Source organism: Anomaloglossus baeobatrachus, chromosome 1 (genome assembly GCF_048569485.1).
Source record: "Anomaloglossus baeobatrachus isolate aAnoBae1 chromosome 1, aAnoBae1.hap1, whole genome shotgun sequence".
NCBI classification, from domain to species: domain Eukaryota; kingdom Metazoa; phylum Chordata; class Amphibia; order Anura; family Aromobatidae; genus Anomaloglossus; species Anomaloglossus baeobatrachus.
In genome coordinates this window covers 621935735-622224092 of record NC_134353.1, presented here as the reverse complement: position 1 = coordinate 622224092, position 288358 = coordinate 621935735, and positions in this window count along the sequence as shown.

Genomic DNA, 288358 nt, shown 5'->3' with positions numbered 1-288358 from the left:
TCATGGTCTCCATCTTAGGATCCTTCATGGTATATACAGTCCCTGTTCTGTCTCTAACACATAAAAAAAAATAAAAAAAAATTTTACTTTCTTCCCTTTGCTCCCATGCCATACAGTATCCTTTTTAGCCAGTGCACAGTGGCTGATAGCTGACATTGCCATTCGTGTCATGACGTCACTGTCATGTGACCCCAGCCATGTGCACACCGACGTCAGCTGCGGGGCATTGTTTGGCCAGCAGCTTGTATTGCAGCACAGGGACCTGATGGATCTCTGTGCTGCAATGCATTACCGCTTGATGTGCACCCTCAGACTCACATCCAGCTGAGGCAGGTGCTAGGGTCAGCGGGCCCCCTCCTCCCCCAGACCCAGTAGTGACATCTGCAACAGTGATGATTACACCCTTGCTTCTATACAAATATGAGAGTGCCCAACTGTATCAGTGCTCATGGGAAAAAGGGTTTTATCCATGTGATGATAATACACCATAGACTGGGTAGGATTCATTTTGTCTGCCCAGCATTGTGCAGGCCTTTTACAGGGTGTTTACTGTTACTACAGGTCCCAATGTTAAATCCCCCATAAATGTGCTCCCCTGATGATTCCTTGGGACCAATAAAATGTGTCAGATGGGACATAGGGGTCTATATTCTATAGGTGACAGGTCCACTCTTGGATACTGTCTTTGTAGGGGAGGGAGTTACCTACCAAATAGGACACAATGGGCTGCGACTTTGTTTTCTCACCTGTGGATCCCACTGTTCCTATTGGTTATTGCATGTATTGGGTGAGATGAGCACTGCTACAGTTGGGCACAGTTGTATACAAGTTACCATGTTATCTCAGCACTCCGGTACTCATGTATTGTTTTGTTTAACTAGCTCATTTTCATCTTCAAAAAGATTTTATCTTTAATGTTATCTTTTATAAGATCTGTTTAACTTATCCTTTTTATCGTGTATTATGCTCTGGTGCATTTTGTAGTCTGAAACATATAGTGTGTCTGTTGTATTATAAAAATTCTGTAATAATATCAATATTGAATTGTTATTTTCATCTGTCTACCATCCTAAGACCAACGATCAGATAGCATGTGCCAATCAGACACTCAAGCAATATTTTAAGTATTATATCTCTGGTCATAAGTTTGACTGAGTGGACCATTTTACTTTAGCTGAATTTGCTATTAATCCATATCAAGAGTGCATTAAGACTTCTCCACTCTTGTGTAATCTTAGATATAATCCTCACTTTCGTTCTTTTTTAGCCTTTGATACATCTGCGGCTAAGTTGCAGCTTATGTGGTCTGAAGCCAGAGAGAACTCGAGGAGGCCACAGTGTAGACAGATCTCTTCTGCCAATAAGAGGTGGACGTGTGACGCCCTGGCCTATCAGGTCGTCACAGTGTATTGTGCAATCTGCCCTTCTGCACAGCATCCACTCCTCCTTGGTTACGGATCTTGGTGCTTTGGTGTTGCTAACAGCTTAGCCAGTCAAAATCCTAGGAACACTTTACACCAAACCCACCAGACACACCAATGGGGGGCAGAAGGGAATAGGGCCGCCCACATGGGGGGTTAGTAGGGAGAAGTGAGAAGGTGACTGAGAAGTGAAACAGGAGTGAAAGGAGGAGGAGGTGGAAAGTGACTCTCTGGGAGAGAGGTCACTGGTCCGGAGCAGGGCTCCTGGAGTTTACTAGGTGGCAGACGTTAGTCTGGGCCTGGTAGCAGCTGGAACCCCGGTCCCAAGGGATCACGTCAAGGGGCACGGACTGCCGAGGAGGGGGGCCGGCGGGCTTGAGCTATCACCGGGCAGGGGCCAAGCCATGATTGGGTATGTGGACCCTAGGCCGGGAAGTAGCATTACGCGTCCTAGTAATTTACCCAACGGGGGTGAAGACTTCAAGATTCATCCCCAACCTGCTCCAAAATCGGGGTACTAGCCACCGATGCGATAGGACTTTCCTAAATACAGTCCAAAGAAATCTTACGCTTGAACCCTGAGAGCAAGCTGCCTCCGTTAGCCATACGGGTTTCAAGCTTGAGGGTCCAACTAGTGAGAAGGTGCTACGGAAAAGGCCACAGGCTAACAGCAACACCAAGGGCACGGATCCCAGCATGCTCCCTCCAGGCTGCAGAGGTGCTCAGAATTATGGTTTACAAGCTGTCGGTGTTATTGTTCCTGAACTGAGGGAGTACGCTGAAAAGCCCCTTTTCCTCTACCCAACGGCACCCCAAACACCAACACCCAATGGGCCCCAGGGCATAAACCCCCTACCCACGGAGGGGTTAAACAATCTGCTGCTACACCATCACCACTGGGCTCCCCCAACAGCAGTGGTGGTCTCCTACATTACCACACACCGTGGGTGGCGTCACGAACTTTCAATCCCCCTGTAAATATTCCCCTTTAACTGAGTGGCTGCACGACCCCCGGGTCCAGAGACCCCTCGAGCCACTGCGGATCCAAATCCGAGCAGCCCGGCTGCTGGCACAGGAGCGGCACAGACGGGTGGGCCAAGCTTTGAAGTCAGGAGCAAGATGTGCTTATTCATTATAAACATCAAACTTAAGGTGTCTTCTGTTAAGATTTGGCCTACATTTTTGGGTACAAATGAAATAACAAAGGATATTAATTCAGTAGCCTTCCATTTGAAATTCAACCTTCATTTCTGATACTCAATGAGTTCTACAAATAAAGTATACCACTTGATACCCCAAAGAAAGAGAAGCGAAGTGCAGAACAGCTGTCTGGTAAATTAAAACCCAAGTTATTTATTCCATTAAAAAATTGAGCGATCAACCAAAGGAATGGTTAAAACTAATGCATTTCTGGTGAACCTTTACCCTTATTGTAGTATGATTTAACCCCTTCAGCCCCGGGGCACTTTCCGTTTTTGCGTTTTTGTTTTTTGCTCCCCTTCTTCCAAGAGCCGTAACTTTTTTATTTTTCCGTCAATCTTGCCGTGTAAGGGCTTGTTTTTTGCAGAACAAGTTGTACTTTTAAATGAAACCATAAGTTTTACCATATGGTGTACTGGAAAACAGCAAAAAAAATCCAAATGCGTAAAAATTGCAAAAAAAGTGTGATGGCACAACAGTTTTTGGGATGTTTTATTCACGGTGTTCATTACATGGTAAAACTGATGTGTGGGTATGATGCCTGAGGTCAGTGCGAGTTTGCAGACACCAAACATGTATAGGTTTACTTGTATCTAAGGGGTTAAAAAAAATTCACAAGTTTGTCCAATAAAAGTGGCAAACGCTTTGCGCCATTTTCCGAAACACGTAGCGTTCTTATTTTTTGGGATTTATGGCTCAGTAATGGCTTATTTTTTGCATCTCAAGCTGTCGTTTCCAATGGTACCATTTTTGCGCAGATGATACGTTTTGATCGCCTGTTATTGCATTTTGCGTAAAACTTGCGGCGACCAAAAAAACGTAATTTTGGCGTTTGGAATTTTTTTGCCACTACGCCGTTTACCAATCAGATTAATTGGTTTTATATTTTGATAGATCGGGCATTTCTAAACGCGGCGATACCAAATATGTGTATATTTATTTATTGTTTAACCCTTTAATTTTCAATGGGGGGAAAGGGGGGTGATTTGAACTTTTAGGTTTTTGTTTTTTTAAAAACTTTTTTTTTACTGTTTTTTTTTATTTTACTAGTCCCCCTAGGGGGCTATAGCGATCAGCAATCCGATCGCTCTTATCTATCTGCTGATCACAGCTATACAGCTGTAAACAGCAGATTCAGTCACTTTCTGTTTCTCTCTGCTTGCGGCCGAGGGAAAACGAAAGTGAAACTTCATAGCTGCAGGCGTCATCACATGACCCTGTGCTACGATGGCAACCACCGATAGTCACGTGATCACGCAGTGACTTCCGGTGGGGGGCGGCGGTAAGTAAAAAACATGGCCGCGCGCATTTAGATCTTGCTGCCAGACTTTGGCAGCAAGATTTAAGGGGTTAACGGCCGTGGGTGGAAGCAGTTCCACCCGCGGCTAGCAAGCACACATGTCAGCTGTTGAAAACAGCTGATATGTGTGCCGACCGCCGCCGCCTGGGGACAGGGGGTGGGGCTTAACGGGACACGCTCCATGACGGATATATCCGTCCATGGTCATGAAGAGGTTAAACTACACAATAATTACTATATTTATAATGACATCATACCATCATGTCCTTGATGGACATTGATGATTCAGAAAACAGGACTTAACAGCATATCATATGTAATGAAACAAAACTGTATAGATAAAAAGCAAAACAAGAATGCCGCGGAGAGACCATCACATGTTTCTCAACGCTGGCAGAAAACTAGCCAGGTCTTTCACCAGGAACAACCACGAGAAGGGCAGTCTCCAGTCAAGGAAACTGCCTATACCAAAACATGGTATCCATCCACAGACAGCTGTTTCGGGGTATTTGCCCCTCATCAGTGTGGAGTAGGAAACTGGCTAGTGGGGCAATGCCTAGTAGAAGACTACATAGGTAAGGATGGTTGACCTCGGGGAGATCAACATCCAACACCGCGGAGACACCATCACGTGTTTCTCAACGCAGTGACACTAGAACAAGGCCCCTGGGAAAATATGCAAAACAAGAATGCATGGAAACACCATCACATGTTTCTCAATGCTGGCAGGAAACTAGCCAGGTCTTTCACCGGGAAGGAACAACCACGGGAAGGGCAGTCTCCAGTCAAGGAAACCGCCTATACCAAAACATGGTATCCATCCACAGACAGCTGTTTCGGGGTATTTGCCCCTCATCAATGTGGAGTAGGAAACTGGCCAGGGGGCCATGTGTGAGTCCAGATCCCTGTATAGGATTAAAGTGTGAAGGCCAGAATTACCCTGGGATCTGCTAAATGTAGTGCGATTTGCAACGCTTGTCTGTGGAAGCCCTAGTAAGAGCTGTTAGGCTACCACAAGCAGAGCTTCATTACAGTAATTATACACGCAGTCTAATAAAGGCTTTTTTATTTTTGCTTAGTCAATTTAACCCAAAAAATTAAAGACTAGTCAAAAGACAATCTTTATTAAAATAAATTCAACATATACATAAAGGCAGGATCTTCCCTTCATCAGTGGTCTCAAAAGGTTTTATTCAAACTGTATGGTAGATATTACATTTTCTATATGATGTAATTTTTTAATTAAAATAACGAAATGTTTACCATAAAACCATACAATTGATTGATTTAATTATATGCTTCTATGCAAACATTTATGTGATTTACTACACAAATATATGATTATTTCAAATTCTTAAACTTTTATATTTTTTCTTAACTATTTTTTCATTTTATTTTAAGTATATAAACTATAAAATATATAAAATCTAGTAAGAGCAATAAGTAATACGTTCCATTGTGTTCATTTTTGGCATCATCAGATAATCCGTATTCCATAAAGTAATTTTATTTTAGCATTTCCAGCTCACATAACTGTGGAAAAGACATTTTTATCGCTCAATTATCAGGTGCTAACATGTTGGTGCAGGGAAATTTAAAACTTGAGAATAATCCAATTGCTGAACCGAAACATTGGTGTGTCCTAATGGAACAATAAATAGATCACAATTTTTTACTAACTGATAAATTGCTTTTTATAATTCTATGCATCATAAAGTGAGCATATGAACCACAAATTTCCAGAGCTAGGCATCGCACCTGCCTTTTGAAGAATCAAAATGTTTTAAAATTTTTTGCTACTAGCCATGGAAGATTTATAGAGGGTCGCTCTGCTGGGCGTCTGTTTGATAAGCTGTTTGCTGCAGGGGAGCTACAGTGTTTATGCTTATTTTCAATGCAGTGGAACATCTAAGCTGTCTATATTTTGCCAAGAATTAAACTAATGCCTCTTCCTAAGTTCTCACGAATGCATAAAAAATATACAATTTTCATTTAGAAAAAATATCAGATTTTTCATCTGTATTGTCATCAGTGTGACATCCATATGCAATGATTTCCATATGTCTGTTTTTTTTACGACCTTATGGCATCTATATGGCATCCATTATTATACATCAGCAGTTAAAACATTTACTAAATGCATTTTCCTATATTAAGAATTGCAATGTATACATAATAATCAAAGGCTTATATGACTGAGCCTAATGGGATGTATTTTTTTGGGCAATTTTAGATTGGAATAGAAGAGCTCACAGAAAAAAAGAACGATCAAATGCCCAATTAATGCAAAAGAATATAAATTTTATTGACAAAAAACATTCAGCATGATGACAAGGACTGGGTGAGTGTGCATACATAAAGTAGATAATAGAAAAGAAGGGACCAGGACCCATATACTAAGTTTAATATTGATATATAGCTAAAAAAAATTTAGATGTAATATTCAGAACTTCCACCAGGGGTCACTAAGAATAACCATAGCACTGCAGGAGAAAAACGATAATCAATCAATCAAGCCTATCAATTGGCCAATAATAGAGAGAAGACTACATAGCAGCATACAAAGGTATGGCAAACAACTTACAATAAAAGATGGGCATCAGAGTGTGGTGTAGGCTGAGTAGGTCCAATAGCCCAGCACCCGACACGCGTTTTGGCAATGTAGATTGCCTTCATCATCATGTTGAATGTTTTTTGTAAATAAAATTTATATTCTTTGCATTAATTGGGCATTTGATCATTCTTTTTTCTTTGAGCTGCACTTATTCGTTAATGATTTGCCCACTCTATAGGTTCGTCCCCTATATGCTATATGATATATCTACATCTACAGGGTGGGTCATTTATATGGATACACCTAAATAAAATGGGAATGGTTGGTATCATCAACTTCCTGTTTGTGATAATTAGTATATGGGAGGGGGGAAACTTTTCAAGATAGGTGGTGACCATGGTGGTCATTTTGAAGTTGGCCATTTTGGATCCAACTTTATTTTTTCCAATGGGAAGAAGGTCATGTAACACATCAAGCTTATTGAGAATTTCACAAGAAAAACAATGGTGTGCTTGGTTTTAACATAACTTTATTCGTTCATTAGCTATTTACAATTTTATGACCATTTATAAAATGTGTTCAAAGTGCTGCCCATTGTGTTGGATTGTCAATGCAACCCTCTTCTCCCACTCTTGACTAGAGTTGAGCGCAGTTCTTGGTTCGAGGTTCTCCAGTTCGCGGCTCGAGTGATTTTGGGGGCTGTTCTAGATAGAACTAGAACTTGAGCTTTTTGCTAAAGCTCGATAGTTCTAGATACGTTCGAGAACGGTTCTAGCAGCAAAAAGCAGGGCTTTTTACAGCTACAGTGTGCAGGAGCCATCGCTGGCAGCCTACCAGAAGCTGGTAACCAAGATAAACATCGGGTATCCAAGCAAAGCGCTTTGGTTAGTAACCCGATGTTTATCCTAGTTACGTGCAGGAAGCCCACACTTCCCCGCTCAGCTCACTCCGCCCCCTCCTGCACACGGCATGTACACACACTCTCACACACACACACACACGTCCCCAGCCATGCAGTCCACGACACTGACGTCCTCCTGGCACTCTGCACACATGGTCCCGCTCGGCTTACCTGCGGTGATGAAGTCCCGACCTCAGCGCTGTCACTGTCCTCCATGGCCGCCGCTTGTCACATCACCTTCTCTCGCTTCCGACCCGAGACTGACTAGCGGTGACGTCACGGGCCTCTCGCGATACTTGGCTGTGAAGGCGGCGGTCATTGAACTCAGTGACAGGTGCTGTCAGCAGTGCAGGAGATCAGCGCAGGTAATGTACCTCGCTGACAGCAGCACTTGTCATGCCCTGCAGTGACCTGGGCTGACCCATTGATGTTAGCTCAGGTCACTGCACTGCTCTCCCAGTCAATGGGGAACATCCTGCTCTTCATTGACTGGGACAGTGTGGATCGTCATGACAACCCCTTGGATTACACCAGACCTGGATTTCTTTTTCTTTCCAATAAATTGGTTAAAAAGGGAATGTATTGGGGAGTGTTTTTTCAAATAAAAATGTGTTTGTCGTCTATTTTTTTTATTACTGACTGGGTTGGTGATGTCGGGTATCTGATAGACGCCTGACCTCACCAACCCCAGGGCTTGATGCCAGGTGACACTACACATCTGGTATTAACCCCATATATTACCCCGTTTGCCATCGCACCAGGATTGGCGCATCTAATGGATGCGCCACTTCTGGGTGGGCTGCGGCCTTCTATTTTTAGGCTGGGGAGAGTCCAATAACCATGGACCTCCCTAGTCTGAGAATATCAGACCCCAGCTGTCTGCTTTACCTTGGCTGGTGATCCAATTTTGGGGGGACCCCTACGTGTTTTTTATTTTAAATTATTTATTTAATTTAAAATAACAGAGTGGGGTGCCCTCAGTTTTGGATTACCAGCCAAGGTGAGGCTGCCAGCTGTGGTCTGCAGGCTGCAGCCGTCTGCTTTACCCTAGCTGGCTACAAAAATAGGGGGAACCCTACGTCATTTTTTTTTCATTTTTTTGGCTAAATACAAAGCTAAGCACACCTTAGTGCCACATGAAAGGCACCAAAGGGTGCAAAATTACAAAATGCAGGAGAGTGGGACATTATGTGTCTTTCTGCCATTATAATGACATAAAAGACTGATATGAAGTGTACAAGCACAGGAAAATCACCAGAGCACTCTACGCTGTGAAAAGCAGTAGAAAATGGCACTGGAGTGAACATGTGACCGCATCATGTAGGTTGAAGCTAAGGATCCTGGGTAAATTTATGTATTTTCCCTCCTTCAGTTTTTTTGCAGTACACAAAAAAAACGGAAGGCACACGGATGACAAACAGATGACATACGGACCGTCTACGGAACAGAAACGGATGCCACACGGATGCACCCGTGAAAAAAAACGGACTGTTTTTTGCAGACCACAAAAATGGATCGGTTGTGTGAATGTAGCCTTATTCTGATCTGCCGTTTATAAACAGCAGGCAGAAATAAGTGAATAACGCCCCCCAGCGTCAGAAAATCTCCGGGGTTTCAGGGCTAGCTGAGACCCTGGAGATCATGATTCAGGACATTTTTTCCGGTCCCCGCTCACGTGATCACAAGTATACACCGTATACCGATGATCACGTTACAGTAAATGACAGCGCCGGTAAAAAATTATTTATCTCCCATCTGGCATGAACAAACATGATAAATCTCCTCCCCGGTCCCCTCCGGTCCCCCGGTGTCGCCAAAGTGCCCCCCTGATGCCCTCCCAGAAATCCAAGATGGCCACGCGCACAGCAGCACGCCGGCCGCATTCACCCTACTCCTCTGATTTCTGTCGCATGTGCCATGACACATGTGACAGAAAACTCCTCCCCAGGCCCTGCCAGGTCACCCCCTTTAACCCCACCGGTGTTCCCCGGTGTCCCACGGTACCTGTGCAGCGTTGATCCCCCCACGGCCCTCTCCTTCACAATAGACGCTGCCGCATGCACAGAGCGGCTGTCAGCTCAGCTTCCTGTGTTTAGACACAGTGAGTGGTGGTTATGCATTTGTAAGCTAAATGGGCGGCACGGTGGCTCAGTGGTTAGCACTGCAGTTTTGCAGCGCTGAGGTCCTGGGTTCAATTCTCACCAAGGGCACCATCTGCAAGGAGTTTGTATGTTCTCCTGTGTTTGCATGGGTTTCCTCCCACACTCCAAAGACATACAGCGCTATGGAATTAATAACGCTATATAAATGAATAAATTATTATTATTACTGCAATGCCCTGCTCATGAGGTAAGGAACATAATTGATCAGGAGAGCTATATACTACATTTCCAAATGGAGGGATTTGCTTTTATAGTTTCCCTGCTGAACGACTACCAAACATGAGAGTCCGTTATACGCCACAAGAAAACACATCTAAATAGTGAGCTCTGTTGTTAAATATTCATTCAGCTGGATAACTGGACTTAAAGGGGTATTCCATCTCCAAGATCCTATCCCCAATATATAGTAGGTGGAATAGCAATAATATCAGCAAATACCAATATTTGGAAGTGTAGAATAGTTCTCCTGATTAGGCATGCCCTTACCTCATGAGCAGGGTATTGCAGCTTTGGTAGCAACCATTACGACATGGACTCTGCTGCTGTGGACCCGGGGAGAGTGAGTGCAGATTCATTGCACCCACACTCCTCACATGAAGGGTCTGCACTCCTAGAAAATGGGGGATACGTTCCCTGAGTGTCTCCCCCCCATATTCTAGACGGTCCAGAGTCGTCGTGGGACCCCTTTATTTTTTTTCTTACAATAAATTGGTGAAAGAGGAAATGTTTTGGGGACTGTTTTTTCAAATAAATTTCTTTTGTCGATTTTTTTTTTGTTAGTACTGACAGTTTATGATGTCGGGTATCTAATAGACGCCATGACCTTACAAACTGCTGGGCTTGATCTCAGGTGACTTTACAGCTAGTATCAACCCAATTTATTACCCCGTTTGCCACTGCACCAGGGCACGGGATCAGCTGGGGTGAAGCGCCAGGATTGGCGCATCTAGTGGATGCGCCACGACTGGGGTGCCTGCGGCCTGCTATTTTTAGGCTGTGAAGGCCCAATAACTATGGACCTTCCCACCCTGAGAATACCAGACCACAGCTGTCCGCTTTACCTTGGCTGGTGATCCAATTTGGGGGGGACCCTACTTTTTTTGTGTAATTATTAATATTTATAAAATAATTATAAAAAAAGAGCCTGGGGGGACCTCCACATTGGATCCCCAACCACGGTAAAGCTGCCAGCTGTGGTTTTCAGGCTACAGCCATCTGCTTTACCCTAGCTGGCTATCAAAAATGGGGGAACCCAACGTAATTTTTTTTTTAACTATTTTTTAAATAGAAAACATTAATGGGCTTCCCTGTATTTTGATTGCCATCCAAGGTAATGGCAGGCAGATGGGGGTGGCAACCCATAGCTGTCTGCTTTATCTGCACTGAGAATCAAAAATACCGTGGAGCGCTACGTCATTTTTTTTAAAGATTTATTTTTACAGCACTGTGATGTCCAGCAATCAAAATACAGGGAAGCCCATTTTGTTTTTAGTTATTTAAATAAATAATTTAAAAAAATATATATAGGCTCCCGCTGCATTTTTTGCATTGCTAGCTAAGGGTAATCCAAGCAGCTACTGGCTGCTAACCCCCACTGGTTGGTGTTACCTTCACTGGCAATGGAAAATCCAGGGAAGCATTTTTTATTTTTTTTGCCAAAACACTACAAAAAAAAGGACGTAAGCTTCGCCATATTTTTGTATGCTAGCCAGGTATAGCAGGCAGGTGCTGGAAGAGTTGGATACAGCGCCAGAAGATGGCGCTTCTATGAAAGTGCCATTTTCTGAGGCGGCTGCAGACTGCAATTCACAGCAGTGGGGCCCAGAAAGCTCAGGCCAACCTGTGCTGCGGATTCCAATCCCCAGCTGCCTAGTTGTACCTGGCTCGACACAAAAATGGGGCGAAGCCTACGTCATTTGTTTTCTAATTATTTCATGAAATTCATGAAATAATAAAAAAAAGGCTTCCCTTTATTTTTGGTTCCCAGCCGGGTACAAATAGGCAACTGGGGGTTGGGGGCAGCCGTACCTGCCTGCTTTACCTGGCTAGCATACAAAAATATGGCGAAGGCCACATAATTTTTTCAGGGGGCAAAAAATTTCTGCATACAGTCCTGGATGGAATTGGTTGAAGGATTTCACCAGCACAAAACTCCAGGCATTTTGTTCTTTAAAATAAAAATTCCTTTATTTTCTTATCATTAAAAAGTCCATGCTATGGTGGTCAAGCCCATGCTCTCTAACATGGGCTTGACCACCATAGCATGGACTTTTTAATGATAAGAAAATAAAGGAATTTTTATTTTAAAGAACAAAATGCCTGGAGTTTTGTGCTGGTGAAATCCTTCAACCAATTTCAATGCACATGGACTGGCTCTCCAAACCTCTTCACCGTGCACAGCCCAGGATTACTGGCTTCCATCACACAGGTGAGCTGGGCAAAAAACCTCTTTCTACATTCACCTTGAGCTGCTATACCCGTGCTCCCTGTGATCCATGAATAGGAACTGTCAGTAAGTCAATTATCATTGTTTTGGATCTTTTCAATAAGAGCCATTGTATACTATATATGATGAAATTGCATGACTTATAGTTCCTTATAATAATTGTGTCATAAAATGGAAGACCAGAGGAATGAAGCTAATAGCAATCAGATTTTTGTTACTTCAGACAGACTACGTATGGAGAGAGCTGCAAAAATGTTTTCATTGAATAAGCAAGATACCCCCTTGGAAACGCACACAGAAATGAATCAAATTATGTGGGAATTAGAAAAAGTAATGTCAGCGAGAATTCATACCTGGTGGGACAGTGAAACCTTGCAAGCATATCTTGACAAAAATATGGTTCCCAGGGGACTTCGGCTGAACAAAAGACCCACAGTTGAATTTAATCAAGAATTTGTTGCAAAATGGGACACTATCTTATCTGAATGCTCCAAAAAACTTATTCAATTAATTATAGAACAAGAACGAAATAAAATAGGTGTGTTGGAGAATAAGATTAAAGAAATTGAAGTTTCCCTTGCACAATATTCAGGTCTGGATGCTTATAAGACCATGAAAGACCAGATAAACACTAAAATCATTGCCCTTGAGGATACAATCACTGCATTCAAAGAAAAAAAGTTTGTTCGTGATCTAAGGGACTATGAGGATAATAAAATCTACAATTGGCATAATTCCAGGAGATTTTTCCAAGCTGGTCCCAGATCCATATTGAAAAATCATAAAAGACGTAACAATTCTACTCGTGTTAATTTTTCTTCTACGGACTTTGAAACGACTGATGTGGACTCTACAGATTATAATACTGACACGTCCGATAATAATTTTGACACCCCATCCACCTCTTCAAGTGTGTCAAAAAACTTGAAAAACCAGCCGTTTTTTCAAAAAAATCGAAAAAAACAAGGAGGAGCGGCCGCAAGCATAGAAAGTCATGTGTACCAACACAATCATTTTACGAGGGGGAAAAGGAAATGAATATTGATAATAATAATTTTTCTGTTATAAATATGTCGGCATGCATTTTAAACAGCAGTGAAATTAGTGTTTTGAAAAGGGGTTTAAATTTTGTTCCCAACAAGAGGTTTGATCTTTTTAAAACAATACTAGATGTTAATAAGTTCATCCGAAAATTAACAGTAAAAAAACACTTTTTTCACGATGAAAATGAGGTTAATGTTCCTAATGTTTCAAATGCATCAGCTGACATTTTTTTCTCTCCTATGTCATTTAAAGAACAAATAGCTTTACAAGATTTGCATGATTTGTCAAGTGATAGTGGTGCCGGACCCAATTCACATTGTGCGGTTTCCCACTTTAATGTTCCTAATCCCAGTTTTTATCCCATACCTTCGAGGTGTGACCAGATGACTGATTTCCAGAACATAGTAGAAAAGGAGTTAACTGCTCTTTCTCATTTACAAGAACCTATGGTTCAAAATTTGTCTAAGACTGAGAAGGATGCGATTATTTCCTTGCAAAAAAACTCTAACATCATAATAAAAAATTCTGACAAGGGGGGGGCAGTCGTAGTTTTGGATACTGGACTTTATGAAAGGGAGGTATTGACTATGTTACAGGATTGTGATACCTACAGGAGAGTCCATCGTGACCCCTCTGCAGATATAAAAAAATCCTTGGAAAAAATTCTAGAAGAAGGCTTACATTTGGGTTTAATTGATGAAAAATTGAGAGATTATCTTAATCCATCGTATTGTTTAATACCACTATTACATGCCTTACCCAAGTCACATAAAAACCAATTTCCCCCAAAAATGAGACCGATTGTCTCAGGTATAGATTCTTATACTGAACATCTAGCAGAGTGGTTGGATAACGACCTTCAATTTCTTCCTAAAATGTCTCCTGGCTATGTCCTGGATAGCAAACATGTGTTGAATATTATTTCTCAGATGAAATGGCAAGATAATTTTAGTTGGTTAACTTGTGATGTCCAATCACTGTATACATCCATTCCACATTCCCTTGCCATTTTAGCGTTGAAAGATTTGCTCAAAAAATATTCTGACTACTCACTTGAATTACAGGACTATTTGATTGATGTAACTGAGTTTTTACTCAAAAACAACTATTTTACCTTTTTAAATAAAGGATATATTCAGTTACAGGGATGTTCAATGGGCGCACGGTTTTCCCCCTCTCTAGCAGGCATATTTATGTTTTGGTGGGAAGAACAATATATTTTTAATCAGTGCAATCCTTTTTTCTCGGATATAGCATTATATCTGAGATTTATAGATGATGTACTTATTGTATGGCAAAATCCAAACAAAAAAATTGAGGATTTCATATCATATATTAATAATAATGCCCATAATCTTTTTTTCACTTTTTTTCATGATGTATCAAAAATTAATTTTTTGGATATACAATTCCATGGGAAGGGTGACAATGGAGAAATTAATTGTAGTCTTTATAGAAAACCCATATCAGGCAACTCATTATTACATGCGGGAAGTTGCCATCCAAAGCATGTTATAAACAACATCCCTACAGGTGAATATGTCCGTGCTAGGAGATGTTGCAACACCCAAAATGGTTTTGAGGCAGAATGCAGCACTATTGAAAAAAGGTTTTTGGCAAGAGGGTATAAAATGACAAATCTCCAGAAAGCCAAAACCAAGGCAATCAAAGTGAGTAGGTCACAATATTTGGACATGAATAAAACCAGAGGTAATCCCCAGAAAGAATTGTCAGTTGTCTTTTCAACAACATACAGTAAAAATTATTATGATGTAATTAAAATTGTTAAAAAATATTTACCCATTTTATCTACAGATGACACATTACACAAAATCTTAAAAAATGGAGTTAAATTTGTTTCAAAAAGGAACATTACATTGGGATCCATGTTATCACCTAGTGATCATATGAATAGGTGCGGTTCCACTAAAAAAGAAAAAAACACTGGCAATTGGTTACCCAGCACAGGCTCTTTCAAATGTGGCCATAGATCGTGTGGACTATGCGGTTATATGTCAAATGTGAAGGAATTTTCTTCATTTACAGATAAAAAAACGTATAAAATAATGTCACTCATAAACTGCAGTTCAGACCATGTGGTTTATTTAATATCGTGTACTATTTGCCAGTTACAATATATAGGCAGCACTTGTCGTTCTCTCAGAAAGAGGATATCTGAACACATTTATGATGTTAATAATGCCACCACCAGAAAATTATCAGGAGCGTCTCAACATTTTCGCGACGCACATGCAGGTAATTTAACAGGCATGAAAGTCAATGCCATTGAAAAAATTCAACTACCTAGAAGAGGTGGAAATTTGAAAGATATCCTTTTTCAGAGAGAAATAAAATGGATGTTTTTAATGGGCACAAGATTTCCGAAAGGTTTAAATAAAAGAAATGAATTAATGTTTGCATATTAATCTGGCTAAAAAAACTTTGTATATATATAAGTGTTATAAGCATTATATGGAGTGATATAACTCAAGGGGTTAATGTTTTTGTAATTGTCTTGCTCTCTCCTTGCATTTGATCACATGTTTGGGTTCAGCCCTTTTTAAACAGTTCTGTGACTAGATGGTTTAGAGACTGAATAAGAACTGGATGTTCGAAACGCGTCAAACTCTCTAACATGGGCTTGACCACCATAGCATGGACTTTTTAATGATAAGAAAATAAAGGAATTTTTATTTTAAAGAACAAAATGCCTGGAGTTTTGTGCTGGTGAAATCCTTCAACCAATTTCAATGCACATGGACTGGCTCTCCAAACCTCTTCACCGTGCACAGCCCAGGATTACTGGCTTCCATCACACAGGTGAGCTGGGCAAAAAACCTCTTTCTACAGTCCTGGATGGAGTATGCTGAGCCTTGTAGTTCTGCAGCTGCTGTCTGTCTGTATGGAGGAGAGCAGACAGCACCTGCAGAACGGCAAGGCTCAGCATGCTCCATTCACTAGTGTATACAGGAGAGCAGACAGCAGCTGCAGAACTACAAGGCTCAGCATACTCCATCCAGGACTGTATGCAGGAGTTTTTTGCCCACCAAAAAAATGAAGTGGGCTTCGCCATATTTTTGTAAGCTAGCCAGGTACAGCAGGCAGCCACGGCTGCCTCCAACCCCCAGTTGCCTATTTGTACCCGGCTGGGAACCAAAAATATAGGGAAGCCCGTTTTTTTTTTAATTATTTCACTTATTTCATGAAATAATTAAAAAACAAATGACATAGGCTTCGCCCCATTTTTGTGTCCAGCCAGGTACAACTAGGCAGCTGGGGATTGGAATCCGCAGCACAGGTTAGCCCGAGGTTTCTGGACGCCTCTGCTGCGAATTTCAGTCCGCAGCCGCCCCAGAAAATGGCGCTCTCATAGAAGCGCCATCATCTGGCGCTGTATCCAACTCTTCCAACAGCCCTAGAGCCGGGGGGCTTGTTGGGTAATCATGAGTTAATACTGGCTTTGTTTTACTAGCTAGTATTAAGCCAGAGATTCTTAATGCCAGGCACGTTTAACCCGGCCATTAAGAATCTCCAATAAAGGGTTAAAAAAAAGACACCACACAGAGAAAAAATACTTTAATAGAAATAAATACACAGACACATTAGAGACTCCATCTTTATTACCCCCTGTCAGCCCTTCACGATCCATGGTCTTCTGTCTTTCTCGTTCAACAAATGCAGCTCTGCTCCATCACTGCTGAATGGGGGAAGCAGCGTGCAGCCTTCACTCCGTAAGAGATCAGTGCTGCTGGCTGCTGGCGGTGACAGACGCGTTACCATAGCAACAGGGCTCCGATCATGTGATTCCCAGAGCCGCGGTTAGCGGTGACGTCACCGCTAACTGCGTTGCTATGGCAACGATGATCTCCGTTAATGACCGGCTGTGTCAGCCGGTCCCTAACGGAATGGGGAGTCGACCGTGTGCTAGAGCATGTCGCCGGTACACGGCGATACACAAATGTGCACCGTGTTCCGGAGAGATGCACTCGCAGGTCCTACATGATGTGTCATTGTCAGGTGACCAGTCTGTAGCCAATGAGATAATAGCCACGTGACTGGTCACATGGCTATTTTGACGTCACGATAGGTCATGCATCACTGCTGGCAGTGCTGGTCACCGGGAGGATTCAGCGAACATCGGATGGAATAGCGGCAGGAGACAGAGTGCAGGAGGGATTGCAGGGACCGGTAAGTGTTATGGCAATGTTTATTAACTGTATGTGTACATTTATAATGCGTTTTTATGTGTTTGTGATTGCCTCCCATTATATCCTATTGGTTCGAGTTCGGTTCGTCGAACGTTCGCCGAACCGAACTCGAACGAGACCTCCGTTCGGCGAACCGAACTCGAGCCGAACCATGGCCAGTTCGCTCATCTCTACTCTTGACATACTGATAGCAACACTGCAAATGCTAGCATAGGCTTCTAGTATCCGTTATTTCAGATGCTGCACATCTTGTATCTTCACAGCATAGATAATTGCCTTCAGATGACCCCAAAGATAAAAGTCTAAGGAGGTCAGATTGGGAGACCATTCAACTTGCCCACAATGACCAATCCACTTTGAATGCAGTGCCAGAACCACAGTCAGTAGATGAATGCAGTGCCTACACCGTCAGTAGATGAATGCAGTGCCAAAACCACCAATCAGTAGATGAATTCAGTGCCAGAACCACAAGTAGTAGAAGAATGCAGCACCATAACCACCATCAGTACAGGAATGCAGTGCCAGAGCCGTTATTAGTAGATGATTGCAGTGCCAGAAGCACCGTCAGAACATAAATTCAAAGACAGAGCCACTATCTGTAGATGAATGCAGCACCAGAACCACTGTTAGTAGATGAATGCAGCACCAGAACCACCATGATATAAACCAACGAATAAAATGAAGAGATCAAGCAATGATAAAAGTGAAATCTTTATTGTTGAACACTATACATAAATCATATAGTGGCAATGTTGCAAAATGAAAAGCCAGATACAATATAAATGCCTAATAATGGCTAACACATATATCTGAAAACACCATGATTGGTAGTACATATAAAATACATATAGTGCAGATGCAAGAGATGGGGTGGGTAAGAAGGGGAATGATGAGAAAGGGTAGTGAGGACAGTGAGGAAGTGATGGAAGAAGAGAATATTGTCCAATAATTGATAATCAATAAAATTCATAAATATATGCTTAAACAAATTTACTGACACGTATATTTAAACCCATCTATCCCATGATTGTTCAATCCCTGATGAAGCATACACCAAAATGTGCATTAGGGTGGGCTTCACACGTGCACATGTGTCTCTTCTAGGTTATGCACTCTATCATAGATATCTTCCACTCTGCAGCATACAGCAGTATTTGGTATATACAGTTTAAACACTGTTCATTTGTGTATTATGCAGCTTAAAGCACTCTGCACTTAATGCCTGCTTTACATACTTCAATAAATCTTTCAATCCGTCGTCGGGGTCAAGTTGTAAGTGACGCACATCCGGCATCGTTCGTGACGTATTTGCGTGTGACACCTACGTGCGATCAAGATTGAACGCAAATACAGTGATCGCATACACGTCGTTTATTCCTCATACATTGGACGTTTTGTTGTATGAACCTAGGCAATTGTAACGTGTGACATCCCTCATACGATTTTGGTGTCTGATGCTATGTGCGCAGGTGTGCGCTCTGCACCGCAGCTTAAAAAAGGTCCGCTTCAGAGCGTAGCTGAAAAGCTGCGTTCTGAAGCGCCTCACAATGTCTGTCATACACTAATCTCTGTCAGTTGGTCACTATCTCTGTCCCTCTCTCTCTGTCCATGTCAGTCTATCCCTCTTACCCCCCCTCTCATACTCACCTATCCCCGATCACCGGCGCGGCTCTGCATGGCATTCACACTGCTCCGGCGGCTTTTACTATTTTGAAAAAGCCGGCCGCCCATTAAACAATCTCGTATTCCCTGCTTTCCCCGCCCACCGGCGCCTATGATTGGTTACAGTGAGACATGCCCCCCACGCTGAGTGACAGGTGTCACACTGCACCCAATCACAGCAGCCGGTGGGCGTGTCTATACTGTGTAGTGAAATAAATAATTAAATAATTAAAAAAAACGGCGTGCGGTCCCCCCCCATTTTAATACCAGCCAGATAAAGCCATACGACTGAAGGCTGGTATTCTCAGGATGGGGAGCTCCATGTTATGGGGAGCCCCCCAGCCTAACAATATCAGCCAACAGCTGCCCAGAATTGACGCATACATTATATGCGACAGTTCTGGGACTGTACCCGGCTCTTCCTGATTTGCCCTGGTGCGTTGGCAAATCGGGGTAATAAGGAGTTATTGGCAGCCCATAGCTGCCAATAAGTCCTAGATTAATCATGTTAAGCGTCTATGAGACACCTTCCATGATTAATCTGTAAATTACAGTAAATAAACACACACACCCGAAAAAATCCTTTATTAGAAATAAAAAACACTAACAAATTCCCTGGTTAACCACTTTAATCAGCCCCAAAAAGCCCTCCATGTCCGGCGGAATCCAGGATGCTCCAGCGTCGCTTCCAGCGCTGCTGCATGGAGGTGACCGGAGCTGCAGCAGACACCGCCGCTCCTGTCACCTCCACGCAGCAACTGAAGACAGCCGCGCGATCAGCTCAGCTGTCACTGAGGTTACCTGGATCCAGCGGTGGATGCAGCGGGTAACCTCAGTGACAGCTCAGCTGATCGCACTACTCACCGCCGCTCCTCTCACCTCCACGCAGCAACTGAGGTGAGTAGCGCGATCAGCTGAGCTGTCACTGAGGTTACCCGCGGCCACCGCTGGATCCAGTGACAGCGGGTAACCTCAGTGACAGCTCAGCCGATCGCGCAGCTGTCTTCAGTTGCTGTGTGGAGGTGACCGGGGCGGCGGTGTCTGCTGCAGCTCCTGTCACCTGCATGCAGCAGCGCTGGAAGCGACGCTGGAGCATCCTGGATTCCGCCGGACATGGAGGGCTTTTTGGGGCTGATTAAAGTGGTTAACCAGGGAATATGTTTGTGTTTTTTATTTCTAATAAAGGATTTTTTCGGGTGTGTGTGTTTATTTACTGTCACTTACAGATTAATCATGGAAGGTGTCTCATAGACGCCTGACATGATTAATCTAGGACTTATTGGCAGCTATGGGCTGCCAATAACTTCTTATTACCCCGATTTGCTAACGCACCAGGGCAAATCGGGAAGAGCCGGGTACAGTCCCAGAACTGTCGCATATAATGTATCCGGCAATTCTGGGCGGCTGCTGGCTGATATTGTTAGGCTGGGGGGCTTCCCATAACGTGGAGCTCCCCATCCTGAGCATACCAGCCTTCAGTCGTATGGCTTTATCTAGCTGGTTTTAAAATTAGGGGGGACCGCACGCCGTTTTTTTTAATTATTTAATTATTTATTTCACTGCACAGTATAGACACGCCCACCGGCTGCTGTGATTGGGTGCAGTGTAACACCTGTCACTCAGCGTGGGGGGCGTGTCTCACTGTAACCAATCATAGGCGCCGGTGGGCGGGGAAAGTAGGGAATACGAAATTGTTTAATGGGCGGCCGGCTTTTTCAAAACTGTAAAAGCTGCCGGAGCAGTGTGAACGCCATGCAGCGCAGCGCCGGGGATCGGTGAGTATATGAGAGAGGGCTGCTCAATTCAGTCACTCAGGGGATTAGCGGTCACCGGTGAGTCCTTCACAGGTGACCGCTAATCAGGACGCGGCACAGACAGAGACGCAGCATGACAATGAAGTCGGGTGAAGTTCACCCGAGTTCATTCTGACAGTGTGGCTCTTTCTGTGTCTGCTGAAATCTCAGCTCTGCTACATGGCTGTCTGTGTCTGCTGTCAGCGGCCATGTAGCAGAGCTGAATGGCAGATGACATAGTAAAAACGCATCCCTACACATTACTCACGCTTGGCAAGTCAATAAATAAAAAAAAAAAGAAAGGTGCCCAATGCATACGTCACAGAACACATGATCTAAAGGATCGCACACAAAATTGATCAATTTAACAGACTACTAACGCACGTGTGACAGCAAATGAACAACCTACGTGCGATCTCATTCAATCACATACGCGACCTGGGCGTGTCACATTGCATACGAGATCGCACACCTAATTGTAAGGTGTAAAGCAGGCTTTATTGTACTTTATTGAATCATTGAATTGCACAACATTGTTTTTTTTCATATATTCTTTGCACTTAGAATTCAGTGGCATTGATTCTCTGTGTGCTTTTAACATTTATAGGCTGCATATACACAATTTCACCAGTGCATACATCTGCACCATACTGCATGATCTGCCTCTGATCATACTAAGGTGCCATTCTTCTATGATTAGCATACATGTGCCATTACATATTTTCCTACTGAGTTCTGTTTGATTTTAGTTTGATTTTAGAATTGTGTTCATGCCCTTTTGCAACACTGTCACCATATCATTTATATATAATGTTCTACAATAAAGATTTTACTTTTGGCATTGCTTGACCGCTATTTGTTTTTTTTTGTTTATATATTCTATCTGTGTAATCTTTACATATGGCCCACATCTTTTGCATGCTACATGATGTGTATATATAAATATATATATATATATATATATATATATATATATATATATATATATATATATATATATATATATATATATATATGCATCTATTGTTGGTTATTCTTGTTCTCTTTGTACTAACAAAACCACCATGAGTAGATAAATGCAGTGCCAGAACCACCGTCAGTGCATGAATGCAGGGCCAAACTTGGTAAAGTGATCAATTTAAGTGTCAGATCAGCCCAATATACAGTGGAAGAAATAATTATTTTATCCCTTGCTAATTTTGTAAGTCTGCCCACTGACAAGACATGAATAGTCTATAATTTTAAGGGTAGGTTAATTTTAACAGTGAGAGATAGAATATCAAAAATAACATCAAGAAAATCACATAGTATAAATTATATAACTTTATTTTCATTTTACAGAGAGAAATAAGTATTTGATCCCTTTTGCAAATAAGACTTAATTCTTGGTGGCAAAACCCTTGTTGGCAAGCACAGCAGTCAGACATTTTTTATAGTTGATGATGAGGTTTGTGCACATGTCTGGATGAATTTTGGTCCACTCCTCTTGCAGATCATCCTCTTGACAAAATGTAGAACTGGTGGAGGAAGGTTGAACTAAATGGACCTAGATCTTTTTTTCAACCTAAGTAACTATGTAACTATGTAACTATGTAATCTCTAAATCATTAACATTTTGAGGCTGTTGCTTGGCAACTCGGAGCTTCATCTCCCTCCATATGTTTTCTATGGGATTAGGGTTTGGAGACTGGCTTCATGACCTTAATGTGCTTCTTTTTGAGTCACTCCTTTGTTATCTTTGCTGTATGTTTTAGGTCATTGTCATGTGGTAAGACCCAGCCACGAGCCATTTTTAATGTCCTGGCAGAGGGAAAGAGGTTGTCACTCATGATTTTACGGTACATGGCTCCTTCCATTGTCCCACTGATTAGGTGAAGTAGTCCTGTGCCCTTAGCAGAGAAACAGGCCCAAAACATAATGTTTATACCTCCATATTTGACAGTGGGGATTGTGTTCTTTGGGTCATAGGCAGCATTTCTTGTCCTCCAAACACGGCAGGTTGAGTTAAGGTCAAAGAGCTCATTTTTTGTCTCATCTGACCACAGCACCTTCTCCAAATCACTCTCAGAACCATCCAGGTGTTCATTAATAAACTATAGACAGGTCTGCACTTGTGCCTTCTTGAGCAGTGGGACTTTGCGGGCACTGCAGGATTTTAAGCCATTACTGCGTAATGTGTTACCAATGGTTTTTTTGGTGACAGTGGTCCCAGCAGCCTTTAGATCATTAACAAGTTCCCCCCAAGTAGGTTTAGGCTGATCATTCACCTTCCTCATGAGTCTGGATACCTCTCGGCTTTGAACCTGCTTAGCAACCATTCCTGCTTCTAGTTTGCACATCTAAATGGCAGCTCTTTCCTGGAAGCAATGTACTGGACCCCATTATAAGAGCAGATCTACAGTACAGACCAAAAGTTTGGACACACCTTCTCATTCAAAGAGTTTAATTTCAAGACTCTGAAAATTGTAGATTAACATTGAAGACATCAAAACTATGAACTAACACATGTGGAATGAAATACTTAACAAAAAAGTGTGAAACAACTAAAAATATGTCTTATATTCTAGGTTCTTGAAAGTAGCCACTTTTTGCTTTAATTACTGCTTTGCACACTCTTGGCATTCTCTTGATGAGCTTCAACAGGTAGTCACCAGAAATGGTTTCCACCTCATAGGTGTGCCCTTTCAGGTTTAATAAGTGGGATTTCTTGTCTTATAAATGGGGTTGGAACCATCATTTGTGTTGTGCAGAAGTCTGCTGTATACACAGCTGATAGTCCTACTGAATAGACTGTTAGAATTTGTATTATGGCAAGAAAAAAGCAGCCAAGTAAAGAAAAATGAGTGGCCATCATTACTTTAAGAAATGAAGGTCAGTCAGTAAGAAAAATTGGTAAAACGTTGAAAGTGGCCCCAAGTGCAGTGGCAAAAACCATCAAACGCTACAAAGAAACTGGCTTACATGAGGACTGCCCCAAGAAAGGAAGACCAAGAGTCACCTCTGCTGCGGAGGATAAGTTTATCCGAGTCACCAGCCTCAGAAATTGCAGGTTAACAGCAGCGCAGATGAGAGACCAGGTCAATACCACACAGAGTTCTAGCAGCAGACACATCTCTAGAACAACTGTTAAGAGAATTGACTTTGTACAGCAGGCCTTCATGGTAAAATAGCTGCTAATAAACCACTGCTAAGGACAGGCAACAAGCAGAAGAGACTTGTTTGTGCTAAAGAACACAAGGAATGGATATTAGACCAGTGGAAATCTGTGCTTTGGTCTGATGAGTCAAAATTTTAGATCTTTTAATCCAACCACTGTGTCTTTGTACGACGCTGAAAAGGTGAACAGATGGACTCTACATGCCTGGTTCCCACCGTGAAGCATGGAGGAGGAGGTGTGATGGTATGGGGGTGCTTTGCTGGTGACAATGTTGGGGATTTATTCAAAATTGAAGGCATACTGAACCAGCATGGCTACCACAGCATCTTGCAGTGGCATGCTATTCTATCCGGTTTGCGTTTAGTTGGACCATCATTTATTTTCCAACAGGACAATGACCCCAAACACACCTCCAGGCTGTATAAGGGCTATTTGACTAAGAAGGAGAGTGATGGGGTGCTCTGCCAGATAACCTGGCCTCCACAGTCCCCAGACCTGAACCCAATCAAGATGGTTTGGGGTGACCTGGACCGCAGAGGGAAGATAAAAGGGCCAACAAGTGCTAAGCATCTCTGGGAACTCCTTCAAGACTGTTGGAAGAACTATTTCCAGTGACTACCTGTTGAAGCTCATCAAGAGAATGCCAAGAGTGTGCAAAGCAGTAATCAAAGCAAAAGGTGGCTACTTTGAAGAACCTAAAATATAAGACATATTATCAGTTGTTTCACACTTTTTTGTTAAGTATTTCATTCCACGTGTGTTAATTCATAGTTTTGATGCCTTCAATGTGAATCTACAATTGTTAGAGTCATGAAAATAAAGAAAACTCTTTGAATGAGAAGGTGGGTCCAAACGTTTGGTCTGTACTGTATGTAAAGAAGTTAAAGAATGGTCGAGGTTTGTCTAGAATCTGCCACACGTAGTGGTTTGTGCAAGTCTGTCCAAGGTAGCCTTTTTGAGCATGTGACCTTTGACAGACATAACAGTGTCCACATATTCAGGTGTCCGATATGATCTACGATCCTAGCAAGTTTAATTATAGTGAAACATTGGAAAGGTTTTCCTGTGTTGGCACATCATGAGTAATGTGTATGAATTAACTGGCATATAACTCATATCAATAGCTAAGCCAATCATTTTCTTTTTGTATGCATTGGCCATGACTGAGTAAGTCCCATTCTCACAGCACAGATAATGATCCGGTACCTGAAATGCTGCCCGGCTTTGAGCACAAGCTAATCATGGATCTTCTTAGCCCCAAAACTCAAATTGATATCTGGAGAACAGTGGGCACCTTGGATAATTAAAATATATTATCCTGTTGTATAACTTAATACTTTGAGCTAATTGTGGAAACTTTTGTTGAAACAGACAACCCATCCTAAAGGTTTCCTCATCAGATATATTTATGAAATATTGAAAGGATATAAAAGTACAGTGAAAAGTTACTATTTTATTTTTACTCACTAAATATAGTATTTACTGTGACTTGAATTTTGTAGAGCCTGTGGAGACTGCGGCTCACAATATAACTGAGTCACTGACATATTTCTCTGAGGCACTGTATACTGTTTTGGCATTTGGATGTGTCAAACTTATTTTAGGTATGATTCATCCTGTAATAAAGATGAAATGTAAGATCAGTATAATTGTTCTACTTTTGATGACATTATTAGAAAAATATATTTTTTAGAAAAGTACTGTACTTTGGTCATTTCCTCCTCTGACAACTGTCCATCGCTTCCATGAATAGTCTTTGTGATAGCAACTCCACCTATCTGGCTGAAGGGAGTGCCTTAGTGTTTACCTTTTCACTCCTGTATGGGTATTTGACTTTTGCTGCAAAGACCCTTGAGTTGTGTCCTTTAAGTTGCTGCTGGTCATTGAAGTGAGTTGGAAGTAGAATAACAAGCAAGTCAAGTTATTGCCCCAGTCATTACAACTTATTTAAGAATTACTTACATAATAGGAAAGCGATAGGCAGCGATCATGCTGTCATCTAATAGAAGTCAAGGGTTAATTAGAAGAACAGATCATAAGTTAACTAAAATATCACAAGTTTATTAACTTAGATGACAAGTGTTGAATGCACTGCCCTGTGATGATATTAGTGCTGTCCCTTGCAGTGCTAGTGATGCTTGCAGTGTCAGTATGATGGAGCATGACAGCAAAGGCAGGTAGTGCAGGATCTGGGTAAGGTGATTATGTCATATTGTAGAAATGTCAAAATAGACCAAATATAGTGTGTCACTAGTCACTACTCAAGGGAAAGTTGTGAGACAAGGTTGCCAATTGTTCCGGTGTCAGATACCAAAAGAGCACATCATAAACTAAAGGCCGCTTTACACTCTGCGATCTCACTAGCGAGATCGCTAGCGTGCATACCCACCCCCATCGTTTGTGCATCATGGGCAAATCAATGCCCGTGGCGCACAAAATCGCACAGACCCATCACACAACTTACCTGCCTAGCAACGTCGCTGTGACCGGCGAACCGCCTCCTTTCTAAGGGGGCAGTTCGTTCGGCGTCAGAGCGACGTCACTAAGCGGCCGCCCAATAGAAGTGGAGGGGCGGAGATGAGCGGGATGTAACATCCCGCTTACCTCTTCCTTCCTCATTGCCGGCGGCTGCAGGTAAGGTGAAGTTCCTCGTTCCTGCGGTGTCACACATAGCGATGTGTGGTGCCGCAGGAACGATGAACAACATCGTACCTGCAGCAGCAACAATAATTGGGAATAGGAGGGCATTTTACCGATTAGCGATTTTGAACGTTTTTGTGACGATTCAAAATCGCTCATAGGTGTCACACGCAATGACATCGCTAACGCGGCCGGATGTGTGTCACAAATTCCGTGACCCCAACGACATCGCTTTAGTGATGTCGTAGCGTGTAAAGTGGCCTTAAGGGGAAAGACAAAGGCATAGTCAGGTCATGGTCTGGGGCTAGAATATCAGGAGGAGAGTGAATCAAAGCAAAGGGAAAAGGCAATTGGATGGTCATAGGAGGTCCAAGGTCTGGTAGCAATAGATCAAAACACAGAGCACAGATAAACAAGGCCAACATGCACCATAGAACAAATGGTATGACTCACGGTAATCAGCCACTGACTGCTCAACTAAGTAGCTGAGCAATCACTCAGAAAAGGGAAAAAAGAAACCCGGCAGCTCCCTGTATCAGATTGGATGGCTGAGCTGTCAATCAACATTGCAACAGCTTAGCACTCCCTTACACTAAACTGGATGACTGAGCCGTCACTCACCAAACTAACAGTTCAGCATGCATCTGCAGTAGATTGGACAACTGAGCTGTTACTTACCCAACCAACAGCTCAACAAGGCCTTGATTCCAAAGGGCAACAAAACTGTGAATCACTGCAATCAAGACACACTGGAGGAATTGTGACAGTACCTTCTCTTCTAGAGGGCCACCAGACCCTCAGGTTTCTCAGGAAACTTAAGATGGAAGGCCCTGATCCGACTGCCAGCCTTCATAGAACTAGTCAGAACTCAGGATCTCTTCTTGAGTCCATATTCATTGAAATGAAGAAGGTATTGGAGGGAATTTCAGGCCCACAGAGAGCCACCTACACCTCATACGCTAACCCTCCATCAACAGAAACAGAAGGAGGCAGGGATGAGACAGGAAACAACGAAGGTACAAATTCTTTTAAGATGGATCTGTGGAAAATATTAGTGACCTGAAGAGAGTGTGGAAGTTTTAATCTAAAAGTAACCATATTAACTACTTCCAGAATCTCATGATGAACCAACTTCACCAATGGCATCTTCAGCTTAATATTTTTGGAGGATAACCAAACCATATCACCTACTTTAAAGACGGGACTAACCAAACAATTCCTATCACCCTTTCATTTTTGACGAAGTTGAGCCACCCCAATATTCTTTTGAACCTCCTTACAGACATCCCCAATTTCTGTATGGCAACCTCTACTCCAGGACATCCAGAACTCATCCTAGAAAATTCACCAAAACAAGGATGAAAACCATAATTACAAAAAAAGGTAAGGTTCAAGTGGATTGCCAACTGTTAAAGGCGAACTCAGCAAGAGGTAAAAATGAGGACCAGTGCCCTTACTGAGCCACAACAAAATACCTTAAAATTTGTTCCAACATCTGATTTGTCCTCTCTGACCATTGATTTTAGGGTGGTAAGCAGAGGAAAATGACATATCAATCCTCATATTCTTGCAAAATGCTCTCCAGAATTTGGAGGCAAATTGTCCCCCCATCTGATACAATGTTCAAAGGGATTCGATATAATCATACCACATGATTGATAAACAACCTGTAAAGTGATTTGGTATTATGTAACCATGATTATTGAACAAAGTGGGCTTATTTATTGAATTGGTCTGTCACAACCAAAATAACAAATTTCCCACCAGAAAACGGCAAATCCAATTCCATGGATAAATGAGTCCACAGACTTTCTGAAAATGGAAGTGGCATCAATTTCCCAGGCTGCCAACTATGACAGACTTTAGCACATGTGCAAGTTTCATAAGCGGGTTCAAAATCTTTAATATCATCATTCATAAACTAAAACCAAAAGAGCCTGGCAATAGCTCTCTGACCCCCAAATGTTCACTCAAAATGAAATAATGGAACTCTTGCAACAGAGACAATCTTAGGTACACCTACACAAAAAATTTGAACCCTGGAGTGGTGGAAGAGGGGGAAAGCCCCAATATCATCAGGTGATCAAATCTAAAGATCTGCTCCCTTGCATGTTAAGTCAGTAAGAGGTTTAATAGTCTGAGAAAAACCTCTAATGAACTTCCTATAATAGTTGGAGAATCCTATAACACATTGCAAAGCTTTCACTTGGTTGAACCCAATGTATTATATCCTGCACCTTCCCAGGATCCATCTAAAAACAGAAATTAAAACAGGACAATTTTTTTAAATGCCCGTTTAAGCATTAATGTGAGTAATCTCTCCCTCTGTTCTACTTTACGTGTCATTAATAAGAGCCAGTTTCCCATCTACACTTTAATAATCACTATCAATATTAAAAAGTGGTCAATTTGTAATATACTCTGAACTACAATAACTCACTTTTCACAAGATTGGGTGTCATAGATGTTCTCATTTACTGGCAGAAAACAAATATCTTGTTTTATCTAAGTGATATTTGGCAAACACTATATTTATAACATTAAATGAAACTACATGACAAAGGGTTAATCACCATGTTATCGATCAAATGCATAGTTGAGAATCAGACGTATAAAAATGCTAAACTGTTTGTTCATGTACATAAAGCTGAGCAGGCAAATGTCATTTTACCAATAAGAGTATGATGAATATTCTTGCTATCAGTAGCTCTGGTAATAAGACCATGGTTTATGTATGAGTATGCCCTCTTTCTCACCTTTGTAAGGTCAGAGACAAAATCACCTGGCTCTTTTCCTAAAGTCAGAAAACAAAAGATCACATATGCCTTCAAGTATAAGAGCACAATATTACAGTGATTGACTGTACCTCTACCTATTCTCAAAATCAAATACATTTTATAGTCAAGATTTATTGAAGGCGTTAGCTGATATACTACAATCAGCCTGTAATAATGAAACGGTAATGTGTGTACTTACGTGGTCAAATCCCCTGCTTCTTAGCACAGTGAAAGCTAAAGTGTTTTAGAACTTCCAGGTTTCAATCTAAAACCATGCACATAAAATATATTAAAGCTTTGGCAAAATGCTTACTATTTTAAGATATAAATAGGATGTCCTGATACTGTAGGGGGAAATGAGCCAGAAGCCAGAATTTCCCATACATCAAAGCTGTACACCGGAACCAGAGGTTAAAAAAGTCAATTCAATTATGATTTTAATGTCAGAGTTCAAAAACCTTGATGATGACTTGTGAGACCTCATTATATACATGTCATTTTTTTCTCCTTTCTCAGAGCTTCTGAATCACTGGGAAATCACTGGTATTTCACCTTCTCATTTAGATTTTAATAATGCTGTTCGCTTTAGACTACATAATTCAGTTTATATACTGTATATATAAGGTGGCCATAAAATAACTTAAGGTGTTTGGAGCCGTGTGTAGACTGACCCAGTGCACAGAATTGGCTGAAAATTGGTATGTATGCTATTCAAGACATGGGGAAATAGAAGGCATATTAAAAAAAAAATTATACCAAAACTCCCCATCAGGTGAAAAAGTGGCGCTGTACAGTGAGCAAGCGGCCCAAAAACCGTGTGCCAATAATTGGAGATGTCACAATTGTTCCACAGACTAGCATAACTTCAATATGGCCGCCATCATGCATGGTGATCATGTTCATCCTATGCAGAACATGCTCGACGCTTGTGTGTAACATGTCTGGTGGGATGCTGCGCACTTCCAAAATGATGCAGTCCACCTTACAATATATAAACTGAAATGTATTTTATTGACATCTTATGTGGTATAGCAACACAAAGTTCCAAGTTTTTGTGACGTGTAAAATAAATGATACATGAAATGTGTATTTGTATTCAGAGTCAATACTTTTTAGGACCATCTTTTGCTGTGATTACTGCTGCAAGTCTTTTGAGATATGTCTCTACCAGCTTTGCACATCTAGAGACATAGCCGGCGTGAGCCGCGGTGACGCAGGTAAGCTGATGTTCCTCGCTCCTGTGGCTTCTCACACAGCGATGTGTGCTGCTGCAGGGGAACGAGGAACAACATTGTACCGTCGCTGCAGCGCAATTCTGAAAATGTCGGACACTACACCGATGATACGATTACGACGCTTTTGCGCTGGTTAATCGTATAAAAAATGCTTTACACGCTATGATATCGACATCGACGCCGGATGTGCGTCACTTTCGATTTGACCCCACCGACATCGCAGCTGCGATGTCGTAGTGTGCAAAGTACCCCTAAAGCATTTTCAAAATAGCACTCTTGTGGTGAGCTCCAATTTGTTTTGTTGTTGGAACTTACCAAAGGAACAAGGAAGGACAATTTCTGAATAATGGATAATAAGATAATGGGTGCATAAGGTACATAGTTGCATACATGAAGGAAAAGATACCCAAGGTGGTTTAATATGTAAAAGAACTACTGCACAAATTACTGAAAATGCTAATGCTAGTAATGACTGAAAAGTCCCAGAACACAATGTTTGATTTCATGAAGACTGGCATTGTACACGCCAGTCTTAATGAATGGGATCTCTGGAGCAAGATGCAGGTTTTATTTATTTTTAATAAATTAGGCACATCTGTTAAGTGGCATGTCAGAAATGTTCTCCAGTCGGGACGGCAATACATTTCAGGAGAAAGTTATACCACTTAGGTACTGTAACTTTTACTAAATATGATAGCCATGCATAGCTAAGTCCCATCATGCCCATGCCCTGCTATATTGGTGTAGCTGCCTGACACTGGCATGAAAACTCCAGAAGTCACAATAGTTTTGCTCAACTTCTGAGTTCTGCAATACAATTGCCACCTTTTTTAGATTTGAGGAGCATGAGAAAAAGTTAAACTTGTTGACGGCCTCTGAATTCCCCAGATCTCAATCCAGTCAAACTTCATAAGTTACAAGATTTAAAGAATCTGTTGTTTGCATCTTGCCTCATACCACAGGGCAGATTCAGATGTCTTAAAGTATGGGACTCAAGTCCATTACATTCCATAGTGGTGGGCTCATGATTCACATCAGTCCCCGTCTCCACAATTTAACTTTTCTTAAGTGCATACATACATTAAGTCTGATTTCATATTATCCCAATTAATCTTTTTGCAATGAGTAAGGAAGATATAGTATCAACTGTAATAGGTTCAGATCCAGGACCCCAGGACTTTAAGGCCACGTCCCCACGTTGCGTATTTGGTCAGTTTTTTAATTCAGTATTTGTAGACAAAACTAGGAGTGGGTGATAAATATTACATGGTGCCCGTGTGTCTATTATTATTATACTTTTCCTCTGATTGTACCATTCATGGTTTTGGCTACAAATACGGAGGTGAAAAAAACTCCCCAAATTCCCTTAGGGAGCAGTGCTAATCATTTAGTTAAACTTCTGCTCATAGATTGCTTTATTATATAAAAATACACCATGCTATATAAAAAGCCATATGGCCTAATAACATTGCAATCCATTGTACCTATAGAGACGGTCACTGTGGCTGAATGCCTAAGTGCACTGATAATAACAGCAATAATGCTCCTTTCGGGAAGAAAAAGCAAAAAGCACTCCTCTTCATTCCCACATTACACTTAGCGGCAAGTTAATAAGAATTGCTCATATATTAGAATCTATGGAATTTTTGCCATTTGTTGATGCCAATAAATTTCTTTCTGGTTGGAAATGCTTCCACGAGGCTGATACATTTTGGAACAGTTTTTTTATCTATTGATTGTAATAATAATGTACTTGGTGCTTTTGCTATTGCTCAATAGGAACTGCAAGTAGTAGTATTTAAAATGCATACCCATAACACTTTACTGTTTCACTGATGTCTAATAAACATGAATAGATCAGGAAAAATTGAAATTTACCTAATTGGATGTTTTTTTTCCTAGAAAATTCAATTTGTGGAAATTTTTTCACAGTAATGTTAAAGTACCTTATCATGCTAAGATGTCAAAAATAATCCTTATATTCACCTCTTTGGACCCTCAGCTCCTTACCACCACCTATCCGTTCCTCGATGCGTCTTTGGAATGCCATTAGTCTTGCTGAAATCCCTGGGCTTCACTTACTAGGTTGAAGCTTCCGAGTGTGTCAAGCTCGGAAAGGTTCTGAACATGTGCTTGCAAAGGTTACGGCACATCCTGTGATGCCACACATGGATTGCCACCTTTTCAGGTGCATTTGTAGAACCCTCTCAGGCCTAGCAAACCCAAAACCTTTTTTTCTAGTGAGCTAGAGAGTGATGTTCAGGGATTTCAACGTGGTCAACGGTGATCCAAAAAATTAACAAGGACTAGACAGGTGGCCATAGAGGTGAATATACATTTTTTTACATTTTGATGGGCCTTTAAGGATCAGAAAAATGGTGACCAGTGGCTGCCATCTTCCTGAATCTGCGTAGAAGTGAATTACACAAACCTCCCATATTTTGACAAATGCAAAATTTTATAGAATTTGAGTGGAATTTGATTCCACTCTAATTTATTCTTTCATCTAATGTATAGTCTTAAAGAGATATTCATGTTCTCAAACAATGAAAGTAATATGTTCATAAAAGCTAACACTATTTTGATGCACTGTCGCAATCAAAAGGTGAAAATGAACTCAGCATAGATTTCTAGCACTGCATATGCATAAGAATCAAGAAAAGGTCATAGATACTGAATGCTGGCAAAGCAACACAACAGGTATTTGCATAAAATATGCAGTGCGGTGAAACATTTCACCTCTTTCACTTCTCTAGATGTAAGCTGATCTGTCGGCAGTTTGACTAAGTAACATTTCAAATAACTCATTCATTCATTCATTCATTCATTCATTCATTCAAAATGATAGAATACAAACAACACAGTTATTACTACAATTATATTAATGATTAAATGAGTAAGAATCACAATTTTGCTTCCTTAAGCTAATTGTCTTGTTCCTCTCCAGTGTACATGTGATATTTGCTCATTCCGATCCATATTGATCAATGTCAAATGTCAAATCCATTGTTTAAATGGTTATTCCTTAAAAAATCAGTTATAGCAATGTTCGTGCTACCTCATCTGAAAGCAGCATAATTTAGGCAAAGAGATCCTGAATTCAATTATTTATCACTTAGATTACTGGGGTGTGCATCAGGGGTGTAACGATCGCGGTCGCAGAAGTTGCGACTGCGACTGAGCTCGTAGGGTTGAGGGGTCCACTCTGCAGAGAAGCAGCCAGCAACTCTCAGTCAGAGAAGAGCTGCGCTGTTTGTTACGGGGGGCTGTCTGATAACCTAAAGGAGTATCAGACAGTCAGGGTCCACCGTGCAAAGACTCTGCTGCAGACTATGGCAGAGTGCAATACCTCTGTTAACTCACAGAAGGATATAATAAGTAAGTAAAGCAATTCCTCCCTTACTTGGAGGGTGTGTGGAATGATCTCTGTTAATAATCACAGAGACAAAGGCAATGTGTGCGAAATGGCACCTACCTAGGTCCGCTCTTCTAGTGGTGCAAAAGAGACGAACAGCAGCGTAAGCCGCACAAAGCTCCTAACTGCATTCGCTCCACTAGTGTGCGAGGACACGAACCACTAGATATGGCACCTGCCTAGGTCCGCTCTTCTAGTGGTGCAAAAGAGACGAACAGCAGCGTAAGCCGCACAAAGCTCCTACCTCTGTTCGCTCCCCTAGTGTGCGAGGATACGAACAACTGCCAGACGCAGTATAAGGAACGTTACCCTAGCGGCAACGTCCACCTACGAGTCGAACCACAAGGCCCAGCCAGACCATGTGCCTCAGGCACCTGCCTATGTCCGCTCCCCTAAGAGGTAAGGATACGGACAGCAGCCGAAGCTGTAAGGTATAAGAACGCTACCCTGCCGGTAGCGCTCACCTAGCATAGACAGAGGAATGCCTAGAGGAACGCGCACAGAGCGTCTACTCTTATGCATGAACCAAGAGGACTGAGCGCCATGCGGCGTGTGTCAGGGTCTTATATAGACTCTGTGCCTCATCCAAGATGGAGGACACCAGAGCCAATCCGCTGCCAGAACGACAGGAGTGACGTCATGCTGGCCTATCACCGAGCAAGGCATCACAAGCACATGACCAGCGACCAATCGGCATAGAAGGTGTCAGAGACATGTGACCTCGTGTCAGCGATGATGTCACCCGCACATGTGCAATGGCTCCAAGATAGGACTTAGTCTCCAGCGCTCGCACATGTGCAGTAGCAAGAAATCTGGACTTAGTCTCCAGCGCTCGCACATGTGCAGTAGTAAGAAATCTGGACTTAGTCTCCAGTGCTCGCAGCAACCGTAACAGTACCTCCCCCTCAAGGGCCCCCCTCCCGGCGACGCAGGTAATCGGCAACTAAGTCGGGAGCATGGACAGCCTCCTCAGGCTCCCAAGAGCGATGTTCCGGGCCGTAACCCTCCCAATCTATCAAGAAGAACCTGCGCCCTCTAACCATCTTAGAACCAACTATGGCTCGTACCTCATAGCTAGAGCGAGAGGAATCAGAGGCAGGAGAGTGCACTTCACGAGCGTGAGGTAAAATAGCCGGCTTTAGCAGTGAGACATGGAATTTGTCATGAATCTTAAGATGGACGGGTAACTTCAATTGGTAGACTACAGGATTTACCTGTCGAAGAACCTCATAAGGACCCAGGAAGCGAGGAGCAAATTTGACAGAGCTCACTCTAAGTCTCACGTGTTTTGCAGAGAGCCACACAAAGTCCCCTGGAGAAAAGACAGGAGCCGGGCGACGAAACCGATCGGACACCGTCTTCATACGGTCCTTAGCTGCTTGGATCGACTCTTGAGTCCGATCCCAAACCTCTCTGGCATTAGTTGCCCAGTCGGCCACAAGAGGAGGAGGTGCAGCAGCGGGAAACGGTACCGGTACCCTAGGGTGTTGCCCATTATTGAGTACGAACGGTGTCTGCCCAGTGGCCTCAGCCAGCGAATTGTTAAGGGCAAATTCTGCCCAGGGTAGGAGGGAGGACCAGTTATCGTGGTTCTCAGCAACAAAGTGTCGAAGGTATATAATCATAGATTGATTGGTATGCTCAACCAAACCATTGGTCTCCGGATGGTATGCCGAAGAGAGATTCAACTCAATTTGCAGAAGGCTACAAAGATCTCGCCAGAAACGGGAAGTAAATTGCGGGCCTCTATCACAAATGATACGATCTGGCATCCCGTGAAGCCTAAAGACATGCTTGAGGAATAGTTTGGCTAGTACCCTGGAAGATGGGATTCTCGATAACGATACGAGATGAACCATCCGGGAGAAATGGTCCGTAATGACCCACACAAATCTATGTCCCTGTGAACATGGAAGATCACCCACAAAGTCCATGCCTACCACCTCCCATGGTCTATCTGGCACTGGTAAAGGATGCAAGAGTCCAGCCGGTCTCTGCCGTAATGGACGGTTGCGAGCACACGAGTAGCAGGAACCGACATATCTCTTGACGTGGCTGGCTAAGTGTGGCCACCAATACCACCTCTCCAGTAACTCTCGTGTCCGCCTAATACCAAAATGCCCACCCACCTTTGAGGTGTGGGCCCATGACAGTATATCATTCTGTCGATCAGGCGGAACAAAGGTCTTGCCCGGTGGGATTTGGTCTAACGTCACAGGGGAGAGCGTATGAAAAACCCTGGAGGGAAGGATAAGATGAGGTTCGTCAATCTCCTCCTGGGTAGAAAGCATAGAGCGAGACAGGGCGTCTGCCTTGTTATTCTTACTCCCAGACAGATAGTTGATGGAGAAGTGAAAGCGGGAGAAAAACAAGGACCAGCGGGCTTGGCGAGGATTCAGACGCTGAGCGGTTTGTAAGTACGTCAGATTCTTATGGTCTGTATAGACCTGGAAAGGATGTTTCGCTCCTTCCAGCAAGTGACGCCACTTCTCCAAGGCTAATCTCAAGGCGAGCAGTTCCCTATCCCCAATGGTATAGTTTCTCTCTGCTGGTGAAAAGGTTTTCGCAAAGAAGAAACACGGCCTTTTTCTACCTGCACCGTTCTTTTGATACAAGACCGCACCAGCACCCACTGAAGAGGCATCAACCTCTAAGAGGAAGGGCTTACTCTCATCGGGTCTTTGAAGAACGGGAGCAGTTGAAAAGTGTCTTTTTACTGCCTCAAAAGCCTGAGATGTCTCAGTAGACCAGGCTTTGGGATTAGCACCTTTCTTAGTCAAGGCCACCAAAGGGGCCACCAAAGTAGAAAAATGGGGTATGAACTGCCTGTAATAATTTATGAATCCTAAGAAGCGTTGCACCGCCTTCAAGGAATGAGGTTAGGACCATTGCAGGACAGCAGAGAGCTTCGCAGGATCCATAGCCAGGCCCTCTTGTGAGATAATGTAACCCAAAAAAGGCAATGAGGACTGCTCGAATACACATTTCTCGAGTTTAGCAAACAATGAGTGCTCCCTTAAACGGGAAAGGACACGAACGACATCCTGACGATGAGTCTCCAGATCAGGAGAAAAAATCAGGATGTCGTCCAGATACACCACTACTGAGGATAACAGTAAATCCCTGAACACATCGTTTACGAAGTCCTGAAATACTGCGGGTGCATTACATAACCCAAAAGGCATGACGAGGTATTCATAGTGACCGTCTCGGGTGTTAAAAGCGGTCTTCCATTCGTCACCCTTTCGAATTCGTACCAAGTTATACGCACCCCGCAGATCCAACTTTGTAAAAACTTGAGCTCCTCTCAATCTGTCAAAGAGCTCCGAAATTAAAGGTAATGGGTATTTGTTCTTTATTGTGATTGCGTTGAGACCCCTGTAATCTATGCAGGGACGCAAATCACCCTCTTTCTTCCGAACAAAGAAAAACCCAGCTCCCGCGGGAGAGACAGACTTACGAATGAACCCCTTCTCTAAACTCTCTCTTATATAGGTCGACATGGCCTCCGACTCAGGTATCGACAGGGGGTAAACCCTGCCTTTAGGTGGAACCGAACCTGGGATAAGGTCTATGGCACAGTCATACGGCCTATGGGGTGGAAGAACCTCAGCACCCTGTTTGGAGAACACGTCAGCGAAATCCAGATAGGGTGTAGGTATGGGAGAGAGATCAGTAGATGCAACCGCAATGACCTTAGGTGGTAAGGGAAGACATCGGGACTGACATTTCGAACCCCAACTAATAATGCTGTCAGACTCCCAGTCAATGTGAGGAGCATGAGTCCGAAGCCATGGGAGACCCAGAAGGATGTCGTCTATACCCTCAGGCAAAACAAGAAAAGAAATCTCCTCTATGTGACCCTGAGACAGGGAAAGGCGCAAGGGAACTGTCCTCAATGTAATGGAGTCAGACAACATAGTTCCATTAACAACACGGACAGGAATAGGCGCCTCTAACATGATAGAGGGAATATTGTGTCCCTTTACAAATCCTGAGGACACAAAAGTCCCGTCAGCTCCGGAATCCACAAAAGCCATAATAGGCCATGTATTCTCAGATAACGAGAGCTGACCTGGGATACAACACTTAGAGGGTGCAGAAGACGTCTCTAGTAACCCCCCTCTAATGGTTACTAGGCCAGGGAGTTTCCCTGACGACTAGGACACTTGTTGGCATAGTGCCCAGCCTGACGACATACGTAACATATAGGAGGACCAGACTTGCGTAGTCTGGAAGACGTATGACCTAACTCCATAGGAGTGGGAGATGTTTCAGATGCTGAGGAAGATGGTAGTGGACCCTCAACAACTGGAATAGCCCGATGCTTAGGGCGTGAGGAAGAGACCTCGAGTCTACGTTCCTTATGGCGTACATCGATCCTCGTTGCTACTGTAATCAAGTCCTCCAGAGAAGCAGGGACCTCACGAGTAGCAAGAGCATCCTTGACATAGCCTGCCAACCCTCTCCAGAAGATAGGAATCAACACCTTCTCTGGCCAATCTAGTTCTGCCACCAGAGTTCTAAAAGCAATGGCATAAGAACTAGTGGATAACGAACCCTGAGATAGATCTAACAGTCTCAGGGCCGCATCATGGGTAACCTGCGGACCCATGAATACCGCCTTAAGAGCATCAAGAAAGTCTTGATGTCTCAGAGTAACCACATCAGAGCGCTCCCATAGGGGAGTCGCCCATTCTAAGGCTTTGTCCTGAAGTAAGGAGATGATAAAGCCTACTCTGGACCTCTCCGTAGAGAAGCGAGAAGAGTTGACCTCTAGGTGTATCTGACACTGACTAATGAAACCACGACATGATCTGGCATCGCCAGAATATCTGTTTGGCAGAGCAAGTCGAGGATCATGTGCAGATGTCACCATGGTCTGAGGTTTATCCTCTATACTCTTGAGCCGTGACTCAAGTACTTGTATGTAACGGTGTAACTGCTGATATTCTGCCATAACTGCCAGACCCTTGGCTCAGTCCTAATGTTATGGGGGGCTGTCTGATAACCTAAAGGAGTATCAGACAGTCAGGGTCCACCGTGCAAAGACTCTGCTGCAGACTATGGCAGAGTGCAATACCTCTGTTAACTCACAGAAGGATATAATAAGTAAGTAAAGCAATTCCTCCCTTACTTGGAGGGTGTGTGGAATGATCTCTGTTAATAATCACAGAGACAAAGGCAATGTGTGCGAAATGGCACCTACCTAGGTCCGCTCTTCTAGTGGTGCAAAAGAGACGAACAGCAGCGTAAGCCGCACAAAGCTCCTACCTGCGTTCGCTCCACTAGTGTGCGAGGACACGAACCACTAGATATGGCACCTGCCTAGGTCCGCTCTTCTAGTGGTGCAAAAGAGACGAACAGCAGCGTAAGCCGCACAAAGCTCCTACCTCTGTTCGCTCCTCTAGTGTGCGAGGATACGAACAACTGCCAGACGCAGTATAAGGAACGTTACCCTAGCGGCAACGTCCACCTACGAGTCGAACCACAAGGCCCAGCCAGACCATGTGCCTCAGGCACCTGCCTATGTCCGCTCCCCTAAGAGGTAAGGATACGGACAGCAGCCGAAGCTGTAAGGTATAAGAACGCTACCCTGCCGGTAGCGCTCACCTAGCATAGACAGAGGAATGCCTAGAGGAACGCGCACAGAGCGTCTACTCTTATGCATGAACCAAGAGGACTGAGCGCCATGCGGCGTGTGTCAGGGTCTTATATAGACTCTGTGCCTCATCCAAGATGGAGGACACCAGAGCCAATCCGCTGCCAGAACGACAGGAGTGACGTCATGCTGGCCTATCACCGAGCAAGGCATCACAAGCACATGACCAGCGACCAATCGGCATAGAAGGTGTCAGAGACATGTGACCTCGTGTCAGCGATGATGTCACCCGCACATGTGCAATGGCTCCAAGATAGGACTTAGTCTCCGGCGCTCGCACATGTGCAGTAGCAAGAAATCTGGACTTAGTCTCCAGCGCTCGCACATGTGCAGTAGCAAGAAATCTGGACTTAGTCTCCAGCGCTCGCACATGTGCAGTAGTAAGAAATCTGGACTTAGTCTCCAGTGCTCGCAGCAACCGTAACACTGTTCCTGCACTCTCAATGGGAACTGCCAGGCAGCGCTTGGCTCTGACTCGTCTATCTTCTGCCTGTGACTTCAATCTCTCTGTGTGTGACAGTGTGCTGGCTGTGGCAGATGATAAATCAGGTGAAAACAGTGGCGTACCACCATTGGTGGCAAGCCACGGGCCTGTGAGTCAAAGGGTCCAGTGCCAGCACTGGCACTGGAACCTCGCTGAGGCTCTCACTTTTGCAGATGCCAATACAATTGAAAGCAATGATGAGAGGAGGAGGGAAGCACTGCCACTTTCATCGTTCTCCTACTGTGTTTATGGCTCTTTGACTTGTCAGCACAGCGGATTGCAATGATGTCACTACTGCGTGCCGCTGTGCTGAGATGTGCAGAACCGCAGAACCGCAGAACAGTGGACACGGTGAGTAGACCAGAGCAGTGGAGGAATGAGGAGAAGTGAGTTTGTATGTAATCATGGTGGCCAGACGACTATGTGGGTGCATTAAGCGATATGGGGGCTGTATGCTACTACATGAAGATACATGATACTATATGTGGGCTGCATAATACTATATGGAGAAATATAAGGGCTGCATACTACCATATGGGAGCTTCATAATACTATATGAAGGAATATAAAGGCTGCATACTGCTATATGGCGGCTGCATAATGCTATATGGGCAGGGGCAGAACAATTGCAGTCACAGGGATCGCAACTGCAACTGGGCCTGGGGATGCAAGGGGCTCACAGCCCCAGCCCCTGCTTCACCTGGATGTGTGGCTAAGGCTGCACATCCAGTGATATATGCTGCCTGTCAAACAGAAACCAGCAGCTTTAATCTGCATCCCAGTGACTGAGGGTGGTACATGGCAAAGACGTCATGCATTGCAATAGCACCTACACTGATAAAAGCTGTTGGCCATTGTGTTTTTTTTTTTTTTGCATTAGGCAGAACGTAGACATATTTACCGGAATGGGGACATATATACCAGGAGAGGGACAGTAGATACCAGGAGGGGGACAGTATATACCATGATGGGCTCAGTAGGGGCACAGTATACACCAGGAGTGGCCCATGAGTGGGACAGTAGATACCAAGAGGGGGACAGTAGATACCAGGAGGGGGACAGTAGATACCAGGAGGTGGACAGTATATATCACGAGGAGCCCAGTATGGGGTCATATATACCAGGATGGTGACATATAAATCAGCATGATAACATATATACCAGGATGAGGACATATATACCAGGATGGGGGACATTTTTTCCAGGATGGGGTTATATATACACAAGGATGTGGGCTAGAGTGGGGAACATATATACTAGGATGGGGGACATATATACCAGGATGGGACATATATATCAGGAGAAAAATTCATCCAAAGAAAAGAAAGTCCGGCACTAAAACCACATTTACTGCTCCTCATCCATATTTAAGTAACGCAGTACAACAAATAGGTTCTGACAAAGACTGAAAATCAGCACCTGTAGTGCAACACTCTCCATTAGAACACATATAATAACTCCGGAATAGAACAAGAAAGGAGGTGGCACTCACCAAGTAAAAATCTTTGTTTATTCTTTAAAAAATAGACATCAAAAAAGCAGAGAGGGATGCGGGGGGCGTCAGAGACGGCAGCGGCCGTTTCACGCTCACGGGCGCTTCATCGGGTCCAGACTTCCTTCACGCACGAACCTGTTTTCACCTTTATTCACCAGCTCAATTTTTTCAATTCTGACCAGTGTCAATTTATAATGTAATAAATCTAGACCCCTTTAACGGATGCCAGTGATTCTGAGGTTGTTTTTTTCATGACATATTGTATTCAAGAAAACAGTAAATTTAGGACAAAACTTTTAGTGTTTATTTGTGAAAATATCAGAAATTTAGCAATTTTCAAACCTTAAATTTTTATGATTTGTCATGCTTTGTTTATGCTTAATAAATAACATTTCCCACATGTCTACTTTACATCAGCACAATTTTTGAAACTTTTGTTAGGTATTTAGTAGGGTTCAAAGTTTATCAGCAATTTCTTATTTTCCCAACAAAATTTACAAACCATTTTTTGGGTGACCACATCACATTTGAAGTGACTTTGGGAGATCTAGGTAACAGAAAATACCACAAAGTGACACCATTCTAAAAACTTCAGCTCTCAAGCTGCTCAAAACCACACCAAGAAGTTTATTAACCCTTTAGGTATTTCATAGGAACTAAAGCAATGTGGAAGGAAAAAATGAAAATGTTACTTTTTCCTACAAAAATGCTAATTTAGCCTCATCTAGCATTTTTGCAAGGATAAAAAGAGAAAATGCACCATACATTTTTTTATGCAATATCTGCTACGTACACTGATACCCCATGTGTGGTGGAAATCTTCTGTAGGGGCGCATGACAGGGCTCGAAAGGGAAAGAGCACTATTTGAATTTTAGAGTGCAAAATTGTCTGGTTCACAGAATTTTATAACATTGACCCGGGAAAATGAAAAAATACATATTTACCAACAAAAATGTTGCTTTAATCCCAAATCTTCCATTTTCACAAGGGTAACAGGAGAAAATGCACAATACAATTTCTCCTGAGTACGCCTATACCCCATATGTGCTCAAAAACTACTATTTGGGCGCACTTCAGGGCTCGGAAAGAAAATCTTGCCATTTGACTTTTTGAGCGAAAAATTTGCTGAAATTGTTAGCAAATACCATGTCACGTTTGGAGAGCCCCAGATGTGCCTAAATAGTGGAAACCCCATACAAGTGACCTCTTTTTGAAAACTGGATCCGTCAAAAGAATTTATCTAGGTATTTGGTGAGCACCTTGAAACCCCAGGTGACACAAAAAATTTGCTTAAACCTAAAATATTTCATTTTCACAAGTGTAACTGGAGATATTGGAATGTTCAATTTGTTGTGCAATTTTTCCTAAGTACAGGAGTACCCCATTGTGATAAAAAAAAATACTTTTGAGGCACAGTACAAGTCAAGAAGGGAAGGAGCACCACATTTGAGTTCAGATTTAGTTGGAATGGTTTTGGGGTGCCATGCCACACTGGCAGAGCCACTGAGGTGCCAGAGTAGCACAAACCCCCACAAGTGACCTGATTTTACAAACTACACCCCTCAATGAGTTCATCCAGGGGTGGACTGAGTAATATATTGACACTACAGGTGTGTCCAATTATTTTTAAACTATTAAGTGGTGAAGAAAAAATAATTACATTTTTACCACTAAAATATTATTTTAACTGCAGATTTCCAATTTTCACAAGGGAAATAGGTATAAAAGCCCCATGGTATGTTACACAATTTCTTCTGAATGTGCAATACCCCTGTGACAGTACAGTACTGTTTGTCCACGCGGCATGGCTCGGGAAAGGAGGAGCATCATTTGATTTTTGGAGCACAGATTTTCCTAGAATAGTTTGTGGACTAGATTTGTAGAGCACCTAAGTGCCACAACAGCAGAAACCCCCTCAAGTAACCAAATTTTGGAGATTACACCTCTCTGGGAGTTCATATATGTGTGTAGTAACTATTTAGTCTGTAAAAAACACCAATGAAGTGAAACGCAGTGAATGTTGTAGTGCCAAACTCGGAAACATTTCCTGTGATTTAGACACATTGTGGGGTGCAGAAGTGAGGGGGGAATTTAGATTTGGCAACGAAGATTTTGCTGGATTTGTTTTTCATGGAGGGTGGGTGCACTTTTCCAGAGCCTTTGTACTACCAGTAATATGGATGCCCCCTATATTTTTGTTAATAGATGACAGATCTGTTTGGGGACTTATGTTTTTGTGGGTTGAGGTTGTGCTGCCACCGTGTCAGCAGCCGAGCTGCTCGGATCCGGATCCGTGGTGGCTCGAGGGGCATCCAGACCTGGGGGTCTCGCGGCCACTTGAATGAAGAAGGGTATTTCAAGGTGGTATGGTATATTGAGCGTTCGTGACGCCACCCGTGGTGTGTGGTAAGATGGAGTACCACCACTTCGGATGGGAGTACCCGGTGGCGATAGAGTGGGCAGCCAGGTGTTTAACCCCTCCACAGGTAGGGGGGATGCCCTGAGACTCGGTGATGGGGACAGGGAGGTGCCGTTGGGGAGGTAAGGGTCACTTGCATACTCACTCAGTCCAATAAAGCTGACACCAACAACTTTAGTAAAGCAAAGTTCCGGACACTGCTGCCGCTGAGGGGGAGCACGTTTGGGTCTCGTTTCTGTTGGTGTTGCCTTTTGATCTGTGACCTTTTCCCGTGGCACCTTGTTTCTTTCTGGTTGGTCCCTGTAGCCTAAAACTAGTCGGGTCCCACTCCCCAGTATGGCTAACTGAGGGAGCTTGCTCTCAGAGTTCACACTTGGGATTTCTTGGACTGTATTTGTGGAAAGTCCTATCCCTCCCGTTGCGCTAGTACCCCAATTTTGGAGCTGGTGGAGAGCGGATCTTGAAGGCTCCGTTCTCGTCAGGGGAATTGTCAGGTTGCCTAAAGCTACTCCCTGACCTAAGGTTCACGTACCCCGTCATGCCCTGGTCCCAGCCCGATGGTACAAGGCTGCCAACTGTCCTCCACGACAATGCCGTGCCCCTTGTCATGATCCCCTGCGACCGGGGGTCCAGCTCCTACCAGGCCCAGACCAACGTCTGCTACCTAGTAGTTCCAAGGAGCCCAGCTTCTGACCTCCTCTCACTTTCACCTCCAACACTACACTCTCTCTTTCTCTGACTGACTCCTGACACTCCTGACCTCCCCTTAACCCCTTCACGACCATGGACGGAAAGATCCGTCCTTGTGCCCTGGGCCTTAACGACCAAGGACGGATCTTTCCGTCATGGCGGAATCGCGGCACCGGAGCCTCCGGTGACTGCGATCGGTTAACATAAACCGCAGATTCGGGGAGGAGGGGACCTGTACCTGACCTCAGGAGGGGTGGTGCCTCCTCCCTGGACCTACGGAGGCTGTGATTGGCTGAGGAACGCCGCTCAACCAATCACAGCCACTGTAATGTTCCAGCCATTTAAAATGACTGAAACATTGAAATCCAGCCCTGGCCAGTGCAGCTGTAGCACTGGCCATTGGCTGGAGCTGGATGACCTCACTGGATCACCCTCCCCCAGCTCCACTGCTCTGATTGGAGAGATCGGCCTTGTGACCGATTTCTCCAATCACAGTGGACCTGTTGCCGGTGACGGCCCCCATCAGCTTCCCTTGTCCCTGCAGCACGCTGAGCACAGTGAGTGTACACAGTAGTGCAATGGCAGGGCGACAAGCTCCGGTCCCATGCTGTTATGAGACCGGAGCATGGGACCCGGAAGTTGCCGCGCTGCCATTGCACTCACTGTACGAAAAGCGTCCCGATCCGCCGCCGCCGCCGCTGCCCTCCGCGATCTGCCACCTGTCTCCCCGATCTCCTGCCCGCACCCTCACCCCCACACCTCCCGATCCGCTGCCGCCACCGCCCTCCATCTGCCACAGTGCCACCGTTCCCCCAATCTGCTGCCCGGCCCCTCACCTCCGTGCAGCAGATCGGAGGGAGCGGTGGCACTATGACAGATGGAGGAAGACAGGGATCGTGCACCCTGTCCTCCTCCATCTGTCATAGTGCCACCGCTCCCTCCGATCTGCTGCCCGGCCCCTCCCCCTCGTGATCGGTGCTCGTCCCCTCCCCTCCGTGATGTGCTGCTCGCCCCCTCCCCTACCCTCCGTGATGTGCTGCTCGCCCCCTCCCCTCCCCTCCCCTCCCCTCCGTGATGTGCTGCTCGCCCCCTCCCCTCCGTGATGTGGTGCTCGCCCCCTCCCCTCCCCTCCCCTCGTGATGTGCTGCTCGCCCCCTCCCCTCCCCTCCGTGATGTGCTGCTCGCCCCCTCCCCTCCGTGATGTGCTGCTCGCCCCCTCCCCTCCCCTCCGTGATGTGCTGCTCGCCCCCTCCCCTCCCCTCCGTGATGTGCTGCTCGCCCCCTCCCCTCCGAGATGTGCTGCTCGCCCCCTCCCCTCCGTGATGTGCTGCTCGCCCCCTCCCCTCCGTGATGTGCTGCACGCTCCCCCCCACCTCTCACCCCCGTGGTCAGCTACCCGCCCCCTCCCCTGTCACCGCCGTGATGTGCGCTCCCTCCCCTGTCACCGCCGTGATGTGCGCTCCCTCCCCTGTCACCGCCGTGATGTGCGCTCCCTCCCCTGTCACCGCCGTGATGTGCGCTCCCTCCCCTGTCACCGCCGTGATGTGCGCTCCCTCCCCTGTCACCGCCGTGATGTGCGCTCCCTCCCCTGTCACCGCCGTGATGTGCGCTCTCCCCTGTCACCGCCGTGATCTGTGCTCCCTCCCCTGTCACCCCCGTGATCTACTGTCCACTCTCCCTCCACCTCTCACCCCCGTGATCTGCGGTCTGCTCACCTCTCTCCCCCGTGATCTGCGCTCCCTCACCTGTCACCCCGTGATCTGCGCTCTGCTCACCTCTCTCCCCCGTGATCTGCGCTCCCTCACCTGTCACCCCGTGATCTGCGCTCTGCTCACCTCTCTCCCCCGTGATCTGCGCTCCCTCACCTGTCACCCCGTGATCTGCTGTCCGCTCTCCCTCACCTGTCACCACGCGATCTGCGCTCCCTCACCTCTCACCCCCGTGATCTGTGCTCTGCTCACCTGTCTCCTCCGTGATCTGTGCTCTGCTCACCTGTCTCCTCCGTGATCTGTGCTCTGCTCACCTGTCTCCTCCGTGATCTGTGCTCTGCTCACCTGTCTCCTCTGTGATCTGTGCTCTGCTCACCTGTCTCCTCCGTGATCTGTGCTGCGCTCCCTCCCCCACCTCTCACCCTCCCCGATCTGCTGCCTCCTTCATCTCCTGTGATCCAGCTGCCTAGATCCATCCTGTAGGGTAACTATCCCCAATCTCACCTCCCACTCCCCTTCCCACCCATCCCCCCCACCCGCCCCCTCCCCCCATCCTCTGCCGCTCCTGCATCCACTGCGCCCTCTCCCATCCGCCCCCACCCTATCCCAGCCGCCGTCTTACAATCACAGATGCTCCCTTTATATGCCGCTGCCCCCCCATCTGCTGCCGCCCCATCTGCCGCCCCCCCCATCTTCCGCTGTTTTTTTTTTCTATGCCATGGGGGTCTAGTTTCCAAAATGGGGTCACGTGGGGGAGCTCCACTGTTTCGGCACCTCAGGGGGTCTCCAAACGCAACATGGAATACGCTAATTATCCCAGACAATTTTGCGTTTGAAACGTCAAATGACGCTCCTTGCCTTCCGAGCCCTGCTGTGCGCCCAAACATTTTATTTCCACCACATATGAGGTGTCTGTGTACTCAGGAGAAATGCACAATACATTTTATGATGCAATTTTTCCTGATACCCTTGTGAAAAAAAAGCTACCTGGTTGAAGTAACAATTTTGTGGTAAAAAAAATTTTTTTTATTTTCACAGCTCAACTCTATTAACTTTTGTGAAGCCCCCAGAGGCTCAAAGTGCTCAATAAACATCTAGATAAATTCCATGAGGGGTCTAGTTTCCAAAATGGGGTCACATGTGGGGGAGCTCCACTGTTTCGGCACCTCAGGGGCTCTCCAAACGCAACATGGTGCGGCTAACGATTCCAGCTAATTTTCTGTTCAAAAAAGTCAAATGGCGCTCCTTCCCTTCCGAGTCCTGCCATGCGCCCAAACAGTGGTTTTTCGCCACATATGAGGTATCTGCGTGTTCAGTAGAAATTGCCCAACAAATTTTGGGGGTTCATTTAATCCTGCTACCCTTGTGAATATGCAATATTTGAGGCTAAATTAACATTTTTGTTGCAAAAAGTAAAATGTTCATTTTTTCCTTCCACATTGGTTTAGTTACTGTGAAGCACCTGAAGGGTTAATAACCTTCTTGAATGTGGTTTTGAGTAGCCTGAGGGGTGCCGTTTTTGGAATGGTGTCACTTTTGGGTGTTCTGTGTCATGTAGACCTTTCAAAATTGCTTCAAATGTGATGTGGTCCCTAAAAAAAGTGGCTTTGTAAATTTTGTTGTAAAAATGAGAAATTGCTCATAAACTTTGAACCCCTATAACTTCCTTAAATTTTTATTTTTTTTTCTCAAAATTGTTCTGATGTAAAATAGACATGTGGGAAATGTTATTTATTAATTATTTTGTGTCATATGTCTCGTTGGTTTTAGAGCATAAAAATTCAAAGTTTGAAAATTACAAAATTTTCAAAATTTTCGCGAAATTTCCGTTTTTTTCACAAAGAAATGCAAAAAATATCGGCCTAAATTTACCACTAACATGAAGCCCAATATGTCACGAAAAAACAATCTCAGAATCACCGGGATCCGCTGAAGCGTTCCAGAGTTATAACCTCATAAAGTGACACTGGTCAGAATTGCAAAAAATGGCCTGGTCTTTAGGGTCAAAATAGGCTTGGGGCTGAAGGGGTTAACCAACCCCTCAAGTGGGCAACCCTATTCCACTCAGGCTGTGTGTGTCTGGTGGGTGTGGTGCAGAGTGTTCCTAGGATTTTGATTAGCTGGTTTTGGCAACACCATTTGTGAGGGGCCCGTAACCAAGCAGGAGGTGGATATTGCACAGAAGGGCAGATTGCACAATACCCTGTGACAACCTAATAGGCCAGGGCGTCACAAGGTCAATGCTATTTTGTGGCAACTTGGTATAGAACATTTTTGGATCAGTTCCCATTTATCCTGTGATGTATGCTGAGTTTCTACATCAGGGTTTCAATCTATATCTCCAAAATACGTAATTCAGGTGAAACCTCTAATGGATTCCCTCACTATAATCAGGAGGTAGAAATACTCTGGATTCCAATTGGCATCTATTCAATAGATTCATCCATTCATGAACAAAATTGTTAATAACTGCACTTTTTGTGTATGCTTAAAAAGATTTTTCCATTGTGAATTTTGTCAGAATCACATTTTTTAGAGATTTACATGTAGTCTCCATTGTAAGTGCTCAACGTAGAGTGCAAGATAAATGTGAGCCACGCTATATTGAGATTTATTTTTTTGGAGGTAAAATAAACAAATCAACAGCAGTTGTAAAATTGACTTTTTATTTATTTTTTTACAGCATACACCATGTGATATAAATGATAGGCTGAATTTATTCCTTAGGTCAGTATGATGATAGCGATACCAGATTTATATTGGTTTTTTTTTTAGGTTTGGCTACTATCACTAAAAATGCTTTTTTACAAAAGAAAGCTTTTTTCAATCACCGTATTTTGAAGGCTATATTTTTTTTTAAAATTTTTCTACCAACAAAGTCATGTTGTGGGGCGCAAAAAAAGGAAAAAAGACATGAATCGCACATCACAAATTCATACTTTAATCTAAAAGCCGTTAGGCAAAAATGAAATACTAGAACATGAGGTTCTTAGTTTAACATTCTGATCAGATTGTATGAAGTCTACTGCCACGTCAAGGGGATCCTCTGAGTGGGTGCCTAATCTATACCTAGACAGTGCGGCAATGCGCGCCAACCACAGCAGCAGCAATAATGCACCAGCAGGTCAGGCGACCTGGTGCCTGACAACACCCATGCTGCAAGGCAGAGTCCCCATGACTCAATGTATGATTTTGGGATGTGCGATCCATGTCTTTTTCTTCCAAGTGTGTCATTTTACATACTATACCTCTATGTTTTTTTGCTTGGATCTGCACTCCTACCATTTAGCACAGCTAATTTTAATCAGCAGAAGACTGCAAGAGGGGTCTGCCTTTTTCTGCTGCTCCCAGCTCACACATGGGAGCCTGTGGAGGGTGAGTGTGTGTCGCCCCAGGGACATCGATGCAGCTTCAGGGACGCCACCGGGTCTTCTTTTAATATAGCACACAGGTATGTCAGTTTTTATATATGTATCGTGACGCCACTCACGGCTTGCGGTCAGGGATGTGGATGACTGCCGCTGCAGGTTTTACGAGCATCTGGGGCTGATGGGGTCTGCAGCCAGGTGATGTAGCCTCCCGTGAGTGAGGCAGGCCCCAGGGGCTCGGGTAAACAGGGTAGCAGATTTAGAATAACTCATGCTGAGTCCAAAAGTCTTTCAATTGCTTTTTACTCACTCAGGTGTTGTTGTGAGCTGACCCGGGTGATGCTGTGATAAACCAGGTAGGACCATGGGCTCCTTCGGGCCAGTCTGAGGGTAACCAGTTAGCTCGCCTTCTTAGCACTTCTGTGTTCGGATAACCCCTGACTTGAACTACCATGGGGTCTATCCAGGGAGTCGCAACTGCCTTTTCTCCCCTGTGTTTGGCCCGTTTGCCGGCAGCGTGGACCAGGTGAGATGGCTTCAAGCTCTGTCTCCTTATGGGTCCCTCCTGCGTTGCTGCTGAGGCTCGGACTCTGTGTGGTTGGTGAGGTACTTATAGTTCCCCTCACCGGCAGGATTAGCAGATAGTTAAACTGGAGTCTGGAGTCTCAATTTAATAGCTAAATTTCTCTTTATTCATATGTTCATGGCAGTAATGCAGGTTCCATTTTTCACATTTTCATTCTTACATATAGCTATTGGATTTTTCATGTCAGTATTCACACAGCAGTTTCTGCTATTACATGTATTCCCCTTGCATAGTCACTGGTGTGCACATACCTTATCTCCATATAGTGATGTTTTTCTTTTTTGTTTTTTTTTTAGGTATTTGCACCCAGTTCAGACTTAGAATGGTGTTCCAAACATTATTCCTTATTTGCTCTAGGGACCTGTCCCAGTACATGCCTAGTCACCAGGAGCACCTCTTTTCTCTGACTATCGGTGACCGTTCTCCACCACCAACTGTCACTACACCGCGCAGGGTCTGACTAGTGGCCGTGCGCGTATCCCTTAGCAACTGCCGCGCTCACCACTACCAGACTGGCTCGCTCCACTCTTTTCCTTACAACCTCTGCACTTTAGCTCCCAGCCCCTCTGCTACACCTATTGATAAGAATTGAAGGCAAGTCACCTCTAGAAACTGCCCAAGGGTCCCATCTAATGGTGTGGAATAACTGGTTGCTATGTGTCTGTGCGTACACACCTCATTCTGGCCTTTAAGATTACCTGGAAGTACTGTCCCAGTATGGGTGCAGTACTCAGTGGTGCCTGACCAGGTCAGGGGTGCCAGAAGTGCGCAGCTCCTTTCACAGAGTGCTGGTGCTGTGCGGTGGCTGCTGATGTGGTGGTTTTGTGTCTGTGGGGCGGTGTGGCCTGGAGCCACGGGGCTCTGCCTTAGAGCATGGGTGTTGTGAGGCACCAGGTCAGCTGCCCTGCTGGTGCATTGTCGCTGCTGCTGTAGTTGGCACAGAGCGCCGCACTTTAAGGCTTAGATTAGGGACCCACTCAGAGGTTTGCCGTGACATGGTAGTGGGCTTCATACAGTCTGATCAGAATGTACAACTAAGAACCTCGTTCTAGTATTTAATTTTTGCCTAGCGGCTTTAGATTAATGTATGATTTTGGGATGTGCGATCCATATCTTTTTCTTCCAAGAGAGTCATGTGAGGGCTTGTTTTTTGTGGGATAAGTTGGAGTTTTTATTGGTACCATTTTAGGCCACATAATGTTTTTCGATTGCTTTTTATTCTGCTTTTTGTGAGGCAGAATCAAGAAGAAACAGCAATTCAGGAATTGTTTCTTGATTTTTTTTACACTGTTCACGGTGTGATAAACATGATAAGACGGTTTTATTCTTCGTGTTACTAAAAAAACCAGCTATACCACATTTATATAGTTTTTTTAGGTTTTGCCACTTTTACAAAATGAAAAATATTTTCTACAAAAAAAAAATGTGTTTGCAGTGCGGTATTCTGAGAGCTATAGCTTTTTTATTTTTTTTTGCTGATGGAGCTGTATGACAGCTTGTTTTTTGTGGGACAAGCTGATGTTTTAGTGGTATGATTTTTATTTATATATGAATTTTTGAATGCGTTTTATCCTACTTTTAATTTATCTGTATGATGAAAAGACAGTTTTTGCTAGTTTTTTTTCACAGAGTTCACTGAAGGAGTTAATTAGTGTGACAGTTTAAGGCTAGGGCCCCACTTTGCGTTTATCTACTTGCAGTTCTAAACGCACGTTTTGGGCTTAATTGATTTGACCAAAGTTTCCTTTTTCAGAAATTTAGCGCTGAAAACACATGCATATTTACCGCATTTTAGATGCGTTTTCAGCGCTTTTTACCTGCTTTTCCGCCTGCGTTTTGATAGATGCTTTTTGAACATCATGACACTGCTAAATAAAGTTTAAATAGTCAAAATCAATGAAAAAATTGGAAAAAAAGAAACAAATCTATGTTTGTGAAAAATAATGAAAATAAATTAATTTAATGAACTTATAGCGGTAATATATTAAATGGAAAAATAGAAATAATTTATTAAAATTCTTATTTTTAATTGTCGGACTATGTGTGTGTGTAAAGGGACATATGAAATCATTATTTTGATGTCCAAAAAGCATGCGTTTTTGAAGTCCAAAATGCATGTTTTCTGCACTGGAAAAGCAGGTAAAATGCAGGAATTTTCTGGGATCTTGGTTTTTGCCATTTTTCATAGACTTCAATGTTAGCAAAACGAACCCAAAATGGCAAAAACAATTGACATGTTGCTTCTTTGAATGCATGGTTTTTGCCACAAAATATGCAAATTAAACGCAGCGTTTTAAAACGCAAAGTGGGCTCAGAAATTTCACTATTTCCATAGGATAACCTGGAAAAACAAAACACAAGCCATTTGGCCATAAAACGCTGCAGCTCAAAACGCTGCAGAAACGCAGGTTAAAAATGCAAAGTGGGGCCCTAGCCTTATAGATCAAGTTGAGACAACGTGGCGATACCAAATATGTGAACTTTTTTTTATATAAATATACATATTTATCAGTATAATTTTTTTTTTTACTTTGTTGGTTCTTTATTTTCTGATTTTTTTTTTAAATATTTTTACAATTTTTTTTATTTTTTTTCCATTGTTAACTTAGTCCCTTAAGAATTAGTCCTTACTTAAGAATTGAAAAACTCTTGGCTGGCTACAAAAAGCATTTACAAATTGTAAAACTTGCCAAAGGGGGGGCTTCTAAGTACTAACCATTCAGGGTGCCCAAACTGTTGCATCGGACCATTTTTCTGTTTTGTTAATTTAAAAATGTAAGAGATAAAAATAACTTTTTTGTGCCTAAAATACAAAGAAAATGTGTCACCTGTGTATATGTATATGGAGGACTATGTTCAGCATTTTGATATTTGAAAGACTAAGGGGTGCATTATAATAAAATGAGGACTATGCGGATGAATTATACTATTTGGAGGACTATGTGGGTGCATTGTAATGGAGGACTGTTGAATGCATTACAATATAGAGAGGACTATTAGGAGTGCATAATAATATATGCATGACTATGGGGGTGCATTATAATATATGGAGGACTATGTGGATGCATTATAATATATGTTGGTCTGTGGGGAGCATTATAACATATGGAGGACTATAGGATGCATTATAATTTATGGAGGACTATGGGGGATGCATTATAATATATGGAAGACTACTTTCATGATTTGTACTAAATGAAAGACTTTGGGGTACTTTGCACGCTGCGACATTGCTAGCCGATTGTAGCGATGCCGATTGCGATAGTCCCCGCCCCCGTTGCACATTCGATATCTTGTGATAGCTGCCGTAGCGAACATTATCGCTACGGCAGCTTCACACGCACTTACCTGCTCTGCGACGTCGCTCTGGCCGGCGACCCGCCTCCTTCCTAAGGGGGTGGGTTGTGCGGCGTCACAGGACCGTGACACGGCAGGCGGCCAATAGAACAGAGGGGCGGAGATGAGTGGGACGTAAACATCCCGCCCACCTCCTTCCTTCCTCATTGCAGGCGGGACGCAGGTAAGGATATGTTCCTCGCTCCTGCAGCTTCATACACAGCGATGTGTGCTACCGCAGGAACGAGGAACAACATCGTACCTGTCACTGCAGCGAAATTATGGAAATGACCGACATTACACAGATCACAGATTTTCGACGCTTTTGTGATCGTTTATCGGTGCTTCTAGGCTTTACATGTTGTGACGTCGTTACTGGTGCCGGATGGGCATCACTTTCAATTTGACCCCGACGAGATCGCAGTAGCGATGTCACAACGTGCAAAGTTCCCCTATGGGTTCATTATAATAAAAGGAGGACTGCAATGGCGCATTATACTATTTGGGGGACTTTGTGGGTGCATTGTAATATATGGAGGACTATGTGGATGCAATATAATATATGAAGGACTAAGAGGTGAATTATAATATATGGAAGGCTATGAGGTGTGCATTATAATATATGGAGGACTATGGGGTGCATTATAATATTTGGAAGACTGTGGGGTGTGCATTATAGTATATGAAGGACTATGGGGTGTGCATTATTGTTTATCGAGGACAGTGGGATGTGCAGTATAGTATATGGAGGGCTATGGCGTGCATTATAATATATGGAAGACTATGGGGTGTGCATTATAATATATGGAAGATTATGGGGTATGCATTATACTGTATTGGGTACATTAAACTATATGTGGGACTATGGGGTGTATTATATTATATGGAGAACTATGGGGGGTGCATTATACTATATGGGGGACTATAGGGTGCATAATACTATGTGCAGGATTATGTGGGGCCTATTATACTATATGGAAGGCTATGGGGGCTATTATATTTTTGGAGAGCAATGTGGAGATCCAAATACTATTTAGGGAACTATGTCAGGGACATTATAATATTTGGAGGGCTATGAGGGAGAATTTATTCTCTATGAAGGTCTATTTGAGGGTCATTATACTGTATGCAAGCAATTATACAGTTTGAATGTTTGTGTGAGGTCCATCATACTTTGTGGATGACTGAGTGGGGGCCATTATACAGTGTGAAAAGTGTGAGGGCCATTATACTGCATGTAGGCCCATTAAATTACATGGAATGCTGTGTGGGGGTCATAGTTGGAATACCGATGTAAGAAGTGTCTTGACATCAGTGGCGAGTATGTGGAATAATTGTAAAATTTCATCATCCTATCTCATTTCTTTCTGGGTAAAGCCAAAGACTTATCAACAGCCCCTCATACAGTTTTCCCATCCCCGAACCTGGCACTGGTTAGTCTGATTGGTATGGGGCAGAAGATAAAGCTGCAGGATCTACACATTATTCAAGCTGCATGGATACTGCTGGGTGAACAAAGCAGCAAAGCGAAACGTGCATCAAGGGACCCCAGAGGCATGTGTCATATGGTAACATAGGATATTTGCTGTATAATGTATGGCTGCTCATACTATTACTTGAGATCCTACTCTCTTATTTACATCATTTTCCTTCATCAGGATATCTTTTTTTCTGCACAGTATCTTTTTTCTGCACAGTTGTCACACACTTTACCTGCCCTACATGCAGTGCACCTAATATCTGCATGTGTATTTCATCATCTGTTAACCCTGTACACTTTAGGTACTTATCTTGTCATTTTACAGGTATTATCGAAATGGTGCTTTCACACTGATCTTAATCTCGTTTATATATTTCTTTAAAGCACCACTCCAGCAGGCTTTTTTTTTTCCAAACACTGGACTGGCGCTTTAAATATAAGTCCACTGCCTTATACTTACCTTCCAGCGTTTTCAAACTCTTTTGGCTTTGCTCCAATCTCATGGCGCCATCTTGTGACTAACTTCTCACTGTCTGGAAGTCAGAAGTCAAGTCACAAGCGCTCAATACAACTCTATGAGAACCAGAACAAGGCTCTCATTCATTTGTATTGATTTATGACCTCCACCGTGTTCCATGAAATACTGGAGCTGCTGGCAGTTCCCAAATCACTGGAGTCTGACAGAAGCGGCAATGATAGAATATGAGGGTGAGTGGACAGGGGGTCAGGGAACTTACATTTAAAGCACCTCTCCAGAAGTGAACTAAAAGAAACACTGGAGTGGTGCTTTAACACTAGAATTCCCAGAGAGGGGTCATTTAACATTTCTACCTTTGGAACCCAGAGACGGGTCGAATGACCTGAAGGATTTTAGCTAACATCCTATAATCACCGTCTTTTGTTCTGTAATTAAGGCCATTACTGTCGCACCACAGGAGGTTGTTGTTTTCCATTGAGTTTAGCCATTTAGTTTCTAGTTAGTTCTATTCAGTTTGGACTAATGGTCATTTGACCCTCTTTCGGGACTTCAGGGGGAGCTCGAAATTTCTGGGACTTCTAGTGTTAAAAGCAGTAGTTAACTAGTTTCCTACATATATTGCTGTCTTTATTTGTCATGTATCTAGCATCAGTACGCATATACCATCCTGTGGGAACCATATTTATTTTAAACACTGACTTTATCATGCTTAATATAGACAAAACTCTGATGATGTCCTCATTCTGATTCTATCTTCATTTGTATTCCCTAGGTATATACACTGAACAAAAATATAAGTCCTTTTGTTTTTGCTCCCAATTTTCATGAGCTGAACTGAAAGATTTAAGACTTTGTCTAAGTGCACAAAAGACCTTGTACTCTTAAATATTGTTCACAATTTTTTCTAAATGTGTGTTAGGTTAGAGTCACACTGGTGTATGACTCGCACAAGTGCAGTGAGAAAATCTTGCATTTCACTCGTCCTCTTTTAAGACAATGCTGCAGCTCACATCTGTGAGTTTTTCCTCAGCCCTAATCGGACTGAGGAAAAAATTTCAGCATACTGCGATTGTCTTTGAGTCTTGGATCACTCGCACCCATACATGTCTATGGGTGCGAGTGAAACATTGGATGACATCCAAGTGTAGTGCGGTATATGCACAGGCTGACAATGGAGGATCTGGAGAGTGTAATTCCTACCTCTCCTCCGCAGCCGTGATCCGATCGCATCAGTTGTCATATGCTAATGTGACTCCAGCCTTAACGACGTCGCTGTTACGTCACCATTTTCGGTGACGTAACAGCGACCTTGTAAGTCGCTGTTATGATCGCTGCTTAGCTGTCAAACACAGCAGAAGCAGCGATCATAACGTCGCTGTGCTACATGTGCAGAGAGCAGGGAGCCGCGCTTAGCGCTGGCTCCTTGCTCTCCTTGCTACAGTATACATCGGGTTAATTACCCGATGCATACTGCAGCCACATGTCACAGTGCAGGAGCCGGCACTGGCAGCAAGAGCGGAGGCTGGTAACCAGCGTAAACATCGGGTAACCAGGGAAAGGTCTTCCCTTGGTTACCCGATGTTTACGCTGGTTACAGCTTACCGCAGCTGCCAGTGCCGGCTCCTGATCGCTTCATTTCGTCGCTCTCTCGCTGTCACACACAGCGATGTGTGTGTCACAGCGGGAGAGTGACGACCAAAAAATGAAGCTGGACATTTAGCAACGACCGGCGACCTCACAGCAGGGGCCAGGTCGTTGCTGGATGTCACACACAACGACAGCGACGGGACGTCGCTGCAACGTCACAGAAAATGGTGACGTAGCAGCGACGTCGTTGTCGTCGTTGTTATGTGTGACACCAGCTTTAAAAAATTGAAAAAAATCCAGCACTCAAAGCATTCAACTGGAATTGTTTTATATTTTATTCATTGTTCTGTGTAATTATTAAAGACGTTTCGGTCATCCGACCTTCATCAGTTTACACTACAATAAAAAGATACATGAAGAATTTTTAAGTATACAGAAATAATGGCATTATACAATCATGGTAACAAAAAAGGGCAGAAATATTCACCACATTATAATGCATGAACCATAAACTATGATATACAAAAAATGTCAACAAAAAGACAAAAATGAAGAATCTGTCAGTTGAGCCGCTTCACTAGCAGATATACTGTCCACCTAAAGATATAATTGAAATACAGATAAAATGTAACATAATAGAACCATTATACAACAAAAGGGGAACCAAACAGGAAACCCAAAAATGTATCCAAAAAATGTATATCTTGCTAATATAGAAGGACAAAAAGCCTAAGCACCAGCACTGAGACACTATTCTAATCTAATAAAACAGACAATACACAGAAATGCCATGTAATGAACACTCACCAGAAAGGGCTCTGTAGAAATATATGGAAAAGCTGGACCAGAGGAAAAAGCTGCCCGTCCGGGTCTGCAGTCAATGTAATCTGACAGTCCAATGTCCAGATTTAAATAGACCGCTCAATTAGCTCATTAACAAGTTGAGAACTGCTTTGCCGAGATAATCCATCCATCTCACAGGTGCGACATATTAAGATGCTGATTAGACAGCATGATATTGCACAGGTGTGCCTTAGGCACTGCACCCCTCTCAAGGCATCACAACTTTAACTGTATCAGCAGCCTGGATGCCTTTACAATTTGGGTCCGCTCATCTATAGTCCCATTAACTCCTCAACAGTGGAACCATGGTTTGACAGGGTGCACTGGGGTTTCATGTTTTAGGTCCTTAAAAACATAGGGTTGGGAGATCACATGATGAACAGAGTTACAGCACTCTACTCTTCGCCCACAGGACGAATCAAAATAAATGGCTCCCTCTCAGATTCCTTTACAATATGTAATGGAACAAGACAAGGGTGCCCCCTTTCCCGATTATTATATATTCTGACCATGGAACATCTGGCGGTGGCATTGAGGAGCAATATATCAATTAAAGGGGTTACATTTCACAAACAGGACCATAAATTAGCTTTATTTGCAGATGATCTGCTCCTGTACGTTACCTCTCCACTCATTAGTCTACCCAACATAATGGCTGAATTGCGGAGGTTCGGATCTCTGAGTCATTTTAAAATAAATACTCATAAATCCGAAATACTGAATATATCTCTTCCTCCAATGCTGGTGACTCAGCTCAAAGCCTCTCTCCCCTTCAAATGGCAGGTGGATTAATTGACATACCTAGGAATTAAACTGACGGCAGATCCCCTTGACCTCTTTAAATCAAATCACCACCACATTTCCAGGAAATTAGAATTAGACCTCAATAACTGGAACAAACTCCAGCTTTCATGGTTTGGGAGGATAAATGCGATCAAAATGGACCTGTTACCGAAGCTGCTTTATTACTTCCAAACCATCCCCTTAGTATTGCCGGCCTCTTTTTTCTCACGTCTGAAATGTAGCATAACCAAATTTGTCTGCTCACATAAACGCCCACATATTTCCCACAAAATATTGAGTAGATAAAGGGATATGGGAGGAACTGGACTCCCTAATCTCCTTTTGTATAGCTACGCCACTCTAGGGACGTGTGTTCTGGATCTATTTAACTCAGGGGAAACGAAAAGATGGGTGGAAGGCGAAAGCGCGCAATCTGATGTTGATCCGAAGGTAGTTATTTGGACCAGAGCACTACCCAGCTCCAGCTCTATCACAGTACCCTTTATCACTAAGCAATTGTGGAATTTTATGTCCAGAGGTAATAAATATCTTGACCTGTCCTCCATTCCAGGCTCATTGAAACCGGTCCATAGTAATTCAGATTTTCAGGCGGGTTTCCATAGATCAACATTCCTCCATAAAAGGAAGAGTGACCATCCTATTATTCGTGACTTTATCTCAGACACAGGTATTAAACCCCTACATAATTACTCTTCAGATATCAACAAATCTCAAGATATGTGGTTCTTCTTCGAACAGCTGAAAAGTTTTATAGTGTCTAGTGATGAGCGAGTACTAAAAAGCTCGGGTGCTCGAGGCTCGGGCCTAGCATCCCAAGATACTCGTGTACTCGGCCCGAGCACCGAGCCCAATGTTATCCTATGGGAGACCCGAGTATTTTTATGAAATGACCCCCGGCAGCATGTAGAAACCCTAAAAATGTCACAAAAGTCTCAGAAGAGTGCTCAAATGACATGGCAACAGCATGGGGAAGACCCCTTGAAGCATTTATCACTCAAAAGTCACAGCTGTGAACAATTTTGTCCGCGTTTTACGCCATTTTTACGGACTCACCAGAAAACCTTCCAAAATGACACCAAAATGAATTTTCATGGCGGAAATGTTAAGGGCACATACCCAATAGTGAGATAGAGCTGGTGTATGTTACTTTTTGAGATTAATACATGAAAGATTTTACGTAAAACATTGTGTGGCACTCCGATGTCCAAAACGCACGTTTTGTGCTTTTTACTAGCGAAGTCGGTCATTTTTTTTTTCATTCTATCTCCCGTCGGTCGGTCTCGCTCTGTCGGTCTCTCTCTGTCTTGTCTGTACCCCTCTCACAGTCTGTCGGTTAGTTCCCCCCCTCTCTCTTACTTACCGTTCCCCGATCACTGCCGCGGCGCTGCACAGCTGTTCACTAAACTCCGGCGGCTTTTCCTCTTTTGAAAAAGCTGGCCGCTCATTAAACAATCTCGTATTCCCTACTTTCCTGCTTTTTGGCGCCTATGATTGGTTGCAGTGAGACACGCCCCCACGCTGAGTGACAGGTGTCTCACTGCACCCAAACACAGCAGCCGGTGTGTGTGTGTATACTGTGCAGTGAAATAAATAATTAAATAATTAAAAAAAACGGCGTGCGGTCCCCCCAATTTTAATACCAGCCAGATAAAGCCATACGGCTGAAGGCTGGTATTCTCAGGATGGGGAGCTCCACGTTATGGGGAGCCCCCCAGCCTAACAATATCAGTCAGCAGCCGCCCAGAATTGCCGCATACATTATATGCGACAGTTGTGGGACTGTACCCGGCTCTTCCCGATTTGCCCTGGTGTGTTGGCAAATCGGGGTAATAAGGAGTTATTGGCAGCCCATAGCTGCCACTAAATCCTAGATTAATCATGTCAGGCGTCTCCCCGAGATTCCTTCCATGATTAATCTGTAAATTACAGTTAAAAAACACACACACCCGAAAAATCCTTTATTAGAAATAAAAAACACTAACAAAGTCCCTCATCACCAATTTATTAACCCCGACAAACCCTCCATGTCCGGCGTAATCCACGGACCTCCAGCGTCGCGTCCAGCTGTGCTGCATGAAGGTGACAGGAGCTGCAGAATACACCGCCGCTCCGGTCAGCTTCACACAGCAACTGAGGTGAGTATAGCGATCAGCTGAGCTGTCACTGAGGTTACCTGGATCCAGCGGTGGATGCAGCGGTGGCCACGGGTAACCTCAGTGACAGCTCAGCTGATCGCGCTACTCACCGCCACTCCGGTCAGCTTCATGCAGCAACTGAGGTGAGTATAGCGATCAGCTGCTGTCACTGAGGTTAATCGCGGCCACCGCTGGATCCAGCGGTGGCCGTGAGTTACCTGACTGACAGCAGCTGATCGCGCTACTCACCTCAGTTGCTGTGTGCAGCTGACAGAAGCGGCGGTGTATTCTGCAGCTCCTGTCACCTGAATGTAGCAGAGCTGGACGCGATGCTGGAGGACTGTGGAGTACGCCGGACATGGAGGGTTTGTCGGGGTTAATAAATTGGTGATGAGGGACTTTGTTATTGTTTTTTATTTCTAATAAAGGATTTTTTCAGGTGTGTGTGTTTTTTAACTGTAATTTACAGATTAATCATGGAAGGTGTCTTATAGACGCCTGACATGATTAATCTAGGATTTAGTGGCAGCTATGGGCTGCCATTAACTCCTTATTACCCCGATTTGCCAACGCCTTAGGGTAAATCGGGAAGAGTTGGGTACAGTCCCAGAACTGTCGCATCTAATGTATGCGGCAATTCTGGGCGGCTGCTGACTGATATTGTTAGGCTGGGGGGCTCCCCATAACGTGGAGCTCCCCATCCTGAGAATACCAGCCTTCAGCCGTATGGCTTTATCTGGCTGGTATTAAAATTGGGGGGGACCACACGCCGTTTTTTTTAATTATTTATTTATTTATTTTACTGCACAGTATAGACACGCCCACCGGCTGCTGTGATTGGGTGCAGTGAGACACCTGTCACTCAGCGTGGGGGCGTGTCTCACTGCAACCAATCATAGGCGCCTGTGGGCGTGTAAAGCAGGGAATATGAGATGGCTGTGTACAGAGCACAGCGCGCCCGCCGGTATAAAGGCTCGGTCACGCTGTGCAGGCCGGCCAATCACTGCAATTCCACAACTAACAGGGCTGTGGCATTGCAGTGGTCTGCCAGCCAATCCCTGCATGAGGGCTGGCTCTCAAAAGAGCGCCAACATGCTAGGATGAAGACCACGAGTACAGCACGAGTATCGCGAGATTACTCGGTCCCCGCCGAGTAGCCCGAGTACAGTGATACTCGTGCGAGTACCGAGTAGTAACAAGCATACTCGCTCATCACTAATAGTGTCTATGGCTAGGAGGGTAGACATCTATAGGGCACTCACACCCTTTGAGACCCTTTGCCTAGAGAAGGATCCTCCAGGCCATACCATTTCGACCTTGTATGACTTGTTTCTCAGATGCAGAGGTGCGAGGGACGGCTTGCCTGGGTACTTTGGGAAATGGGAGAGGGAGTGGGGGAGGTCATTCTCGGCTGAGGAACGGACCAAAATCCTTCTCTTTATTGGTAAAACTTCGCTGAATGTGATATCACAGGAGAGGTGCTACAAGATCCTATCTAGGTGGTATAGGTGTCCTGTGAGTATCCATGCTGCCTTTCCATCAGCCTCTGATGTATGCTGGAGATGCCAAAAGGAGAGGGGAATCCTCACTCATATCTGGTGGTCATGTCCCCCGGTGAGATCATTCTTGGAGAGCATTTTCCAGTTACTCAATAAACTATCCTTGAGGCAGATCCAGCCCACAAAAGAGTTAGCTCTCCTGTCCCTCGGGAATGTTTCTGCTTCAGGGTTTAGGAAAGGTTTCTTAAGACATTTTTTAACAGCTGCCAGAAACCTAATTCCAAGATATTGGAAGCAAACTAGAATCCCATCACGGGATGAATTCATAGCAGAGTGCAACGAGATCCTCAGGATGGAGACCTTGATAGGTCAGACACTCGGCAACAAGGACAAAGTTGATGCTACGTGGGCCCCGTGGATCATGTTCAGGGACTCACCGGGTATGGTTCTATGGATTCACAGGGGGCAGGTATGTAGGTAATTTTCCATTCTCTTATTTCTGTACCTGGAAGGTTAGCCTTGAAAATGTGGTTTTGATGTTGGAGGGCGCGTCCATTCGGGTGGGAACCCTTTGTACCCTTCCCCTTTCATCTTACTTTCACATGTTTCTGTTGTCTTTACTGTCTCTAAATTCTTCTTCCACCTCCTCTTCTTTATCTCTTTATTTTTCAACTTGCTCTTCCTATTTCACACACATACAAATTGTACTTGTTATTTTTGGTTGCCAGTGGCGCAGGTGTAGTCAAGGAACTGTGATGTTTTTAGCAGCTAGCTTGGGATGTATACCCTCAGCCTGCGCGCCGTGCAATTGTTTGATTATCTTCTTCTATTCTAATAAACTTTGATTTGAAAAAAAAAATAAATAAATAAGGCAGAGCTCATGCCATTTTTTTAAATTATTTATTTTAAAAAAATGATTGGGTTCCCCTTTATTTTTGATAACCAGCCAAGGTAAAGCTGACAGCTGAGAGTTGCAGCTCGCAGTTGTCTGCTTTATACATGCTGGTAATAAATAATAGGTGGTAGCCCATGTCTTTTGTTTATTTTAATTTATTCCCTATCCACATTTCTTTACATGACCATTGTCCTCATTTTGATTCTTTTTACAGCCCCCTAGCTCTTACAATGACCATTTTACAGCATTAAAAGTTCAGGTCTCCTTTAACTTATATGAGGTTTGGTACCCAAGGTCAAGTTTGAGTCAAGTTCAGGTCCTGAACCGAACATTTTGTTAAAGTCCGTTCTAACCCAGCAAACCCGAACATCCTCTCATCACTATTAGTACTGTTGGTTTGCAGCTTTGTAGCATAGAGTTTGTATGTTCTCCCCATGTTTGTGTGGGTTTCCTTTGAGTACTACAGTTTTCTCTACACTCCAAAGACATACTGAAATTTAGATTGTTGTGAGTCACAATGGGGATAGGGATGAAGATGTTTGTAAAGTGCTTTGGAATTAATGGTGCTATATAAGTCTGTAAAATATATAAGAGATAAGCTTTGCAAAGTGGAGTTTTTAAGAAAAATTTGTCAAAAATGTATTTTGCTTACATGACATAAGATCTATTAATATTTAACAACTATGATCTGTCTGTATATTGGTCAATAACTAGAGAATATCAGGGTAGGTTAATTTGGACACTTGTTTTGTGATATTTCTGCAGATTTTTCTGCCCTTATTTATATGGTAACAAGTCTAATCCAAGGTTTCATATACACAAATGTTTTTAAGGTTCTTGTTTAGTGAAATTTTTAGTAAACTACAATATTATATATGGAGTGGTGTCATATTCAAATTCCTATGGTTAATTGATAATATTACTACATGAATTGAGCATAACTGAAAACACAAAATATAGATCCTATTCATGGATTCATGTTTTTCAGGCTCTGTTGACTACTACAATTTAAAAAAAGACAATACATTCTACATGTCGAAAAATACACTGACTATACATGGAAAATAAACATTTCACTTCTATTGGCAGTGTTTTAAGGGCAAATAAGTATATAGTATCTATAAAATACAGAGTAGAATTTAGTGTGAAGGCGCCTTAAGTTGAGCCATAATCTGTATATTTATGCTTTATGCCTTATTGAAGTAAAACATATACAGAATAGCATTTTAAAGAGCACCTGTCACTAAGTCAAAAGTGTCCCAGTTTTGCTGTTATTTTTTTCCTGCTGCTACTAAGTATTCCTTTCTTTTTGTGTTATCTGCCATATGGTTTCCGAGATATGGGCTTTTTTGCTTTGTGCTATTTTTTTGGTTCTTTGTCCAAAGGTGTAAGGCTCGCAGGATTCTCTGAAGCTGTGTCTTCTTGCTGCTCTACATTATTGCAATGGAAGCAACCCCGTGAAATAAAAAGTTCCTTAAGGTGTCAGATTTAAATAAATAACAAAGGAACAAAAAACATATTATACTCAAGGGAGTAATGGGGATAAAATTAGAGTGAAAACTGACTAATTTTGACTAGGTGACAAGACCTCTTTAATGGCAAATCAATCTCTAACTGGACCATGAAAGAGATCAGATTGCTATGTCAGACTGCTATGCCGGTCAAAGCTACTGAGATGTAACAGAGCTGAAATAATAAACTCACAGTCAAAAATTGCATTAAAATCTTGTCTCAAAGTGAAAGCCATGTGTCATGTAAAACAGAAACATAATAGATTGAGCACGGGCTGCACAACAGTACACAAGTATCACTTATACTGCATCGCACAAGCGCACAATATCCGCCTTTGATAACCCTACTATGTACTGTTAAAATAAGGAAGTAATTAAAGTCTTCAAACCTGCCAAAACCTGTTCTTAGGGTGTGGGATTTCACTTTTATAGCAAAGACTTGTTCAGGGGATGTGGCTTAGCTGGGTGGATGCTGGGCGTGTCTATACTTATTATACAGTTATGTCTTCTACTATTTTCTATTCTGTAAGGAACACCTAAATTAGTCATGGTATGCCCATATTTCTGAGAACTATAAAAAATATGATGCTCATTAAAATTATTTGGAGAGCTTTGGAAATGATATGCCTGTGTATTTCTTTAATTCTCACCGGTGCCATACCATGAATTCTAGAAACTTTTAATTGAAGTGAAAATTACTTCAACAATACTAACATGTAAAAACTGCAAATGCCAGTCAACAGTCATAAAAGAAGAGTTTGAGGGATAAAAAAATGGTAAAGAAACGTGAATCACAGACCCGAGGTTTTACTGAAAAACTGACACATCAAGAGGAAAAGCAGAGGAATGGAGGTATAGACTATGCAAAATGCAATAGTCTCTGAAATGTTGCAGCTGGTAGAAGACACGGATAGACATCCTCTAACAGTTTCAAGGCATTGTTTAAACAGTTTGTAGGGTCCATGGTTTCCTACATATATGCAGAACAATAAGCAGCATTTAAATCCAAAATGCAAATAATAGGGACTTTTTATGAGTCCATGCGGTGACATTTTAGTCCCATGACAGAAATTTTCTTAAGCAGCAAGTAAGTGTTCCAAATAAGTATACACTCTGTCTCTGTCTCCTCCCACCAGCCCAGGAGCAAGTTAGCATAAGTGGGAGCACAGGGGCTCTCAATTGCTGTGCCCCTGAGCTAGTGGTAGTATATTCCATCAAAGACAAAAAGTTCTTTAGGGAAAAGTCAAGCGTCCACAGAATTAACTCATCATGTAGATGATACTGACATCCTCTAGTTGATAGATAGTACTCAACAGCTGTGAAGCCCTTCTCATCGGGTATTGACAAGTGTGACGGAGTCCTTCTCCCATATCACACAATCAACAGAGCGAGAGATGAGTGAGCAATCCAAAGCATATTTATTCCATGCAATCCAGAATATCCATCAAATAATCCACCACACAGAGGGTAAAAAATTCTTGTAATGGGATGAGTCACAATCCTCCAGCAGTTCTTTTCCAGGGAAATCGTGGTGTCTCAGACTCTCTGGGGTTTCAGCCTCTCCTCAGAGGATCAATCTTCGGCCTTCTCTCCAAGTTCTCAAACAGACTGACAAATCTCCCAGGTAAGCAGATAGTTTACAGTAGGTGTATCCCAGACCCCTTCCCCCAGACTTAGAGCCAGGAACGCTACAGGGGTTGATTACCTACAGACAATACAATGTACACACAAGCAATACAAATAATGGACAGTGAACCACGCCTAAACATTAACCCACACAACATGGTACATGACCCACAATATCCCACCACCACAACAAGTATAGGGCTTCTACATCTATGCTCGCCAAGATGCGATCCTTCTCAACTGTAATGTATTTTGTGCAGGAAGTCAGTTGTGTCTCTTGTGAAAGACTGCAAAGATGTCACAAACGGTCTCAATACTACACTACCATTCAAAAGCTTGTTTCATTCATTCCATTCAACAGTTTTGTCTTTTTCATGAAAAAAATCATACTTTTATTTATCAAATGAGTTGCATAATGAATATAAAATATAGTCCATACATTGTCTAGGTTAGAAAAATGATTTTACTTGAAATAATAATTTTCTCCTTCAAACTTTGCTTTCATCAAAGAATGCTCCCTTTGCAGCAATTACAGCTTTGCAGACCTTTGGCCTTCTAGCTGTTAACTTGCTGAGGTAATCTGGAGAAATTTCCCCCCATGCTTCCAGAAGCCCTTCCTACAAGTTGGATTGGCTTGATGGGCACTTTTTGCATACCATACGGTCAAGCTGCCCCCACAACGGCTCAATAGGGTTGAGATTTGGTGATGACTGGGCTGGCCACTCCATTACAGATAGAATACCAGCTGCCTGCTTCTTCCCTAAATAGCTCATGCATAATTTGGAGGTGTGCTTTGGGTCATTATCCTGTTGTATAATGAAATTGGCTCCAATCAAGCGCTGTCCACAGGGTATGGTATGGCGTAGCAAAATGGAGTGATAGCCTTCCTTATTCAAAATCCCTTTTACATTGTAGAAACCTCCCACTTTACCAACACCAAAGCAACCCCAGACCATCACATTACCGCCACCATGCTTGACAGATGGCGCCAGGCACTCTTCCAGCATTTTTTCAGCAGTTCTGCATCTCACAAATGTTCTTCTGTGTGTTCCAAACAGCTCAAACTTCGATTCGTCTGTCCATAACACTTTTGTGCATATTAATCTTTTCCTTTTATAAGCCAGTCTCAGATATGGAAGGCCAGCATCCCAGAGTCGCCTCATCAGTGTAGACGTTGACACTGGCCTTAAATAAGCTGCCAGTTGAGGATAATTCTTAAACTAGAGACTATAATGTACTTTATCTTGTTGCTCAGTTGTGCAGCAGGGCCTCCCACTTCTCTTTCTACTCTGGTTAGAGCCTGTTTGTGCTCTCCTCTGAAGGGAGTAGTACACACCGTTATAGGAAAACTTCAGTTTCTTGCAATTTCTCGCAAGGAATATCCTTCATTCCTAAGTACAAGAATAGACTGTCGAGGTTCATATGAAAGTTCTCTTTTTCTGGCCATTTTGAGCGTTTAATGGCACCAACAAATGTAATGCTCCAGGTTCTCAACTAGCTCAAAGGAAGGCCAGTTTTATAGCTATTTTAATCAGCAAAACTGTTTTCAGCTGTGCTAAGATACTTGTACAAGGGTTTTCAAGGCATTTCTAAACATCCATTAGCTTTCTAACACAGTTAGCAAATACAATGTACCATTAGAACACTGGACTGGTGGTTGTTGAAAATGGGCCTTTTATACACCTACAGTATATAGATACTGCATTCAAAACCAGACTTTTGCAGCTAGAATAGTCATTTACCACATTAACAATGTATAGAGTGTATTTCTGTTTAATTTAATGTTAGCTTCATTGAAAAAAAAGTGCTTTTCTTTCAAAAATAAGGAAATAACTAAGTGACTCTAAACTTTTGATATATATATATATATATATATATATATATATATATATATATAATCTATATATATATATATATAATTATACACTGAGAGAGAGAGTTTATAGAAACACTTGGTGGACTGTAATACTGAGATTTTCCCTTCTAGGCAGATACCGTTTGCATCTCTGCTGTGTGTTTGTTTGTATGTCTCCCGAACACCTTTCTTCTTTCCTCAGTTAAGTTAGTGGGAAGTTATTCTTGTTTCATTTATTAGTCTCCCTTTTCCCCCTTTGTGCATGTGTTTTAAGTTTTCACACCTTGTATCCTGATATACCTTTGCACATTTCCCCTCTCCTGGTTAGCTGTGTGTATCGGCTTCCCCACTGGTTGAAGGTTTTTTTGTAATTGTCCAGCTAGTAATTTTTTAATCTGTACAGTGACCTGTAGGGCATTGGTGTGGTTTCTCTCTGTTGTTCCACTGTGTTGTTTACTACAGGGTGGGCAATTCATATGTATACACCTAAATAAAATGTGAATTGTTGGTGATATCAACTTCCTGTTTGTGGCTCATTAGTATATGGGAGAGGTAAACATTTTAAGATTGGTGGTGACCATGGCGGCCATTTTGAAGTCAGCCATTTTGGATCCAACTTTATTTTTTCCAATGAGAAGAGGTCATGTAACACATCAACTTATTGAGAAGTTCACAAGAAAAACAATGGTGTGTTTGGTTTTAATACAAGTAAAATATATCTTTGTACCGTGTTAGCCAGTAGAGATAAAAAAAAATGTTTAAAAGAACTGAGAGTCCTCAGTGGTTGATACCTTTTAATGGCTAACTGAAAAGATGGTAAGTTTTTTTTTTACCATCTTTTCAGTTAGCCATTAAAAGGTATCAACCACTGAGGACTCTCAGTTCTTTTAAACATTTTTTTTTATCTCTACTGGCTAACACGGTACAAAGATATATTTTACTTGTATCAAAATGACCATCCGAGCGTGTCACAATTGCTGGTATTGAAAGGAAACTTCAAGTCCCAGAGAGATAGGAGACTATGGGAGTACAAACTTATGATGACCTTTGACACATTCAGAGTAGGAATGAATGTGTCTCATGGATTCATGTCTTTTTACATCAGTTAAGAGATGTGCTCCTCTGACCATCCGAGCGTGTCACAGCCTGGACCAGACCCTTATCAAAGGACAATAAAACTTTCACACTGAACTGCAGCAAAATTTATGGCCACAACAGTTTGCCCCCCTGCCATAGTGATAGTTCTGTTTTATATAACTTGTTTTTTTTTTTTTTTTACTGCACTTTTCTATGTCCTGTTGTGTATAAATATGTGACTCTTCAGATTTTGTGTTATACCATGCCTGATGAAGAGACCTGAGTAGTCTCGAAAGCTTGCAATTATTACTATCTTTTCAGTTAGCCATTAAAAGGTATCAACCACTGAGGACTCTTAGTTCTTTTAAACATTTTTTTTTTGGTTTTAATGTAACTTTATTCATTGATTAGTTTTTTACAATTATATGACCACTTATAAAATGTGTTCAAAGTGCTGCCCATTGTGTTGGATTGTCAATGCAACCCTCTTCTTCCACTCTTTACACACTGATAGCAACACCATAAAAGAAATGCTAGCACAGGCTTCCAGTATCTGTTGTTTCAGATGCTGCACATCTTGTATCTTCACAGCATAGACAATTGCCTTCAGATGACCCCAAAGAGAAAAGTCTAAGGGGGTCATATCGGGAGACTTTGGTGGCCATTCAACTGGCCCACAATGACTTAATACTAGCTAGTAAAACAAAGCAAGTATTAACCCCTTATTACCCAGTGAGCCACCTGGCATCAGGGCCGCTGGAAGAGTTGGATACAGCGCCAGAAGATGGCGCTTCTATGAAAGCGCCATTTTCTTGGGCGGCAGCGGAGAGGCCCAGAAAGCTTGGAACAACCTGTGCTGCGGATTCCAATCCCCAGCTGCTTAGTTGTACCTGGCTGGACACAAAAATGGGGCAAAGCCAATGTCGTTTTTTTTTTTTTTAATTATTTCATGAAATTCATGAAATAATTAAAAAAGGGCTTCACTATATTTTTAGTTCCCAGCCGGGTACAAATAGGCAGATGAGGGTTGGGAGCAGCCGTACCTGCCTGCTGTACCTGGCTAGCATACAAAAATATGGCGAAGCCCACGTCATTTTTTTTTTTTTTTTTTTTTTTTAGTTTTCTTTCAATGCCAGTGAAGGTAACACCAAGCAGTGGGGGGTTAACAGCCAGTAACTGCTTGGATTACCCTTCGCTAGCAATACAAAAATGCAGCGGGAGCCCACATATTATTTTTTTTTTATTATTTATTTAAATTAAAAAAAATGGGCTTCCCTGTATTTTGATTGCCTGACATCACAGAATTGTAAAAATAAATCATTAAAAAAAATGACGTAGCGCTCTGCGGTATTTTTGATTCTCAACACAGATAAAGCAGACAGCTACGGGTTGCCACCCCCATCTGCCTGGCGTTACCTTGGCTAGCAATCAAAATACAAGGAAGCCCATTAATTTTTTTTTGCTAAAAAAATAGTTAAAAACAAAAATGCGTGGGCTCCCGCCGTATTTTGATCGCCAGTCAGGTAAAGACAGGCAGCTTGGGGCAGAAATGACGCATTGTTTCTTAGCACCATTTCCAGGCACTTAATCCGGCTCATCCAGCGGCCGTGATGGCAGTGGCTTGCTGGGTAATAAAGGGGTTAATACCAGCTTTGTATGCTCAGATGGTACTAAGCCCGAAATTCATGGTGTCACGCCAAAATAGACATGGCCACCATGAATTTCTAGTAAAGAAAAAAAAAACAACACACAGAAAAATATTTTTATTAGAAATAAAACACAACACAATTAGTGACTCCATTTTTATTGAACTAAAGAACTCCCCCCACTCTGCTGTAGTCCTGGGTCGAGGGTCCCATGATGTCCAATCCGGATCCAATATCATCTGATCTGTTTGCTGAAAGGCAAAGCGATCAGATGTGTCAGGTGTTCTAGGACCTGAATCACATGACACATCAGCTGATTGTATAAAAGCCGTTTATACAATCAGCTGATGCATCAGTAGAAAAAAAATCAAACTTCACACTTCTGTGCAGACTCCAATCCGATCGCTGCAGGACCCGGCCGTAATCAGCTGATGCGGTCACCTGACAGCATCAGCTGATCACTGCCAGGTCCTACAGCTATCGGACGTGTCCCGGGAGTCTGCAGACAGGTGAATATATTTTTTTTCCTGTACTCGTGATTGTACTACCCACCCCTTGCATTTATAGCGCGTTTATAGTCATAGAAATGCTTAGGGTAAGTTCACACACTGCGTTTTTTTGACGCTGAGTTTTTGTGCATTTTTCCCCTCAAAAAAACGCACAAAAACGCAGCATCTTAAAAAACGCATCAAAAAATGCGATTTTTGCGTTTTGGGCTGCGTTTTGCTGCATTTTTGCTCACTGCATTTTTATGCGCTTTTAAATATTGTTGAACAAAAATAACATCTGATGTAATTTCCTTCTTCAATATGTTCTTCATTCTCCTCTAGTGTATGCAGGAGAGCAGACAGCTGCAGAACTACAAGGCTCAGCATGCTGCATCCAGGACTGTATGCTGGAGGAAGAGACAGGGGGAGCAGAACTATAAAGCTCACCATGCTCCATTCACTAGTGTAAGGAGGAGAGCAGACAGCAGCTGCAGAACTACAAGGCTCAGCATCCTCCATCCAAGACTGTATGCTGGAGGGAGAGACAGAGGGTGCAGAACTGCAAGGCTCAGCATACTTCATCCACTAGTGTATGCAGGAGAGCAGACAGCAGCTGCAGAACTACAAGGCTCAGCATGCTGCATCCAGGACTGTATGCTGGAGGAGACACATGGGGAGCAGAACTACAAGACTCAGCATGCTCCATTCATTAGTGTATGCAGGAAAGCAGACAGCAGCTTTAGAACTAGAAGGCTCAGCATACTCCATCCAGGACTATATGCAGGAGTTTTTTGCCCCCCTCAACAAAATGACGTGGGCTTCGCCATATTTTTGTATACTAACCAGGTACAGCAGGCAGCTACGGGCTGCCCCCAACCCCCAGATGCCTATTTGTACCCAGCTGGTAACCAAAAATATAGGGAAGACCTTTTTTTTTTAATTATTTCCCGAATTTCATGAAATAATTAAAAAAAATGGCGTGGGCTTCGCTCAATTTTTGTATCCAGCCAGGTACAACTAGGCAGCTGGGGATTGGAATCCGCAGCTCAGGGTGCACAAGCTTTCTAGGCACCTCCACTGTGAATTGCAGTCTGCAGCCACCCCAGAAAATGGCGCTTTCATAGAAGCGCCATCTTCTGGCGCTGTATCCAACTCTTCCAGCTGCCCTGGTGACGGGTGGCTCACTGGGTAATAATGGGGTTATGGCTAGCTGGATATTATCAACTGGCCCTAAGCCTGAAATTCATGGTGTCACGCCAATAATTGACATGGCCACCATGAATTTCTAGTATAGATAAAAAAAAACACAACACAGAAAAATATTTTTATTAGAAATAAAACACAACACAATTAGTGACTCCATCTTTATTGAAATAAAGAACCCCCTCCGCAGTAATCCTTCGTCAAGGGTCCCGCGCCGTCCAATCCGGATCCAATATCATCTGATCGGTTTGCTGGAAGGCATACCGATCAGATGATGTGTCAGGTTCAAGGGCCTGAATCACATGACACATCAGCTGATTGTATAAACGGCTTTTATATAATCAGCTGATGCATCAATGCAAAAAAACCCCAAAAACTACACACTTCTGTGCAGACTCCCATACGATCGTTGCAGGACCTGGCGGTAATGAGCTGATGAAGTCTCCTGACGGCATCAGCTGATAGTTTAGCCTGCCGGGCAGTAAAAAGCCAGCCTCACCGCTGGACTTATACTGTCATCTGATTCCGTCAGGTGACCGCATCAGCTGATCATCGCCAGGTCCTGCAGCCATCGGATGTGTCCAGGGAGTTTGCACACAGTCGAAGCAGGGGTAATGGCGGTACCAGGAAGAGGAGCTGGGAGCGGACATGTCGTGAGTCTGCAGACAGGTGAATATGATATATTTTTTTCTACAGTTCACTTTTGATTTCGCAGCTGCTTTCACCTCCTGTCTGGACATGGCGCCGGAAGGGTGATGGAAGCAGGGGTGGCGGTACCGGGAGGATCCACACTTCTGTGTTTACCAACACAAGGAATCCTCTTCCTGCACACGTGATTGTACTACCCACCCATTGCGTTTATAGCTGTGTTTATAGTCATAGAAACGCTTAGGGTCCCGTCACACATAGCGATGCACCAACGATCCGACCAGCGATCCAACCTGGCAGGGATCGTTGGTGCGTCGCTACATGGTCGCTGGTGAGCTGTCAATCAGGCAGATCACCATAGCGACCAGCCACCAGTGACCCATGTAACGACACAGTGCTTGGTAACCAGGGTACACATCGGGTAACTAAGCAAAGCACTTTGCTTGGATACCCGATATGTACCCTGGTTACCTGCATACGCCACTCTCAGGCTGCCAGTGCTGGATTCCTGCATACGTATCCAGGGTACACATCGGGTTGGTTACTAAGCAAAGCGCTTTGCTTGGATACCCGAAATGTATCCTGGTTACCAGATTACCGCAGGCTGCCAGCGCTGGCCCCCTGCACACGTAGCTGTAAAAAGCTACAGTTACGCTTTTGGTGATTGAACCATTATCAAACATAACCTCAAACTTTCGAACTCTCTTTTAAGCAAATCGTTCAAGTTCGTTGAACGACTCGAACATTGCCAAAAACAACTCGAATTTAAAATTGGCGAACGGTTCGAATCGAACAACGCTCATCTCTCATAAAGATATAAAATAAGAGAGGTTAAATAAATAAAAACAATACACAGTCCCTCGTTTAAACACTTTGTTAGCTCCCTAAAACCTCCCCCAGTTCTGATGTAATGCAATGCAAATAGTTATCCCAAGACGTCTGACGATTCTGTAATTAAAGCTATGGATTTTGGTTCAAGTGAACTGTGCTCCATAGTTTACTCCTGGTCAATTTTCACAAATGGTGATGTCAGTAAGTCAATGATGTCAGTGCCCATGGGAAAATCCGGATCTACTACTACACTCCGTGATACCCTGGGAGAGCTGTGAGGTTGAATAATGTTACTGAGGCTATCACTGTTCCCACCTGGGGGCAGCACTATCCCCTGATGAGTGTGGTTGTGATGTCAGTAACCTAACATCACTTCACTGCTCTCGCTGAGTTTTGCGAAAGGCATCATGAGACCCGAAATGTCTCACGAGCGGGGAGGTCATGTATGTTTACTGACATCACCGCTCAGGAGAAATGCCTGCGAGTGATCTATGGAGCCCCATTCACTTCAACCTGGCTTCTTAGCTTTAATTAGAGAATCCCCTTACTTGTGGGATCACTATTCGAATTGTAATACGTTGGACCTGTGTTTTTTTTTTTAGCTAATAAATTGGTGAACGAGGGACTGTGTCTCGTTTCTATTTATTTATCCTCTCTCTTTTTATGTCTTTCAGGTTCAATTATTGGATTACATCTGATTCCACGGACTATGTAGAATCTTCATCTTTTTTAATAAATTGCTGAATGAGGGAGTCGGGGAGTGTTTTTTAAAACAAATTATTTTTTCCTGTGTCTGTATCTTTTTTCACTCTTTACTTACAGGGTTAGCAATGGGGTTGTAGGATAGATGCCTATGCATTACTAACCACTTGGCTTGATGTCAGCTGTCAATTCACAGCTGACATCAACACCAAAAGTATTTCCCTGATTGCCATCACACCAGGGCAACAGAAGAGCAGGACAAAGTGCCAGAAAGTAACATTTGCCATGTACTACAGCTCACATCAGATCCATGGCTCAATGCTAAGTGCTGCATTGAGCTACCTCTCTGATAGATAACATTTGGTTTGTGACCCTGACTTGAACCGAACCTCAATGGAAGTCAGTAATTGGGTAATTTGTGTCTCCACCCACATGCAGCCAGCCATAAGCAGAACACTTCCGAGGGCGGGTAAGTGTGGTTTCTCAATTTTTTTTGTGTGTGCACATTACATCAGATCATGTTGATTTTACCCCTAGTGCGAGCCGCTGAAACACTGCCCGCGACTTGCACAGGTCTGAACATCAATGTCTATGATGTCATGGAAGGTCCTGTAAGTCAGTGGTGGTTATCCAGGGGCACAGCAATGATCAGACCCAGAGGCAGGAACGGCCGAGAGACAGAGTCTGCAGGATGCGTTGCGGGACCTGTAAGTATAATGACAATGTTTATTATTAACTATATTCTTTATTTTACAGCCCCCCCGTTCCATCCCATAACTGTAAAGTCCAAGTTCGGTGTCCAGACGCAAGTTCGAGTTATCTCAGAACCCGAACTCGAACGTTACAAAACGGTCGGGCAAAGCTCCCGAACATGAACATTGGGGGGTTCGCCCATCACTACTCTCTAAGTTTCCTCTCATTGTTGGGGGGGTCATCTTTTTTTACATTGGCAGATTTTACATAGCTATGCCCAGAAAACATTATGTTTATTTAACAGATTATATTTAATAAAAAAAATCTCTAAAATGACGTATCATTAATGCTTATGTCCCTAGTCTTTACTAACTGCTTGTTGACTGATCATAACAATTGGTTAACATAGGTGCTTTGCTCTTATTAACAGGTCCCAGATAAAAGCCAGAGTTGGAGTATATTATGAGAAAATATTTAACTTTCTTCTCTGGCTTTACATTGATAATGCATATAAGCATATTTGGTATGATTATATATGGGAGTCTGCGATTGGTATCATTACATAGGGGAGAAGTGGGGGTATTTACTTAAATTTAGTCAACTAAACTAATATTAACTTACAAAGGGAAAAGAGAAGGAATTGTTTACAAGATTCTGGCTCATAAAAGCCCCATCTGTTCAAAAATATTAAGTCAAAACAATATACTAAGTGTGATATTTCCCTGTGAGAATTCAGATATATGAAGTCCTTGGTGATTACATGGATAATAGGGGTTATCCAGAATGTAGAAAAAAATGGCTATCTGTAGGGAGATTCATAAAATATAAAAATCTACCTATAAGGCCCCCTTCACACGTCAGTGAAAAACACACGTCTTTCACTGATGTAATAAAGGTCCGTGTGCTATCCGTGATTATACACGGAGAACAGGCACTTATACTCACCTCACCTGTCCATGCCGCTGATATCCAAGGTGCTGAAGTCTCCCGCAATGCTGTGTTCAGCCGCCGCTGTCTCCCCTCAGTAGCTACTTCCAGGTCGGCTGGGCAGTGAATATTATGAGCATAATTAGCCAGCCTGAAAGCAGTAGACAGCAGCGGCTGAAGACAGTATCGTTGGAGACAGATGAGTTTACAAAGCTTTTTATTTTAAATGTACGTGTTTTTTCTGGTATGTGTTTCATGAAACACACCATTGTTTGGTCTGTGTGACATCAGTGATGCTGGAGAAAAACGGACTTCTCTCCATGCAGAACACATGAACATGCGTGTGCGCCGCATGGAAACACATCAGTGAGAAATCGCTGATGTGTGCTCAGACCCATTTATTTTAATGGCTTTGCATGTGTCTGTGATTCTGGTATGTATAAAAACTGCAAGATACGTACCAGAATCACTGACATGTAAAGGGAGCCTAAGGGCAGCTTTGCACGTTGCAACATCTCACGTACGATGTCGGTGGGGTCAAATCGAAAGTGACGCACATCCGGCGTCACTTTCGACATCGTTGTGTGTAAATCCTAGATGATACGATGAACGAGCGCAAAAGCGTCGTTATCGTATCATCGTTGCAGGCTCCGACTTTTTCATAATTATGCTGCAGCGACAGGTACAATGTTGTTCCTCGTTCCTGCGGCAGCACACATCACTGTGTATGAAGCCGCAGGAGCGAGGAACATCTCCTAACTGCCGCCGGCGGCTATACGGAAGGAAGGAGGTGGGCGGGATGTTTACATCCTGCTCATCTCCACCCCTCCATTGCTATTGGCCTCCTGCCATGTGACGTCGCTATGACGCCGCACAACCCGCCCCCTTAGGAAGGAGGCGGGTCGCCGGCCACAGCGACGGTCGCAGGGCAGGTGAGTGCATGTGAAGCTGGCGTAGCGATAATTTTCGCTACGCCAGCTATCACAAGATATCGTACCTGCGACGGGGGCGGGGACTATCGCGTGCGACATCGCAGCATCGGCTTGCGATGTCGTAACGTGCGAAGCCCGCCTTACAGAGGCCATAGCATTCACATGTGATCAAATATCAACACAAGGGCCAGGATGCACCAAGACCATTATAGAAGCTTTGGTAGAAGTGGAGGGATGATTAGAATAGGTAAACTTTTTTTTTACAATCAGCAGAGAGATCTGCAACATGTGCGGATCTTCTCAATTGGACTTACATGCGGTTTTCTTACGCATTTGCTGCAGAATAAAACAATGTGTGAACCTTCCCTAATCTTAGTAAGTATCTTAGTAAAGGCTGCTTTACACCAGACAATCTATCGTGCGATAGATCGTCGGGGTCACGGTTTTTGTGACGCACATCCGGCATCGCTGGCGATGCCGGCCTGTGTGACACCGCATAGCGACGCAGTATCGCTCACAAATCGTGAGTCGTGTACTGCTCGCTAGGTTCCATAATATCGTTTAATTTAGTTGATCATCGTTTCCGTGGTAGCACACGCCGCTCAGTGTGACACCACGGGAACGATGAGCAGCTCACCTGCCTCCCGCAGCCGCCGCCGGCTCTATGTGGAAGGAAGGAGGTGGGCGGGATGTTTACATCCTGCTCATCTCCGCCCCTCCGCTTCTATTGGCCGGCGGCCGTGTGACGTCGCTGTGACGCCGAACGTCCCTCCCACTCCAGGAAGTGGACGTTCGCCGCCCACAGCGAGGTCGCATGAGAGGTAAGTATGTGTGACGGGGGTTACCGACTTTGTGCGCCACGGGCAGCGATTTGCCCGTGAAGCAAAAAGGACGGGGGCGGGTACGATCGATTGTGAAATTGCACAATCGGTCGTACTGTGTAAAGCCCCCTTAAGTATCTTGGTAAGTTGTTCAAACTGACAATCCCACTCTTTTATACGGATTAGGTGGTCTCGCTATTTATTTCTACTTTACATTGTTTTTGCTCAAAAACTAATTTATTCCAAAATGCTGCAGGATATAAATCTCTACAAAATAAATGCAAAAAAAATAAAGACATAAACTTTATTCCTCATACTCCAGATCCGATGATTGTAGAGACACTTTCCGTATTTTATAAATAATTGATATTTGCTTGCAACAGCACTTTGTAATTCTAGTTGTAAATGCTTCTCTTTCAATACAATAGATAAGAAGCTCGACAGCCAAATAAACTATCCTGTAGTGGGTCCGCCATTTATTATTAGGAGAGGCTATAATATTCAGAGGGCTTAGCAGTCACTTATATGATATGCATGCATAATTCTTATTTAATATCTGCATGTCCTAAAATACATTTTATGCCATGAATAAATTGAATATGCTTGTTGTATTTATGTGCAGATATTTGGCTGCTTGTTTATGGTCAATGAAATATACCAGCGATGTGTCATGCAGTATATATAGTCTATCTGCTCCAAGAAGTAAACAGACTTTTATTCAGTTGCTGAAATTCTTTGACCAATATAGGACAGCAAATATGGACGATCAAATGTTTTGAAATTTGAATTTGCCAAATTTCACAGTTTTGGCAAATTTTCTTTTTTTTGGGGAAAGTTTATTGGAGGTAAATAAATTTGCTGCAAATTACAAGTACTGCAATTCCTCTAAGAAGATGTGGATAACACTCTAAGGTGTTATAGGTCTGTAATAAACCTCTTTCAATCTCTTTAATGCAAACACCCCCCTTCATGGCAATAATAATAATATTTATTTCTATAGCGCCAACATATTCAGCAGCGCTTTACAATTCAGAATTTCATATGCAATCAATCATAAGAAAAAATTATAGAAAATACAATAATTAAATGGGGTGAGGTGGGGGTGACATAAAGTTCAAATGCTTATTTACAACGACGATAAAATGATCTCGAACAAAATGGGGGGATAGATAAAGGCTGCATGAGCTAGTCACTAGCCAATCTTTGTAATGCTTTTGGGTGCGGTGGAGTTTAAGGGAGAATTATATTAAGAGAAATAGTTGAGGGGATAAATATGTATTGACTTCAATTAAGGAGGGTTATAGAACATCCTAAAAAGATGTGTTATTAGGGAAAGTCTGAAACTGTGTAAGTTGTTGATCATCCTAATTTCTTGGAGTAGAGCATTCCAGAGGATTGGTACAGATCAGGAGAAGTCTTGGAGCCGGATGTGGGAAGTTCAGATTAGTGTGGATGTTAGTTGAAGGTCGTTTTTGAAGTGTAGAAAATTGTAGGTTGATAGACAGAGATAAGGGTGGAGTTGTAGGGGGGTGCTGCACTGTGGAGAGCTTTGTGGATGAGAACAAGCAATTTAAATTGGATCCTATAAGGTATAGGCAGCCAGTGCAATGACTGGCACAAAGCGGAAGCATCAGAATAATGATTGGCCAAATAGCTGACCCTGGCTGCAGCATTAAGGATGGACTGGAGAGCGGAAAGTCTAGTTAGAGGGATGCCAATTAATAGATAATTACAGTAATCAAGGTGGGAGTGGATCAGGGCCACAGTCAGGGTATTTGTTGTTTCCTTGGTGAGAAAGGGGCAGATTCTAGACATATTCTTCAGGTGCAAGCAACAAGTGGGCGGTAGATTGTACAGTATATAGGAAGTAAAGGAAAGCACGGTGTAAAGTATTACACCCAGACAGCAATCCTACAGCCTAGGCATTATTGTGGTGCTCCATGCAGAGAGGGATATGCCAGGTTTAGGGAGGTTAGAAAACATTTTTTTTCCCCTTAACTTTAATTGCAGTTGTTCCTGCAGCCAATCATGGAGCAGCAAACATCCACAAGGTTCAGACATGAGGGTTTGTGTCATTGGCCGGCTAAGTTACATGTTCATCTGCATTGTGAATGTGAAATGTTAGGCAAGGTGGTGCCGCTGGTGCTGCTGTCGGGGCTGCTAGACACCTTAGCTAGGGGTTTAATGATAGGTAGTTGAGATAGTCAGGAGTGTGATAGTGTAGAATAGGGAAAGCTGTGAGCCACAAATCTGCATTTAATGATAGAAATAGGGATAGGTGTACATGTAAGTGCCTGCTAAAGAGTTGCAAGTGAAGGATCTGAAGAGCTATTGCTATTTACTACTGCCTACTGTCAATTTTTTAGTGAACTAGGTAACATAGTCTTGGCAGTTTTCATTGCTTGCTCAAAATTATGCAGTCAATCACATTTCTATGTATTGTTCGTTACTACTGCCTGCTGTCAATTTGCTAGTGAACTAGGTAAAAAGGTCTTGGCAGTTTTCATTGCCTGCTCAAATTTTGCAGTCAATTCCATTTCTAGGTATTGTTAGTTAGTACTGCCTGCTGTAAGTATGCTAGTGAAGTAGGTAAAATGTCCTGGCAGTTTTCATTGTCTGCTCAAAATTACGTAGTCAATCACATTTTGGTATTGTTAGTTAGTACTTCCTACTGTAAGTTTGCTAGTGAACTAGGTAATTTGACTGCCTAAGTCACATGTCTGTCTGCATATAAATTGCAGACATGTAGTGTCAGTGCCATTTTATAAATGTGACACATTAGGAAAGGTGATGCTGCCGTTGTTCCCGTTGGTTGGTGCTGCTAGACAGTGAGCTTAGTAGGGGTTTAATGCTAGGTAGTTGCGATAGAGAGGAGAGCGATAGTTTAGAATAGGGATGTGCAGTGTAGGGAAAGGTGTGTGCGTGACAAATCGGCACATTTCATGCTAGAAAAAGGGATTGGTACTTGAGTGCCTGCTAAAGAGTTGCCAATGAAGCATTTAAATAGGTATTGCTATGTATTACTGCCTGCTCAAAAGTATGCAAACACATTTATAGGTATAGCTGGCTAACACTGCCTGGCTTAAAAAGTTGCTAGGGAATTATCTAAAAAGTGGTTCTCGGTAATTTTAATTGCTTACTCAAAATTATGCAAACTTATTTATAGGTATTGCTAGTTAGCAACGTTTTAGGCCAGGCACTGGCTAACTAGCAATACATATAAATAAGTTTGCATAATTTTGAGCAAGCAATTAAAATTGCCTAGAACCACTTTTTAGATACTTCCCTAGCAATGTTTTAGGCCAGGCACAGCTAAGGAAGTATCTAAAAAGTGGTTCTTGACAATTTTAATTGTCTTCTCAAAATTACGCAAACATATTTATAGGTATTGCTAGTTAGCAGTGCCTGGTCTAAAAAGTTGCTAGGAAAGTATCTAAAAAGTGCTTCTTGGCAATTTTAATTGCCTGGTCAAAATTACGGAAAAAAAATATTAGTATTGCTTGTTAGCAGTGCTTGACCCAAAAAGTCGCTAGGGAAGTATCTAAAAAGGTGTTGTTGCCAATTTCAATTGCGTACTCAAAATTATGTAAACACATTTGTAGGTATTGTTAGTTAGTAGTACCTGGCCTGCAGTAAATTTTCTAGGGAACTAGCTAAAAAGTTGTTTAAGGCAATTTTAATTGCCTACTAAAAATTTCACATTAAAACAGTTAGCAGTGCCTGGCCTGTGGTAAATTTTCTAGGAAACTAGCTAAAAAGTTGTTCTTAGCTAATTTAATTGCCTGCTGAAAAATTACGCATTGAAACAAATTTATAGGTATTGTTAGTTAGCAGTGCCTGGTCTGCTGTAAATTTTCTAGGCAACTAGCTAAAAAGTTGTTCCTGCTTGCTCAAAATTCCGCAGTGAAACACATTTATAGGTATTGTTATTAGTGCCTGCTGAAAATGTGATATTTTACAAGTTAAAAAGGTCTTATTAGCACTTTTCGTGTCTGCTCCAAATTAAAAAATTGGTTAAAAGAACTGAAGTCCTCAGTGGTTGATACCTTTAATGGCTAACTGAAAAGATGGTAATAATAGCAAGCTTTCGAGACTACTCAGGTCTCTTCATCAGGCATGGTATAACACAAAATCTGAAGAGTCACATATTTATACACAACAGGACATAGAATAGTGCAGTAAGAAAAAAAAAAAAAAAAAAAACTAGTTATATGAAACAGAACTATCTCTATGGCAGGGGGGCAAACTGTTGTGACCATAAATATTGCTGCAGTTCAGTGTGAAAGTTTTATTGTCCTCTGATCAGGGTTTGGTCTAGGGCTGTGATGTGCTCGGATGGTCAGAGGAGCACATCTCTTAACTGATGGAAAAAGACATGAATCCATGAGACACATTCATCCCTGCTCTGAATGTGTCAAAGGTCATCATAAGTTTGTACTCCCATAGTCTCCTATCTCTCTGGGACTTGAAATTCCCTTTCAATACCAGCAATTTCATGTCCATGATGCTGTGGTCGGGGTTACAAAAATGTTTGGTCACAGGTAGATCTATTCTTTTTTCCTTAATTGTGTGGCGGTGAGAATTCTACTGGCTAACATGGTACAAAGATATATTTTACTGGCTCCAAATTATACAGTTAACCACACTAGTAGGTAGTGTACTTTTTATTGCCTTCACAATATTGCCAACTCAGGCAGGAAATAAATAATTTATCTTTTGTGTCAGATCTCTGACAGGTGTGGGCGTACATTTGCAAAACATTTGTTTGAAAGTGGAAGGGTACATCAACCATGAGTACTAAATTATGACGAGGTTATCATGGAAAGGGGAATAGGTGGGATGTTGTAGGTGTATGTGTAAGAAGTTCTGTTAGTCAAAGGTCTAGTGAGCAAACACCGGCTCATCCTATCCCAAGAGAAATGAGAACAACTTCTGCTACAGGATAGCCTCCTCTACTAGATTTCTTTGGCAGCTGCAAATCACTTCAACTTTGAAATGTGGCTCATAAATAGCAGGTGCTGGAGCAGATGGAAAGCACTGCATCAAGTGGCCTTTCCTTCTCTTCCTGCACCTCAACATCACACACAGTTCATTCCTCAGAGGTGCTACCCCAATTACACTTGCTTGCGTCCACGTCACAAATTGCCAACCAGCAAACTGACTGTGGGCAACCACACATGGGAGAGTCTCAAGAGCTGTTCACACACTCTATCCCATGGGCATCACTGAAGAGGAGGAAAGCATCTCCAACGATGCCCAAAATCTTTGTGAGTTGTATCCTGGCCCGGACGAAGAAGGGTCCCAGAAGGATCCCTACCCTCATCAACTGATAACCCCAGAGGGTGGAGATGATGGTGATGAGACTCAGATACCTGAGGCACACGCATACTGGGGGGAAATTGATGCCACTTTCCTGCTGTCTGCCTGCAATATTTTTAAAAATCAAGACTCCAGCATGGGATATCCAAGTTGCATCTTGTCTGTAGTGCCAGGGTTGTTGGAGCAAAAAGTCTATGCCTGTCACTCATGCATCTCTTTGATTTTTAAAATGAAAATACCAGTCCACATCATGGAAGCATCTGGCACATCAGCGCCTTCTTGATTGGGTTCAGGTCTGGTGACTGTGGAGGCCAGGTCATCTGGCGTAGCACCCCATCACTCTCCTTCTTAGTCAAATAGCCTTACACAGCCTGGAGGTGTGTTTGGGGTCAATGTCCTGTTGAAAAATAAATGATGGTCCAAGGAAACGCAAACCGGATGGAATAGCACACCGCTGCAAGATGCTGTGGTAGGCATGCTGGTTCTGTATGCCTTCAATTTTGAATAAATCCCCAACAGTGACAACCAGCAAAGCACCCTCACACCTCCTCCATGCTTCACGGTGGGAACTAGCCATGTAGAGTCCATCCGTTCACCTTTTCTACAAAGACATGGTGGTTGGATCCAAAGATCTCAAATTTGGACTCATCAGACCAAAGCACAGATTTCCACTGGTCTAATGTCCATTCCTTGTGCTCTTTAGCCAAAATAAGTCTCTTCTGCTTGTTGCCTTTCCTTAGCAGTGGTTTCCTAGCAGCTATTGCACCATGAAGGCTGTTGTACAAAGTCTCCTCTTAACAGTTGTTCTAGCGATGAGAAGGTGTGTCCAAAGAGAGAGAGAGAGAGAGAGAGAAAGAGAGAGAGACAAAAAAAAATAAAAATAAAAAATAAATATATATATATATATATATATATATACAGTCAGGGCCAGAAATATTTGGACAGTGACACAAGTTTTGTTATTTTAGCTGTTTACAAAAACATGTTCAGAAATACAATTATATATATAATATGGGCTGAAAGTGCACACTCCCAGCTGCAATATGAGAGTTTTCACATCCAAATCGGAGAAAGGGTTTAGGAATCATAGCTCTGTAATGCATAGCCTCCTCTTTTTCAAGGGACCAAAAGTAATTGGACAAGGGACTCTAAGGGCTGCAATTAACTCTGAAGGCGTCTCCCTCGTTAACCTGCAATCAATGAAGTAGTTAAAAGGTGTGGGGTTGATTACAGGTGTGTGGTTTTGCATTTGGAAGCTGTTGCTGTGACCAGACAACATGCGGTCTAAGGAACTCTCAATTGAGGTGAAGCAGAACATCCTGAGGCTGAAAAAAAAGAAAAAATCCATCAGAGAGATAGCAGACATGCTTGGAGTAGCAAAATCAACAGTCGGGTACATTCTGAGAAAAAAGGAATTGACTGGTGAGCTTGGGAACTCAAAAAGGCCTGGGCGTCCACGGATGACAACAGTGGTGGATGATCGCCGCATACTTTCTTTGGTGAAGAAGAACCCGCTCACAACATCAACTGAAGTCCAGAACACTCTCAGTGAAGTAGGTGTATCTGTCTCTAAGTCAACAGTAAAGAGAAGACTCCATGAAAGTAAATACAAAGGGTTCACATCTAGATGCAAACCATTCATCAATTCCAAAAATAGACAGGCCAGAGTTAAATTTGCTGAAAAACACCTCATGAAGCCAGCTCATTTCTGGAAAAGTATTCTATGGACAGATGAGACAAAGATCAACCTGCACCAGAATGATGGGAAGAAAAAAGTTTGGAGAAGAAAGGGAACGGCACATGATCCAAGGCACACCACATCCTCTGTAAAACATGGTGGAGGCAACGTGATGGCATGGGCATGCATGGCTTTCAATGGCACTGGGTCACTTGTGTTTATTGATGACATAACAGCAGACAAGAGTAGCCGGATGAATTCTGAAGTGTACTGGGATATACTTTCAGCCCAGATTCAGCCAAATGCCGCAAAGTTGATCGGACGGCGCTTCATAGTACAGATGGACAATGACCCCAAGCATACAGCCAAAGCTACCCAGGAGTTCATGAGTGCAAAAAAGTGGAACATTCTTCAATGGCCAAGTCAATCACCAGAACTTAACCCAATTGAGCATGCATTTCACTTGCTCAAATCCAGACTTAAGACGGAAAGACCCACAAACAATCAAGACCTGAAGGCTGCGGCTGTAAAGGCCTGGCAAAGCATTAAGAAGGAGGAAACCCAGCGTTTGGTGATGTCCATGGGTTCCAGACTTAAGGCAGTGATTGCCTCCAAAGGATTCGCAACAAAATATTGAAAATAAAAATATTTTGTTTGGGTTTGGTTTATTTGTCCAATTCCTTTTGACCTCCTAAAATGTGGAGTGTTTGTAAAGAAATGTGAACAAATTCCTACAATTTCTATCAGATATTTTTGTTCAAACCTTCAAATTAAACGTTACAATCTGCACTTGAATTCTGTTGTAGAGGTTTCATTTCAAATCCAATGTGGTGGCATGCAGAGCCCAACTCGCGAAAATTGTGTCACTGTCCAAATATTTCTGGACCTAACTATAAAAATAGTGCTGGCTACTGGGTTGCCACTTTGTTAGCTCCATGGTACAAGAGTCAATTTAGCAAGATGCTTTCCCCCTGGGGTATCAAAACAAGTTTTTAGACCATTTTAGCAGTGGTTTTCTACAAGACAGTAGTGAGGCACACAGCGTGCATTCTAGAATTCCAACCATGGGAACATGGCGTCCTCAATGCAGAAACATTTGGCATCAGCAAAACAGAGTAGAAGTCTGACACATAGTGAACAAAATATTTCTGGCACATATGAGAAAGTTTTTTAATTTTTATGTATTTGATTCTGCAAAAGTCAAACCATCAGTTTGCCAACATTTCGGCTCTGTGGTGAGCCTTTATCAAGGCAAAGTGATTCTGAGGAAGACTTAAAGTGAGAGTATTTTGCAGAGGCTGGGAACACGCTGACACACCAGACCCTATTCCCCATACACCAGGCTGCTCTCTACAGGCGCCAGCACGGCTTCACCCCTCCCTCATAGACTCTCCGTGCCTCCTCTCATCCCTTGGCACTGGTCTTAACCCTTGTGACCAGCCTCTACACACCAATATTAACCCTTGTGCCCAGCCTCTGCAAAATACTCTCACTTTAAGTCTACCTTAGGATCACTTTGGCTTGATAAAGGCTCACCATAGAGCCAAAACGTTGGCAAACTGATGATTTGACTTTTGTCAGAATAAAACACATAAGAATTAAAAAAACTTTCTTATATTCCTACGTGAGCCAGAAATATTTCTTTCCATTATACCTATTATTTTTCTGAGAAACAGCCTTACATGGTTGCAGCAGAGTCCTATCTATTTGATTTGACACATAGTGAACGACGACTGGAGAGGATGATTCAGGAGTATCTAGTACTCAATATTAATTCCATAAGAGGGAATTGGACCTTTTGCATGTTGGTCTTCAAAAATATAAGAGTGGCCTGAACTTGCCAGTCATACCATGGAAGTTTTGGCCTGCCCAGCAGCCAGTGGTCTTTCAGAAAGTGTCTTCAGTGCTGCTGATGGTGTATTAATTGATAAGCGCATCTGGTTGTCCCCTGAAAGCATAGACCGCCTAACATTCATAAAGATGAACAAGTCGTGGATGTCTAGTGACTTTGCCACCCCAGTTCCAGACTGTGCAGAGTAGGCAAAGGTATAGTGCTAGGCTTCTGTGAGCAAGAGGCCTACGCCTATCTGTCATGTATCTCTTGATTTTTAATATTTAAATGCCAAGCCACATCCTGTGTGTTGCAAGGAATTGTGTGATAAAAATGTATTTTTTTATTTTCACAGCTCAACATTATAAACTTCTGTGAAACCCCTGGGGGCTCAAAGTGCTAACCAAACATCTAGATACATTTTTTAAGGGGTCTATATTCCAAATTAGGATCAATTGTGGGGAGCTCCACCGTTTAGGCACCTCAGGGGGTCTCCAAACATAATATGGTGTCCTCTGATAACAGCTAATTTTGCTTTTAAAAATTCAAAAGGTGCTCCTTCCCTTCCAAGCCCTGCCGTGCACTCAAACAATTGATTTCCACCACATATGAAGTATCAGTGTACTCAGGAGAAATTGCACAATTAATTTTATGGTGCATTTTTTTCTGATACCTTTGTGAAAAAAAGCTGGTTGAAGTAACAATCTTGTGATAAAAATGTATTTTTATAATTTTACGGCTCAACATTATAAACTTCTCTGAGGCACCTGGAGTTTTAACTTGTTTACCAAATATCTAGATACATTTCTTTTGTGGGAGCTCCACTGTTTAGGCATCTCAGGGGGTCTCCAAATGCGACATGGTGTCTGCTAATGATTTCAGCTAATTTTGTTTTCAAATATTTGAATGGAGCTCCTTCCCTTCTGAGCCCTGCCAGTCACCCAAACAGTTCATTTTCACCATATGTGACATATTAACATACTCAAAAGAAATTGCACAATACATTTTAAAGAGCACGTTTTCCTGATATCCTTGTAAAAATGCAAAATTTTATGGCCAAATTAACATTTTTGTGGAAAAAAGTAAAATTTTCATTTTTTCCTTCCACATTGCTTTGGTTCCTGTGAAGCACCTAAAGGGTTAATAAACTTCTTGTATGTGGTTTTGAGCAGTGGGAGGTGTGCAGTTTTTAGAATGGTGTCTCTTTTGGGTATTTTATGTCACCTAGGCCTCTCAAAATCACTTCAAATGTGATGTGGTCCCTAAAAAAAATGGTTTGTAAATTTTGTTGCAAAAAATGAGAAATTGCTGATAAACTTTAAACACTTCTAACTTCCTAACAAAAGTAAATTATGTTTCAAAAATTGCGCTGATGTAAAGTAGACATGTGGGAAATGTTATTTATTAAATATTTTGTGTGACATACTGTAACTCTCGGATATATTTGCATAAAATTTCAAAGCTTGAAAATTGCGAAATTTTCAAAATTTTCACTAAATTTCCAATATGTTCACAAGTAAACACAAAAAATAGCAGCCTAAATTTAGAACTGCCATGAAGTACAATATGTCACAAAAAAATGTCAGAATCACTAGGATCCATTGAAGAATTCCAGAGTTATAAGCTGTCAAAGTGACATTGGTCAGAATTGCAAAATTGGCCTCTTCATTAAGGTGAAAATGGGGTCATGGGTAAAGGAGTTAAAGGAGATAGATTTATTATCTATTTGTTTATGGAGATTGCATAGCTGTGTGCTCCATTTTTACAGTTGTTTGCAATCAGTATTCGTTATAGAATCAATGGTTTCATCATCATGACTGATACATTGTACGCCAGATCTCAAAGATGCCTGAAAAGAGATGAGCGAATACCGTAATCTTCGTAATCGCTACAATCGTAACGATTATTTTGTAACATTCATGTATTATTCACGAATAGTGAATACAATGCTAGTCAATGGGAAATGAGAGTAATTCTCTGCTGGACCCATTAGAGAGGTCTGGCGTCCTGAGAAAAAATACTGCAATGGATGGGAAAGTGATGAAACTGAATGGGGAGAGCATGGAGAATATGCCTGAATGCATTTCTGACTTACATATCGTTTTTTAGGAATGAGGATGTCACAGTAGTACGCCACTTATTCTCTTTCTCTCTCTCTCCAAGTGCTTCATACTCACCGATCATGGCGCGGTGTGGCTCTCACACTGCTCCTGCTTCCTTTCAATCTTCTGCCCTACCCACTCATTAGGCTCATACATATTCACTGTACCCACTCATTGGCCTCAATATTCACTGTGTCTCCCGACCACCGGTATCTTTGATTGGTTGCAGTCAGACCCGCCCCCATGCTGAGTGACAGCGTTGGACTGCAACCAATCATAGCCGCCGGTGGGCTTGTCTACATCGTACAGTAAAATAAATAGATGATTAAAAAAAACCTGCGTGCAGTCCCCCCCAATTTTGATACCCAGCAAAGATAAAGCTCCACAGCTGAGGGCTGGCATTCTCAGACTGGGGAGATCCACGTTATTGGGAGCGCCCCAGCCTAAAAATATCAGGCAGCAGTGCCCGGAATTGCCGCATGCATTAAATGCGACAGTCCCAGCACTTTAATAAGCTAATCCCAAATGCCCTGATATGGTGGCAACTGGGGTAATGAGAGAGGTAATAGCAGCCCATAGCATCCACTAAATCCTAGATTAATTATGCCAGGAGTCTATGAGACACCCCTTATCATTGATCTGTAAGTGAAAGTAAATAAACCCAAACACCCAAAAAATCCTTTATTCGAAATAAAAGACAAAAAAGCACCCTCTTTCACCACTTTATTAACCCCCATACACCCCTGCAGGTCCAACGTAATCCACACGAGGTACCAAGATGCTTCTATCAGTGCTACATCTCAATCTCACGGCGAGCACCATAGAACAAGACTGCCCTTTTTGAAATTCAGGCTACAAGGGCAGTGAGCTATGCAATCTGCTGGCATGTCACTCAGAACGAACACCGGGGAACCCGTGACATCACTGCCATGGCACACACCGTCTTGTGGTGCTCACAGCTATGATGTCAGGGGTTCAGCTCAGTTTATTCTGATCGCGCGTCACTCAGAATGAACAGGGGCGAACCCATTACATCACTGCTGCGACACACGCCAAACTGCGGGACCCGGGTCACCGCTCACCATAAGCATGCACTGATCTTAATCCCCGGCATTTATTTCTGTCAGAGCTGTGTGCTCTGCCAAGAGGGGCTGCCAAGACACCCAGGCTGACAGTAGATGGCAGGCTGTGATCACTGATCACCGCAGCATTTACTGACCTTGGTTCCCAGCAGCTTCTCCTGTCAGAGCTGTGTTCTTTGACAGGAGGAGCTGCCGAGACAACCCAGGCTGACAACAGATGGCACGTTGTGATTACCACTCACCACAGCATGTACTGACCTCGATCCTCGGCAGCTCCTCCTGTCAGACCTGTGTGTTCTGACAGGAGGAGCTGTGAAGAGACACCAGGCTGACAGCAGATGGCAGACTGTGATCACTGCTCACCACAGAATGTATTGACCTCGGTCCCTTGAAGGCTCCTCCTGTCAGAGCATACAGTTCTCACAGAAGGAGCTACCGAGAGACACCAGTCTGTCATCAGAGGGCAGGCTGTGATCAGCGTTCACCGCAGCATGTACTGACTTCGGTCCCTGGCAGCTCCTGCTGTCAGAGCTGTGTGCCCTGCCAGGAGGAGCTGCCGAGAGACACCAGTCTGACAGCAGATAGCAGGCTGTGATCACCACTGACCACAACATGTGCTGACTTTGACCGCCAGCAGCTCCTCCTGTCAAAGCACACAGCACTGATAGGAGGAGCTGCCTAGAGATGCCACACTGACAGCAGATAGCAGGCTGTGATCATCGCTGGCCACAACATGTACTGACCTTGGTTCCCGGTAGCTCCTCGTGTCAGAGCACACAGCTCTGCCAGTAGGAGCTGCTGAGAGACACCAGGCTGAGAGCAGATGGCAGTCTGGGATCACTGCTCACCACAGAATGTACTGATCTCGGTCCCTGGCAGCTCCTCTTGTCAGAGCAGCGTGTTCTGCCAGGAGGAGCTGTTCAGAGACACCAGGCTGACAGCAGATGGCAGGCTGTGATCACTGCTCGCCACAGCATATACTGACCTCAGTTACCGGCAGCTCCATCTGTCAGAGCTGTAGGCTCTACCAGGAGGAGTTGCCGAGAGACACCAGGCTGGCAGCAGATGGCAGGCTGTGATCACCGTGCTTTCCCCGGACAGCATTGTCAGTGTTGAAGGGCTGACGGGGAGTGGGAAACAGCACTTTAACACTGACAAAGCCATCCGGGGAGTGCGGGCAGCCTGCACCTCCATGCCAGCACTGTCACTGTGAAAGTACTGGTAGGGTGCAGGACAGGGTCCCGCACTTTAAGCCGGAGTGCTTAAGGTCACCAGAGGTCATACCGTGGGAACCTGGGTATGACTGCTGATGAACTGAGTGATGTCACTGCTGCCAGCTGGGTTCTTCTTGTCAGTGTTTCCTGGAGCCTGGAGAGATCGGACATGTTTTTGGTCTCTCCAGGCTCGGATGTACCAGAGCCATGACCGTCATTGGACCTCATGTGGATTACGTCGGACTTGGGTGTTTTGGGGTTAATGAAGTGGTGAAAGAGAGTGGTTTTGCATTTTTCTCAGTGTATGTGTATTATTTTTTACTTATAGGATTAGTGATCGGGGGTCTCATAGAAGACCCCTTTCCATCACTAATTCTTAGCTTGATGACAGCTGTGCACTATTAACCCCTCATTACCTCGATTGTCACTGCATCAGAGCAATTGGAATGAGCCAGGTGAAGTCCCAGGAGTAATGAATGTGGCAATTTCGGAGGCGGCTGCTGGCTGATATTTTTAAGCTGTATATAATGATGTGGGTCTCCCAAGCCTGAGAATACCAGCCCTCAGCTGTGAGGCTTTATCTTGGCTGGGTATTAAAATTGGGGGTGACTGCAAGCCTTTATTTAATTATTTATTGTACTGTATGATATAGACCTGCCCCCTGGCAGCTGTGATTGGTTGCAGTCAGAGAGACATCACTCAGTGTTGGTGCAGGTCTGACTGCAACCAATCACTTACACCAGTGTGAAGGGGAAGCAGTGAATATGTATGAGCCTAATGAGGGGGTGCAGTTTATATATATGAGCCTAATGAGCAGGTAGGGAAGAAGAATGAGAGGCAGTGGGAGCAGTGTGACCGCTGTGCCACGATTGGTGAGTATGAAGCACTTGGAGTAAGATGCTGACAATGTATTGTGTGCAAAATGGCGGTAGCCAGCCAATCACAGTAATGAAACAGCCAAGATGGCTGAGGCATTACTGTGATTGGATAAGAGGCCCAACATGTTTATTGGCTGCAAATAAGGCCCCAAATATGCTTGGCGGGACATCTGAATATAGCGAGGTGAATATACCATTACTCGTTATATAACGAATACCCCGAATACTGCACTATTCTACAAATAGTGAATAGTGACAAATACATTTGCTCATCACTACTGATAGACCCTTTTTACTGACAATCTGGTTTGTTGGATGTTCTGATACAATGCTGAACTATTTTTGCTGTGAAGTGTGACAAAACTGTCCATGGAGGCTGTGAATGAAGCCTCAGATGCAGATGTGAATGTAGGCTTTTTCCTAACAGTGTGTTGGGGTTTATATATTATTAATCATAATGATGTTATAGGTTGTTTATAAGAAATTATTTTGTAGTTCTGTCTTTGAAACTTGCTGAACGCAGCATTTGGTAGCATGCATCTCCTGCTGACTTATATGATTATAAGTGTTCTGAAATATATGCTTCTCTGCTTGAATTGTTTACAGAAGCACGCATAGAAAGCAAAAACATATATTTATATAACATTTACTGTAAAGTTTTGTTTTGTGGAAAAACTTAAGCATTGGCAATGCTTTATCAAAACATAAGGAAACAAGAAACAAGAAACATTTTTACTGTTGTAATTGTCACTTCTGTTATGGAATGGAGTGGCGCTGGAAACTAGCAAACATGGAAATTGGCAAGTATATTACAACATTTAGAATACATAAAGTAAATAATTTTGACCAACGTAATAAATACCAAGATATCAAAAATAATTAACCAAACTTGTGAAAAATATCCCTTTAAAAGATGTATGCTTTATTCTAATAGATCTAAAATCAACCAAAATTGAAACACCATGTGGTTAAAAACAGGAATGATAGGGTACATATGAACCAGGGTAGTATCCAACTTGACAGGTATACAACTGGACCTACTTTGAAAGGAATGGTCAAAAAGGCCTACGCTGAAAGCTTATATCGGGGATACAGTGTAAATCTCATATGGAACCTTAGATGGAAGATTCTCTATAATTAGGCACATGGAAAGACTTTGTGCTCTCTTTGCCCATCTTTTTAGGCATGCATAAAAGTGTGATTGACCACTTCTTTTGTGCACATCTTAAATGCCAGATACCACCAAACAGAAGCCCCACACAGTCGTTAGTAACTTTGCTGTCTAATTAGTGAATGAATGTGTTAGGGTGCCATCTGAATCATGTATTTTGTAGATGGAAACCTCTATGTAAGTGCTCAGCGTAGAACATAGGATAAATGTGAATTAATCCAAAATATTCTGAACTCCAAAATGCCGCCAATAAAAGATTCTGCTCAACCCGCAAAAAGTCCCAACTCGGTTTTGTTATCTGTTAACAGAAATATAGAGGTTTCCACATTACCAGTAGCAAAAAGGCTCTGCAAAAGTGCTATGGATCCTCATCCCTGAAAAGAAATCCAGAGAAATCTGAGCTCCTAAAATCAACTGCTCCACAGTATGCCTAAAACGTCAGTTAGGGTCAAGTCCACATGTTTGATGTTTCAGTAGCTAGGAGATTTACAGGGTGTAGGTCTCCAGAAGTCCAATCTGGGCCCAATACACAGATTCTACATTGTACTGGGCACTGTAGTGGCAGATTTCCATTTTCACTCTACATCAATTGCATCAACATCTATGGAGTCAAAACCGTCATTACATCTGTACATAAATTCCCAGAAGGGTGTAAATTCCAAATTGGCTCTGTATGTGGAGTCCACAAACTATTCTAGGAAACTGCTCCAAAAGTCAAATAGGGCTCTCTCCCTCCTGAGTCTTGCTATGTGGCCATATGGTACTGTACAGTCATATATGGGGTAATGTCACATTCATGAGAAATTGTATAACAATTATGCAGTCATTTTTACCTATTTCCCATTGTAAAAATTTGAAATCTGAGGCTAATACAACATTTTAGTGGTAAAAATTAGAGATGAGCAAGAATGAATGGTAAAGTTCGAGGTACAACACCTCATGTTCGGGGCTCAAACTCAAACACAGACTTCTCACAGAAGTTCGGATCTGAGCTCAGATGATGCATTAAGCATTGTTGAAATGCTAAAGCCCAGCCAATCAACAAGCTTTTAGCATGGGGGAGATACCTTAACATTGCGTTGGAACAAAATAAATAATAATAAAAAAAAATAGATGGGATCCCCCATTTTTTGATAACCAGAGTAGGTAACGCAGACATCTGAGGGTTGCAGCCTTGGCTGTTTATCAAAAATAGAGGGGATCCCATGCTGTTCTTTTTAATTATGTATTTATAAATAAACAAATAAATAAATAAAAAAACAGTATGGGGTCCCCCCCCCTATTTTATTAGGCTCAGTCATTAATAAGAATTGTCATTTCCATATCTCCATCTATTCCCGTGTTGCTAGGAGCACATCGCAAAGTACATTGAAGGAGTAGCTAATGTCACTATGTATAGGAGAGTGCAGGAAGCCTGTAGAAGAAGCAGGTGATTGTGGGAAACGTAGTTTACAGTGGTCACATGGTCAGCACTGAAGGACCTCCCAGTTTCAACTGAGCAGAGAAATCCAGTTATGGAGAAGTTGGAACCAAAAGTCGCAGCACGGATGTAGACACTGATTATATCTGAAAGCATGTTTGAGTTACTTTAGAGAAGACATTCAGCTACAGGAACTTTGAAAAACTAGCATATTCTGGGATAGCCCTTTTAAATCATGTTGTTCCACAAAAGACAAATGTAGTCTTTCTATTGCTGGCCACGAGTCAGGAAACTGATCTAAGGCCGGAGTCACACTTGTGAGTAATTTGCGCGAGTCATGCATCACATCACACGACATGGGCGCAGACTCTCCTGACAGGAGCGGGTAGGCTGCATGTATTTCTATACAGCTGATGTGCTCTTGTTAGGAGAGTGTGAGGCCGTGCCAGGTGATGCGATGCGAGACTCGCGTGAGTCAAGTGTGACTAAGGCCTAATGAGAAAACACTGGCAATCTGTCAGTGAGCTCGTTCTGACTAATAGAAAACTCTTTTTTATGTCTTTTCTTAAGCTCCACTCAGCTGATTCATGACCGGCCACTACATTAATGATGAATGTGCAAGGAAGAACCTGTAAAAGTCAAACAGCGTAAAAATTTGTAATGAAACCCAATTATAAAAAAATATTTTTAGCCTAAAATACATGCATTTCAGTAAAAAAAAATGTCCTCAAAGGTGACCAATTCCTTTAACTGCACAGGCGCACATTCTCCGTCAGTGCGTACAACAGCTCCTATATTTGTGACTTTCCAAACGATCTCATCCTATTGGCTGTCACAGATACATGGCTTCATCAGCCTGGCACTGCTTGCTCTGCTGCTGTTTTAGGCTATATTCACACGCAATGTTTTTGAAGCAAGTTTTTTTCCGTAAGTTAAAATCTTCTTTTTACAGTATCAGCAAAAGCTATGAGATTCCAGAGCTCTCTTTAAACAGCTTGATTTTGTAGCATTGCAGCATTTTTTTTAAATCTGCAGCATGTGAATTTTTTCACAGTGTTTCTGCAGCTTTTTTCACCCTTAAAAAGCAATGAGAGAATGAAAAATGTTTAAAAAAAAGGTAACAGCATTTTTCATGGTGTTTTTGCTTCGTTTTTGAAGTGTTTTGGTTAACAAGGCCATGTTCACATATTGAGTAATTTGTGAGTTTTTTACTTCAGTATTTGTAGACAAAGAAAACATTAGGCTGCTTTCACACATCCGTTTTTTGCAGTGCGGCACAATATGGCGCTTTGCAGAAAAAACGCAACCGGTTTTATTTGCCGCCGCTTGCGCTTTTTCCGCATAGACTTGCATTAGCGCCGCATGGCCTTGCGTTGCGTCCGGTTTTTGCCGGATGCGGCATATTTAACCCATGCAACAGCCGGATGGAACGTTGCCTGGCACATTTTTTTGTGCGGCGAAAAAAACGCATCGCGCCGGATATGTTTTTTTGCACTGCGCATGCTCAGTATCAAGCCGCATCCGTCAAAAAACAGATGGGCCGCATGGAAAAACTTATTCAACAGATCCGTTTTTTTCGCCATATCCGTTGCATAGGTTTTTGAGCCGGATTAAGCCACACTGCAAAAACCGGATGTGTGAAAGCAGCCTAATCAGCAACAAAAAAATGATTCAAATGCTAAAAACCAAACATTTTGAATTCAGCATTTTTACTGCAAAGAGAACAGGTTTTGGCTGCAGAAAAAAACACAGCATAATGCTACTTGTTGAGGTTGAGTTCACATCAGTAACCACCCGATAGAACAGATGGATCCGTTAAAGAATTGCTATCTTCCATTTGAAACAGATCCTGTAAGGAAAAAAAAATCAGCTACAGATACAATAAAAACGTATGGTTAAAAGATCTGTTCTCCATACACTCCAATGTTAAAGAAAAAAAAAAAGGAATCTGGCAGAAATTAGATATTTATCAACGGACACAAAAGTTGTGATTGCAGAACTTTTTTCCCAACAGAACTCTGCAGAATCCATTCTAACGAATGAGTACAGGGCCTGTTAAGCTAAGGCCTCTTTCACACGTCCGTGTCTCTGGCACGTATTTGGTCCGTTTCCTCACGTACTGGAGACACGGGCACACGGAGACCCATTAAAATCAATGGGTCTGCGCTCATGTGCGTGGTCTCCCATGGACCGTGTGTACGTATGGAGAATATGTGTGTCCGTGTGCTCCACACATCAGCATGTCTGTTTTTCTCCGGCATCACAGGTGTCACACGGAACGCAAACGGACCACAAGGAGGTGTTCCGTGTGACACGCGCCGGAGAAAACACACGTGTTTGAAAAAAAAAAACTTTACTCACCTTCTCCAGCCCTGCTGTCTCTGCCGCTGCAGTCACTTGCTTCTGACTGTCGCTCATTATGCCCAGAAGCTGCAGCAGCGGGGAGTCGACAGGACCGGAGACCGAAGATCAGCACCACGGACAGCGACGCCAGAGACAGGTGAGCAGAAAGTTCACGTTCTCCATTTGTTATCACTGATAACACACGGAGAGCACACGTGTGCCATAAACACAGCTCACGGAGGGCAAAACGCACCTCCGACACGTCCGTGAAAAACGTGCGGGGTTTTTCACGGACGTGTGAAAGAGGCCTAACATAGCATAATGGAGATTTACACTTTACTCGTACTTCCAGACCTAAGAATAGACATAGTGGAGAGGAAATCTTAGCATAGTTCTTATAAAATCCGTAACCGATCAGAACTTACCAATTCTCCAATACATAAAGACTGGAATGCAATCAATCGGGTCGTTTTCCAGCTTTGCTCAGTTTCTGACTTTATTAATTCCTTTTCCACTCTGGCCTCAAGCTTGTTTTCTTCTGTATGGCTGGAGTCACATTAGCGTATGGCATGCAATGTGAGAGAATCGGATGCGATATGCTAATGACCCTCAGCTCAGATTCTGCTGCGAGTATGATCTGATCTTGTGATCGGGTCACTGCTGCGGAGGAGAGGGAGGGATTAATCCCCCCCGTCTCCTCCATTGTCAGTGTGTGCGTATATCACACTGCATTTGGATGTCATCCGAGTGCAGCCCGATATTTCTCTTGAACCCATAGACTTGTATGTGTGCGAATGACACATCGCAGACCATCGCAGCATGCTGCAATTTTTTTTTCAGTCCATTTAGGGCTGATGAAAAACTTGCAGATCTGAGCTGCATCATTGTCTCACATGGGGCCGAGTGCGATGCGGGATTTTTTACATTCCACTCCTGTGAGTCATACTGCTCAGGACACTTTTATATATTATACATAAGCTAATTTCACATGAGCATATAAAAAAAATTGTCAGATTTTCTTCCACAATAACCAGACTTTTTTCATCTGTATATAGAATCAGTTTTTATACCTCAGCAGTTAAAAAAATTACAAGACCAAAAACAAATTCCTACATTAAGAATTGCAATATATCCGTAAACATGTACTGCTGTTCGGATGATCCAATTTTTTTGTGCATCCATAGACTTGAATAGGCGAGTCTCGTCTGAAATATGTAAGAGACTAGTGCTTGCTGCAATTACGGTATTTACCCCCTGACATTAGGTCTGTGTGAAAAAATTGTCATCTGAATAGCCCTATTGAATGACAGTGGTCTGAGTGCTGTCAGATTTTCTGCACACTGCACTAAGACCAAAAAAAAACGGTTGTGTGAACAAAGCCATATAGAAATTAAGTGGCTCAGTGATTTTTAGACACTTAGGCCCCTTTCACATGTCAGTGATTCTGGTACGTTTGTGCTTTTTTTTAAACGTACCAGAATCACTGACACACGCAGACCCATTATAATGAATGGGTCTGCTCACACGTCAGTGATTTTTCACTGCACGTGTCTCCGTGCAGCGTACTCGCGTGTGCGTGATTGCTGCACGGAGACATGTCCATTTTTTTCTGACATCACTGATGTTACACGGACCATGCAGTGGTGTGGTCCGTGAAACACGTGCCAGAAAAAAACGTGCATTTAAAATAATAAACATTTTAACTCACCTGGCTTCAGCCGCGCTCTCTGCAGCCCGTTCTCCCTGCTGCTTCTAAGCCGGCTGATTACTGTCGCGCATCTTAATGATGCACGACACAGCCGACCCGGAAGCAGCTGCTGCCGGATGCTGCGTCGCGGGAGCGATCAGCACCATGGACAGCGGGAGCGGGCGCAGGTGAGTGAATCTCTAAGTGCAATCACGGGCCACGGAGAACGGAGCCCGGATTGCACTTAGACAACCCACGTGTGCCGTGATTCACGGCACACGCAGGGACATGTGCGTGTTTTACACACCAGTGAAAAACATCAGTGTTTTTCACTGACGTGTGAAACGGGCCTTAACAGTTTTCATTGTCCCCAAACTCTTCCCTCTTATGTCTAAATCTGGCTACCAATTACAATGAAATTTCCCTGTACAAAGCAGTAAATAATGTCTTAAAAGCAGCGCAAATGTCTGTTCTTAAGTGCTCTGCTGCGATTGATAAAACTTTATGTGAATAATTCCACCTATCATATTAAATCATTCCACCAGGGTTAAAATTCATCTGTTAGCACTTGAGGAAATATAAAACTAGCTAATATAGAAGTGATATAGCGCTTCATGTAAGCTGTAGGCACTCAATGAGATGCCATATGGTGCTTTAGTGCTATATTACAGAAGTGTTCTTCGTGTATAGGATCCAGTAGGGTGCTGTAATACAACACTGAAAAACCATGAGAATGTAATATGTTCATGTGTATAATGTATTATACTTTAATTGCTAACACTAGATATATTTGTACCAAATTAGATGGACTATTTAGGATATTTATCCAGATACTTTTATTTTTAATGTATGTGCTTTATCTCTCTTCTTGGAAGTTTACGTGCTTAAATTTACCTCTGCTAAGTTAAATGGACTCGTATTGCATGCATTTTTCTAAATTACTTCGCTATCCTATATGGCACATAGTCATAAAAAATATTTCAAAACTCTGCGTTCTAACAGCACAGAATAATTTACCTCTGCAAAATGCACGTTTTGTGTGTTTACCTTATAGCAGCAAACACCAGATGTTTGCTCCGGATTCCTCGTCCAGTAATTTTATTTAGTTCAGTAATTTATACTGTACGTTGAGATCTCCTGACATCAGTTTAACGTGCAGATAAAAGATATGAATACTATTTTCAGTAATGGTAGCTCTTAAGCAGCAAATTTCTTTATCATACAGTGACCCCTTGGTTCCACTCTGCCCCTGTCCCTGGCAGTAAAAACGAAAAAAATAAAACACCCCTTCCAATACATCTTTTTATTCAAAGAATTGCTTGATCTAGTGTTAGTAGCAAAATACTTTTTGTCAGCAGTGATATGTCAGAATAGATATTGATTTTCCCAATAGATACTGTGTTTCACCAAAAATAAGACCTACCCCGATAATAAGCCCAAGCAGGATTGTTCAGGCTTTTTGGAGAATGCCTAAAATGTAAGCCCTAGTTGTGGTCCATTTTTGCACATCATACTAATAGTATCCTGTAATAGGGCTTAAGCAGCCCTTTCAGGATATGTAACTTTTATTGTTGTACATTGCCCTGTTGTGTTGCTGCAAGCCATGGAAAATATATAGTGACGCTTTGGCTGTTAATGCAAAATTAATATTCACCCTTTCCCCTGCCTGTAATCCCACCCACCCATCTTCACCGGCGTCAGTGATTGGGTACAAGTAGACTGCCATATTACTCGTCCGAGGCTGCTCTCTTGGCTGCTCTCTTGACCTGATATAGAGAGGGAGCAGGATTATTGGTTGATGAAGGGGTGAATATTCATTTTGCATTACCAGCCATGATGTAAGTCTAACTTTTATGGTACTAACAGCAACACAACTGGCAATGCAGAGCAACAAAAGCTACATATCCTGCCCAAGCCCAATCTTCAGGATACTAGGTATTAGTATGGTATGCAAAAATGACCTTAAAGAATACAGCAGGACTCTTCATCAAAGAAAGGAAAAAAGTATAAGTAGTGATGAGCCAACACAAACGGTAAAGTTTGGCAATCGTACTGGACTCCTAGTGTCCTTGTCTCGAACTTGTACACAAACTTTTCAGGTAAGCCTGTATTCAAGTTTGACATTTGGAGGTCAAACAGCTAGTTATTTTAATATTATTAAGGGCTGTGGAGGACAAGGAAATTAGTGAAATCGTTTAAACACAGTGCTTAATTGAATAGGAACAGTAAAGAGCAGCTATTCACATTTACCTGGTACTTCCTACAGCTCTCAAGTGGTGGCTCAATCCTTCCTTTTTAAGCCACCTTGCCTTTACTATGACAATTTTACAGCATTATACAGAATAGAGGTTCTGGTCCCTATTGTTTTATATGGGGTTTGGGGTCCGGGCTCAAGTTCAGGTCAAGTCTGGGTCTTTAACTAAACTTTTAACTAAAGTCCAGTTGAACCTGACGATACCAAACTTCCATGGGTCTGCTCATCCCTACTGCTAGCCAAACAGAAGAGTGCATCACAGTACTTGCATATATGATGACAAATATTTGATCAATTTGGAAAAAAATCAGAAATTTGGAGAAAATTTTGACAAATTTCACAATTTTCAAACCTTGAATTTCCATACCCTTAAACCAGAAAGTTAAAATGCAGTGAATGTTGCAGAATTAAAAATTGAAAATTAGTCCTTGTCATGCCCAGTACATTATAGTGCCCATGAATTGTGCCCAGCTTAAGCTTTTGGAAACCTCCACCTAATAAATTAAGAGGGCTCTCCTCAATGCAACAGTGCTAAACCTGTGGACATTAACTGTGTGTTTTAGGCACATTGTGGTGCTCAGAAGGGAGGGTGGCATTTGGATTTTGGAGGACAGATTTTGCTGGATTTCTTTTTTCAGAGTTTTTCCAGAGCCATTGTGATACCAGTAACGTGGAAGCCCTTTATATTTCTGTTAACAGATCATAGATCTGAGTGGGGATTTATGTTTTTGTGGGTTGAGTTGAATGCTATTTGGTGGCAATTTGGGTACAGAACATTTTTAATTTGTGCACATTGCAGATCATTGCAGTACAGTGCAGCTGTCAGAGCACCATGAAAAGCTTCAGTGACCATGCTGCAGGCATGATCTCTGAGGCTTCCCATAGGCAATGATTTGGCCTCTGAAAAACTTGAACAAAAAATGGTTTCAATGTGAAATGAAGCAGATTTGGCATGATATTCAAATGTCTACTGACTTGAAGATACATATATTACTTTATAACATTTAGTATTTGATGAGCCTTTATATTGGCTTGTCTTTATTCTATAGAAGGCTTCCATATGGTCAGTTACTTCCATATGTACTAGAAGTGTTTGTTTTTCTGTTTTTCAACCTGTCCTGGAAAAGGATTACAAGCCTCAGTACATTTTTCCACTGATTAGCTGTTAAACGTTCAATGTTTTATTAAGGTCAATGGCTCTGAAACTTGCTTTGGGTTTGCCCTTTAGAGAACAATAATCTCAATAGGGATTGCTCCTTTAGTTTCATGCCATAAATGCAATTGTTTTGCCTTAACTTAACATATCTTTTTATTTTGGCAGCTGTTACTATTATATCAGTATGCATCTTCATAACACAGAATTTTATTTATTTTATTTTTCATTTTTGCAGATCGCTGTAAAAGCTTTGATAAATTTTTGGCTTAAATTTTCTATCTAGATATTATTTGTTCTCTACATGTAATCATTAAAAGGGATTTAATTTATTTATTCAAAATAGTGGTCATGGTATAGGGGATAACTTTATAATATACTCGGCTTATATTAGATGTTTTTCCCCCTCATTAGTTCTAATATTACTTCAGGCAGTTCCTGGTCCCAATAAAACCTTGCAATTTAATACAGTGCCCAATTGGATTCAACATGTGTCAGCTGCAGCCAGTAGATCTGGCCATGTGTTCTAAACAGCCAGATCTGGTCGATTAAGTCCCCCAAAAAATCTCATATAATTCCTTTTGTTGAAATTTTTACTTTACAAATTGGGAATATTCTCATCATAAATCCAGAAAATGCATCAGCAGGATGTAGGTAAATGTTTATACCTATGTACATTCCAACTATGTTATAGCAAATACAGGAAGTTATATAATTCCTTGCTGGAACTGCTGATAGTAAATACTCATCATGGACTCGATTCGTCTTTTGAGGGTTTTTTATTATCGTATTAATTGCTGTTTTTACCAAAACATCCATCAAAATGGTGCATAGAGTTCATGAATTTGTATCAAAGTAAAAATTGGATTATTTTCTGTCTCTGGCACCAAAAGTCATATGTTTTGCAAAATGGCACAGAACATACGCCAAAATACTTAGGTTCTAAGAAAAAAAACTCCAGGTGTGGACTAGAGTGGTATTGCACCAAATTCTGCAACTTTTTAAAAAGTTTCAATTAATGCAAAACCATCTGGAATTTCTAAACTACGCCTGCAAAGCAGAAAACAACAAAAATGCACAGGTGAGCACATAAAATAAACTTTAAAAAAGGTGCAAATAAAATAATGAATTGAGCTAAAAAAAAAGCCTCAAGACACATTGTGATGGTGTGATATTGTGGGTCATGTATCATTTTGTGTGGGTTACAAGGGACAATCTACAGCTTCTCCATCCAATACAACAACACCAGAATGCTGATGGACTGTCCCAGCAAGAAAAACCATAGACTATCCACAGCTGAGCAACATGGACTTAAACGAGATGGCCAGAGGTCTGTGTAGACCTCATGGCATACTCACTTATTAAAAAGGAGGGAGAGGTTGTGATGGTGGGATATTGTAGGTCATGTATCATTTTGTGTGGGTTCGTGTTTAGGCATGGTTCACTGTCCATTATTTGTACTGCTTATGTGTACATTCTATTGTCTGTAGATAATCACCCCCTGTAGTGCAAGGTTATAGCTTCTTGAAGCCTTCAGTCCCTTGGTGTGGAGGAGGGGGGCGTGGAATCCACCTAACCTCTTTGCTTACCTGGGGGAATGTGTCAGTCTATTTGAGAACTATAAGGAAGAAGGATTGATCCTCTGGGAAAAGCTGGGACTTCTCAGAGAGAGGGAGACATTTATGCCACTACTGGACAATTTTACTCTCTGTTTTGTGGATTATTTGATGGACATTTTGGATTGCTTGGAATAAATGCTCTTTAGATTGTACCGCCATCTCTCGCTCTGTTGATTGCGTGATGTGGGAGAAGGACCCCTTGACAACTGGTGGCGGCGGTGGGATCAACAGAATGCAGCCTAATGGAGATCCACCAACAGAGTGAGTACAGAAACTGGACTGTTTCCAGTCTAAAGGAGAGAGCCAGAGATCTGGACCTGAGCTACCAGGGACTGAGTAAAGAAGCCTTAATTGATCTACTTGTGGGTTACAGCCAGTCCACCTCCTCCCAGATGTCTGAAGGACAAACACTGGGGACGGGGATCCCTGCCCCAAAAAGCCAGTGGGTGGTGTGGTTTGAAGAAGAGATGGCAGCTCTTGGCCCCGATGTATCTCAGGAATATAAGGAGCAGGCTGCTTGCCGAGCACAGAGGAGACAAAAAGCAATGGAGTCCGACAGAGAGAATAATGTGAGTTGGAGTGTAAACCCAGCGATCCGGGAGCCTGTACGGATCACCCGGGCAGACTTCAAGCCATTTGATGAGGCTTCAGGAGATGTGGAAGGGTTCTTCAAGGACTTTGAGCAGCAGTGTGTCATGATGGAGGTTCCCCACTCTGGCTGGGTGCATTTGTTAGTGGGACTCCTGAATGGAAGCCTGGCGGAGGCTTATCGCACCATTGACTCACAGCAGAACTGGGATTACAACATTGTAAAGCCGACTATCCTGGACTACCATGCCATCACCCCAGACTCACATAGGGCACAGTTATGAGACCTCCCATGCACCATGGGGGGAACGTTTAGGATCTATGCCCATAAGATGTCCCAGGCATGTCGTAGATGGCTGGAAGCAGAAGACCCCTTCACTGTGGAAGACATTATAAAGGTATTTCTTATAGAACAATTTCTTTACAAGTATCCTTCAGAAATACTGGAATGGGTCAGAGAACGCATGCCGTGCACCTTGGATGGAGCTGCAGCACTGGCGGATGAGGCTCTTACTATCCGACCGCAATGGAGGACGCTTCTGGACAATAAGCCAAAGCCTGCTTTTGCACCCCTGCCATTTCCATTTATATCTGCCCATTCACCCAGCAGCAGGCCTATGACAACCACGGCTCCCAATCCTGGGCACCAACAGTTCCGACCACACCCTGGGAGAATCACAGGAGATGTTATGGGTGTGGACAACCTGGACACCCGCAATCCAGTTGTCCCGCAAGGATTTGGGTGGACCCCTACGCACCTCTATCTCATCCAGTGCATTTTGTGCATTCCATCCCACCTGAGGAAGAGTTACCACCACCTCTACCAGAGTGTACCGCTGACCCCTGCACCATAGATGCCCCTCTTGGAGTGTATGGCCTCCGGCCTTTGTCACCAGGTGCTCCTACTTCCTTCTCCAGAATGCACATTGGAAGGAGAACGACACAGAGGAGATGTTATCAATGTGGTCAACCTGGGCATTTGCAAAACACTTGCCCTGCTGGTCCATTGAGGAATGACCTTGCACCAAATCGACCTGTCCATTCTCTACAGCCGAACTACCATCAAAGGAAGCACTTACAGGAGGTTGTGCTGGATGGACAGAGTCATTGGATTTTGTAACTTCTTTTTCTCACAATAGCTGATCCCCAAGTGGTTCGGCGAGAGGCGATACATCATGGACCAGGGATTGTTATTGAACTGGATGGAGGACAAAGAAGGAATATCCCAAAGGCAACTGTAGATCTGGACATTGGCTTTGGGATCAAGCAATGTGTGGTTGGGGGAGATGAGTGGCCTGCCTGCAGATATTCTTCTTGGAAATGATGTGGGAGATCTACAATGCCGATTTGTGGGTGCAGGAAGCACAGTTTGAGTGAAGGAGGACACAAAGGGAAGCTTGTCCTTCCAACCCCACCGCTGTACAAGGGACTATCTACAGCTTCTCCATCCAATACAAGTGTGGAAGCCAACACCAGAATGCTGATGGACTGTCCCAGCAAGAAAAACCATGGACTATCCACAGCTGAGCAACATGGACTTAAACGAGATGGCCAGAGGTCTGTGTAGACCTCATGGCATACTCACTTATTAAAAAGGAGGGAGAGTTTGTGATGGTGGGATATTGTGGGTCATGTATCATTTTGTGTGGGTTCGTGTTTAGGCGTGGTTCACTGTCCATTATTTGTACTGCTTATGTGTACATTCTATTGTCTGTAGATAATCACCCCCTATAGTGCAAGGTTATAGCTTCTTGAAGCACTTCAGTCCCTTGGTGTGGAGGAGGGGGGCGTGGAATCCACCTAACCTCTTTGCTTACCTGGGGGAATGTGCCAGTCTATTTGAGAACTTTAAGGAAGAAGGATTGATCCTCTGGGAGAAGCTGGGACTTCTCAGAGAGATGGGGACATTTATGCCACTACTGGACAATTTTACTCTCTGTTTTGTGGATTATTTGATGGACATTTTGGATTGCTTGGAATAAATGCTCTTTAGATTGTACCGCCATCTCTCGCTCTGTTGATTGTGTGATATGGGAGAAGGACCCCGTGACACACATAATTATGACTAAAGACCCAGCATCTGAAACGCATCAATCATAGGAAATTTTATCCTCACCATGTATTTTATCGATTAGGAATTAAAGATGATTTTTTTTAATCCTCCCAAATTTTTGTTTGCATGGATGTTTTGTGTCGGAGTCCTCCTTACTTTGATTGTCTACAGCCTCCCTTGTCTACTGAGCACCATCCTGGAGCTTCTACCCAGCTGAATCTGCAACAAACTGGTGAGCTGAAACCCCCTTTTTTTCACATGCACAAAAGTATTAGGACATCTAAGCATATCACCTAGAGGAGCTTTTATGCCATCTTATTTAAAACCATAGGCATTAATATGGAACGAATTCTCTTTTACAATTAAAATAGCTGTCACAACAGGGTTTAAAATGGTGATTTCTGATTGTTGGTTTGTTTCTCTCTTGGTTGGACCACAGCCTGTTTTGTGTTGGTCCAACTGCTGAAGGATCTCCTGCCTTTCTTTCTAATGCTCTGCCTTCCTGTTTCACTTTCATTAAGCTGTGTGCACTTTATTGCTTAGTTTGCCCAATCACATTTTTTGAAGGGCTATTTATACTAACTACTCACATGCCTCAGAGCTAACTATATATATCTGGTCGATGGTTGCCTGGAAGCCCAGCGCCAAGGTTTTCTATGGTTTTCCTACTGAGGCATTCTTATTGCTATTCCCTGCAGTTTGTGCGAGTCCCATCCTAGTTATCTCGTATTTTGTTCATTTAGATTCTGTTATTCTTTTGGTTTGTTTTATTCCATTATTCCTGTTCGACTGAGTTTGCACTTTCCTAGTCCTGTTTCTCACATCTGCCTGTGTGTGTGGCGCCCCTGACCTGGTCAGGCCCACTGAGTACTGCACCCATGCTGGGGCAGTACAATACAGGTGATCCAGAAGGCTGACCGAGGTGTGACTACACAGGCACATAATAATCAGGTCTCACACATCTACCTTTGATAGGGACCCCTGGGGAATCCAGGAGAGGGCATAGTCTCCATGTCCTCTCAAGGGGTGTGGTAGAGAGCCTAGTTGCTAGGTTGCGTAGGCAGACAGAGTAGTAAGGAGGGAGCTGAGTCTGAAGTGGAGCTCAGGGAGAGCAGACACAAAGAGGAGACCTGAGGCTGCCACTAGTCAGACAATGTACGCGCAGTGACTGCCAATGGGGGAGATCGGTCACCTGGTAGTGCCACCCAAAATCCACCCTAGGCTAGAGAGAGCAAAGGGGTGGCAGAGTAAGGGGACTGCCAGGGAGGTACCAGGCCCGCAAGGGTAACAGGTCCCAGTGCAGAGATTTATTCAATTTTCTCCTGCCAAACCTGCCGGTGGGGGCACTTGAGACCCACACCATACCACCACAGAGCCCGCAGCCACGTAGCAACGAGAGGACCCATAGTTCACAGGAGGCAAGCAGCCGGAGTGACCTGGTCCAGGCTACAAGCAAACGGGCCAATAGAAGGGTAGCGAGGCATCAGCAACTTCCCTGGGCGACCCCAGCAGGACTTCAAGTAGTGGTCACCCCAAAACACACAGGGCTAGGAAGGTGAGTTGGTAGTCACCCTCATCAGCCATCCAGAAGGATACCTGGTTCCAGCCTGGTTCATCCCAGCTACACCCGGGTTACTCACCCTATCATTAACAGTGAGTAAAAACCCTGAAAGACTGCCTGGACTGTGTTTGAGTCATTCTGCGCCTTGTGGTTCCACCCACTCAAAACGGGCCCTGGGGCCAGCCCTACTCTCGGGGGGCCACACCATCTAACTGCACCTACCAACAACCACAGGCATCCCTTAACCTGCAGTGGCGGTCCTCTGACCGCAATACCGAGAGTGGCGTTGCAAAAATCCGAAAGAGGAGGTTCCCTACCTGTGACCAGACCATGCCACGTGGAGTTCCTGAAGGTAATGCACTGACACAACACCTGTGGGGCTTCACATGTGCTCTTCATTTATGTTTATTGTTGTTTCTGTGTTACACTTGGTTGATAGAGTAAAGTGCACTTAAGGAAACTCATGGTCAGCCATCGACGAGTGAGGTGCCATTACATGATCTTAGGGTACTAACCTCCACTGTCATGCAAGGAAAAATCAGGGTCAGATCTAGGGCAAGCATAGCTTGTTTGGGGACCTGTTGATTTCTGGTTTAATTCTCTCCTGGTTTTCTCATCCCTGTGAGAGTGTTTAGAGTTTAGTCGTAACAATAGCTTTCACTCTTCTGGGAAAACATTACACAACATTTTAGGATATGGTTGTGTGAACCTTTTGTTTGCTAATTATCAGGTCTGGTGGTTTTATTCCCAAGCAAGCACCTTACATGCTTGGGTGCACTCTGGCTCTCTGTCAAGTCACCCATCACCCCTCACTGGCCATGAGGGGTGGGGTGTCGCTCCGGAGGCTGGAGCTAGTGCAGGTTCTCACTGTGGCCATGTATTGCATTCTGGAAGACTTACTTCAGGTTTTGGTATTGCTGGAAGACAGGAAACTGTGGCTCCAAGCGTACATACTCTTTAGGGCCCCGGGACACCAGATCACCTAGTGTCAGCTGTTGCAAGCAGATATTGGATGCCATGTCTGCTGGTTCAGCTATAAGGTGGGAAGTTTCTTCCACTCCACCCTCAACACACTCTCCTTTGCCTCTCTGAGTTGAGTGTGGAGATTGGATATTGTATTGCCTCAGTAATGTTATGTGATCCATGAGAGGGAGATTTAAACCCGCAATATCCTTTCCTCTGTGCTGATTATTTCAGTTGTGCTTGGATGGTATTTGTAAGAAAAAGACCTCGCTTCACCTTATGTAGGTGCTCTGGAGAAAAACAGTCAGTAAAAATGAGATAACTCCGGCACACTACTAATTTCCCATAAGAATCAAGGAGACATGGTAGATTTGAAAAATCTTTTTTCTTTTATTTTGCTTGTGAGGTAGTGAAAAAGGTGCTGTACATAAGTCCGCCGACGTTTCGGCCAATAGGCCTTCCTCAGGTCGGACAAAACTGCGTATTTACAATAGTGGAAATACAAAATAAAACAAAAAGACATTAATCAATACAGGTAATAAAGGACATGTAAATTACAAAGGTATATATAAATTAGTACATAATGAGATACAATTAGTCAATGGGGAGACCATGATATAGTGTCAGGGGTATTAGTCATCTTACGAAAATCATGTCATGATAAAGGTGAAATTTCACCGGAGAGTATCGGTATGTTAAGCTCATATAGATACAGGGATATACATACATTGGTACACAATGGGGTACACATAATCAATGGGGAAACCATGAAACAATGTCAGAGATAATAGTCACCCTGCAGGGATTATGTCATGATTGAGATAAAACCTTGCCAGGAAGTTAATATAGGTACGTGAAGATCAGGTTGGTATTGTACGCTTATGAGTGGAGAAGAAATCTTATGATAAACGTGTGTCTAGAGTCAGTGATGGTACTAACGACGTTTCTAGTGATAATATGCTGTGCTATATCAAAGAGGATAGGAGTGATCGGGGATCGCTCACCTGGAGAGCAGCAGGAGAAGAAGCAAAAATAGAAGTAGATATATTAGACCTGTAACGTGAGAGAATGGTTAATGAGAATGCGTTAGGGGAAAAAAAGGGGGGAAGATTATATAGTCGGAGGTATCATACCTTATGTAGGAACAGTAAGGTGAGCACTGTTATACACAGGAAAGTCTATGTAGTTCTACTGGGAATAGTGGCTCACTCTGAAAACAAAAATATTGTATTAGGGTCTATTGTACGGTATGGTGAGTATTGACAGAGTGATAGGAGTTCTAACATACATAGAAGAGATACCTCTTTGTCAATCGGGAACAATAGAGTATCGTGGTCCTCTGGTGGCCGTTGTGTGACTACCAGAAAATAGGTATAGGGGGTCACCAAGTTACGTCAGACATGACCAGAAACCTATATATGAAGATGAATAAAATCACAAAGGTGAACGTAGAGGGAGAGAAAGGAAAGCGGGAGCAAGAGAATTATCTAATCAATCACCTGTGTTGAGGTAAGCTTCCAGCACGCTTTAATATACAGAAATAATCACGTGTCCATGTTATATGTATATTACCATTACTCTTAGGCGTTCATGAATCCTGTTATTCCAAGACGGCTGTAGCAGTGTCATATTCCAGGTGTAAGAAAAGATAATAAGTGTCAAAAAGGTGTTTGAGGGAAAAAAGGGGGGGAAAAAGGGGAATATGTCATTTAACATACCTCCAGTAATCGTTATAGGGTAAGAGCTGGAGAAGGGATGTGATCAAAGGGTATGTGGAATAAGACAGGGCCTTACCCGGGTAGTAACCTGCACAGAAGATACACTATGAGGAATCTATAAGATGTCACAGAAATTGTGCAGATAGCGAACAGAAAAGGTAATATATACCTATGGTTCCAGTGGCTTAGGTATGGGTACTGGAGCAGCACATCCGTCCTGATCATTGGGAATAGCCCCCTAGATACGGGCAATCCACCTTCTCACTTTCGCGTTCCAAATAGCGGTAGTGACGCACGCCTTAGGTCCCCATAATGTGTATTCCTTCCTGCACATGCGTGAAGCATCACAGTTCAAGTTTCCCACACTGCATCCGAAACCGGAAGTGACGTCGCGGCACAAACCATCCGAAACCGGAAGTGACGTCGCGGCACTATTCCCTTCAAATACACCCTTTTCCCATACATGCTGCACCTCACAGGACGCGCGGTCCAGCTCCCCAGCACCTCTGACACCCGGTAAGTGGCTCACCAGGACAGCAGCAGACACCTCTCTCTGGAAACCTTTCCACATGGATCTAATCGCTGACTTCTCCTCTTCCAGCCGGTAGTCGCCCGGATTCCCCCTATCTCCTGGGACCCTCTCCCATACCTAAGCCACTGGAACCATAGGTATATATTACCTTTTCTGTTCGCTATCTGCACAATTTCTGTGACATCTTATAGATTCCTCATAGTGTATCTTCTGTGCAGGTTACTACCCGGGTAAGGCCCTGTCTTATTCCACATACCCTTTGATCACATCCCTTCTCCAGCTCTTACCCTATAACGATTACTGGAGGTATGTTACATGACATATTCCCCTTTTTCCCCCCTTTTTTCCCTCAAACACCTTTTTGACACTTATTATCTTTTCTTACACCTGGAATATGACACTGCTACAGCCGTCTTGGAATAACAGGATTCATGAACGCCTAAGAGTAATGGTAATATACATATAACATGGACACGTGATTATTTCTGTATATTAAAGCGTGCTGGAAGCTTACCTCAACACAGGTGATTGATTAGATAATTCTCTTGCTCCCGCTTTCCTTTCTCTCCCTCTACGTTCACCTTTGTGATTTTATTCATCTTCATATATAGGTTTCTGGTCATGTCTGACGTAACTTGGTGACCCCCTATACCTATTTTCTGGTAGTCACACAACGGCCACCAGAGGACCACGATACTCTATTGTTCCCGATTGACAAAGAGGTATCTCCTCTATGTATGTTAGAACTCCTATCACTCTGTCAATACTCACCATACCGTACAATAGACCCTAATACAATATTTTTGTTTTCAGAGTGAGCCACTATTCCCATAGACTTTCCTGTGTATAACAGTGCTCACCTTACTGTTCCTACATAAGGTATGATACCTCCGACTATATAATCTTCCCCCCTTTTTTTCCCCTAACGCATTCTCATTAACCATTCTCTCACGTTACAGGTCTAATATATCTACTTCTATTTTTGCTTCTTCTCCTGCTGCTCTCCAGGTGAGCGATCCCCGATCACTCCTATCCTCTTTGATATAGCACAGCATATTATCACTAGAAACGTCGTTAGTACCATCACTGACTCTAGACACACGTTTATCATAAGATTTCTTCTCCACTCATAAGCGTACAATACCAACCTGATCTTCACGTACCTATATTAACTTCCTGGCAAGGTTTTATCTCAATCATGACATAATCCCTGCAGGGTGACTATTATCTCTGACATTGTTTCATGGTTTCCCCATTGATTATGTGTACCCCATTGTGTACCAATGTATGTATATCCCTGTATCTATATGAGCTTAACATACCGATACTCTCCGGTGAAATTTCACCTTTATCATGACATGATTTTCGTAAGATGACTAATACCCCTGACACTATATCATGGTCTCCCCATTGACTAATTGTATCTCATTATGTACTAATTTATATATACCTTTGTAATTTACATGTCCTTTATTACCTGTATTGATTAATGTCTTTTTGTTTTATTTTGTATTTCCACTATTGTAAATACGCAGTTTTGTCCGACCTGAGGAAGGCCTATTGGCCGAAACGTCGGCGGACTTATGTACAGCACCTTTTTCACTACCTCACAAGCAAAATAAAAGAAAAAAGATTTTTCAAATCTACCATGTCTCCTTGATTCTTATGGGAAATTAGTAGTGTGCCGGAGTTATCTCATTTTTACTGACTGTTTTTCTCCAGAGCACCTACATAAGGTGAAGCGAGGTCTTTTTCTTACAAATACCATCCAAGCACAACTGAAATAATCAGCACAGAGGAAAGGATATTGCGGGTTTAAATCTCCCTCTCATGGATCACATAACATTACTGAGGCAATACAATATCCAATCTCCACACTCATGTCTCCTTGATTCTTATGGAAAATTAGTAGTGTGCCGGAGTTATCTCATTTTTAGTGCTTGGATGGTAAGCTCTGGGATTTTGGTCTAAGCTCTCTCCCTAGCTTTTTTCATACTTTGTTTTGCACTGGTCACTTCTCTTGTTTGTGTGCCGCCCCCGCGTCAGCAGCCGAGCTGCTCCGATCCGGATCTGCGGTGGCTCGAGGGGCGTCCGGACCCGGGGGTCATGCGGCCACTCCAATCAAGGGGGATATTTACAGGGGATGGTGAATTTGAGAGTTTGTGACACCACCCGTGGTGTGTGGTAAGATGGAGTACCACCGCTGCAGCTGGGGAGTACCCAGTGGCGATGGAGTGGGCAGCCAGGTGTTTAACCCCTCCATGGGTAGGGGGAAAAGGCCCCGGGTCTGATGGTGACAGGGATGTGCCGTTGGGGAGGTAAGGGTCACTTGCGTACTCATTCAGTCCAATAACGCTGATACCGACAACTTTAGTAAACTAAAGTTCTGGACACCGCTGCCACTGAGGGGGAGCACGTTTGGGTCCCATTCCTGCTGGTTTTGCCTGTTGATCTGTGACCTTTTCCCTGGCACTTTGTTCTCTTCTGATTGGTCCCTATAGCCTGAAACTAATCAGGTCCGCAATATGGCTAAATGAGGGAGCTTGCTCTCCGTGTTCACGCTTGGGATTTTCTGGACCGTATGTGTGGAAAGTCCTACCCCCCTCGTTGTGCTAGTACCCCGATTTTGGAGCGGTTGGAGAGCGGATCTTGAAGGCTCCGTCCTCGTCGGGTGAATTGTTAGGTTGCCTGAAGCTACTCCCTGACCTAGGATCCACGTACCCCGTTGTGCCCTGGTCCCAGCCCCGGTGAAGGTACAAGGCTGCCGGCTGTCCTCTACAACAATGCCATGCCCCTTGTCACGATCCCCTGCGACCGGGGTCCAGCTCCTACCTGGCCCAGACCAACGTCTGCTACGTAGTACTTCCAAGGAGCCCAGCTCCTGACCTTCTCTCTCTTTCACCTCCAGCACTACATTCTCCTCTGACTCGCTCCTGACACTCCTGACCTCCCCTTAACCAACCCCCAACGTGGGCGACCCTGTTCCACTAAGGCCGTCCACTGGTGTGTCTGGTGGGTGTGGTGCAGAGTGTTCCTAGGATTTGGATTAGCTGGTTTTGGCAACACCATTAGTTAGGGACCCGTAACCAAGGAGTAGGTGGATATTGCACAGAAGGGCAGATTGCACAATTACCTGTGGCGACCTGATCTATTGTGTTTCATTGGATGGTGGCCTGTGTGCCCAGCCACCAGCCATACAACTGTTGTCACCTGGGAAGGGCTCTGCACAAGTCCCCCCTTACAGGACCAAAGTCTGGTGAAAAGTACCCCAGCCCATAAGGATGTGCATCATGGTGATGGCTAACACAAAGTGTGTCTGGCATATTGCGGTTGCTGGTAAGTAGTCCGGTCATCTTACCACTACCGAGCATTACTAATCAAGAAAAAAAATTTGACATGAGACAATTGCTGTCGAATGAGAGGGTCTGGCTTACAATATCCGTTGAGTACCTAACTTGCTAAAGGATTGAAGTCAGGGCTCTATGTGACAAATCAAGCTCTTCTACATCAAATTCCCCCAATCCATGAAATGGGACAGTCATGCTGGAACAAAAAAAGGTCTCTCCTAAACTGTTCCAACAAAATTGGAAGCCTACAATTGTCCAAAATGTTATTGTATAATAAAGCATTGAAATTTCCCTTCATTGGATAAATATGAAAATTTTAGAGTCATCTTCATTGGATCTAAGGGGCCTAAGCCAAAAACTAGAGAAGCAACCATACTCACAGTATTATCTCTCTTTCACCAAACTTTACACATGGCACGATAGTCAGGCAGGTAGTGTACTCAGGACATTGTACATATCCAAATTTGTCCATCAGACTGACATCAAGAAAACTATAATTGGTAATTTCACAGAACATGTTTACAATCCAGCTATGGTCGACACTACATTCAATGCTTAGCATTGTGTTTGGTGATGTAAGGCTTGCATGTAGCTAAAAGTCCGCTTTACACACTGCGATATCGGTGCCGATATCGCCATCGTGCGTACCCGCCCCATCGGTTGTGCGACACGGGCAAATCTCTGCCCATGTCGCACAACATCGCCCGGACCTGTCACACCACTTACCTTCCCTGCGACGTCGCTGTGACCGGCGAACTACCTCCTTTCTAAGGGGGCAGTTCGTTCGGCGTCACAGCGACGTCACAGCAGCGTCACTGAACCGCCGCCCAATAGAAGCGGAGGGGCGGAGCTGAGCGGGATGAACATTCTGTCCACCTCCTTCCTTCTGCATTGTGGCCGGGAGGCAGGTAAGGAGAGATTCCTCGTTCCTGCGGTGTCACACGGAGCGATGTGTGCTGCCGCAGGAACGAGGAACCACTTCGTTACTGCTGCAGCAACGATTTTTGAGAATGGACCCCCATGTCACCGATGAGCGATTTTGCACGTTTTTGCGACGATGCAAAATTGCTCATAGGTGTCACACGCAATGGCATCGCTACAGTGGCCGAATGTGCGTCACAAAATCCGTGACCCCAACGAGATCGCTATAGCGATCTCGTAGCATGTAAAGCCTGCTTTAGCAGCCATGAAAAGAAGTGTCTGGATACTCCTGACACACAGTGTTTGTTCTGATATTAATGCCTGTGCAGGCTTGGAATTCTACAGTGATGGAGTCAGGAGTGCATTGACCACTTTTATCCAGAATACGTGTCAGCATTCGGTACCTGATCTTTCTCTTCATGGTTGAGTTGCTGAGGTTCTTTAATACTTTCATTTTTTAATAATACCTCTTGATTGTGATTAAGGCCGTTGTAGACAAATTGTGGCTTTGGGTTAAATTTGAAATGGGGCCCCAATCCTGAAATATTCAACCACCAACACTATTAAGGGTGCTTTACACGCTGTGACATCGCTAACAATATATTGTCGGGGTCACGGTGTTTGTGACGCACATCCGGCGTCGTTAGCAACATCGCAGCATGTAACACCTATGAGTGACCTTAAACAATAGCAAAAGAGTTAAAAATCGTTGACCTGTGACACGTCGTTCATTTACCAAAAATCTTTGTCTGGTCAGTAGCGAGGTTGTTCGTCGTTCCTGCGGCGTCACTAATCGCTATGTGTGACACCGCAGGAACGACGAACATCACCTTACCTGCGTCCACTGGCAATGAGGAAGGAAGGAGCTGAGCGGCATGTTCCGGCTGCTCATCTCCGCCCCTCCTCTGCTATTGTGCGGCCACTTATTGACACCGCAGTGACGTCGCTATAACGCCGAATGCACCTCCCCCTTGAAGGAGGGATTGTTCGGCGGTCACAGCGACCCTGCTGAAAATGTATGTGCATGTGACACTGCCGCAGTGATAATGTTCGCTACGGCAGCGATCACCAAATGTTGCACGAACGACGGGGGAGGGTGCTATCGCTAGCGATGTCGCAGCATGTAAAGCACCCTTTAGTTTCATCCAGTGCGCAATCCATTTTTTACAGCAGCAGCTATTAATCATTTACAACACCATTTACAGTTTCCTATGTTTGCACAAGCATTGTACACACAAGTCCCACCGCACGCATACCTACAGCAATATACACCCCCAAAAATGCCATCACATTCATCATTCAGCATCACACACTCCCCAAAATCCCACTACAGCCGTCCCCCAGAATCTCACAAACTCCTAAAATCCCTTTGAACAGGTCCTTTCCTGTACTACACACACAGCAAATTCCACCACAAGCAGCATAGACTACCCCCAATTCCCCTGCAGCCATACTCGCAGCATTATAGACCCACAAACCCCCACCACAGGCATCACTACAACATCAAACCCCCCAAAATATCCCACTACAGGTATCCTGACAGCTTTAAATACCCCCCAAATCCCACAACAGACATGCCTGCAGCATTGCGCACACACACCCCGAAATCCCAACCCAGGTATCCCTACAGCATTATAGACCCTTAAAATCCCAACAAAGATATCCGCCCCAGCATTTTACTCCTACCGAAACCCACCATAGGCATCATTATACAATACAGACCTCACAAATCCCTATAAGAGCATCCCCCTATATCATTGTCCCCCAAATCCCACTACAAGCATCCCCCTAACATTATAGCTAACCCTAAAGCCCACCATAGGTATCCACCTGGCTTTCTAGACCCCCTAAACCCCACTACAGGCTTACTCTCAGCAGTATAGACCCCCAAAATCCACCAACCATTACCCCTTTTCATCTGCAGCTTCTCATTGATACAGTGAACGAGGGTTAACGATGAAAAGCGCACATGACACCTCTCCTGTGTCCCAACCACTCCATTGAATGGCACGCTGAGTTCCGGACCAGAATTGATGTAAGCAACACGTCACAAAAATTACGTCACACCTACAAGGAACCCATACATTCTAGTATTTCATGTCTGTACTGTGCATGGAAGCTTCTTTAGCACATGCACAATACATACTAGCGAAATGTTTTAAAAATCATGGATGGTGCTTTTTTATGCGAGGTGCTATAGACGTCAGATAAAAGCACCCGGATTTCACTGGCAACCAAGCTCGTGGGTCATATAAAATGATGTGGTGGGCAGGATTTGACTTGCGGGCCTTCAGTTTGACACCCGTGTGTTAGAGAATTGCTGCATATGCACTATCCTAATACAGTAATACTGTGACTTACAAGTTTAATTCGTTCTGTAACTGAGCTCTTGACGCAATTTTCTCTTATGTAAAATTACATTTCCCCATTAAAATGAATTGAAATGCTATTAATTTGATACATCCCCTACTTATGACCCCTCATTGTGGTATATGGCCCCCATCTTGATACTGTATATATGATCCGCCAATCTGGTACATGGCCCCCATCCTAGTATATATGATCCCCCATCCTGGCACATGGCCCCCCAACCTGGAACATATGATCCCTCATCCTGGTACATGGCTCCTCATCCTGGTACATCCTAGTACATGGCCCCCTATCCTGGTGCATTGCCCCCATCCTGGTACATATGATCCCCATTCTAGTACATGGCCCCTCATCCTAGTACATATGTTCCCCCATCTTGGTACATGGCCCCCATCATGCTGCACACTTTAAAAATACTATTATACTCACCCTTTGTCTGGTCCCCCGGAGCGCGGAATCCTCATCTTATCCAGTCAGCTGAGTATAAACTGCTCGTAAGTCCCATTTCTGCTCCTATCATGAAGCAAAGAAAATACAGAGTGACAGCTTGTATCTTAAAAAATGTGTAAGTTGGTACACTCTTAACTCAAGATATTACTGTTTAAAATTGTAGGCAAATCTAAAAATGCACATTTTGAAATTAAGATGTGTGAAAAAAAGCTATGATTTGACAAAATAAATTCAATAGTTAAAAATAGTAATATCCTTTGGTTACTTTAGCTCAACTGTTTAGATGAGACTTTAGACATTCATGAATATCATGGCATGACATGAGGTTATAATGCTAAGCATTATAGTTATGTACTCAGCATTCTAGCCTTCATGTTGGACTGAAAAAAACTCTCGGCGGAGAAGACGTATGAATAAAAGCGGCTGCCATTCTGACTTTCCTCTGGGCACATTAAATGAAAGCTACACTAAACAAATTGGAGTTAAATGCTTTGAGACTTGTGATGAAATGTGTTTTGAGACTCCCGAAATGACTATTAATAAGCCAATGGGTGAGTTGTTGGAGAAGTAAAAGGAAAAACAAATTAAATGTCATTAGGGAAAGGAAGATGGGGCAGACACAAATGATTAAAATTTTATATTGAATTGATAATTCCGTAAAACAAAATGTAAAATAAGGGACTGAGAAGGTTTATGCTTTGGAGATTTCCTTAAAACTGGCACAAGCTCCAGTGAACAGCTGCACCTACCCTTTAGTGATGGTAATATTCAGCACTACTCCAGCAGAAAGCTATGTAAGAACAACAACAGTAGCTGATGACAGATTTCTCTATGTAACCAATAATCAAATCATACATTGTTTTAGCACTTATGAAGCCAGAGAATTACCTCTATGATATATTAAAATAGGTTAAAGCATTCTTAGCAGATTAACTCCTTCCTCAGGCTATGTGCCCACGCTGCAGAAAATGCGCGGAATTTGCTGCGGATTTTTCGTGGAAATTCCGTGGATTTTTCAACAATCTGCAGCACAGCTACTCCCCAGCCATTTCTATAGCATTTGGGGAGTGCTGTGCCCACCCTGAGTTTTTTTACGCAGCAGAAATAATGCGGATTTCCCTGCGGAAAAATCAGCAGCATGGGAATTATTCCTGCGGACTTCTCCGCAGGGTCCCATATACTTACCTGCCTTGATAGAAAACAACAATGTCACTTTCTCTGTCCGGTGCACAGGAGCGCGGTCGATGCAGGTACAGGAAGGAAGAGGTGGGCGGGGCCTGCATGAGCTCCGGTTATGTGACAGCAGGAGCTAGTGCAGGCCCGCCCACCTTCTCCAGCACAGTGCACCAGATGCTGACAGAGTGACCCGGCCACCGGAAAGCGAGGTGCTGCATGATGGAGGTAAGTAATATAAACGCCCCGATCACTGCAGCACTTGTTCTGCATTGAGGATGCAGTGCCGAAGCCATGGTACTGTATTCTCAATGCAGAATGCCCGCACCATATCCGCAGGACATTCTGCAATACATCCGCAGCATGGAAACAGACAGAAGTTGTGCTACGGATTTCTGGGAGCACCTGCGGAATGTGCTGCGGATATAACCGCAGGACACTGTCCCCGTGGGCACATAGCCTAACTGTGGAATGCCAATTCACATCTCACCAGAGCACACTATTTCAGGAGGCACTGTTTGGATCTTGTGCTTGCCTAATGATCACTGGGATAACTTTGGATGTGGAACGTAAGGGTTTTCTAAATCATCATCCTTTTTCTGGTCGGAAATAGAAAAGCATTTTATATATGGAATATTTTCGGTATCATTTCTATGCAACAAAAGGACAATGTAATACAGTGAATGAATTTTAGAAAATCAATCTAATATATAAAGCTGAATGTATGTGTTTGTATGTATGTACTGTATATATGTGTGTATGTGTGTATGTCCGTTAAAGGAATCCCCACCGTCGCATTTACAATGACAAAATTTTGCACAGATACCTCACTTAACTCAGGGAACGTCATAGGCTATGTTTTGACTGGAAAATTTAACCCTGCGCTTTACAATTATCACCAAAAATCCTGCTTACATTAAAGTCATTGGAGCTGGATGATACACTTCATTATTAGGAGCTGTGATTGGTTGCTATAGGCAACAAAGGACATTCTTAATATAAGAACATTATGTGTGAGGTAATATGATATTGGTAGAGACAGACAGAGACACACAGAGACAACAAGGTTCAGCTCACCTTTTAAGCAACCATGGCCGATTTTGATGATCAGTGCACGGACAGTCAGCGGGCCGGTTCCCGGAGGCTTGAACAATAGAAGGAGGTTTAATCCAGCACTTAGAATTTGATTATCCAGTCCCAATTATTTTTTCTGGAGACATAATAAAATTCAAAACATTTATTGGTGTATATAAAAAATTCCACTATAACAACAATTGCGTCTTACGCATTTCAAGCTCTATCCAAGCTCTTATTCATAGCTTTAGGCTAGGTTCACACACTGCGTTCTTTTGACGCTGCGTTTTTGTGCGTTTTTGCGGCAAAAACACACAAAAACGGGCGTAAAAAAAACGCGACAATAAACGAAAGCGTTTTTGCCGCGATTTGGTGCATTTTTTGCTGCGTTTTGCTGCGTTTTTGCTCACTGCGTCTTTATGCGTTTTTTTTATCAGTGAACAAAAAAAAAGGTCTGATGTCATTTCCTTCTTCAATATGTTCTTCATTCTCCACTAGTGTATGCAGGAAAGCAGACAGCTGCAGAACTACAAGGCTCAGCATACTCCATCCAATAGTGTATGCAGGAGAGCAGACAGCAGCTGTCGAACTACAAGGCTCAGCATCCTCAATCCAATAGTGTATGCAGGAGAGCAGACAGCAGCTGTCGAACTACAAGGCTCAGCATCCTCCTTCCAGGACTGTATGCAGGATTTCTTGGCCCCCCCAAACAAAAAAATGACGTGAGCTTCGCCATATTTTTGTATGCTAGCCGGGTGCAGCAGGCAGGTACGGGCTGCCCCCAACCCCCAGCTGCCTATTTGTACCCGGCTGGGAACCAAAAATATAGAGAAGCCCTTTTTTTGTAATTATTTCATGAATTTCATGAAATAATTAAAAAAAAAATGACGTGAGCTCCGCCTAATTTTTGTGTCCAGCCGGGTACAACTAGGCAGCTGGGGATTGGAATCCACAGTGCAGGGTGCCCATGCTTTCTTGGCACCCCCGCTGCGAATTGCAGTCCGCAGCCACCCCAGACAATGGCGCTTTCATAGAAGCGCCATCTTCTGGCGCTGTATCCAACTCTTCCAGCTGTCCTGATGCCGGGTGGCTCACTGGGTAATAATGGGGTTAGGGCTAGCTGTATATTATCAGCTGGCCCTAAGCCCGAAATTCATGGTGTCACGCCAATATTAGGCATGGCCACCATGAATTTCTAGTAAAGATAAAAAAAAACCACAACACACAGAAAAATATTTTTATTAGAAATAAAACACAACACAATTAGTGACTCCATCTTTATTGAAATAAGGAACCCCCCTCCGCAGTAATCCTGCGCCATCCAATCCAGATGCAATATCATCTGATCGGTTTGCTGGAAGGCAAAGTGATCAGATGATGTGTCAGGATCAAGTGCCTGAATCACATCACACATCAGCTGATTGTATAAAAGCCGCTTATACAATAAGCAGATGCATCGGTGAAAAGAAAAAAGAAAAAAAAATACTCACTTATGTGCTGATTACCGGCATCTCCTGGAGCGAGTCTGATCCTGTCCGATCGCTGCAGCAGCTGCCGGTAATCAGGGATGAAGTCTCCTGACGCATCCGCTGATAGGTTAAACCGGCCGGCCGCTGGCGTCACCCTGAGACTTACGATCAGCTGATGCGTCAGGTGACTGCATCAGGTGATCCATCGCCAGGTCCTGCATCCTGCAGGCATATGTACCCGGGGAGACTGCACACACCCGGAGCGGCGGTACCGGGAGGATCTGGGAGCGGGCATGACACCGGGAGTCTGCAGACAGGTGAGTATGACTTTTTTTTTTCTACTGTTCACTTTTGATTTCGCAGCTGCTTCCACCTCCTGCCTGTACATGACGCCGCACGGCAGCATACATGCACAGGACTGGAGGTGGAAGCGGTGGTGACGGTACCGGGAGGATTCACGCTTCTGTGTTTACTGACAGAAGGAATCCTCTTCCTGTACATGTCACTTTACTACCCACCTCCTGCGTTTATAGCTGCGTTTTTGGTCTTAGAAACGCATCAAAACGCATCAAAACTCACCTATTTGCGTTTCTCATTGCGTCTTTCAACATCCCATTGCACTCAATGGATGAAAAGCGCAGTGAAAAATGCGGGAATAATTGACATGCTGCGTTTTTGTGGCACCACAAAAATGCAGCTGAAAAAAAACGCTGTGTGCAGACAGCAAAAATGAAAACTCAGACTTTGCTGGGGAAGCAAAATCATGCAGTTTTCTGAGCAAAAACGCACCCGAAAAATGCGCAAAAACGCCGCGAAAAATGTACTGTGTGAACTTACCCATAGACTGTTTTTTATACACTCCATTATACTAGAGGATCACCGCACCTTAAGTTAATTAATCACATGCCCTCAGGTTGCTCACTAGGGCATGAACTTCAGATGCTATCATGGCAAAAAAAAAAACAAAAAAAAACAAAATTAAATCGGCATTTATATAATTGTTTTTCTAATGGAATTTTTTTTATATACACCAATAAAAGTTTTGAATTTTATTAAGACTCCAGAAAGAGTAATTGGGGCTGGATTAAGTGCTGGATTAAACCTCCTTCTTTTGTACACACAGAGACAGACACACAGAGACAAAGACAAAGACACACACACACAGACACACACACACACACACACTGATACAGAGACACACAGAGACACATACTGAGACAGAGATACACAGAGACTGATAGAGACAGAGGCACATAGAGACATACACACACACACACACACACACACACACACACAGACAGAAACAGACACATAGAGACAGACACAGAGACACTTAGAAATACACAGAGACATAGAAACAGACACAAAGGCATAAACACACAGAGACATGGACACACAGAGACAGAGACACACAGAGCAGAATCACTCATACAGACACAGAGACAGAGGCACACAGAGACACAGAGACAGACAAACAGAGACAGAGACACACAAAGAGAAAGACACACAGACACAGAGAGAGAGAGAGAGAGGGAGGGAGACAGACAGACAAAAAGGGAGACAAACCGAGAAGGAGACAGACTGACAGAGAGCGAGACAGACTGACAGAGAGGGAGACAGACAGAGAGTGAGAGGAGAGTGAGAGAGACAGAGAGACACTAGATTTCAGAATATTTATAAAATATACTATTTTGAAAGAAAAAAAACCTGTGGAACATTTTTATATAAAGTCTATAGTGGTTACATGTTCCTTAAAGGAACTGTATCAGTTGGATCACCCATATTAAGCTGTCTTTAGGAGCATGTAGGTCATAGATGATTATACTTTATTCTGTTAAGAAGATCTATGGGCCAGACGCAGGTCTCCCTGACAATCTGACTCCAGAGCTTATTTTAAATCAAAGTAGGGGTAACCAGAGTGAAACATGTAATGACAGAGAGTCTGCTCTCCTGATCTACATGTCTCACACTGGTCACACACCCTTTCATCTAATATATAAAGCTGAATGTGTGTATGTGTGTCCGGGATTGGCATCTGCACCGTCGCAGCTACAGCCACACAATTTTGCACACTCACACGTCTGGACCCTGAGAGCGTCATAGGCTATGTTGTGAGGTGAAATTTTAACCCTGCACGTTCCAATTTACCAATCAACTTTGCCCCTATCTACATAATGGGGAAAAAGTGAAACGAAAAGTGTATCTGCAACGTCGCATTTACAATCACGAAATTTTGCACAGACACCTCATGTGACCCAGGGAACATTGTAGACTATGTTTTGACAGGAAAATTTAACCTCGCGTTTTACAGCTACGCTCCAAAAAACATGCCTCCATTAAAGTAAATGGAGCCTCGAACTACAGGTTATTAGTAGGAGCTGTGATTGGTTGCTATAGGAACAAAAGACATTCATAGTATAAGAAGCTTATATGTGAGGTAATAACATGTCGGTAGGGAGACAGATAGAGAGAGACAGAGAGAGACAGACAGAGACAGACAGGAAAGAGATAGAGAGATAGAGACAGACAGGGAAAGAGACAGACAGAGAAAAACGGTGAAAGAGACACACAGAGACAGACCTGGAAAGAGATAGACCTGGAAAGAGACAGATGGAGAAAGAGACAGATGGGTAAAGAGACTGACAGACATGCAGACAGGGACAGAGACAGGCAGACAGGGAAGGAGGAGACAGCCAGAGAGACAGACAAAGATAGATGGGGAAAGAAACAGACCTTGATAGAGAAAGACTAGGAAAGAGTCAGAGAAATAGAGACAGACAAGGAAATAGACAGACAGATACAAGCAGACAGGGAAAGAGACAGACAGGAAAAGACACAGACAAAGAGACGGGGAGACAGACGGGGAAAGAGACAGACCTGGAAAGAGACAGATTGGGAAAAAAACAGAGAGATAGAGACAGACAAGGAAAGAGACAGACAGAGACAGACAGATGGGGAAAGAGACAGACGAGGAAAGAGACAGATGGGGAAAGAGACAGATAGGGAAAGAGACAGACAGAGACAGACGGGGAAAGAGACAGACAGAGACAGATGGGAAAAGAGACAAATGAGGAAAGAGGCAGACCTGGAAAGAGGCAGACCTGGAAAGAGGCAGACCTGGAAAGAGACACCTGAAAAGAGACAGACGGGGAAAGAGACAGCCAGACAGTTTTTTTCTGAAATAAAAGTGGAATTTTAATTATTTACCTCAGACGTGCTGCTGGATTCTATTTCCTCTACCCTGTTCCTACTCCCTGCTGAACACGGAGCCTACCTCCTTGCACCGTCTTGAGCTGTGGAACCAAAGACATTCATTCGGGTGAGCTGAAAAAATCTCTTTTTGCATCAGCCCACAGCTGTGTGGCTTTATCTTGGCTGGGTATCATTTGGGGGGGACCACACATTGTTTTTTTTAAGTATTTATTCATTTCAGTGTACGATATAGACATGCCCACTGGCGGCTGTGATTGGTTGCAGTGAGACAGCTGTCACTTAGCATGGCGGTGTGTCTGACTGCAACCAATCATAGGCGCCGGTGGGCGGGGGAAGCAGGGAATACGAGATGGAATAATGAGCAGCCAGCATTTTCAAAAGAGGAGAAGCCACCACAGTGTGAACGCCGTGCAGTGCTACGTCGATGATCGGGCATCACTTAGTATAAGAGAGGGGGTAGGAGGGAGAGACTGACATCGACAGAGAGAGAGACCGAAAGACGTGCGTTTGTTATGTCAAATAAACATGCGGATCGCAACAAAAATGCAGTGCAAACGCACTGCTTAGCATTTTGGTAGCATTTTTCAACAACTCATTGATTTCAATGGGTGTAGAACGCTGCCAAAACGGACAAAAGAATTGACATGCTGCATTTTTAAACGCAGAGATTTTGTCAAATTTTTGACAATCAAAACACTGTGTTTAAAAAACCATTGTGCACACGAATTTTGTCAAAATACCATAGATTTTGCTTGAAAACCAAAACTCATGCATTTTGATAAAGAGACGCTGCTGCTTAAAATGCTGCGGAAACGCAAGGAAAAACACAACGTGAGCACGAGCCCTGATAGTAACTCAGCATTACATATACTTTATTTTGCTCCCTTCCACACAGGAGCTGAGGCCTGTTCAGACCATGCTTCTGCAGTCAGACAAATTCATTACACAGTACATAGCAGTGGCACTTTTATAAGATTATCTCAGCACAGGAACAATTTTTAACAAATCTAAATGTGGAACTTATTTATATTCCAATATCTCTTCATTAAAATGAATTTTGCTCACGGGAAAACCCCTTAAACTCCATGATCCACCTAGAAGAGCTTTTGTTTATTATATGGTAAAAGGAGCACCAAAGAGGGCTGCACTCTGTGCAGGTTTTCTTATAGGAAAGCACAGAACTGATTCACATGACATGGTTCATGCTTTAGTATAATATTATAACTTGAGAAAACAGTTGTTAACAATTGTGTACAACATTGAGGCAACTATTTTACAAGAGGGGTGGATATTTTTATTATGTGCTCAAAACTTTGGGGGGAGGTGTAGAAGGCTCAGGAGGACTCTCCTGCTGCCTGTCCTGCAGGAAAATGATTTGCGCCTTTGAATTTGCATCTTGAAATTTTAGGTGAATAACTCTGTTCTTGCAGGTCACCAAGATAGTAAAACATCTTGAGATCACCTTTCTCATTGTTTTTGCTGGGCAAGGTTGCATCAGGATATTGTTGATTTTGTGTCTACCTCCATTATTTCTGTATGTTCAAAGACTCTGCATACTTGTCCGTTTGGGTCTCTCCACCTTTGGTAGTCCCTGATAGACTATGCACACATTTGTCTATGGGTTTTGTTACCAACCTTCCTCCATTGTCTGAAAAAAAATGGTAATTTTAGTGGTGGTGGACAGGTTTAGCAAGATGGCACACTTCATTGCCTTATCTGCTCCTCCTAATGCCAAAACTTGGGCTCAAATACTCATCAGTAACATAGTGAAGCTTCATAGGCTGCCTCTCATGTTGTTTCAGAACGGGGGACTCAGTTTGTGTTTAAATTTTGGAGGGCTTTTTGTTCTTGTCTGGTGGTGCATTTACCTTTTTCCTCAGCCTTTCATCCTCAATCGAACAATATGACCAAATGCTTACATCAAAGTTTAGAGACATAGGGGGGCTTTACACGTTGCGACATCGCTTCCGAAATATCGTCGGGGTCACATCGTTAGTGACGCACATCCGGCGCCGGTAACGACATCGCAACGTGTAAATCCTAGATGCGTCAATAAACGATCGCAAAAGCGTTGAAAATTGCTGATTTGTGTAGCCTCATTCATTTTCATAATGTCGGGTCGACCGCAGGTACGATGTTGTTTGTCACTCCTGCGGCAGCACACATCACTGTGTGTAAATCCGCAGGAGTGACAAAGATCTCCTTACCTGCGTCCCGACAGCAATGCGGAAGGGAGAAGGTGGGCAGGATGTTATGTCCTGCTCATCTCTGCCCCTCCGCTTCTATTGGCTGGCCGATTGGTGATGTCGCTGTGACGCCGAACGCACCTCCCCCTTGAAGGAGGGATAGTTCGACAGTCACAGCGACGTCGCCGAGCAGGTATGTGCGTGTGAAGCTGCCGTAGCGATAATGTTCGCTACCGCAGCAATCACCACATATCGCATGTGTGACGGGGGTGGGTACTTTCGTGCTCGGCATCGCTAGCCAATGCTAGCGATGTCGCAACATGTAAAGTACCCCTAACTTTACGTGTTTCATTTTGGAGAACCAGGAAGATTGGCCATCTTACCTTTGACAGAATTTTCAGTAAACAATCATCTTCGGAATCCACGGGTAAGTCACCAATTTCTGCTGCATATGGTTTTCATCCTCAATTCTGTAATTTCAGTAGAGGTGGGCATTTAAGAGTTCCTGGGGAAGAATGTTTTTCTTCTGTATAGCAAGGGTTACTGGAAAATGTGAAGGTTTATGAGGGACAGCTATAAATGGATGGCTGATAAAAAATAATTCACCAGGTGCGGACCTTAGTTTGAATGACTGTGTGGTTATCTTCCAGAAATATTGACTTAAAAATTCCTTCCTGGAAGCTGGGTTATAGGTTCATCGGTTCCTTATGAAATTATCACCATCACTAACCCTGTGGTCTTTCTCCTTGAGTTACCTCAAACCTTGAAAAGCTACAATGTATTTCATAGATTGTTGTTTAAAAAATATGTTACGCCATCTGAACATTCACTCTTGTACTTCCTTCATTCATTCTTGGTGATAATTGGAGTTTCAGGTTGGGAGAATTTTCAATTCTCGTATTCTTATACGCTCTCTTCAGTTCCTGGTGCTCTCTTCAGTACCTGGTAAATGAAAAGAGATTGGCACATTTTTTTCATGCATCTTATCTAAATAAGCCTGAGTCTGAGGGCCCGGTGGCCCCTCGCAAAGGGGGGGGGTACTATCAAGAGTGTGTCATTTCCAGCTGAGACCTTTGTAATATCTAGGATTAGAAGGTCATGGCAATTATCAGATTGTAGGCCCACTTCAACATGAGTAGAGCAAATTTATTTTCATTTGGTGTTGCAGGGGATAGGAGTTCTTTTCTGATACTGCTAAGATTCCATACAGCTTTAATCTCAGCTGCTGCAGTTTGCTGCTAGTTCCCTTTATTTTTTATCCCTTTCATTATTTAAAATCACTCCTTACTCTCCCATATGCCAATTATAGTTCTTTAATGCTGATCTACCAGGTGAAGTTGTCCTTGTGGAAGCTATTGAGTTCTGTTTGTTGTTTTATTTCCACTTGATTCTCTAATCCAGTGTTGTCTTATTTTAGTAGTAAGACAAATGTCTTGCTGCCCAGCTCACTAACCAGGGCTAGCGCAGGTTCAGCCAGGACTTAAGCCTGCTTTACACGCTACAAGATATCTTACGATGTGTCGGCGTGGTCCCGTCGTAAGTGATGCACATCCGGCATCGTAAGGTATGTTGTAGCATGTGACAGCGACGTGCAATTGCGATTGAACGAAAAGCCGTTCATCGCATGCACGTCGTTCATTCCTGACGAATTGAACGTCAGATTGTTCATCGTACCCGAGGTAGCGCACATCGCAGTGTGTGACACCCCTGAAACGATGAACAGATCTCACCTGCCTCCTGTGGCTCCCGACCCACAATGTGGAAGGAAGGAGGTGGACGGGATGTTTACGTCCCGCTCAGCTACGCCCTTCCGCTTCTATTGGCCGGCTGCCGTGTGAGGTCGATGTGACGCCAAACGTCCCTCCCACTCCAGGAAGTGGACGTTCGCCGCCCACATCGAGGTCGTATGGTAGGTAAGTATGTGTGACGGGGGTTAATCGTATGTGCGGCATGTTCAACAAATTGAACGTGCTGCACATACGATGGGGGCATTACAAATCGCATTCGATATTGTATGCGAAATTACAATGTGTAAAGCAGGCTTTAGGTACATGATCATGCATGTGGGGGCAAGGATCCATCTAGGGACAAAAGGGAGTTCAGGGTTAAGTCTCAACTGAATGTTTAGGGGTCACCCTTACCCACTCCCCATATAGTCAGGGTGCCTTTTTTACCTTCTTCCATGGATTCTTCCATCTCTCCGCCAAGTCGTGACACTTAGTACATGGTGTGTAAATTGTAATGTCAGGTCAGACCCATCTATATTTCTACTGTTTGAACCTACAACCTTTAGTACATCCTTTGTAAGGAGATACTGGGAGTTGTTGCTATCAGTCATCATCAGACTGCAGACCATATAGGAACCACAGTACTGATGAGAATTAGTCAGTATAACAAATAAACATTTACATCCAGGTACTTTATAGTAGATGTTGTCTCTGATTGGAACCATTTTCTTACATTTCTGTATCTTGTCCAGACACCAGGATGACTTACTTTTCATATTCACAGCTTGCCTCTGCAGACTTCAATCCTGTCTTATCTTGTGCAGCACATCCATGATGCCCTTAAAATTAGCAGGATTATAATGTGCCTGAATAAAAATTTCTGCCGTAACACTGTGCGCCTGAATAAATAATTGATCCCCATTGTGTTCCTTGCACAAAATATTCCTCACACACTGTCACTCTAATTGTACATTCTCTGTCCACTGCCATCTTCTTTCCATACAAGGCCCCATCTACACACTGTTCTCCTTCACTATGTCACTCTATACTTCCCAGTTTCTATAGTGTGCCCCCTCATCACACTCCTTCTCCTCGTCATACTGTCCCCTCCTTGTAGTGACCTCATACTTTTCAACAATGCTGCCCCCTCTTCATAATGCCCCCTCCACACTACCTATTTTCTGTTTTGTGTACCCTCACATTTTTTTGATCCCATACTGTTTCCTCACTATCTCCGTACTCATACCCCATCAATCACCATATTGTGTTTGCACCCATTCCCCACACTCATACTGTGCCAGCATATATTCCCCCCTTGCTCCCCATTCTGTGTCCATAAATTTACCCCCGTACGTCCTATACTGTGTCCTCAAATTTCTTCCACCTGCTTTTGCTCCATATAGTGTGTCCATATACATCCCCACATACTGTGTAATCAAATTTGTTCATGCTTTCCCCTAATTACAATAATGCTTTGGCATCTGCGGTGTCACTATGTGGCGCCAAGGAGTGACAGCAGCAGTGTTATGAGGTAACCTGATCACGCTGCTGACATTGCCCTGGCCCAAAAGTGCTGCTAGTTAGGGCTTCAATTGTACTCTCACCTGAAATTCGTGAGTTCAATTGATCTCTGGGATCTGCACCTTCTCTGACATTATACCTGTGACTTTGGCTACCTGTTGTTAAAAAGATGCTTTTTGAGTACCCTTCAAAATCCAAATAACAGAAAAGTGTATGCTTCAGTATGAAGTTGATAATCATAGGTGCTGAATTTCTGCTATGTTCAACTCAAAATATGTACAAAGATATAATACAGTTGTGTGCATGAAGTTTTACTTTGCAGCTTGTGTTTATAAAATTACTTTTTTTATCGTTGTACTTAGTTTTGTAAGAGCAATATTTGACATGAAGAACATTTTATTTTTTTTTTAAACCGTATGATCTGACTAAAAACTAAAACAAATTGTAGGACAAATATGTCAACATGTTTCCAGTTCAAGTCGAAACTTTTATGTTGACATAGTGACAAGGAGGGGTGAAACTCTGAATGTTAATATATCTCAGAGATATTAATGGTAATGAGAAAAGGAGTTCTGCAGTAAGACATGAATTAAATGCATTTGGGATATGCAAAACTATTGAAATTCATAGGGGCAGCAGATCAAGCTAGGGATCAGAATAAGTGGCTTGTAAAAATTGCTGTCGAAGCATTAAACTCAATAGATTTATAAACTGTATGCTGATAAGCCCTATGGAAATAAGCGGAATGTTCTGCTCAGCACTTTTTGGTTTAGAAATAAGTCTACCCATTGATCACTATAAAAAACAATTATGATAAATTTCTGCTCTGTGCACAATAAAAATTATTGTCTCTTCTTAGGACTTTAGTGTGCATTTTTAACAAATGAATGTAAAATATATAAATGCCAATCATAAAATTGTGTACTGAAATAATAAGTTGAATATGTTTTATTCCTTCAGGCCAATGGTTTAAAATGTTTCTCAATCTATCTGCTATTTAAGTGTGCATTAATATAACATAAAGGTACAAGAGGGGGATAGCTTTTTCAAGACATTAGGCTAACATTAGTAAGGCTATGTTCACACGTGGTATCTTCTTGCCAGCGCATCTTGAGTGTATCTTGGGTGCATGAAAATTTCACCAAAAACGCACCGCTGCAAAAACGCATCAAAAACGCACTGCTTTTTACCGCATTTTACCGCGTTTTGCTCAATGCATTTTTAAGTCAAATCTATTGACTTGAAGGGCTCCAAAATGCTGCAAAAATGCAGAAATAATTGACATTCTGTATCTTGGGTGCATCTTCAAATACGCAGCCAAGATACAGCCAAAAAAAAGATGCCCAGTGTGGACAGCAAAATCGAAATCTCATAGACTTTGCTGGAGGAAGGAAATGCATGCATTTTTGTGCATCTTTGTGATGTTAAAAACGCACCAAAGATGCGTCAAAAGATGCCCTGTGTGAACTTAGCCTTATACTTGTTGATATTATTCCTCCTGACTCTTGGAGATGATGTTGAGGAGTGAAGGATTCAACATGTTTGATTTTAGTTTGCAAATCCTTTTGTTCTCCTGGAAATAAAAGTGCATCTCTAAATTTTAGAATATCATCAAAAAGTTAATTTATTTCAGTAATTCAATACAAAAAGGGAAACACATATATAGAGTTATTATACACAGAGGGATCTATTCCTATATGAAAGGTAAATCCTGAGATATGAAGAGGAATTATGATGTCCAGCCATAATTTCTCTAATCGCTCCCTGATGGCACCCCTCCCTTCTCCCTTCACACACAGAAATCCTTTGCAGATTGGTGTCAAAGGAAAGGTGTCAAATCCAATTACACAGCCAGAGGCAATCTCCTATGATATGGAGATTAGCTGAGCTGTTAGGCTGTGTGCACACGTTGCGTTTTTTACCGCGGAAACGCTGCGTTTAGAACCGCAGCATTTCAGTGGCAAATTGCATGCGTTCAGCTTTCCCAGCAAAGTGTATGAGAAAGCCGAAAAATCAGTGCACACGCTGCGTTTCTAAACGCAGCGTTTTGGATGCCAAAAATCGGTGCGGAAAGAAAAGCAGCATGTCACTTCTTTTGTGCGTTGTAGCTGCGTTCTCTCCCCCATTAAATCAATGATGTGGGTCAGAACGCAGCTACACCGCAGTTCGCTGCATTTTTGTTGCAGTCCACGGGCTTTGTCGGCACGCCAGAACGCAGGCATTTACCTGGAAGTGAGGTCAAGAGGTTTCCTGTTGACCTCACTTCCTGGCAAAGTCCTGGAAAGCCCCCGGTGTCGCCAAAGTGCCCGCCCCGACCCCGACCCCCCTGCCGAAAATCCAACATGGCCGCGCGCACAGTAGCGCACCGGCCGCCCTGCTCCTATGATTTCTGTCGCATATGCCTTGAGACATGCGACAGAAAAATGCCCCCCAGGCCCTGCCCGGTCACCCCCTATTCCCCCGGTATTCCCCCTTACCTGTCCGGTCGCAGCGCTGATCCCCCGCGGCCCCCTCCTCCTTCACAGTGCACGCTGGCCGGTCACATGTGCAGAGCAGCTGACAGCCAGCACTGTGTTCAGAGAGCTGTGCTGGCTTCTCGGCACTCTGCAGCTGTGACCCGGGGAGAGTGGATGCAGATTTTTGGCACCCACTCCCCTCAAATGGAGGGTCTGCCCTACTAGAAAATGGGGGATACGTTCCCTGAACGTGCCCCCATATTCTAGAAGGTCCAGAGCCGACGTGGGACGTCCAAATGGATTTCTGTGGACCCATTTTTTTCAAATTTTTTGATTAAATTGGAGAACAAGGGAATGATTTGGGGAGTGTTTTTTCTAATAAAAAAATTTTTGTCATTTTTTTTTGCTTTTGTTTACTGTCAGTTAGTTATGTCTGGTATCTGATAGACGCCGAGACATCACTAATTGCTGGGCTTGATGCCAGGTGACATTACACATCTGGTTTCAACTCCATTTATTACCCCGTTTGCCAACGCACCAGGGCGCGGGATGAGTTGGGGCGAAGCGCCAGGATTGGCGCATTTAATGGATGTGCCACTTCTGGGGCGGCTGTGGCCTGCTATTTTTAGGCTGGGAAGAGTCCAATAACCATGGCTCTTCCCACCCTGAGAATACCAGACCCTAGCTGTCAGCTTCACCTTGGCTGGTGATCTAATTTGGGGGGACCCCACGTTATTTTTTTTTTAATTCTTTATTTATAAATAAAAAAAAAAAGCCTGGGGAACCCTCCAAATTGATCACCAGCCAAGATGAAGCTGCCAGCTGTGGTTTGCAGGCTACAGCTGTCTGCTTTACCCTGACTGGCTATCAAAAATAGGGGGGACCCCACGCCATTTTTTTCATTGTTTTTTTTTTTTGGATAAATACTAAGCTAGGCACCCTTTAGTGCCACATGAAAGGTACTAAAGGTGCCAGCTTAGAATATGCAGGCGGGGGTGGGACGTTATATATATTTGACATCCATTCATCCATTGACGCTTTTTAGGCTGTGTGCCCACAATCAGGGTTTGCAGCGTTATGGGCGCTGAGTGTTTTCCCTGCGTCCATAACGCTGTGTTGTGCAGTAGAAGTACAGTGGAAGGATTTTTGGAGATCCCATGCCCACTGTGCTTCTTTTCTCCGCAGCATAAACTGACCGGTGGCGTGGCTTCCCGAGCCTCAGCATGTCAATTTATGCTGTGAAGACGAGAGTGCTCTCTGCAGGTAGCATAGAGCTCCACAGCAGCCTGAACCCAAATCGTGGGCATGGGCAGCAGCAGGAAGGCTGACACTGTGTACTAGACGCCGTGTCGCTTGATCATGGCCACATAGCCTTAGGCCTCTTTCACACGTCAGTGATTCTGGTACGTTTGTGCTTTTTTTTAAACGTACCAGAATCACTGACATATGCAGACCCATTATAATGAATGGGTCTGCTCACACGTCAGTGATTTTTCACTGCACGTGTCTCCGTGCGGCGTACCCGCGTGTGCGTGATTGCCGCACGGAGACATGTCCATTTTTTTCTTGCATCACTGAAGTTTCACGGACCACGCAGTGGTGTGGTCCGTGAAACACGTGCCAGAAAAAAACGTGCTTTTAAAATAAAAATCATTTTAACTCATCCGGCGTCCAGCGATGTCCTCTGCAGCCCGTGCAGCTTGCTGCTTCTGAGCCAGCTCATTATTGTCGCGCATATTCATGATGCGCGACACAGCCGACCCGGAAGCAGCTGCTGTGGGGGTCAGCACCAGCCAGATGCTGCACCGCGGGAGCGATCAGCACCATGGAGAGCGGGAGCGGGCGCAGGTGAGATGATTACTGAGTGCAATCACGGGCCACGGGGAATGGAGCCCGGATTGCACTTAGACAACCCACGTGTGCCGTAATCCACGGCACACGGAGGGACATGTGCGTGTTTTACAAGCCAGTGAAAAACGTCAGTGTTTTTCACTGACGTGTGAAACGGGCCTAAAAGTGAGAATATTGTTGCTACAGCAACATTTTGGGGGAAGTAGCTGTGGATTCAAAATGCTTAATATACTCCTGAATAAAATCCTTGAGGGGTGCAGATTCCAAAATGGGGTCACTTGTGGGGGTTTTCTGACGTATAGGTACCCAAGGGGCCCTGCTAATGTGACATGGTGCGCGAAGTTTATTTCAACTTTTCCAAAATTCAAATGGTGCTCCTTCCATTCCAAGCCCTCCCATTTATCCAAACAGAATGTGGAGAAGAAAATGACATCACAGGTTTTTTTTCCCAAAGGTCTGTGTTCAACCAACTTTATTAACACTGACAAGTCTTAAAAAAACGCACCTAGAAAAACGCATGAAAAACGCATGCGTTTTCGATGCGTTTTTCTCAAAAAGCATTGTTTACAATTCTCCCCTCTGCCAGAGGGTACGTTTTTTTCCGCACTGAAAAAAAAGCAACGTGTGCACATAGCCTTAGCCCTGGGAAGCATCAAAAGACCCAGGAAGACCCCCCCCCCTCAGTGACAGTGTGGTAAAAGTTTGTATCTACCTAGCAGGCTTTGAAGTCTCCAGACAGCCAGGCTCCAGTAGAATATGTGTAATATTTCATGAACCGTGCTTCCTATAAATATGACAGGCAGAAATATGGCATCGGGGCCGACTGACGAGTTAAGCACATATTTTATATAGTTGTGGGACCTTGGGAAGTACCCCAAATGTGATATAGCCCAGTGGGGAACCAGCAGACCAGCCATGCGTCCTACCATTTTGAAACTAAAATCATAACTGTCTAAATGAGAGCATTGGCGTCCGCCTACGACGTTCCCAAGGCAAAGTTATGATTAATAATCATTTTGGATACTATTTTTGACTCAAGACAGGGGAGGGGCAGTGCTCCCTGTGAGGTCACTAAGGTAGGAGGGGACCTGGATTGAGCCAGGTTGATAACCTCAGTGCAGCCATTTTTTAGGTGTTCTTGCTCGGGGGTCTGTGTCTGAGAACACGTGTGGGGAAGTTCCTGGAAACCTGGTCGAACACCGCCCCCCTGTGACCAGATGCACAAGGTAACTGCTTGAACTGTATGCCTGTTTGTAAACCATACTTTATTGTAAATGTACTCTGACCTATGTATATTCTGTAAATTCCATATTGTATATATTGTAGTTTCTAGTGTGCCTTAGGCTGATTAAAATATATAATTAATCTTGGGCTTGCAAACAGGTGAGGAGGACAGGGCACTACTCCATATGTAGAGAAATGCAGGGAAATAAAATACCACTTAAGACATACACAGCTGTTACACTACATGCAGCAATATTATGGATGGCAGGAACACTAAAAATGGAAAAACATTGTCACAGCTGCGGGGTGCTACTTAAAACATACAGACAACATGATCCACTTTGTGAAATTGTAGAAAAAATGATGAAGAGCACTCACCGGTAGTTGCTGTGCAGATAGGTGTAAGTTTATTCACAAGTGCGGTAATACATGTGAAGGCAGGCGGGGAGGGAGCACGATGGGACGGCACGTCAGACGACGGCCGTTTCGCACTCTATACTAGTGCTTCAACGGGTCTGACCCGCGAAGCACTAGTATAGAGTGTGAAACGGCCGTCGTCTGACGTGCCGTCCCGTTCTGCTCCCTCCCCTCCTGCCTTCACATGTATTACCGCACTTGTGAATAAACTTACACCTATCTGCACAGCAACTACCGGTGAGTGCTCTTCATCATTTTTTCTACAATTTCACAAAATTAATCTTGGGCTGTTCTGTTATCTCGATCTTGAATCCCACATCTGTGTGCTCGGTTAATAGTTACCGTAAATCGGTTGGTGGCAGCGAGTTTGTGCCAAGGATCATTGTGGGGTGGCCAATGAGATTTGGGGAGGTTTTTATATATTCCGTCCGCGGAGGTCGGGGGAATATATACCCTACTCTCACCGGGAGCCCTTCAAGCATCGGCACAGTAGAATAGCGGCCTCCTTGCTTATTGTCGGGCAATTCCATAATTGGCTTGACTATAAGAGGGGCGCTAGAGAGCGCGTCACATGCTCTGTCTGTCGGTCAGATGGGTGGTAGAAAGGAAGGACATAATTCCTGCTTCCTATACTCCCCTTTCGTGACATATTTCTGACACTATATATTATATAGAGTCATTACAAACAGAGTGATCTATTTCAAGTGTTTATTGCTGTTAATGTTGATGAATATGGCTTACAGCCAATCAAAACCCAAAAGTCATTATCTCAGAAACAGAATAATTACCACAGTACATCTGTAAAGGCTTCCTAAGCATATAAAATGGTCCCTTATTCTGGTTCAGTAGGCTACACAATCATGGGGAAGACTGCTAAGTTGACAGATGTCCAGAAGGCAGTCATTGACACACTCCACAAGTGTGGCTGCAAAGTTAGTTATTGGTTTGTTTTGTATGTCAAGTTGCTGTCATTCTGACAGACAGCGGTATTTGTATTATTGAAAACCAGGGATATATATAGTTGATGATGATCCTATAGTTGTCGCACTTATAAGTGTGGTAGCACCAGGTTTATTATTTTATAGGTCAGTCTTTAGGACAGTAGGGACAGAGTTAGGGATAATCAAAATTTACCAGGTCAAAGCCCCACTACAAATACGTGTATAGTTTTTCAATGGCAATGATTTGTATATTGCTCTCATTGATATTGCCCCTTATAAGAGAAGAAGAATGGGTATGATTGCCGCGTTGCCGTAGTCAAATAAACATCCAGGAGTAGGTCAATAGGGATTTATCTTTGTGTTTCAGAGAGAAGTGTTTCTCATCTGGTATTGGGGATCTGCTACACCCAGAACATGCCTTACGGGAAATTGTTCCCAGGCACTTTTGGATCATAATTACAAATCATCAGAGGTTAGACAGTACCTTTATGGGAGAACGTTCTATTCAAGTTTACAATGGGCTTGGACAATTTATTGTAGGTACCTTTTCTTGTTGTTTTAGGTGGCCTAATTATTTGTGGGACACATCACAGATCCTCTTCTTTGCCACCAGCAATTCCCCTGATGAATCTCAAGTCAAATTGGGGGGAAACATGTTGGGAGTTAGGATCTTTGGTACTTAGATATGGGGACTTACTATGGCTTATGGATCCTTCATGTAGCCTGGGAGGGTTACCATCCAAATGCTAAGTACGCCATGTCTTATATGTATTGCTATACATGCTGTTTCTACATATCAGCCACTAGGCTACCATTGGGTCAAGAAATTATTGATCTAGAGTGGTTTTGTGATACTGGGTCTTCTATGAGAGAGAGTAATGCCATTTTGCTAATAGATTCCTCCTATTTGGAATGACTGTACCCAGCATGCATGTCTTTTTGCATCTAGCACTTATTGCATGAAGTTTGGTAAAGGGTTATCAAAGTAGACATGGAAAATAAGGGACAGCCACCGTGGAATGGGGGCACCAATTAAGTAGGGTGCTTAAAGCCCCATTGCCAGGTAGGAATCAGTGAAGGGCAGTAATTTCCTTTTTGCCTCCTATTCGCTGGTCATCTAATACTAGCCTAACACTTTAACACTGTAGCCCCAATTTTCCTGTGTACGTTTTTTTACCCGGTGTGCACTGTTCACACAAAAAACTTTGTATGTGTGTTTTGTTTGTCTGTTTAAGTTTTTAATTTTTGACAAACAAAGTATTTTTTTTAAAGGATAAAAAATGTTGGTTTTGCGTTTCAGAGAGAACCCTCTCCTTCCTCAGGAAACTGTATTTCTACGCGTTTCTTTCTAAAAGGCATACAAATAGATCCCTATTGACCTACTCCTGGATGTACAGTCATATGAAACAGTTTGGGCACCCCTATTAATGTTAACCTTTTTTCTTTATAACAATTTGGGTTTTTGCAACAGCTATTTCAGTTTCATATATCTAATAACTGATGGACTGAGTAATATTTCTGGATTGAAATGAGGTTTATTGTACTAACAGAAAATGTGCAATCCTCATTTAAACAAAATTTGACAGGTGCAAACGTATGGGCACCTCAACATAAAAGTGACATTAATATTTTGTAGATCCTCCTTTTGCAAAAATAACAGCCTCTAGTCGCTTCCTGTAGCTTTTAATGAGTTCCTGGATCCTGGATGAAGGTATATTTGACCATTCCTGTTTACAAAACAATTCCAGTTCAGTTAAGTTTGATGGTCGCCGAGCATGGACCGCACGCTTCAAATCATCCCACAGAGATGTTCAATGATATTCAGGTCTGGGGACTGTGATGGCCATTCCAGAACATTGTAATTGTTCCTCTGCATGAATGCCTGAGTAGATTTGGAGCGGTGTTTTGGATGATTGTCTTTCTGAAATATCCATCCCCTGCGTAACTTTAACTTCATCACTGATTCTTGTACATTATTGTGAAGAATCTGCTGATACTGAGTTGAATCCATGCGACCCTCAACTTTAACAAGATTCCCGCTGCCGGCATTGGCCACACAGCCCCAAAGCATGATGGAACCTCCACCAAATTTTACTGTGGGTAGCAAGTGCTTTTCTTGGATTGCCGTGTTTTTTTGCATTCATGCATAACACCTTTTTGTATGACCAAACAACTCAATCTTTGTTTCATCAGTCCACAGGACCTTCTTCCAAAATGTAACTGGCTTGTCCAAATGTGCTTTTGCATACCTCAGGTGACTTTGTTTGTGGCGTGCTTGCAGAAACGGCTTCTTTGGCATCACTCTCCCATACAGCTTCTCCTTGTACAACGTGCGCTGTATTTTGAGTAGTTTAGAGGGGATCTCTAAACTACTCTATTACTCTAAATAGACTTTTTGGGGCCATAGAGAATATTTACAGAGAGCTTTGAAACAACAAAATCAGAGAATGTTGCTACAACTTGAGCAAAATTTGATCTTCTGCCTGATAAGACTTATTATAAGTTTCATGTCCAAATCATGTTCACTGAAACACTCAAAAATTAAATGTTTCCTCCAAACATTTGTATTACACTTATACTTTTCCTCCCAAAACAAATCCATTTTGTTACTTTTACATTTTTTTTTTACAGACAAACTTTCAAATTTCATTAGTGATATTATGGCAGGATGCAAAGATTGTTATAAATGGTGTGCAGTAAATATGAGATAATAAAATAATAGAAACTCAGGCAGATAAGGTAGGAATACAATTATAGCCGTCAAAATTTCTGGTTCTGCATTATTCTCTAGATAACAGATATATTGCTCATTACTTCCACGCTTATGTCAAGCTGACAAAAACACATTTGGTTTCTTTATTTCTAAAAATTTGAGTGATAAGAGTGAACCATTATAACAAAATAAGCACAATGGAAAGTTTAATGCATCAATTACTGGCAAAATCAATGGGAATTCATAACACGTATTGTTACAAAACAAAGAGTTTTCTGACAATGATGAATATTACATTTCTGTTTACATAATGAAATTGTTATTTAGTTATAAATGAAATCTGAAAATATCTCAATTTTCTATATCCTTCTACTAATAGAATAAAATATAAAAATACTGCTAGGGTACTTACGCCTATGATTTGAGATAGGGAATTGGGTAAAGGAATTCACGTGAGCTGTAACATAGTCACTAGAGTTAAGTAAAATATGTTGATTGTGTAGCTAACAGGAGGGTAAAAGGGATGAGAGAACCCGAATTGTAAAGTTTGGGGTTCGCAATGAACACCAGGCATCCTCAGACCCGAATACAGACTTCCAGTTCCTGTTGAGGTATGACATCTAAATAAAGCTTGTTGAAAGGTTGCAGAGCAGCCAATCAGAAAACGTTTCCTGTGTGGGCACTTCCAGCCCCATCATAGCCATGTCAAGTATTGGCAAGGCTGTGATTGGCCAGTGCAGCACTGTAAAGAAAAAAAAAAAGACATGTGCTCCCACCCTCTTTTTGATAACCAGCGCAGGTAAAGCAACAGCTACAGGCTGCAAGCCTTAGCTGTCACCTTTACTGTGGCTGGTTATCACAAATAGAGGGGATTCCATGCCGGTATAGCTGACAGGTGGGTGCTGGTATTATCAGGGTGGGAAGGGCCATAGTTATTGGCTCTTCCCAGCCTAAAAATACTAGTCCACAGCCGCTCCAGAATTGGTGTATCCATAAGATGTCAACGTGTCAGGAATTGGCTATTGCACTGACGTCACGTTGGCAGCATAGCTACCAATCAGTGCTGTTTTAACTCTTATTCCCCTGTTTTGACTTAGTAAAGATTAGGATAAGCTATAAATCTCTCCCACGGAACTCAATCAAACACTTTATGTTTTTGATCTATATTTTGGCATTTATATATACTGCTGTAAATCTATCAAAATATATTCTTACTCTGTTGCTGTATTAAACCATTCTCTGAAAAAAAGATTACCTATAAAAGTTAACCTTTAATAAATGACAAAATATAACGCAAACTGCTACCTAAAGTGCACTGAGTCATTGAAATCCTATGTATAAGAGTATAGTAGATGACTAGCATAAACACACTACTAAGTCTCGCGAGACTTAAGGCTGCTTTACACACAGTGACATCGCTAGTGATGTCACTTGTGAAAGCACCCACCCCCGTCGTTTGTGCGTCACGGGCAAATCGCTGCCCGTGGCGCACAATATTGCTAGTACCCTTCACACAAACTTACCTGCCTAACGATGTCGCTGTGGCCGGCGAACTGCCTCTTTTCTAAGGGGATGGTTCGTGCGGCATCACAGCGACGTCACACTGCAGGCGTCCAATAGAAGTGGAGGGGCGGAGAGCAGCCGAATGAAAGTCACGCCCACCTCATTGCTGGAGGACGCAGGTACGGTATTGTTCGTCGTTCCTGGGGAGTCACACGTAGCGATGTGTGCTGCCTCAGGAACGACGAACAACCTGTGTCCTGCACCATCAACGATATTTGGGATTTGAACGACGTGTCAACGATCAATGATTAGGTGAGTATTTTTGATCGTTAGCAGTCGCTCGTACATGTCAAATGCAACGACGTTGCTAACGAGGCCGGATGTGCGTCGCGGGTTCCATGACCCCAACGACATCTCGTTAGCGATGTTGTTGCGTGTAAAGCCCCCTTTAGTATTAAAATTGTGGCACCCAATTGTTTTGGGGATTTTTTTTCTTTTTGTGTTGCGTTTATACTATTCATCTCTTGTAGTCTTATACACAGGACTTTAGTGCACTTTAGGTAGTAGTTTGTGTTGGATTGTCATTTGATAATTTATTAAAGGTAAAGTTTTATGGGTAATATTTTTTCAGTAAATCGTATAACTCTGGGATATAATTCTTTTAAGTTTCAGGAAATTGTACTATGGCAACTGTGTTATTTGTAAAAAAAAAAAAATGCAAAATAAAAACAAAAAAACCCTAAATCAAATCTTATCTGATTTGGAAACTTGACTGAGACATTTTCAGTTTCATTCTAAATTATTGCAAACATATGTAGATTTACAACAACACATTGAAATGTATTGCAAAAGGTGAAAGCTAAATTAAAACATTATATTGAACTCCTACAGTATGAAGCACTGAAAATAGGAGCTGGCAGAATTTCTTTTTTTGCACCTCAACATTTTATCTTGGCTTAAGAGCCTTTTTCCAGCTGGCAAATATGAAGGACAACATTTGCTAAGTGCAGTGATGGAATATTTTATATATAATAGGATTACATTAACCTTTGATCTAGGATGTCTTGGATCTGGTATACTGTATATACATTGTGTAATTCCTCTATGTCTCATCAAAAATAAACACAAAATATCACTTAACATTAACAATGACCTTTAAGAAAACATTAAGGCTTGTTGCCTACAAAAGAAAAGTGTTGGACAAAGCTTGACTATTGGTGAAATGCATTTCTATTAGAAGATGGATCAACAAGTTTTATATAAAATCAGGAAAAAATTCACTGCTGTAGAATATCTGGACAAATAAACATCCACCACATGCAATTTGCGAGATACTAGGCTAGGCACTGTGAATAACCTAAATTTCCAGTCATTGTACAGGATGGCTTTTACTTAGCAATAATGGAACCTCCAAAGAACAGAATCATTTTAGTACAGCAAGGTACTAAGTCATTGCACTATTATTATGTTTCTTCTTTATTTTTCAACATACTACATATAGGAAATCAACTGGCATAACCTACATATAATCCTATAAATGAGTGAACCTGAGGTTCGGTGTTCATACAAAGCACAGACTTTACAAAAAAAAAAACAGGGTTCGGAGTTCTGGTGCTTTGTAAATGAAAACCACTCATGCAAGCATCGTTGTGCTCGGGTACACTCGGTGCTCAGCCTAGTGTGAGCCTCTTGCAGTGTTTGAATGGCTAGTACTGATTGTAACAACAGTGTAATCAGATGTAGTGTGCACCAAGCAAAAAAAATGGAAGAACCCCCACCTATCTGCCCCAGAAGTGATCTGTTTATGGCTGGCAGCATGTGAGTGCAGACCAGAACTGCCCAATTAGTGACTTCCACTGGGGTTCAGGCAAATCCAGGTCCCAAAATGAACTTTATCTATAGTCCAGCTGAACCTTTTGAACTGAATTTCCACGGGTCAATCAGTTTTGTGGGCTGAGTTATACAGAGCTCGACATTCAGAGAACTGCTAGATGTGCAGCAGAGAAAAAAGGGTTTTTCGGTTAAATAAAAATGCAGCACCCATTAAAGTAAGTGAAACATCACTAGAATCATGGTCTCTACCTCTAGATCGTGCAAGATTCCCTTTAAAAATACAGTGAGTTGCCACAGCCAAAGTAATCTACTAAGACTCATTGGGAAAGTATCCAAATACTACCCAACTTACGAAGCAAAATCCATAGATCAAGGCTCTGTAATGAATTCTTACAGTTCTACCAGTGAGAAGCTCCATTTTTTTTTAAAGAAAATAGTACACTACCACAGACTAATTATTTTACTAAATAACATTAATTAGAAAAAATGCCTAATGCCACTCTAAAGAACCCATATTTCTAGCAGAAGTTGAGTTTGAAATTCCAGGTTGTGGGATTGTTCTGGCACCCTCAATCTGTGCTTTGGAAGATGAGTTGACAGACAGCTTAACTCTTTCCCATCAATGCATTGACTTGGACGCTGGGGGTCCTTTACAACTTTTATTAATGAGATCAGTGTAAAACTACAAGAAATAAATGAAAATACTAAGTATAACATAAAACATATCTGAGATACATATAGATTCCATTCGATACAGGACATGCAGGTTAAATGCACTACATGGCGAATACATATTAGCTATAATGTCTGGATAATACTTGCAGAACAGACCAATTACATTATAATTTGATGAGCCCTAACCAGGGGATCATAACTCACCAACTGTGCTATGTAGAGGCAAACATAAGGAGCAGAGATCTGGAGAGATATTCAGCATGCAGAATGTGTGTCCATGTAACTGAAATGGCTGCTGAAGAAGAAGGGGCAGAGCCTATGCAAGGTCTGATGGGTAACTACATAAGCCTTGGTAGGACAATTTTCATTGCACAGTAAACAGTGAAACATTAAACTAACTGCAGTAAGACAACATTGTCAACAGATGGCGCTGTTGGATATCACGACATCAGTATCAATGTCAATTACTAAATGTTATCTTATTACATGGCATAATAAAATAATTATATGCATTTCTATGAAGGCATGACACTCCCTGTCTGGCATTCGGGGGAATGCCACATAAACTTAAACTAGAGCAATAGAATAAGTTCAGATACAGGTCTAAGAAACAGCTTTCCACTTTGCCTGGGAATCTTGATTTCCACTTTCCTGACCTGTCCGTCTTGACTTGGGAAGACCTTAGTTACCAATCCTAGAGGCCACTCGTTCCTTTTAGACTGAGTGTTCTTCACTAGGACAACATTTCCAGGTTTCATGTTGGGTCTACTATCTTGCCATTTGTCTCTTGTCTGCAATGTAGAGAGATATTGTTTTCTCCACTTGGTCCAGAAAAGTTCTGCTAACATTTGAACTCTTTTCCATTGAGATTTGTACAAGTCTTTTGTAGTAAACTCTCCAGAAGTCGGCATACTCACATTAAACTTCTGGGTGAGGGGAGTTGAAGGGGTGAGCAGAGATAGGTCATCAGGGTCATTGGATATGCGAATCAGTGGTCTGGCGTTCATTATAGCTACTACCTCGGCCATGAAGGTTGTTAGAGTCTCATGAGTGAGCTTCGAAGGACCAAGTTGCAGAAAGATGGAATCGAGGATTCTGCGAGCGATGCCGATCATGCGCTCCCACACACCTCCCATATGAGATGAGTGCGGTGGGTTAAAGGTCCACGTACAACCTAGTTCTGAAAGACGTCTTTCTACTTGGTTAATGTCCAGATTTGAGGGAATCTTTAGTTCACCACATGCTCCTACAAAGTTAGATCCTCTGTCAGAGCGTATATGTTTTACATGTCCTCTGAGAGAAATGAATCGTCTGAAGGCATTTATGAAGCTGGATGTGTCCATTGTCTCAATGACTTCTATGTGTACGGCTCTAATACTCAAACATGTGAACAAGACGGCCCAGCGCTTGCTGTTTGCATGTCCTCCCCTAGTCTAACGTGTGACAACTGACCAGGGACCAAACACATCGAAGCCCACGTTAGTAAAAGGAGGTTCGGTACTCAAACGGTCTGCTGGTAGGTCTGCCATTTTTTGGGATTGACATGAACCACGGAGTTTCCTGCAGACGATACATTTGAAGATGACTCTACTCACAAGTCGCTTAACTCCTGTTATCCAGAGACCCGCTTCCCGTAGGGCTCCTTCAGTTATCAAGCGTCCTTGATGTCTAACCTGTGCGTGATAATGCTCAACCAGCAGGGAAGCAACATGGCCGTGAGTAACAATGATTGGAGTACACTCGTTATTTTCAAGCTTTGAATTTGAAATTCGTCCCCCGACTCTCAGCAGTCCTTGAGTATCTAGATCCAGATCCAGTTTTTTAAGGTGACTATCTTTTGGGACACCTCTGTGGTTCTGGAGGGACTCTAGAGTCCGGGTATAAGCTTCGTGCTGTACACAACAGATGATTGCGTGTTTGGCTTGCGTGAGCTCTTCCACTGAGTAAGCTTTATGACAACGATGCCAGCCTTTGCATGGAGCTGGTCTCGATTGCCTGTTTTTAAAGGATCTAATGACATGCATCAGGCAAGTCAAGGCTCTGTAGGCCGATCTACAGGTAGAGAATCTGAGGAAGCGGCGAGAATCAAGGTGCCTGTTGGTGATCGTTGTGCTAAGTGTGGAAACTTGAGGCCGTATCTCTACATCTGATTCGGGTTCGAAGAGTTCATGAGTATGTGTCTCGTGAGCAGTGGGTACTGGTTGATACAGAAACGCAGGTCCGACTAGCCAGTTAGTGTCTTTGAGGCGTGGTGCCGATACCACTCTGGTCGCATGGTCTGCAGGATTATGGTCAGTTGGTATTTTGAATATTTTGTCCATGAAAGCAAAGAAATGTACCTCCATTTCTGGCTTCTTTGAGAAACTGGGCTTTAAGTAGGTAAGGCGCTTTAGTGCCATCTCTTTGTTGTTAGGAAGACGGGGTCTTTGTGGCTTGAATGGTAGTGGAGCCACCCAACTGTCGTTTTCATCCTTGTGAAATCCTTGATCCATTATCTCCAGGATGGTCTCATCTTCAATGGAATGGGCTAGTTTATAATCTTCTTTGGTCTTTTGAAAGACAGCGCACCCTAGATGATCTTTGTCTCCGTCGCACAATTCATCCATGGCGTATCTGTCTTTCCCACCATTTAAGTGTGCTGAATTGGTGAGATTCTCCTTCACTAGGAATTTGTTGGGGCAGGGTAGGAAAAAGGATGGACGGCCACTCTCCAATGTGTTCGTGTAGAGAGAGTGGACGTTGTTCGGCTTGTGAGCATTTCCGAGGCAGACGTCCCCTATAACTACCCATCCTAGATCTAGCTTCTGAGCGTAGGGCGAGTTATGAGGACCGTTTATCTGTTTCCTCACCTTGTGAACTCTGATGATGTCTCTCCCCAGCAAAATGACCAACTTGGCTTGAGAATTAAGTGCAGGAATGAGATGCGCTATGTTTCTCAAATGGGGATGGTGTAGTGCTGCTTCTGGAGTGGGTATTTCCTCTCTATTGTTCGGGATGGCATTGCACTCGATTAATGTAGGAAGGGGTAAGGATGTCTTCCCATCTAGGGATTCGATTTGATAACCTGTTGCCCTCCTGCCAGATTCTTCACTCACTCCTGTACATGTTTTCAGTGAGTAGGAGCAGCTAAGTCCCTTGATTCCAAAGATGTCAAAGAAAGCTGAACTGGCGAGTGATCTATTACTCTGATCGTCAAGTATAGCCTAGAGTTTAACCGCTTTTTCTCTGTAGCCTATAGGGTAAACTGTAACCAGACAGATCTTTGAGCAGGATTTGTTAGCAAGACCTTCTCCACAAACTTGAGTGCACTGGGGTGACACTTCAGGAGGTGTACTGTCTGTCTCCTCCCCGCCGTGCTCTGTATGTCGGTCTATGTGCGTAGGGTTCTGTGGGGCTGGCTCTGGGTGTAGAGCTGTGCTGTGCTCTTGACTGTTACACTCCGAACAAGTGATACTGGCATTGCAGTCTCTAGCTAAGTGAGATATGGATGCACAACATCTGTAACATATGTTGTTTTCTCTGAGGAAGATTCTACGGTCTTTAAGAGATTTTCCTCTAAAACTCCTGCACTGTTGCAGTGGGTGAAGCCTTTTGTGTAGGGGGCACTCTTTGTCTGGGTCAATTGTTAGTGACCCTTCAGGTTCTGTTGTACTGTGGGTCTTGCGAGATGAATCTGTAGCAGACACATTAGTTTTGTGTACAGTGATAGGTGAGCCTCGAGGGTTGCGGACTGGAGCAGGCTTACCTGTTCGTGGGTTGATGGGATCTGCGGTGGAAAGGTCGAAGCTCGGGTCATTCCTGACCTTGGCTTGCTGGCGTACAAAATTTACGAAGACGTGGAATGGAGGAAACGGAACGTTGTGACGTTGTTTGTAATCTGAACCCCGGTTCAACCATTTCTCTTGCAGATTGTAAGGCAGCTTATTCACTATGGGTTTAATACCTCTGGCTGTATCTAGGGATGCGAGACCTGGCAGGTCTCCTTCAAACTTGGCGACTTGGAGTTCTACCAAGAGGTCACTCAATTCTCTTAGCATGTGAAAGCTCTTATTAGAGATCTTGGGAAAGTCCTCCAACCTTTTGAAGAGGGATTCTTCTATCCTCTCTGAAGAGCCATAGCACTCATCAAGTCTCTCCCATAACAGGCACAAACCTTTGCCCGGGTGGTTGATGCTGATATCCCTGATGCGTTTTGCATGTTCTACTGATTCGTTTCCTAGCCACTTGACCAAGAGATCGATCTCTTCATTGGCAGAGATGTCCAGGCCGGCGGTGGCGTTTCTGAAGGAAGCTTTCCACGCTCTGTAACTTTCAGGACGGTCGTTAAACTTTAAGAGACCTTTGGTGAGTAACTCACGGCGTGCGAAGAACTTGAGGAAAGCTGGTAGCTCTTGATTTCTGAGAGGATGGTCTGGATACATGTCGCTATGATGAGGTCCCAGTGAGTTATTGTTGCCGTCAAATACGTTGTCACCGTGATAGTCACCATCGGGGTCCTCCATCTTGTGGCGGTTCGCTGTGTAGTAGGAATCTACAAACTTGGGTGCAGGTGACACTGATGGTGTTAAGTGGACGGAATTACCTTCATGCTTAACATGGGATGTTTGTTGAATGAAGGTTGATGGCTGAATGGCAGGATTAAGTCTCTCTCTTGGAGCTGAATGTAGACGGTCATCTGATGCGGTATGCTGTAGCACGTAGTCCGAAGTGCGTTGTGAGATATCCCGATGACTAAGTTCGGGTCCGAACCTTGACCTGAAACTTTTACCGTCGCTGCATGCTGCTTCTTCTAAAGCCTGTACTTCAGCTTCTGCTGCTGCTGCTTCTGTGTCTACAGCAAGTTTTGCAAGGTCGGCTTCTAGACATGCTTTTTCTGTCTTTAATTTCAACTCTTGTTCAGCGAAGGCAGCTCTCACTTTGGTGGCTTCCGCCTTCACCCTGGCGGTGGCAATTGCAGCGCTGCTCACAGACTTCCTTGAAGCTGACAAGCTTACATGGGAGCGTGTCACATAAACTTCAGATCCTCTATCTGACATGGTGTCTGTATGCGGCTTGACTGCTCTCTGATAGAAGTCGGCGTCTATGCTTCAACCCTGTTTATAGCAGTCGTTTTACTGTTCTGGCACCCTCAATCTGTGCTTTGAAAGACGAGTTGACAGACAGCTTAACTCTTTCCCATCAATGCATTGACTCGGACGCTGGGGGTCCTTTACAACTTTTATTAATGAGATCAGTGTAAAACTACAAGAAATAAATTAAAATACTAAGTATAACATAAAACATATCTGAGATACATAGCATTCCATTCGATACAGGACATGCAGGTTAAATGCACTACATGGCGAATACATATTAGCTATAATGTCTGGATAATACTTGCAGAACAGACCAATTACATTATAATTTGATGAGCCTTAACCAGGGGATCATAACTCACCAACTGTGCTATGTAGAGGCAAACATAAGGAGCAGAGATCTGGAGAGATATTCAGCATGCAGAATGTGTGTCCATGTAACTGAAATGGCTGCTGAAGAAGAAGGGGCAGAGCCTATGCAAGGTCTGATGGGTAACTACATAAGCCTTGGTAGGACAATTTTCATTGAACAATAACCAGTGAAACATTAAACTAACTGCAGTAAGACAACATTGTCAACAGATGGCGCTGTTGGATATCACAACATCAGTATCAATGTCAATTACTAAATGTTATCTTATTACATGGCATAATAAAATAATTATATGCATTTTTATGAAGGCATGACAGGGATGCTGTCATGCATAGTGGAATCCCTCCAGCCTACAGTATGTGCACCCTCGTCTGACTGTGCAGCAAAGCATGAGATTTTGTGTGCTATCATAAGATCTCAGGCTTTTAACAGAAACAACACTGCTTCATTTTGTACAAAACAGTTATCGATCAGTAATTTCCCCATGTTTCCCCCGAAAATAAGACTTACCCCGATAATAAACCTAAGTAGGATTTTTCGGCATTGTTGGAGTATGCATAAACTATAAGCCCTAGTCCAAAAATAAGTCCTAGTTGCGGCACATCATATTAATTGTATCCTGAGATAGGGCTTGAGCAGCTCTTTCAGGATATGTAACTTTTATTGGTGTACATTGCTATAACTAGCAGAAGAAAGAAGACCGACTGCAGCAGCTTCAGTGCCGGAAAAACTTTATTTTAGTTGCAGGTGCATTATAAAATCAGGATGGACCCGTGGAAGCCTGATTTGCAGGCGAAACGGCCGTCGTCCTCAGATGAGGGATCCTGCATCTCGGTCCCGTACTGCTGATTTTATAATGCACCTGCAACTAAAATAAAGTTTTTCCGGCACTGAAGCTGCTGCGGTCGGTCTTCTTTCTTTTTCTATGGATGGATTTGAACTTCCTACTTTTCCGACCAGCACGCTCTGACCGGACCTTCTCTGAACTGAGAGCTGCCTTCCTCACATGTGGATTTACCGTTCAAGGTAACACAGATGGTTTGAGTGGTGCAGGATTTATTTCTACCGCTGCTGCTATGTACATTGCTATAAGCCCCGGAAGTTTATGATCACATGCTGGCTACTTCACCTCTTTTTCCAGACTGAATTACGCCCATACCTTTGTTGGCATCGGTAATGGGAACTTATGTTAAAGCGCTCCAATTACCAGGATTTTCAAATGCAACCTAAAGCCAGTGCTATACTGGCACTATCAGACTGATTGTATACATACCTTTTAATTGTCAGCAAGGATGTATAGGTTTTGAAACAGAAGCAAGTAAAGTTTGTAAAATGGGCATCTTTTGAATGACAGCAGCTGCCTATCAGCTGATAGCTGGGGTGGGTATTCATATTGATTCCCGCCCCCCTACCTTTCCATCCTCCCCATGTTATTTATGTTAATTCTATTATAGAATTGATTTACTAAGTGACTGGAAGGACCTGTGCTGTCGTCATACCCATGTGAACATAAGGGGTGGGGCACCAGCCAACAGAAAAATAATGTTACTTCATGGTATCAGCTATGTTGGCTAAAGCCCAACCCCTTCTGGTCACATGAGTAGGACATCAGCACAGGTCCTTCTAGTCACTTAGTAAAATGATTCTATAATAGAATTAGCATAAATAACAGAGGACGGACAGGCAGGGGGACAAGAATCACTATGAATACCCACCCAACTATCAGCTGATCATTCAAGTAGCTGCTCATTTTACAAACTTTACTTGCTTGTGTTTAAAAACCTATACATGTTAGCTGACAACTAAAGTTATGAAAAGAATCAGCATGATAGTGCCAGTATAGCACTGGCTTTAGATTATATAGGAAAATCCTGGTGATTGGTGCTGTTTAATGAAATAATGAATATTCACTTCCTTTCCTCACCCACCACTCTGCTGGCCCGGCGTCTATGATTGGAACTTATGTTAACGAAATAATGAATATTCTCCCCCTTTCTCCACCCACCTCTCTTTTCCGGGTGTCAGTAATTAATAGTGATAAGCCACCCCCCTAGTGTTTGAGTTCGGATTGGTTCGTCGAACGGCGGGTGTGTTCGGCGATCGTTCGACGAACACCTTTGAACCCCATTGAAAACAATGGCAGGCAAACAAAAACAATGGCAGGCAAACACAAACACATACAAACACATTGAAAACACCTTCTAAGGTGTCCAAAAGGTGACCAACAACTCACAAGACACCACAAACACATGGAAAAGTGACAAGTACATATACTCATGCAAAAACAAAAGAGCTGGATGAGTAAAAGGAGGAGGAGATACAGATATAGGCATGTCATGCCCTTCTAAAATCATGTAAAATACAGCAAGTCGACTCCAACCAGTCTCCCTTTTTTCCAAAAATTAGGCCACAGATACCACTTAAGTGGCATCAATTGTCCCACAGTTGCAAACTTAACATGCTGATTTGCATGAAGTACAATCAAAATCCACAATCCTTTCGTCTCCCCAGGATGACACAGGGGTAGAAAAGTCCTTGCTGATCCATGACTTCTTCATCTTGATGAATGATCATCCAAAACATAGCAAGGGGATGCCAACCAAGTCTCCCTTTTTTCCAAAATTGGGCCACAGACACCACTTAAGTGGCATCAATTGTCCCACAGTTGCAAACTTAACAAGTTGATTAGCATGAAGTGTGCCGCCCCCGTGCCAGCAGCCGGCGCTGCTCGGATCCGGGCCTTCAGGGGTGGTGGCTCGAGGGTCTCCGGACCCGGGGGTCTCGCGGACACGCCAAATAAATGGGGGGACGTAGATGTACGGGCTAGGCCGTAATTGGTTTGTGATGCCACCCACGGTGTGTGGTGAGGTGGGACACCACTGCTGCTGTTAAGGGGCACCCGAGGGAGATGTTGTGCAGCAAGTTGTTAACTCCTCCGTGTGCAGGGATGGTGGCCCCCGGGACCCGATGGTTCTGGTGTAGGGGGAATGACGACCGCCGGGGGTGCTGGTGTACTCACTGTTAGTAAAACACACAAGTCTCTGGTAAATCAAGATGGTGGTGGCCGGTGCCGCGGCCCGTGCCGCGGCCTGTTGCGTTTGGGATCCCCCACCCGACTGGTAGTCTCTATCCTTTTCCTGCACCGTTGTGTAAGGTGGACTTTCCCAGTATAAAACTCAGGAGTCCGCTCCCGGCTGGATGTGGCCTAAGGAGCCGTGCCCGCAGACGCTGGCCCATGGGATCTATGGGCCTTGGCAGTGACCTCTTATCTCTAATCGGTGGGCTGTTGTCTTCTATGAGGGACTTAGGGTGGGACAGGACCTCTAGTCCTGGCCTCAATCGGTTAATTAACCAGTTCCACTTGTTTCTTGTTCCTGGCTTAAGGGTCCGAGTACCCCCCTTTGTGCTACGGTTTCCGGGTCGGTTCCCCATGTCGGTACCGGCGGGCTCCAACCCTGGCCCGGTCCACCTCGGTTCCACTGAGCCATCTTCCTGTCTCCTGCTGACGGAGACCACCGCCTGCCTCTTAGCCAAGGCACCTGTCTCCTACCCTGGTACCGCTCAACTTGGACTTTTCCGCTGAAGCTACCCGTAGCTCCAGCCCACACTCCTCTCCAAACTGAACTTCACACTTCACTAGACTTGACTGACTGTGTTCCCCGCCCTGGGCCGTCTAAACCCCTGCGTGGGCGTCTCCCAAAAGCCTGGTCACGCCCACTGGTTTGTCTATCTGTCCCTAAGGGGGGTGACTAGGGTTTTCTTGGTTGGCTGTGTGTTTCCTAATGAGGGAAGGTGTTATGCGGGGGCCTATTTGTGACCACCTGGTTTTGCCAGGGCGTCAGAGAAGCACATTCAAAAATCCACAAGATTTTACTCTCCCCAGGATGACACAGGGGTAGAAAAGTCCTTGCGGATCCATGGCTTGTTCATCTTGATGAACGTTAGTCTGTCCACATTGTCAGTGGACAGACGCGTGCGCTTATCTGTCAGCACACACCCAGTAGCACTGAAGACATGTTCCGAGAGAACGCTGGCTGCGGGACACGACAAGATCTCCAAGGCGTAAGTGGCGAGTTCAGGCCATTTTTCCAGATTGGAAGCCCAAAATGAGCAAGGCTCCAGTTGCAGAGTCATGGCATCAATATTCACTTGGAGATACTCCTGTATCATCCTCTCCAGGCGTTGACTATGTGTCAGACTTCTTGTGTCTTGTGGCCTTTCAAAGGATGGTCTAAAAAATTCATGAAACGATTCCATAAAATTGCTGTTACCACCAGATACGGTGTTGCTGGTACGGTTTGAGTGATGATGCCTCGACAGTCCCATGGTTGGCAAGTTAGAACTGTGAGATTCACTCTGTGCACCACTGGTGTTTAGTGGAAAAGCCGAGCTAAGATTGCGTAACAGCTTCTGCTGACACCTGCATACATCCGTCCCTTTCTATGGCAGGAATTATTTCACCAAATTTTGACTCGTACCGTGGATCTAAAAGTGTGGCAACCCAGTAGTTATCATTACTTTGAATTCTGAGAATCCGAGGTTCATGTTGTAGGTAGTGCAGCAAGAAGGCGCTCATGTGTCTTGCGCATCCAGGAGGACCAAGTCCTTGCTGTGTTGGTGGCGGCGAGGTGAGAATCTTGCTTCCTTCCTCTGCCTTCTCCCCCAACTTCGCACAACAGAAATGTGATCAAGGTCTCCCTCATCTGCTGAGTCTTCCATGCCCATTACCAGTTCATCCTCCATTTCTTCCTGGGCTCCTGCACCTTCCTCAACAGTTTGGCTTCTACCATGCGCCCTTGTTAATCCCTCTCGCCCACCATCCCATGCCTACCGCCCTGGTGATGCTAAACGTCTGGACCTTGTAGATCCTAGTATCCCTTCCGCATATGAATCCTCCTGTACTTTCTACCCTTCCTCTTGTCCCACCACCTGACTCCGAATACTGTTTAGAGTGTGCTCCAGAAAGTAAATGACTGGAATTGTGGAATTGTCATATTTATAATGGCATTGTAAGCGCTAAACATATTCGTCGCCATGTCGAAATTGTGCAGAAGGGTGCATAGGTCCTTGATCTCAGACCACTCCAGCAGCAGGATCTGCCCCACCTCTGGATCTCATTGGCCCAGGCTATACGTCATAACGTATTTCACCAGGGCTCGGCAGTGCTGCCACAGTCGCTGCAACATGTGGAGAGTCGAATTCGAGCGTGTCCGCACATTGCATTTTAGGCGGTGAACCGGCAGGCCGAAAGACTTCTGGAGTGATGCAAATCATTCACCTGCGGCGTGTGAATGGCGGAAGTGAGTACATAGTGACCGTGCCCTGTGCAGAAGCCCATCTTGGACGGGATAGTGGGTTAAAAATTGCTGGACAACAAGGTTCAACACGTGAGCCATACAAGGCACATGTGTCACATTGTGAAGGGCCGCACCCAGGTTTGCAGCACTGTCGCACACGGCCTTCCCTGGCTGTAGGTTGAGTGGAGACAACCATTGACAAAACTCTGTCTCCAGAACTGACCACAACTGGGCAGCTGTGTGACTCACATTTCCCAGACATTTCAAATTAAAGACCGCCTGATGCCGTTGAGCTCTTCTGCCAGCATAGTAAGGAGGCGTGCGGGATTCCTTGTGCGCAGTTGCAACGCGGGTGGCCTGACCAGACAGGCTTTGGGCGGAGGTGGAGGACCCAGATGAGGTGGAAGAGGCAGAAGCAGTGGAGGAACGTCTACATACAGAGGATTGATGCACAACTCGTGGGCGTGCGTGATTCCTTCTGCGCAGTGAGAACGCTGGTGGCCTGACCAGGCAGGCTTGGGGCGGAGGTGGAGGACCCAGATGAGGTGGAGGATGCAGAAGCAGTGGCGGAACTTGGACAGACAGAGGATTGACACACAAGTCGTGGGGACGGCAAGACTTGTGCAGCAGACCCTTCACCATCAATCACCATAGTTACCCAGTGCCCTGTCAGTGACATGTAACGCCCCTGCCCATGCTTACTGGTCCAAGTATCTGTGGTGAAATGCACCCTGTCACACACAGAGTTACTCAAGGAAGCGGTGATGTTGTGTGCGACATACTGGTGTAGCGCAGGCACACCTTTCTTGGAGAAGTAGTGGCGACTGGGCATCTGGTACTGGGGCACTGCAACGGACATAAGGTCTCGCACATCCTCTGTGTCCACCAGGCGGAAAGGCAGCATTTCTGTAGCCAACAGCTTGCAGATGGTGAAAGTCAACCTCTTACCTTTGTCATGGCTAGGAGGAAATCGTCTTTTACTTGTCCACATCTGAGGGACCAATGGCTGGCTGCTGTGCTGAGACAGCTTTGAGTAGGGTGTCCCTGGAAAACTGCTGGTCTGTGAGGAAAGTGCAGGCGGAGACATAATGTTGCCTTCATTCAAAGGTGGTGCTCTCGATGTCTGAGAGAGCTCAACACTAGCAGCTGTTTCCACTTCCAAAACAACTGACGACCTGCCAATCACACTGCCTGTTGCGGTTAAAGAGGTGGAAGGTCTGCTTCGAAAAGCATGTGTGACTGCTGTCCCCACAGTCATAGAGGATGAAGAGCGCGTGGATGCACTTGAAGGGGAAGACTGTGGTTGGCCTGCTTTGCTAGGCCACATTGTAGCACAGTGAGCTTCCCACTGCGACTTCTGCTTCATATCCATGTGACAGTTCATGGGCGAAGTAGTCAAACCAGTGAGGTTTTGGCCTCTACTTAGAAATTGGAGACAAATCTTACAGATAACATGAATTGGGAGATCCTTTGCGATGTCAAAAAAGGACCAGGCTAGGCAAGGCTTAGAGTTCATGCGACCTGCAGAGCCACCCCGACTTGTGCTCAGAGGCAGAGTTGTGGCTGAGAATGCAGTTGTTGACGACTTCCAGTACTCCGTCTGTGTCCAGAAAGGCGCAAGCTAACCTCGTCGTCAGTCGCATCCTCCTCCATTGTCTCTGCTGACCTCATTAAGTGCATGACTGTGGGTTGACAGTAAGTGGGATCTACAACCTCATCATCACCCTGTGTATTTGCACTCCCCTCACCCTCAGAGCCAACCTCTTCCTGCCCTGACAGAATAGTTAAGTTGTCATTCCAATCAGGTATCTGAGTCTCATCGTCATCAGCATGTTCCTCATTCTCTCCACCAAGAGGAGTTACAGTTTGGGAATGAGGGTCTACATTATGCTCAGAACCTTCTTTATATGTGCCTGAATCTGACTCATAAAGTTTCTGTGTATCACTGCAGATCATTTCCTACTCTGGACTCACTGTAGCTTTCGAGCAGACCTCTGATTCCCAGGCTATAGTGTGACTGAACAGCTCTGCAGACTCAGCCATCTTTGTTACCCCATACTCTGCAGGGCGGGTGGAGACTTGAGAGCTGGTAGAAAGCAAGTGCAATTGGGGTGACAACTCAGAGGACTGGAGTCTTTGGGATGTTGAAGTAGAGGTAGAGGAGAGGCCACTTGATGGAGCACTTGAGATCCATTCAAACAGCTGCTGTTTTTGTGCCTCATATACCTTTGGTAGCAATGATTGTTTCCGTAACAAATGGATCATATCAGATTGTCCATGGAAAGTAGTAGACATCTTACCTTTGCTGAAAGATGGCCTTTCTTCAGCAGGTGTTACTGTTGCTTTACCACCTACCCCACGGACACAAACTTTTTTCCCCTTTCCAACACGCCTTTCCACCAGCATCTGTCCTTTTGCCACTCATTTTGTTTGTGAACAAATTGGACACTGTTGCACTTAAAATTGTGTAGCAGAAATGAAGAGGGGGTGTAGAATGCAGAGGTGGTGTAGCTTTCTTGTCAGCAGAGGAACGTCACTGACTATCCCAGACAATGAAGCTATGCCCCAAGGAGCTGCCTGCACTTTTTGCACTTAAAATTGCATAGCAGAAATGGAGAGGTGGTATAGAATGCAGAGGTGGTATAGCTTTCTTGTCAGCAGAGGAACATCACTGACTATCCCAGACAATGAAACTATGCCCCAAGGAAATGCCTGCAATTTTTGCACTAAAAATTGAATAGCAGAAATGGAGAGTTGGTGTAAAATGCAGAGGTGGTATAGCTTTGTTGTCAGCAGAGGATTGTCACTGACTATCTCAGAAAATGAAACTATGCCCCAAGGAATTGCCTGAGCTGATGCTTCGAAAAGCATGTGTGACTGCTGTCCCCACAGTCATAGAGGATGAAGAGCGCGTGGATGCACTTGAAGGGGAAGACTGTGGTTGGCCTGCTTTGCTAGGCCACATTGTAGCACAGTGAGCTTCCCACTGCGACTTCTGCTTCATATCCATGTGACAGTTCATGGGCGAAGTAGTCAAACCAGTGAGGTTTTGGCCTCTACTTAGAAATTGGAGACAAATCTTACAGATAACATGAATTGGGAGATCCTTTGCGATGTCAAAAAAGGACCAGGCTAGGCAAGGCTTAGAGTTCATGCGACCTGCAGAGCCACCCCGACTTGTGCTCAGAGGCAGAGTTGTGGCTGAGAATGCAGTTGTTGACGTACTTCCAGTACTCCGTCTGTGTCCAGAAAGGCGCAAGCTAACCTCGTCATCAGTCGCATGCTCCTCCATTGTCTCTGCTGACCTCATTAAGTGCATGACTGTGGGTTGACAGTAAGTGGGATCTACAACCTCATCATCACCCTGTGTATTTGCACTCCCCTCACCCTCAGAGCCAACCTCTTCCTGCCCTGACAGAATAGTTAAGTTGTCATTCCAATCAGGTATCTGAGTCTCATCGTCATCAGCATGTTCCTCATTCTCTCCACCAAGAGGAGTTACAGTTTGGGAATGAGGGTCTACATTATGCTCAGAACCTTCTTTATATGTGCCTGAATCTGACTCACAAAGTTTCTGTGTATCACTGCAGATCATTTCCTACTCTGGACTCACTGTAGCTTTCGAGCAGACCTCTGATTCCCAGGCTATAGTGTGACTGAACAGCTCTGCAGACTCAGCCATCTTTGTTACCCCATACTCTGCAGGGCGGGTGGAGACTTGAGAGCTGGTAGAAAGCAAGTGCAATTGGGGTGACAACTCAGAGGACTGGAGTCTTTGGGATGTTGAAGTAGAGGTAGAGGAGAGGCCACTTGATGGAGCACTTGAGATCCATTCAAACAGCTGCTGTTTTTGTGCCTCATATACCTTTGGTAGCAATGATTGTTTCCGTAACAAATGGATCATATCAGATTGTCCATGGAAAGTAGTAGACATCTTACCTTTGCTGAAAGATGGCCTTTCTTCAGCAGGTGTTACTGTTGCTTTACCACCTACCCCACGGACACAAACTTTTTTCCCCTTTCCAACACGCCTTTCCACCAGCATCTGTCCTTTTGCCACTCATTTTGTTTGTGAACAAATTGGACACTGTTGCACTTAAAATTGTGTAGCAGAAATGAAGAGGGGGTGTAGAATGCAGAGGTGGTGTAGCTTTCTTGTCAGCAGAGGAACGTCACTGACTATCCCAGACAATGAAGCTATGCCCCAAGGAGCTGCCTGCACTTTTTGCACTTAAAATTGCATAGCAGAAAGGGAGAGATGGTGTAGAATGCAGAGGTGGTGTAGCTTTCTTGTCAGCAGAGGAACGTCACTGACTATCCCAGACAATGAAACTATGCCCTAAGGAACTGCCTGCACTTTTTGCACTAAAAAATGGGTAGCAGAAATGGAGAGGTGGTGTAGAATGCAGAGGTGGTATAGCTTTGTTGTCAGCAGAGGATTGTCACTGACTATCCCAGACAATGAAACTATGCCCCAAGGAACTGCCTGCACTTTTTGCACTAAAAAATGGGTAGCAGAAATGGAGAGGTGGTATAGAATGCAGAGGTGGTATAGCTTTCTTGTCAGCAGAGGAACATCACTGACTATCCCAGACAATGAAACTATGCCCCAAGGAAATGCCTGCAATTTTTGCACTAAAAATTGAATAGCAGAAATGGAGAGTTGGTGTAAAATGCAGAGGTGGTATAGCTTTGTTGTCAGCAGAGGATTGTCACTGACTATCTCAGACAATGAAACTATGCCCCAAGGAATTGCCTGAGCTGATTTAGACAGACGCTGTGATAAACCCTTGCACAGTGCTGGCACAGACCTGCCTAGCAAAAATGTCTATGAACTGCTCTAATCTAGCCCTGAAAAGGGCTGAAATTACAAGCAGTCCTTAATCCCTAAACCAATGTGTAGATTGCACTGTATAAGTGTATAGCACCCACAGCAGCAGCAGCAGTGGGAGCGGTGACTGTCACACACCCGCAGCAATGAGATAATGGCGACGATGGGGAAAATGGCCGGGTCTTATAGGGCAAGGACATGTGACATGCACAGCCAATGACACATGCCCTTGCTTGTCTGGCAAAAATCCACTTTGCTGTGTGTGTGTCTGTGATTGGCTGACAGCCTGGCCCGCCCCATTATACGCATAGTTAGGAAAAAAAATGGCGATCGCCATTCTTTCAGCACTCAGCAGCACTGATGTAAACCCCGTCCCCCCCGCACACTATATGCTGAATCTTTATATCATTATTAACAGTGACTGACAGTATTAAAGTGAAAAGCCAGCTAGTAACTAGCTACGCTTTTGGTGATCGAACCGTTATCGAACGGTAACTCGAACGGTCGAACATGAAGCAAATCGTTCGAGTTTGTCGAACGACTCGAACACCGCCCAAAACAACTCGAATTTTAAATTGGCGAACGGTTTGATTCAAACATCGCTCTTCTCTAGTGATTAACTCAGGCTGCTGTATTACTGCCTAGGGATCACAGGGAAATGCTCGCAGTGGCATTTGGCTGTCCTCACCTGAACATGACAGCTGCAAAGAAATACACGCTGACATCCTTGGGTCTGGAGTGCCCCTGGCCAGTGCGAGCATTTCACTGTGATCCTCAGTAAGTAATATGACAGTGTGAGTAAATTACGTCCCCACTCACAGGGGTGGGTGGGGGAAGGGGGTGAATATTCATTATTCCATTAACACAAGTTCCAATTGCTGATGCTGGCGGATGGGTGTGTGGGACTATGGGTGGGGGAAGGGGTGAATATTCATTATTTCTATTAATGGGCAACACATTCACTGACACCAATACAAAAAATAAGATATGTCCCCAAAATAAGCCCTAGCGCATCTTTTGAAGCCAAAAATAATATAAGATTTTGTCTTATTTTGGGGTAAATATGGTATTATTATAGCGGTTACTAATCTGTAATCTATTATTGCTGTTATTGATCAGAAAATGCAACATCACTGCAATAAGGGCACATGTGGGCACTTTTTTTCTAATTAACCCCTTACTGACATATGATATACTGGTATGTCATACGCCAGCTCCCTGACTTTGATGCATCTTTGCTGGCAGGTGATGGCGTTGTCAATCAGCCAGCATCTGCCTTTAACAGCCGCAGAGTACTGAAAGGGTTGCGATGATGGCCAGGAGACCCCCTTGTCTGTCATAATGGTTCACCTGTGACAACCAGCCTATTTTACAGGGATGTAAAGAAATATATGTTAATGTAAAGGGAATCTGTCACCACATTTGACCTATCTAAACTATTAATATGAGAATACACATTATAGACTGATTAAAAAATACATACCTGTATACATCATATCAGATGCATTGTTGTGGATAAATCATCTTTTATCACTTTATGTAACTAAGCTTTTCCAGGCTATGGGGCTATGGGAAGGATGTTCAACTAAAACAACAACCACAGAGTATATTATGCTTAAAAGTTTTTTATTTAAATATATTAAAATCAAAAATTTGTAGAAATCAGGGGGAATCTTTCTATTCTCCTGAAGAAGCGGGTAACCATTTTTGAACCCCATGAAACGTACATTGGGGAGCTCCCTTGTGTGGTGCTATTCCCCTTGAGACCCTGGTGACAATCTTAACATTTGGTATGTAAACCCTTAGTGTTATATATTCTGTTACCCTCCTGCTAAGCACACTTGTGCCTGTACCTTTGTATGCCATTATTTCTGCTTATGCCTATGATTACCTGCTGGAGGCTCAGAGATTCACTTTGATCTTTACCTGGGTGTATATGTTCCATTACATTTCTTCAGATCTTTTCACTTGATGTGCTATTTTACTCTTATGCTAGAGGTTTTGGTCCTTGATATACCATATACTGGGTGTCTTAAAGGGATTATTGGTTTCTACTCCGTTCTCTTTTTCCTGCACTTTATGTGATTTTAAAATTGTTAACATTTATTACGTGAATCACTGTACACTTTCTTGTAATTGTATAATAAATTTTTGTAAGCATTAACTCTTTGTCCTCCAGCTTATTAATGAAAAAGGCAGGATAAGCCCACAAATGGTACATTTATATAGGTTTTAGACTCCTAGTCAAAAAGCTCTGCACTGTTAATTACATTATTTTAAATTATTTACATTATAAAAAAATGCAAAAATGTCATTTACTTAAAATGCAGAAAAATTAGACAATTAAATGCTCAATGTCCTACAAGCGCATAAAACACAGTTATACAAAAGTAATAACAACAGCAGTGTGTACAACACACTCAAAAGCACTATTATTGTATGCAGTTTGAACTACCAAAAAGTGATCTGAGTGAGGGGTATGAAAATATCCCAAATTAGAACACAAAGTGATACTAAGTAAAAAAAACAGTGCCACAGTATACATACAATAATGTATTCAAAGAGGATTAGAAACCTGCTTAATGTGTGCAAACAACAGTTATGCATGTATAATTGGTTGACAAAAGGCAGTTTAAATGGGAGATAGATATCGCAGTATGCCTAAGGCCGGCGTCACACTTGCGATTGACTCGCACGAGTGCAATGCGAAAAAAACTCGCATTGCACTCGAACCAATGCTAATCAATGTTGCAGCTCCTATCTGCTATTTTTTCTCAGTCAAATCGGACTGAGAAAAAAAATCGCAGCATGCTGCGATTTCTAGAGTTTCTCGTGCGAGTCTGTCCAATGCAATTCTATGGGTGCGAGAAAAAAAACGGATGTCACACGGATGGCACACGGACCATCCTAGTGACATGTGTTTTTCTAAATACAAATCTATCATGTAGCAGAGAAAACTGTAAATGGTCCTGTACATGACTGTAATGACTAATAGCTACTGAGAAAAAAACGGATCTCATACGGATTGAAAACGGATTGCTAACGGACTACTATCATGAGAAAAATCACTGACTCGCATTGCAATTGCATTGCACACGGATCAACACTCGGACAGAGCTCGTCCTACTCTCAGGCAAGAGAATCGGACCGATTTTACAATCGAAAGTGTGACGCCGGATTAAAGGCCTCTTTCACACCTTAGTGATTGTTGTACGTACGTGACAGTTTTTATACATACCAGAATCACTGACGTAAGCAGACCCATTAAAATTAATGGGTCTCCGCACACATCAGTGATTTTTCACTGACCGTGTATAAGTAAGGCGTACACGCGTCTCTGTGTGCTCCGCACAGAGTCAAGTTCGTTTTTTTCTGGCATCACTGATGTCCCACAGACCACACTATGGTGTGATCCGTGTAACACGTACCAGAAAAACACTTATATTGAAAATTAAAAGCTTGTTATACTCACCTTATTCCAGTGACACAGTGTTCATCCGCTGTGCTCTGCTGCTTCCAGGGCGGCTCATTATTCTCATGCATATCCCAATGTATGTAAAGCGATATGGAATTAATAGCGCTATATAAATGAATAAATTATTATTATAATTATTATTATATGCATTTATGAACAGCACAGCCGACCCAGAAGTAGCTGAAGCGTGGTCAGCTGCAGCCGGATACACAGCAGAGCCAAAGGGTTTAGCACCACGGACAGCAGGAGCGGGTACAGGTGAGTATACGTGTATGTGCTATCACGGATGACGGGTCACAGATCACGGAAAGCACATGGATAACCCACGTTTGCCATGAATCACGGCACACGAAGGGACATATGTGTTTTTTACACGTCAGGCCTAAAATGTAGTGTGCTTAATAAATATTAGCAGCCTGCTTACGATGTACTAATGGCAGTAACACCCGTGATATACAATGACAAAGGGCACATGGATAAGACCAGAGGTATAAACAAATCTAATAAAGAAAAAGAGTCTAGTATGTACTTCCTGTAAGTGTGTGGTGGAAGTCCTACTGCCTCGACATACGTTTCACAATTCTTCTTCCATTGTCTAATACCTATATAAATATACTATTTGTGGGCTTACCCTGCTTTTTCCAGTAGTGGATTGATATACATGTTTTCTACAAACATTTGCTTTTAATATATTTAATTAAAAAACCTTTAAGCATATTCTACTCTGTGGTCGTTGTTTTAGTTATTGTTAGAGTTAACTTGCTATTTTTCCTCTATAATATGGGTCCCTCTTTGTATAATCTATGGGAAGGATGCTACCTGAAAGATAAATGTACTATTTGTGGGCTTACCCTGCTTTTTCCAGTAGTGGATTGATATACATGTTTTCTACAAACGTTTGCTTTTAATATATTTAATTAAAAAACCTTTAAGCATATTCTACTCTGTGGTCATTGTTTTAGTTATTGTTAGAGTTAACTTGCTATTTTTCCTCTATAATATGGGTCCCTCTTTGTATAATTTATGGGAAGGATGCTACCTGAAAGATAACTCTACCTCCAGATCTCATTTTAAATGGAAGGGGGAAATACCAGTGTGATGTGTAATGGCCACTCTCCTGATCTCACTGCAGAGCTGTGTGTGATTTGAAATGACACATCTACAGGTTCCTCTCAGCTTCTGTCATGGGTGTGTTATGGGTGATAGACAGTCATTTGGTTTCTGGCAGTAGAAGGTCAGTGTTTGGCTGTGCAAAATGTTCCTGACTTTCTGTTGTTCTTGCTGTTAGTATTCATTCTTCTAGGTAGCTTTCTTGCTGGATTTTCATATATTCCTCTTTAGGACCCAGGGGAGTGCTCTTTCCATCCAGCTGATAATTATCAGTATTCCTCTTGTGCTTAAAAACTCCCATAGTCCCTGGACTTGTTTCGGTGATATTATTCAGTTCATACAAGCTCTGGTTGCAAGCAAAAGCTTGTACTCAACTGTGGTATTGTTGCTGTAACTTTGCTGAACTTCTACCTGAGTCATCTGTAAATAAGTAATTAGTGCACTTTCCCCTATGTGTCCTCCTTGTGTTTTCTCTAATATTTAGTGGGGTTGATGAAGAGCTCAACCCATCTGTTCCATATTTAGGGCCCAGCACTAGGGATACGTAGGCTCAGGTATCCGGCTCGGCGCATAGGTGCGGAACTTATCTAGGGTGGTGAGGGACCCCAGGGACCAGCGGTATGTTTGGTCAGGGGTCACCATCTAGGAACTTCCCATGCCTAGCGTGACACCTTCAGCCTCCATCTCACAGGCAGAGAGTGTTGCAATATTGTTGCAAAACAGCAGAGCTTTGAGAGCTGCAGCAAATGTGCTTGCAATAAGCCAAATTTCAATTCTCCTTTCCTGTCTTAGTTACTTGTCTCACACAGGTATCTCCTAGAATACTGCCTAGAGGTTCTAGTTATAGTTTACACTTCTATTTGAAATAAGCTCTGGAGGCACAGTTATCTTCTAGGCAACATCCTCCCCATAGCCCGGAAGACATATATAAGAAAAACGTGGATTTATCTGGAATAAATCATAGTATTACAGCTATCAAGGTATCATTTTATTCAGCTTTGTATGACCCACATGCCTATATGGACAGCTTTGGAGAATTTAGTCCTACTGACAGATTCCCTTTAATTGCTTTATAATCTTCTTTAAAAAATACAATTAGTATTCAATATCTTTTGAATAATACATGTTTCTTAAACTGAGATGGAAATATACTTACAGCATATAGCTCCGAAATAAAAGCTGACAAGTTACAACCATTGGTTCTGAGTATTTTCTCCACAAAGAAATGAAATACATATTACATAAGCATCTGAGACTAAAACTCCATGTAATATTGGCATGTCACTAGTTTTCAAATGACATTTAAGGTACAATATTTTCTGAGATGAAGAAAAAAACTCAACATTCCTAGAGACAAAGATTGTAACTTTCTCCTAGAACCGTATAAAGGTTTTGCAGTTGCTATTGATAAAAATCAATATTTCCGATTAAAGAACAATATAAAGTGTATTCTTTGAAGGAGGGGATCCTATATTTAATTAAAACTCCTAAAGATATGTGTTTCATTTCAAAGATCTTTGCTTCTAGTCACTGAGTGATAAACTAAAAGCATTAATAAAGTTACTAATCTTCATAACAAATATTTACTTCATTTTATTCAGTTTGGTGGATAAGCAACAAGAATAAGTTTATGTGTAACGCTAGTCACTACCTTACAGGGTGGCATGGGTGGAAGGGTAGTCAGGAAAGCTGGGGTCTGGAAACAAGAGGATAATCATCCAAGGGTCAAAAAAGCAGGAGAACACGTAGTAGATAAAGGGAGCAAGCAGAGACATGTTCAAGTAATGGTCCAGGTCCAAGGCAGGAGAACACGACAGGAATAGGGAGCGGGCAGAGAGAAGTCCAATAACAGTCCGGGGTCAGAACACCAAGATCAGAACAAAAAATCAGACACACAAGCTACAGCAGCACAGCAGAACCAGACAATACAACTGGCAGAGTTCTGAGGGAGCATGCTCAGTAAAGAAGCCTGAGCATTTACCTGTAAGGTGGGGGAGCTGAGTATCCAGCACCTCCCAGAACCAACCTGGATTCCTGTGTAGTAGCTAAGCTGCCAGTTAAGTATCAAGGGCAGTGCTGCAGAGCATCTCCAAAGGCAAGATGCTGTGCACAAAGGAATAGAGACACTGCCAGATCTGTAAGCGCTGCAGAGCATCTCCAAGAGATGCTCTGCACAGAGAATCATGACATTATCTAAGAGCTAACAGCTGTGAGATCAGCTTGTTTAAAGGCTCATGTAAACAGAATTCCTACAGCTCTGTATTATGGAGTTTTAGCCATTACATGAACGCTAAAATAGCTAACTCGTTACCATTTTTTATTTTTATATCCCTAAATCATATATTTTTTATAATTGCTTTTACTTTTTTAATTTGAATATTGTTTTGAAAAGTTATATTCTTTTAACACCATTCTTTTAAAACTCAGATCATAATAAAAATATGTAAAAAAATAAGAAAAATCCTTATACTCACCTCTTCAGCACTTCCGCTGCTCACTGTCACCTGTTGGGTCCTTGTCGCATCTTCTGATCCTCATCACAATCACAAGTGCTGTTATCCAAGATGGTTCTTCATAAACATGCAAAATGTCACGGCATTATTATGCGTTGTGGGCTTGCGTGCATGCGGTCTTGGGCCTCATCAGAGTCTGAAAGCCCAGATCAGTGGGAGAGGCTCAGGTATTTCATCAGAAGTGACGTGGATCAGGAGAAATGACTGGACAGGTGACGAGTATCTGTGAGCATAGAGTTTTTTAAACAATAATATTTTTAAACTTTTATTCGCCCTTACGGTTCTGATAAATGGTGACCAGAGTCCATTACTTTGTTACAAATCTGTAATTTTAAGACTATCTAGAAAAAGTAATTAACAGTTTGAAATTTGAACTCTTCGGCTTTGCAGAATTTTTCCAAGAAACTCGATTTGCAGTGGATCTCAATGTAAAACCTTTTATTGCCCTGAAAAAAAGGTGTAGAACACTCAGAGTTCTCTGAGGACCCTATTGAACGCTTTTAGAACTCTTAAATGCAATCAGAGCCTTATTAATGTCCAAATGACCTCTGCTTAGCTGGCTAGATAAAAATGGATGTTAACCAGAGGTAAAGAACAGGTTTTTTTAACAACACATACCAGTATCAGACTTGTTAGGCTGCTTAAAACGTATAAATAGTCCAAAAATTATCCTTTGACTTGCTGTGTTTTTGTTTACAGGTAGTGGTGAAAAATTGGGTTCAAAGTAGAAAACACGTTAATTTTAGCACTTTTAATGCATTGATTTTATTGGATGCTCTTGATTTTATTTTTGTGGCTAATAAATAAGCTAATTTGAGAAAACAATACACCTCTAAGAATTTTTAGAATACCAGCTGACAACACCTGATAGAACCTCATTTTTCTACTTTTGTAGTTCATCTGCTATTCTCATGGCACACCTAACTAGGTAGATCTGGATATACAGGTAGGCAGCAACCAGAGAATACAGAATTTTGCTAATCTTTTTCTCATAGCCACTAGATGAGCACAGACATACTGTATATGCCTACTTTAATTTTGTTAACCAAGTGCTATTGTCACGCTGTTCAAAGGGCAAGTGAGATGTAGTACAGCGTATTCCCACTAGGTGGCAGCAGAGTAGTGAAGGAGAGACAAAGAAACACTGTAACAGAAAGGCAGCTGAAGTACAGCAAAGTAACTTCAGCAAGCCGCTAACAGGAGAACCACCAGGGGGAAATAGAGTAGACAAACAGTCAGGGTCTAGCCAGGAGAGTCAAGTCACAGCAAAGGGAGGATAAAAATCAAGCCAGAAAACAGAAGTCATTCAGAAGTCGGGAGATTAGGTATGCAGAGGGAAATACAAACAGACAGGAGCAGGAAGTCAGGGAGAGGGATAGACTGACGAACGGGTGAAGGGTACAGGTCAGGGCACGGTAACAAGGAGTCAGATCAAACAGGAAATCTCACCAGAGCCAGTCACAGGCTGCAGATCAAAACTAAAACCAGCACAGGAATGCAGGTTCAGAGACCATATATAGTGTCTCCTGAAACCAGAATGAGGCTGATGGGAGTTACCCCCTGACATGACCAGGTCTGTGAAACTCTGGAGCGGAGAATACCAGTCCTGGATCATGACAGCTATTTTACTAAACACAGAACACACTTCTACAATTATACAGTGGGCCATGAACTCATAACAATCAGAAACAACAAAACAGAACGCAGTATATGGCCAAATAATGATTATCTTTATTACATAGAATACAATAAAATTACAAAAGATTAAAAATTGAAAAGTGGTCAGACAGGTGTAGAGGACCAACAAAACCCGATATTCCGTTCAATATTAGTAAATTATTGCTCATTTAATATATGAAATAATTTATAAACCAAATGGTAATATATAAAGGGCAAAAAATAGCAAAAAATAAGTGACAAAAATAGCAGCCTACTGTATTTGGAGGGGCACAGACTGTATATGATGGTATATATAAATTGGATTATACACTAATTTGCACTATAAAATTATTATAAAATAATTTATGCAATATTATAAATAATAATATTTTATTATAATAAAGTGCTAGTGACTAAATTAACTTGATTCAATAAGGAACCAATATAAAATAATTTTATAAAGGGCAACGTGCTAATCACATTTAGGAATCAAGAGAACCTTTTGTGGTAGAAGTGCTAAGTGCAAAATATGTAGTATCCAAATTGCAATGTGCAAGCTTAAATCTCATTAAGAGTATATAGGATACACATATAGCTATAAAGCAATCTATAGCGATTTGAATAGCCCAAAGCAAAGTATAATGGAGGCTGAAATAAAACCTCACTTACGCTGAGACCGCACTTTGCGTTCACCTACTTGCATTTCTAAACGCACGTTTTTGGCTTAATTCATTTGACTAAAGTTGCCTTTTTCAGAACTTTAGTGCTGAAAACGCATGCGTATTTACCGCTTTTTTGATGTATTTTCAGCGCTTTTTGCATGCTTTTTCACCTGCGTTTTGACAGATGCGTTTTGAACAACAAGACACTGCTAAATAAAGTTTAAGCTGTCATACAGAATGAAAAAAGAGAAAAAAAAGGAACAAATCTATATTAATGGAAAAGATAATGAAAATAGATATATTTAAAAAAATTATAGCGGTAATATACATCGCTAATATAGCAATAAATGCATATTTTTCTTCTCAAATGTAATTGTCGGATTATGTGTGTGTATAAAGGGACATATGAAATCATTATTTTGAAGTCCAAAAAGCATGCGTTTTGGTAGTCAAAAACTCATGTTTTCTGCACTAAAAAAGCAGCAGATAAAACGCAGGAATTTGAAGGAATCTTGGTTTTTGCCATTTCTCATTGACTTCAATGTTAGCAAAACGCACCCAAAATGGCAAAAACAATTGACATGCTGCTTCTTTGAACGCATGGTTTTTGCCACAAAATATGCAAATTAAATGCAGCGTTTAGAAACGCAAAGTGCGGTCTGAGAATCACCATTTTCCATTGACTTTGCTGGAAAATCAAAACACATGCATTTTAGCATGAAAAAGGTGCTTCTCAAAACGGACCTAAAAAGCACCTGAAACACAGGTGGAAACGCAAAGTGCGGTCTCAGCCTTACAAGGGTCTGTTTGGTCCTGCCACTCCAAGTTCCTTATTGAATCAAGTTAATTTAGTCCCTAGCACTTTATTATAATAAAATATTATTTATAATATTGCATAAATTATTTTATAATAATTTTATAATTTAATAATTTTATAGTGCAATTTAGTGTATCATCCAATTTACATATACCATTATATACAATCTGTGCCCCTCCAAATACAGTAGGCTGCTATTTTTGTCACTTATTTTTTGCTACTTATTTTTTGCTATTTTTTGCCCTTTTTATATTACCATTTGGTTTATAAATTATTTCATATATTAACTGAAAAAAACTAACAGAGTTAAATAGATGGGTAGAGTGCTCAAAAAGGGACTAACATGTAATCTCAACCGTATTTTAAAATGTGCAATTTTTATTAATATTCATTAAAATGTACCCACAAATAGACACACAAACATATAAATGAGAATGGATCACGTTATCCTTGTAAATAACCAAGGCTTACAGCCATGGATTGTTATTGAACAGGACCCGCTGCCGTCTCCCCTTAGCCTGCTGATAAACCTCTGAAGGGAGAGGAGAAACGCGTTGAGGCCTGGCAGGCCTGGATTCCTGCTTCTCAGGGAAGTAATTCATCTTTTGTCCCTGTTATACTATATTATATAGAATATGATTGGAGCAACCTTTTCTATTTTGCAGTAATTTGCAGGGGTGTCTGTATCCCATTTTTCTTTCAGCTCCTGGGGTATAATGGGGAGATTATCTGAGCCCCTTGTGATATGACTCTAGGTGACTGTAATATACTTTTGGGGTATACAACCCTGTAACATATGTGGTTGTAAATAACTCTTATGGATCACTACCTTGCATAAAGATAATTTATTAGGAATAAAAGTCTATACATCTTGTACAGTGCTAGTATCATGAATAGGAATTCCTGGTTATAGATCAGTAAATTGATACCTTTTTTATCTAAGGAAAACATACAGGGAGGAGTATTACAATTTGGGAACTCATATATATTGTACTGTGCAAGCACCACTATAGAGCTTTCCATCCCATCCCTATATCAGGGTCAGGTAGAGGGAGAGCCGACGTGGAACGGGGGCGCCTGGTAACTTATGGTGTCATACCCTCCGTTGTCAGGTAGGGATACACTACCCTCATAGGGCTATATTAGTTTCCCTTCCCTTTCCTAAAGTGAGTGTGAATATAAAACACCTTGGTTATTTACAAGGATAACGTGATCCATTCTCATTTATATGTTTGTGTGTCTGTTTGTGGGTACATTTTAATGAATATTAATAAAAATTGCACATTTTAAAATAGGGTTGAGATTACATGTTAGTCCCATATATTAACTGGGCAATAATTTGCTAATATTGAATGAAATATCGGGTTTTGTTGGTCCTCTACACCTGTCTGACCACTTTTCAATTTTTAATCTTTTGTAATTTTATTGCATTCTATGTAATAAAGATAATCATTATTTGGCCATATACTGCATTCTGTTTTGTTGTTCCAGCTATTTTAGTAAGCAGCAAGTTTGTTTACTATCGTAATTATTATTTTTTTTGTTTTTTTAGGAAGCAGGAACAGGCCAGCTGTTTTTTCAGTAGGAAGAAGCAATGGCTTGTTAACAATAAACCTTTCAAACAGTTAGCCCTATTTTATGAGTTCTTTCTTGATGCTTATGTACGTATGTATGTCAGAAGATTAACCCTTTCACGACCGGCCGATTTTTCGCTTTCCGTTTTTTTTTTTCGCCATTCTTTTTCTGAGAGACGTAACTTTTTTATTTTTCAGTCAATATGGTCATGTGAGGGCTCATTTTTTGCGGAACGAGCTGTACTTTTAAATGAAACCATCAGTTTTACCATATTGTGTACTAGAAAATGGCAAAAAAATTCCAAATGCTGAAAAATTGCAAAAAAAGTGTGATAGCACTATGGTTTTTGAGATATTTTATTCACTGTGTTCACTATATGGTAAAACTGATGTGTGGGTGTGATGCCTCAGGTCAGTGCGAGTTCGTAGACACCAAACATGTATAGGTTTACTTTTATATAAGGGGTTAAAAAAAAATCGGAAGTTTGTCCGAAAAAAGTGGCGCACGTTTTACGCCATATTCCGTGACCCGTAGCGTTCTCATTTTTCGGGATCTTAGGCTCAATGATGGCTTATTTTTTGCGTCTCGAGCTGACGTTTTTAACGGTACCATTTTTGCGCAGATGCTACGTTTTGATCGCCTCTTATTGCATTTTGCGCAAAAGTTGTGGCGACAAAAAAACGTCATTTTGGCGTTTGGAATTTTTTTGCCGCTACGCCGTTTACTGATCAGATTAATTGATTTTATATTTTGATAGATCGGGCGTTTCTGAACGCGGCGATACCAAATGTGTGTATATTTTTTATTTTTTTAACCCTTTAATTTTCAATGGGGCGAATGGGGGGTGATTTGAACTTTTAGGTTTTTTTGTTTTTTTTTTAATTTTTTAAAACTTATTTTTTTACTTTTTTTTTTTATTTTACTAGTCCCCCTAGGGGGCTATTGCGATCAGCATTCCGATCGCTCTGCAGTATCTGCTGATCACAGCTGGAAGGCTGTAAACAGCAGATACGCTGTCTTTCTCTTTTGCTGTGCCCCGGGCACAGCGAAAGTGAAACCAATTCATGTGTAGTACAGGAGTCATCACATGACCCTGTACTACCATGACAACTATCGGGAGTCACGTGATCGCGTCACGTGACTTCCGGTTTCGGCGGTAAGTAAAACTTTACCGCGATTGCGCTTATAATGGCGCTGTCATGTATTGACAGCGCCATATAAGGGGTTAATCGGCACGAGCAGATAACGATTCTGCTCGTGCCTAGCAGGCACACATCTCAGCTGTGAAAATCAGCTGAGATGTGTGCCGATCGCGGCATGCTGCCGCCGGAGGACCGCGGGCAGTAAGATTATGTCATTTAGGACGTAATTTTACGGCCCGCGGTCGTTAAGGGGTTAAGTTTAGGATCAGCTTTACAGTCTATCACTATAAAACACATTGGGCAAGAAGCCAGGAGATGTGTGGTTGGTGTGGCTGTGCAGAGCAGTGGCAGAAGCCGCACAGTAGAAAATTAGAATGGCGTAGGCAAGGAAATGTGTGTCAGTGTAAGATGGGAACAGCAGCCCAAGCAGCAGTACTGCAGTAGGAATGATATGATGGTCAGCAAATAGGTTATAACCGATTGAGCATTGGCCTTTACCGCTGAGAAGTCAGGCAATGTTCAGTAAGGCAGTCAGATGGTACTTTTGATTTAATAATTTATATCCACCATGAGTGAATGAAGTTTAGCACTTTTCCATGCCTGAATACCTTTGACAAAGTGTTAGGTTTTCCAAGCTTTAGGCAGATAATATGGTCTGCTTGAGTCTGAAAAGCCATCTGCTGCAATGAACACCCTCTCTGACATTGCAATAGAAGTTTGACATGACAGTATCTCTATAGTAAAGTAGGATAGTTCTTGTCAATAGTCCATTCAGCTGATCCACAAGGTCATGGGATTGGGGTTTACAGTTTATGCCTTAGAAAAGACACATTTTAGTTGCGACTGATCCTGGTTCTTCAGCCTTTGCATCTTTGTTTGCTGAAGACCATTAGCTTTCTGCAATTGCATATAAAACATCCAGGCCTTCATGTCGAAGATATGGTAGGTGTTACTATTAGGCCAATGCTGGTTTCGGGGATGGGAGAGTTGTGTCTTCAGATAGGACAAACCAGTCTGCTGGTCAGTCTTGCAATTAGCAGGCATCCTATGGCAAACGCTTTGCAGACTAGTTAATACAGCTGACTCTGTAATAAACAAACCAACTTGATTCATTTATAGAAGCACAAAAAATACCCCCATTTTGCTATAGTGAGTGTCTAAAACCATGGCTATTCAATAGTTACCCCATGGCTTGATAGTAACAATATGTTTGTCCTCCTACAAGCTTTCTAGTACACAACTTGTAGTGCTGGGCAGCATAAACCGAGGACCCCGTTGGTTCACTTATGTCACTTTCCTGCAACGGTTGACTGTCATGGCCAGTGTCATTGTTGTTTTCATTCTGACTGTAAGCAATACTGGTACTGTAACTATTTTTCTTACCTGTGCCAACTCTATCACCCTTCAAATCAATCTGCTGCTGCTTCACCTCCTCATCTTCCTCCTTCTCCAAATCCTGCTGCAATTGCTGCAGACATAGCTCCTAGTCATAAAGACTTCAACAACAATCCCTTTGAGGTGTTGAATTGCTGCCAATTCAAACATTCACTCAGTGGACCAGGAAACTCAAGTATCGTCCCTGTCCATAGTTACTGCTCCAAGTATCAAAGATACAGTGTGCTTTGGAGCTCATAAAAGAAATATCAGAAGTAATGATGTCTTGGTATCTTGGTATCTGCCCGTGAGGCTCCATTTGTTCTTGAATAGAATCTGACACTCAAAGGAGGTATGGCAGTAACTGAACATCAGCAAATTGATCAGATGAGTTTATTTGGCAAAACAACTGGTGATAGAGATTGTATGCCTGTTTCCTTAACACACAAGTTATTGATATTTTTTGTGCAATGGAGAAGCAGGAGGTGGCAGACTTGGAAAATGCCAAAAAATATTATTGGATAACAATGATGATGGTGATAATGACACTGACCTGGAGCTACATGAGGGTGCAGGTAGCCTGGCAGAAAGTTGAGCGTGAAAAAAGGAAGAATAAGAATAACTGTGGCTTGTTGAGATTGTTGGCTGTCTTGTTTTTCATGACTTATTTTTCTCTTGTAAAGCTTACAGAATGTTAAAGAATCATATGTCAGCAATGTACAAAACAACTTCCACGCAAGTTGCCAAAGTCCGCGCATATGACTTGCTACTGTTGTTGAGTGAGCATTTTTGGCACTGCTTGATACTCAATCGAGCATCGGGGTGCTCAGGCAAGCGCGTTCCTCGATCAAGTATTGTAAGTGCTGGAGGGAAAGCCCGAGTCTTGACCCCGCATGTTTTGCGGCTGGGCTATTAAGTAACTAATCTACATGTGGGGATTGCCTGCTAGCACTGTAAGCCATCATCAGGTCTTATATGAGAACCAGGGGCACAATGCTGGTCACAGTGTCCTCTAGAAGCAGTTCAGGGAGAGTTGATGTAGGTGGGAGAGCTTACACTAGACCAGACATATAGGCAGTGTTGAACACTTGCACCCTTTAGTGCCTTTTAAGTGTTTGATAGCCAGCTTATGTAAAGCAGACAGCTGCAGGCTGGTATTATCAGGCTAGGAAGGCTCAGGGTTATTTGGCCCTTCCCAGTCTAAAAATAGCAGTTTGCAGCAGCCCCAGAATTGGCGCATCCATTAATTGCATCAATTAAGGTACTTTGCCAGATTCTGACACTGTTAGCAATTGCGCTAATGTGGTGGCACAAAGTAATTTGCAGCAACAGCCATTAGGCAGCATGCGTCTGACAGCTATAATTTCACAACAGAGTGCAGTGTAGTTGCTGGGTGTAAGATTGACAACTTGAAATGATACAACTGGTATTACAAAAATGTAAATGTGTCTGTTGCATAAGACATTTTTTTAAAAAATTTGTACCCAAGGTACCTTCAAAAACATGCACAGACATGAAAAGCTTGTTAGTTTCACATCTTAAAAGCAAGCACCTGCCGCAAGCACATATATTTGGATGGAATATACGAGTCTAATAATGGATTAAAACAAAAAAAATGTTTGCACAGAAAAATGATAACATTGTTAACAAAATGCACAATTGAATTACATTTTCTGGATTTTTGAGACTTGGGATTACAAAAAATTGCTTTCCCACATATGACACACAAGACTATTTTACCAGTATTCTTCTTTACTAGCAAAATTAGGATATGGAGTATCCTGGTCTTTAATTGCAGTGAGTGAAGCTTAAAAAAAATGCTATTATTAACACCTTTATGACATTTGATGTATCTGTATGTCATGGTCGTATACAGGTTCCATCATTGCAATCACGCACAGGAGCCACTGGGAGCTCGGCTTCCATGACAGTCGAGACCTTGCTCTCATAGCTAGGAATGGTGCCTGCAGTGTCCTGGGCTGTTTAACCCCTTCACGACCATAGACGGATATATCCGTCATGGAGCGTGTCCCGTTAAGGTCCGCCCCCTCCCGCGGGCAGGCAGCGGTGGTTGGCACACATATCAGCTGTTTCCACCCGCTTCCACCCGAGGCCATTAACCCCTTAAATCTTGCTGCCAATGTCTGGCAGCAAAATCTAAATGCGCGCGGCCATGTTTTTTTACTTACTGCCGCCCCCACCGGAAGTCACGTGCGTGATCACGTGACTATCAGTGGTTGCCATCGTAGCACAGGGTCATGTGATGACGCCTGCAGCTATGATGTTTCACTTTCGTTTTCCCTCGGCCGAGAGCAGAGGGAAAAACAAAGTGACTGTATCTGCTGTTTACAGCTGTATAGCTGTGATCAGCAGATAGATAATAGCGATCGGATTGCTGATTGCTATAGCCCCGTAGGGGGACTAGTAAAATAAAAAAAAGTAAAAAAAAAGTTTTAAAAAATAAAAAAAAAAAAAAACCTAAAAGTTCAAATCACCCCCCTTTCCCCCCATTGAAAATTAAAGGGTTAAAAAATAAATAAATATACACATATTTGGTATCGCCGAGTTCAGAAATGCCTGATCTATCAAAATATAAAATCAATTAATCTGATTGGTAAACGGCGTAGTGGCATAAAAATTCCAAACGCCAAAATTACGTTTTTTGGTCGCCGCAAGTTTTACGCAAAATGCAATAACAGGCGATCAAAACATAGCATCTGCGCAAAAATGGAAACATTAGAAATGTCAGCTCGAGACGCAAAAATAAGCCATCACTGAGCCATAGATCCCAAAAAATAAGAACGCTACGAGTTTCGGAAAATGACGCAAAACGTGGGCCGCTTTTATTGGACAAACTTGTGAATTTTTTTTAACCCCTTAGATACAAGTAAACCTATACATGTTTGGTGTCTACAAACTCGCACCGACGTCAGGCATCATACCCACACATCAGTTTTACCATATAGTGAACACCGTGAATAAAACTTCCCAAAAACTATTGTGCCATCACACTTTTTTTTGCAATTTTTCTGCATTTGGAATTTTTTTGCTGTTTTCCAGTACACCATATGGTAAAACTTACGGTTTCATTTAAAAGTACAACTTGTCCCGCAAAAAACAAGCCCTCATATGGCAAGATTGACAGAAAAATAAAAACGTTACGGCTCTCGGAAGAAGGGGAGCAAAAAAGAAAAACGCAAAAACGGAAAGTGCCCCGGGGATGAAGGGGTTAATCCCCTAAATGCCATGATTGATCTCAATTGCAACATTTAGGTAGCTGGGAGAGAGAATGTGCTCCCTGCGTCTGATCAACACTCCCACAACGTCTTAGGGCTGCTTCTCACTTGCGAGTTTCTCGCAGTAGAGCAATGCGATAAAAACTCGCATTGAAATCGGACACATGTTAGTCAATGATTCAGCTCTCATCTGCGATTTTTTTCTCAGTCCAAATCGGACCGAGAAAAAATCGCAGCATGCTGCTTTTTTGCGAGTTTCTCGCACCATTTGTCCCAATGATTTCCTTTGGAAGGGGATTAAAAGTAGCATCACACACGCGCACCAGTGTTCACATTTGCGAGTCTGGCAGTAACTTCGCTCATTAGATGAATGTGACAGCACATTCCCATAGGTTAATTAAATGACACATGTGTAATAGCTTTTATCTAATTAAGATGTTGCATGAAACTAGCATCGCAATCGCAACACACACGCGAGCAAAAAGCATCGCACTTGCGTTGCACTCGCACCTAACGTGAACTAAAATCAGCCGAGTTTTTTTCAGCCCAGTCAGATCGATTTTACTCGCATAGATGTGTTTCCACCCTTAGTAAGAGCCCAATTGTTGCCACGGCAACCAAAGGTCGTGATGATGACCTCTGGGTCAGCCAGCTATGGCAAACCTGTTAGACCATGCCAGTAGTTGCTATGCTGTTAAATTGCAATACGATATACCAGCGATCAGACTAATTAAAGTTCATGTCTCATATAGAGACTAAGTAAAAAAAGTGAAAAAAAAGAGGTGAAGAGGGAAAAAGCTACAGTTCTCATAATACACCAACAGGAAAAAAAAAATTCTTTCTATAAAAAGTTATTTATTGTATAAAATCAGCAAAACATGAAAAAATAAATGTGGCATCACTGTATCTTTACTAGCGCAAAGAATAAAGTTGCATTTAATTTACTTTTATAACACGGTAAACGTAAAAAAACTAATAAAACAAAAATTTCTGAATTGATGTTTCTTCTTAATTTGGCCTCACTAAAAGGTGGAATAAAAGCGATCAAATAATATTGTGTGGTGCAAAATGCTAACAAAAAAATGTACAACTCATCGAGCAAAAAACAAACCCTCACATGATTCTGACAACAGAAAAATAAAAAATTGTAGTTTTCAATATTTTTTAATGCAAAAAAACTTTATTTTGTCAGAAAGCATTTTTTAGTGTGGTAGAAGCCAAAAAAAATAAATAAAAAGCTTTAGAAACCTAATTGCTGTAATCGTATATCCAAAAGGAATAAAGCCTCCTTATCACTTACACTGCAAGGTAGGTGAACATTGTAAAAAGTCATTGGTTCATTCTACTCCCCAGAGATTGCAGTAATGCATGGCTAATATTTATCCTGTGCTCTACACTGAGCGCATTCATCGGGGTTTCCATGTAAATCTCTAAAAAATGTGATTCCTGCAAAATTCTCAGCAGCACATTTAGCGCAGGGCTGGTCCTGCAGCCTGTGGCCGTGGGCTTTATCTGTGCTGGTATAATAATATGGCAGGACACTGAGCAATTTTTTTTATTTAATTTTACTGTATGGGCAGAGTCACACTTACGTATGGCTCGCACGAGAGCAGTGAGAAAATCTTGCGTTGCACTCGGCCGCATGTAAGACAATGCTGCAGCTCACACTTGCGAGTTTTCCTCAGCAACAATCGGACTGAGGAAATAATTGCAACATGCTGCGATTGTTTGCGAGTCTTCTATCACTCGCACCCATACAAGTCTATGGGTGCAAGAGAAATATCGGACTGCACTCGGATGTTATCCAAGTGCAGTGCTATATACGCACAGGCTGACAATGGAGGAGAATCCTTCCCTCTCCTCCGCAGCTGTCATCTGATTGCAGGATTGGGTCACAGTCACATGACACTCTTACCACGCTCGCATTAGAGCCTGAGCCAAGAGTCATTAGCATATCTCATCCAATGCTCTTGCATCAGATGCCATACGCCAGTGTGACCCGGCCTACAACATAGAGGAGCATAGCGCCTGTGAATGGAAACAGTCAGGTGACATGCAGACTTGCTGCCACTCAGTGTGAGGGCATGGCTGACTGCAACCAATCACAGGCACCAGTGGGCGAGGAAAGCAGTGCATATTCAATGAAAGTTAATTAGCTGATCTGGAAAGGAATGCATGACCTGCAAGCAGCTTGCCGCCATGACAGGTCTTTGGTAAGTAGATTGCGCGCGCTCCTATCTCCTTATCCCTTCTACCAACATTTTTAATCTCTGGTTTTTGATTCCCATAGATGTACACAGGGACTGGATTCTTAATCAGAACTGGGTTTTAAAAAAATGATAACAGGGACCCGCCGATCCCGTTTATCTGCAAGTCTGCCATCTCTAGAACTGATCCAAAATGTTCTTTACTACAATTTGCTACCAATAGCATTCAACTCTGCATCCAAAAAACAAATCCCGACTCTTGTCTGTCATCCGTTAATGGAAATATAGGGGGCTTGAATGTCACTGGTAGCACATAGGCTCTGAAAAGTGCTATGACTCCTCCCCCAATTACGAAGTCAAGTAAAATCTGCATTCCCAAATTCAAATACCCCCCTTCCTTCTGAACCCCATACTGTGCCTAAACTACAGTTAACATCCACATGGTTGGCATTGTTGTCATGAGGAAAGCCTACTTAATGCATGGGGTCTGCCTTTAGAAGCAAGAGCTGGGCACAATGTATGGGCACTACAATATACTGGGCACTGCAAGGTTTTTTTTGTAATTTTTAGCTATGCAACATTCACTGCTTTGAGTCTATGGATGTTTCCATAGATAAAATCATCACTACACTTAGTTACTGGAGGGGGTTTCTGCTTTTTTGGTACGTAGGGGGTCTGCAAATGTTGGATGAAAATCTTCTCCAAAAGTCAAACTGCACTCCTTTCCTCCCGAGGCCTGTAGGGTTGCCAAACAGTATCATACAGTCACATATGGTATTGGCGAACACAGGATAAATTGTATAAAAAAATGGTATGGTCCTTTTTCTCTTATTACCATTTTTGAAAATTAAAACTTTGGAACCAAAGAAACATTTCAATGGATTTTTTTTTATTTTTTATTTTCACAGCACAATTTTAAAAAGTTCTGAGTTAAAATTTCTCATCACACCCATGGATAAATTCCATTAGAGGTGTAGTTTCCAGAATGGGTTTAGTTGTGGGGGGTTTCTGCTATTTTGGCATGTCAGGGGATATTTATTTCTGACATAACAAGTACAATCTATTCTAGCCAAAATGGTGCTTAAAAATTCATATAGTCCTTTCATGTGCCCAAACATTAGTTTTCCATCACACATGGGGTATCTGTGTACTCCGGAGAAATTGTACAACAAATTATATTTATACTTAATTTCTCCTGTAATGCTTCTGAAAATGAAAAATTTGGGGCTAAAGCAATATTTTTTGTGCTAAAAATGTATTTTTTAATTGTTACGGTTCAACTTTATGAAATTCTGTGAAGCTCCTGTGGGTTCAAGGTGCTCACCACACCTCCAGGTAAATTCCTAGAAGAGTATCCAAAATGGGGTACTTCTGGTGATTTTCACCATTTAGGCACATTAGTGGTCTGCAAACACGACATTGCATCTGCTCTTTATTCCAGCCAATTTTGCTCTCCAAAATTCAAGTAACACTACTTCCCTTCCAGCCCCTGCCGTGCGCCCAAACAGTAGTTTTCCACCACATGTGAGATATCTCTGTACTCAGAATAAATTGCATATTCAATTGTATGGTGAAATTTTTCTTGTTACCATTTTATAAATGAAAAATTTGGGGCTAAAGCAATATTTTTGTGGAAAAAGTAACATTGTAATATTTTTTCCACATTGCTTTAGTTCTTGTGAAGCACCTAAAGGGTTAATAAACTTCTTAAATGTGGATTTGAGCACATTGAGAGGTGTGGTTTTTACAATATTACCACTTTTGGGTATTTTCTGACACATATACTGTACCTTTCAATATCACTTCAAATGTGATGTGGTGTCACAAGGGTATCACGTAGGAGAGTAGTCCCTCTCTATTTCTGGTGTCAAAAGGTCACAGCGCATTGTCACACTCACACTTTTGTGGGTTAAAACTACTGGCTGTGCAGATTCCCTTGGGTCCCTTGCTGAAAGGTTAAGAAGTTTGTCTGGTCTCCTAACGCTGGATGAAAAATCGGGCCTCATCCATTCTGAGTTTCCCATTCACCTCCGCTATAAATACTTTCCTCTCAGCCAAGGATGTTGATAGTGCTATTGTTAGCCTCACAATTGAATTTGTGAGTTGAGGACCTAGAAGTTGTTTTGGGAGCCATAGCCAGAGGTTGGTGTGTGGACGTTGTGTGATGTAATGTTTTCCATTCCTTTAATCCCATTTCAGTTTGTCTCACTTGTCTCTTTGTGTCTTTAACCTAGATCGAGACTAGCATTCCTGTTGCCCTGTGCCCTAGACATGGTTGTGTTTACAGAAAGACAGGTATAGGAATGTGGTTGCCTGGTGAAAGAACCTGTCTAGGGACATCAGGGAGCTCAGGGCTGCTGAGGGCAAGTCTCCCTATCCTTCCCTAGTGGCAGTGTATCTTTTCTCCCGTCTCACCTTGCGCTGAATTTGGTGGAGCCTAACAGCCAGGATCTGCCTTTCAGTGGTACCTAGTGCCTATCATCAGAGGCTCTGGTGAAGATTGGTACTTAGTCATGCTCCTCTCAGAGTTAGTTTGGATCTGAGAACAGTGGATCCATGTCCTTCTCTACCCTCCATCACTGTACCATGATATCTGGTCCTTAAAAAAAATGTTTTTTAAAATTTTGTTAGAAAAATGAGAAATTGCTGATATTCTTTTAACACGTCTAACTTTTTAACAAAAAAATGTTTCAAAGATGGTTTAAAGCAGACATGTGGTAAATGTTATTTGTTAATGATTTTGTTACATTTACAGTGAGGAAAATAAGTATGTGATACACTGAAGATTTTTCAAGTTTTCCCAACTACAAAGAATGGAGAGGTTTGTAATTTTTATCGCAGATACACTTCAACTGTGGCAGACAGAATCCAGAAAAAAATCCACAAAATCACATTGTATGATTTTTAAATAATTAGTTTTCATTTTATTGCATAAAACACGTATTTCTTGAGAAACATGACCCCATTCCTAAATCTCGAGATATATGACCCCATTTATTCTCTCTTCAATACAGTGCAGTTGTCCTGTCCCTTTGCAGAAACCACCCCAACACATGATGTTTCCAGCCCCATGCTTCACGGTTGGGACAGTGTTCTTGAGGCTGTACTCATCCTTCTTCTTCTCCAAAATATGGCAAGTGGAGTTGATACTAAAAATTTCTATTTGGAATCGCACCAGGGCAATCGGGAAGAGCCAAGCAAAGTTCTGGGACTGTCACATCTAATGGATGTGACAATCCTGGGTGGTTGCAGGCTGTCATTTTTAGGCTGGTGGGGACCAATATGCATGGGTCTCCCTAGTCTGAGAATTCCAACCCTCAGCTGTAGGGCTTTATCATTGCTAGGTATCAAACGTGGGGGGACAGCATGCCTTTTTTTTACAACTATTTATTTAAATAATAAAAAAAGCTACACGTGGTTCCTCTCATTTTGATACACAGCCAAGATAAGCACACAACTGGGGGGTGCAGCCTGTAGCCATATGCTTTATCTGAGCTAGGTATCAAAATACAAGGGGACTCTATACCAATTTTATTTATTTTTAATTTATATATTTATTTTTATACCACAATAGTGACCTTCAGACAAGGTCTGTGATCACAAGCAGTCAGATGCTCTCACACAGGCTGGGGGCATTTCAGACTGCAACCAATCACAATTGCCAAGACTGCAGGTGGGCAGGGGAAGCAATGAATACAGATGAACAATAATTTGTGGCCTCGGAAGAAAAGTGAGTGGCCTGGAAACAGTTACAACCAAGCCAGGGACTCGGTAAGCATAGCGTGCTCACGGTCACGGTTGTCTCTCTCTGGAGACTAGTGACAGCTTAAGAACTGGACCCTCTCATCTTCATCTGGACTCTTCATTTAAACATTGTTTTGTTCCTCTTGGTGCAGAAATAGTTAATGTCAGTTTTGCTGCTAGTAGCTCTCCTCTACTGCAGGTCAGCTGTAGATGCTCCTCAGCCACACCCCTTGGTGTTAAGTAGCAGGGTTTCCCAGCAAATCTTGCTGATTATACAAAGACATTTGTATGCTAGACACCTTGGTGGAAGGAGCTGCCATGGATTCTTCCATATATCGTATCTTCTCCATTTTGGTTGTTTTTTCCTGTTTGTCTCGGACTACCCTCCTTTTGTATTAGTGCTATTAGTGCAGTGGTGGGTCAAGTTTACCTTACTTCCCACTCCGTAGCTAGGTTTATAGTAGAGATTTTTCAGGGTGTCCACCACTAATTTCTGCATAAAAAGAAAAGCATGAACTGTCCAGGATCCACCTGACATTTCAGCCACCCACTATTGGTAATCCATGTACATAAAAATTACACAGCTTTAAAAGCTTCAAGACATGTTAACCAGTTCATTAAATCTATTATACAGAGGAGCTTTAGAGTCTAAGCAAAAGCTTCTATCACTACTTTTTACAGGTCATTTTTTATTTTTTTATTAGCTGAAATTCACTTAGGAAATTAAGACGTATTCTATAACAAAGAAACAAAAAAGAGGGTTAGACACAATAAAATCTTTGGATCAGTTTTGTTCTTTCTTCATGGCCATGGAGTCATTTATGGCAACACTTAAAAGTACAGCCACAAATTGAAATTGTCTCCAGTGATTGCATTAAGTATCTTCTTGAGAATAGCATGCTGTGTGCAAGACATTTTGAATATATCTCTAAGTGAAAGGCTAACACCGGCTTGTGACTGACTGCAAATTAAATTCTGCTTTCATGAGGACTCTGTGTTACTGAGAAGAAACTGTACAGATGGATAGCCAAAAGAGCATTACTAAGTGCTACATTTTAAATTTCCCTTGGGATGACTTGGAAAATGACTACTTCTTTTACGTTTTCTTTTTTTTAGCTTAAAATGTATTTTAAGTACACTGTACAAAGAATCCATTAAAGCTGAGCTTTACTGAATTTGAGAGAGATGTGCATAGCAGCTGAAAGTAACATTTTGTCCTCTATTTCGATTGAAAGCTTCATTGCTACTTGAGGCTCATTCTGATTTCATTTTAGACCCCTGGAGTAGTTTTTAACAGGATTTTATGGGAAGTCAAGTTTCCTTTTTCAACTTAATTTGGTGCCTTTTTGATAAACGGGTCTCAATATACCAGAAGACCAATGTCATTTCTCATTTCAAAACATGTTCTTTTCCTGAATCACAACTAGTGAGCTTTATCTTTTATTTTTTTGCATTTATGTGTGAATTTAATGGCTTAATATTTCTCTGTAACAGTACAGGCTAAACTGGATTCCACAGAGGACTACTTAGCACTCTCTGAAACTTGCATATCTAATATTCGGAGAAAACACTTTTACTCTAAAAGTATTACTGTTTTTCTGGTACTTAAGATATTTTCCTATTGTAATGTTATAGAGTGCAAAAAAAAAGTAATTAGTTAAAGAAGAAATGCAAAACTGTTTAGGTGTTAAGTGGCTCTAAAAAAAGATCTCAACCACTCACTAAATAAGGTCAAGTCTCTAGACAAGGTTTTCATGAATCTTTTCTTTTATGCTTTACTGTTGTGGCACTTGGATAAATTTGCCCCAGTGCTTTTACAGCAGCTCCATATGGCCAGCAATATTTAACTTGCTGAAGTAAACAAAGTGAATAGCGTTTTAAATCTGTATGTTCTAATAGCATCGTAAAATAAGCATTTTATCTGTGAAAAAAAAACTGGTGTTCTTCACAAGTTTATAAAAAGAGAGGAGCATCAAATCATACCTCCCACACTTGTGATAAGTGCTAAACTAAAAAATATGTTGGACTTTTACAATAAATGTATATCCCTAATGTTAAATTGCATATTTAATTAGAAGAAGATTTGGCAGCAAAAAATGCTTTGTTATGTATGGGCAACATATTAGATTTGCAGGTTTGTAATTTTAGAGAAAATGGTCCAAAAAATGTGCAGTTTGGCTACTAGTAGTTCCGAAAGAATACACCAGACAACATAATGATCTGTAATTCATTAGCAGAGTGTTGCCTAGCATTTGTCTTCCCCTTGTCCCTCTTTACAGTGATTGACAAGCTTACGCACTTACTCCATAGATTCATATAGTATATAATAGCCTCCAAGAAGCAATACTGCCAGGAAAATCATAAAATCAAGGTCAGTCCTTTGCTCATGAATACTTCAAGCTATATCTGAGCTATATTCTTTCAGGATTGCTAGTATTCAAAGGGGACAATATCTTTGTTGTACCATTTTCCTTATCGATAGTACAAACATGCAGCTGTAATATCCTGCCCTATTCATAGGGCAGCTTAGTAAATGGGTTATTCACTCTTTCTTAGTTTTTTAAAAGCAATTAGACTTATTTACCCCTTGCCATTCCAGCACTGTCTTAGATCTTTGTTGATGAAGTAGCAGTAAAGAAATGCAGCAATCAATAGGATTGGAAATCATTGCTGTAGCCATGTCAAAAATATTTTGGGGCAACCTTAGGGTACATAAGACTGATTTTGTAATCTTTTGCAGAACATGATTATGGACTAAAAAAAATAAAAATGGAACACTGCTTTAAGCTGACAGATTGACTTTCAACTGCCTGTTAAGGATTAGTGAAGTATGGTTTCTTTATTTTCATTTGGATTGATTCACAAGGTATGATTCAAATGAAACTGGGCCAACGTGAAGATATTCACAAGTTTTCAACTTTGCAGTTAAAAGCAAAATGGCTGTTTGTGTATGGTATGACCAATAATAATAAAAGGGATTTTAGCTTCAAAATCACATCACCCAGCATGTTGAAGAAGTTCTGAATAGAGATGAGTGAACCTGAAGTTAGGTGTGTAAACTCAGACTTTTCCAAGAAAGAAAGTTCAGGGTCGGAGTTTAGGTGCTTTATGAAAGCAAACCACTCACACAAGCATCACTGTGCTCAGGTATGCTCGGTGCTCAGCCCAGTGTGAGCCGCTTGCAGTGTTTGATTGGCTCACATTGGGGGTAACAACAGCCTGATCAGATGTAATGTGCAGCAAAAAAATAAAGGAAAAAAGCCCACCTGCCCTCCCCGGAAGTGCTCTGTTTATGGCTGGCTGAATTTGGGCAGAGACTCGAACTGCCAATCAGTGACTTCAAATGAAGTTCATGTCAAGTCTTGGTCCCAAACCAAACTTTAATAAAGTTCAGCTGCACCAGCAGAACCTGAACTTCCATGAGCCCGCTCATCTCTAGTTTTGAAGCATTACATCTGCACCTTGGCAGTAACATGACTGCAGTGTTATAACACAGCCCCATTGCTATTTCATGGCATACAGCCCAAATACTTTTTTTCAGAAAAAGACAACTACCACTTTCCTTTCATCCAGAATAACATCTTGTAATGGATTTCAGAGGATAACCTTTTCTTTTACAACCTGTCAATCACATAGGGCATAAAAGTAAGTTAGATGGGGAAGTGAACAATTCAAAGGACTAATAAAGTAAAAGAATATATGACCCCAAATTCCTTCTCTATCTCTCTGAGAAAGCGAAGAACATGTGAAACTATATTTTATTTTGATCCTATTTGCCTTCACTAGGGGAAACAGTCCATGCTTCTCTGAGTTGAGAATTAGAGTTAAAAGGTGATACTGTAGCGTAAATAATTTGTGAAGGCTCATAAAGGTTAACATTTTTTTGTAAAAATTAAATATATAATAGAAACTCAGAGGAGCAGTTATCAAATATTATCAGATATGAGGGAATTTAGAAATACTTATACTGCTTACTTCTCCGACCCTTTGATCCTCACCATCACCTGTCAGGCCCTCTGCCCATCTTCTTACTGCCACTGTGAATGCTGAAATCCCAATGTACCTGATATTATGGCATTGTGACACTTAGTGCTTGCACAGAACCCTCCCTTTACTCAGCCAAGCCAGAAGATCCAGCCCAGAATAATACCCAGGGTTTTCAGCTCTCACAGTTATGATACAAAGATGCAGCAAGGACTTGTCAAGTGACAATAAGGAGGAAGGGCTGGAGAGGTGAGAGGTAAGGTCAGTAAAAGCATCTTTTTTTTTTTTTAAATATTATATTTAGTGATGAGCGAGTACTAAAAAGCTCGGGTGCTCGAAGCTCGGGCCGAGCCTCCCAAGATACTCGTGTACTCGGCCCGAGCAACGAGCCCAATGTTATCCTATGGGAGACCCGAGTATTTTTGTGAAATGACCCCCCGGCAGCATGTAGAAACCCTAAAAATGTCACAAAAGTCTCAGAAGAGTGCTCAAATGACATGGCAACAGCATGGGGAAGACCCCTTGAAGCATTTATCACTCAAAAGTCACAGATGTGAACAATTTTGTCCGAGTTTTATGCCATTTTTACGGACTCACCAGAAAACCTTCCAAAATGACACCAAAATGAATTTTCATGGCGGAAATGTTAAGGGCACATACCCAATAGTGAGATAGAGCTGGTGTATGTTACTTTTTGAGATTAATACATGAAAGATTTTACATGAAAACCTTGTGTGGCACTCCGATGTCCAAAACGCACGTTTTGTGCTTTTTACTAGCGATGTCGGTCATTTTTTTTTTTTATTCTATCTCCCTCAGTCCGTCGGTCTGTCTCTCTCTGTCTTGTCTGTCCCCCTCTCACAGTCTGTCGGTCAGTTCCCCCCCTCTCTCTTACTTACCGTTCCCCGATCACTGCCGCGGCGCTGCACAGCTGTTCAAACTCCGGTGGCTTTTCCTCTTTTGAAAAAGCCGGCCGCTCATTAAACAATCTCCTATTCCCTGCTTTCCTGCTTTTCGGCGCCTATGATTGGTTGCAGTGAGACATGCTCCCACGCTGAGTGACAGCTGTCTCACTGCACCCAATCACAGCAGCCGGTGTGTGTATACTGTGCAGTGAAATAAATAATTAAATAATTAAAAAAAACGGCGTGCGGTCCCCCCAATTTTAATACCAGCCAGATAAAGCCATACGGCTGAAGGCTGGTATTCTCAGGATGGGGAGCTCCACGTTATGGGGAGCCCCCCACCCTAACAATATCAGTCAGCAGCCGCCCAGAATTGCCGCATACATTAGATGCGACAGTTCTGGGGCTGTACCCGGCTCTTCCCGATTTACCCTGGTGCGTTGGCAAATCGGGGTAATAAGGAGTTAATGGCAGCCCATAGCTGCCACTAAATCCTAGATTAATCATGTCAGGTGTCTCCCCGAGATTCCTTCCATGATTAATCTGTAAATTACAGTTAAAAAACACACACACCCGAAAAATCCTTTATTAGAAATAAAAAACACTAACAAAGTCCCTCATTACCAATTTATTAACCCCGACAAACCCTCCATGTCCGGCGTACTCCACAGTCCTCCAGCGTCGCGTCCAGCTCTGCTGCATGGAAGTGACAGGAGCTGCAGAATACACCGCCGCTCCGGTCACCTCCACGCAGCTAATGAGATGAGTATAGCGATCAGCTGAGCTGTCACTGAGGTTACCTGGATCCAGCGGTGGATGCAGCGGTGGCCGCGGGTAACCTCAGTGACAGCTCAGCTGATCGCGCTACTCACCGCCGCTCCAGTCAGCTCCATGCACCAACTGAGGTGAGTATAGCGATCAGCTGCTGTCACTGAGGTTAATCGCGGCCACCGCTGGATCCAGCGGTGGCCGGGAGTTACCTGACTGACAGCAGCTGATCGCGCTATTCCCTTCATTAGCTGCGTGGAGGTGACCGGCGGCTTTTACTATTTTGAAAAAGCCGGCCGCTCATTAAACAATCTCCTATTCCCTGCTTTCCCCGCCCACCGGTGCCTATGATTGGTTGCAGTGAGACACGCCCCCACGCTGAGTGACAGGTGTCACACTGCACCCAATCACAGCAGCCGGTGGGCGTGTCTATACTGTGCAGTAAAATAAATTAATAAATAATTAAAAAAAAACGGCGTGCGGTCCCCCCCCATTTTAATGCCAGCCAGATAAAGCCATACGGCTGAAGGCTGGTATTCTCAGGATGGGGAGCTCCACGTTATGGGGAGCCCCCCAGCCTAACAATATCAGTCAGCAGCCGCCCAGAATTGCCGCATACATTATATGCGACAGTTCTGGGTCTGTACCCGGCTCTTCCCGATTTGCCCTGGTGCTTTGGCAAATCGGGGTAATAAGGAGTTAATGGCAGCCCATAGCTGCCACTAAATCCTAGATTAATCATGTCAGGCGTCTATGAGACACCCTCCATGATTAATCTGTAAATTACAGTAAATAAACACACACACCCGAAAAATCCTTTATTAGAAATAAAAAACACACACATATACCCTGGTTCACCACTTTAATCAGCCCCAAAAAGCCCTCCATGTCCGCCGGAATCCAGGATGCTCCAGCGTCGCATCCAGCGCTGCTGCATGGAGGTGACAGGAGCTGCAGAAGACACCGCCGCTCCGGTCACTTCCACGCAGCAAATGAGGTGAGTATCGCGATCAGCTGAGCTGTCACTGAGGTTACCCGCCGTCACTGGATCCAGTGACAGTGGGTAACCTCAGTGACAGCAGCTGATCGCGTGGCTGTCTTCATTAGCTGCGTGGAGGTGACCGGAGCGGCGGTGTCTTCTGCAGCTCCTGTCACTTCCATGCAGCAGAGCTGGACACGACGCCGGAGTCCGTGGAGTACGCCGGACATGGAGGGTTTGTCGGGGTTAATAAATTGGTAATGAGGGACTTTGTTAGTGTTTTTTATTTCTAATAAAGGATTTTTCGGGTGTGTGTGTTTTTTAACTGTAATTTACAGATTAATCATGGAAGGAATCTCGGGGAGACGCCTGACATGATTAATCTAGGATTTAGTGGCAGCTATGGGCTGCCACTAACTCCTTATTACCCCGATTTGCCAACGCACTAGGGTAAATCGGGAAGAGCCGGGTACAGCCCCAGAACTGTCGCATATAATGTATGCGGCAATTCTGGGCAGCTGCTGACTGATATTGTTAGGGTGGGGGGCTCCCCATAACGTGGAGCTCCCCATCCTGAGAATACCAGCCTTCAGCTGTATGGCTTTATCTGGCTGGTATTAAAATTGGGGGGACCGCACGCCGTTTTTTTTAATTATTTATTTATTTATTTTACTGCACAGTATAGACCCGCCCACCGGCTGCTGTGATTGGGTGCAGTGTGACACCTGTCACTCAGCGTGGGGGCGTGTCTCACTGCAACCAATCATAGGCGCCTGTGGGCGTGGAAAGCAGGGAATATGAGATGGCTGTGTACAGAGCACAGCGCGCCGGCCGGTATAAAGGCTCGGTCACGCTGTGCAGGCCGGCCAATCACTGCAATTCCACAACTAACAGGGCTGTGGCATTGCAGTGGTCTGCCAGCCAATCCCTGCATGAGGGCTGGCTCTCAAAAGAGCGCCAACATGCAGGGATGAAGACCACGAGTAAAGCACGAGTATTGCAAAATTACTCGGTACCCGCCGAGTAGCCCGAGTACAGTGATACTCGTGCGAGTACCGAGTAGTAACAAGCATACTCGCTCATCACTAATTATATTTAATATGTTCTGGTGTCTGCAGATAACCCCAAAGCATAATAAGGGGCATTACATTTACTTTTCTGATAATCAAATTTCTTTTGAAAATCTGGTGAATTGGAATTTTCTCTGTTCCACTTATCTCTAGTCATTATGCCAAAGCAAAAAAAAAACCCAAAATCAAGTAAAATTGGCATATAACACAAAGTATACAGTGCCTTGAAAATGTATTCAAACTCTGTGAACTTTTCTAAATTTTTTCCCGTTACACCTACAAATGAGATTTTATGTGATATACCAACACAAAGAAAGCATTTGTGAACTGTAAAGGAAATGATTCTACATGGGTTTCTAAATCAGTACTCAATTGTAGTCATAGGTCAAGTAATACATGTGTATTGCAATGCCTTAGAACAGTGATCGTACAAATAAAAGTTGAAGTCCTATAGAGGGACTAATTAAAAAAAAGTATATGTATGTATGTATATATATATATATATATATATATATATATATAAAATGATTCTTTTCATTCTTTATTTCGTGAAGTATGTATTTATGACACAAAGTAAAGAACAAAATAGTTATGATAAAATATTTTGACAATATGCATTTTCATGTAAAAACCCCTGCTAAAATGATCATTCTTTATTATGCATCGGAATAAAATGAGGAATAAAATGCGAAAAAGTTACATGTAAATAAAACTGGTAAAACTGAAAACACCATCTCATCCTTCAAAACGTATCCATTTAACACAACTTGAACAGAAAATTGAAAAAGCTATAGTTCTCAGAATATGATGATGTAAAACATTTTTTTTAATTAAAATTGTTTTTGGCATGCAAAGGTAGCAAATTCTAAAAAACCTACATGAATGTTATATCGCTTTAATTATACTGACCCAAAAAAATAAAACTGTCATATCAATATTACAACATGGTGATCAGCATTAAAAAACTAAAATACATAAAAACAATCTTTGAACTGCTGTTGATTTGATTATTCTGTATTCTGTGTGACGAACACTGAAATAATACTCAGTTCACATTTATCCTGTGCTCTAAGCTGAGCATTTTCATCAGGGTTTCTGCCTAAATATCTGAAAAACAGGATTCAAACTAAATCCCCAACAGAAAATTCCCTATATTGAGGTAAGTTGAGTCACTTTGCACCTTCTCTTACCTATGATGCGGCGGTGTCAGGCATTTTAGACATGCACAGAAATGCAGTCAACTACAGAATTGTGCAAGGCCGAACATCAGCAAACAAAGGCTCAAGGTATTCCAGAGCAAATTTGCCTGCCTCATTGTAGTTAATTTATCCTTTGGGGTTCTGTCTGAATTACCTAGTTTAGAGGTTTAGATGAAACCTCCCAAATAATTGCTCTTTGTACAGAACAGGATAAATGTGATCCAAGTCTTAAAATTGATCTAAAATGTTATGTATCTCAACATATTACTAATAAATAGTTCAACTGAACCCAAAAAAAAACCAAACAAAACCCAACTCGGCTCAGTCATCCGTGAATGGAAATTTAAAGGATTTCTAAGGTACTGGTAGCACACAGGCTGTGAAAAAAACAATGGTTCTCCCCCACCCCCTCAAAATAATCCAGCAAAATTTGCAGTCCCAAATTTAAATGCCCCCTCTATTCTGAACTCCATGCTGTGCCAAAATTGCAGTCAGTTAGCAAACATATCTGTTACATTGAAAAACGTAGAACAGTAAAATTGGATTTTTACATTAGTAAGAGGCAAAGACTTCTGGGGGCATATATGTATACAAAGAGAAATAAAGTCATTCATTTTTGCCAAAATTGCTCCATACCTCATAGCCAACAAGCTTTAAGAAATAGTCATACGCACAAGTGTGCAAATAAGAAAATTCTTTAATGAACAGGCAAATATAAAATACAGGGTATGGGTATATAAATAGTATACAAAAGGTTACGGAGACATAGAGGGTGATTGATTCCCCAAATGTGACTGCATACACAATCGCACCCGATTAATCATATATAGCTCACTGGCATGGTTAGTGCTAGAAAGGAGTTATTACATACATTAGTGTAACCAGAAGGGTCAAACAGCTGAAAAATTCAAAGTATCGGCTACACTTAGAAAAAAACCCTATTGCACAGAACCAGAGACCAGTCCAGAGCTTACCACGGTAGCAGGGGGAGCAGGCACACAAGGGGACAGTCCCAACACGTGTTTCGTGTGGCGACTTCTTCAGGGGACCGTGGATAACATAGGGGAGGGAAGAGTCTGATATACCTGCCGTACTTCTGTGGGATTGGCAACAGGTGTCGCGGTTCCATGGGGCACGGAGGCGCGGCGTCAGCGTGGGCGGCTGCTCCAGCGTCATCCGGGTAGGGAAAGTTCCCTTGTTGACGTCAGTGAGCCCGGAGGACGCTGGGAGGAGAGCCGTCCCTACTGCGCATGCGCGATCCCGCAACCAGGAAGTGCGATCGCAAATCCCATATTAAGTACTGGCAACAGTGAGGGCAAGTAAAGATACATAAATATCCAGCAAATCACATCAGATATCCTGCATAAGGAGGGTAACATGGATATAACAAGTGAACCTGCAGTATAGTGCATATTAATTCTGATAGAGAACAACCCAGAAATATTTATATCGAAAAGTATCAGTGATCTGCTATATTTTACAGCACAATAATACACAGGGATACATACATTGGGTCAAATCTGTCACATCAGAATAGAAAATAATAAACACATCGGCATAAGCCATATTATAATACGCAGGATTCACTATATTGATTATCCACAGTAGTTTTTATAGTGAAATCCATTTTCCTTATTCGTATCTGTGTCTTCAGTGTTGTAAATGCTGAGATAATGGCTTCAAAAAATGGATAATATGTAAAAATCCGGCAGGGATATTAGACCCGAACAAAGTAGACTAAGAAAAAGGGGAAAAGGACATAAAAGTGAAGTTAAAAATCAGGCATAAAAAATGTTAAAAAGACTCGGAAAAAATATATGAACAGCACATGGAACCTGCAACCAGTCAGACACCAAATACTCTCAAAAACCCCCCACCGGGGACAAGGAGGAGACCTGTTGGTTTATAGGAAAGACGCAAAGGTTTGTCTTTCGTTCAGTCCGTTGGGTATCACAGTCTCAAGGAGGAAAATCCATCGGCACTCTGCCCTTGCTAACATCTTGTGTATATCCCCACCTCTCAGTCCAAGGTGCATCAGGTCGATCCCCCTCACCTTAAAACCTGAGGGGTCCGATCGATGATGCAGCCTAAAGTGGCGGGGAATAGTCTTAAGAGTGTCAACGTCCTCCAGTTTGACCTGTTTTGCGGCCATAATATCTCTTACATGTTCCCTCGTCCGGACTCTAAGTTCCCGACTAGTCAGCCCGACATATATCAGATTGCATTCACACGTGGCGTAATAGATCACGCCCGTGCTATTGCAAGAGATATAATGTCGTATATCAAATGTCTTAGAGCCGTTAGAGGACATAAAAGATGTTGCCCGAATAATATTGCCATAGCGACACGCGATACATGATCCACAGGGGAACGAACCGAATAACGGTCGCCCAGTAGGAAAAGATAATTTGTTATGTCTTGAATAATGACTGTGGACCAACATATCGCGTAGGCTACGGCCACGCCGGGCCGTCATAAGAGGACGTTCGGGCAGAGTGTTTTTAAACACGGGCTCTGTTTGTAAAACAGGCCAGTGTTTACTGTAGTGAGAAGAACCCACTTAAAAATGTATTGGGTATATGTCAACATAAGCTATGCCCAATGTATTGAGCCCTAGGCTGGCATATTTGCAATTTTCACTTGCTACATCCACTGTGTGCTTATTTCTGGATTCAAAATAATATCAACATCTGTTGGGGTTTTTTTAGTTTTAAAAATGGAGTCAGATGATGGGGTTTCTGCTGTTTTGGCAATTAGGGGCTCTGCAGATATATACCGCAAATTATTGTAGGAAAATCTGTACTCTAAATATCAGATAGCGCTTCTTGAATCCCAAGCCCTGACGTCTGGCCAAACAATACTGTGTTGCTACATGTAAGGTAATGCCAAGTTTAAAAGAAGTTATGTAGCAAACAATGGGGCTGTTTCCAATCTAGCAAATGTAAAATTGGGGACAAAAAAACATTACAGTGGTAAGTTTTTTTTTTTTATTACTTTTTTCTGCACCATGCAATAGTATTAAAGTCTGTGAAACTTCTGTGGGGTTAATTTGCTTACTGCACTCATAGATGAATGAATGTATTGAGAAGTTTAGTTTATAAAATGGGTTCACTTATTGACGTTTTGGCACCTCAGAGGCTTTGCTTATGTGACATTGCATCCCATAAATTTATCCCAAAAATGTGCACTAGAAAATAGCACTTCTTCACTTCTGAGCTTTGCACTGTGTCTGAAACAGTATTGATAAGCTCAGAAGTAATTGTGTAAAAAATATGCAACCCATTTTCTCTCAGTAGCTAAAAAAAAAAGAAAATTAAATAAATTTGGGGCTAAAGTAACACTTTAGTGGAAAATCACCTGTGGATTTAAAATTTTCATTACATCGTTACATCAATTTCTTGAGGCGTATAGTTTCCAAAACATGGTCATTTGTGGGGGTTTCTAATGTTTGTCATCTCAGTAGCTCTACTAATGTGACATGAGGTTCACAATCTATCTAGGAAATATTGCACTCCAAAAAAACAAATAATGCTCCTTCCACTCCGAGCCCTGCTGTGGGCCCAAATAGTAGTTTCTGACCACATATATTTTCTTCAGTTCCTCTTGGGAAAATGACAAATTTAGGGCTAAGGCAACATTTTAAAGGAAAAAAAAAAATTTTACAGCCCAAAATTTGGAAAATTTTGTAATGCACCAGTGTGTTCAAAATGTTCAAATCATCCCTAGGTGAATTCCTTCAGGAGTGTAGTTTCTAAAATGGGGACAGCTGTGAGGGGTTCTACTGTTTTGACATCTCATGATTATGCAAATATTACATGGCATCCGCAATATATTCCATCCAAATTTGCACTACAAAAATTTAATAGCGCTCCTTCCTTTCCCCAGCCGTGCCATTTTCCCCAACAGAAGTTTCTAAAAACACATGTGGTATGGTAAATTTTCTCTTGTTTTTCTTGTGAAAATTAGAAATATTGGGTTAAAGCAACATTTTAGTGAAAACATGTTATTTTTCATTTTCACAGCTCAAAGTTATAAAATTTGGGAATCACCTGATGGTGTAAAATACTAGCTATACTTAAAAATAAGATCTTTGAGGGGTGCAGTTTCCAAAATGTGGTTACTTGTGGAGATTATCAGCTTTTTTGGCCCCTTAGGGACTTTCTAAAAGCAACATGGCATCTGCAATCCCGTCCATGAAAAACTGTAACCCTAAAGTCAAGAAGTGCACCTTTCCTTACTAGCAATGTCCTGTGCCTAAACAGTGGCTTTCTACCCCATGTAGGGTGTTGGTGTATTCAGAAGAAAACGAATCCCACAACCTATTGTGCGATTTTTCTTATTACCCTTTGTAAAAAGGAGAAATGTTGACCTAAAGAAAAAGGTTTGTGTGAAAAACTTAATATTTCATTTTTACAGCAAAATCTTATAATCATTTTTGAAGCACCTATAGGCTCAACATAAAACAAAGGAAGGATTTCAGCTCACCACATTAATTAAAATTATCCATGGTTTCCGAGGTAGTTTTACGGATTCTCGAGGCTGGTGTCCATGATAACAAAGAGGTAAAATTAAATGAACAATCCAGCACCACTTTAAGTGGTAACGAGACTGCCTAGGATGATATTGTTGTTAACCTTGTTATTTTAATGAAGTTCTAAATAAATCTTGTAGTTTTTTTATCTGTTGCTGCATCATTCACCTGTTTTTTTTCAGGTTCAAAATTCTCCTGACACAAGTAATTATTCTTTTTGGGGAGTAGGTTCAAGAATGGGGTCACTTGTGGAGGGTTACTGCTGTTTTGACACTGTGGGGCCTCTACAAATGCAACATGGGGTCCTAATCTATTCATTCAAGTTTACACTCAAAAAATCAAATAGTGCTGCTTCCTTTCCTAACCCTGCCATGTGCCCAAACACTAGTTCCTGACACAAATGGGGTACTGGTGTACTCTGGAGAAATTTCTGAACAAAATATGTGGTCTATTTTTACCTTTTATCCTTATGAAAATCCAAAAATGTAGTAAAAGAAAATAATTTATCATTTTTTTTCTTCCAATTTTGCATTAATTCCTGTGAAGAACCTGAAGAGTAGAGATGAGCGATGTTCGATGTTCGAGGTTCGCCAATTTCATGTTCGAGTGATTTTTGGGGGGTGTTCGAGTCGTTCGACGAACTCGAACGATTTGCTAAAAGTTCGGCAGTTCGAGTTACTTTCGAGAACGGTTTGAGCACCAAAAGCGTGGCTTTTCACAGTAAGTATGTGCGCGCCTTGCATATCTGCATGTGTCCTGTATCCCCAGCACAATCCCTCTCTCTTTCCTACTCACCGATCACGGGCGTCTCGCTGCACGGCTGTCACAAATCTCCAGCGGCTTTTCCTCTTTCGAAAATTGCTGCCGCTTCATTATTCAATTAGTTATTCCGTGCTTTCCCTGCCCACCGGCGCCCATGATTGGTTGCAGACAGACACGCCCCCACGATGAAAGACAGCTATCTCACTGCAACCAATCACAGCCGCCGGCGGGCGGGTCTATATCGTGCAGTAAAATAAATTTAAAAAAATGCTGTTCCCCCATATATGATACCAGCCAGGATAAAGCCACACGGATGGGGGCTGGTATTGTCAGGATGGAGAGCACCGCGTCATGGGGAGCCCACCACCCTAACAATATCACCCAGCAGCCACCCGGAATTGCAGCATCCATTAGATGCGGCAGTCCCGGGACTCTACCCAGCTCATTCTGAATTGCCCTGGTGCGGTGGCAATCGGGGTAATAAGGAATTAATCATGCCAGGCGTCTTCCTGAGACACCTTCCATGATTAAACTGTAAGTGAAAGTAAAGAAACACACACAGCGACAAATCCTTTATTTGGAATAAAAGACAAAAAATTACCTCATTTACCTTTTTATTAATCCCCAAACAATAATCCAGGTCCGAAGTAATCCACACGACACTGTCAGCTCTGCTACATGAAGATGACAGGGAGCAATCTGTGTCCTCTCCATGTAGCACCTGAAGTGAGCCGCGCTGTCACCATACTTCACTCTGCAATGTAGACGTCAAGATTACCAAATCTGCCTATGGTTCTCATTAGAGCCAGTGGCTCAATGGATAGAGCTGCTGTCTAAGAAGCATTTGTTCACGAGTTCAAGTTCTGGCCGTCCCGGTAAAAAATGTTATTTATTTTTAATTATAATTATTTATTTATAATTATAATTTAATTTAATTATGCACTGAGGGGAGGAGCCGGACATCACCTGTGAGCCGCGGGACACACCTCTAAAATCGGACCAGTTCACGGATTGAGGCTGCATTGCTCTCTCTCTCTTTCTCTCTCTCTCTCTTTCTCTCTCTCTCTTTTTCTTTCTCTCTTTTTTTTCTCTCTCCCTCTTTTTCTCTCTCTTTTTCTCTCTCTTTGAGTGAGTGAGCAGAAGCTGCGTGCTATAAGCGATGACGTCACCGCTGACAGGCGGGTTACTATAGCAACGGTGCTCCGATCACATGATTCTTGGTGCCGCAATTCACCAGCTGTGGCATCTAATCCTTACATGTGGGCTGACTCTGTAAAGACCGCCCACATGCATGGACGGGGAAGCCGACCATGTGCCAGAGCATTTCGCCGGTACACGGAGATGCTGGAACGATCACCGCGTACCGGAGAGATGCACTGACAATACCTAGCATGACGTTTAGCCATGTGACCAGTCTGTAGCCAATGAGATAATAGACACGTGACTGGTCACATGATATTTTGACGTCATGATAGGTCCTATCATCAGTGCTGGTTACCGGGAGGACGCAGTGATTATCGGAAGGAAAGGCGGTGAGAGACAGAGTGCAGGATGCGTCGTGGGGTCCTGTAAGTGTTATGGCAATGTTTATTAACTGTATATATACATGTATAATATGTTTTTATGTGTTTGCCTCCCATTGTTTTCAATGGGGTTTGAGTGGTTCGTCGAATGGTTCGTCGAACGGAGCCTCAGTTCGATGAACCGAACCAAACTCGAACGCTAGGGGGGTGGCTCATCTCTACTGAAGAGTTTAAAAACTTTCTGAATGTGGTCTTGAGTATGTTAAAAGGTGTAATTCTTATTATTAAATTGAGGTTTGTATCAGGGTTTTCTCACATATAGGCAGCTCAAAATGAACTCCCATACTGAAGTATTCTCTAAAAATATAGGTTTTCTAAATTGTATTGAAAAAATGAAAAATTGCAGCTAAAAACTTTTAAGACTACAAACATCCTAACAAAAAATTGATTTAAAAAATAATACTGATGCAAAAGTAGATATATGGAAAATATTATTTCTGAACTATTTTGTGCAAGATAACTATGTGTTTTAGGGGCATTTAAAAACAAAATTTCAAAATTATTAATTTTTCACTGATTAACAAAATATAATGTATTTCGAAAAAACAGACTCAGAATCCCTGCTAAATGGGGCATTTTCATCACATACAATGACACATAAGATTTGAAAAATTTGGACTCGTAAGGTAGGTCAAAACTGTAGTGATGAGTGAAACCATGGATAATCAGGTCCGCCAAACTAGTGTGAAAAAAAAAAAATTGGAATTGTTGAGCAAATTTGACGCTGAACTTTACCAGAACGGCCATACTAACCACTTGGAGGCTGCAAATGGAAGTTAAATGGTAGTACGAGCAGGATTGTTATACATACCATGTTTCCCAGTGTTTTCCAGAGGATCACGCTGCAGTCAGACTTTCATCTGGGCCCGCTAATTAAGGTTCATGAATAGTCACTGCTTGCCTAACCCACAATGTGTCAATGCCTGTGATTAGTTGCAGACTGCTATACATGCCCCTCACCCTGCGTCTGTGTCTGTGATTGGTTGCAGTCAGTTTGCTTTATAGTAGTGTAAATGGAAATAAATAAATAATTTTAAAAAATGACGTAGTTTCCCGCCTTATTTTGATAGCTAGTGTGGGTAAAACTACAATGGCAGGCTTCAGCCCCCACCAACTTTACAGTGGCTGGAGATCAAAATAAAAGGGAAAAAAAGAAGTAGGGTCCCCTCAAATTTGATATCCAGCCACAGTAAAGCAGACAGGTAGTGGTTGGTATTATCAGGATGGGAAACACAATGGACATTGGCCCCCAGCCTAAAAACACCATTTCACAGCTCCCCAGATATGTTGCATCCTTTAGATGTGACAATTCCAGGCTTTACTCGGCTCATCCCAATTGTCCTGGTGCAGTAGCAATCGGGGTCTTAAAAGGGGCTAATGACAGCTGTGATTTATCAGCTATCATTAAGCCCTAGATTTGTAATTGGAGGCATCTATGAGATTCCCTATTATTAATACTGTAAGTAGAAAGAAATAAAACCCAACTGAGTGATGCTACCTGCTCTCAGCCATGCTCCCCCCACTGCTGTCACTGTTTTTTGGTGTTTGCAGAGAGGAGACATGTGTTCTCTGTCTCCAGGATCTGGATGTAGCAGTGCCAGAATGGTCGTGGGACTTCATATGGATAACTTTTGATCCACAAGAGTGTTTTGGGGTGAAAGAGGGTGTGTGAATTTTATTTCAAATTAAGGATTTACTTGGTATTTGTGTTTTTGTTTCTTTTCACTTATAGGGTTAGTAATGGAGGAGGTCTAATAGACACCTCCCAGTACTAATCAAGGGCTTGATGGCATGGCAACTGACAAATCCCAGCTGTCATTAACCCCTCATACTTCTGTGATTGCCACCGCACTAGGGCAATTGGGATGAGTTACTACCATTTAACTTCCATTTGTAACTCACATAATTCTTTTTTTTTTACAGTGATTTACCTGGTCAATGACAGCCTGTCCAATACTTGGTATGGCTGCGATGGCTCCATAAGTGCCTACAGCCTTAAAGCATGCTGATTGGAAGCTCTGTAACCTTTGAACAAGCTTTATTTGGGTGACAAACAAGAACAGGAACTGGACGTACAGTCAAATGTCTGTGTTCGGGATTCAGAACCGAACTTAAGGTGTTCGGAAAGACCCTGAACTTTACAATTAGGGTTCGCTTCCCCTACAAAACTGTCTTTGGCGATAGGGGGTTAAAGTATTGTCAAAAATAATGTTTATGTATTTTACTTTAGTAAAAATATGTAAAATGCTTGGTAGCCAATTAATTGACCGGCAAGCTGCAGCAAATTGTTTCCACTTGTTGTAGTTGACAGCTGATTGTTTTGTGTCCATTTTTATACTGCACTGCAAGGACTAATATTTTTATATGCTTAATCTTTTAAGTGTACAACTGAAAAATCATCTTAAAATGGCCTGGATTAACTACTTAGCAATGTCACATAATTAGAATTATGTAACCTGGTAAGCCTCTAAAATGCTTTTTTTTATTCTTTAGTGTTTAATACAAGGTTTATTTTTTGTTTGGTATTCCTTTAATCTGCTGTCTGACATATTGCAAGAAGTGTAAAAGAGAAGGAAATACAAGTGAATGAAAGGGATATAAAGATTAAATATTAAAGTGTGCCATGAGGGTACATTAACAAAACACCAAGGAGTGAAGCTAAAAGGTAAGTGCTATTACTACTGCAGGGATTTAAAAAAAAGTATTTTCCTCCTGTTTTTGATATGATTTTCGTCATACTGTAAACCCAAAAGTGAGGAAAAGAAATTGAGTGTCACAATAAAAAATGAAAATCCTGTGAGCACTAATGGCAGTCTTAACAAACCAGGGGAAAGAGTGAATCTTTGAAAAAAAGATCTTTTAAATAAAACTGAAAGGGTGATTTGATTTCAACTTGTTTCTGGAGATGTTTTTTTATTAAATGCACTTTATCATTTCAGTTTATTTATATGTCATCTTGGAAATTCATTTCTCTTGAATAATTTAGTTGAATGTGATTTTTAGTTGAAAACGAAACATAATTTAGTTTTCTATTGTCTCAAAAGAGCAAAGGAAAATTTCTCAGTTCAACCTATTAATTTTTATCAGATTGAAATAGATGACTTAATGCTTCAATCTATGCCATAAGGCTCTAAAAAACAGCAATGATCATGCATATTGAAGATTCAATGTACTATTAAACCGTTTATATCTTCTGTAAGCTAAACACATCAAGTATGAAAACTTAAGTGTACAGTCATTAGCACCTTCAAATAACTTTGTGAGTTGTGACTAGAGATGAGCGAACTTGTTTGGCTCGAGTTCGGTTCGCCGAACGGAGGTCTCGTTCGAGTTCGGTTCGTCGAACGTTCGACGAACCAAACTCGAACCTATAGGATATAATGGGAGGCAATCACAAACACTTAAAAATGCATGATAAATGTACACAAACAGTTAATAAACATTGCCATAACACTTACCGGTCCCCGCGATCCCTCCTGCACTCTGTCTCCTGCCGCTAATCCATCCGATGATCGCTGAATCCTCCCGGTGACCAGCACTGCCAGCAGTGATGCAGGACCTATCGTGATGTCAAAATAGCCATGTGACCAGTCACGTGGCTATTATCTCATTGGCTACAGACTGTTCACATGACTATGACGCGTCATGTAGGACCTGCGAGTGCATCTCTCCGGTTCACGGTGCACATTTGTGTATCGCCGTGTACCGGCGACATGATCTAGCACACGGTCGACTCCCCGTTCCGTTAGGGACCGGCTGACACAGCCGGTCATTAACGGAGATCACCGTTGCCATAGCAACGCAGTTAGCGGTGACATCACCGCTAACCACGGCTCCGGGAGCACCGTTGCTATGGTAACGCGTCTGTCAGCGTTACCGCTGTTACCGATGACAGCCAGCAGCACTGATCTCTCACGGAGTGAAGGCTGCACGCTGCTTCCCGTGCAGCCTTCACGGAGTGAAGGCTGCACGGGAAGCAGCGTCTTCCCCCATGCAGCACAGTGATGGAGCAGAGCTGCATTTGTTGAACGAGAAAGACAGAAGACCATGGATCGTGGAGTGCTGACAGGGGGTAATAAAGATGGAGTCTCTAATGTGTCTGTGTATTTATTTCTATTAAAGTATTTTTTCTCTGTGTGGTGTTTTTTTTTAACCCTTTATTGGAGATTCTTAATGGCCGGGTCAAACGTGCCGGACATTAAGAATCTCTGGCTTAATACTGGCTAGTAAAATAAAGCCAGTATTAACTCATGATTACCCAACAAGCCACCCGGCTCCAGGGCTGTTGGAAGAGTTGGATACAGCGCCAGATGATGGCGCTTCTTTGAGAGCGCCATATTCTGGGGCGGCTGCGGACTGCAATTCGCAGCAGAGGAGCCCAGAAACCTCGGGCTAACCTGTGCTGCGGATTCCAATCCCCAGCTGCCTAGTTGTACCTGGCTGGACACAAAAATGGGGCGAAGCCCACATCATTTGTTTTTTAATTATTTCATGAAATAAGTGAAATAATTAAAAAAAACGGGCTTCCCTATATTTTTGGTTCCCAGCCGGGTACAAATAGGCAACTGGGGGTTGGAGGCAGCCCGTGGCTGCCTGCTGTACCTGGCTAGCATACAAAAATATGGCGAAGCCCACGTCATTTTTTTGGTGGGCAAAAAACTTCTGCATACAGTCCTGGATGGATATACCAAGTAGTCTACAGACAATTGTTAGCGCTTGACCCCAATAACCATTAAATCTGCAGCTAGGTTTGTAGGCAAAAAATCCCCTTTAATTTGCCTGGAATCAGAAATGAATTTTAATTGAGATTTTTTAAAATAAAAAATCCCCAATAAACCAGCGCTGATAAGAGGTTTTTTTTATTAATATTTTATACTTTTTATTGCTATCCTTGTTTTAGACACAAATTTATTCAAAACAATTCACACAATAGAACAAGGAAAAATAAAGAAGAATAAACCACATATGGTAGAAATAAAAATAAAAGTAAAAATAAAGAATAAGTAATTGATAGTGCAGCAAACAGATAACAGGTGTCTGGTTGCAGTACACCGGCCGGTAGTAGAGCAATTATTAAATCTAGTATAGTATATTAAGTGATGCTTCAAGGCATATGATATTTAATGCCAATTGAACTATCACTCCAATATGATTTTTCAGATACCTGGAGAGTTTTTTTCAATCCATAAGCAAAAAGGTTTTTAATAGAGGCTTAAATTATAAGCAGCAATTTCAGCGTTCCAAGTGCCTTTAAATGAATTTGAAGACACTGCACTTCAGGATTGTAGTGAGGATGAGGTAAACTCCTATTGGAACACTTGATGAGCTGGGGCACCTCATCCTCACTACAATCCTGAAGTGCAGTTTCTTCAAATTCATTTAAAGGCACTTGGAACGCTGAAATTGCTGCTTATAATTTAAGCCTCTATAAAAAACCTTTTTGCTTATGGATTGAAAAAAACTCTCCAGGTATCTGAAAAATCATATTGCAGTGATAGTTTCAATTGGCATTAAATATCATATGCCTTGAAGCATCACTTAATATACTATACTAGATTTAATAATTGCTCTACTACCGGCCGGGGTACTGCAACCAGACACCTGGTATCTGTTTGCTGCACTATCAATTACTTATTCTTTATTTTTACTTTTATTTTTATTTCTACCATATGTGGTTTATTCTTCTTTCTTTTTCCTTGTTCTATTGTGTGAATTGTTTTGAATAAATTTGTGTCTAAAACAAGGATAGCAATAAAAAGTATAAAATAATAATAAAAAAACCTCTTATCAGTGCTGGTTTATTGGGGATTTTTTATTTTAAAAAATCTCAATTGAAATTCAGTCCTGGATGGAGTATGCTGAGCCTTGTAGTTCTGCAGCTGCTGTCTGCTCTTCTCCATACAGAAAGACAGCAGCTGCAGAACTACAAGGCTCAGCATACTCCATCCAGGACTGTATGCAGACGTTTTTTGCCCCCTGAAAAAATTATGTGGGCTTAGCCATATTTTTGTATGCTAGCCAGGTACAGCAGGCAGGTACGGTTGCCCCCAACCCCCAGTTGCCTATTTGTACCCGGCTGGGAACCAAAAATAAAGGGAAGCCCTTTTTTTATTATTTCATGAATTTCATGAAATAATTAGAAAACAAATGACGTAGGCTTCGCCCCATTTTTGTGTCCAGCCAGGTACAACTAGGCAGCTGGGGATTGGAATCCACAGCACAGGTTGGCCTGAGCTTTCTGGGCCCCACTGCTGCGAATAACAGTCTGCAGCCGCCTCAGAAAATGGCACTTTCATAGAAGCGCCATCTTCTGGAGCTGTATCCAACTCTTTCAGCACCTGCCTGCTATACCTGGCTAGCATACAAAGATATGGTGAAGCTCACGTCCTTTTTTCGATACAAGTAAAATATATCTTTGTACCGTGTTAGCCAGTTTTTTTTTTTTTTTTTTTTTTTTTTACTGCACTATTCTAAGTCCTGTTGTGTATAAATATGTGACTCTTCAGATTTTGTGTTATACCATGCCTGATGAAGAGACCTGAGTAGTCTCGAAAGCTTGCAATTATTACCATCTTTTCAGTTAGCCATTAAAAGGTATCAACCACTGAGGACTCTCTGTTCTTTTAAACAAGTCCTTTTTTCGTAGTTTTTTGGCAAAAAAAATAAAAAATGCTTCCCTGGATTTTCCATTGCCAGTGAAGGTAACACCAAGCAGTGGGGGTTAGCAGCCAGTAGCTGCTTGGATTACCCTTAGCTACCAATACAAAAAATGCAGCGGGAGCCCATATATATTTTTTTTAATTATTTATTTAAATAACTAAAAACAAAATGGGCTTCCCTGTATTTTGATTGCTGGACATCACAGTGCTGTAAAAATAAATCTTTAAAAAAAATGACGTAGCGCTCCGCGGTATTTTTGATTCTCAGCGCAGATAAAGCAGACAGCTATGGGTTGCCACCCCCATCTGCCTGCCGTTACCTTGGTTGCCAATTAAAATACAGGGAAGCCCATTAATTTTTTCTATTTAAAAAATAGTTAAAATAAAAATGACGTTGGGTCTATTTTTGATAGCCAGCTAGGGTAAAGCAGACGGCTGTAGCCTGATAACCACAGCTGGCAGCTTTACCGTGGTTGGGGATCCAATGTGGAGGTCCCCCCAGGCTCTTTTTTTATAATTATTTTATAAATAATAATTACACAAAAAAAGTAGGGTCCCCCCCAAATTGGATCACCAGCCAAGGTAAAGCGGACAGCTGTGGTCTGGTATTCTCAGGGTGGGAAGGTCCATAGATATTGGGCCTTCACAGCCTAAAAATAGCAGGCCGCAGGCACCCCAGACGTGGCGCATCCACTAGATGCGCCAATCCTGGCGCTTCACCCCAGCTCATCCCGTGCCCTGGTGCAGTGGCAAACTGGGTAATAAATCGGGTTGATACTAGCTGTAAAGTCACCTGAGATCAAGCCCAGCAGTTTGTGATGTCATGGCGTCTATTAGATACCCAACATCATAAACTGTCAGTACTAACAAAAAAAAAATCGACAAAAGAAATTTATTTGAAAAAACAGTCCCCAAAACATTTCCTCTTTCACCAATTTATTGTAAGAAAAAAAATAAAGGGGTCCCACGACGACTCTGGACCGTCTAGAATATGGGGGGGGAGACACTCAGGGAACGTATCCCCCATTTTCTAGGAGTGCGGACTCTTCATGTGAGGAGTGTGGGTGCAATGAATCTGCAGGTCCACAGCAGCAGAGTCCATGTCGTAATGGTTGCTACTAAAGCTGCAATGCCCTGCTCATGAGGTAAGGGCATGCCTAATTATTATTATTATTATTTATTATTATTAATCAGGAGAACTATTCTACATTTCCAAATATTGGTATTTGCTGATATTATTGCTATTCCACCTACTATATATTGGGGATAGGATCTTGAAGATTGAATACCCCTTTAAGTCCAGTTATCCAGCTGGATGAATACTTAACAACAGAGCTCGCTATTTAGATGTATTTTCTTGTGGCGTATAACGGACTCTCATGTTTGGTAGTCGTTCAGCAGGGAAACTATAAAAGCAAATCCCTCCATTTGGAAATGTAGTATACAGCTCTCCTGATCAATTATGTTCCTTACCTCATGAGCAGGGCATTGCAGTAATAATAACAATTTATTCATTTATATAGCGTTATTAATTCCATAGCGCTGTATGTCTTTGGAGTGTGGAAGGAAACCGGAGTACCCGGAGGAAACCCACACAAACACGGGGAGAACATACAAACTCCTTGCAGATGGTGTCCTTGGTGGAAATTGAACCCAGGACCTCAGCGCTGCAAGACTGCAGTGCTAACCACTGAGCCACCGTGCCGCCCATTTAGCTTACAGATGCATAACCACTACTCACTGTGTCTGAACACAGGAAGCTGAGCTGACAGCCGCTCTGTGCATGCGGCAGCATCTATTGTGAAGGAGAGGGCCGTGGGGGGATCAACGCTGCACAGGTACCGTGGGACACCGGGGAACACCGGTGGGGTTATAGGGGGTGACCTGGCAGGGCCTGGGGAGGAGTTTTGACACATGCGACAGAAATCAGAGGAGTAGGGTGAATGCGGCCGGCGCGCTGCTGTGCGTGCGGCCATCTTGGATTTCTGGGAGGGCATCAGGGGGGCCACTTTGGCGACACCGGGGGACCGGAGGGGACAGGGGAGGAGATTTATCATGTTTGTTCATGCCAGATGAGAGATAAATATTTTTTTACCGGCGCTGTCATTTACTGTAACGTGATCATCGGTGTACGGTGTATACCTGTGATCACGTGAGCGGGGACCGGAAAAACCATCCTGAATCATGATCTCCAGGGTCTCAGCTAGCCCTGAAACCCCGGAGATTTTCTGACGCTGGGGGGCGTTATTCACTTATTTCTGACTGCTGTTTATAAACGGCAGATCAGAATAAGGCGACATTAACACGACCGATCCATTTTTGCGGTCTGCAAAAAACAGTCCATTTTTTTTCACGGGTGCATCCGTGTGGCATCCGTTTCCGTTCCGTAGACGGTCCGTATGTCATCTGTTTGTCATCCGTGTGCCTTCCGTTTTTTTTGTGTACTGCAAAAAAACTGAAGGAGGGTAAATACATAAATTTACCCAGGATGCATAGCTTCATCCTACATGAGGCGGTCACATGTTCACTCCAGTGCCATTTTCTACTGCTTTTCACAGCGTAGAGCGCTCTGGTGATTTTCTTGTGCACTTCATATCAGTCTTTTCTGTCATTATAATGGCAGAAAGACACATAATGTCCCACTCTCCTGCATTTTGTAATTTTGCAACCTTTGGTGCCTTTCATGTGGCACTAAGGGGTGCTTAGCTTTGTATTTAGCCAAAAAAATGAAAACAAAATGACGTAGGGTTCCCCCTATTTTTGTAGCCAGCTTGGGTAAAGCAGACGGCTGCAGCCTGCAGACCACAGCTAGCAACCTCACCTTGGCTGGTAATCCAAAACTGAGGGCACCCCACGCTGTTATTTTAAATTAAATAAATAATTTAAAAAAAAAAACACGTAGAGGTCCCCCAAAATTGGATCACTTGCCAAGGTAAAGCAGACAGCTGGGGTCTGATATTCTCAGACTAGGGAGGTCCATGGTTATTGGACTCTTCCCAGCCTAAAAATAGCAGGCCGCAGCCGCCCCAGAAGTGGCGCATCCATTAGATGTTCCAATCCTGGTGCTTTGCCCCAGCTCATCCTGCGCCCTGGTGCGGTGGCAAACGGGGTAATATATGGGGTTAATACCAGATGTGTAATGTCACCTGGCATCAAGCCCTGGGGTTGGTGAGGTCAGGCGTCTATCAGATACCCGACATCACCAACCCAGTCAGTAATAAAAAAAATAGACGACAAACACATTTTTATTTGAAAAAACACTCCCCAATACATTCCCTCTTCAACCAATTTATTAGAAAGAAAAACAAATCCAGGTCTGGTGTAATCCAAGGGGTTGCCATGACGATCCACACTGTCCCAGTCAATGAAGAGCAGGATGTTCCCCATTGGCTGGGAGAGCAGTGCAGTGACCTGAGCTAACATCAATGGTTCAGCCCAGGTCACTGCAGGGCATGAAAAGTGCTGCTGTCAGCGAGGTACATTACCTGCGCTGATCTCCTGCACTGCTGACAGCACCAGTCACTGAGTTCAATGACCTTCACAGCCAAGTATCCCGAGAGGCCCGTGACGTCACCGCTAGTCAGTCTCGGGTCGGAAGCGAGAGAAGGTGATGTGACAAGCGGCGGCCATGGAGGACAGTGACAGCGCTGAGGTCGGGACTTCATCATCGCAGGTAAGCCGAGCGGTACGATGTGTGCAGAGTGACAGGTGGGCGGAGCCTAGCGGGGTAATGTGTGCTGAGTGCCAGGTGGGCGGAGCCTAGCGGGACGATGTGTGCAGAGTGCCAGGTGGGCGGGGCCTAGCGGGACGATGTGTGCAGAGTGCCAGGTGGGTGGAGCCTAGCGGGACGATGTGTGCAGAGTGCCAGGTGGGTGGAGCCTAGCGGGACAATGTGTGCAGAGTGCCAGGTGGGCGGATCCTAGCGGGACGATGTGTGAAGAATGACAAGTGGGCGGAGCCTAGCGGGGTAATGTGTGCAGAGTGCCATGTGGGTGGAGCCTAGCGGGACGATGTGTGCAGAGTGCCAGGTGGGTGGAGGCTAGCGGGACAATGTGTGCAGAGTGCCAGGTGGGCAGAGCCTAGCGGGACGATGTGTGCAGAATGACAGGTGGGTGAAGCCTAGCGGGATGATGTGTGCAGAATGACAGGTGGGCGGAGCCTAGTGGGGTAATGTGTGCAGAGTGCCAGGTGGGTGGAGCCTAGCGGGACGATGTGTGCAGAGTGACAGGTGGGCGGAGCCTAGGGGACGATGTGTGCAGAATGACAGGTGGGCGGAGCCTAGCGGGATGATGTGTGGAGAATGACAGGTGGGCGGAGCCTAGCGGGGTAATGTGTGCAGAGTGCCAGGTGGGTGGAGCCTAGTGGGACGATGTGTGCAGAGTGTCAGGTGGGCGGAGCCTAGCGGGACGATGTGTGCAGAATGACAGGTGGGCAGAGCCTAGCGGGACGATGTGTGCAGAATGACAGGTGGGCGGAGCCTAGCGGGGTAATGTGTGCAGAGTGTCGGGTGGGGCCTAGCGGGACGATGTGTGCAGAGTGCCAGGTGGGCGAAGCCTAGCGGGATGATGTGTGCAGAATGACAGGTGGGTGGAGCCTAGCAGGATGATGTGTGCCGAATGACAGGTGGGCGGAGCATAGTGGGGTAATGTGTGCAGAGTGCCAGGTGGGTGGAGCCTAGCGGGACGATGTGTGCAGAGTGCCAGGTGGGCAGAGCCAAGCGGGGGCGATGTGTGCAGAGTGCCAGGTGGGCGGAGCCTAGCGGGACGATGTGTGCAGAGTGCCAGTTGGGTGGAGCCTAGCGGGACGATGTGTGCAGAATGACAGGTGGGCGGAACCTAGCGGGACGATGTGTGCAGAATGACAGGTGGGCGGAGCCTAGCGGGGTAATGTGTGCAGAGTGCCAGGTGGGTGGAGCCTAGCGGGACGATGTGTGCAGAGTGCCAGGTGGGCGGAGCCTAGCGGGACGATGTGTGCAGAGTGACAGGTGGGCGGAGCCTAGCGGGGTAATGTGTGCAGAGTGCCAGGTGGGTGGAGCCTAGCGGGACGATGTGTGCAGAGTTCCAGGTGGGCGGAGCCATGTGTGCTGGCGGCGGAGTGCGACGTGGGTGGAGCCTAGCGGGGTCATGTGGCGCTGTGGACGTCAGTGTCGTGGACTGCTTGGCTGGGCACAGGTGAGTGTGAGTGTGTGTGTGTGTGTGTACATGCCACGTGCAGGAGGGGGCGGAGTGAGCTGAGCGGGGAAGTGTGGGCTTCCTGCACATAACTAGGATAAATATCGTGTTACTAACCAAAGCGCTTTGCTTGGATACCCGATGTTTATCTTGGTTACCAGCTTCTGGCAAGCTGCCAGCAATGGCTCCTGCACACTGTAACGTTAAAAAGCCCTGCTTTTTGCTGCTATAACCGTTCTCGAACGTAACTAGAACTATCGAACTTTAGCAAAAAGCTCGAGTTCTAGTTCGATCTAGAACAGCCCCCAAAATCACTCGAACCGCAAACTGGAGAACCTCGAACCGCGAACCGCGCTCAACTCTAGTTGTGACACATACTGGGGCAGATTTATGAATGCTACCTTTGCTCTAAAAAAACCTTAGGGGGTGATTCATTAAGACTGGTGGTGATTCACCAAGACTGGTGTTCTGTACACCAAGTGCTCGTTGGTTTACATTGACCTGATTCATTGAGCTGAAATTGTCTCTTAATAAATTAGGCACTTCCGGTACCCAGTGTATGCAGCCACCAGAAATGTACACTAGCTGGGAGGTTGACATACATGTCTGGAGTAAGTCACTCCACTTTGGTGTTAAAAAAAATTGTTTAAATTGTTTAAAAAAACTGAGAGTCCTCAGTGGTTGATACCTTTTAATGGCTAACTGAAAAGATGGTAATAATAGCAAGTTTTCGAGACTATTCAGGTCTCTTCATCAGGCTCAGTATAACACAAAATCTCAAGAGTAACATATTTAAACACAACAGGACATTTCTATGTCCTGTTGTGTATAAATATGTTACTCTTGAGATTTTGTGTTATACTGAGCCTGATGAAGAGACCTGAGTAGTCTGGAAAGCTTGCTATTATTACCATCTTTTCAGTTAGCCATTAAAAGGTATCAACCACTGAGGACTTCAGTTCTTTTAAACAATTTTTTTTATCTCTACTGGCTAACACGGTACAAAGATATATTTTACCTGTATCACTTTGGTGTTGTAACTTATGTTGAATTTGACATGCGAATGTTACCATGCCATATCCCACATATGTCACACCCATATTGGCATAGTTGGCCAGGACTGGCATGGAAACTCAAAAGCCACAGTATTTTTACACAAAAATACTGTAATTCATTAAGGTGTTTATGTGAGATTTCTGGCATAAGCACCTTGATGAATTTGTCCCTTAGGCTCACTGCCTTAGCTTTAGACATATTTATGATAAAAGTAAGAATTGATGTACTTTGGGCCTAATTTTTTTTAAGATTTGAATCAAAATTTGTATAAATAAGCAAAAAATAATAATTCAATTGTGCCAAAAATGTGGGACAAAAAAAAGAAGTGAAAAAAATCTAATGAAATACATTTCTCATAATTTAATATAGTATTTTACAACACTACAATGCCTCTGTACATGCAAGTTAAGTGAAAGTCATAGACAGGAAATTGTCTTTGAAATGCAAGGCATATGCTTCAAAGATCTGGGCTTATAATTTGAGATGAGTGAATCTGAATTGTAAAGTTTGGCATTCATACTGAACATAGAAAAAAAAAATCAGTGTCATAGTTTGGCGTTCAGGTGCTATATGTATACGAATCCCTCGGTTATGCTTAGCCAAGTGTGAGCCGCATGCAGTCTCTAAATGGCTCTCAATGGGGCTAAAAACAATGTTTTTGGATTTAGTGTGTCCAACTGACCCCCTCCTACAAAACAACGCCCTGCCTCCTCGGAAATGCCCTGTTTATGGCTGCCTGTATGTGAGCGGAGAGACAAACTGACCAACCATCAACTTCAAATGGGATTCGGGCACCGGGATCAAGGTAAGGTCAAGTTCGGATCCTGAACCTTAGCTAAATTCTGGCTGAAGCCAGCTATCCTGAACTTCAACAGGTCCACTCATCTCTACTTATAAAGCCTTTGTCCTGCACAGCGAACTTAGTGAGCCTGAAATGTATAAACCTCGGTTCAGAACACATGAAACAGGTTTTCTGAGCCCATATCCTTCAAATGTATGTGCTGGATTTCAAAGATATTTGTGCTGACATTACCAAACTTTTCTCCATATGTAAATATGCTTTACATATGGAGAAAAGTTTTTAAATTACTGTAAAACTAAAGCAAAACCCTAAAACATACAATATATAGCTTAGCTACAAACAACATTGTAATTATTACGTAATTTCCTGAAAGGGGTTAGGTTATTAAGTGAGTTTATGATGTCAGGTTCTCCTTAAGTGTTTGACTAAATAAACATTAACACGTGACAATTGTGCAGAAAAATGTGCAGACAAACATTCATTACAAAACATTGGTCTTTGTAAACATTTCAACCAAACAAATGCTCACTTGTCAATCGATTGCAACTTTTTTGCAGACAAAATTATTTGTTGGCAGGGCAAAGCCCTATGTGATCAAGGAGGTGCTGCTGACAATAATGAAACTATATGCAAACTAAAGATTCCACTTATACTAACTATCACATACAATGCCAGTTATTGCCCTTAGTAAATTATTATTATTATTTATTATTATAGCGCCATTAATTCTATGGCGCTTTACAAGTGAAAAAGGGTATACATAAAAACTAGTGCAACAATCATTAACAGTACTGTACAAAACAGACTGGTACAGGAGGAGAGAGGACCCTGCTCACAAGGGCTCATATTCTACAGAGAATGGGTGAGGGTATAATAGGTGAGGACAGAGCTGGTTGCATGGTGGTCTACTGGATTGAGGGCTATTGTAGGTTGTAGGCTTGTTGGAAGAGATGGGTCTTCAGGTTCCTCTTGAAGCTTTTCACGGTAGGAGAGAGTCTGATATGCTGGGGTAGAGAGTTCCAGAGTATGGGGGAGGCACGGGAGAAATCTTGTATGCGATTGTAGGAAGAGGAGATAAGAGAAGAGTAGAGAAGGAGATCTTGTGAGGATCTGAAGTTGCGTGGATTTGTCAAGAACACGACTAATCTCTAGTGCCCCCTTATTGTCAGGTCAATTTCGGGAACTGCCAGACAATAAGTAAATGAGGCTGCTGAGCTAATAATGCCAAATATTGGAAGTCTCACAGCAAGGGTAAATGTATATATCACCGATTCCTCAAATGGAATATATATACCTCGATACCCTTAATGATAGCACCCCAATAATTCTATACAAGAATAATCATGCTGCTACCACCCAAGGGGTAGCTGGGGACCTGTTTCAGATAACAGAAGACTTCGGGTTCAGGGTCGTATATAGAGCGAGGAAAGAAGCTATTAAATTTTATATATTTAATAAAAAATAGAAGGCAGTGTTTATAAAAATAAACAAGAATTACAAAAGGGAACAAAACAAATACAGTATACTGTTACATAAAATAAAAGGAACCTGTCTGACAGGGATGTAAATAAATTTAAATAAACACCAATGAACTTCCTAAATTTCTGACCATAGTGAATAAACTCTAGAAAGCTGACTCAAGCAAAATCTTTTACATACATAAAGCTATTTCCATGGAGTTATTTGAGGCATTCAAAAACATTGAGCAGAATTCAAGAAACATAGCTTTTTTGGGTTATGTTCAGGTTGACTTTTGTTTCTTCAGTTTTTGGAGTAGAGATTCTAAAAATCAAAGCTCAGGCTATTCAAACTCTTTGTGTTTTTTTGGAGAGTATCTGTTCTAAAAATCCCTAAAAAAAAGTTAAACACTTTTTGAATTTATGGAGATGGTTTTTTTTTTCATTTGTAGACGCTTTTCTTTTTCTGAAGCATTACTTAAAAGCAGTTTTGAGGAGTTTTCAAAGAGTTTTTTCTTACCTGAAGTTTTACTTTACCTTTCTGTTGATTTGACAGTGCCTTTTTTGAACGGGTTTTATTCAGTATCCTCTTCAAAGCATTGACATGCCCTTTTTTATCCACCAAACTTTTGAATACTGTTATAATTAACTCTAAGAAGATTGCCTCCCTATATAATCATGCACAAAAAAGAATAAATTAAAATAATTCTAAAATCAGGAAACAAAAAGGAATTGTAAAAAAAGAACATATATCATCTTTTGTTGTAAATTAGCATAAAAACAGTGGTACATTATTTTTTATTGAAGCATAGGCTATGTAAAAATCAAATCTTGCTAGGTAAAAGTTTTACAAATTATAATATTTAAATTGTTCCTAACATATACTTAATTTGTTTTATTTCAGTGTTGCAAAACACCAGATTCACAATCAAATTCCAAGGTAGTAATAACAATGATTTGCAATGTATTTAGCTATTTTGCTGTCTGTAGAAAGTGTTAGAACTCGTTAATTTAATTTACAATAGCCCTATTATCATTTGTTTCTGGTGTAGAACATTGCTGCTGTAAAGGCCACTCAAGGTAATTTAAAAATTGAAATAACTCACTGATGTACTACTGGTGAAGACGGAACTAAAACTTTAGTATTTTTTTGGAAAAAGCATTTTGTAAGATAACAATGTCAACACATTCTCTTAAGGTCCACCATACACCTTAGATTAAAGCTGTCTAAACCAATGTTGGCGGGATTGGCTTTGGATCTAATGTTTAATGGAGCCCCGTTATAAAAGAGATGGTTAATTTACATGTAAACTAGCAATCCTTTTTATCAATGGGATGCAGTTTTGCAGTGGATTTTTCCATTCTGCTCACCATACACGTCATGCATCAGTCAAGTGAGAATGCAGCCAGCGGCTATTACAATTGTAAGGCCACGTTTAATCAGATACAGTATTGCCTGAAAGTCATAAGCAAATCTATTATCATTGCATTTGACAATGTAAAAAGATGACTAACCTGTGGTCTTTTAAAAATAATCCATGCCTTGTATGAAAAGTCATGGTAATACATGGATGACTAGAGATGATAGTCATGTAGTAATGTTTGACTTACTTTTTATTCTATATTTCCTCATTTGAAAGGTTGAATTTTGTGTTTACAGTGTCAGTTGCCCTTTTTTCCTGTTGGAACTATGGCTTTGTAATCATGTTGGAATAAGGGATTTAATATTTTAAAACTGTCCACAGAGTGGTTGCCCCACATCAAATCCCCTATTTTTTCTTATTCTACATAGATGTGCTTCACAAGCGGGAGCTGGCAACCCTTGGTTTAATAGTCCCGGTGAGGAATATTTCAAGCAAGCTTGGTGTTTATTTTCAAAGAAACTTTGTAATACATCTTATTACAGAAAAATACATCTTTCCCAATTCATCAGGTTCTTCTTCACTGGTTAAATCTGTTTTCATTGAAGAAAGGTGGGTACTCTGCTCACTTAAGGCTGCTTTACATGCATCGATTTCATGTGCGATCACATGTGCGATCGCACCCGCCCCCATCGTTTCTGCGGCACGGACAATTTGTTGCCCGTGTCGCACAAAGTCAGTAGCCCCCGTCACACATACCTAACTCCTGAACGACCTCGCTGTGGGCGGCGAACATACTCTTCCTAAAGGGGGAGGGACATTTGGCATCACAGCGACGTCACACAGCCGCCGGCTTATAGACGCAGAGGGGCGGAGATGAGCGGGACGTAAACATCCTGCCCACCTCCTTCCTTCCGCATTGCCGGCGGCCGCAAGTAAGCTGCAGTTCATCGTTCCCGGGGTGTCCCACAGAGTGATGTGTGCTGCCTCGGGAACGATGAACAACCAGAACACAGAAGGACGTTCGATTTTTTTGAAAATGAGCGACGTGTCAATGAGCAATGATAAGGTGAGTATTTTTGCTCATTTACAGTCGCTCATTTGTGTTACACGCCACGATATGTCAAACGAGGCCGGATGTGTGTCACTTACGAGGTGACCCCGATGACATATCGTTAGATATATCGTAGTGTGTAAGCCCGCTTTAGGGATCAGATTACAGGTTGTGGTTATAGAACTCAATAAGGGGAGGAGAGGAGAAAAAGAAGATATGAATAAAAGCAGAGAGAGGGAGAGAGTAAACTGATAAAGAATGCAAGATAAAAATCATATAGAAATAATAACCAATGTTATGTTTCATGTACGCACACAATAATTTTCTCCTGAAAAGGTTCCTGAAACAACAGTTACACTTTAACCCCTTAAGGACAAAGCTAATTTTGACCTTAATGACAAGGCCGCATTTTAGAAATCTGACCACTATCACTTTTTGAGTAAATAACTCTGGAAAGCTTGAACAGATCCCAGTAATTCTGAGAATCTTTTTTAGGACATACTAGCTGTAGTACCTGGCATTTCCCGGGATAGTATCTGTCTCTCTCCCTCTCTCCCAGTCTCTTTCTCTCTCTGTCTGACAGTCTCTTTTTCTCTTTGTCTATCTGTCTCTGTCTCTTTCCCTGTCTGTCTCTGTATTTTTTTTTATATGTCTGTCTCTGTCTGTCTCCCTCCCTGTCTCTCTCTGTCTGTCTCTTTCCCCGTCTGTCTCTGTCTGTTTATTTGTATGTGTATCTGTCTCTGTGTGTCTATCTGTCTCTTTCCCTCTCTGTCTCTTTGTCTGTATATTTCCCTGTCTGTCTCTTTCTCTGTGTATCTCTTTCTCTGTCTATCTTTATCTTTCCCCATCTGTCTCTTATCCTATCTGCCTCTGTCTTTCTGCCTCTGTCTGTCTCTTTCCTTGTCTGTCTGCCTGTCTCTTTCCCTGTCTGCCTCTGCCTGTCTCTATCCCTGTATGTCTCTTTCCCTGCCTATCTATTTCTATGTCTGTCTCTGTCTCTTTTACTATCTGTCTCTGTCTCTTTTCCTGTCTGTGCCTATGTCTGTCTGTCTCTATGTCTGTCTGTCTCTGTCAGTGCCTATGTCTGTCTCTTTGTCTGTTTCTCTCTGTCTGTGACTGTCTGAATCTCTCCGTCTCTCTATGTCTTTCTATCTGTGTCTCCACCGATATCCTATTACCTCACGCATAAGCTTCTTATACTAATAATGTCCTTCGTTGCTTATAGCAACCAATCACAGCTCCTATTAATGACTTGTACATATGTATTATATTTTTGTGACATTAAACCAGAGCGTTATGTCACACAAAATAGTTAACAAATAGCATTTCCCTCATGTCTGCTTTACATCAGCGCAATTTTTGAAGCAAAATTTATTTAGGGTTAAGAAGTTAGAAGAGTTCAAAGTTGATCAGCAATTTCTCATTTTTGCAGCAAAATTTACAAAACCATTTTCTTGGAGATTACATCATTTTTGAAGTGACATTGAGAAGACAAAAAATATCTAAAAGTGACAGCATTCTAAAAACTGTACCCCTCAAACTGCTCAAAACCTCACCCAAGAGTAATCCAAAAATAAACTTAAAAAATAAACATTTTATCTAAAAGTGTTGCTATTGCCCCAATTTATTTACTTTTAGTAAAAAGAACACAACAAAATGGACCCCAAAATGTGTTACCCAGTTTCTTCTGAGTGCGTTGATAGCCCACATGTGGTCGGAAACTTCTGTTTGGACAAATGGGAGGGCTCGGAATGGAAAGATCAATATTTAAATTTTGGAAAGAAAATTTGACTGAAATAGATTGCGGGCACCATGTCACATTTACAAGGCCCCTAATATACCTAAACAGCAAAAAAACCAACCCATCAGCGACCCCATTTTGGCAAGCATTTTGAACTCACAGGTACTTCAGAGAATTTGATAACCTTAGGTTCTCATAGTGAAAATGTTATATTTTTTCCACAAAAAATGTTGTTTTAGCACCAAATTTCTCACTTTTACAAAAGGTAACATCAAAAAGTGGAACCCACAGTTTGGTACTCAATTACTTATGAAAGCGGTGATACCCCACTTGTGGTAAAAAAGTTCTGTTTGAACAATGGGAGGGCTCGGAACCGAAGAAGCACCATTTCAATTTTGGAAAAGCTGAAATAAATTGCGAGCACCATGTCATATTTGCAGGGCCCCAAAGGTACCTAAAAAGCAGAAAGCTCTGTCAAGTGACCCCAATCTGGAAACTAGACCCCTCAAAGATTTTGTTCAGGGGTATAGTGAGCATTTTGAACCCACAGGTACTTTACAGCATTTGATAACATTTGGTCATCATATTAAACATTTTCTTTTTTTTTTAACAAAAATGTTGTTTTGCACCAAATTTCTCACCGTCTCAAAAGGCAACTCCAAACAATGTACCCCACAGTTTGTTACCGAATTTCTTATGAGTGTGGTGATACCCCACATGTGGTCAGAAACCTCTATTTGCACAAACGGGAGAGCATGAAATGGAAGGAGCTCCATTTGAATTTTTGGAAAAACTGAAATAAATTGACAGCACCATGTCATATTTTCAGGACTCCTAAAGTACTTATGTCGCGGGCGGGGAGGATGCCGCTGCTGCACGCTTGCTAACGCTCGGGTCCGGCGCTGCTGCGGCTGCTCGGTGGCTTGAGCGGTGGGCCAGATCCGGGGACTCGAGCGACGCTCCTCGCCCGTGTGTGAAAAGGGTGGTTGGTTTGGGGGATTTAGTCCGTGACGCCACTCACGGGTTGTGGTGAAGGTAGGCATCACCGCTGCTGGTGACGGGGATCCCGGGAGCGATGGTAGGGAGCAGCTGGGATGTTGTTTTCCCCCTCCATGGGTAGGGGTCGGTGGTCCCGGGGCCCGGTGGTGTGACAGGGAGGCAGGGTTGGTGAGGTGCAGGGTTGCAGGAACAGCGCAGCGCGGTGCCGGATGGCACGGGTGTACTCACTCAGTATGAGATGCACAAAGTCCTTGGTAAACCAAATGGCTGGATGGATGGGTCCCGCAGCCGGCTGCAGTGTCTCTCCCTGGACAGGTGATGGCGACTGTCTTTCCCTGCACCTTTGTGTACTTGTTTGACTACGATGGATCCCCAACGGTAGTCCGCTCCCCAGTGTATGGATGCCGGAGGAGCCCGTTTGCCCGCAGGCGCTGGCCCTTGGGTCTCTAGCCTTAGGCGGTAGCTGTATACCCTCACGGTGTGGGCGGTTGCCTTCTATCGGGTCTTTGGCTGTTAGGAAACCCCTGGGGTTCTGGTCACACTCGGATTTGACTATTGTCGGCTGCTCCAAGCCTGGTCGGGGTCCGATGGCCCTGCCTGTGTTTGCTGGCTTTACTTCGCTCCCTGGTCGGTACCGGCGGGCCAACGCCCGACCCCGGTCCTACAGTTCCGCATTGCTTCACCACTCCTGCAGACGGCCACCACCGTCTGCCAACCTTGCTGTCAGTGCCTGGGCCACAAACCCAGACACTCAAGTGCTTACTCCTCTCACTTCAAACTCCAAACTCTGACACTTTTCCCACCTCCAGACCTGTGAACTCTTCGGTGGGTGGGGTCAACTGCTTGGCTCCGCCCCTACCTGGTGTGGACATCAGACCCTGGAGGGAGGCAACAAGGGTTTTCTGTTTGGCTAATGTTACTGTCTAGTGGGGGGTGGGGGTGTGTGAGTGTTACCTGTGATGACCTGGCTAGTCCAGGGTGCCACATTCCCCCTTGGTGAAATGCAGACTGTCCGCAGGCTGCCCGTCCATCACCGGTTTTATTTTTTTCGAAAACTGTAAAATATAAATTAACATGTCAACATGTCAAACATATAAGCATTTTTGTTAGGTCACTTAAACGTTGCACATATAAAAACACTTTTAATAATAGCGGACGGACGGATGTCTTCCGCTCTCCCACCCAAGCAACCTAGCTCTGATGCTGCCCCTAAGAAATGGGCAGCACCCCTTGACCCCAGTCCAGGTTCAGGCTGCCCGAGCGGGAACGGGTACGGTAACTCGCACCCGGCTTTCACTTCAGGGGACCCCACGTTCAGGGGGACCCCTGACCCCCGGAGGATGGCCACCGGTGCTAATGGTGGCCGGGCCCCAGCCTGCTCTGCTGCGGGCCCTTCCTCCAATCTGCCTCTCCGGAGGCGGCAACGGTTTCCATCCCACAAAACTATTTACAAGCCCACCAGTTCGTGGGTGGCCTGCCAGTTCTCGGCCATGTCCATGAGTAGTTCCTCATGTGGATGGTGAAAACACAGAGTCCCTCCGGGGACAACTTGCCGGCAACGGCCGGAATAATCACTGTAGCTAATCAGATGATCTTTGGTTGATTTTTGTCATTCATTTAAACTGCTGAGGGTCCCAATGGGGGACAACTTTATGCAACAGCGGACCGCTGCCACTACTTGAGGTCGTACTCGTCTAGGACCTCTTCCAGCTCAACATCCGGATGGCTTTGTGGAGGAGGAGGGGGCTGGGGCCGCATCTGTTCACCGCAGCTCTTCCTTTGTTTAACGTCCAGGGCGAACCAGCCCCTCTCCCCGCAGTGGCAGGTGTAAGTTACCAGGTCGCCCGGCAATAGATCACGACCTGGGTGGCCCATGAGAAGATGTGAGTTGACATCGCGGCGGGCCACAAACAGGCCCGGCTCATATATGAATCCGAACCCCCTCCGCGTGTCAAACTGTCGGACTTGGCCTTCGTACACCGGACCCCGCACCCGAAAGGTGGCATGACGGAGTACATCTTTTTCTTTAATCACTTGCGCCATTACTTCGGCCCTCTGCTGCTCTCTGGCGGCAATCTCCCGGCCCAACGGGTTTGGTTCTCTGTCCAAATAAGGGGCGTTGGCAGACCCCTGCTCCCGGGTCGGGCCCCGCTGGACCACGCCCACACCGGCCACTACCGGTACTCTCTCGTGGGGGTCCTGCGGTGACTTGGCCTGGACTGCTGCTTTGCAGTGGCGGCCCGGCGAAGCCTCAGCCGAGGCGGGGGATTCTGGGACAGTTGGCCTCACTGGTTGGGCCTTCGGGCTGGCAGCGGCCGGTTCTTCCACGGCCGGGCGGACTGCCGGAGCCGGGACGGTCTCGGGTGCGGCCACTTCCGGGGCCGATGGCTTCTCTTCATGGACGGCTACTTCCCGCGGGGCCTTCCATGGCAGTGGGAGGGACACAGGCCGTACCCGAACAACGCCCCCAGGCCGATCCTCTAGGGCGGACGGGTTGGATTCCGCTACCAGTGTTGGGGGTAGCGGACCGAGCGGAGGGGCAACAGCAACCGGTACAGATGGCGGGGGAGGCAGGAGGGTGAGCGGGCACAGGCCGGGCCCCTCAGCCACAGCGGCCGGTCCTTCTCGAACACAGGGGCGTGGGTCGCTTACCCGCTCCTCCAACTCTGCCTCCACCTCACGTCTCCGCACGGCCGCCGCCACTTCCTCTATCTCGGCCACCCAGCGCTCCGTCAAGAACCGGACCTGGGCTTGAAGGTGGCAGCACATTTGTGCGGTCCGGGCTTCCACCCACGCCGCTGTTCCTGGCGTAGGCTTGGGGAGTTCCGCGGTGCCGGACGGACAGGACATTGTGCGTGGCAGTGTTCCAGGAACCAAATGTTTGCAGAGTCCTGGCGTCCCTGCTTTTATAGCCTAGGCTACATTAGGCAGACACACACCCGTCCCCCCCTTGGTTCTCTTCAGCACTTCCGCTTGTTGGGGGCGGGGCTTCGCTTTCGCGTCTTCCCTGCTCGGAGAAGACGCTCGAGCGGGAGATTTACGCGCCAAGATGGAGGCGCTTCAAAATTTTCGGCCGGACACCGCCGGCGGAGATCATAGGGCGCACTTCTACTGGTAAGTAGAGGGGTTCAATCCTGTTCGTGATGCCAAGTTGTCGCGGGCGGGGAGGACACCGCCGCTGCGTGCTTGCTAACGCTCGCTAATGCTCGGGTCCGGCGCTGCTGAGGCTGCTCGGTGGCTCGAGCGGTGGGCCAGATCCAGGGACTCGAGCGGCGCTCCTCGCCTGTGAGTGAAAAGGGTGGTTGGTTTGGGGGATTTAGTCCGTGACGCCACCCACGGGTTGTGACGGGGATCCCGGGAGCGATGGTAGGGAGCAGCTGGGATGTTGCTTTCCCCCTCCGTAGGTAGGGGTCGGTGGTCCCGGGGCCCGGTGGTGCGACGGGGAGGCAGGGTTGGTGAGGTGTAGGGTTGTAGGAACAGCGCGGCGTGGTGCCGGATGGCACGGGTGTACTCACTCAGTATGAGATGCACAAAGTCCTTGGTAAACCAAATGGCTGGATGGACAGGTCCTGCAGCCAGCTGCAGTGTCTCTCCCTTGGACAGGTGATGGTGACTGTCTTTCCCTGCACCTTTGTGTACTTGTTTGACTACGATGGATCCCCAAAGGTAGTCCGCTCCCCGGTGTATGGCTGCCGGAGGAGCCCGTTTGCCTGCAGGCGCTGGCCCTTGGGTCTCTAGCCTTAGGCGGTAGCTGTATACCCTCATGGTGTGGGCGGTTGCCTTCTATCGGGTCTTTGGCTGTTAGGAAACCCCTGGGGTTCTGGTCACACTCGGATTTGACTATTGTCAGCTGCTCCAAGCCTGGTCGGGGTCCGATGGCTCTGCCTGTGTGTGCTGGCTTCACTTCGCTCCCTGGTCGGTACCGGCGGGCCAACGCCCGACCCCGGTCCTACGGTTCCACGTTGCTTCACCACTCCTGCAGACGGCCACCACCGTCTGCCAACCTTGCTGTCAGTGCCTGGGCCACAAACCCAGACACTCAAGTGCTTACTCCTCTCACTTCAAACTCCAAACTCTGACACTTTTCCCGCCTCCAGACCTGTGAACTCCTCGGTGGGTGGGGCCAACCGCTTGGCTCCGCCCCACCTGGTGTGGACATCAGACCCTGGAGGGAGGCAACAAGGGTTTTATGTTTGGCTAATGTTACTGTCTAGTGGGGTGTGGGGGTGTGTGAGTGTTACCTGTGATGACCTGGCTAGTCCAGGGCGCCACACTTATACAGCAAAAGTCTCCCACAAAGGATTGCATTTTGGACAAGACGACTGAAGGATTTCCTTCAGGGGTATAGTCAGCATTTTAAACCCACAGGTACTTCACAGAATTTGATAACAATAGGTCATCATACTGAAAATGTTCTTTTTTTCACAAAAATGTTGCTGTAGTTCCAAATTTCTCACTTTTAGGCTATGTGCCTATGATCCAGCAACAATGCATCCAGAAGGCAGTGTCAAGCCTCCTGTGTAGATGTGAGTGTTGTCCACGGGAGAACGCAGCAGTCTGTGCAAACGATCAGGGTCCGGGGGGCTAAGTACTATTTTCCCCGCTGAGAACACTCGCTTCTCAACAGCATAAATTGAGATGCTGTGGCTCAGAAACCCATGCCCACTTAGCTTTTTTCTTCTTAGCATAAAATGACAAGTGGGCATGGGTTTTCTAAAATTCCCATCCACTGTGCTTGTAACTGTGCAACACAGCATTTTGAATGCAGCAAAGACATGCTGCGTCCAAAACACTGCAAATACTGATCATGGGCATGCAGCCTAAAAAGTGAAGATAGATAGATAGATAGATAGACAGAGGTCAAACACATATACAATGCCCTACCCCCTACATATTTTGAGCTGGCACCTTTATTTGCCATTCATGTGACACTATATGGTGTTTAGACTTGTATTTAGCAAAAACATAAATAAATAATGAAACAAAAAATGACATGGGCCCCCCCCCATTTTTGACAGCCAGCTGGGTAAAGCAGATAGCTGCAGCCTGCAGACTACAACTGGCAGCTTTACCTTGGCTAGTAATCCAAAACATAAATAAATAATTAATGAACAAACAAAGAAACAAGGGGGCCCACATATTGGATTTGCAGCCACGGTGAAAACAGCTGTGGTCTGATTTTTTCAGGTTGGGAAAGCCCATATTTATTTTGCCCTTCCCAGCCTAAAAATAGTAGCCTACAATGACCCCAGAAGTGTTGCATCCATTAGATGCGCCAATTCCTGGCATTTCATCTAGGCTCATCCCGTTGCCCTTGTGTGGTGGCAAATGAGGTAATATAAAATATTATTTTTACTTGAAAAAACACTCCCTAACACATTCCCTTTTTTATCAATTTATTTAAAAAAAAAAATCACAAGCAACAACAAAATCCCAACTCATTCCGCTGAAATCCATTTTGTTCTCCAGCATATAGGGGCACACTTAGCGAACACATCTCCCATGTCCTGGAAGTGCAGGCACTCCATGTGAGGAGTGTGCCTTCAGTGACCTCAGTGAAATTACTGCAGGCACACTCCCCAGGTCACATCAAGGGCAATGGGAACTGCAGTATCCTCAGTGACATCACTGCATTGATATCACCGCAGTCTCACTGCTCGCAGAGAGCCAACACTCTGTGCATGTGCCCACCATTTTTTACAGAAGAAGAGAAGAAGGAGGTGTCGTGGGGGACTAGGCACTCATAAAAATACCAGGGAGTGACCGGGGGTGATATGGGGAGACCTGGGGGGACTTAGGGGGACTTTTCTCTCCCATCTGACATGTCAAATGGAGAGAAATCAGAGGAGGACGAAGATTGCGGCAAGCGCACAACTCATGCACCTGCCATTTTAGAAGATCAGAAGGAGGAGAGGAACTGGAGAAATACTGTCCAGAATAGGGGACCAGGGGATGATAGTTGTCTCAAATCTGACATCATTGATCATGTCAGAAGGGAGAGAAATCATTTATTTTTACTGGCGCTGCATTCACTTTTATATAATCGCCATTATACGGTGTATAACGGCAATAACGTGACCAGAAACTGGAAAAACTAGTCAGGATCGTGATCTCCAGTTTTTCAGCTACTCCCAGTAGCTGAAACCCTGGAGATTTCTTTTATTGGGGGGGCGCTATACCCTTATTCCTGAGCCCTGTTAAATTAAATAGCAACACTGAGGAATAAGGCCCCTTTTCATAAGGATATAAAATATACACTTCAGAGAGAACACAGACACATTTTCCTGATGCATTTTTTGTTTAAAAAAATTATACAGCCACTGTCTAAGAGACATGGTGTGTGCACTTGCCTTTCATTTGTCTTTTAGATTGGTCTTCCAGTTAAAATATAATAATTAATATTGCACTGTGTGAAAAATGGCTATACAATGGTTTTCTAACACTATAGTGTTGTGCTCTGACACACACCAGAAATTAAATCAAAGAGCTCCCAGTGGCTGATTTTATTAACCTTTATAAATACTTTTATACTGTTAAAAATATACATTTGTACATAAATTAAAACAAATATATACATATTAAATATGAATGTGATACATTTCCTTTAGCGTCCCATGACGGATGTATTATGGAGCAAGTCAACATGTGTGGAGGGTAGATGTCTCTGATAACCCCTTACATGGGGCTGACAATGATTGACAGTGTCATTTAAGTGCTGTGATCTGTCTTGAGTATTCATTCTGGTACTCATCAAGCCTCACCTGCATCTTGATCCAAACTAGTGATGAGCGAGTACTAAAAAGCTCGGGTGCTCGAGGCTCGGGCCGAGCATCCCAAGATACTCGTGTACTCGGCCCGAGCACCGAGCCCAATGTTATCCTATGGGAGACCCGAGTATTTTTGTGAAATGACCCCCGGCAGCATGTAGAAACCCTAAAAATGGCACAAAAGTCTCAGAAGAGTGCTCAAATGACATGGCAACTGAAGAAGACCCCTTGAAGCATTTATCACTCAAAAGTCACAGCTGTGAACAATTTTGTCCGCGTTTTACGCCATTTTTACGGACCTTCAAAAATGACACCAAAATGAATTTTCATGGCGGAAATGTTAAGGGCACATACCCAATAGTGAGATAGAGCAAATGTATGTTACTTTTTGAGATTAATACATGAAAGATTTTACGTAAAACATTGTGTGGCACTCCGATGTCCCTGAGAAGAGACATACATAAAGGCCTCTGAGTCTAATGTGCCCATTTTAAGGAAGTGAGTCTTTGTAGTATTTTCCTTTGCCAGGGCAGTCCAAAATTGTGAGGTTCACCAATGCCCCTGCATACAGACGTGCATGAGGGCCTGTAAACCTGAAGTGCCCATTGTAAGGAAGTGGGTCTATTGTAGTATAGCCCTTAGGCAGGGCAGCCAAAAATTGGGAGGCTCCACGTTGTCCCTGGATAGAGACGTGCATGATGGCCTGTAAACCTGAAGTGCCCATTGTAAGGAAGTGGGTCTATTGTAGTATAGCCCTTTGGCAGGGCAGACAAAAATTGGGAGGCTCCACATTGTCCCTGGATAGAGATGTGCATGAGGGCCTGTAAACCTGAAGTGCCCATTGTAAGGAAGTGGGTCTATTGTAGTATAGCCCTTTGGCAGGGCAGCCAAAAATTGGGAGGCTCCACATTGTCCCTGGATAGAGATGTGCATGAGGGCCTGTAAACCTGAAGTGCCCATTGTAAGGAAGTGGGTCTATTGTAGTATAGCCCTTTGGCAGGGCAGCCAAAAATTGGGAGGCTCCACATTGTCCCTGGATAGAGATGTGCATGAGGGCCTGTAAACCTGAAGTGCCCATTGGAAGGAAGTGGGTCTATTGTAGTATAGCCCTTAGGCAGGGCAGCCAAAAATTGGGAGGCTCCACGTTGTCCCTGGATAGAGACCTGTTAGGTTCTTAGTGCCTCCGTGCTTGCATTTAAAAACCGCACGTGTGTGCCTGTTGGTGGCAGCTTTCCGCTGCACTTGTGTGCGTTTTGCAAAAACTTGGATATAACGCACAAGTCTAGAGAATACACATCAGCACAGCATTGCAAAATGCGCAAGGGCGTTGTCAACGAACAAGGAAGTGGACGTGATGGTGGTGCAGGCAGAGACCGAGGTCGTGTGCAAGCTCTAATTTCGCCACAACAAAGGGCCACATCTACTCGCTCGCACGTCCTGTCCCAAATTCTTGGGGACCGCAGCAGTACACCGCTCTTGAACCAAGTCCAGTGTCAACAGGTTGTTAGTTGGATAGCGGATAATGCTTCCAGTCAGATTGGCACCACCACAAACACTCTGTCTTCCACACGGTCAAGTGTCAGTAGCCGTGATACTGCACCGCACATTTCAGAACCTGATCCTACTTCCTACCACCAGGCCGAGTACACGTCCACGGACATTACTGATCCCACACTTGGACACTCGGAAGAGCTGTTAATTCACGTTTCCATTCACACATTCTGGCCTCTCGCCAGCTCCTGTTGAAGTGGGCCATGACGAGATTGTATGTACAGATGCCCAAATATTTGAGCAGCCACGTTCTCACGAAGTTGGCAACGTGTCTCAACAAAGGGTGGATGATGATGAGACACAATTGTCAGGAAGTCAGGAGGAGGAGCAGGGTGCGGAAGAGGAAGACGACGTGGTGGATGATCCAGTAACTGACCCAACCTGGCAGGAGGATATGCAGAGCGAGGACAGCAGTGCACAGGGGGAGGGAGGTGTAGCATCCCAACAGGCAGTAAGAAGCAGGGTGGTGGCCCCAGGCAGACGTCAGGCAACTGTTCCCCGGAACAACACGACACAAGGTGCCTGTACAAATGTTAGGTCTTCCCGAGTCTGGCAGTTTTTTAAGTTGGCTCCAGATGATTCTAAAAAGACCATTTACAACACCTGTCGTGCCAGCATCAGCAGGGGTACCAAAACTAGCAGCCTGACCACCACCAGCATGATCAGGCACATGTCAGCCAAGCACCCGACTTTGTGGGATGTACAACAGAGTCGAGGAGCAGTGCTTGCTGATGTCACTGCTACGTCTTCGCTTGTTGTGCATGCGAGCCAATCCCCTGTCCATGCTGCCCGCGAACAAGCCTCCTCCGGCCCTGCACCTGCAGTTGCCCACGCAGAAATAACACCATCATCAAGGACGTCCTTGTCCCAGCGCAGCGTTCAGTTATCAATTCAGCAAACCTTTGAACGCAGGCGCAAATACATTGCCAACGCCCCACATGCCACACTTCTAAATGATAACATTTCGCGACTGCTTGCGCTGGAAATGTTGCCTTTTAGGCTGGTTGAGACAGAAGCATTCCGCGACCTGATGGTGGCAGCTGTCCCACGTTACTCTGTCCCCAGCCGCCACTATTTCTCCCGGTGTGCCGTCCCCGCATTGCATAACCACATGTCACAAAACATCACACGTGCCCTGAACAACGCTGTTTCAGCCAAAGTCCACCTAACCACAGACACGTGGACAAGTGCATGTGGGCAAGGCCGCTACATCTCGTTGACGTCACACTGGGTTATTATTGTGGAAGCTGGGACCCAGTCTGAGCGAGGGACGGAACACGTCCTTCACACACCAAGTTTTGCAGGCCCTACCTCAGTCAGGGTTTCACCCACACTCTACAGCTCCGGAATGTCATGCTCCTCAGCCTCCTCCTCCTCCTGCGCATCCTCATCCACTTTACCCTCCACACCAGTCCCAAGCTGGAAGTGTCGCGGGCGGAGGAGGGGACGCTGCGCTCTCCCACTGCTCGGGTCCGGCTGCCGCTGCTCTACGGCTGCTGCTGCTCGGTGGCTCGAGCGATGGCCGGATCCCGGGGACTCGAGTGGCGCTCATCGCCCGTGAGTGAAAAGGGGTCGTTTGGGTTTTGGGGATATTGTCCGTGACGCCACCCACGGTTGTGGTGATTGTGTGGACACCACCGCTGCTCTGGACGGGGATCCCGGGAGCCTGTGACAGGGAGCAGCTTTGTTGTTATTTCTCCCCTCCGTGGGTAGGGGGGTTGGTTGTCCCGGGGCCCGGTGATGGGGTAGAAATGGATGACAGGCGGGTTGCGGGGCCTGATGAGGTGCAGGGTCGCAGGGGCAGCGCTGTGCCGCACGGCACGGAGGTGCTCACTCAGCCCAATGATGATGACACAGTTCACGGTAAAACAAGTGGCTGGATGGACGGGTCCCTCGGACGGCTGCGGTTGTTCCTCCCTGCAGGTTAGTGATGACTGTCTCTCCCTGCACTTAAGTTCAGTGTTGGTAGTGATGGTTTCCCACCGGTATCCCGCTCCCCGACCTGGATATGGGCCGGAGGAGCCCCTTTTGCCCACAGGCGCTGGCCCTGGGAGACGGTTGCCCTTGGTGGTGGCGGTGTCTCCCCTTCACGGTTGGACGGTTGCCTTCTATCGGGACTTGGCTGTTTGGAAACCCTGAGGTCCCCTTCACTAACGGATTTGGCAAATTCACGGCGACACCAAGCCTTGCCGGGATCCGAAAGGCCCCTGCCAATGGTGCTGTCTTCTCTTTGTATACCGGTCCGGTACAGCCGGGTCACCACCCGTCCACGGTCCTTACGGCAGACTCCAATCGGCCTCCACTGCAGATGGTCACCACATCCTGCCAACCTTGCTGTCCTGTCCGGGCCACACACCCGGACCAACTTCAGGCTCTTTGCTGTCACTTTTCTCCTCTCTACTACTTTCCTCCTTCCACTTCCTTAGCTTAACTATCACTGCCTGTGTTTTCCCTCCTCCTTGGTGGGTGAAGACCAACCGCCTGGCTCCACCCCCTGGGGTGGACAACAGCCCCTGGGGAAGGCAACAAGGATTTTGTGTTTTGACTATGATATGCCTGCAGGGAGTGTGGGGTGTGTAAGTGTTGTGCTCTGTGGCCCCTGGCTTGTCCAGGGCGACACAGAAGCACTGCAGCACTGCCTCGGCGAAGCGGCAACAGGCTGTGCTGAAGCTAATCTGCATAGGTGACAAACCCCACAATGCAGAAGAGGTGTGGACAGCTCTGAAACAGCAGGCAGATCACTGGCTCACACCTCTGAACCTAAAGCCAGGAAAGGTCGTGTGTGACAATGGCCGGAACCTGGTGGCGGCTTTGAGGCGAGGCCAGCTGACACATGTTCCATGCGTGGCCCATGTGCTCAACCTCGTGGTTCAGCGGTTTCTAAAGTCATACCCAGAGCTGTCTGATCTGCTGGTAAACGTTCGCCGCCTCTCTGCACATTTTCGAAAGTCACCTACTGCTTCAGCCGGCCTTGCCGGCTTTCAGCGCCATTTGCATCTTCCGGCTCACAGACTGGTGTGTGATGTCCCCACGCGTTGGAATTCAACTCTGCACATGTTGGTCAGGATATGTGAGCAGAAGAGGGCAGTTGTTGAGTACCTGCATCACCTAAGCCGTCGGGAAATGGGTCAAACTCCACACATAACACCTGAGGAGTGGAGATGGATGTCCGACCTATGTACCATCCGCCAAAACTTTGAGGACTCCACCAAGATGGTGAGCGGCGATGACGACATCATTAGCATCACCATACCGCTTCTCTGCCTTCTAAAATGGTCTCTGCTCAAAAAACAACCATGATGCATTTCAGGCGGAGCGCGATGAGTTTGAGCAAGAAACAGTAGTGGGTGTGGGTGATAACACACAGCCCAGCCTCGTCTCATCACAACGTGCAGTGGAGGACTATGACGAGGAGGAGGATGAAGACATGGAGCAACTCTCTGGCCAAATTGAGGATATGACATGCAGTCATATCCTCGGTTCAGCGTGGCTGGCCAGAGGACAGGGTAGATGATGAGGAGGAGGAGGTGGAGGAGGAGGACAGCATGTTCAGTCATCGTGTTGGTCAGGATACTGAAGTGATGGCTGTTAAGAGTCTGGCACACATGGCTGACTTTATGGTAAGCTGCCTGTCTCGTGACCCTCGCCTTAAGAACATCTTGGCCGACAATAATTACTGGTTGGTAACACTGTTAGACCCACGCTAAAAGGAGAACTTTATGTCTCTTATTCCCGAGGCGGAGAGGTCAGGCAAAATGCAGCAGTTCCAGAAGGCCATAGTCACGGAAGTAGGCAAAGCATTCCCCTCACAAAACGCTAGCGGCATAGGTCAGGAATCAGTGGACAACCAAGGCGTACAGCCGAGAGGGGCACAAGTCCAATCCGCCAGAGGTAGGGGAACAGTCTTTAAGATGTGGGACAGTTTTCTCAGCCCCTCACATACCACAGCCCCTGAGGTGCTGGGTAGTGCCACAAGAAATCCTAAGTTTGCCCAGATGCTCAAGGAGTACCTTGCAGATCAAACAACTGTACTCCGACATTCCTCTGTGCCTTACAATTAATGGGTATCCAAGCTGGACACGTGGCATGAATTGGCTCTCTACGCCTTGGAAGTCCTGGCCTGCCCTGCCGCTAGCGTTTTGTCAGAGCGTGTGTTTAGTGCCACAGGTGGAATCATTACAGATAAACGCACCCGCCTGTCAACTGTAAATGCTGACAGGCTGACTTTGATCAAGATGAACAAGGGTTGGATTGGGCCAGACTTCACCACACCACCAGCAAATGAGAGCGGAATTTAAAGTTTGTAACGGGAATTTGCCATGTACCTCCACTCACCCATGGTAACACACTTCTGGACTTTGGCTAATCACTGGACTGCTCCTCCTTCTCCTCATGCGCCATCATGATGACCGTTACAATAGTTAGGCCGTTGTTTCAGGTATACCCCCAGTGGTAAATTTTTTCGCCCATTCTTTCAGAATGGGCATTACAACGACAGGAGACCCGCTCCTTTGCAATGGGAACAATGTTTTGACTCCCTCATGCACATCTCTATCCAGGGACAATATGGAGCCTGACGCTGCCACCGACAGGCACACACGTGCGGTTTTTAAATGCAAGCACGGACGCAATAAGAACCTAACAGGTTTTTAGGAGCGACAATTACTGAGAAGTCTGACACTATCAGACACTGCTGACTGACGTGTATTATTCACTAGACTTGTGCGTTTTATAATAGTTTGTGCAAAACGTGCACCTGTACGCTGCCACCGACAGGCACACACGTGCGGTTTTTAAATGCAAGCATGGACGCAATAAGAACCTAACAGGTTTTTAGGAGCGGCAATTACTGAGAAGTCTGACACTATCAGACACTGCTGACTGACGTGTATTATACACTACACTTGTGCGTTATATAATAGTTTGTGAAAAACGCACACAAGTGCACCTGTACGCTGCCACCGACAGGCACACACGTGCGATTTTTAAATGCAAGCACGGACGCAATAAGAACCTAACAGGTTTTTAGGAGCGACAATTACTGAGAAGTCTGACACTATCTGGACTGTTTTAGACTGTGTACACCAGCCCCAGATATGATGAAGGCTGGTATACGGTCACCACTAGGAATGGCTATATACCCTGCCTGCCTCCCTGTATACTGCTACAATAGTCCTGACAAGGACTCTTCTGGTCACTAGCCTGTATTCCGACCTAGCTATACCCTGCCTGTATATAGCAACAATAGTCCTGAGAAGGACTCTGCTACTGTACTCTGACCTGGCTATACCCTGCCTGCCTGTATACAACTATAATAGTCCTGAGAAGGACTTCTGGTCACACTGTTTGCAGCCCTGCTCCGGAACTAACTATAAAGGGCCGCAAACCTTTCCCTGAAGCAGCAACACTCTCCCTGCACTGACTGTCTGGATGGCTGTGAGCAGAGCACAGCGCGCCCGCCGGTATAAAGGCTCGGTCACGCTGTGCGGGCCGGCCAATCACTGCAATTCCACAACTAACAGGGCTGTGGCATTGCAGTGGTCTGCCAGCCAATCCCTGCATGAGGGCTGGCTCTCAAAAGAGCGCCAACATGCAGGGATGAAGACCACGAGTACAGCACGAGTATCGCGAGATTACTCGGTCCCCGCCGAGTAGCCCGAGTACAGTGATACTCGTGCGAGTACCGAGTAGTAACAAGCATGCTCGCTCATCACTAATCCAAACGTTATTAGGGCAATCAGAGGCTTGCTGAAATATCCTTGGCTTCCATTTCTTTCCTTTTACGAAGACCTTACACATTCTGGCCTTCAGAGGAGACTGTGAATTTTACTATATACTGCAGAATTGTATATGGTACAAGTGATCAAATGATTACAGCTTCAACTACGTGAAAAAAAGTGAAACGTAAAATAAATAAATATGTAAATAAATAAAAAAATTCTAATCAACCTTCTTTTTCCCAGTTAAAAACAAAGAAACAATGAAACAGTTAAAATAAAAACATGCATATATTATATTGACTTTTCCAGTAAAGTCTTATAGTATGTATCAAAATATAGAAATGTTTATTTCATACAGTAATTGTTATAAAGAAAAGTAAATTGAAGTTACACAACTGACATATTTTTGTGGCTATTTCTCCCACAAAAATTGCAAAAAATATGATTAAAATTATATTAATGCAAAATAACAAGCACATTTTTATTTTTCAGAGTTTAATACCCTAATACACCAGGAATAGTAACTACATTAATGTTTTTTATTGTGTACATCAAATATACCTTGAAATATTTGGACAGTTGCACTGTTTTATTGTGATACACACTTCAGGGGTTAACCTTACCACTTAGCTGACTGGAAGGAAATAAACAACATCTGTCAGCAGGTTTTTGCTACTCATCTGAGAGCAGCATGATGTAGGCAAATAGGCCCTGAATCTAGGGATGTGTTACTCTGTACAGTGATTCTGACATAATCAGAGATTTTAGATTTAGCCACACAGCAGAGCTCAGAAAGCTGTCTCTGCCCACACAAAACTCTCTATATATCATTTCTATAGACAGTGAGCTGCTAATCACAGCAGAGGCATACCAGACTAGCTAACCTGTAGATGACCTAGTCTGGCAATGATAATCTCCTGAAGCTAATACAAACATTGCAGGTAAACAAATGCACACAGTGTGATAAGAGATGCATAGCTAAAATCTCTTTGTTAAACATTACAGAATGCTGTCCTCAGATTATATACTAAAATACTGTTGACCGGTTCCATTTATGTGGGTGGAGCCCATTTTAAAAAAGTTACAACCGTATGGGGTTAGGCTGGAGTCACACTTGCGTGTGACTCGTGTGAGTATCGGATCGCACTGCCTGGACCGGCTGGCTTCTGTTCTGCCAGGAGCGGCTCTGCTGTATGTATTTCTATGATGCTGACCCACTCCTGTCAGGAGAGATGCAGCTGATCCGGGCAGTATGATCCATAATCGCACGAGTGACACGCAAGAGTGACCCCGGACTTAAGCCCCCGTCACATTTAACGACTTACCTACGATCCCAAAAATGATGAGACCTGATAAGGATCGCTGGTAAGTCACTGGGAGGTCGCTGGTTAGATGTCACACAGTCAGACCTTACCAATGAAGCAGTAACGATAAGCAACCTGTATAACGATAAGTGACCTGTATAGGAGGTCATTGTTAGGTGTCAAACACAGCGATGTGTCCTGCCCAGCAGGACATCATTTTTGAGAAAATGGTCCAGGACATTCAGCAAAGACTGGCAACCTCACAGCAGGGGCCTGATTGCTGGTAGGTGTCACACATAACGAGATGGCTGACAAGATCGTTACTGCGTCACAGAAACGGTGACGCAGCAACTATCTCGTTAGCGATCTCGTTGTGTGTGATGGGACATTTACAGTAATATCAGTGAGGCAGCCACAGCAGGAGGTGTGGAGAATTGTTCTCCCTTTTCTAGAAGGCCAGCAGCAGATCTACCTGAAAAAAACTAGTAAAGAATTGCCTGCTTTCTCCTCAAAGAGGAAATATATCCTGATCCCCTTTTTTTACCAGCTGTGTAGGTAATGCATAAGATAATGAGACTATTGTTGAACCTACATGTAATAAAGAAAAGCAAAGTAACTAGGACTTGTAGGCCCAATAGGGTGTTATAGTGGAAGGTTTTGTGGAAAATGTGCATGTAGTTCAGTCTGGCATGTAGCTCAGTCTTCCATGGGTAGACAAAATTCCTACAGACTGTTCTGGACCATACTTCACAGCATGAATTCACAGTTAAGCCTGTTTCTGCTGCTTTTTACTACCTTAAGAATTGTACCTCTGTGTTAATCAGATTTTCAGTTATCAATATTTTCTATCAACATCTGCTGTGATGAATCTTCTGCCTTAAGTAAAAATTAATGCTGTTTCACAACACCACTGCTGCCTCTTCTGTTTCCTCCCATCATCAGATGAAATGCCACTGACCATCCAGGTATTAGGGAGCTGTAATTGCTGTTGTCATCCGCACATATTTATCACCATCTAACCAGAACAGCAATAATGCGCCCTACACCGATAAGGCCAACACTATTGATCCAACCAATGCCTTATGTACGGGATTCCTACAAGAGCAAAATACACCATTCTTTTAAGCCACTAAAAAGGGGAGAAAAAAACAAATATATAATTGGTGTAACCATAAATTGTACTGACCTGAAAAATAATGTCACCAAATCATTTTTACTGCACAATTAACGACATAAAAATAAAACCCAAATCATTGGCAGAATTGCAATTTTTCACAAGTTTAGGTGAAATGTTATTTTTGATGTTTCCGAAAACATTACAGTGCCTTGCAAAAGTATTCCTCCCCCTTGGCGGTTTACTTATTTTGTTATATTGCAACCTGTGTTTAAATATTTTTGTAATCCGATTTGTGTGTGATGCATCAACACTAAATAGTCTAAGTTACGAAGTGAAGTGAGAAAAATACAAGCAATTACAAAGCATACGATCTATCTCCACTGCTGTGTTTGTCTCCCCAGAGCTGGTAGACCCTGTGATGAGCCGATTTGTTAATTTCGATATTTTGTCTGGACGTCCACCTTTTGGCTATAAAATGTATGAATGCACTTCATTTCGTATTCTTCCAACTGTCATGGCACTCACATGATGCAGTTTGGCAATTTTTTTTTGTCCAAAAGACTGCTATCAATGAGTTGGATCATGCGGTTTCTTATTTTTTGGGAAATCTTCTTCATGGCTTCTTTTCTACTCAAACCAGTGACCTTTTGCTTGGAAATCAACTAATTAACACACTCAGCTATTAACACTAGAAGTCCCAGAGAGGGGTCTTTTAACATTTCTACCTTTGGAACCCAGAGGAGGGTCGAATGATCTGAAGGATTTTAGCTAACATCCTATAATCACCGTCTTTTGTTCTGTAATTAAGGCCATTGCTGTCGCACCACAGGAGGTTGTTGTTTTCCATTGAGTTTAGCCATTTAGTTTCTAGTTAGTTCTATTCAGTTTACTAATGGTCATTTGCCCCTTTTTCTGGACTTCAGGGGGGAGCTCGAAATTTCTGGGACTTCTAGTGTTAAGGGAATGTGAGAACAAGTTATAATTTGTAGTGTACTGGAATAAAAAGAATTTTCAAAAAACAGAGTGACATAAAAATAATCTGCATAACTAATCATATTCTAAATGGTTGTAAGTCAGATCTATGTATGATATATTCAAGATGATTGTCTATAAATAGAGGTGGTCTCACACTCAAAGCTGTAGTGGACGGTGAGATTTGGAGCCTGACAGTCAAAATTTCATACCCTTTTGCTCGTCAGTCTATATTGCTTATTTTGGTTAGGGTGTTATATTATAATCAGAATAAGAAAACTTTATAGAACACAACACCAATGAAATATTTTGGTTTGCCAGGTAAAACCAGGTGAAATACATATGATTCACTAATGTCTAAGGAGCTTTTCTAGAAAATTGTATCCAAATACAAAAAACCCTTAGAGAGTCATGTGTCACCAGGGTTTCAATGCGTCTTCCTGCTGAGTAGTACTCTATGCATTTCTGTTATTTTCCCTAGCAGTAGTGGGCAAGCTAAATATGAAAATAAGACTACAAATCACCCATACAGTATGCAATTTATAAAGCTAAATACAATTTATGACAATCAAAGGGTCTGAGAATTGATAAAACAGTATGAATAGAAGAAATAATAAAGAGAACAAACTACATCTACAGTGGGATAAGAAAAAAAACCAATGAATATTTTTTTCTTGCTTGGTTACATAAAATAAATGACTGATACAGCCCCAGAATTTTTCTGCACAATAAAAGATGAATGGCACATTTATGGCTGTAAAAGCTCCATTATAACAACTTATTCTTGCTGAAACACATTTGAATAAGTGGAATAAGATGCCATATTTTAAGTTCTAAGAGCAGACAGAAGAAGCCAATCACTTCTTACACAATCAAGAATAATCACCGCGCTGAGTACTGAACATAATACTTGAAATAATTTTGAAAGATATAGACCCACACTCAGCAAATAACATCATATATTCATATTACAAGAAAAAGTCTGTAATGTTTTTATAATTAGAAACCACAGTCTATTGACATTATAAGCTACCTCATCTTCCAGTAATTAAAATCATTGATTGTACTCCATTAGTGTCCTTATATTTTTCAAGAAATCAAGTGTTATGTAATTTCCCTATTGAATTTTATTTCAGCACAATATTACTGTCAATGATTTTGGTCAAATTAAAACATTTTATCTATAAAAATAAAATATGTTCTAATTAGTTCAGAGAAAATAAATCACAGAAAAAGATCTTAACCCGTCTAAACAAAAATAGATATAATAACACCCACTGAAAAATGAAGTGCATAAAATATTGCAATAGGGCAAATGGTTGAAATAGATCAAATAAACCAGAGGCATAACTTTGGCATACAGTTTAAATTAAGTTTTTAAAGAAACATATTTTGTTTCTAGTGTTAATTTTTAATTTGTTGGTGTTATTTATTAATTTTTCAATGTCAACATCTATATATAAATATTTCAAAAATCTTTCAGTGCTCTCTTTGGCTTTATAATAGGCTTCCAGTTTCAGTTCTGTGCACATCACTTTGTAGCACCCGTATTATCAGTACAGGCAGGATTATAGTGAAAGGTATTATATATACATATATATATATTTATATATATATATATATATATATATATATATATATATATATATATATATATACATATATATATACACATACACACACACACACACACACACACATATATTAACGTCTTGCGGTATGGGCCATTAAAGAAAATTTTATTTGAAAGATAAGTGGAGTGCTGCCTTCTGATTTTTTGGGAAATATTGAAGAGACGCTAGGATGCTGTTGTGAAGGATTGTTGCACCCAACTAATGTTTAAGTGCTGCTCTGGAAATTGTTATATATATATTAACAAAAAGCAAAACCTAGACCAGCTCACCTGTTAGCGCTCTGGAAAAACTGAATCCTCCTGGTTACTTCTGTGGTGCACGGATCCGGACTGGGAGACCATCCAATAATGTGTGTAAACAATGAAATGGATGCAGCAATAAAATCCAAAGTCCAGGTGGCAATAAAAAACATTTTCTTTGTACTTTATTAAATATTATTAAAAATATTCAAGAGCTTCTGTCATATTAAAGTGCAGGGCACATGCAGAAATGGACGACATTTTTCGGCGGTACTAGCCGACTTACTCACTTGCCAAGCCAAAACTTGGATCGTGTATTTGTCATGCAGATAATGTTCATGATCACCTGGAAACTCCAAATTGGCTACCATGAACAGGCTTGGTGCCTGTTTTTCAGAATCCAGGTGTTGCCCTGGACTTCGCTCTTAAACACTTGTTCAGGGATCTGGACTTACACAAGGGTCCCTGGTCTGGACCACAGAGTTAACTGCTTATTGGTGATGCAAGCTGGCTAGAAGGATAGTCAGGTAGCCAGGTCAGAAGCCAGGTCAGAAGCAATCGGGGAAAAATTGTAAAGCAAGAAAGAAGTCGAATGTCAAGCAAAGGTCAATGAATGGAAAAATCAGGACATACCACAAGCACACAGTGCAAAGCTTTTGACTGGCAGTTGGAATTGATTCTCAGTGGTTTAAATAGAGAGCAGCCCAACCAAGTTCTGACATCAGGAAGAAACCTAACCTAACAGAATTAATCTCATATATTTTAGAGTGGCAAGAGGCCCAAGTCCCACGAATAAAATGGGGCTACTGAATAGTCACTCTGCAACTACCAAGAGCAAAGCAGAAGTACATTTGGTTTGGTTGTCAAAGTACTACTATGTGGCTTCAGTTAGTAAAACAATAGATGACATATTCCCTTTATGATCTCCATGCCCTAATCCAATATTTATAGCATAATTCCTCAAATGTCTAATAATAAACTAATTGATTCTAAGTCATTTACTATATAAATGCCATGTAGAAGGGCACATTATCATCCTCCACTAACTTTCAAGTGTTTTATTCTGTTTTGCAAGAAACAGATTAAAGTAACAAGGTTTTCCAAATGTCCTAATATTGTTATCTTACCAACAGTCCTGAATTTCTCAGACCCCTTAGGGTAAGTTCACACAGTGCGTTTTTCGTGGCATTTTTGCGCGTTTTTCGGGTGTGTTTTTGCTCAGAAAACTGCATCACTTTGCTTCCCCATCAAAGTCTATGAGTTTACATTTTTGCTGTCTGCATACAGCGTTTTTTTTTAGCTGCGTTTTTGTGGTGCCCACAAAAACGCAGCATGTCAATTATTTTTGCGTTTTTCACTGCGTTTTCCACCCATTGAGTTCAATGAGATGTTCAAAAACAATGAAAATAGCAAATTGCAAATATAGCTGCGTTTTAGTGGCTTTTTATGACTAAAAATGCAGCTATAAACACAAGGGGTGGGTAGAAAAGTGACATGTATAGGAAAAGGATTCCTTCTGTCAGTAAACACAGAAGCATGAATCCTCCCGGTACCGCCACCGCTGCTTCCATTTCCCACCCGGTTCCATGTCTGCTCCCGTGCGGGAGGTGGAAGCTGCTGCTTAATCAAAAGTGAACAGTAGAAAAATGTCATACTCACCTGTCTGCAGACTCCCAGTGCCATGTCCGCTCCCAGCTCCTCTTCCCGGTACCGCCACCCCCGCTTTGGCAGTGTGCCGGCTCCCAGGCACGTACGATAGCTGCAGGACCAGGCGGTAAGGACCTGGCGGTGATCACCTGATGCGGTCACCTGACGCATCAGCTGATCGTAAGTCTCGCGCTGATGCCGCCTTTTACTGCCCGGCCGGCTATCAGCTGATGCCGTCAGGAAACTTCATCAGCTGATTACCGGCAGCTCCTGCAGCGGTCGGACGGGAGTCAGCACAGACGTGTGTAGTTGTATTTTTGTTGGGTTTTTTTTGCACTAATGCATCAGCCTAGACTGTACAGCGAGTGAATGCCAAGTGACTGATTCCCCGGCGCTTGCAGTCAGTTCATGACAGCTGCAGACAGGCTGGGGTGATCTCCGGAGTTCAGGTGAGAGCACCGGAGATTAGCCCGGGATGTCTGCAGCTGTCATGAACTGAACAGCAAGTGCTGGAGAATCAGTCACTCGGCGCTCGCTGTAAAGTCCAGGCTGCACTTCAGAGCTCAGGTGAGAGCTCCGGAGTGCAGTGCAGGTACCTGAATCCAGGCCTGGCATTACTAGAGATTCCTCCAGTAGGCAGTCCAAAGCTGCACAGAAGTGTGTGGTTTTTTTTTTGTTTTTGTACTGATGCATCAGCTGATTGTATAAAAGCCGTTCATACAATCAGCTGCTGTGTCATGTGATTCAGGCTCTTGAACCTGACACATCATCTGATCGCTTTGCCTTCTAGCAAACTGATCAGACGATATTGGATCCGGATTGGATGGCGCGGGGCCCTTGACTCAGGATTACTGCGGAGGGGGATTCTTTATTTCAATAAAGTTGGAATCATTAATTGTGTTGTGTTTTATTTCTAATAAAAATATTTTTCTGTGTGTTGTGGTTTTTTTTTATCTTTACTAGAAATTCATGGTGGCCATGTCTAATATTGGTGTGATACCATGAATTTCGGGTTTAGGGCCAGCTGATAATATACAGCTAGCCCTAACCCCATTATTACCCAGCGAGTCACCCAGCATCACGGCAGCTGGAAGAGTTGGATACAGCGCCAGAAGATGGCGCTTCTATGAAAGCGCCATTATCTGGGGTGGCTGCGGACTGCAATTCGCAGTGGGGGTGCCCAGAAAGCTTGGGTACCCTGAATTCCGGATTACAATCCCCAGCTGCCTAGTTGTACCTGGCTGGACACAAAAATTGGACGAAGCCCACGTCATTTGCTTTTTAATTATTTCATGAAGTTCATGAAATAATTAAAAAAAAGGGCTTCCCTATATTTTTGGTTCCCAGCCGGGTACAAATAGGCAGCTGGGCGTTGGGGGCAGCCCGTACCTGCCTGCATACAAAAATATGGTGAATCCCACGTCATTTTTTTGGGGAGGTAAAGAAATCCTGAATACAGTCCTGGAAGGAGGATGCTGAGCCTTGTAGTTCGGCAGCTGCTGTCTGTTCTCCTGCATACACTATTTGATGGAGGATGCTGAGCTTTGTAGTTCTGCAGCTGCTGTCTGTTCTCCTGCATCCACTAGTGGATGGAGTATGCTGAGCCTTGTAGGTCTGCTCCCCCTGACTCTCCCTCCAGTATACAGTTCTGGATGGAGCATGCTGAGCCTTGTAGTTCTGCACCTGTCTGCTCTCCTGCATACACTAGTGAAGAATGAAGAACATATTGAAGAAGGAAATAACATCAGACATTTTTCTTTTTTTTTTTTTTTCAACAATCTTTAATGGTAATGTTCACTGATAAAAAATGCATAAAAACGCAATGAGCAAAAACGCAGCAAAATGCAGCAAAAAACACACCAAAATGCGGTAAAAACGCATGCGTTTTTGCCGCGGGTGCATTTTTGTGCGTGTTTTGCGGCAAAAAATGCACAAAAACGCAGCGTCGAAAAAATGCTGTGTGTGAACTTAGCCTAACTTTAGTAACGACAAGCTGAACTGCTGCTAGATACAGAGGCATTTTGTGATTGAAAAGTCTCATACACACTTCTGAATTGGAACAATTGGCTATATGGCCAAAGCGCTAGGAAACTACAAATGTTACCTCAGTCAGATTTGTTTCCAAAAATTAATAGATTAAGAATAGAATCAGTATCCTGGGGTTCAGGTATGGCCTCCAGAGGTCTCTTAAAATTAAATACCGGGACTGTTTAAACAACTTGAAGCTAGGCCCCAGTCGTCGGTGGAAATCACTTGCTTGAAGTGCTTTTGGTTGGTGCTCTTGGGCAGGCTTCTAATGCATAGTGTACTTGTGCTAAAATGCTAATAGAATGAACTTAAGCCTTTGCTAGAGATCTCACACATTTTCTTGAGAAAGGAAGCTGTATTGCTTCCAAAATGCAGAATTAGCCAAGTCCATTGTTAGGATAAGCACGAGTTGTGCAGTATGCGCCTGTCGAGATCACCAGTGAATTCAGTGCTTGTTCTGATGATGGAGTGGAATTTCACTTTGAAACGTGTAAATAAAGCAACTTTTTATCAACTTCATGGACTCGACCTTTGGTTTTTCTACAGCAGCGCAGATCGTTCCCCGCTTCTTCCAGCTTCCATAGAATAATATTGGAAGACATTAAGAGTCCGAAGAATTGTAGTGCTAATAAAAATTATTGCAAATTGGGAAAACACTTTCCCAGGTATGTAAGATCAGTTAGGTGTAGAAATGCACCATATGTATAGTGGCAGGACTATCAATTACCAATAAAAATCAAAATATAAGACAGATCATATCTATGTATGGTAATAATGATGCTCTTACAACAAATGTCTCTAGACCATATTTCATTGCACATATTCCTGTCACAAATATACAGTGCTTTGTGAAAGTATTCGGCCCCCCTTGAATTTTTTAACCTTTTCCCACATTTCAGGCTTCAAACATAAAGATAAAAAATTTTAGTGTTATGGGAAGAATCAACAAGTGGGACACAATTGTGAAGGTGAACGATATTTATTGCTTATTTTAAACTTTTGTTAAAATTAAAAAACCTGAAAATTGGGGCGTACAATATTATTCGGCCCCTTCACTTTCAGTGCAGTAAACTCATTCCAGAAGTTCATTGAGAATCTCTGAATGATCCATTGTTGTCCTAAATTACTGATGATGATGAATATAATCCACCTGTGTGTAATCAAGTCTCTGTATAAATGCACCTGCTTTGTGATAGTGTCAGTGCTCTGTTTAAAGCATAGAGAGGATCATGAAGACCAAGGAACACAACAGGCAGGTCCGTGATACTGTTGTGGAGAAGTTTAAAGCCTGATTTGATTACAAAAAGATTTTCAAAACTTTAAACATCCCAAGGAGCACTGTGTAAGCGATCATATTGAAATGGAAGGTGTATCATACCACTGCAAATCTACCAAGACCCGGCCGACCATAAAAACTTTCATCTCCGACAAGAAGACGACTGATCAGAGATGCAGCCAAGAGGCCCATGATCACTCTGGATGAACTGCAAAGATCTACAGCTGAGGTGGGAGAGTCTGTCCATAGGAAAACAATCAGTCGTACACTGTACAAATCTGGCCTTTATGGAAGAGTGGCAAGAAGAAAGCCATTTCTCAAAGATATCCATAAAAAGTGTTGTTTAAAGTTTGCCACAAGCCACTTGGGAGACACACCAAACATGTGGAAGAAGGTGCTCTGGTCAGATGAAACCAAAATCTAATTATTTGGGCGCAATGCCAAACGATATTTTTGGCGTAAAAGCAACACAGATCATCACCCTGAACACACCATTCCCACTGTCAAACATGGTGGTGGCAGCATCATGGTTTGGGCCTGCTTTTCTTCAGCAGGAACAGGGAAGATGGTTAAAATTGATGGGAAGATGGATGGAGCCAAATACAGGACCATTCTTGAAGAAAACCTGTTGCAGTCTGCAAAAGACCTGAGACTGGGACGGAGAATTGTCTTCCAACAAGACAATGAGCCCAAACATAAAGCAAAATCTACAATGGAATGGTTCACAAATAAACTTATCCAGGTGTTAGAATGGCCAAGTCACAGTCCAGACCTGAATCCAATCGAGAATCTGTGGAAAGCCTTTTCTGCAGTCCTGGCTACCCATTTGGTCAGGGTCTACAACAAGGCAGCTGAGATAGGCTCCTTCCCAACGGAAATGCTGGAGGCCTTAATATCGGTAATTCCAAAACCAAAAGGCGATTTGGAATATGTTAATAATTATAGGCCTATATCACTTATTAATACGGATATCAAGATATATTCAAAAATCATTGCCAATAGATTAAAGTCAATACTGCCAAAAATTGTTGGTCATGACCAGATGGGATTTGTTGAAGGTCGCCAAACCTCAGATGGGACTAGAAGATTATTAAATCTAATTTCTCATATTAACTAAGAGTGCGAGGTACTGAAGTAAAGGGAGGCGACTGAAGATAAGTGTGGCATAGTTTTAACACAATCTCATAGTGGTGATAACTGTAGCTGTTTAATTTCATTAGGGATTTGTTGTCTGTGTTTGTCTGGGGTACTGTGAAAAAGCAAAAAAAAAAAAAAAAAAAAGTGTGTCTAGTGATTTAGTCAGTAGTATTAGCCACACCTGTTTCTAGAAGCTTCTAGCAGCTTCTAGTAGTCCTTGTAGAACTATATAAACCAGCCAGAGCTAGCGAGGTGCTGAGAGTGCGAGGTACTGAAGTAAAGGGAGGCGACTGAAGATAAGTGTGGCATAGTTTTAACACAATCTCATAGTGGTGATAACTGTAACTGTTTAATTTCATTAGGGATTTGTTGTCTGTGTTTGTCTGGGGTACTGTGAAAAAGCAAAAAAAAAAAAAAAAAAAAAAAGTGTGTCTAGTGATTTAGTCAGTAGTATTAGCCACACCTGTTTCTAGAAGCTTCTAGCAGCTTCTAGTAGTCCTTGTAGAACTATATAAACCAGCCAGAGCTAGCGAGGTGCTGAGAGTGCGAGGTACTGAAGTAAAGGGAGGCGACTGAAGATAAGTGTGGCATAGTTTTAACACAATCTCATAGTGGTGATAACTGTAACTGTTTAAGAAGAGAAGAGTCGCCGTAAGCTGATCGATTGCTGGGATTTGCCGGGTCTCGCTGTTTGAGGACATCGCAAAACCGCGCGCGACTTTCGCCTGTCATACGCTACATCAGCATTATGGAAGAGAAGAAAATCCACATGGTCACCTGCAACACATGCTACATGTTTTCGGATCTGCCGCACAAGAAATTCAACTTCACCTGTCAAAAGTGCAAACTTGTTGCCCTCTTAGAGGAAAAGGTGCGGGGACTGGAAGAAAGAATAGCAACTTTGAAGCTAATTAAAGAACATGAGGACTTCTTGGACGAGGCAGAAGCAACAATTCAGGATATGGAAAGTGAGAAAAGCTTCAGAACACATACAGAGGCTGAAAAGTGGACACATGTGACCAAAAGAAGCCAGCGGATCAAGTGGTCGGCACCACCCACACAGCTTAGCAACCAATATGAAGCCCTCATGCTGGAGAACGAAAATGGCACAGCTCAGGATGATACCGTCTCTACAGGAGAAGACACAGTATCATCAAAAGAAGTTACTTTGTCAACAAAAGCAGAAACAAAAGACACTCTAAAGCACTCAGGAGCAACAAGCAGTGCGTCCAGAAAGAAAAGAAGAGTGGTAGTTATGGGCGACTCACTACTAAGAGGCACGGAGGCAACTATCTGCAGGCCGGACATAACCGTACGAGAAGTATGCTGCCTACCAGGAGCAAAAATCAAGGATGTGGCCAACAGGATACCAACTATCCTCGAATCCAAGGACGAATACCCGTTCCTATTGATACATGTAGGAACAAACGACACGGCAAGAAATGATCTACCAACTATTTGTGAAGACTTTGAAATTCTGGGGAAGAAAATAAAGGAACGGAACGTACAGGTTGTTTTCTCATCAATCCTCCCAGTCGATGGCCATGGTGTCAGAAGATGGAATAGGATACTAGATTTGAACAACTGGCTACGACGGTGGTGCAGGCAGCAAGGATTTGGATTCTTAGACCATGGAGTGAATTACCTCTACGATGGACTTCTCGCAAGAGACGGGATACACCTCACAAAACCTGGGAAACACACGTTCGCCAGAAGGCTTGCCACACTCATCAGGAGGGATTTAAACTAGAAGAAGAGGGGATGGGAGAAAAAACAGCAGACAAGAACATGCAGCAGAAGGACAAACTAATCAAGGATACTAGATGCCGTAAAGAGGACCCAAGACAGGGTACTAAGAAGGAAGCTAAGAAAAGGGGAGCAAAACTTCTGTCCTGCATGCAGACCAATGCAAGAAGCCTGACCAATAAGATGGAGGAACTGGAGCTGGTAATGTATGAGGAGGAATACGACATAGTAGGAATAACTGAGACATGGTTAGATGATAGTTATGACTGGGCGGCTAACCTGCAAGGATATGAATTGTTTAGGAGGGATCGTAAAAAAAGGAAAGGGGGTGGAGTCTGTCTATATATAAAGTCCAGTTTAAAGCCCAGACTAAGAGAAGATATTCAAGAGGGAAATGAAGAGGTGGAGTCTCTATGGGTGGAGATACAAGGAGGGAAAACTAATAAAATCCTCATAGGGGTTTGTTATAAGCCACCAAATATAACAGAAACCACTGAAAATGTATTATTGAAACAAATAGACAAAGCAGCAAATCACAATGAGGTGATTATTATGGGGGACTTCAATTACCCCGATATAGACTGGGAAACTGAAACCTGTGTATCTCAGAAAGGAAACCGGTTTCTGTCAGTAACTAAGGATAATTATCTGTCCCAACTTGTGCCGGGCCCAACTAGAGGGGCAGCCCTTCTGGACTTAATTTTAAGCAACAGGCCAGATAGAATAACAGACGTACGAGTGGATGGGCACCTAGGGAATAGTGACCACAATATAATACAATTCCACTTGTCCTTTAGTAAGGTGCCTTGGAGGGGGGTTACAAAAACGCTGAATTTCAGGAAAGCAAAGTTTGATCAACTTAGAGAAGACCTTCGCCAAATTGATTGGGACAATGTCCTCAAAAATGGGAGCACAGAAAATAAGTGGGAAATTTTTAAATCGGTATTAAACACCCACTGCGAGCGAGCCATACCATACAGAAATAAAAGGGCTAGGAACAGGAGAAAACCAATGTGGCTTAATAAGGATGTAAAAGGGGCAATGAATAATAAGAAAAAGGCATTTAAAAAGCTAAAACAAGAAGGCAGCGAGGAAGCATTAAAAATATATAGAGAAAAAAATAAAATGTGTAAAAAACAAATATATTTAGCAAAAGTAGAAACTGAGAGACTCATTGCTAAGGAAAGCAAAGCAAATCCCAAACTATTCTTTAATTATATAAACAGAAAAAAGATTAAAATTGATGGTGTTGGCCCTTTAAAGAATAATGAGGGTAAAATCATAGAAAGCGATGTGGGAAAAGCAAATGTTTTAAATACTTTTTTCTCAACTGTGTTCACACAGGAAAAGCATATGCCAGGGGAAATGCAGAGTGATCATGTAAATGCCCCATTAAGTATGACCTGCCTAACCCAGGAAGAAGTGCAGAACCGACTTAGTAACATTAAAATTGACAAATCACCAGGCCCTGATGGCATTCACCCTCGGGTATTAAGGGAGTTAAGTAATGTGATAGACAGGTCTCTATTCCTTTTATTTAAAGACTCTATAGAAACTGGGTCTGTTCCACTGGATTGGCGGCTAGCAAATGTGGTACCAATATTCAAAAAAGGGTGCAAAAGGGAACCTGGAAACTATAGGCCGGTAAGCTTAACATCTGTTGTGGGTAAAATGTTTGAAGGGTTTTTAAGGGATACTATTATGGAATGTCTCAATGTTAATAACTGTTTAACTCCATATCAACATGGATTCATGAAGGATCGCTCCTGTCAAACTAACCTGATCAGCTTCTATGAGGATGTAAGCTCTCACATGGACCGAGGAGAATCATTGGATGTCATTTATCTCGACTTCGGTAAAGCATTTGACACTGTCCCACATAAAAGACTGCTAAGTAAAAAGAGAAAGCTTGGGCTCGGGGAAAATGTGTGTAGATGGGTAGGTAGCTGGCTTAGTGGTAGAAAACAAAGAGTGGTTATTAATGGTGCATACTCAGATTGGGCCAGGGTTACTAGTGGGGTGCCACAGGGGTCTGTATTGGGCCCCCTACTATTTAATATATTTATTAATGATCTGGTGGATGGTTTACAGAGTAAAATATCAGTATTTGCAGATGATACAAAACTATGTAAGGTAGTTAACACAAAGGAGGACAGATTGCAACTACAGATGGACTTGAGTAAATTGGAGAATTGGGCTGAAAAATGGCAAATGAGGTTTAACACAGATAAGTGTAAGGTTATGCACATGGGAAGGAGAAACAGATGCTACGATTACTTACTAAATGGGAAACTGCTGGGGAAATCAGACATGGAAAAAGACTTAGGCATCTTAGTGAATAAGAATCTAAATTGGAGTGCCCAGTGTCAGGCAGCAGCCACCAAAGCAAATAGGGTGATGGGATGCATTAGAAGAGGTCTGGGGGCACGAGATGAAAACATCATTCTCCCTCTGTACAAATCACTAGTCAGACCACACTTGGAGTATTGTGTGCAATTTTGGGCGCCGGTGCTGAAGAAAGACATTACTGAACTTGAAAGGGTTCAGAGGCGGGCTACTAAAATAATAAATGGAATGGGTGCATTACAATACACGGAAAGGTTATCAAAATTAGGTCTATTTACTCTAGAAAAGAGAAGACTTAGGGGAGACCTAATAAATATGTACAAATATATCAGAGGGCCATATAGAGATCTCTCCCATGATCTGTTTGTACCAAGGACTATGACAAGAACAAGGGGGCATTCTTTTCGATTGGAGGAAAGAAAATTCCTACATCAGCATAGAAGAGGGTTCTTCACGGTAAGAGCAGTGAGGCTCTGGAACTCTCTTCCTGAGGAAGTGGTGATGGCCAACTCACTGAATGAATTTAAGAGAGGAATGGATGCATTTCTTGTTAGCAAAAGTATAGAAGGTTATAAATAGCATAATCTTACAGGTAGATAGAAGAGCGACCAAGATTATTAGAGGAATGGGTGGGCTGCAATACCAAGACAGGTTATTAAACTTGGGGTTAGTTAGTTAGGAAAAACAAAGGCTTAGGGGGATCTAATCACAATGTATAAATATATGAGGGGACAGTACAGAGACCTTTCCAAAGATCTCTTTACACCTAGGCCTGCGACTGGAACACGGGGGCATCCGCTACGTCTTGAGGAAAGAATGTTTAATCATAATCACAGATGAGGACTCTTTACTGTACGAGCAGTGAGACTATGGAGCTCTCTGCCGTATGATGTTGTATTGAGGGATTCACAAGTAAAATTTAAGCAGAGCCTGATCGCATTAATTGAAAAATATAATATTACCAGTTATGTATATTGGATTTTATGACAGGGTGTTGATCCAGGGAACTAGTCTGATTGCCGTATGTGGAGTCAGGAAGGAATTTTTTTCCCCATTGGAGCTTATTTGACACATTGGGGTTTTTTTGCCTTCCTCTGGATCAACATGTTAGGCTACGGGTTGAACTAGATGGACTTAGAGTCTCCCTTCAACCTTAAAAACTATGAAACTATGAAACTATGAAACTATAGGAAAACACCTTCTTTGTTATTGGCTCTAGACGCAGAAAAGGCATTTGATAGAATAAACTGGAAATATTTAGAAGCTGCTCTTGCTAAATTTGGATTTAATCACCAAATTATAAAAACTATTATGGCCCTATATACATGTCCTTCTGCCAAAATATATACAAATAATAATTTATCTGACCCATTTAAAATAACAAACGGAACTAGACAAGGCTGCCCCCTATCTCCCTTACTATTCGTAATAGCCATTGAACCACTTGCGGAATTAATTAGAGCACATCAGCGAATAGAAGGAATTAAAACATGCAATTACCATCATAAGATAGGCTTGTTCGCGGATGATGTTATCCTTACATTGTCCGACCCAATAAACTCTGTTAGAGCAGTACAGGAAGTGCTTGATTCCTTTTCCAAAGCCTCGTATTATAAACTGAACATGGAGAAATCCAACATACTTCCCTTTTTCTTGGAAGATAAAACTATTAACTTAATAAAAAAAGTTTTCAACATTTACATGGGAAGTTAAATCAATCTCTTATTTGGGTATCAAAATTACCGACAACCTACATTCCTTAATAACAATAAATATGGAGGATCTCATCGAAGCCACTCAAAAGGCCACTAACAGTTTATATAAAGAAGAAATTAAGTGGCTAGGCAGACTCATGTCCTACAAAATGATGATCTTACCCAAGATTCTTTACTACTTTAGGGCTATTCCACTCACCATTCCAATAAAATTCATTGGTAAACTTCAATCAATTCTAAATGGGTTTATTTGGAATCATAAAAAACAAAGACTTTCTAAGTCCACTCTAATGAAACGTAAAATTAGAGGCGGATATGGTTTGCCAAACCTTGAAAGCTATCATAAAACTAATATAATAAAACAAAGTATTTGTTGGTTAAATAGTGATTTTTCTCCGACATGGTTGGACCTTGAGTCTGCTTTAAACAACTATTCTTCTCTCCGTTCTCTTCTTTTAACCCATATACTTAATCCCAAACTTTCCCTGCCTTACCACCCTACTCTTGCATCTACTATTCTTGTTTGGCAGAGTTTATGTAAGATTAAAACCAAGATGTCGAAATATGATCAAATTAAAAACTTCTCTCTAAATATCTTAACATTCCTAACTGATGTACAGGTTCCTTCCTCATGGCAAAATCTTGGCCTAAAAACAATTAGTAACATACATGATGGAAAAGATTTTATTTCCTTTTTAGATCTAAAAATAAAATATAAGATCACAGACTTGGACTTCAAAACATTGATTTCTCTAAGGGAATCCCTTAATAAATTATTGGTTGGTAAACATCCCCTTCCAGAGATTATAAACCACCTCCTTTGTAATACGGAAAAGAAAACAATCTGGAATACCAAATATATCTATGACCTTGTAAATAATGACACTAAACCTATTCTTTTAAACTACATGGCTAAATGGGGGAAAACTTTAAACAAGGATTTTACAGAAGAAAACTGGCAATTTAGCCTAAAAGCGACTTTTTCCTCTAACATTTTGGCTATTCTACACGAGTCCTTCTATAAGGTCATAACAAATTGGTATTTCACTCCATCTAAGCTACATAACATAGACCCCAAAAATACTCCACTTTGTTGGAGAAATTGTAACGAAAAAGGAACGTTGGTCCACATCTTATGGAATTGCCCAAAGATAAGACATCTCTGGAGGGAAGTGTCAAATCTAATCGAGTTACAAATTCCAACATCAAATTATCGCCCCAAATGGCGCTTCTTTCTATGGATATGGAAAAACTAGACCAAATGCAGATCCCGATTGTGATTCACATTTTTTTGATCACCAAACAACTTTTATTGGCCAAATGGAAAAGTGATACTGTTCCAAATATTTCTGAAGTAATCAAGATGTTATCCATGCACCACGAATTTGAAACTAAACACGCGATATACAATAACTTGTTCCAACCCTATCAAAAGAGATGGGGTACCTGGCTATCCTACATCGAGCAATCCAAATCATAAGCTTATATAGTAGAAATTTTGAAGCTAAAAACACAAATAGTCCTCTGACAAATCCCAATCAATTTTCTCCTTTCTTTCTCCCTTCCTTCCTCTTTCTCTTCTTTCCTTTTCCTCTTTTTTCTCTTTCTTGTACATATTTCTTAAAAGTAATGATTCTTAATATTTGCAAAGAAGATATAACTAAACTAAGCTATATCTATGTTGTACAGAAGTCTTTGCAAATGATTATTATGCATGATAGTTCTCCTTCTAACCATTTTCGATCTCTCCTTCCACCTTCCCTCCCCGGCTTACCTCCCCTCAAACAAAAAACGCAAATGTTTGAACTGTTTACAAAGAAATTGTCTAATGTTTCTACTTTGTTCCACTAAATTAATGTAATATATAAATGTTCTAATATGTAATAATAAAAATATTGTAATCATAGGAAAACAATCAGTCGTACACTGCACAAATCTGGTCTTTATGGAAGAGTGGCAAGAAGTAAGCCATATCCTTTTAAAAGTGTCATTTAAAGCTTGTCACAAGCCACCTGGGAGCCACGCCAAAGATGTGAAAGAAGGTGCTCTGGTCAGATGAAACAAAAAAAAAATCAAAATGTTTGGCATAAAAGCAACAGAGCTCATCACCTTGAACACACCATCCCCACTGTCAAACATGGTGGTGCCAGCGTCATGGTTTGGGCCTGCTTTTTTTAAGTAGGGACAAGGAAGATGGTTAAAATTGATGGGAAGATGGATGGAGCCAAATACAGGACCATTCTTGAAGAAAACCTGTTGGAGTCTGCAAAAGGTCTGAGACCGGGATGGAGATTTGTCTTTCAACAAGACAATGATCCCAAACATAAAGCAAAATCTACAATGGAATGGTTCACAAATAAACGTATCCAGGTGTTAGAATGGCCAAGTCAAAGTCCAGACCTGAATCCAATCGAGAATCTGTGGAAAGAGCTGAAAACTGCTGTTCACAAACACTCTCTATCCAACCTCACTCAGATCGAGCTATTTGCAAAGGAATAATGGGCAAGAATTTCAGTCTCTCGATGTGCAAAACTAATAGACACATACCCCAAGCGACTTACAGCTGTAATCACAGCAAAAGGTGACGCTACAAAGTATTAACTTAAAGGGGCCGAATACTATTGCACGCCCCAATTTTCAGTTTTTTCATTTTAACAAAGTTTAAAATCAGCAATACATTTCGTTCACCTTCGCAATTGTGTCCCACTTGTTGATTCTTCACCATAACCTTTAAATTTTTATCTTTTTGTTTGAAGCCTGAAATGTGGGAAAAGGTTAAAAAATTCAAGGGGGCCGAATACTTTTGCAAGGCACTGTAACATAGGAAATAACCTGATATTGATTGATATATCAAAACAGGATAGTATGTACAATAGTAGAATAATGATGCCAACCATAACTGATATGTACACATGAAGTTTGATCCATAGATGTTACGTACACAATGAAAAAAGGGTGCAATCCCACATAATTATGCCTAGTCAACTAACAAGGAAAGATAGAACCCATAGGTATATTAGAACTAAGTAGCAAACAATAACAATGGATATACACAAAGATAGCGACCAAAATAATGTGATTTCCCTTTCTTCTCTATAAACCCAAGAGTATACATATGCAAATAAATGTAACAAGCATGCCCACATAGATCAAGTGCTTATGCATGCTAGTAGATGCACACATATGTGTGAAAAAAATCAGAGGTGCAAGAAGATTGCAAAGTGATTGTTGTGCTGACAATATGAAAAGACAACAACTTAAAAAAAAACAAAATTAGGCTGCATACTCTCTGGTCCATTCCCAGTCAACAAATCTGTTCCTTGATACTCTAGCGTTTGGACAGCTACTTATGCCCATATGCATATTGTACAAGCATGTATTGATGTGTGGAACACATGCATTAAAATGATATAGCAGAAAATATTATACCTTTGCACAGTGGCGTAACTAGAGTTTGATGGGCCCTGGTGCAAAATTTGGACCGGGGCCCCCCCTTCCACGTACACCGACACTTAGGGTACGGGATAATGACACTGACACTCGGGGTACAGGATCATGAAGCTGACACTTGGCTCTTACCCTCAGCACCCAGCTTTCCCATGTTCTGATATCCATCTTGTCCTTGGCACCCAGCTTTCCCATGCTCTGCTATACATCATTCCCTTGGCACACAGCTTTCCCATATCAGAGCATGGGAAAACTGGGTGCTGAGAGATGTACAGCAGAGCATGTGAAAGCCGGGTGCTGAGGGAATGGGCCTTTTTCCCTCAGCACAAAACATTCCCATCCCATGCTTGTATCTTTATCCCCCCTCATATATAGTTCTCCAAATACTATAATAGCCCCCACATAGACTTCCATATAGTAAAAAGGGTCCCACATAACACTTCAAATATTAGAATGCAACTTCATAGTCCTCCATGTATTATAATTCACCCATAGTTCTCCATATATTATACTGCACCACAGTCCTCCATGTTTTATAACGCACCCCCATAGTCCTCCATGTATAAAGTAGCCTCCATAGTCCTCCATATATTATAATGTAGCCCCCATAGTCCTATATGTATTACAATGCAGCCCCATAAACCTTCATATTGTATTATGCAGCCCAATACTCCTCCATGTATAATGCACCCATATAGTCCATGTATAAGATGTCCTTCATGTTTATTATGCAGCCCCATAGACCTCCATGTATAATGCAGCACCATAGACCTCCATGTTTCATGCAGCCAGACGCCCCAGGTCCTCAATGTGTCATGCAGCCAGCCCCCCCAGGACCTCTATGTGTCATGCAGCAAGCCCCCCAAGGTCTCTGTGTCATGCAGCCAGCCCCTTCCCAGGCCTCCATGAGTCATGCAGCCAGTCTCCCCCCCAAGGACTCCATGTGTCCTGCAGCCAGCCCCCTCCATGGCCTCCATATGTCATGCAGCCAGTCCCCCCAGGGCCTCCGTGGGGCCTGGCTGCAGGACACATGGAGTTCTTGGGGGGGGCCCTGGCTGCAGGACACATGGAGGCCCTGGGTGGGGCTGGCTGCAGGACACATGGAGTCCTTGGACTGCAGGCTCCCCCCAAGGACTCCATGTGTCCTGCAACAGGGCCCCCCAGGGCCTCCATGTGTCCTGCAGCCAGCCCCCCCAGGGCCTCCATGTGTCCTGCAGCCAGCCCCCCCAGGGCCTCCATGTGTCCTGCAGCCAGCCCCCTCCAGGGCCTCCATGTGTCCTGCAGCCAGAGCCCCCCCAAGGACTCCATTTGTCCTGCAGCTAGGGCCCCCCCAAGGACTCCATGTGTCCTGCAGCCAGGGCCCCCCAAGGACTCCATGTGTCCTGCAGCCAGCCTCCCCATGTACTCACTGATTTATAAAAAAAAAAACAAAAAAAAACAAGTACTCACCTCTCGTCTCCTTCTACCGCAGTTCTGTCCTCACCTCTACTTGCCTGTCCTCACTTCTGTCCTCGTTCCCCCGTGGCTCCGGTCGCGTCCTTCTGTGCTCTCTGCTCTCACCACACACAGCAGTCGCACAGGAGTGATGTAACTGCGCAGGCACGGGGGAAGACTGATGATGCTTAGAATGGCGCCAGCCACTCTATGCAATATCAAAGGAGTGCGCGGTGATGGAAGCGCGGTAACGGGAGAGCGGTGAGTGACGGAAGCGGGGTGACGGGAGCGTGGTGAATGACGGGAGCGCGGGGAGTGATGGGAGTGCGGTGACGGGAGCGCGGTGAGTGACGGGAGCGCGGTGATGGGAGCGTGGTGACGGGAGCGCGGTAAGTGACGGGAGCGCGGTGACGCCACCGCTGATATCAGGCAGGGGGGCCTGGTGTCAACGGCGGCGACCGGGTCATATAGCGGCCGCCGCGCGGTCTGCGGCAGAACAGCGCAGCTCCTCTCACAGAAAGGAGCTGGCTGCTGATCTGCCGGGCGGCCGCGGGCCCCTAACCTCCCGGGCCCGGACGCAATCGCGACCACTGCGACCGCGGTAGTTACGCCCCTGACTGTGCATGCGCAAAATACTGTAAGATACTCAGTCTATATAACAAAAAATAATATGCCCTAAACACAACAGAAGTGAAGTAGCATTAGGTGAATAATTACTGAGGAAATATTTCATAAACAAAAAGTGTATAGTGCTAATATAGCATTAAAATAACCACAAAGGGATTATGCATATAACCATACTGTAGATATGTGCCTAAAGAAAACAAGTGTAATAATACTAAAATTGTAAAATTAAAATAGCCATAATCTAATTATGGAATATATCAAAAGTCCTAATAATTGCAGTGCTTATAAATATTGCAAACAGCAAACACTTACATGGACATGTAAAATCAGTTAAGTATAGAAGTAAACTATATAAATAGTTGCAAAGATGAAAATTGGCAATAAAAACCAAAATGTACAATAGATCATATGTACAGTAATAATTAGAGATGAGCGAACCGGTCCCGGTTCAGCTCGAGGTCGGTTCGCCGAACGGAGGTCCCGTTCGAGTTCGGTTCGTCGAACGTTCGACGAACCGAACTCGAACCGCATAGGAAACAATGGCAGGCATTCACAAACACATAAAAACACATAGAAAACACCCTCAAAGGTGTCCAAAAGGTGACAAACAACTCACAACACAACACAAACACATGAGAAAGTGACAAGGACATATACTCATGTGAAAACAAAAGAGCAGGACAAGGAAAAAGAGGAGGAGACACAGATATAGGCATGGCACGCCCTTCTAAAATCATGTAAAACACCGCAAGGTGACTCCAAGCGGAGTCTTCCTTTTTTTCAAAAATTGGGCCACACACACCCACCCATTCAGTGGCAGCAGTTCTGCCCCAGTTGTACAATTCACAGCTAGGTTTGCATCAAGCACATTCAAAAATACGCCATAATTAACCGTCCCCAGGATGACACCAGGGTAGGTAGTAAAGTCTTTCCTGATTCCAGCTCTGTTCATCTTGGCTCCTTTTAAAAAACACAGCAAGCAAGGGTTACTCCAAGCGGAGTCTCCCTTTTTTCCAAAAATTGGGCCTCACACACACCCACCCCTTCAGTGGCAGCAGTTGTGCCCCAGTTGTACACTTCACAGATAGATTTGCATCAAGCACATTCAAAAATACGCCATAATTGACCGTCCCCAGGATGACACCAGGGTAGGTAGCAAAGTCTTTCCTGATCCCAGCTCTGTTCATCTTGGCTCCTTTTAAAAAACACAGCAAGCAAGGGTTACTCCAAGCGGAGTCTCCCTTTTTTCCAAAAATTGGGCCCCACACACACCCACCCCTTCAGTGGCAGCAGTTGTGCCCCAGTTGTACACTTCACAGCTAGATTTGCATCAAGCACATTCAAAAATACGCCATAATTAACCGTCCCCAGGATGACACCAGGGTAGGTAGCAAAGTCTTTCCTGATCCCAGCTCTGTTCATCTTGGCTCCTTTTAAAAAACACAGCAAGCAAGGGTTAGGCGGGCTTTGCACACTACGACATCGCAGCCCGATGCTGCGATGCCGAGTGCGATAGTGCCCGCCCCCGTCGCAGCAGCGATATGTGGTGATAGCTGGCGTAGCGAAAGTTATCGCTACGCCAGCTTCACACACACACTCACCTGCCGTGCGACGTCCCTGTGGCCGGCGACCCGCCTCCTTGTTAAGGGGGCGGGTCGTGCGGCGTCACTGCGACGTCACACGGCAGGCGGCCAATCAGAGCGGAGGGGCGGAGATGAGCAGGATGTAAACATCCTGCCCACCTCCTTCCTTCCGCATATCCTACGGAAGCCGCAGTGAGGCCGGTAGGAGACGTTCCTCGCTCCTGCGACTTCACACACAGCGATGTGTGCTACCGCAGGAGCGAGGAACAACATCGGACCGTCGCGTCAGCGTAATCATGGATTACGCCGACGCTGCACCGATGATACGATTACGACGCTTTTGCGCTCGTTAATCGTATCATCCAGCCTTTACACACTGCGATGTCGCATGCGATGCCGGAAGTGCGTCATTTTCAATTTGACCCCACCGACATCGCACCTGCGATGTCGCAGTGTGCAAAGTGCCCCTTACTCCAAGCGGAGTCTCCCTTTTTTCCAAAAATTGGGCCCCACACACACCCACCCCTTCAGTGGCAGCAGTTGTGCCCCAGTTGTACACTTCACAGCTAGATTTGCATCAAGCACATTCAAAAATACACCATAATTAACCGTCCCCAGGATGACACCAGGGTAGGTAGCAAAGTCTTTCCTGATCCCAGCTCTGTTTATCTTGGCTCCTTTTAAAAAACACAGCAAGCAAGGGTTACTCCAAGCGGAGTCTCCCTTTTTTTAAAAAAATTGGGCCCCACACACACCCACCCCTTCAGTGGCAGCAGTTGTGCCCCAGTTGTACACTTCACAGCTAGATTTGCATCAAGCACATTCAAAAATACGCCATAATTAACCGTCCCCAGGATGACACCAGGGTAGGTAGCAAAGTCTTTCCTGATCCCAGCTCTGTTCATCTTGGCTCCTTTTAAAAAACACAGCAAGCAAGGGTTACTCCAAGCGGAGTCTCCCTTTTTTCCAAAAATTGGGCCCCACACACACCCACCCCTTCAGAAGCAGCAGTTGTGCCCCAGTTGTACACTTCACAGCTAGATTTGCATCAAGCACATTCAAAAATACGCCATAATTAACCGTCCCCAGGATGACACCAGGGTAGGTAGCAAAGTCTTTCCTGATCCCAGCTCTGTTCATCTTGGCTCCTTTTAAAAAACACAGCAAGCAAGGGTTACTCCAAGCAGAGTCTCCCTTTTTTCCAAAAATTGGGCCCCACACACACCCACCCCTTCAGTGGCAGCAGTTGTGCCCCAGTTGTACACTTCACAGCTAGATTTGCATCAAGCACATTCAAAAATACGCCATAATTAACCGTCCCCAGGATGACACCAGGGTAGGTAGCAAAGTCTTTCCTGATCCCAGCTCTGTTCATCTTGGCTCCTTTTAAAAAACACAGCAAGCAAGGGTTACTCCAAGCGGAGTCTCCCTTTTTTCCAAAAATTTGGCCCCACACACACCCACCCCTTCAGTGGCAGCAGTTGTGCCCCAGTTGTACACTTTACAGCTAGATTTGCATCAAGCACATTCAAAAATACGCCATAATTAACCGTCCCCAGGATGACACCAGGGTAGGTAGCAAAGTCTTTCCTGATCCCAGCTCTGTTCATCTTGGCTCCTTTTAAAAAACACAGCAAGCAAGGGTTACTCCAAGCGGAGTCTCCCTTTTTTCCAAAAATTGGGCCCCACACACACCCACCCCTTCAGTGGCATCAGTTGTGCCCCAGTTGTACACTTCACAGCTAGATTTGCATCAAGCACATTCAAAAATACGCCATAATTAACCGTCCCCAGGATGACACCAGGGTAGGTAGCAAAGCCTTTCCTGATCCCAGCTCTGTTCATCTTGGCTCCTTTTAAAAAACACAGCAAGCAAGGGTTACTCCAGGCGGAGTCTCCCTTTTTTCCAAAAATTGGGCCCCACACACACCCACCCCTTCAGTGGCAGCAGTTGTGCCCCAGTTGTACACTTCACAGCTAGATTTGCATCAAGCACATTCAAAAATACGCCATAATTAACCGTCCCCAGGATGACACCAGGGTAGGTAGCAAAGTCTTTCCTGATCCCAGCTCTGTTCATCTTGGCTCCTTTTAAAAAACACAGCAAGCAATGGTTACTCCAAGCAGAGTCTCCCTTTTTTCCAAAAATTGGGCCCCACACACACCCACCCCTTCAGTGGCAGCAGTTGTGCCCCAGTTGTACACTTCACAGCTAGATTTGCATCAAGCACATTCAAAAATACGCCATAATTAACCGTCCCCAGGATAACACCAGGGTAGGTAGCAAAGTCTTTCCTGATCCCAGCTCTGTTCATCTTGGCTCCTTTTAAAAAACACAGCAAGCAAGGGTTAGTCCAAGCGGAGTCTCCCTTTTTTCCAAAAATTGGGCCCCACACACACCCACCTTTTCAGTGGCAGCAGTTGTGCCCCAGTTGTACACCTCACAGCTAGATTTGCATCAAGCACATTCAAAAATACGCCATAATTAACCGTCCCCAGGATGACACCAGGGTAGGTAGCAAAGTCTTTCCTGATCCCAGCTCTGTTCATCTTGGCTTCTTTTAAAAACAATGTAAGCAAGGGTTACTCCAAGCGGAGTCTCCCTTTTTTCCAAAAATTGGGCCCCACACACACCCACCCCTTCAGTGGCAGCAGTTGTGCCCTAGTTGCAAACAGGATGTTTTGATTTGCATCAAGCACATTCCAAATCCACAAGCATTTACTCTCCCCAGGATGACACAGGGGTAGTAAATTCCTTCTAGATCCATGACTTGTTCATTTTGATGAACGTCAGTCTGTCCACATTGTCACTGGACAGACGCGTGCGCTTATCTGTCAGCACACACCCAGCAGCACTGAAGACACGTTCAGAGACAACGCTGGCAGCTGGACACGACAAAATCTCCAAGGCGTAACTGGAGAGCTCTGGCCATTTTTCTAGATTTGAAGCCCAAAAGAAGCAAGGCTCCATTTGCAAAGTCATGGCATCGATGTTCATTTGGAGATACTCCTGTATCATCCTCTCCAGCCGTTGACTATGTGTCAGACTTGTTGTCTCTGGTGGCCTTGCAAAAGAGGGTTTAAAAAAATTATGAAAAGATTCCATAAAATTGCTGTTACCAGCACCAGATACGGTCCTACTGGTACGGGTAGACTGTTGAAGATGACGAGACCGTCCCATGTTTGGCAAGTTACAACTGGGAGAATCACTCCCTGCACCTGCACGGTTGTTTGGTGGAAAAGCCGAGCTAAGATCGAGTAACAGCTTCTGCTGATACTCCTGCATAAGTGCGTCCCTTTCTATGGCTGGAATTATGTCACAAAATTTGGACTTGTACCGGGGATCTAATAGTGTGGCAAGCCAGTAGTCATCATCACTTCTAATTTTGACAATACGAGGGTCATGTTGGAGGTAGTGCAACAAGAAGGCACTCATGTGTCTTGCGCAGCCATGCGGACCAAGTCCACGCTGTGTTTGTGGCATAGAGGTGCTAACCGTTCTTTCTTCCTCTGACATCTCCCCCCAACCTCTTTCAACTGAAATTTGACCAAGGTCTCCCTCATCTGCTGAGTCTTCCATGTCCATGGACAGTTCGTCCTCCATTTCTTCATGTTCTCCTGCACCTTCCTCAACATTTAGCCTGCTACTATGCGCCCTTGTTGATCCCTGTCCCCCATGGTCCCATGCCTGGCGCCTTGGTGATGATGAACGTCTGGACCTTGGTGATGTTGTTGTGTCTTGCGCATATGAATCCTCCTTTAGTTCGTCCCCTTCCTGTTGTCCCACCCCCTGACTCCGAATAGTGTTTAGCGTGTGCTCCAGCATGTAAATGACTGGAATCGTCATGCTGATAATGGCATTGTCAGCGCTAAACATATTCGTCGCCATGTCGAAACTGTGTAGAAGGGTGCATAGATCCTTGATCTGAGACCACTCCATCAGGGTGATCTGACCCACCTCTGCATCTCGTTGGCCCAGGCTATACGTCATGACGTATTGCACCAGGGCTCGGCGGTGCAGCCACAGTCGCTGTAACATGTGGAGAGTTGAATTCCAGCGTGTCGCCACATCGCATTTCAGGCGATGAACCGGCAGGCCGAAAGACTTCTGGAGCGATGCAAGTCGCTCAGCTGCGGCGCTTGAACGGCGGAAGTGAGCAGACAGTTTTCGTGCCCTGTTCAGAAGGCCATCTAGGCCGGGATAGTGTGTTAAAAATTGCTGGACGACAAGGTTCAACACGTGAGCCATACAAGGTACGTGTGTCACCTTGCCCAGGCGAAGGGCCGCACCCAGGTTTGCAGCATTGTCGCACATGGCCTTGCCAGGCTGCAGGTTGAGTGGAGACAACCATTTATTAAACTCGGACCGCAGAGCTGACCACAACTCCTCAGCTGTGGGACTCTTATTCCCAAGACATGTCAAGCTAAAGACCGCCTGATGCCGTTGCGCTCTGTTGCTAGCATAGTAATGAGGGGTGCATGATTCCTTCTGCGCAGTGAGAACGCTGGTGGCCTGACCAGGCAGGCTTGGGGCGGAGGTGGAGGACCCAGATGAGGTGGAGGATGCAGAAGCAGTGGCGGAACTTGGACAGACAGAGGATTGACACACAAGTCATGGGGACGGCAAGACTTGTGCAGCAGACCCTTCACCATCTATCACCATAGTTACCCAGTGCCCAGTCAGCGACATGTAACGTCCCTGTCCATGCTTACTGGTTCAAGTATCGGTGGTGAAATGCACACGTTCACACACAGAGTTTCTCAAGGAAGCGGTGATGTTGTGTGCGACATGCTGGTGTAGCGCGGGCACACCTTTCTTAGAGAAGTAGTGGCGACTAGGCATCTGGTACTGGGGCACAGCGACAGACATAAGGTCTCTAAAATCCTGTGTGTCCACTAGGCGGAAAGGCAGCATTTCGGTAGCCAACAGCTTACAGAGGGATAGAGTCAACCTCTTAGCTTTGTCATGGGTCGCAGGAAGTGGCCTTTTATTTGACCACATCTGAGGGACAGAGATCTGGCTGCTGTGTGTAGACGGTGTTGAGTAGGGTGTCCCTGGAAAAATGCAGGTTTGTGAGGAAAGTGCAGGCGGAGACATGATGTTGCCTTCATCCAACGTTGGTGCTATCGATGTCTGAGAGAGTTGTACACACTCACTTGTTTCCCCTTCCAAACCAACTGACGACCTACCAAGCAAACTGCCTGTTGCGGTTACAGTGGTGGAAGTTGTGGGTGGAAAAACAGGTGTGACAGCTGTCCCCACAGTCCTAGAAGATGACGAGCGTGCGGATGCACTGGAAGGGGCAGGCGGTGGATGGTTCGCTCCGCTAGGCCGCATTGCAGCATGGTGAGCTTCCCACCGGGACATATGATATTTATTCATGTGACGATTCATGGAAGAAGTTGTCAAACTGCTGAGGTTTTGACCTCTACTAAGAGAACCATGACAAATTTTACAGATCACATAATTTGGGCGATCTTTTTCTATGTCAAAAAAGGACCAGGCTAGGCAAGGCTTAGAGGCCATGCGACCTGTTGATCCACCCCGAATAATGCTCAGAGGCAGAGTGGTGGCTGAGGATGCAGTTGTAGACGTGCTACCAGTACTCCGACTGTGTCCAGGAAGGCGCAAGGTAACTTCGTCATCAGTTGCATCCTCCTCCACCACCTCTGTTGACCTCCTCGAGTGCCTGACTGTGGGTTGACAGTAGGTGGGATCTAGAACTTCATCATCAATTGTTGTGTTTGCACTACCCTCCCCCTCAGACCGAGCCTCTTCTTGCCCTGACCGAATATTTAAGTTGTCATCCCAATCGGGTATCTGCGTCTCATCTTCATCAGTATGTTCCTCATTGTCTATAACCACAGGTGTTACAGTTTGTGACAAAGGGTCAACATTATGCTCAGAAACTTGGTCCTCACGGCCTGAATCAGAGTCACAAAGGTTCTGGGCATCACTGCAGACCATTTCCTGTTCTGTACTCACTGTAGCTTGGGAGCAGACCTCTGATTCCCAGGCTATAGTGTGACTGAACAGCTCTGCAGACTCAGCCATCTCAGTTCCACCATACTGTGCAGGGCTGATGGAGACTTCAGAGCTGGGAGAAAGCAAGTTTGATTGGGATGACAACTCAGAGGACTGGTGTTTTTTGGATGCGGTACTTGAAGTGGCTGAGAGGGCACTTGTTGGACCACTTGAGATCCATTCAAGCATTTTCCTTTTTTGGCCATCATCTACCTTTGTTCCTGTTGTTCGTGTCCGTAAAAAAGGGAGCACATCGGATTGTCCACGGTAAGTAGTAGACATCTTACTTTTTCTGGTAGATGGTCTCTCTTCAGCAGATGATAATGGAGCTTTGCCACCTTCTCCACGGACAAACCCTTTTTTTCCTTTTCCACCACGCCTCTTCCCCTTTCCACCAGCATCTTTCATTTTGCCACTCATGTTGATTGCGACAAGATTGTGCACTTAAAATGTGGTAGTAAAAATTGAGAGGTGGTGTAGATTGCAGCGGTGGTCTAGCTTTATTAACAGCAGAATAATAAAGAATAAATATCCCTGACAATGCAACTACGGCCCTTAAACTGGCAGCAAAAATTGCTAGTCTAATGGCTTAGTTATAATGAGTTGGAGTGTGCAATGCAGGCAGAGGTGCTGCAAATGTCTTTGCACTAGTGTGACTAGACAAAAGTCCAATAGCCACGTTTAGGATGCCACTAGGTACACTGAGTGTTTGCTAGTATAATGGCTTAGTTATAATGAGTTGGAGTGTGCAATGCAGGCAGAGGTGCTGCAAATATCTTTGCACTAGTTGGACTATAGCAAAGTCCAATAGCCACGTTTAGGATGCCACTAGGTACACTGAGTGTTTGCTAGTATAATGGCTTAGTTATAATGAGTTGGAGTGTGCAATGCAGGTAGAGGTGCTGCAAATGTCTTTGCACTAGTGTGACTAGACAAAAGTCTAATAGCCACGTTTAGGATGCCACTAGGTACACTGAGTGTTTGCTAGTATAATGGCTTAGTTATAATGAGTTGGAGTGTGCAATTCAGGCAGAGGTGCTGCAAATATCTTTGCACTAGTGGGACTATAGCAAAGTCCAATAGCCACGTTTAGGATGCCACTATGTACACTGAGTGTTTGCTAGTATAATGGCTTAGTTATAATGAGTTGGAGTGTGCAGAGGACAGGAGGGTACAGTGCCAGGATTGTGGGGCTCTGGGTAGAGGAATGGAAGCCTGCCTTTCTATTCCCTCCTAATGGGGAAATGCAGCGACGAAATCCCTGACCTTAGCTACACAGACGCTGTCTCTGTTTTCAGGACCTGTCACCTATGGCTCTGACCCTGCCGGTACGAGCCCTTAAAAGGACTGATAGAAAGTGCTATCCCTATGCTGTCCAGCGCTGTGTATGGAGCGCATACAGCTGTATCAGCGATAGGACTCAGGACGGAGCTGCACCAGTGATGTCTGACACCAAGGACGCAGAAGGCAGATAATGGCGTCCTGGAGGAAAATGTCCAGTTTTATAATGCAGGGACATGTGACATGGACATCCTATCACACATGCCGTTGCTTCTCTGGCTAAAAGTCCACTTAGCTGTGTGTGTGTCTGGGATTGGCTGACATAATGGCCCTCCCCACTACACGCGCGCGCTTAGGGAAGGAAGACAAGGAAAAAAAAAAAAATGGCGATCGCATTATACAAAGAGGAGTGATCTGAAGGCGCTGTTCACGCACACTATACACTGAAATGTCATAATAGTGTGAGTCACAGAGTGACTTACACTATTACAGCGGAAAGCCAGCTAGGAATTAGCTGTTTTTTTGCTGCTAGAACCGTTCTCGAACGTTTCTAGAAATATCGAGCTTTTGCAAAAAGCTCGAGTTCTAGTTCGATCTAGAACAGGCCCCAAAATCACTCGAGCCTAGAACTGGAGAACCTCGAACCTCGAACCGCGCTCAACTCTAGTAATAATGATGCTCATATAGCAAATAATATCCCTAGAAATGATTTCACTAAACACAAAGTCATAATATAACTGTACATGTTCCTAACACATATATAAATAATGTTGAAAGAATACGAAATTTAGTGATGAGCGAACACTAAAGTGATCAATTGCTCAGTAAACAAGCAGGTCAGACGCTTGAACAGGCTCAACTCGAGTACTGAGCATAATGGAAGTCAAAGGGAAATCGAATATTTTTACCGAAGATGGAAACATTCTCTCTCTTTCTCTCTTTCGGCGGGGAGTCGAGCATGCCAGTCACTTGAAAGATACTCGATTGAGTACCAAGTTTATTGAGCACCCTGATGCTCGATCAAGAAGCCTCGATCATGATTAACCAGTCTATTACAGTTTCTTAGGCGACGCAAGAACTGTCCCTTTGGGATGCCATTTCACAGATGTAGTCAATGAAAGCGTTAAAGCAACAAGCTATTTGTGGTCATTGGTTTAAGAATTTGAAAGTCCTGATTTGAGATCAATCCAATAATATCTTGAGGTCCAGAAAATCTACAGAATAAGATAAAAAATGAGATCTCAAGGCAATGTTCAAAGGCTTATTTTTCAGGGTAGAAATGAAGAGTTTAAAACTCTCCAGTAATAAATAATAAAATCGGTACCACTGTAATACACTATGATAAAATGCTTGTAATCGGCGCACCTGTGTCTCATCCCACCACCCTAAAACAGATTTGCATATAGTGTGTATTTTTATACCTAACTGACATTACATATCTACTGTATGTAGATTAAGTTGTAATGCCAGCATCCCAGCACTGCCCTGCTTCCTCAACCTGGCAGTGACACTAATGTACTCACCACCATGGCTGCTGTGCTAGTTCTCCTGCTCCTTCTCTGGTCTCCATGATAGAGAGAATTTGCACATTACGCAGGTCTCCTAGCTTCCCACCTCTTAATGGGGCAGTGCACTCACTCTGAAAGTGTTCCCTTGCCTATGGCGAGAAGATACAGAGCATGTAAGGTACCTTCACCTGTAGGGAGGTCCCTGAGCAACTACGTTCCTGGCTTGTCTGTATCTGCCAGTACACCTGACTGCTGCCTGCCCAAATTCCGTGTCTGAACTTATCCTACTTGTATCCTATACATAAACCTGTCAAGTCTGTCTCCTATGCCAAGATGTCCTACCTGTATTTGAACCTCTCCTGTCTAGAACCTGTACCTGTCCTGTGTGTCTTCAGCTCCAGAACTCATCCTACCTTTCCATGTACCTGATTCGACCTGTTTGTCTCCGGTACCTGACCATTTAGCCTGTTTCCTGAATGTACTTCATCCTTTCAGCCTCCACTACTTGCTCTGTCCTGCCTTTTCTTTGTACCTGCGTCCCTGACTTTTGCGTACTGCAGTACCAAAGACTGCCTGGATTTGGACATGATGTCTACCAGCAGCCCAGTCCATCCTCACCACCAGAAGCTCTGGTGAAAACCCAGTTAGCACTTAGTCACAGACTTCCAGGGTAAGCCCGATCCATGGTGCAGTGGGCCACACCCCATAGTGTAACATAAATGTTAGCCATTGCAATAATGTTTATTAGCACTGCGATTATTATAACTCTTGATGTTTGCTAGTATTATACTAAGGGAATTATATTTAGCCATTATTACAGTTTATATTCTGACGGCATAAATCACTAAGATTTCAGTACTATATCATTACACCATTACTGTTCAGTGTATTCGGAGGAATGTAACAGCACATGCACAATGGATACCAAGAACAATTGCCAGCTCACCTATACTGGGGCTGACTCAAATCAGGAGCACGGAAACCACCTCTGTTGGGCGCAGAAGTATTCACAAAAGGGAAAAAAAGCTGGATTTCTTTTCCCTTTTGTGAAGATGCACAATGAATGTGATATAAACAAAGGCTCTCATGGGTAGTTAATTATTTTGTAGAAAAAAAAAATTGTACTTACAGATATTGGGGATGAAAAATTATGCACTGATTATATGCATTGTATATTCTAATTGGATAACAGATTAATCAATTTTAAACAGCACATTTTATATATATATATATATATATAATATATATAAAATGTGTGTGTATATATATATATATATATATATATATATATATATATATATATATACTCTATAATTTATCCAATTTTATCTGAACAAACATTTATTTCTAAGTAAATGACAAAATGCGGTTGAATGGAAAATCTAATTAATAGGTTATCTAATTATGTACATTGATATGCCAGAATAAAAAAATGCTATATTTTCCAAAACATTTCAAAACAGAATATAATTTGTAATTTTTTTTGTTGTTGCTAGAACATTAATCTTCCAAACTAATAATTCTATAGCAAATGAATATGTGAGCTGCATTTTAATGTCTTTTCTTTGTACAGAGTGAAAAAAACATTGTGTTGAATGGTGATTCAGATTTTGATTGAACATACTTGTATATATATTTTAAGGGAGCAAAAATGACTTCTGCTTCAATCTGATTTTCATAACACACTGATGAGAACTGACAACTACCTGATAATCCTCTTAAACTGTCATCTTGCTTTAATTCCACACAATACAGGTCCTAATTTATAAGTTTTATACAGGAGACAAACAAATAAAGCACAAACAAATATATATGGAAGTGCTTGTATTTTTCATTAGTAATTGAAGAAGCCAAACATCTGGAAAACTAATTTCTGCATGTGTTATTTCATATGCAATTAGACTGAGTACACAGAAAAGAAAATAAGTACAAAAACAATTAATTAATAAGTAATAGTATTTTGTCACTATAATTTGCCTCTTCTTTAAATGATCGTATTTCAATAGTCACTTCATATTATATGTGATTGCATGTACTTTGTAACATATATATAAAGATATATATATATATATATATATATATATATATATATATATATATATATATATATATATATATATATATAAATACATAAATTTATTTATCTGAAATATTTTTTTGTGGAAAATTTGGCAGGGCTGGCAAGCTGGAATTTTAAACAATCCGATCCGATATATATACTAGCTGTACTACCCGGCTTCGCCCGGGTTAATAACTGTTGTTAACAAAATAAAATGTCTTAACAAAAATGTATTCTGCACACAAAAGACACAAAACAAATAGATAGAAATGTAATTATTAAAAGGCAAAAACTAAGCTAGTAGAAGCATTTCACAACATATATTTCAACACCACAGATATTCCACACAGATTTAACTAAATTGGCCAAGTAATGTGCTCCGTCTGTCTCTTTCCAGGTCTGTCTCTTTCCAGGTCTGTCTCTTTCCCCGTCTGCCTGTCTCTGTCTGTCTCTTTTTTGTCTCTCTCTCTCAGTTTCTTTCCTCATCTGTCTCTTTCTAGGTCTGTCTCTTTCCCAGGTCTGTCTCTTTGCCCGTCTGTCTCCCCGTCTTTGTCTGTGTCTTTTCCTGTCTGTCTCTTTCCCTGTCTGCCTGTCTCTGTCTGTCTCTTTACTTGTCTGTTTCTATTTCCCTGTCTCTTTCTCCGTCTGTCTCTATCAAGGTCTGTATCTTTCCACATCTATCTTTGTCTGCCTCTCTGGCTGTCTCCTCCTTCCCTGTCTGCCTGTCTCTGTCCCTGTCTGCATGTTTGTCTGTCTCTTTCCCCATCTGTCTCTTTCCCTATCTGTCTCTTTTCCCATCTGTCTCTTTCCCCATCTGTTTCTTTCCAGGTCTGTCTCTTTCACCGTCTGTCTCTGTCTGTCTCTTTCACCGTTGGTCTCTGTCTGTCTCTTTCCCTGTCTGTCTCTGTCTGTCTTTGTCTGTCTCTCTGTCTGTCTGTCTCTGTCTGTATTTATCTGTCTTTCTCTATCCGTCTCCCCACCGACATCTTATTACCTCACATATAAGCTTCTTATACTATGAATGTCTTTTGTTCCTATAGCAACCACTCACAGCTCCTACTAATAACCTGTAGTTCCAGGCTCCATTTACTTTATTGGAGCCATGTTTTTTGGAGAGTAACTGTAAAGCGCGGGGTTACATTTTCCTGTCAAAACATAGTCTACGACGTCTACAGTCTACAGTTGTTAAAGCAAATTTTAACACATTTAATTTTGGCCCAGCAGGAAGACTAGTCCTCATATTTACCTCTTGCTGAGTTTGCCTTTAAAAGTCAAATCAATCAGTCCACTGGTACCTCACCTTTCTTTTGTAATTATCGTTATCATTCTCATTTTGGTGAATTTTCTAGGATGAGTTCTTTGTGTCACGAGATCACTATATAGAAACTCAGAAATGTTTTATGGAGGTTTAAAAGAATATTGGGGGGGCTCAATTTGTTCACAAATTTAAGGCCGATGGGAAGCGTTTGGCAGGTCCCGTCTTCAAAGTAGGAGGTAAGGTTTGGTTATCTTCCAAAAATATTAAACTGAAGGTTCCATCTATGAAGTTGGATCCTAAATTTATTGGCCCTCATGCTATTCTGGAGACAGTCAATCCAGTTGCTTTTAGATCGAAACTTCCTCAGTCTTTTCAGATCCCTGTTAAAGGAATTTGTCCCTCCAGTGTTCTTGCATTCGTCTCCACCTTCTCCTGTTTCCATTGATGGAGGTTTAGAGCACGAGGTTCAGAGGATCATGGATTCTTGGAAGGTCTGGAATTGCCTCCAATATTTGGTTCATTGGAAGGGATACTTACCTGAAGAGAGATCCTTGGTTCCGGCTTGTTCTGTAAAGGCCTATTATTTGATCAGCACCTGCCATTGGATATTTCCTGGAAAACCTGGTTGTCCAGTGGCCCGCCTTTCAAGGTGGGATCCTAACACAATTCATCTTCTCGGTGATCAGGGTGTGCTGAGTTGTCAGTTGGGTGAGTAAAAGTTCAGTCATCGAATCTGGAGCTGTGGCGGGCTGAGCTTTCATTGTTTCTAGTAACAGCTCAGTCTTCAAATCTCATACTGGGAAGTGCTGGTTTTATACAGGTGTTCCTTTTTCCTGGTAATTGACAGCTTTTTAGCTGAGCAGTTTACCCCAGAAAAATGCTGTTCTTAGCCTTCTGTTTAGTGGTGATTGTTGGCCTCAGTTATCTGTTCTCCGTGGATTGATCTTTTGCTGCCAGACCTTTGACTTTGTTTTATCATCCTTTTGCCTTTTCCCTTTGCTCTAATCGACTTCCTTTCAGGTATTCTGACTCTGAAATGTGACCTGGCTACACCCATGTCTATTCCATTAATTTTGATAAACTCTTCTAATACATGACCCTGGAATGTTTGACTATCCTGCCTTTTGACTGGACGGTGTCGAGTGACACCACAACAATATCAATAATGTCCAAATTACATCAACTGCTCGGGCTCAGGAAAAAACAGATGGTAGCTAGAGGTAACCAACAACCCATTTAACAAATCACTACAGTAAAAGACTTTTGTATGTTAAATTGTAAAAACAATCCAAGAAATTATCCCTTTTTTGCCTTAGTGTTTATTTAAAGCCAGTACAAATGGAAAAAAGCTATGTCTTTTTCACATAAGGGGTGTAAAAATTATCACTGTTTGACAATACCAAGAGTTTTGCTCATTACTAAAGGAGAAAGCAATAGCAATAGAAGTCCAAAAAATGTATGTGGGGAAAAAACAGATTAACTATTTAAAAATAAAAAAGTAATGGCTTTCTATTCAGTAGTGGACAAATCATCATTTTTTTAGGATCTGCAATAGGTTGGATATTCTTAAAGCAAGTGAGGTACCACAAGGCTCTGACTTGGCCCCAGTGTTATTCAACATTTCCATAAATGATCTAGATAAGGAAACTGTAGGTAAACTAATCAAATTTTTGCAGATCATGCAAAGCTAGGAGGGGTAGCTAACACTAGAGGAGACAGAGAAAGGATTCAGGAAGATCTAGATAAGCTGCAACAATGAGCAGTGAGTAAAGGTACCATCATACTTTGCGACGCTCCAGCTATCCCACCAGTGATCTGACCTGGCAGGGATCGCTGGAGCGTCGCTACATGGTCGCTGGTGAGCTGTCAAACAGGCAGATCTCCACAGCTATCAGAGATCAGCCACCAGCGACCCGTATAACGACACTGTGCTTCGTAACCATAGTACACATCGGGTTACTAAGCAAAGCGCTTTGCTTATAGTTACCCGATGTGTAACTTGGCTACGGGTGCAGGGAGCAGGGAGCCGGCTTCTAGAAGCTGCGGACGCTGGTAACCAAGGTAAATATCGGGTAACCAAGCAAAGTACTTTGCTTGGTTACCTGATGTGTACCTTGGTTACCAGCGTCCGCAGAAGCCGGCTCCCTGCTCCCTGCACATTCAGATTGTTGCTCTCTCACAGTCAAACACAGCGATGTGTGCTTCACAGCGGGAGAGCAATGACCAAAAAATGGTCCAGGACATTCAGCAACGACCAGCGACCTCACAGCAGGGGCCAGGTTGTTGCTGGATGTCAGACACCAGACACTGCGACATCGCTAGCAACATCGCTGTTGCGTCACAAGAACCGTGACTCAGCAGCGATGTCGCTAGCGATGTTGCTTAGTGAGATGTGGCCTTTATACTGTAGAATAGTATTTAACAGGGAGAAATGCAAAATTTTACATCTGGACAAGAAAAACGAAAATAATATCTACAGGATAGGAGGAATAGAACTAAGCAACTGCACATTTGAAAAAGACTTGAGTATACTAATAGATCACAGACTGCATATAATTCAACAGTGTGATACAGGAGCAAAAAAGGCCAACACAGTTCTGGAATGTATTAAGAGAAGCATCCAGTTTAGATCACATGAAGTAATGATCTCCCTCTACTTCTCTTTGCTCAGACCTCATCTGGAGTACTGTATTCAGTTCTGATCTATTATTCACAGAAAAGGACATAAATTCAATAGAAGTAAAAAAAAACTCACCAAAAACACCCTGCAGAAAATTTAGCAAAAATGGTGCCCTATGCAAACCCCATCTGTTTGCATGTTTAATATCAGCAACCACCCCCTTCATGATATGGTAGGTAGAGAGTAGCTGCCTCATTGGTATTGTGCACCTGTGTTGCCCCCACCTTTATAATAGGGGGTCGGCTACATCCTGCTAGTGATTTTGCTTTTTGACCTTTTGACTAATGACTGTTTTTGGTGATTTTTTTTACTTTTGTTCAGTTTTGATTACCAAATTTAAAAAAGACCAAAAACCTGAAGCAAGTTCAGAGGATGGCTACCAGGATGGTGAGTGGACTACAAAATACCTCCTAAGAGGAACAGTTAAAGGATCTGGGACTGTTTAGCTTCCAAAAACAAGAGAAAGGGGAGAATTAATAGCTGTCTACAAATATCTGAAGGGATGTTACAGTGTAGAGGGATCATCCTTAAGCGGGTTTTACACACTACGATATTTCTAGCAATTGCTAGCGATATCGTATGCAAAAGCAACCGCCCCCGTTGTGTATGCGATATCGTGTGATCGCTGCCGCAGCAACATTATTGCTACGGCAGCGTCACACGCACTTACCTGGTCAGCGACGTCGCGGTGATTGCCAAACAATCCCTCCCTCAAGGGGGAGGTGCGTTCGGCGTCACGGCGATGTCACCGCGACGTCACTAAGCGGCCGGCCAATCAAAGCGGAGGGGCGGAGATGAGCGAGACGAACATCCCACCCACCTCCTTCCTTCCTCATTGCGGGCGGGACACAGGTAAGGTGAGGTTCCTCACTCCTGCGGTGTCACACATAGCGATGTGTGCTGCCGCAGGAACGAGGAACAACATCTATAAACAACCATTAACAACTTTTGGTTTTAGGACGACCTCTCCATGGTGAACGATTTTCACCACTTTGGAGGACGTTTAAGGTCGCTGGTAAGTGTTACACGCTGCAATACCGTTAAAGACGCCGGATGTGCGTCACTAACGACGTGACCCCGACGATAAAACATTAACGATATCGTACCGTGTAAAGCCCCTTAATTCTCACTTGCACATAAAAATGTGAGAAGCAATGGAATGAAACTGAAAGGGAGAAGATACAGATTACATTTTAGAAAAAACTTTTGGTCAGTGAGGATGATCAATGAGTGGAATAGGCTGCCGGTAGAGGAGATGAGCTCTCCTTCAATGGAAGTCTTCAAATAGATGCTGGACAGACATTTTTCTAAGATTGTTTGGTGAATACTGCATTGAGCAGGAAGTTAAACACGATGGCCCTGGAGGTCCCTTTCAGCTCTAACATTATATGATTCTATGAAACAATTAGAAAAGATTTTTAACAAAGCATCCAAAAATTATTCATTTTTTAGGAAGCATCAACAAGATCGCTATTATCAAGGTAAAATCTTGTCAACAATTTTTGTGCAGAAAAATTAGGCTTATGTCATGATGCACGATAGCAGGAAACCGAGGCCACTAAGCTGACCCTCAGACTAGGGGCCCCCTAGTCTATCCTTTTTCTAAGAGATATCCCTAATGGTAGGAATGTCTGAGTCTCCCTTGCTCTGCTCCTAACTAGTCCTGATCTTATACCCCCTTCCCCTCTCCCAGGGGGGGCCAGGACAGTGTGATTTAACCCACAGAAATAGACAAACATGGGAAGCCAAAACTCTGTCACAGAGAGTGCCTGAACTGCACTGTGGCTCAGCGAAGAGGGCAATGGATCAATCCCAAGGCATGACAGCTACATTACCTCTTTATAAGACTCGAATCTTTAATTATTCACAAACTGATTGAACCACTTCAATTTTTAACATGCTTCAGCACTGTAGTGCTGAAGCAATCAGATTTAATCAAATTTCTATATGTGTGTTGAGCTGTGTGCTTTGACCTCCTATCTCTTGTCTATAAAATCCCCAAATGGTGTTGCTTGGATGTCCCTCTCCTATTATATTGGTTTGCTTCAAAAGTTATGGATACTATTATATTGGTTGTGAGAGGCACCCTGATTTGCTGCGTTAGTCCATGTAATAAGACGGCTAGAAAACATTATGGCACACCTGGAGAAAAAGACTGTAATCGCACATCCCAAAATCATAGTTTGATCTAAAGCCGCTTGGCAAAAATTAAATGCCTGAACATGAGGTTCTTGGTTTAACATTCTAAATAGACTGTATGAAGCCCACTGCCATGCCACAGCGAACCTCTGAGCGGGTCCCTAATATATGCCTTAAAGGTACGGCGCCATACGCCAACTGCTACAGCAGCGACAATGCACCAGCAGGGCAGGTGACTTGGTGCCTCACAACACCCATGCTGCAAGACAGAGTCACTTTGACTCCAGGCCACACCGCCACCCAATCACACAGAATCACCACTACATTGGCCGGCACACAATACCAGCACTCTGTGAAATGACCTGTACACTCACCTTCCACAAGCTTCTAGTCTGTGAACTGGGAGCGAAAATGGCAGAACCCTCTTTGAAGTCTCTTGCTAATTAAAAATGCCTGTGTCAAATAAGAGGAATGCTGATTTAAGTAAAACACAGAAGGGGATAGAATGCAAAATAGCACACCTGGAGAAAAAAACATTGGGGCGGTGGGGTCTGGAGCCATGGGGGCTCTGCCTTGCAGCATGGTGTTGTGAGGTACCAGGTCACCTTCCCTGCTGGTGCATCGCCGCTGCAGCAGTGGTTGGCACACTTTAAGGTATAGATTAGGGACCCACTCGGAGGTTCGTCATGACCTGGCAGTGGGCTTCATACAGTCTCATCAGAATGTTAAACCAAGAACCTCATGTTCAGGTATTTAATTTTTGCCTAGCAGCATTAGATTAAAGTGTGATTTTGGGATGTGTCATTCATATCTTTTTCTACAGTTTTTGTATATTGCATTGTCCCCTGTGTTTTTGAACTTGAATCAGCACTCCTCCCATTGGGCACAGGCATTTTTAATTAGCAGGAGACAGTAAAAAGGGGTTCTGACTTTCTTGCTCTCAGTACACACACTGGGAGCTTGTGGAAGATGCTCCTTTCATGGTTTGCTGGTTCTGTCTGGTGGCTATTGTTGTGGTGGTTTTGTTTCAGTTGGGCGGAGGGGCCTGGAGCCATGGGGGCTCTGCCTTGCAGCATGGGCGTTGTGAGGCACCAGGTCACTTGCCCTGCTGGTGCATCACCACTACAGCGGTGGTTGGCGCACTTTAAGGCATAGATTAGGGAACCACTCAGATGTTCGCCGTGACTTGGCAGTGAGCTTCATACAGTCTGATTAGAATGTTAAACCAAGAACCTCTTGTTCAGGTATTTAATTTTTGCCTTGCGGAATTAGATCAAAGTATGATTTTGGAATGTGCGATTCATGTCTTTTACTACAGTTTTTGCACAAAGCATTATGGGGTTGCTCACTTAGCCTTGTCTGGTGCCATTAGCCTGCTTTCTGGCTGCTGCAGGCTTCAGCAGTGTATGTCATAGTGCTGTACATTTTCTTACGTGATCTTTGAGAATTAAATCACAAACTGTTAAATTTTCTGGGTAGGAAGACATTAGGAAATTTAGTTGAAGTTGGTCGGCATGGGTTCAAACTGGTCACTTATGCTTGTGTGATAATGAAATTGTTGCGCATTCATAAAAGTCATAGGAGGTAAAAAAATGAGTCATTTGTCAGTAGAAATGAGCAAATTGATTTTTAGGACCCTAGTTCAGTGACCAGGTTGATTGTCCAAGGTTGTCAGACTGGAGCTCTGCAAGCCACCTCTTACCTAAATCTAATTTTACTCACATGGAGATGTGATTGATATAATTGCTGCAACAAGTCACTGTCTTCAAAAGTTAAACATTGTTTACTATTGTATCTAATGGTGATATTATATTCTTACCAAATGAGGAGGCTCAGAAATCGTCAGGGTACTTGGACAGGGCTATGGTGAAGCAGAAGTGGATTGGCAGGTCAGTATATATGTATGTTAAGAAGTTTAAAGGAATGTTTTATCTTCTTCAGAAACATATTTCTCCTCTTACTCCTGCCTTCCTGTTTGCCAGGGCATGTTACATTCTATCCTGATATTCAGAATACCGACAGTGCAAACCAGTAACAAGGCTGTAAAGGACAACACAAAGGGAAGGGGGAAGGAATGCCCTATTGCTAGTAAAAGGGGGAAGTGGTGACCCATGACAACAATCTGCAGTTCATCCCCACGGCCCTCACCAGCTCTATACAGGTTTTGCACCTGTCGCCGAGCAGAATTACCTCAGCTCTAGGTAACCTCTGATCTGGGCCCTAAATAAGGATAGAAGGTATGATCATCAAAACCACTATCACTAAAAGAAGACACAAGGGAACAATACAGGGGAAATGCAGCAGCAATCACCAGAGGCCTGGTAGATACCAAAAGACAACACTTATCTGAGCTGCTGCAACCACAGATGTCTGCAGCAACCGAAGACAACCTTTCCAAAGCTCAGCAAGGAACAAACTATAAACTGCACTCAAATACCCCAGGGTGAGGTTTATAAAGGAACTCAGAGGTTGGCAACTGAGAGGAAAAACTGACAGTGTCAAAGGGTCCTAGAGTCCGCTGCTGCAGAAACAGGGAACTGTCAGATAACAACAATCTTAGGAATTTTCTAACACTCACTGCCACTGGATTGTCAGTCAGCCATGACACAACCATGACACTCGCTGCTGGTCTAAACAGTGTCTTCTCTGATTCTGCTAGGAGAGGCAGCTTTGACTCTGCAGCATCGGGGCACTGTAGGGACTCTGAAGTACAATCGGGAATTCCAATATTTTTTTTTTCCCGTGACCCATTGGATTTGATGTTAGTGGCAGATTTAGGATGATTTTTTGCATTTATTTGTGAAAAATTCAAAAATTTTCAATCAATTTCTTTTTGGAGGGGGGATGACATTGCACTTTTTCAGAGGCCTTGTGTTACCAGTAATGTTTAAGACCCCTATATTTTCATTAACAGATTATAGCCCTTAGTGGGGGACTTGTGGTTTGAGTTGAATGCAGTTTTGTGGCAATTTGTGGTACAGAACATTTTGGATTAGTTCCCATTGATCCCATGCTCTATTCTGAGCGCTTACATTTAAATGAAAACCCAATGGATCCATTCACTAATGAGGCAGCAGAGTTACTCCGACCTCTTTTTGGCCACTGTTTAGCAGTGTTCGTCTTTTCAAAGTTAAACAAAACTGTAGATGACTTTTATGCTCGTGTAAAAAGACAAAAAAAAGATGGACACTGTTGCACCAGTGAATTTTCCATTGGGAATTTTATCTTATTCACATTTTTCAGAGATGTACTCATAATCTCCAGTGTAAGTGCGCAAGGATAAATATGAGCCGTACTGCGATCTTTGGGAAGCAAAATAAAAGAAATCAATGGCAATTTTTTAATTTTTTTATTCATTTTTTGTATTAGACAACTTTATTCCCCAACTTGATTAGGCAACTTTGTTCCTCAGGTCAGTACGGTTACAGCGATACCAGGTTTATATAGTTTTTTAAGTTTGGCTACTATTACACTAAAAACGCTTTTTTTTTACAAAATAAAGGTCTTTTGCATCACTGAATTTTGAAGGCTATAGTTTTCTTTATTTTTTTTGCCAACAGAGTTATGTGAGGGTTTGTTTTTTGCGGGATGAGTTGAAGTTTTATTGGTACCATGTTGGGCCACATAATATTTTTTTATCTCTTTCTATCCTGCTTTTTGTGAGGCAGAATAAAAAACAAACTGCAAATCAGGATTTTTTTTTTTTTTACGCTGTTCACTATGTCATAAAAGTGTTAGCACTGCTTCATTCTTCAGGTCAGTATGATTACAGCGATACCCCATGTTTTTAGTTTTTTATGTTTTGCCGCCTTTACACCATAAAAACTATTTTATAGAAAAAAGCATTGCTGTATTCTGAGAGCTATAGCTTTTTTATTTTTTTATTTTTTCACTGACGGAGCTGTATGGCAAGTTGTTTTACAGGATAAGATGACATTTTAAGCGATACTATTATTATTTATGTATGAATTTTTTATTTTATACTACTTTTTTGTCAGCTGTGTGATAAAAAGACAGATTTTGCTAGTTTTTTTTACTATGTTCACTAAAAGGGTTAACAGTTTGTCAGTTTTATAGATCAGGTTGTTATGGATGCGGCGATACGAAATATATGTACTTTTCTGTTTATTTTTATATATATATCCTAGGTCGGTAATTAACTGCAAACTAGGACATATATATAGGTCCAAGGTCGTGAAGAGGTTAAAAGACGTTATACGGTCTGCCATTACTATTTCTTGCAGTAGGGCATTTCATAGTTTCACTACTCTAGCAATAACTAACCCTTTCCTATTTTGCTGCCTGAATCTGATTCTTCCACCCATAGTGTCACGAACCGGGGTACGGGGTCTACTCGTTTGTCTTTTTGTGCAGTACCTTCCCGTACCCGATGTCCCGTGGTCCGGTCTCCTGAGCCACGGATGGTGACCAGGACCTTTTGTAAAATTCTAACACTAAAGCGGGCGCTTTACACGCTGCGACATTGCCCGAGCGATCTCGTTGGGGTCAAGGAATTTGTGACGCACATCCGGTCGGTTTAGCGTTGTCTTTGCATGTGACACCTATGAGCGATTTTGAATCGTCGCAAAAATGTTCAAAATCCCTCATCGGGGACATGGGGGTCCATTCTCAAATATCGTTGCTGATCGGTGTACGAAGTAGTTCGTCGCTCCTGCGGCAGCACACATCGCTATGTGTGACACCGCAGGAACGAGGAACCTCACCTTACCTGCGGCCGCCGGCAATGAGGAAGGAAGGAGGTGGGCGGGATGTTACGTCCCGCTCATCTCCGCCCCTCCGGTTCTATTGGGCGGCGGTTCAGTGACGCTGCTGTGACGTCGCTGTGATGCTGAATGAACCGCCCCCTTAGAAAGGAGGTGGTTCGCCGGTCACAGCGACGTCGGTAGACAGGTAAGTAGTGTGACGGGTCCGCGCGATGTTGTGCGCCACGGGCAGTGATTTGCCTGTGTCGCACAACCGATGGGGGTGGGTACGCACGCTAGCGATATTGGTCATGATATCGCAGCATGTAAAGCGGCCTTAAGTGTCTAAAAGAGCCTACTGAGCATGTGTGAGACTCCTATGGGTCTTTTGACACTATCTGAGCATATCAGTGAAGTGGCACATTTCTATTGGCCGCAGTGACATCATCAGTGATGTGGCAAGTTTCTGTTGATCGCGGTGACATCATCAGTGACATGGAACATTTCTATTGGTCGCGGTGACATCAGTGACGTGTTAGGCTCTCATTGGCCAAAGGGGCTGGCTGGACGTGGTTCCTCCATCTTGTGGGCGATAGAGAGGGGATAAATAGCCCTGACGCCCACATGGAGGTGCGCACTCGTCTTTGTGCATGCAGTTATACATAGCTACCTTAGGTAGGGATACGCGGCGAAGTCCTACCGGACAGATAGAGGGTCAGAGGCAGGTTAGGGTGAGGCGTCATGGTCACATCTAGACCGAGTTAGAGTCAGAAGTCGGCTAGGCTGGGCTCCAGGGATATCTGGGTTGTGCCGCTTAGGAACCAGTGGTTAACTGGCTATCCTGGTGGCTCAGTGGTTAGCACTGCAGTCTTGCAGCACTGGGGTCCTATGTTCAAATCCCATCAAGACACTATCTGCAAGGAGTTTGTATGTTCTCCTGTGGGTTTCCTCTGGGTACTCCAGTTACCTCCCACACTCCAACGACTTACAGAGAGGGACTCTAGATTGTGAGCCCCAATGGGGACAGTGTTACCAATGTATGTAAAGCACTGTGGAATTAATAGCACTATAAAGTATAGATGAATAAAATTATTAGTATTATCCTCTATTACAATCCAGATTAGGAGCAATAACCTACACGTTCACCTCTGCTCATACCCAGAGCGTATACTAGCAGAATACAGATAGTGTTCTGCAGATCGATCATTATCCATACTGTGTATGCTATCTATATTAACTTCTGTAAAGACACAGGAGAGGATTGCGCCGTCTCTAGTCCTGTGTATAAATAGGTTCCATCAGGAGTCATACATTCGGTTCCTATATAGAGCAAGGAACGTGGAAGAGTATCTATGGACTGTATGTTTGTAATAATAATTATGTACCGTATATACAGACCTATGAGTGGATTGAAGTACAACCCCAGTGATTTTGTGATCAATGGGGGGTTTCCACCCACACCCCATGTGACCAAACAAATATAAAAAATTCTCCCTGCCACACGAATACAAATAGATGTGGCATGTACTTTAATATCTGGTAGCAATCTGAAATATGTTGGGCACATTATAAATATCTATCCATTATATGAAATAGATGCTTATAAATGCTGGGATAGATAAAAGGTTGTTGTAGTTGGACATCAATATATTCCTGGGAGTTTGGCGCTCCTCTCCGAATTTGTATGACAGACATGGTTATTAAAGATATTCTCTCTTACCCCTGGGGGATATGGATGAACGTACTCACGTGTGCATGTGTGTCTATGCACATATACCGATTTATGTGCGTACATAATTATAACTGTGTTTTACCATGTATGTACAGTATATGCACAGTTGTGCATACATACATCCTCTATACCCTTTGAGAGGTTTGGGGGGGCTTGCCCATGTATGCATGTTCTACTGCACACATGTGCAGGTTTATTTGTGCATATAGCTTGCCTATGTGTGCATGTATCATTACACGCGTGTGCAGGTCTATTTGTGTACCTGTCTTGATTTTGGCAATTGGTGGCTGTTCACATTCAGCCATCAAGCCCTGTCCACAGACTATTTACTTCAAGCGGCATTTGCTTGGGCCTGTCGCACCCACAGCCATGATTGAGTCATGGGTACGGGATTGAAAAGCCCCAGGTAAGTGCTGCTAAGAACAGTTCTACTTTTTTCATATGTGAGGCCGTGTGGCACATTTTAAATAAAAATAATTTAAAGTAGGACTGCCCCAAAGCGATTTGCTGTGACGTGGCGGGTTAGTTCAAGAAATTGCATTTTTTTGCCAAAAATCTTAAATTTTAATAAGTATAGTTTGAAATTTTTAGTGCAGTAGTGCACATGTAGTGCTGGCTATCTTCTTTTTTCTATTTGTGTACATGGCTGTGATTCTGTTCTAACACAAATCCATAGGTGCATTCATGCACGCATGTGAATGCAATTTTACTGATATGGTTTTTGCATTTCCCTAACCAGCACATTTCTTTCTCCACTACATTGGGCAATGCTGTGTCATAATCCCGTATAACAATGTGATATGGTATTCAGTCTGTGAGTTCCTTGTAATATGAGAATGATTTCTGGCTTATTGCCGCTCTATAAACCATGCCAAACTATAGTGATACTTGTAGTCTTGTTCTCTTTTCCATGGATATTTCATGTCGATGTATTTGTTACATACAGGCACATTGATATGACAGTGCTCTTCTTTTGTACATATTTTTTTTTGTTATCACACAACTCCTTACAACCGCTTTAATGTGCACGCACGCTCTGGCAGGTGGCAATATGCAGGTCTGTGTCTATTGCGCCTGCACCTGACATGTATGAATGATGATACTCCATTACTCATCGGTAGGCTGTAGTGCAAAGCGCATTCTTGGGGATGAAGCACCATCGATTTGTGACTATTGCGCCTGTGCATATTTTGGCTCACTATTGGTTGTCGTCATGCTTTCAGGGTTCATGCGCACTGTGACCGGTGACGTGATATCGACCACTGCGCTTGCGCATAGCTTGTATAATGGCAGTGGTTTGATTACTACCTGCTGTGGCGACTAATTTGAGTGATGTTATATGGATTCATACCACACAGGGTTACTTCCGCACAGGTGATGGGAATGTAAACTTATTAACTACGTACAGTTAGGTCCAGAAATATTTGGACAGTGACACAATTTTCGCGAGTTGGGCTCTGAATGCCACCACATTGGATTTGAAATGAAACCTCTACAACAGAATTCAAGTGCAGATTGTAACGTTTAATTTGAAGGTTTGAACAAAAATATCTGATAGAAATTGTAGGAATTGTACACATTTCTTTACAAACACTCCAAATTTTAGGAGGTGAAAAGTAATTGGACAAATAAACCAAACCCAAACAAAATATTTTTATTATCAATATTTTGTTGCGAATCCTTTGGAGGCAATCACTGCCTTAAGTCTGGAACCCATGGACATCACCAAACGCTGGGTTTCCTCCTTCTTAATGCTTTGCCAGGCCTTTACAGCCGCAGCCTTCAGGTCTTGCTTGTTTGTGGGTCTTTCCGTCTTAAGTCTGGATTTGATAATCAAAAAACTCCGGCACTCATTTGTGGTGAAAAATATTGGTTCTTTATTACATGTCCATTAATTAACACAACGTTTCGGCTAATGCCTTCTTCATAGACTGGAAATTTCAATAAAAATAAAATATAATGTCAGTACCATAAACATGTATATATTCTCATACATCTATATATCGGTAATCCCATATAACATCAATTGTGGAAAAAGGTTTATTTTACCTAATGAATGAACACGCTATTTTTTAAGGAAGAACCTCAATTGTAGTGAAGTACAGTATATCTAAAGGAAACACAAGAAAGCAACCAATTGTAACAATGGAAAATTGAGATCAGAATCAAAGTCTGAAAAATAAACAATGGTATATCACATACCTAATGGGAGCTCACAGTATTATATGGCTCCATATATAGGAACATTCAATATTGAGTAGTACAAACAGAGGTTTATCTATGGGACAAATAATAAAGTTTCAAGGATTGGAAACTACATCTTATATCAACAATTCAATCATTATATAGATTTACCTCAATGAGAGGAAAAAGAGGAAAGGCTGCTATATCCCAGTGGGGCAAAGTGAGAAAGCGCTATGTATAAGGAGAAAGAAAAAGAAACTGTTAGGACATCTCACTAAAGTGAGAAACAGGAACCACAAGATAAAGTACAAGGTTAAAGTCCCATAGACACATACCAAAAAGTGAGGACAGACGCAATGCATTACCTGTGCAGCCGGTGGTCAGCGGTGAATGAGGAACCATGTAACCGCGAGTGAGGTTTTTATGTGAGAAGGGGGCGGGTCGTGATAATCATTTCCTTTATTATGGAACGCACGGTGAATCGCACGCCACGCGTGCGCAGAAGAATCCGGAAGTGCGCGCATGCGCAGACGTGGTAATGATTCCTTTATGTTGGAACGCAGGGTGAGACGCACGCCACGCGTGCGCAGAAGAGTCAGGAAATGCGCGCATGCGCAGAAGCAATTTTATGGTTTACAAGCGTTCAGACACCTTGAGGCTCCAAACAAGACGCAATTAAGTGCGTGTCTGTAAGAAAACAAGAGAAATGGCAAGATGTAAAGGCTAGTATATACTAGTATAAAATATGAAATTATATGCTCATACAATATGCATAACGTATGCATATATCAAGGGTATAAGCGAGTGGGCCCATGCACCAACTCAACCTACACGGAGATTTCACTCCAAAGGTAACCACCAGTATTTATTGTCATGCATGAGTCCCTTGTACTCGTGTGTTAAGATACTCAAAGAAGTCATTGAACTGTATCAGAGAGCCAGTAAAGATAATAAAAATATCATCTATGTATCGTTTATACATAAGAACATGATCTCGGAATGAAGGATGGGTATGAACATACATGGACTCAAAATGCGTCATATAGATATTTGCGTACGGTGGCGCAACATTTGAGCCCATGGCTGTACCTTTTCTCTGGAGATAAAATTGATCGCGGAACAGGAAATAATTTTTAGTAAGCACAATATTCAGTAGGTCTGCACAAAATCCCTTCTGTATCGGAGAAAAATCGCTATAGTGATCAAGAAACCAAGTAACGGCTTCCATGCCCATAACCCAGGCTTTAAAGTCTCTTCGGAACAATACTTCCATCATAATTAAACTGGCCGATAAGGGCGGAGCCCTAGTAGTAATGGATAAAAATTATTATATTTCTGAAATTATGTCACAATTGGCGGATACGTCCACATATTCGCCTATTCCCCGTGATCCCACTACTGACATCAAACAAATTATTTTGGCGTGCGATTCACCGTGCGTTCCATAATAAAGGAAATGATTATCACGACCCGCCCCCTTCTCACATAAAAACCTCACTCGCGGTTACATGGTTCCTCATTCACCGCTGACCACCGGCTGCACAGGTAATGCATTGCGTCTGTCCTCACTTTTTGGTATGTGTCTATGGGACTTTAACCTTGTACTTTATCTTGTGGTTCCTGTTTCTCACTTTAGTGAGATGTCCTAACAGTTTCTTTTTCTTTCTCCTTATACATAGCGCTTTCTCACTTTGCCCCACTGGGATATAGCAGCCTTTCCTCTTTTTCCTCTCATTGAGGTAAATCTATATAATGATTGAATTGTTGATATAAGATGTAGTTTCCAATCCTTGAAACTTTATTATTTGTCCCATAGATAAACCTCTGTTTGTACTACTCAATATTGAATGTTCCTATATATGGAGCCATATAATACTGTGAGCTCCCATTAGGTATGTGATATACCATTGTTTATTTTTCAGACTATGATTCTGATCTCAATTTTCCATTGTTACAATTGGTTGCTTTCTTGTGTTTCCTTTAGATATACTGTACTTCACTACAATTGAGGTTCTTCCTTAAAAAATAGCGTGTTCATTCATTAGGTAAAATAAACCTTTTTCCACAATTGATGTTATATGGGATTACCGATATATAGATGTATGAGAATATATACATGTTTATGGTACTGACATTATATTTTATTTTTATTGAAATTTCCAGTCTATGAAGAAGGCATTAGCCGAAACGTTGTGTTAATTAATGGACATGTAATAAAGAACCAATATTTTTCACCACAAATGAGTGCCGGAGTTTTTTGATTATCTACTGTAAAGTTCTCCTGAGCACCACCTAAGCAGTGAGCCAGACCATCACGGTTTTTTCATTTTAAGTCTGGATTTGAGCAAGTGAAATGCATGCTCAATTGGGTTAAGATCTGGTGATTGACTTGGCCATTGCAGAATGTTCCACTTTTTTGCACTCATGAACTCCTGGGTAGCTTTGGCTGTATGCTTGGGGTCATTGTCCATCTGTACTATGAAGCGCCATCCGATCAACTTTGCGGCATTTGGCTGAATCTGGGCTGAAAGTATATCCCGGTACACTTCAGAATTCATCCGGCTACTCTTGTCTGCTGTTATGTCATCAATAAACACAAGTGACCCAGTGCCATTGAAAGCCATGCATGCCCATGCCATCACGTTGCCTCCACCATGTTTTACAGAGAATGTGGTGTGCCTTGGATCATGTGCCGTTCCCTTTCTTATCCAAACTTTTTTCTTCCCATCATTCTGGTACAGGTTGATCTTTGTCTCATCTGTCCATAGAATACTTTTCCAGAACTGAGCTGGCTTCATGAGGTGTTTTTCAGCAAATTTAACTCTGGCCTGTCTATTTTTGGAATTGATGAATGGTTTGCATCTAGATGTGAACCCTTTGTATTTACTTTCATGGAGTCTTCTCTTTACTGTTGACTTAGAGACAGATACACCTACTTCACTGAGAGTGTTCTGGACTTCAGTTGATGTTGTGAACGGGTTCTTCTTCACCAAAGAAAGTATGCGGCGATCATCCACCACTGTTGTCATCCGTGGACACCCAGGCCTTTTTGAGTTCCCAAGCTCTCCAGTCAATTCCTTTTTTCTCAGAATGTACCCGACTGTTGATTTTGCTACTCCAAGCATGTCTGCTATCTCTCTGATGGATTTTTTCTTTTTTTTCAGCCTCAGGATGTTCTGCTTCACCTCAATTGAGAGTTCCTTAGACCGCATGTTGTCTGGTCACAGCAACAGCTTCCAAATGCAAAACCACACACCTGTAATCAACCCCAGACCTTTTAACTAGTTCATTGATTACAGGTTAACGAGGGAGACGCCTTCAGAGTTAATTGCAGCCCTTAGAGTCCCTTGTCCAATTACTTTTGGTCCCTTGAAAAAGAGGAGGCTATGCATTACAGAGCTATGATTCCTAAACCCGTTCTCCGATTTGGATGTGAAAACTCTCATATTGCAGCTGGGAGTGTGCACTTTCAGCCCATATTATATATATAATTGTATTTCTGAACATGTTTTTGTAAACAGCTAAAATAACAAAACTTGTGTCACTGTCCAAATATTTCTGGACCTAACTGTATATGTGATGCCCTGGCGCCGCCAGGTGGTTACAGAGGTTCATTACACCCAAAATAACACCTTCCCACACAAGGTTCCATCAGCCACAAAATCCTAGTCACCCCCCCCAGGGTAAGAAGGGCACACCAGTGGGCAGGACCAGGCGGATTGGGAGCACCCACCTAGGGGTCTTGAGGATCCGGGGGCGGGAACAAGTCAGATCAGTATTGGAGTTTGAAGTTGGAGGTCAAGCGGAGAGGTGTGACAGTTACAGACTGTCAGAGGAAAGCTGAGCCTAGTGGAGAGTAGACAGGGTAGTGGCCCTGGTCTGCTGGATAGGTGGCAAGCAGTGGACCATGTCCAAAGGTGACGGGAATACGGTTGCGGGAGATCCAGAGTGGACCGGGACAGGGTTGGAGCCCGCTGGTACCGACAGTGGAGATCCGGTCCGGAACCATGCACAGGTGGGGTACCTGGACCCTTGTTAGAAGACGGTTGCAAGCCCCTTCTCTAATTCACCAGGCCGGGAGCAGGTTGCAGGTCTAGCTCCAGACGTTTAGCCCAGATAGAGCGAAACAGCAGCCCACCACAGGGGATACAGTATCCGCATACACCCACTGAAATCCCAAGGGTCAGTTTTCACAGGCACATCTCCCAAGCAAAATACACTGGGGGTGGACTTCCCCGTTCCAGACGGAGTCATCCAAAAGTGAGGAAAGTAAAGAGTGCCGGAGGAAGGGACATTGGTATACCAGACGGGTCTGGGACCCGAGTACACCCGTACACGGCAGCCGGCCACTGACACCTTGGTTTACCAATGGATTTGTGTGTAATTCTTCTACAGTGAGTACACCACCATTCGCCGGTCCGGCTCGAAGCGCCACCTCCAGCCTACATCACTCCCCATGTTCTGGACACTGAGCCCCGGTGCCTCCATCCCTACCCACAGATGGGTTAACATCCAGCTGCTATCCCATCTCCCCCTGGGTGTTTCCCAACAGCAGCGGTGGTACCATATCTTACCACACACCGTGGGTGGCGTCACGAAGTACCTACAGCAATCCCCGTGAAAATACGTCCGCTTTTTATTTGAGTGTCCGCGTGACCCCCGGGTCTGGAAATCCCTTGAGCCACTGCGGATCCGGATCCGAGCAGCCCGGCTGCTACTGACGTGGGGGCGGCACCTATATATAGGTAATTG